Source organism: Hemibagrus wyckioides, linkage group LG21 (genome assembly GCF_019097595.1).
Source record: "Hemibagrus wyckioides isolate EC202008001 linkage group LG21, SWU_Hwy_1.0, whole genome shotgun sequence".
NCBI classification, from domain to species: domain Eukaryota; kingdom Metazoa; phylum Chordata; class Actinopteri; order Siluriformes; family Bagridae; genus Hemibagrus; species Hemibagrus wyckioides.
The window spans coordinates 10503906-10784414 of NC_080730.1; the positions used below are offsets into that span (position 1 = coordinate 10503906).

General features: G+C 37.6%; 8 protein-coding genes across 14 annotated transcripts; 6 read left to right on the forward strand and 2 right to left on the reverse strand.

Annotated features, from left to right (window-relative positions):
• Positions 1 to 1203: 1203 nt before the first annotated feature.
• Positions 1204 to 143744, reverse strand: ephb2b (eph receptor B2b). 5 transcript variants are annotated; one of them, XM_058373537.1, is made up of 17 exons: positions 143414 to 143738; positions 88401 to 88480; positions 78300 to 78984; positions 50297 to 50452; positions 47360 to 47689; positions 30121 to 30245; positions 28073 to 28235; positions 25144 to 25252; positions 24627 to 24653; positions 24440 to 24504; positions 20706 to 20819; positions 20370 to 20617; positions 14755 to 14970; positions 14356 to 14505; positions 8537 to 8730; positions 7643 to 7798; positions 1204 to 6454 (listed from the first exon to the last, which is right to left on the reverse strand). In XM_058373537.1, the coding sequence occupies exons 1-17, from the start codon at positions 143463 to 143465 to the stop codon at positions 6346 to 6348; spliced, it is 2979 nt and encodes a 992-aa protein (XP_058229520.1). In that variant the 5' UTR covers positions 143466 to 143738; the 3' UTR covers positions 1204 to 6345. The 5 variants fall into 5 exon arrangements, with proteins under 5 accessions (XP_058229520.1, XP_058229519.1, XP_058229523.1 ...); XM_058373536.1 differs by having other exon boundaries at positions 20706 to 20828; XM_058373540.1 differs by lacking the exon at positions 24627 to 24653 and having other exon boundaries at positions 143414 to 143737.
• A 41375-nt stretch (positions 143745 to 185119) lies between these two features.
• lactbl1b (lactamase, beta-like 1b) lies at positions 185120 to 205195 on the forward strand. 3 transcript variants are annotated; one of them, XM_058374256.1, is made up of 9 exons: positions 185120 to 185403; positions 187249 to 189865; positions 190075 to 190156; positions 194008 to 194158; positions 195319 to 195425; positions 195753 to 195910; positions 199432 to 199679; positions 202878 to 202983; positions 203469 to 205195. In XM_058374256.1, exons 3-9 carry the CDS (start codon positions 190091 to 190093, stop codon positions 204445 to 204447), a joined length of 1815 nt encoding a protein of 604 aa, XP_058230239.1. In that variant the 5' UTR covers positions 185120 to 185403; positions 187249 to 189865; positions 190075 to 190090; the 3' UTR covers positions 204448 to 205195. The 3 variants fall into 3 exon arrangements, with proteins under 3 accessions (XP_058230239.1, XP_058230238.1, XP_058230240.1); XM_058374255.1 differs by having other exon boundaries at positions 189805 to 189865; XM_058374257.1 differs by lacking the exon at positions 185120 to 185403 and having other exon boundaries at positions 185971 to 189865; positions 192050 to 194158.
• Positions 205196 to 207741: 2546 nt separating this feature from the next.
• nmur3 (neuromedin U receptor 3) lies at positions 207742 to 221975 on the reverse strand. Its single transcript, XM_058374258.1, has 4 exons — positions 221675 to 221975; positions 219665 to 219755; positions 217265 to 218242; positions 207742 to 209244 (listed from the first exon to the last, which is right to left on the reverse strand). The coding sequence occupies exons 3-4, from the start codon at positions 218148 to 218150 to the stop codon at positions 208841 to 208843; spliced, it is 1290 nt and encodes a 429-aa protein (XP_058230241.1). The 5' UTR covers positions 218151 to 218242; positions 219665 to 219755; positions 221675 to 221975; the 3' UTR covers positions 207742 to 208840.
• Positions 221976 to 234203: 12228 nt separating this feature from the next.
• On the forward strand, positions 234204 to 235081 carry LOC131342749 (guanylin-like). Its single transcript, XM_058373936.1, has 3 exons — positions 234204 to 234331; positions 234511 to 234706; positions 234804 to 235081. Exons 1-3 carry the CDS (start codon positions 234260 to 234262, stop codon positions 234860 to 234862), a joined length of 327 nt encoding a protein of 108 aa, XP_058229919.1. The 5' UTR covers positions 234204 to 234259; the 3' UTR covers positions 234863 to 235081.
• A 2331-nt stretch (positions 235082 to 237412) lies between these two features.
• On the forward strand, positions 237413 to 238583 carry LOC131342739 (guanylin-like). Its single transcript, XM_058373918.1, has 3 exons — positions 237413 to 237565; positions 237979 to 238174; positions 238271 to 238583. The coding sequence occupies exons 1-3, from the start codon at positions 237494 to 237496 to the stop codon at positions 238330 to 238332; spliced, it is 330 nt and encodes a 109-aa protein (XP_058229901.1). The 5' UTR covers positions 237413 to 237493; the 3' UTR covers positions 238333 to 238583.
• Positions 238584 to 240861: 2278 nt separating this feature from the next.
• On the forward strand, positions 240862 to 241920 carry LOC131342721 (guanylin-like). Its single transcript, XM_058373876.1, has 3 exons — positions 240862 to 241012; positions 241240 to 241435; positions 241534 to 241920. Exons 1-3 carry the CDS (start codon positions 240941 to 240943, stop codon positions 241593 to 241595), a joined length of 330 nt encoding a protein of 109 aa, XP_058229859.1. The 5' UTR covers positions 240862 to 240940; the 3' UTR covers positions 241596 to 241920.
• Positions 241921 to 242825: 905 nt separating this feature from the next.
• Positions 242826 to 243904, forward strand: LOC131342769 (guanylin-like). The gene is made up of 3 exons (XM_058373979.1): positions 242826 to 242947; positions 243316 to 243511; positions 243608 to 243904. The coding sequence occupies exons 1-3, from the start codon at positions 242876 to 242878 to the stop codon at positions 243667 to 243669; spliced, it is 330 nt and encodes a 109-aa protein (XP_058229962.1). The 5' UTR covers positions 242826 to 242875; the 3' UTR covers positions 243670 to 243904.
• An 8197-nt stretch (positions 243905 to 252101) lies between these two features.
• On the forward strand, positions 252102 to 257642 carry LOC131342301 (guanylin). The gene is made up of 3 exons (XM_058373028.1): positions 252102 to 252420; positions 253968 to 254154; positions 256424 to 257642. The coding sequence occupies exons 1-3, from the start codon at positions 252352 to 252354 to the stop codon at positions 256501 to 256503; spliced, it is 336 nt and encodes a 111-aa protein (XP_058229011.1). The 5' UTR covers positions 252102 to 252351; the 3' UTR covers positions 256504 to 257642.
• The last annotated feature ends 22867 nt before the right edge of the window (positions 257643 to 280509 follow it).

Here is a 280509-nt window from a genome sequence, read left to right on the forward strand (position 1 = left end):
GGGCAAATGTCTGCCTGATTTAAGAAAAAAAAAACCCACAGTTAATAAGAGAAAATAAAGAGCCAATGATTTATTAGCATTGTGTTTTGAATGAAGAACTGTGAAGATGCCGTTATGCAGATCAGAGGATTTGGAAAGTGTTTCTTAATGGCAGGGGACAAAGCATCATATGGAACCAAGCAAGCCAGGAAAAACTTCTCATTACAGGCTAAACATTTTCAGGCAATGATAAATGGTCATCCACAGTTATAGTTGGCTTGCCAAAGGCACCTTATGGTTGAATTGGAGGGAAACTCTGCAGCCATCAAAGTCCAAAGCGCTGCTGATTGCTCTTTAATTGTCCATAGTTGCTATTAAGTGTCTGCAGGATGCACATGTACAATGGAGGCGCCTGAGCATTGATCAGTGATGATTACATAGCAGGGAGCACTATTAGCAGCTATTCAAAAGAAGCGAATCACACAGGGAAACTTATGATCACTGCTCCGTTAGGTTTACGATTTCCTTTTGGTGCGAGTTTGACCGAGACACAATCTCTTAAAAATGATCCTGACAAGAAATGGTGTATGGAAAGAAGTACTCTTGTGCTAAATGTTTTGCATGGCAGGTTGTGTGAGAGTGATTTCTCTACTATAAATCACTCTGTGTTAAATGTGATCTTTTTTTCACTAATCCAGGGTTTTTCCAGTAGAGCTGTCTCAGGTGGACAATCTCTGCAACACGCTAAAGATCTGGCGGCTTTGCCATTGCTGCTTGTGGTGTTTAACAGGGCGTAAAAAGGGGTGCATGGGTGGGCTGGATTAAACCAGAAGAGCTGTTGGACTGTCATCAGGTTCCCGATGGTGAACTCCTGAACTCGCTTAGCCTTCGCCTTTTTTATCAGGCATGCCACTCTTGGGGAGGTCACTCAGGGGTCAGCAGGCTTTCACACGTCTAGCCGCTAACGAGGGTTGGAAAGTGGAGAGAGATGTGAGTAGACGTTGGAGGCCAGCATGAAGGAGGGGAGGGCTAGTGGATTTCAACCCCCCCGCATGAAAGCACACAGGGACGCTAGCACAAAAGCTGTTGTGGCATTCATGTGAGGCGTAAACGGATGCAGACAAGATCACAGGCTCTCTACTCACTGAAGTGACATTTCCAGGAAATCCAGGAACAAAAGCCCGAAAAGTTACATTGATATAAGAAAGTGACATCAGACACAGGTTTATAACAGATCTCATTTCACTTTTAATGAGGAGAGTCAAGTTGGGCTTTTTTTTTCTGCATTTTTAGAAAATAAACCGATAACAATATTACAAATAATGAAATTGTTACATCATTCACAGGGTTACAGTCAAATGTACATTTTATACATCAAAAACAGGACCTCCCATGTGTGTCACAGTGGTCAGGGCGGACAGAGCTCTACGTGAGCCCTGCCTGTCAGAGGGAGAGTTGTCCCCTGTCCTGCATGCAGAATCAGGGCTGAGACACAGGGAAGCTCCATCACAGCCATACTGCAGTATTGCCATCCAGACACCAGAGGGCACAGTTATGCTACGGGCAACAGCTCCACGTTTAGGAGCCATTTTCTCTCCTGAACACTTTGGACCATATTTGGAGGACGCGGGCCGCACCAGGGAGAGAGAGAGAGAGAGAGAGAGAGCGACAGAAGGAGCCAGGGACATCTTGTGTTTACATTCACTGCTCATTGTAACACTGAGACAAAATGGTCTTTCGCTTCCATTTTACAACTGGCACACAGTTGGTGAATGGTTCTGCAGAGAACGAAAGCATATGCCGTTCACAGCTTGCTGTCGCTCTCAGCTTTTAGCAAAAGGGCTTATAAACTGAGCGGAGTGGCACGGCAGTCATGATTAAACTTGCCAGTGGTGAGAGAGGAGAATTGTTGGTGGTTAAGATGTATACACAGCACAACTGTCACCACCGAAATGACTATTAGTTATTTTAATAACTGCTCAGTGACATGTGGCTGTTGAATTTGTATACACATGCCATCGAGTTGAGCACATGATATCTTGCCGATCAGCTTTTGAGTTCTCAGCCTGACTAGCATGACATGACAAATAACCTAAAAATTCCAACGTGTATGGTATGGTTTTGTGGTGAGACAATCCAATGAAAACGGCCGATACGAATCGCTTACTCGCTCTGCATAATATTCTTTCACACTCTTACGATCACATCTCATTTATTACAACTTTGATGTTTACATAGCATTCTGGTCAAATTAAAGGACGGACAGAACATGAAACAGAATGATGGATGAAGCAGTTGGACTCCTGCAGAGATCGAAACTTCAGTCCTAGTAGTTAAAAACACACCGGGAGGAAAAAATTATCTGTACCATTAGGATTCAGCGTGCCTGGGTAAATACTGAGTCTGTTTTTAGAGCATAAGAACTGTTTCTAAAGAGTTTTTTAAAGAGAATACAGAGTTATGGACTCCTCTGCTGATTAATGGGTTTAGCAAAAAAGAGACTTTTAAAGGATATGAAAAATGTAGAGCAGAGCCAATACAGGATAAGTTAGAAATGGAAGCATCTGACGTAAAAAAGACTAAATATTAGAGAAGAGTGCTGTCACATTGTGCCTGAGGACAGTGTCTGGCGTAATGAGCACAAATTAGTTTGTTGTTACAAAGTGGTTTAAGCCTCACATAAGGTGTTCCTTTACAGCCACATACTCACTGATATACAGTGTCTAACACAGTTATGTCTAATAACCTGCTAGAAACTTCTAAAAAGAAAAAACAAAACATGATAACAGAATCCCATAGAGATGTGTGGTGATATTTTCAACCACAGAGAGCACCACAGAGTTGTGAGACATTTGCAAGTGAAAATGTCTCAAATATACATAAGTGATCTTATATTTCGCATTAGGAGATTATGATAAAGCACATATAAGTATGAATCTTATTTCTAGACATTTGAAGCTTCAACTGGACTTGAGTTATTGACATTGACTTTATTGTTTGTTTTTCTAGGAATAAATAATTGAAATTAACAAGTAACAAATAACAAAAACCCGTACGAAACCCTTTTTACTTTTACTTGAAGTATTCCTAGTATACCATGCCATTATTACAGTCCTTTTGAATACTATTTATTTATTTAATCAATGAATTCATTTATAGAAAGCTAATTTCTGAAAGGAAACTTTCTAGAAAGAAGCAAATGTTTGCCAAAAACACACGACAATTTGTCTTGAATTGTCCAAATGTCTAGAAACATGATTACTAAGCCTAAATATTTTCTTTTTATTGTTGCCTGATGAAAAAATGATTAAACTAGATGACATACTCTTACTCATCAGTGTATGTTCACGTTTATATTTGTTCAGGGAGTCTTTCTTATTTCCTTGAAACAGCTTAATTCTAAGCAAGTGAACTATAAGCCCCTGAATGTATGACTCTTGAAGAGTCTTAAAATGTCATTTCACTTCATTTCAAAAGCTGTGCATTTATTTAAGAAGAGCAACCAGGGCTGATAAAGGCTGTATTACTTTTCAGATGCCGAAGTGGTATTTATACTACAGCAGATAAACACATTGCACTTCCACTTATTTATTACAATGGCAGTCTTCAGATTACTTTCTCCCTCTCACTTTCACTGTGCAACAGAAATTCAAACATAATGCAGTCACTCTTCTCTCTAATGCAAATTGGGAGTTGGTATGCAAACAGAGATGAGAGAAAGAAAGAAAGAAAGAGATGCTATTCTTAGGAAGACTGAGGTGCCATTAATTATTGGAACACTGGAGCAGGAGTAAAGGGTTATGCAAAAGTGTAGCATCAGTGAAGAATTTTAGAAAGTTCAGAATCTGTGTCTCTATCCATCAGCCCATTAAATAGTCACGCTGATTCATGGAACCGCTGTGGGCAAAATCCTGATAGTCACATATTAAATAAATAATAACCTATTCTTGAAAAAAAAGCGGCCTGGATAGACAAAAGAAATGATGAAACCAGTAAAATGGGATTGATCACAAGCAGGATGGTGAATTAATCCCGAGAGTTATGCCTACTGAAGATAAAATGGCCACCTAACACACACACACACACACACACATGTATGTATATGTGCGTGTGTGTGTGTGTGTATAGCATGATAGTACTAGAGATAAGCAGAAATTCCTATGGAACAATTCATGTAATGGGAACAAATGAAGATACACAGCAGAAGCAGCACTGATGCATCTGTGGTCAGAAAATCGGCGCCAGATGAGTACTGTGCTGTATTAATCCGTTCACATCACGCCACTCTGAAGCATAGAATCAGCCAGCGGAGCTTATGTGAACTGAAGTGTGGTCGAAGTGACTAGCTGCTCTGTACCGAGGGGTTTTAAATGTATTAAAGATGTACGTCAACCCTGAGGTTATGGAGCGGAGGAAGTCTCTGGTGAGCTGAGCTAGACAAAGTGTAATTGAGCACTGTTAACCACAAGTGACCTCCATGCCAGGACACACACACACACCGCACACACACATCATGTAGCACAGCTGGAGGTGGCTGTGGTTTTCGTGTCTGTTCAGTATCTGCCACACTGCTCACTATGACCATTCTAAAGGATGGATCCCACAGTCTCCATCGTCTCTCTCCAATAGAAAAAAAAGGCCCAGATTAAACAGCTCTTAATTCATTTTTAACAACAAAATTCTGTACACTAAAATCCAACACATATTTCTTACACGGATATTTACATGTTTTTTGTTTTTTTTTGATGTTTTATGCTCTTCATGTTGATAACAAGGCAGACATCTTGAGTACCATTGGAGACTCACTGTTTTGGGGATGTGCATGAGTGTCTGTTAGCTTTTTATATTTATCCAGTCAAACAAACCACATTTAAAACGGAGAACTCGTCCTCCTGTTCTTAAGCGATTTAGCCACTTATTAAGTGTGCTAACAGTACCATTTTATAACAATAATAATAACCTCACGGCCACTGGAATCATTATAACACTATGCTCGTGTTCACAGTACCGTCCCAATGGAAAACACCATGTGATGCTGAAAAGGACCTTCTAATTTGATTGTTTAATTCTATGCTGAAGATGAAACTGTGTAAAAAAAAAATCAAACCTATGTTTATTCAGGGTCCTTCTAGGTAAAACGGAAATTAATAATAATAATAATAATAATTATAATGAAAAAAAAAACACCCTAAAGCTTTATCTTTATCTCTACACATCTGAAGGGAATCAATATATGGTGTGTCATGTTCTAAATGATTCAAATCCACAACAAGCATTTGATTTAAAATAGGGGAAAACTATGAAGAGTCATATTAACCCCATCATTGCCTGAATGAAGAGAGTCACACACTTGGTGACTACATTGTCGATGTCCCAATGTCAAGTGCATCTGATATGTACAGAAGGACCTACGAGCTATGAGGTAGGACAGAACGATGTCCTATTTGGCAGGTAATGATGTCTGTAAAAAGAAAAAAAATAATAATGGTCTTTTTCCCCATGGTGACTGGAAGCAGAGGAAATCTTCACTACAAAGTCAACACTGTCAACGAGATTACTATTTAGGAGAGAAGACATTTTTTTGTTGGTTTTTTTGGGTGTTTCAAACAGCTAAATAACAGAAGTGTCTTTTTTTCCTTTGTGGCAATAATGGCAGTCAAGAGAAAGTTTCCATTTCATGGTGTTAATCTCCTTTTCTCTGCCTTTCCTAATGATGGCACAGGAATCATAGTTCCATGGTTTCTTCCATTTGTAGCCTCTGAGCAGGTAGTCAGTATTCCTATTGGATGATTTCCACAATAAAATAGAATAACAGAGCACAATGCGCGGTGATGTACCTTTCTTTTCGGTGTATTTCGCCCTTTTAAAGGGTAGCCTTTCTGTGTAATCCATCTACAGTTTTTAATGTATCTATATATCATATAGATCCTTTCTGTTCATGTAGCTTTTTTTTTTCCTTTACAAAATCTTTAGAAAAAAATCATTAAAAAGAACATAGATGACAATAAAAAAAAAATAAAATGAATAATCGTAGTGAAGTAAGAGCAAGAGCAAGAAGATGGACATGCTCTTGGTTGGTGAAAATTCCTCCTTGCTATGTTTTGGCAGTCGTGACAACTGATGGATGGGGCAGAAGTGTCATCGATGTCTGTAGGATGACACTGTCGCAGTGTGAGCCCACAAGGCTGGCTGGGTGGTTTGTAGGGGAACGGGGAGGTCATGGAGGGCAGGTTTAGGAAGAGAGGAGCAGAGGAGATTTCCTTGGAAAAAATGGTGGCCTAGAGGGAAAAATTAGGCTCAGCACACATCCACCTCCATCTGTCCACTTGTCCTTCCTGCCTCCGTGTGAAGGATCAGGCCAGGAGGTCAAACCTCCACCGACTGGATCTGGTTCATCTGCGCCCTCATCATTTGCACGCTGTTGAGGATCTTCTTTTGGTGACCTGCAAGAGTCACGCCCACCCTGAGGATGTCCCTGCCGAGCACACGCAAACACAAAGATCAGAAAAGATATCAGCAAAACATGTAGTGCTTCTACACAGACCACCATCCCTATGCCAAAATAAACACGGCATGTCAGCTTAAAATGGAATGGACTCCTTCCAAACATGATCTCCATCGGCTGCTGTGAGATAACTTTAAAACAACGCCATGTCTTTGTTTTTGTTGGGATGTGTGTCTGGTTTGTGCAGGTATCAAAGCCAGTGATTTAAGGAGAAGGGAATCTGACAGGCGATCACTGTGGCTCATATTTCTTGTAGGGACTTGAGTTAGAAACGCTGGGAACAATGAAGTTTTTAAAGCAAATATTTACTAAACATCTCTGAAAGCAGGGTTTATTTAGAGGCAGTACATTCATCTCATGACAACCATGATTAGTAAGATGAATTCCAGATTCCCAGAATATATTTACATGTCATCATGAACGATGTCAGACAAAACAACAAAAGTATTATTCATCCTAAAAAATCGTCCAAACTCCAAACCAAACCGGGGTAACAATGGAAAAACAAAGAGGTCTGCTGACTTTGTGGTTTATAATATACCTGATTTTTTCACCTGCACCACTCTCTCTCTCTCTCTCTCTCTCTCTCTCACACACACACACACACACACACACACGCATCTAAATCACCAGTTTTCTCTAGACATGCATCAATGTGGACATAACAAGCATGTTACAAAGAAAAGGTCCACAGGGCCATAGGGCTGTCAAAATGTGCCGTTCATCTCAGCTATAAGGCTATAATGCATACATTTTTTATGAATTCTGAAGACTCAGAAGACATCAGTTATGGAATTACCCAAATATGGATATGAAGAACAACACAAAGAATAAGAATTAATTCAGAGAATCAAATTTTTATCATCAATACATTGTAACCTCTACTAAAATTATTCACATACTTCTATCCAGTACTTTTAACTGAGTGAGTATCAGATTTTGGTGTTGATGTTAAACCATGGAAGTGACCCAGAGCTAAAATCTCCCCTTATTGGAGCCATGCGGCCTTGCAGTTCTGACATTATTACACTTTAGCCATAAAATTAAATCAATGAGACTGACGACCATGGGGCCAGAGTCCAGAGATTTAGATGGGTATCTCTCTCTCTCTCTCTCTCTCTCTCTCTCTCTCTCACTTTTACTTTCAGTAGCACTTACTCCATTGTCATCTGTGAGACTAGATCGAAGCTGGTGAAGTCAGCGTTGGCAAAGTTGTCCTTGTACTGTCCCATCTTGATAGCATCCAGCCAGTCGTCCACATTTCTAAAGCTGGAGAAGTCAGGCATGCTGCGGTCCAGCAAGGGCAAGTGTACACTGCACAGGACAGACGGTAGTCACACAATTTGTTATTGTATTTGTTCTGCACTCTATCTGATTTGCTGTTCTGTATAAATATTAGTCATAAAAAAAAACAGTCAAGTAATGTTGACGCAGATCAGAGAGCTGCTTCTCAATCACTTGTTGTTTGTACTTTTGCAACCAGATAGCCTAACCTCTTGAACATATTTATTTTATATGATTTTTATTTAACCAAAGAAACAGATGAGCTACAATGAGTCATGAGGTGAAAAGAAAGACCATTTTTTATTCAGACTGTGGTTAAAATCCATTTGTTAAATATGGCTTGAAGGGCTAAAGGTTGGGAACTAACTGGCTCACACTTAAAGATCTTAGATATAAATATAGTTTATCTTGTGCTGAATATGAGGTCTCAGATGTGAACATGTACATAAATATCCATTCCCCAGGCTTTAGACTAGGTCAAAATTGGTGGCTATACATAGGACTGAGGGCAACATTCTCAAAAATAATTTCAGATCATTTTAAAATATCATATAGCATATTTCTCTTTCGCAGGACGTCATTTCACATCCAGCACTGACACTTACACCCACATCTTAGTCTCTTTTGCATCTGTACAAAAAGTGCCAACCATTTTATATCACACTGTAGCTGTTTTTTTTTCATTAATAAGCCTTTAGACAGTGAGTATATCTAACACTGCACTGCAATGTTCATGTCTTATATGCAAATGATCACTGATGGTCTTACCCTGAAGAAAGAGGTGTCATGGCCTTCAGCATGTTGGGGTTACGAATCATCTTGTCCAGGTTATTAACAATCTGGCTGAATTTGGGACGATTATTGCGGTCCTTCTGCCAGCAATCGAGCATGAGCTGGTGCAGGGCACTGGGGCAGTCCATAGGTGGAGGCAGCCTGTAGTCTTGCTCAATAGCATTGATCACCTGAAGAGAGACAGGCAGATGTCCTGGGACCTTAGCAGATGTCTACAGATCACAGGTTTAGGTGTGAAGGAGAACATAACACGAAGTATATAGTGATCTAGTATTTGTATTCATGTCTTATAGTCACATTATCAAGTTACACATGAAAAAAATTTGGAGCATAACTCTTGTCCAAAAGTCTTGTCAAAAACAACTACTCCATTTTTATGCATCTGTGGCCAATCATGTGTTTGCGTCCTACAGCTCAGGCATAAACCCCTTAAACACCCAGACAGTGGCTAAAGTGGAACTGCGCTCAATTATATATATAAATATAAATATAATGTGTGTGTGTGTGTGTGTGTGTGTATATTTGTGTGTGTGAGGTCAGCAGGTTAAGTGTGGTCAAGGGAGTGTACAGCGTTTTTGTGCGGCTATATAATATAATGTAGAAGGACAAATGTGGACATTTAATGATGATTTGTGGGCTTCTACTGAGCCTAAGTGGATACTAGGCTGTCTCTACTGTTCTGAAACTAAAATATTACAAACTTTATGCCTCTCTGTTGGTTTTTCTTTGTCTTTGTTTATAGACTCAAATGAAACCATACATTTTCTCAATATACTTTTCATTTACTCCACTTTCTCATAGCATTCTAACACAGGTTCGTTCTATTTTTTTTTACACACAGTAGGAGTAGAAAAAAAGAGTGATTATTATCATAATATCATAATGTCCTGTTTCCAGATCATGGATTACTGTACATTTTTAAAATTGCAATGTTAAATCCCCTCAAAAATGTTCAGAAGTGTGTGAAAAAACGGCTAGCATTTAATTTGTCAAGCAAACTGTGATGATGGGTGAACATGACCTACTGTTTCAAATCTAATTAGATAATAGATATTTACTGCTGACATTGCATCCTTTTAAATGGCCTTTTCAACACTCTTATAAATACCAGAAGAAGCATATAGTACTAATATGCATGTTTACATATTTACATATAGTTCCTGATTTCAAGGACAAATGTACCTAAAATAAAACAAATGTAATGTTTTAATGATTTCGAATGCTTTGCGAGCAACAATTGACTCAAATCACTGGAGACCTTGGATGATCCTCTTAAACGCAGTACAGCCCTTAGACAAAAATAAATCCTACACTTATTTCAACGTCCCCAAATCCTTCATAGTTGCTTTGGTTCACTCCACGTAAATTGGCAGGTAAATTTTAAGGCAGTTGGCTGAGCAGTTAAGATGCACTTATATATTGTGGAATTTATGCTGCTGCTAGCGTCTGCAGACACATCATCAATAAAGACAAATGAGCCTGTTCAACTAGCAGCCGTACACGCTCACGCCACCGTGTTTCACTGATGAGGTGGTATTCTTTGGATCAGGAGCAGAATTCTTTCCCCTAATTTTTGCTTATTACATCATTCCATGAGAAATTAAATATCATCTCATTTGTCTAGAAGACTTTGTTCCACAAATCTATAGGTTCTAACAAGTACCTTTTTTTTAATTTAACAAATCATACCTGACCTGCCTTTTATAAGAGGTTATAAAGTCTTTTTATGGTAGTCTATGACACAATGATACTTCCAATTCTGTTCATTCTCAGAGGGTCAGTCTCAGAATATGATAGCATGAGGTAAATTAAATATGTAAATTGGCAGATTAAAATACCTCTCCAATAAGATAAATAATTTAAAAAAGAACATTTGTTCCCACATTAGTATTGAAACTATTTCACAAACTCATATTTTGAAATAATTTGTGGATAACTGCTTCCAAGTGAGTCCAAGTTCAGACGAATGACTTGGCTATTGCCGTCAGCACCAGCACACTCAATAAGTTGAGATTATTTTTTTTCTTGTGGATAATATATACATTATACATTTCAAATCATACAATTCAGTCTTTCAATAACACAATATTTTTACTGACTTACTGATGCTGGTAAGGGAGATGATGCTTTCGATGCCTTTAATAAATGATCCACAAAACATCACTAAAGGTTTAATGGAAATTTGTCTGGTTTTTACTAGTGTAACAGTCTAGTGCTTTTGACACTAGTGATAATAAATAAACCCCAATGACTTAACGTAAAGGCACCATGTTATATACTATTTGTTATGCATTCAAAAAATTATTACAGTCAGAGTTCTGTTGAATGAATATGAAAACATAATTTAGTTATTTTAAGTGTTTAAAAACATTTTCAATCAAACTCAATTTTCATCCTTTGGCCACTATCCACAGTGACATTTTCTGCCATAGTCCTATGGCACAACAACAAATGTTGTAAAGAAATATGTATAAAAATTAATTGTGGTATATTTCTGATCTGAACATAATAGTGCAGGGTTTACACTAATCCCCATCTGAAATTCCGCCAAACCCTGTGGATGAGACTCAAAAATCATGACTTCTATTGTCAAAAGCACTGTAATATTTACAAAATGACATTTTGTAATATTTATTTGACTTCTGAAATACTGATATAATAATCAAATAAAAAAAATAATGTATGCAAAACTGCCAACCTCCAACCTGCAGACAGAAAAATCAATCGGTTGCAGTAAGTCAAAAGTAGCTAAAGGGCAACAACGTACCAACATTTTACCGTCTAATGAATTAGAGTCTAATGCACTGTAGACTCTAACCTCAGACTCAGCACAACATAGGGCATGTTGTACATCACTGTAATACGTACACACTAACACTGTTTTTGTATATAAGTATATTACGTATCCTGATGCAGTGATAAAAGGTTGGAAGCCAGACAGTGGTTGCTTCACTGCAAGAAACCAAGGATTGATTTGTTCTCTTCATAAATGCACTGTGATCATTATCTCTGTCTGAAGGGGACCCAGGGATGCAATTTATCATCACTCACACACACACGCACACACATGCACACACACACACACATACACAGGCTATTAATCAGGGGAACACAGTGGCTGTCTGAAATAAGACAGAAAAATATAAAGCGTATAAACTATTGGACTGTTTGAAGACCTTGCATTTATTTATTCAATCTGAGAGAATTAGATGAAAAGTAAATGATAATAAACATGGTAGTGTTTCAGAGCTGCCTCCTGCCACTCAGCAGTGTTTTACAAGTTTTCTGATATTCTGCAGTCTGATTCCATCCGCTACAGCTTTCAAATCTCTCAAATTCAGGCGTGCTATTACTGTCAGACCAAACATGATTAACAAACACAGTAATCTGCATGCTGACTCGATTCTATGTTTGCAAAGAATGTGCTGGAAGCTGTGTTCTTAACCTCTGCATTAACTGCTTCACGTCTGTATGTTTGAGAGACGGCAGTGACATCATCTCTGTGCATCCTGCCTCCTATATCGGTGTCGAGTTGTCACAGAGCGCATCTGATGCACCGCAATAACTTGAGCATCCCAAAGAAAAGCTGAGATTCAAACCAAAACCGTGGAAGAAAAAGGTATCAGGACCGTCTGAGACCCACCATGCTCCAGCTCATTATTTAGGGCATTATAGAATTCTATTCAGTGCCTGATTAATCTCATCCAGCTGCCTCCAACTCACAGCCCGATGGGGCAATGGAATGCTATCTGGAGCTGCTAATAAGATAACCGCTGAGATCTGCACTCTCTCTTAGCACATTAGTGTTCACTCTTTCAGTTTCAAACTATTTTCATTATCTGGACCCGTAATTTGCTTTCCTCTCAGCTACCCAGGGGGATGCTGCAAATGGAAGCTGCAGTCAAGGGCAGGAACAGTTAGCACAGCCCCGTGCTTTGCATATGAAATAAATTTCTTGCTCACAAGTAAGTGTGTGAGGAGTTTACATTTGGTTCTTCTTTTGCTTCACCACTATATGCAGTTCTTGTTCTGTATTAATTAATCTAATTTTATGCACAGTTTAGATACAAGATACAAGGTTAAAGACGAACAGTGTAAATTAATTTTCCATTTCCATCATGCAATTTTATGACCACCACACAGGGATCTAGCCCAATGTTTAATCTCGTCCCGTAGAGCAGACCCTATAGAGGCTGACGGAGTTTCAGCTGAAGTGGACTATGGGTCTCAGCCTCAAATGGTGCACAGCAAATTTATGATGCCCCACCAGTGCTGCTGTTTACCTTCCCTTCTCATTCCACACTGCAGCTTTGCCCTTATCCATCACTCACACAGAGGCCAGAGGTCCTACTGAGACACCCCAATGCCTCTCTGGTATAAGTGAAGAGCTGAGAATGAGGAAGAGGTAGTGAGCTAATAATATGATTCAAATGTGTGATTTCAGGCCCTGATGTTTAAAAGGCTAATTTTAAGCTAAACCTTTATTGTTTTTTGACTCATCTCACACATTTCATACATTTTGTATAGTCTTGCAATTAACTAGACTAATTATCTTGCAAGTAACTAGACAAATATGCATCTGAAGACTGGTCAGACGGCCCATGCTGATCCCTGTTCACTGACAAAAGTACCTACAACAGGCACAGGACTGGATCATGCAAAAATTGAAGAAGGTGGCCTGGTTTGATGAATCACATTCTTTTATTTGTTGACAGCTTAGCGTGTCAGTGCTGTTTATCTGGGTATGTGTGTGTGCGTTGCTCAATAAGAGAAGAAGACATGCCAGCAGACACGCTGGGATGCTTTAGGTAATGTTCTGCTGGGAAAGCTTGTGTCCTGGCATTCATGTGGTCGTTACTTTGATACCTACCACCTACCTAAATATTGTTACTGACCAAGTACACCTCTTATTGCAATGATATTCAGCAGGATAATGCTCTTTCAGCAAGATAATGCACCATTCTAGAGGAAATTAATATGTTAAAGCTATGAGTTATGGTTCCCATGATCTATTTTGCGGCCATGAACTACTTAACTTGTGGCAACTATTGTATTTTAAAATGAGTGGGAGAAAGAGCGATCAATTGAATTAGACCACAGTTACCCACGCATGGAGATGATTAATACTACACTTTACTTCAACCTTGGAATGACGTATTAAACCATATTGGAGTCACTTAAGTTGCAACATGGATATACCATTACCCTTTGTCACCTTAAGGGAATTTTTTAAAAGTGAATAGACTTTTCATCCCTTCCTGCCAATAACGAACAGGAGGCCACAAATTACGTATGATGCTCTTAGAACATATTAACTTGTGGGCTCAAGTTATACAATCTCATGACCATGAGATAATTAGTATGTGACCTTGAAATATTAATTAGTGGCCTCAGTATCCTTAATAATTTCTAGAAATTAACCCCATAATATCCCAGAACATGAACATGTGCCCTGAATGACGCTTGTTGTTTTGACAAGAAGTCATGACACATGCAAGGCAGCTCACTGTGTGAATCGCAAATATGGGTTAAATGAAAATATCAATAATTATATTATCAAATAAAATTATTCTAAAGTGGATGGTAGTTTTACAGGAAGGGATACATTTGGTGAAACCAGGATTTCTTTGCATCTATTTGCATCAACTCAACTTGATAGAAATTTCAAATCACTAAGAACATAAATACTGAAGGACTGAAAGCAACATAGAGCAGTGTAAATAGAATAATTACTCGATTCCATTGTAGGAAAATAGAATCAGGACAAAATGTTATAAATGGAGCTGGTTACATACATCCTGATTGGTCATGTCCCAGTATGGCCTCTCTCCGTAGGACATCACCTCCCACATGACGATGCCGTAACTCCACACGTCACTGGCTGAGGTGAATTTCCTGTACTGGATGGCTTCAGGTGCAGTCCAGCGGATGGGGATTTTTCCACCCTGTCATACAGAATCAAAGTTTCAGGGAGAATAATTGTACACACTCATTAGAAGTCCAATAAGTAAGAAAAAAATCACTCTATAAAATTATCACAAGAGCAGGAAAAATGATGTGTGATATCAGCATGAAGTTTGGTTTAGAATTGTTTGTTGCATTGTGTGCAGGCGTTTGGAATTTTCTCTTTTGTAAAATGTACCAACCAGACCTCACTAAGTGCTATATAGTACAGTATAATTAAGAGCTCTCACCAGAGCACTGGTGTAGGTGGGGTCAGATGTGTCATCCTCCAGGAAGCGCGAGAGCCCAAAGTCTGACACCTTACACACCAGGTTGCTGTTAACTAGGATGTTCCGGGCTGCCAGGTCACGGTGCACGTAATTCATATCAGCGAGGTACTTCATTCCCGAGGCAATACCACGCAGCATGCCTACTAGCTGGATCACAGTGAACTGCCCATCGTTTTGCTGCAAGATATAAAAAATATCAGAATAAGTAATTAATACAACAGGGGGCTTGGCAATAAGAGCAGATGATTTGAGGATTTGTCTTTACTGGTTTAAGTTTCTCTGTAGGTTTTTTTTTATTAGGTCTAGGCTTGGGGATGACTCATATAGACAGAAAGCATCCTGCTGTATGCTAAGTTGGATGAGAGAGCAGATGTTGCCTGTCCCATACTGAGCCCTGATAAATCCTTCAGCTGTTCTCCAAGACTGTCATAAAGTCCTGAAGAAGGAGCTCCTGCTGCTTTGACCCAGCTGTGGCTCCAGCTGCACCCATCTGCAGACCCACCACAGGAGCCGCAGGAGATGAGAGCAGCAGGCTTTGTGTAGACAGACAGACACGGGTCAAGTGCGTAGACATGTCCGTCTTTTGTTGTGTGTTTGGTGGTTTGTGTATTACGATTGTTTTAGGGCACCATTTTTTATATGACTCTTTTTATTGTTTTCAACATTTCAACAGTTGGCAGTTACACAGATAAATCAGGATACAATTTAAAAAGTCATTTCTCCTTTTGTTAGAGATCGTGCTGAACTTGAGAGTGTATGTAGATGTATGGATGTAGAGAATGTAAGAGAAGGCCCTAAATATGGGGACTTGTTATGATTTCCAGTGGTCATTTTTATTACTGTTGTATGGTTATGATAGTTGTTATGATTATGCTTTGGTTTTTATAAAGCCTCAGTTTCATACATAAAAATCTGGGAGGCTCGCTGCAATTTCCACTACTGTGTACTGTACACTTCTGCACACTGCATGAGCATTTCAGAGCATGATGCTGTCACTAAACACCACCATCTTTAGAAAGGCTTTTTGAGATAATTGTGTATTTCCTGTCCTGTTGGGTAATGCGGTTTGTGGTTTCATGTTAAAAAATGCCCTGTTCATTGATAATAGGAACCCGAATAACAAGCCTGGCTTGTGTGGTTAATCGCTATGTACCTAAAGAAGCCGGTGTTATATAAATGCAAGCTAATATTGCAATTATTATTGTTAGCATATCCTGCTAAGAAGTCCTCACAGGACATACTAAAACCCTCACACAAACCCTTCCTCCTCATTAAACAACCTGAGCTCCTCCTCACGCCCCTGCCGTCTCCTAATTTATCACCCTCATTCCAAACCTCCACAGCAATTAACTTCCATAAATTATTCATAAGTTTCAAATCCTTCACAAATACAAACCACCACTCTAATCTCCCTGCACTGTTTGCATACAGTTTAATTAAAGGGACTCTTAGCCCAAACTAATTTCGATCCACAATCTGAGCAAAGTACGTGTTCAGGTTTTCTTGATTATACGTTCATATGTTTATCTCCGGTCGTATCTGAACCATGCCATTCTCAAAATAATACCTTTACAAAGTCAGTGTTATATATAAACATACACACACACACACAGATATATATATATATATATATATATATATATATATATATATATATATATGTGTGTGTGTGTGTGTGTATGCATGTATACGAAAGACTTTGCTACTCTTCTTCTTGTGGCAGCTTGAGAGTTTCTGCTACAGTGTACACCTGTCACACATGGATTATGGTGCTTTCAGCAAACGTCATGAGTCACAATAGTTGTTTTGAAAGGTATCAGTGTAACTGAACAATCAAAGCACAAGCATACACCACTTACACTGGTGCACTAGGTTCTTGAAAGTAAAAGGATTTCTTTCAGGGTAAACATTTGCTCACACTAAACTACCACTGCTGGGCCCTTGAGCAAGGCCCTTAACCCTCAATTGCTCAGTTGTATAAAACAAGATTAAAAAAATGTAAATCGCTCTGGATGAGGGTGTCTGCCAAATACCAGAAATGTAAGCGTAAATGTATACAGTAGGGTTCCAGAATCTTAAATCAATTTATTCTGTTCCAGTCGAGGTGTATGCTAAGCCAGGGGTTGCATGACTATTCATTTTTACTAGTTGGACAGAAATTCGAAAAAAATAGCTGACGAATCTTTTCCTAGTTAAACCGGTCCAGGGTATTGCTATTTTAGGGATTATAAAAGAGATTGGATAGTGACATGCAAACCACAGCTCCAAATATGCTCGCTCTCACAGTGGTGACCACGATTGAAGTCACTGCGCCGCTGTGTAAGGATCTGAGCCTATTAAAACTTTATTTATCTCTAAATAACAATAAAACTAACTGCATAAAAAATTCTTTCATGAGTGGGTAGGCGTGAGATTACGAAAACAGTCCCATTCACACCTCAATGCTTCGTTCAAAGTGATAAAGTGAAAATGTTTTATTAAACCTAAAAAAAAAAAAATCCCAGTAGCCGTTTAACCAATGTGTAGATGACCGTAGAATTGGCTTCCTCTTATCAGAAATATTTTCAGACTAACAAACTATATTTAGCCTGCTTGCTTTACTGTCTCACTGTTTTCTTTCCCAAACACTCAACTAGTCGACATCCACACGGCGAAGACCAGATTCCTAAGATGCACAGTTGTCACGCTTTCTGTAAATAATAAACAAGTTGATGTGTACAAGTAAAGAATGTATCCTGTCTGAAAAAAGAAAAAGTAGGCCTTTAGACGCTACGCAACTCTTTTTTCCAGCCACATGCCTTGCCTGAGACACTATGATGTCCTATTCCACAGACAAGATATCACAAGTGCTTTTACACATGTAGTAACAAAGGCTTACACGATGATTCCAAAGTAAACTCAGCAAAGCCCTGAAGCCTAAATTATACAGGCTATACTTCTCAGGAAGACATCCTACTCGCCCTCATTTTACATTTATTACAAGGTATGGGTGTAACACAATGCCACAATCTGTATCTGGACCAATTTATTTGCTGTAAATCTTTGTATCTATATCCTGGCTCTGAAAGCTCTTCAACCTCAGCTACAACGTTCGTGTTTCTGCTAGAGCTGTGTGCTGACTTTTTAAAATCTGGTATTTTTTCATAAATGAATATTTTCCACTGAAATGTTTTTCCTATTTGAGAAAAAAAAGTAAGAAAATAGTAGCCTAATCACCACCACATCCCTGAGCAGGCAGTTACTAAGGATAAATAAACAAACACAGATTCCAGTTAAAAACATTATAACAGGAATGTGGAGACCGTCTGCATGGCCTGCACATGTTTCATGTCTCAGCATGAACTCAAAAGACTAATGATTAGCAAGCCACGAGCCTGCACACAAATGAAACATTTACATTTATTCATGAGGTTCATGTCTTTAAGCAGAGCAGCTTACAGTTGAGACAGAATGCAGTTGAGGGTTAAAACCTTTGCTCAAAGGACTTGAACTTACAACCTTGTGAATAGCTCAAGCCTTAACCACTGAACTGTCTATAAACAGAATCAAGCTGATTCAAACAAATGCTTTGCAAATGTTGGATTTTTCCCTAGTTTATCTTGCCTCATTTATTCCTCATACTCCCAGTGGTGTCTAATTTCCTATCATTTTACTTCCTGACACCCTATAAAACAGTGTGTCAGGTCTAAAATAAGTTTCTACTCACGAAAGCTCAGCGGTAAAGCTATACTAATGAGAAAAATAAATCCACCATGTCCCTCAATTTACATAAGTCAGTTTTCCACTAACTTCAAACACGTTGAATTAGCATTGATGAAGGTTTCTTAGTATTCACTCTTTCCCCAGTGACTCAAATAAAAATGATGTCTTCCAGAGCTGGTCACCTGCTTCCTGAAAGCAACCTCCTCTCATTTCCAACCCTGCTCCATTTCTCTGGGATTTGAAAGATGATCGCTGTCAGCTCAACTTCAGGATGAGTTTGCACAGAAAGAGAATTTAACTTTGAACCCATATACTTTGACGTCCTCTTTTTAATGCGCATTTTTTTATGATTCGAATATTTTCCCTCTGTGGAATGGATGTATGTTGAGGATATTAATAGCACAGAGCTCTTGATTTTTCAAATATGATTGGTATGAATGTGATTCATTTTCTATAAGAACAGCTCTTAAATGAAACAGTTCAGGCTGTAATATAAATGGTTCTTCAGTTTCTCAGTAACTTGACAAAGTGCATTTTTGGAGGCTTACCTACTAATTGATCGAAAGTTCCACAACATTAACTAACCATGAAAAGTAATTATGAAAGGTATGATATTTTTTGAAACATTCAAATTGGTAAATTCTTCTGGTATAAGAAGAACGAAACTATTCAGTACCTGCTGTTATTTCGAAAATACTCTGGATTGGTAACGGTAACTCTGCTTTGTAATAGACTCTGTTACAGATTATTGTTCTAATGTCATGTTGTGCTTTATTCCTTACAAAGTCTATCTATACATAAAATACAGAGCATGGTGCATCTTTACATAAAGCAAACACCATCTCAAAGTCAATGTTAATGTGGCAAGTCTTGTATAGAAAGAGAGGAAGACTGCAGGCTTATTAGACTGCTGCAATCAATATAGACATGTGCACAGTAGGGAGGCCTTTTGAAGACGGCCAATAGAGTAGTATAGAGAGCCTCCTGAGGGGGATTACCTGATGTACACTGTGGTAAATAAAGAAGAGATATATATGTATATATTGATGTACACACACACACACACACACACACACACAGAGTCACTAATGAGGGATTTTCATTCAGTTGCATGTCTGTTTCTTGCTGCACTCATATGCTCATGTATGCTGGTGCTTAAAATGTTTGGATGGATTTAAAAGATTTTAATACAATATTTCTGCTGGATTTGTCCTTCTGTTTTTAACAGCTTGACAGACGATGGTGCCTTTGATTTGAAATACATTGTAAATCTCTATAAGCATACAGTAAATAACATCTCTCTCTCTCTCTCTCTCTCTCTCCCTCCCTTTCCCTCTGTGTGTGTGTGTGTCTGTGTGTGTGTTTGGGGGGGGGGCTGGCTGGCTGGCTATGTGCCAAATGCTCCCATGACAAAAAGTACATTAAAATTTGCCCTTGTAGTGAGATTTGGTTTGCCCCTTAGAAGATTCTTTCAGCTTTGGTTCCAAAAAACTATGAGGTGCCTCTTGGGTCAACTTCCTCCTCATAAGTCATATTCGGATGAGATTTAGTTTTACACGGGGAGGTGGAGTAATAGATTTATTACCAGAGTATCGCTAGGTTCTCTCATGTCTCATGTATGTCTCAAATCTCTCATGTCAGCAATTTCACACATTACAGCATGCTATATTTGTATTATATAAACTATAGAAGCAGTCTATTAAATCTCTTAGGAACAGAATGGTATATATTTATAATATATGATATATAGTATATTCAGATCAGGTCTTGCATCCAAAAATGTCTTGATGTTTAAAAGATATCTAAAAGGGATGTAAAGTAGAATGCATTTCCTGTGTATATGGGACTTAACATGGTGAATATGATTTACTCACCCTAAGGAAAGAGTCGAGTGAGCCGTTCTCCATAAACTCAGTGATAATCATCACAGGGCTGCTTTTGGTCACTACTCCTTCCAGATGTATGACATTAGGATGGTCAAACTGTCCCATGATGCTGGCCTCACTCAGAAAATCCCTCCTCTGTTTCTCGGTGTAGCCCGACTTCAGTGTCTTAATGGCGACAAACATCTCCCTCTTTCCTGGTAGCTTCAGGTTGCCGCTGCACACCTCCCCAAACTCACCTAAAGAGGGACGCAAACAGAGGTTAAATCTCATGGTTAAAACAAAAGGAATTACCGTAAGAGAATATGTTTTCTGTCATTATAGTACCTGCTCCGATGACCTGCTCAATCTTCACACATGAGATGTCAATCTCTTTGGCGAACTCTCTTACTGCCTCGTTGGGATCTTCGTAGGTAAATGGGTCGATGTAGATCTTCATTCCTGGTGACACTTAGAAGAACAATTATGGTTATGGTTATGGTTATGATATATAGAGGCTCACTTTAACTTCATTGTGGAACAGTGACTGAGGAAACGCTGCATATGGTGTTGGTATGACTGGAGCCGCTGGAGTGTGACAGGCTTTCAGGAGCTAAGATGTAAGACGTCATGGTTGAGACCTTATAGGTCATTTATGATTTGACTTTTCGAAAAGGCTTTGAAGGCAAAGAAAGTCTTCAGAGCCTTCAAGTGCCCCAATTTAATGCCTATTGTGCTCATACACTTGAGTTGAGCTCTGGAGCTGGTGGACTGGGCAAACTTGAGAGCAAAAAGCAATACAGCCATTTTCCTCGGAATGGAGAAGAAATGAAAAACTGTGCCACAATGACAAATTTAAATAGGGATAGGATTTATTGTAAGACCCATGAGAATGGTAATAAAATGTATATTAACACTGTAGTAATGGTATGAAAAGAGACTGAACAAAGAAATAAATCCAAACTAGTCTCCAGTTCCATGAATAGATAATATATATATATTTTTTTTTTTTTTACTGTGCAGTGGTAAAGCAGAGATTGAATTATGCATGCTTTACTCTTTCTGTTGACTTTCTACTTTTCTTTAAACCATGATTTTACTCAGCACAAATGCAAATATTCGAACACTTCATATAAATCATGTCTTCATAATGCACGTATGTCATATATAGTACATAATGTTTTATATAGTATACATAATACATTGGTAGTGTTAGTGGTTCAAAATTGAAAGCATTAGTATATTACTTTAGAACGTCAGCATAATAATAATAATAATAATAATAATAATAATAATAATAATAATGCAATACCAGAGCCTGTGCTATAGTGTATTTCAACAATGGTGTGTACAACATTCTCATAAACATTATGATACCAAAGCGCTGTTAAATTCTCAATTCTGATTGGTCAGACGATGTTGATTAATTTTCTATAACAGCTGCTCTGACAGTAGTGCTGACTGCAAGGCAAAACACAGGTTTATAAATGGGCTTAGCAGTCCTACTATCTGGTTTGCTTACTGGACACAAAACAGCCAACCGTACATTTATTTCATGCACAACTAAATTCAGGGATGTTCCACAACATGAAATGTTAAATGTTCCACAACATCAAGTTGAAATGAAAAGTATTTTGTGTCATATTTAAATAAATAATGAGCGCTGGCAAATTGCTGTGATATAAGTGGAGTAAAACGCTTGCTGTTATTTTGAAATTCATCGACTTTTCACTGTGTCCTGATGCGTCACATCGCCTCATCCTTGCTTATTTTCTTATAACAGCATGTCCTATTTTATTTCATTCCTTTTTGCAATTTGCTTGATGTTCTCAATTCACCAAAGCTGACAGGTCCCCATTTTCATTGTGTGTAATTTATTCTCTAAAAAAATTGACTTTATAAAAATGTGCCAAGGTTTAACAACACCTATAAATGTCATGAGGTGCGGATGACTGGTTTGTGTTTTAATAGATATGAGGCAGACAAACCAGAAGGATCAGCCATTAATCATACACAATAAACAGCGTTCAGGTTTGGAGAAGAGGCAAAAAAATTTAGTCTGATGTAGATAACTTGAGAAAACTAAGGCCCAAGCTAGACAGACAGGTGAACTGTTAGAAAGCCTCAGTGGGACTTTTCAAAGAGTATTCTTAAGTACAGGTTCATGGAGTGTGGGGAAATTGCTAACAGGTGTGTGTGCTCAGATATCTGGTGATTTGGAACAGACATAGATGTGCTGTGGATCCTGTGACTGGATGTTTAAGGGTCTGGGGATTTGAAGTTAATTTGTTTGTTTGTAGTTTTGAGAGAAGGAAAAGACACTGACAACACTGTTAACGTTCTGAGGACAAATATAGACTTCTAGGTTTGGTGTTTGGTGAAAATCCATCATGCAGCTTGAACAAAAACAGAATTTACACCTATAACGGTAAACAAGGTTTTTTTCCCCTTCTCTCAGATGTATGCTAAGTGACAGGAAAAGGCAACAGAGGCAAAGGTGAAATAGACTCTTAACAGTAACTTAACTGCTCCATTGTTTTTTTTTACCAACCAAAGACATGGCAGTCCCACCAACTTGTTTTCTATTGGCTCACAATTCACAGGTCAAGTCGGTTAGCAGTGAAAGTAACTGCTAGCAGAAGCAAATATGTCTTTCATGTCTTTTCTTTCAGGGAATTGGGAGAATTTTATTTATGATTTGTCTGACTGGTGCTTTAACTAAAAAAAAAGGCAGAAAAAATGCTTTCAATTTTACTTTTCCATATTGCCAAACTATGGATAAACCATAGACGTTGATGCCTCTCTGTACTGATTTATTGGCACACCTATAAAAAAAGTAAATAATAATTTACAGGACATTTATATTAAATGAGGAATGTGGACAGACATTTATCCCTGTACGGCTCTCCATGTGTTTGCCAGAAACAAGAAGCAGAAGAGAAGTGAATAAAACAACCGCAAAAAAAAGAAAGAAAAAAAGATCTGAACATGCAGAAGGTCAGAATATATCACTCCAGTGTAATCACACAACAATGTTCATTTTTAGATCATCTCTAAAACATGTCAGCGGGTGAGGGTCTGAGAACACAGCGGCTATCAGCTGAAGACAATTTTAAAGGGTCACAATAGGAGCGGGAATTGTGTAACCTTGCCTATCAGTCTGAGTGGTACCGTAAATAGCCGAGCAGATACTGAGAGTGAAAAAGAGGGAGGGAGGAAGATGGAGGGCACCTTCTGTCGCTCCATGCTAATGGATGAATGTTGGCCTTGACTTTGCAGAGTTCACCAGTATACGCTCGGTAAGAAACACCCTCCATAAATGTGTTGTTTACTGCGAACCCGGGCTATTGATTACATCAAGCAAATGCTTTCTCAATTCATAAGAAAGGGCAAAGCAAAAAAATCTGTGCGATAAGCAGTGACAGAGAGAGAGAGAGAGAGAGAGAGAGAGAGAGAGAAGAAAGTGTGCATGAGAGAGATCGTCTGATTTAATTTAAACCCTACTGGGTCTCACGTTCTAATAAACTGTAATAAAATGTTTATTACCATAAATAGAAAGTAATGCAAGTAGAGAAGGGGCTGATCTCATAACCTCATTTCCTTATTACCCTTTTACAGTCTTTATTACCTCAGTCAGCTTTGTATGAACTTACCTCGGCTTAAGCTTATCATTAAATTCTATGGAAAAAATGTAGATATAAATATTTATATGTATCACTTTATAAAATAAATACATATGGTGCTGAAACATTTTACCCAGCGATACTGAGACTTAATGAATATTTAACAGATAAGGCTTGGGATGGATTATATTTCTTATGTTTTTCTCTCTGTGATAAGCTGAGGAATTAAGAGAGAGAGAAATCGAAGAGACACACAGCTTTAAGACAGCACTAATAATAGCAAAGTGTACGTTGTATGATCTCCTGGATGAGACGGTCGTGAGACGCATATCCAAATAAAGTTGTGAAACTCTTTAAACAAAGTATATCCAGGTATGGAAATAAATTTGCTGGTGGCTGTTTCGTGTCCGGGAAGTGTGTGAGACGGAGTGTTTAGAGGATTAGAGTGAAAACACTCACTGTGACCGCTGGTGTAGTGCTGCAGCTTGTCTGTGTATTCCGAGTCTGCTCTCTCAAAGCCACGTCTGCTGGGACAAACACACACAGCTGCAGAGTGGTGCTCTCACACACACAGATTAAGCAAACGACTACAGTGAGCTCCAGAATTATTGGCACCCTTCAAGAAAACGGGCAAAAATTTTTGTACCTTGATTGATTCCACCTTTCGTCTGTCCTGTAACAAACATTATTCAAATTTAAAGGGAGTTAAAAATAAATTAATTTGTTTCCCTAATACTGTGGTGAACAAATGCAAAGGAGGTTTAACCAAATATAAATTATTATTAAATTATTATTGGGGTGCCAATAATTAAAAAAAAATAAATAAAATAAAATAAATATTTAACGTTTTTTTTTTTAATTTTTTCTTCTCTTTATATAGCATGCATTATGCTCAGAACATATCTTATTGTATGTGTTATTCATTTCATATATTCATTTCGGCTTATTTTAATAAAGTAGATGAATAATTCCTGAGGAAGTAAAACAAAGAAAAGCTACCCAATGAACTGGGCGAGTTTCTTTACAAACTGTAGTATTATTTTTAAGTTAAGTAAAGAAGATTATACCCTCTGGGCCTGTGCTTGGGCTTAAGAATTGCTTTAATTAACAGGAGCGATACATATGTCAAGGAACAGAGTTAAAAGTGAGCATCATTAACATACCGGTTACACACAATGATGATGACCACCAGAGCAATGAGGAAGACTAGCCCGGCTGCTGCTGAACCAATGATGAGAGGCAGTTTCTCCTGTATGCTGGTGTTGTATTCCTCTGTAGACACGAACAAACACAAAACACCCACATTACACCTACTAACCAAAAGTGATGCACGCTGCAATGGTAGAAACTCCACAGAGACTCTTCAGAGACGACAGATATCCTTCTTCCACCACTAGGAAGCCTGAGCTGGTGCCTAATCTTTAACCACAAACAAACTAGTACTCAGAACCAAGATTGATGACATCAGGGGCTTGGGGGCGGCATCATCTCAAGTAATTTCCATGACCACAATTGAAATAAGGCAAGGTAATTGTAGGGGTTTTTCAAAATTACTGTTTGAAAAATTAGCTAAATTAATTATTGCCGTCAGGCATCAGTGGCCCTTGGAGGACTTGGCAGCAATATCACTGGCAAATGTGAAAACAAACCAAACCAAAGCAGAAAGATCTAACTCTAACAAACATTTCAAGAGGAGTTTTTTTTTTTTTTTTTACACCACACAAGGCAGAAAGGTGCTACTGTTGAGCTCTGAAGTAAGGCCCTTGAGCAAAGGATTTGTTTTAACACCTCCACAGAAACCCCTAAATCTGATCAACCCTGCAGCAATAAACAATCCACAAAGACGCTGTAGATCCAGAAAGGTGAGTGAGGCAGAGTTTCCAGCCTTGCCCTTAAAACCCTGAACTGCTTCTGGGGTGTACACGCATGGTGCAGAATGCCTGGAGGGCAGAGCTCACCTAGCATATGGCTGAGCGATAGAGAGATTGAGTTGAGCTGTGTGTGCTCAGTGTGGGACAGACGGCTGGGGACGCAGTGAGGGTGTGGAAGTTTCCTGTTCTCTCTCTCTCTCTCTCTCTCACTCTCTTTCTCTGGCTACCCTAATTAAAGCCTATCCAAGCACCACACAGACACAACAGCCTTGCTAAACCACCCGCTGATTCCCTCTTGAAACCCTACGGAGGCAGGGAGGCAGCCAACGCGCGGGCGGCTGGCGTTAGATGCTTGGCACAGCTGAATCTGACTGGGGAGACAGCTTCCGATTCTCATGGGCTTGTTATGAGTAAACAAAACTCAACGTTGCCAGTTTGATGAACTGAACCACATACTGTGTGTTCAAAAATGCTAATGCTAGCAGGTGGATGATGTGTGCTACATATGGAACCTAATATGTATGCTAAGGGTGTAATGCAATGCCACAATCTATAGTTGTATCTGTTTAGGGCTCTGAAGTATCCTTACCTGTGTTTGATTTAAACTGGAAATGGGTGTGGCCTTTTATTTTTTTAAGTAAATATGAACCCTGTCATGATGCCTCTGAAAACACTGGGAAAAAAAACTGGAAAGTAGAAATGCCAATGCTGTCAAGATTATCTGTGAATTCTGATTCTGATAGTTCCTTAACCTCAACACTGCAGTTTCAAAGATTTGTGTGGGAGTGTGCACAGTTATTATTTTATCCTTTTTATTTGTACCAGCCTACAATAACTAATTTATTCCCCGAAACAAATAAACTAGTAGGCTAATTGAATGCACTGCAGTCCTGAGTAAAGGATGAATAAATGAACACTGGCATTACCTCACATGAGACTTTATTTGTCCCATGAGCTTCATATCTGTCTGCTTGCATGTGAGTAGAATAACCATTCTCTACTAAATGCAAAGCAAAACAAAACCAAAGAAAATAACCCCCAATAAAAATAGCTCAAAACTTTTACTTTACACCAAACTCTGGATGTAGGTCTGTCAGAAAAACATGCTGAAAAATAAATGGAAATAATCCATTATGAAAATAATAAAACCACATTAATGAAACAATGGGCTTCTTGGCCTGGGACAGGGCTGATATATTATATATTTTTATGATTAAAGACAATAAAATGTCTGACACAAGCTGCAATCTCCTCTCATTTGCTTTAAATAGAAGAAATTGGACTGACTACATTTTTACATCTATATAAATATGCCATTTTAAAGTTATATTGGAAAAAAACTATAATTTGCAACATTGCTGTGTGATGGCTCCCCACCAAAAGGGGATCACTCCACCGTCAACGATACTGATCACACATGCAAACATGCTGGAATCCAGTCCTGTGGAATCAGCAGCTAATAATGACAGCCAAAAATAAATAAATAAATAAATAAATAAATAAATAAATAAATAAATAAATAAATAAATAAATAAATAAATAATTAAATAAATCTGGGAACTGCTTTTCCAAGACTGCTAACATGCTGATAGTCAAGGGCTTTGACATGTAATTAGCTACGTTTCTGAATTTTTATAATTAAAATGATCTTCAGTGGAATCGAAATTCTGGGTTGAACGTTTTTTTTAGTTATGTACATAGTCTATTTTTACTTCAGCTTCCTACACATTACCCAAAATTCCTGCTGACCTGCTGATAGTGGTGCAGTGGGATTTAGCTCATGCTTTATCTCGACCTAAAGAGAGCAGTGCAGCAGCACTTTAGTCTGTCAGTTCCTCATCTGAAAACTCTGCTCAAACAGATCAGCTTCGAAAGCTTCAGATTTCATGCTAATACTGCCAGTGACACCAAAATGATTGTCCACTCTAAACAGCACACAACCACTAACTTCTAGCAGGGCAAATATTTCAATATAAACATATATAATTATGTGTTTCTGTTTTAAAGCGGTGTTTGAATAAATAACCGCAGCAACAAATCAGTAAGTTAGTTGGCATGTCAGTATATTAAGAGGTTTTTTTTAAGTTGCCAGAGAATGTTTGTATACTAGTCAGATTAGCTAGCAAAGGATGATTGGTTGCCTAAAATAACATGCAAACTTCATAATCTAGCAAATTCTTAATCCACCCTTAATCACTTTAAGCTATAGCACGCTACTTACCCTCTGTCATGGTCTGGAAGTACATCTTGCCACTGTAGCGTCCGAACCCAGCCACAGTACGTGCCCGCACTTGGAACACATAAATTCCCCCAGGCTTGAGGCCGCGGATGATGGCTGTGTTGGTCTGACTCCTCACGATGGATGAGTTATGCTCAGTCTGATCCTACGAGTTAAGGGATGAATGAAAAAGGGGGGAGAGAAAAGACGAGGAACCGAGCGTGAAAAACCTTCCCAGTGGTGAATATAAAAATAAAACAAACCCCCCTGGTGGGCATAGTGTTTCTTTTAGCTGTAATATCAGGCATCACAGTGGAGCTGGGGAACTGTCACAGCTACATATTGCTGGCTAAAGTGATAAATTGATAACTGATGGTATATTTATCTGTGTGTCTGTGAGAAAGACTGTGTGAGCCTATATGTATGTGAGATGCTAGGCTGCAGTGTGCATGTGTTCTCATTGATAAACTTGGCTGCTCCTGTCAGCTCTATCTCTCGCTTCTCTGATGGGAGCTTTGCAGCAGTCTGACAAAGGCTGTTTTGACAGCAAAGTCAGGGAGAGGAATTATGCAGAGGACAAAGCTGGAAAGAGAAAGCAGAGCTCAGGAGACCCACTGTCTCATATATACAGTGTGTGTGTGTGTGTGTGTGTGTGTGTGTGTGAGAGAGAGAGAGAGAGACAACAGAGTCTGCCAAGCCATTTGATTCAGTCCTGCATGTGCGTGTGAGTGTGTATGGTTGTACATGATGCAAATGTGCTGTTTAAAATCTAATAATTCATTTAAGGTGCTGTCTTTTAATACATATGTTACATTAAATCATCAAATGTAATTACTAAACGCACATCAGTAAATTACAGTGAGGCACTTAACTAGTCAAAGCTAGCATTTTCCGCAAGCCATAACATTACTGTTAGCCAAAATTCCATCTGAAGCAGTGATCTTGGAAAAAGTCTAGTTTACCATTTTAGTAAAATCTGCTGATCTGCTGTACAAAGGATTTAATTCAAGGTTGGATTTTATTCTGTGTACAAAAATCCTGTGCGAGTTGCTGTAGCTTTGTGTCTAGAGGAGTAATGCATAACGACAGCCTATTTATGAAATCCTGTGTGTTTTCTGGACGTTTACACAGAGGAATTTGTTTCTGAAATACTGTTTTTATTCAGTCAACACTCCATTGTTTTAGCCACAAATCCCTGAACGTAACCTCAGCAGCTTTAACTAGTGGCTCCTCAGTGATTTCCTGTCCTAGTGAATAACTGTGATAACAATCAGCTTGAATGGATCAGTAGTTAAATAACGAAGTGCCAGCAGCCTCAAATATAAAAGTCCTTGAAAATCCAGCCCTCCTCAGACAGACTGCTCAGGCAAAACAGTGCAGAATTTTCGCTGTAATTTCACCATGCTTATAATGTATGAATAACGACAGGAGAAATAATACATGCATATGTTATTACTAGGCACATAATATTGGTGGGAGTAGAGCCGTAGCTGTTTGTATGGATGAAAGCCGGGCTAGGATTTAATAAGATGCCAAATAAAAATGATCAAATTGCATATGTGGGTCATTTATAAAGAATGATTGTGTGAATTAAATTATTATCAGGTGATACATCACTAAAAGTTGCAAAACTTGCCATAAGTAAAATAAAAGATTGCAAAATAAAATTGTAGGATTAAAAGATATACTGTATGTAAAGAAAAGCATCTTCTGACCTTGGGTCTAAACTCATTATTTTGAGATACTGAGTTATCATTCTAAAAAATTGTAATAAAAAATACTTTTATATTATCTTCAAATTAAAGAAAGACACTTCCAAAAATGTAAAACCTCAACTTCTGTTGTATTAATTTACACATGCATCACATTTCCAGAAGTGACCTCCAGGTTTAATAAATCAAATTGCTGGTGCTGGCACATGTGGCAGAGATGCAGTGTGTTTGTGTGTGTTGTTGTTGTTGTTGGTTTTGGTGCTGGGGTAATCAAGTTTAAATAACTTGTTATGCTATATTAAAAATGTATCTGTGTTTAATTTTATTCAGGTAGAGTACCTTCTCATAATATTGCAGCTCGTAGTCCAGAATGACTCCGTTGGGTTGATCCGGTTGTGACCAAGACAGAGTAATGCTGTCCACTGTACGACTAACCTGGTGAATAATTGAAACTGTGGAGGGAGCTGAAAAAAAATGAGAAAAAAGAGAGACACAAGGACCGAGATTAAAAACATTGAGCATATGATGAATGTTCACAATCAACTTATAGCCAGGCTACACAAACAGTTTAAAAAGCTCGTCATAACTGCACATACACAATGGAAATAGCGTGACAAAGTCCATCCAGCTCCAGGCCTGGAGCATGATGAAAAGGACTTCATGACTAAGCTTGTACACACTTGTACACAGGATACAGCACAGCTCTGAACCACATAAACAGAGCAGGGGAATTTCCAGCCATGTCTCAGTCTATGTGTCTCACACGTCGTCCCCAGGTCGTCTATTCTTCACTGTGCTCTGGTGTGAGCAAGTAGTATGGCTTCTCTCGCTGCATCATCCTCCAGAGGAAGCTGGACTCATTGTGCAAACCAAACCCATTATCTACCAAGGGACGAGTATGTTACAGAGCCGAAGATGGTGGTTGCTTAGACACCATAAAAAAGGGCTCTGAGCCGAGGTAAATGATTGGGCTGTTCCTCACAGTCATTAAACATGGCACAGCAGGTCAGACAGAAATGGCTGGGCAACAGCATGACACAGTAGGAGCTGTGTGGGCTTTGGAGGACTTTGGATTTATGGCCCAGACCTCCGGACTGCACAAACGGCCATCACTAGGGCTGAGCCCCATAAAGAGAAAGGCATCTCCTCTGGCACGTGTTCTTCCATGGAAAATCCTCCGACTGGAAAAGCCTGTCACTGTTATCACTGCGCTACTTCTGAGGTGCTAAAGTGTTAAACTGCTTTAGAAACATATTAGTTTCTGTCTTTGGTGAAGAGATTATAGCTATTTTGTTTGTTTGTTTTTTAAATCAGTATAACAGAGAATAACACTTAATCTTGATATACTGTATGCAGGTAAATGTGTTATACTAATGTGCACTAGCTGTCAGTCTGAAATCTTCTGTAATTATATCCAGTGTTATAACGCTTCAGTGGCTTATTTCAAACAAATTATAAATGTCAAATGTTGATTTCTGCTGTTGCTACAGAGCTCACATAGTACTCTTTGTGGTTTTGACCTTCACTTTTATTTTACAGCCAATTTCAATTTAACTGGTAGCTGATGCATAATGGTGTAATATTAGTGAGCAGGCAATTATTTAAAACTCCTAGAAGGTCAACTGCCTCTTACTGCTAGCAATATGTCTCTATATATCTCTATAGTGATAAGATCAGATTAAAGAAGATAGCAATACAGTCAAAGCAGGCTCAATATACACAAGAATAACTTAACTGAGTCTATGAAATGCCTTTTTTTTATGGTTATGTTAAATTGTTTTATTTTAAATGTTGTTTAGTCAACTTCCAGCCATCCATAAGTTTATTTTGTATACTGCTCATCTACTGCTGAGCCTGAAATCTATTCCTGGGGACCTGGGGCACAGGGTGGAGTACACCCTGAAGGAGTGCCAACTAATTTCAGGGCGCAATCACACACATACACACTCACACAGTACACACATTATAGAGATTGCAGTCAGTCTACAACTCATGTCATTAGAAAGGACAAGGAAACCAGAGTATCTGGAGGAAGAGAGAACATGCAAACTCCAAGCACACAGGGCAGAGGCGGGAATCGAACCCCCAATCTCAGAGATGTGCAGCAAACGTAATAACAACTAATCTACTGTACCCCATTTAGTCAGCTTATTACAGAAAATTAAGCATGTTCAAAATGAAGCATATTTAAAACTTTCAAAACTTTAGAATTCAATAATTTTTATGATTTCCAAACATCTTAGGTTCAGGTTTTGCCATATTCATTTGTCATTTATCTGAATGCAAACCAACTATTTCTACTGGACATATAATAAATGACTTCCTTTAACTCCATTTTCCAGATTCTTACTGAAACACATCAGCCGACTGAGCAGATCTAAAAACCAGGCGACTTCAGCTGTTACCTCCTTGTGCATCTGCATCGCCAAATTTGTTTGCTGTCATAAGGCAGAGTCTAATAGGGCCAAGAAGTCAAGCTGCACAACAATGAGCTACCACAGGTATCCAATTACATATGAATATATATATATTTTTTTAAGGCTGACACAAGCTCTTTGTGCACTGCATTGCATTGGGCCTGGCTTCTGGACTGCTGTCCTTAGTAATCTAATCCACAGTAATGCAAACAAAGCCAGGACATGTGCTCACACTGATGGACACATGCCAGTATGAAAGAACAAGGGAGAAGGATAGCTGTGGTTTTCCTGTGAGTGAAGGATTTCCGCCTCAGAGTGAAATGACACACCAATATACAAGAGTTAGTCATTTGAGAAGCCAGATACCAAGAAGTCAGAGTGCATCAGGGTTCAGGCGAAAGCAAAGCCCCACCGTTATGGCAAAAGTGTCAAATGAAATGAAGGAAATGATGCCTAATGCACAAACCAGTAGCACAAAATAAAAGATGATTATTATAACTTACACAATATTCTTATAAAAAATGATTCCAGGTTTTTTTACCCAACTGGTCTTCATGATACAGAGAATGATTTATTACAGACATCAAAACCACTGGAATGATCATCTGACAGTGCATATAGATGAAGTTGTAGGAAAAGTTGTGAACTATAACTCCCCTCTTAACTGTCATGAAGGTTAACCTGCATGTGTTTTTGAATTGAATTATGGTATACTGAGTCTCGCATGCTATACCCACAAGCCATGGGATGTCTGACATCTTTTGTCTAATTTTCTGGTCCCAACGTTTAGGATCTTAAAGGCTAATCTGATTGTCTCTCTGTGGATACACACTTCTGCACCTCCACCTTATTTGAAAAATGCTTTTAACAAAATTTGTGTTTTAGAGCAAGATAGAACCACTGGACTGAAGACAAATTTACAACAACCTGCTTGTAAAAGTTGTTGTAAAGAATAGTTGGTCTTAACTAAATAAGATTATGTGTTTTTACAGACAGGCCAAAGGAAAATGGTTGGTCGCCTGATATGTCAGCTTTTATTTTTCTTTTCATTTCTTTCAGAAAAAAAATCTATTACATTAAGAAAATGTATGACATAAAGTCAATAAAGGATTAGACCAGTGTATTGTACAAGCTATGGACATGCGTCTATAATTTACAGCCTAGTGGTTCTGTAAAGGTCTGTATGAAAGAGCAGTGGATTAATATTATAGCTTTCCACCAAAAGCATCCAAGAAACAAAGTCCATAATCAATAAGAAATATACAGTTTATATTGCCACTTCCACCCGTATAAGCCTATTTAATGTTTGTTTAATGAAGCATGGACTTGTAATCATACAGAAGCCACTGCCAGGAAATGGATTTATCTCAATTGGGTAAATACATTCCTCCCGTGTTGACCATCATTACTCTGACCAGCTGCAATGTGCTCATTTAAAGCAACTTCTACCTCTCCCTATTGTATTACTTAAAAAAACCCCAAAACTTGTCAGACTGTTCTTAGTCCACATGGTACTTTACAGCAGGTTGGGAAAGGAGGCACAGGAAGTAAATGAGTCCACTATTAAAACACAGCTGCTATTGTATGTGCTTTCATTGCCTGTTAAAGGCATTGCTACTTCAAGGAAATTCCTGTCCATTTGCCCCATGGCGAGGGCACGTTAAAAGTCAACAAATCTAGCAGACCCAGTTTTTCTAACGCTAAGAGTTTGCGAAGTGCCATGGAGAGATAAGGAACGGTGAAGAAAGCAGCATTGGAAGTCTCAAAATCTAAAAGTTCGCACAAGCATGTGGATCTCATTTGAAATCAGGTTGCGGTATGAACAGCGATGCAGAGATTTTAGAGAGACTATAGCTGTAAGTAGCTCCATCAGGTCAGCATTCATAAATTCTCCTCTTTCCTTCCACAGTAAAGTCTTCCCTGAGGCAAATTTCCCAGTGTGCCAAGGCAGATGTCATTCCTTCACTGTGTGGCCACTCCTGCATTTCAGAGATTCCCATCCAAACACAGTCTGAGCTGTGCAGGAGTGTTGCTGCATTTGCATGTGCTCTCAGCATAGAAGATTAAAAAAAAAAAAAAAGAAAAAGTCTGTCTGGCAGGCATCCCTGTTTCCCATCTGCAATGGATTGTGGGTTTTATGTCTCCGCGGAGTTTCCAGTGCTATAAAACAGTGCAGTGCGATTTCAGTTAATCAAGCTTTTAACCATCTGCATTGGAAAAGATTGAAGTATTAATGGACTCGTATACACACTATAAGCTAATTCAAAAATTGGCACTTCAGAGGCTTAAGAAGCTTGCAGACACTTATAGGGAGTTTGCATCTTATTTAATGCCCTCTGCATGGCTTTGCTTCTCTGGCAGGAAGGAAATCTGTATTTGCCGCCAGCCAAATACATTTGGAGGTGAATTTAAGCTGAAAATTGTTCATTTGTTTGTTCATTTTTGTTTTTTCATGAATTCATTGTTGCCTTTAATAATCATTTAATCTTTGCTTCCTCCACTGAGAGATACAAATATTTGGGCCATATGTGTGGCAGCCTAGGAAACCTCTTTAGCACAATTTGTACCTTTTCTACTATAAAACGCTGTGAAAACTACAGATACGTGAACCGAAATATTTCTCTTCTGCACAAAAGTTCAGCTACACTGACATCCAAATGGTTTTCCAAAATCGCCACACATAAAGTATCAGCAGGACACAGGGGCAAAGGGGGATGTTAGCTGTGAATTGTGGAAGACAAAGTGTCTTAGGATTGCACCTCATGCAGGCCACTAGTGCTGCTGTCAGACAATCAATGCTCTCCAGCACAGCTCAGCTCAGCATTCGGCTTGTATTTGTAATCTACACAATCCAAAAAAGGTAAGAAGAGCAGAGAAAGATTAGGCTACCGAAGGATCTTCAGAGAGCGAGAACATTAATCTCTAAAAGAAAGAAAAAAGAATATAGGCCATATGGAGTTCATTTGCATCAGGCACTAAGATGGTGGAACTACTCCAACTCGGTTATCACATGCTTCAAAGCTGAACCCTTTCTACTGGGTTCAATATTCTAGAAAGTCTATGCTTGAAGAGGGTCTGAATTACATACAGACAGAACAAAATAAAACTGGCAAAAAAATAGTGGAGGGACCTGCTGCAAGTTTGAGAATCTAGCTGTCATGATGCATGTGCCATGCATGTAGAGAAGGTGTTTGGAGAAGATAAACATTATTACTATGCTGCACACAGCTTTGATGTGTGCTCCAGTTGAATGTAAATGTGCACCAAACATAAATAGGACCTTCACTTCGATTCCGTCTGCGCAAATGGTTAATCCTGTCAGTCACTGGTACGCTTGAACACCTCTGCTGATGATACGGGAAACATGCCTGAAGAACATTCGTCACTCCTACACCATGCTCTCTCCGAAATACACGACATGGAAATTCCTAATATAATAATGAGAATGATAAATACTCCACAAAAGAAGAGAGTAACAGACCTCTCATACAAGGAGATGGAAAAAAAACAATGCAGCACAGGTCACGACGCCATAAAGTAAAACACATGAGAGGATAAAGAGAGCCAAGAGTACTCATTATTAATATTATTGAAGTAGCTCTTAAAATGTATGTTCACTTTCGCTGAGGCAGGAGATCATGACCAAAAAGAACAATTAGGAATAGAAATAGTTCTCAATAATCTTTTGCACAGACGGAGTGCTGCTGTCATGTAGTTTAACATTTTACATAGTTGAGCACTCTATAAACATTTGCATACCCTTAGTACAAAGTAAACAGGGTAAAGAAATGGTATTTAAAGTAAAAAAAAAATTTAATATCTTTATATCTTTAAGGTTTTACAGATGTTTTTTCAATGCTTGCTAAGAAATTACTGGTGAAAAGGCTTTTCCTTCCCCCGTGTATGTCCACCATGAGTCTTTAAAACTACGTCCAACCTCTTTTGAATCTCTTCTTCGGAAATCTCTTCAGGTCCGTACACAAAAAGGTAAAAGTTCTTTATCAAAACTTCTTCTGTTGATCTAATTTAAGCTATTTGCTGTCATGATTTTTTTTTTATTGTTTTTGCAGGATAGAGCTACAATTCATTTTAAAATGTATTTATTTTTACATTAAAAACACTGCATGTGCAAAAAATTGACTTCAAATACAATAACAAATAGAAGAATATTATGCAAAATAATGTCGCTGTTATGCTCTATTCAAATCAGTGTAGCGATTAAACAAAGGGCTAAACAATACTCAGAAGGTGTGGTAGGGTCATGGTCATGCAGTCAGCAAAAAGACAAACTTAGGCAAGACTAAAGCAGTAAACATAAAGCAGGCTGCAGTCAATACACTAATGAAGCCGGGCTTGGAATCGTCACGGATGAGCAGTGAGCAGTGTGACGACAAACAGATGAGTGTCATTAATAATCAGGTGACTGTGAGAGGGGAATAGGAGCTTGACTGGATGCCATGTGATGCGGTCACTGGCTGAGGATCATGGGAGTTGTAGACATCCTCGTTTCAATATGTGCAAGATGTCCAAAACTGTACAATTAATTTCCCCAGTAGATCCAGCTAATACACAGTGAAAATGTATTGCTGTAACAGTTGTGGCATGCTATAAGTCTTGATGACATTAAAGCATAATAAATCCAGCGCCAGTTTGTGTGTGCAAATGTTGACACTTTTATGTAAATTATGTGAAAATGTCAACTGATTTGCAAGATTGCTCGGTTTCCACAATTATGCCTTAAACAAGCACACGGGTTTATATTCACTCTCCCGTAAAGAACTGAGTAATTAAATGCATATTTTACGTGCTGGTGAGTGCATAGTCAATGACTCTGTCTCTAACTCTGCATACTTATGAAGGCTGGCTCTGTGGCTAATGCTAATCATGCAGCTCTTGCTTTGCCCTAGTGGCACCTTGTATGTGAGTAAACTCCACTGGCTAAAGCAGACCGATGACTGCTGCTGGTGCTCCAGGTGTCTTCTGCTCCACCCGGGCCACCCTCCTGACCCCGGCTGACACCTTCCATATGTGGCCTCGCTGCCACCTTCTGTCCCCTTCCCACCCGAGCACCTCCACTGCCAGCGTCTCTCTCGCTAAGCCCTTCTGCTCTGTCCATGTCTAATTGACCATTTAAAAGTTGAAATAAACAACAATAAAATGCTATTTTTTCAGCATGAAACTTTATGTGGGACAAAACATTATGCTGCATTTCAAAGATGTCATTTTGACTTCATACAAACAAGATGAATATCAGGGTGTTTTCCCCCCTATAAACATACTATAAGGCCATTTTATTAAAGGGCCAAAACATTTTTTTCCCCCAGTTTATTTGATTAAATATTGTATATATTTGCAAAAATTGAGATGGCTCAAAACATACACAGCAGTTCAAACAGTGTATTGCAATTATAATATATTTAAAGAATGAATATTCTGATAATATGAATAATGAATATTGATCATGCATTCTCTGTTGCTGCATAAAACTTGAGGAAAGGAGTCATCTTGTGGAAAGATGCTCAATCTCTCAAAACATGTTTGAAACCCGTCTTTTTAATGAAGCCTTTACTGCTTTATAACAATCATTAGGTGTGGAACAGATGTAGGCTTTGTGGTGTTTTCGGCGCTTTCAATTTTCTGATATTATGATATCATAGTTTTTCAAATTGTTCATTACTTTAGTAGACTCTGTGTTTGTAAAGGGTTTTATGAATAAACTTGAATTTGCAATCAAAAAAGATAACAAACAACATTATTGGGTTGAATGATTTTTAGATATGATCAAAAATATTGATGCAAGGGATTAAATAAATTAGCACCTATTTTGACCTTGAGGTCATAGACATGAAAGACAGTGCTTGAAGCCATTACGTTTGTAGGTGAGAGCCACTCCATAATGTGCCACCTCTCTTTCTAGGCTCTTCCACTGGTCCTTGTGGCCTAGCAGCAGCTTGCCAATGCAATTTTGGAGATAATTAAGTCATAAATCTTCCGTCGGTGCCCGACAGCGGCTGAGCCAGATTAGCGGGCCCACCTCTGAATAACGTAATTCGTTCACACAATGCCTCCTCTGCCTGATAAAAAAAAAAAAAAAAAACTAATTCGTTTTCCTTCAGGTATTAACCCACAGCTGGCTCATGTGCTAACATTCACCTTACGATAATGAACTGTCTAAACAAACAGTAGGCAGGGAAAATGGTGAACGAACGGATAAATGAGCGCTATATGAAGCAAGCAGCGTGGCAGACGAATGACACATGGGACATATGAGTCTATATGCACATGCCAGACTTTCAAACCAAAAGCTAATGGCTGGCAAGAGTTAAAGCTGGCAGGAGATCATGATTGCCATGATGGCCAACACTGGGCATATGGTTATGGCAACTGCTGCCCTGAACTACAGCATTAGGCTAGAAAAAAAAAACCCTAGCAGAAACTATGTGCACTTTGACCACTTGAGAAAAAGAAATAACATTTTGTCAGACAAACATGCTATAAATATACTGCAGACCAATGTGTGGCAAATGATCTGCAAAAATCCATCAAATGTCTCTGTGGCTTATTTTGACCAAAAGTGATTGATTGTAATAATGTGCTTGGATATCTCTGCTTTTATTTAGGTTAATTTCAAAGCTTGCCTTGGCTATCTGCCTGCTGTATAAGGAGCCAGTTGAACAAATGCAGCAGTAAAAACAGTAAATCTGCATAATGATGTCTAAAACTCTGCTAACTAAGTTGCTGTTCTCATACTCGGATCAAGTTTTTTGGAGAGCTACATGTTGTAGTGAATTGGACAAATGTGTTTTGAATCAGATTCCGGTTGTCAAAATATCCGCGGTGTTCCTGCTCCATAACATCATCATCAAAACTGAGCGCTAACATAGTCTCTACATGTTTTAATGAAATAAACTTAATAAGAAATCAGGTCAAAAGGCGATTATTCTCCACTGATGTTAGTAAGAGACGGCATTGTGTTTAAACGACAGGAGTGACTTTTCTCATAACTCATGTGTTGATGTGGATGATGCTGATAATCAAAGTAAGAATTCATTTCCCAATATAAAATAACATCTCTGTATATATTTGACAGTGTAATTTTTCCATGAGTACATAAGGATCCTAAATACAAATGTAGAGGAGAGGACGTCTTTCAGTTGAACTGGAATGAAATGCACTTTTCTTTCATTTCACTTTCGACCAGATGTTAAAATGTTGCTGGTTGAGAATCTGTGGTTGGGATACAAAAAAAAAAAAAAATCAGCAATTTTCAGATCGGCAGTATTTATAGAAAATGTCAGCATTTGACCATGTAAAGGATTTAAGAATTTTCCCACAGATGAAAGAAATGGACCATAGTGAGGTAGGAAAACTGCTCTTACAGACACAGGAAAACTTTATTTAGGCCAAATCCTGTGTAAGAACTGTTAATAACAGCATCTACTGCCAAGCAAGCTGTTGGTTTTAGTCATCATTCCTCATTAATCTGCTCAGAGGAGATGTATCTCTCTTCCTGTGTTGAGTAGAGGAAGAGAGAATGCAATGAAAGGAGTACAGCGGACTCTTGAGTGGCACTTCCCCGGCGATTCTCCACTCCAAAGTGCCAGACAAATCACACATCACCAGTCATCTGTCACAGACTGCTTTAATAAAACTTCCAGAGGGTGGGCCAGACAGACAGACATTTTCGATCCTCTCCCTGGTGAACGCTAGCCTTAAGCATGAGTATGGGTGTGTGTTTGTGTTTGGAATCAGCCTGCGTTTGTGTAATGACTGATTAACCCTGCGTGACCTGCTGGTGCAGAGCTGCAGAGGAAACGCAGTGAGAGGTGAGTGGAGGGAGAGGGTAAAAGCTGGCTTTGTGTGTAAAAACCAGTCAAAACACACAGTCTTACTACAGCTTCAGGCTGTCACTCCAGTTTTCCTCAGTAAATTACCTCAATAAAACACTGTGCCTGTTTTTCTTTCTGCTCTGACAGAGCCACATAATTAAGACAAATCACAAAACTAAGAGTGGTTAGCCATGTTTGTTGGGTTTAGAGTGCTCAGGTTGCAGGGGGTCATTTATGATGATCTTACTGACTTGATTCTCAGTCCACCGTTTCTGTAAATAATTCTCTGAATATATGGAGAATATCACAAATATCAGGCCTGAGGGCAGGGCTGGTGAATAAGCTATCTCTGGTTTATTCCTTTGCAGAAGTGCTTCTGAGAACCGGTTAGATTCATGATTTATCACAACAGTTTAATGTTTCCAGAAAACAAATGCTAATGAACGGATGAACGACTTTATTTTCGTTTGTTATCAGAATGGCAGCATGACCTGTGACAGTTTTCACCTTAGAGGAAGTGCCTCAGCACTGTAAATGTGTAGTTAGTTTACATTACAAGCCACTTCCAGGTAACTAGCTTAGATGTTTCTATTGAATATGTTCAAAATTTTTTATTAAGTAGTGTTTAGCAACATTGCTCTGCTACTCATGTGCCAACCGCTTTATATATATAAATCCTAGCTTATTATTCATGTGAGAAAGATTATGAAAAATATCACACCTCAACACTGGTGGACAAAACATAAGCTACCCTGCTCTTCAGAGAAATGCCACTACAAGCTATGTGATAAAAGAGTAAAAGAGAATATAAAATATAAATCTGGATTTATAATTCTATAAGTGTGAAGAACTGTTCCTTTTAAAATCATTTACCTTATAAGCTTTTTGAATGAAAAAGGGATTTAAAAGGGTTCTAACACTCTGATACTCAAAATTAATGGACACTTAAACTGATCAAAGATCTTTTGCTGCTTATAACCACACTACTGCCAAAACATGTCTTAAAGAAACCCCACAAATCCTGTCATCTCATCATAGCAACAGAGTTTAAGCGCCTGCCAATTCCCACCCCTGTGGGGTGTATGTTCAGACAGCCCCCAGAAACCAGCCTTTTAATGCCTTAAAGTGAAAGTTCATATAGCACTGGATATCTCAGGTCATAAATTCATGAAAAGAAAAACTAAACATATGGGACGTCTTTGGGGACAAGCATTCCTGTTTTTAAAGGTGGATAACAGAGTCTGGACATCTTGTACAGTAGCAAATGTTCATCTGCTATCCGTTGCTTTTTTTTCTTCCTTTTTTCAAATGAGCTTTGCATCATGCACAGCATTACATGTGAAAAACCAGCGAGAGTGATGATGGCTCCAACAGCTGCTGGGAAACTTCCAGAAAACAATGCAGCAAGGGCCGGAAAGAGCTGTGCAGCACACCACACGTTGTTGAAAGTGGAAAATGAGAGTTTTGGTTCCCAAAAACACTTGCTTTGCTCTCATCAGCGTGTCGGCAGGCTGAAGGAGAGGCGCTCATATAAGAGACATACTTTCATGCCAGTCAATTCCAATTTACTTATTTGTTTGTTTCTTCTTAGCGATGCCCCTCCTCTCTGCAGCTGCAGGGCTTCAGAACGACACTAATTAACACTTGTGCTCACACACACTCTCCCTTTCTCTTTCTGCCCTTCTCACTATTTCTCATGCATACCAACTTGTGAGGCCAAATTGTGGAAACGGAGAAGTGCCGAGTTGCCCAGGCTAATGAGGGATGACAAGATGTTTATGTAACCCCAAAGCCCCCTGAACCAGAAGCAATTAAAGGCCTGGCCCGTCTGACCCAGGCCTCTCAGTTCTAGTGGCCTGTCCTGGGGGAGCGAATGGTTAAATGGGGTGCTGCTGTGAGCTCCAGCCCCAATTGGACCCTTTCACAGCTTTCTCTCCCTGAGACCTGGTACTCCTAATCCAAAGTGATGGCCACTCTGTGTGAGAGGGTGCTGACGGGATCCCAGGTTAGAGGAAAGTGAAAAAAGGCCAACAGGGGCAAACACACAAGTGAGAGAGAGAGAGAAAGAGAGAGAGAACAATAGAAGGAGCAGGAGATAGATAGATAGATAGATAGATAGATAGATAGATAGATAGATAGATAGATAGATAGATAGATAGATAGATAGATAGATAGATAGAATGAAAAAGTGTGTGATTGTGTGTGTGTGTGTGAGAGAGAGAGAGAGAGAGAGAGAGAGAGAAAGAGAGAGAGAGAAAGAGAGAGAGAGTGAGCGAGCAATGAGCTCTTTAGAAATATTTACTACACCATAAGGTTGCTATTAACTGTCTGCCTTAAAGGCCATAAAGAGTGATATTTGCGGGGGGAAATAAATGCACTGACTTAATGAATGAGCACAGCGAAGCACTTTGATGATTCTCTAGCTATTAAAAGAACTTATGTGGCAAAGAAAGATGCCAACACTGACCACTATTGTTTAATGAAGTCCACTGTACGATTTTTCACCCTGAAGCCCTATCATAGCCATTAACAGTGTAGTGTGAATAGCTTTGCGCTTTTTCTTTTGCTCTCGCTTCCTCTGGGAGTCTTGACTACAGTTCAGGCAAACTAATTTTAGCAGATGGATAACATTCCTCTGAGGAATGTGATGCTATTTGTTTCTTGGTCTGGTAAACTCTTTTTAAGAAGGGTTTTATTGCTAATTGGACTTTCTAATGAATCTGATTGCTAATGACTGATCCCCATGGAGAAAATGGTCAAATCGATCAATTATTCACTATCTGCATTAAAACTAGGAAAGGGAGTAAAGATATGCAAGTCTGGACCTGCCAAAGGGTACCAGAAGTTTAAAGGTCACGGATACTTTAGGGTGTAGTTAGTGATTTTCACGAAGGTTATTTTAAGCCAGTTGTCTTAAAGACAGCCATTATCATGTTCTGTTTCATTTGAAGTCCCCCAAAACATATACATCAGCTAAAGCTCCTGCTAATGAAACTGGAAGCAATGGAGGACAATACAGTTGACAAACAAATAGGGACACCTGCTGTTCCTTATTGGCTGGATGGTGGTGATGGTAGTCTACTCCAATTGTTTTTCCCCCCTCTTATTTAGAGAGCCTGTGGCTGCACAGGGACCAGAATCTTTCTTGGAGCTGAAATGTTATTGGTTCTGCCAGCATTTGAATGTCAAATATTGACACACCTTAATTTAGTTCCTTACACATAAAATGCAAAAATCCTGCTTTGTAGCATTGCTTCTACATGCTGGATTATATTTGCTTTAAACTACGTGTGGATGCATATACAAGATGGCTGTTGCGAATATCCTGCAGTTGTTTGGAGCTGTCACTTCTACGAACTGAACTATTGGTCCCTGTGATGAAATGCAGCCAGAAATTGTAAGAACAGGACAGCACCATAGACACACTTCAACTGACTAAATAAACTACTACCTAATATCATTTAATGTTCTTGACCCTTAGAATACCAGAATACTCTTGGATTTTTTTCCACAGATCTTGTCGACAGCCACAAACGCTTTAAAAGAGGCAGAAATCCGTATAGTGTTTAATGATGCTGTGCATGAAATTGCTAAACATTTTACAGTCTGACTTGGAAATCTGATGGAAGTTAGCCTTCCGCTGGGAAACCTATTTGATGTTGCTTTTATTCCTCCAGATTTAAATAAACTACACAGGCATTTATGTGAACAATGCCACTCTCACTGCTGCTGATTCTGCACATGCATGCAAAGTCACAAAAGTATAAAACCAGCCTGTCATGGTATGCAATATTTAGAAATACATGATGGAATTCAGTGCTAAATGGCAAGCATCAAGATATATTATAGTTGGTGGGAAAACAATGACCTAGAAAAGTATTTCAGAAGCACTGGAAAAATCTTTAGAACATGAACTAATCTGTAGCAGATGCTCTGTTGTGGTCTATCCAAATCACGTGCATTTATAAATGTGATTGGATAAACAGCTCATCATACCAGAGACTAGCTACAGGGCTAGAGACGATAAGTCAGAAAGGGGAGAAATTTCACTGGAAGCATTCAAGAATTGTTTTTTTTTCTACGGGTAATTGATTTTTTTTAATTAGAAAAAAAAAAGAAAAGAAAAGTCAACCACTAACTAAAACCATCACATTCTGATCTGTTCAGATTCATGGCCCTAGTCACATGAAGTACCACCATGAAACAAAACATAACCACTTTGAATTGTCTTATTTACTAATAAATAAGAATTAAACGGTAATTTGGTCACCATTTACTCACTTTTTGGACCTTCGTAAGCAAGGAATTTTTATGTAACAGGATTTTTTTCTTGAATAGCTGTATAGTTGATACTATATACCAAAAAGACGTAGGAAATAAAATACTGGGCATTTTTAAAGCACATACCAATACTAATCTGATATAGATTTCATATGTAACACTTCTGTTAGCTTGAGGAACGATGAGGTCTGTGGCTTTTAGTTCGAGGACCTTTATTCTGGCACAGACTGTACTGAACTCAAACCTACTTTCTGGTAACTACTTTCTCTTTGTCTTTAAAATGACACTGGAGACTGATTTATCTTTCTCTCCTTCGCAGCAATCCCCATAAGCCTGACAATATCCTACTAAATGTCACAAGTGCAGTGTGTGTAACTGGTAAAAACAAGAGCATGAAATTCAGAGGCCTTGACAGTGTCAGTCTGTCTGTCAGTTTGGAGGAATAGACGTGTCATGTGACTTTCCTCATCATGCTCATGTATGGTTTTGTGCTTTAATGTTCCACTGAGTACGTTAAACACATTTTCACTGCACAAACATTCTGTGCTAATTGGATTTCCACAGCTGAATGGATGGATGAGGGGTGCACAAATTACAGTGGAGGGGGTAAATTGTTTGTTTTCACAAAAAAGAGAAAGACAGAAAGAAGACTGTCTGTGAAACTTCTGTTAAAGCCGGGTCACTTAGAAGTGAGATGGGTGATTTTTTACAGAGAAGTATGGCAGCTCGTGTGGGATGTGACAGAGACACAGACCTTATACTGTGGCTTGCGTAAGGATTCACCCACCTGAACATTATAAGATTAAATCCTTTAGTGAAAAACAGAAAGAATATGGCCATCCACCAAAAACCAGTAACTGGGTAAAGAGGGGATTAGTCAGAGAGGCAACCAAGAGACCATTTAGTTCTAGGGGTGAATACTTATGCAAGCCACAGCATATTTATGTGTGTGTGTCTCTGTGTTTGTGTATGTGTTTATGTGAGTGTGTGTGTGTTTGTGAGAGAAAGAGAGGGAGAGAGTGAGACAGTTGAGTGTTGGATCCTCTAAAAGACATTCATCTTTTTGAGCAGACTTCCCAGCTTGCTCTTGGGCAACATTTATCACATTATAAGCCCTCCTTCAGCTCAAAGCCACATCACATTGAATTTTCCTTCCCTTTTTCTTCAGACATCTGTCCTTTCACCTCCTTCCTCCTCAGAAATGTCTCTCCAGAGCCACTTTCTCATGCCACTGGACGCCAAGCCAACTGGGAGGGATAGTTATCGGAAAAGTGACGATTTTTATCCCTAGTGGCACATCACATTCAATAAAATAACGTCAAGCCTCAGAAACGTGGGTTTAATGAGGCCAAGCCAGGCTCTGGTGGCAAGAAAAGAGCTGGCAAGCTGCTCCACGTGAATGGAGCAAGGACATGAGTGAGAGCAAAGATAAAGCCTCTCTCCATCAGAGTTAATCAGTGTGCTGAGAGCTGATTCCAGAACAGTGCACCACATATTTCACGGAGACAATTAAAGCACAAACCCAAACCTTTGCCTCTGAAGAAACTGGACGCCGTCAACTAAACCACAATTGCAGGGATATAAAAAGGACAGCTGCAGTTGCTACAGCTCCATCTGATTGGGAAAAGTTTTCGAGCCTCTGTCCCTTCAATGAGATGTAAAATGTTTATCTAATCAGAAGCGAGAAGCTTTTTTCCGATGTAAAACAAATCTCTCCCCTTCTCTGGCTTGAAGCGTTTTGGGAGTGTGCCAGCGACCAGTTTACGGTTTAAGCTTGTGTGTATATCGCATCAAATCTTGTGGAGCTTATTCTTAATGTCTTCATAAACTGAGGCATACTGCCGGGAGCTTGGGAGGAGAATGAAATATGGCTTCGTGATGTGGTTACGTATGCAGAGGGCAGTGCAATCACTGACTGGTCGAGAGGAAATGGAGCAGGCAGGAAGTCGCGCTTTAATTGTCAGCACCCCTTTCACAGATGATGAGCTCACAGCTGTAAGACCAGTAGGCCATCAAGCCGCATCTGGTGCGGGTAGCATCGTCTGTATGAGGGTGTGTTTATAGAGTTGGAGGTTTCAATCATTTGTATATAATGTATGTGAAACAAAGGATAACCACAAAAGGATAATCAGGAAGGAGGACACATAGCAATACCTGCTCCAAAATACTTAGTTAAGTCACTGACTGAGCCCCAGGGCTCTGAGGGGCTAACTGTAGGTAGCGCAAATAGAGTTTAGAGAACAAAACTCGTATATGATTTCTCATGTATGATCACTGAAAGACACACAGCATTGAATAACAAACTTGTCATAAGTTGTTAAATGAACTGAAATAAATAAGACAGTTGATACTGTTATAGGAGAACAATCAGTGATGTGATGGTTTGATGCAGCTGATGTGAAGCTACAGCATTTCATCTTGTGGAACATCCAGAAATAATTTTTTTTTCTGTTATCACTGACACTAACAGCAGCATTAAACAGTAATCCTCTCATCAGGCTTTTAGCTTTCGCTTAAAATAATTAAGACAAAAAATGTTCGAAAAATGGACAAGTGTAAATGAACAAATTTTGTGTTACAAACCACTGACATGGGAGACTCCTAAAAATGCAGAACAAACATCCTCTCATTAAAAATTACAGTATATTCTTTCTAAATGCAGTTTTGTGAAGTGTCTTCCATACAAGTCCCAGTCATAGATCTTATTGAAGGCAGAACATACAGTATTAGTACATAATATTAATAATATTACTTCTGCCAGAGTGTCTATTATAGAAAATCAACACAGTTTGACCAGTCAAACACTAGAAATCAGCATTTCTTAGGTGTTTTATTTTGTTTGATTAGTTACACTGTGGACATTTGTTGAATATATTAAACATCTGTTACCTGAATATTTCCAGCTATGCCCTCCCCTTGTTTTATTTGTCGTAACTATAAATTTACTCAGTACTCATTCAAAATAACTCTTAATACAGAATCCAATTGCTTAATCCTAATGCTTCCAAAAATCAGACCAAAGCTAATGAAGAAGTAAGTAAAGAAACTCACCAGCCTGGTTGGTTGTTATGTTGACAGACACGTATTGGGGTGAATGTGGGCTCTGGTCTGAAACTCCATTGACAGCCTGCACCTCAAAGGTGTACTGTGTGTGAGCTAGCAGGTCACTGATGTAGACCCACGTGTCGGTGAGGCCCAGCTGACGTGGCGTGAACTGAACGTTGTCGCCGCATCGTGTACAGCCTCTGCCACCACAGCTCTTACAGATCACGTTGTAAACGACATCGCCGCGACCGCCGCTCTCACGTGGTGGACTCCATTCCAGCCTCAGTGACGTTTCATTCACGTTGGAGATCACATTCTGTGGAGCCGATGGTACGGCTGTGGACACACACACACACAGTTACATATAAATCCTGGTGTTATTCGACTGAAAGGTAAAAATAACCAACAAATAGTTCCAATCTTAGACTAAATCCCTATTTGGAAGGTCTCATTTTTAGCCTATGATCCGAGATGTTTGTGTTACACATGGAGATATTTAGTTTATCATAAATTAAGAATACTACAAGCATGATATTGTGGCCTATATGAATATAAAGTGAGGGCTTATACTGGCTGAAGCTGTCACTAGAAAGGTCAGTTTACTCTACCTGCATGACATTTTTGACTGACTTTTTTAATTCAATGGATTCTATGGATGCTTACCAAACACCTTTTATTTTATAGCATGCATACACGGACAGAAATGAACTGTTCAACACCTGTAATAGAGGGAATTACCCCAGATATCCCTGTAAAACCATTACAGTCCCAATAAGGCTTAAGACAGATGTCGGGGTTGGAAATATTCAGGAAACATGGCGTCTCGGCTCTCAGGCAGAAATCCTGATCTGTTTCGAAAACAGCCTGTTTTCTCAAGAAACCTATTACAACATCAAATGTTTCCAAACCGCAATTACATCCTGAATTTTTTTGTTTAGTCCAGTTCTGCAGCTAATTCATATGTGCTCTGTGTAAAAACAATGAACTGCACCAAGATTTGGAACGCTGCAATTACGGGGTTGCGTCATGCTGGTCTACATCAAACCAACATCACTTGGCACTGCTAATTAACGACAGGAAATACAGGTTTACTACTCATTGGAAGCTAAGAGCTCATACTGAGAGGTACGTCACATTCAAGACTAGTAAAATTCTCTGTGTGTGTGTTTGAGAAAAATTCAAAAATGTTTGAGATAAAAATACAGTGTAATATGTATACACATTAAAAACATATCTAAAAAATGTGACTCATTTTCATTTACTGGGCCTCCTTTTTTTTTTGATAGACAAACCATCTTAAACAAACAATACCCTGTATTTATCTTTAGCAGGCATGTGGTTCTAATTAGTGTATCCTGTTCTCTGGGGGCTAATGAGATAGCCAAGAAGCAACCCTCCACCCTCTTGATGTTTAAAAAGAAAAAAATATCCAACTGATAGCTCATTTATGACCCTTTTAATCACATCCCCATTACGAGACATCTCCAGTCCTGAAGGGCAAACCCATGATGGCCCCTTTTATTGCACGCAAAACTGTTCCTAAACATTGCCATCCTAGGGAAAGCGGGTGGTAATGGGCGGTGTTAAGCTCTTTGGAGCTCTCAGATGTGCTCCTTTCCAGTCTTTAATCAGTGTGAAGCCTGCTGAGCGGCAGCTCCGTGACGTTGATGCTGTTTTCTTATTCACAACAGCTGCTCTGCTCCCAGGGCTGGCCTTATGCAAATGCCTTTTGTCAAACAGCTCAAGTGATCTTCCTTTCTCATTTGCTTTCTCTCGCTGGCTTTTTCTTACTCGTTCTCTGCCCTCTCCTCCTCCTGCTCTCCTCACCAGTGCTTTCATACAGAAATGAAAACACAGTGCGTACAATAGTGAAGGCAGCTTTGGCAGCATCGGCCTCCTGCGTGTATACAAAGAGGCCTTGCCCTCCTCTGCTAGTCAGTAACCCGGACTGCTCCGAGGCCAGAGGGAATAAGCAGAGGCTGCGTTGTGGCAACAGAGCATTAACCTGTTCTCTGTGATGTAGGAGGTCAAAGTTTGGCTGAAGGCTATGTGCTGCTGTTGTCATACTCAACGTACAGAGATTTAACTGAATTGAGAATTTTGTGAGCAGATGCTATTTGCTACTGATTCACACAGAAGTTAAGAATGCAAATGCACTAATAAAAAAAAGTAAATGTATAAATGTCATTTCATCTGTATTGAGAAATTGAAGCTGGTTTTGTGGATTAGGAATGGTAAGCTGCTTAAAAAGTTACAAATTTGCAAGTGGATGCTATTTGTAGGTGATTTGAATTTAGAATGTTTATTTTATTCTCCTAAAGGTTTGGATTAAGACTGTGGAAAGTCTCATGAACAGGAATAAAAACTGGAGCCAGTTTTGTCTTTCTTAACTGGCAAGATTATAAACATGAAGTCACTAAGGAAAGCAGTAGGACTCGATTCAGGTGTTATTTGTTATTTATCTGTTTAATAATTCATCTTATAACTATTAATACTATGCCTGGGAGAACACAGTCGGGGATGTAACAGAACGGACTCTGGGGAGCAGTTGCTATTTTTTGCAGCTGATTTGTAACCTTGTGTAACCTCTACCTTTAGACTCATCTCCTCAGGTGGTGGTTTTCTGAATGTCTTGGCACCCTAGGGTTTGTAATAAACACTTTGTCTTCTTTATTCTTATTCAAAATACAGTTCAAAACTTTTTCAAAGATCGAAAATAAGTGGTGTAACTAAACTTTTTGAACTTTAGAAATAGATATGCTTGGAATAATGCACCAGGTACAACAATGGATGAACACTGAACAACATAAATATTTGGATCTGTGTTGGTCTTACATGTAATATGTCAATATTTCTGTAATGAGCAAAGGATGGCATTTTGTTAGCTGACTAATTTCGTTAGCTAATAATTTTTAAATGTGGAGTTCCACTGAGGTGACATACTTGTGCAGGGCATCTGGATGGGGTCCGAGTCGGTGCGGTAGTAGTTGTTGCGACACACACAGTTGGTAGCACCATCGTTGGTGGTGCGGCTGTTGATGGGACATGGCAGACACGCCTCATCGCCCTGCGCTGGCTTGAAGAAACCCGACTGGCATGCTGGAAGACAGAAAAACAGTAGTTTAATGAGGAAAAAAGTGAAGCCTGATCTTCGATTTTTCACATTTGCCAAGGACCCAGGCATGGGAAGGAAATTATAGGCCATGGGAGTGAAGCTGAGCCGTTCTAAGAAGAGGCCAGGCAAACACAGCATTCTACTTCAAATGAATTACTGAAACCCCTATGCTCCCTCCTGACACATTAAGAGTGCTCTATTTCCTGTGATTTGCTCACGGATGTCATCTCTTTCAGGGAGAATTGAAACAGAGAGAGAAGGGAAAAGAGAAGGAGGAAGAATTGATCATAAACCATTACTGGTACAAAGCATGGGGTTTGCCAGCCTGGCTGAGCTGTACCATTACACATATACATGTTAGTCCTTCCAGTTTTACTGAACACTTTCTTCTTCACTACAGAGACCTTCCATTGCTCCTGACCTGGGAAGACCTCCCAAAATGCACTGCACCTGCTTCGGCACTGTATCAAATGCTTTATATTTATTGCGTTGGACCCAAGAGTAGAATGAGGAAAATTTCCCTAAGTAACTTACACTGGTCTTTTTTCACAGTCCTGTCTGGGTTAAACAGTGCGTTCTGTCAGGATCTCTCGGTTAAAATATGTTATTAATGGTTCACATAAAGTGCTTAGATCCCTGAGAGACATCATTATACAGCCATAACAAACAACAACAGCATTTTCCACAGAAATGAAGTGGTGTACTTTAACAGGCTTGGAAGTCGATGTAGAGTGCATCCCTGTACGCTCGCCCAACCCCTGAGTGCACAGGAGACAGAGAGAGAGTGAGTGAGAGAGAGAGAGAGAAAGAGAGAGACAGAGAGAGAAAGAGAGAGAGAGAGAGAGAGAGAGAGAGAGAGATAAAGGCAGAAACAAAGAAAGGAAAAAGGGCCTTATTCACATCTGGTTTTCGAGGGAGAGACTGCCTCGCCTAGCCAAGCATTCCGTAAAACTTCTCAAACTCATTCCTAACACACTGCTCTCCCCTCGATGCCACACATGGTTAACGTATGCATTCAATCTTCTAGGCCTCTCAGGAAAGCTGAGAGCAATAAAGCAGGCTCGTCGTCCTCCATGGTCTTAGCTGGAATTCACGGCTGCAGACCGAGGAGATTATTTGGAGCAACTGCCCCCCAGTTAGGGCTCGGTCCAGCCGCTAAATGTCTTAAAAGTAAGTAGGGCCGCATCTGCCGAGTTGCTGACATCACGTTCTTTGGGCTCAATTACGGAGGGCAGGGGTTAACCGGAGCCTTGCGGCCCTGCTGGGGCGCGTGGTATTTCAAGAAATCAGGTCAGACAGAAAGACTCCCTGTATCCCATGCTCTCTTTCACCTGCTCTCTCTCAAAGTGTCTCTCTCTATCCTGCTTCAGCGCCTCCATCAACCACAAGAGCAAAGGTGTTGGCGAAACCACCGCACAGACGTACCCGCTTGCATATACAGAACATACTCTCTCGCTGTCTAAAGAATATAAACAAACTCGGGCTTTCCCACATTCAAGTTCTCATAAGCCACTAACAGAAATCGCAGCCTGACAGCTCTCTTACATTCCACATGTTTCTTTCTTTTTTTTTTCTCCAAACACAGTGACACACAATGCGTATACACTACTCTCTGGCATAACTATATTTAAAAGCATGGTTAAATATTCAACACTAGAATGTGATTCCGGATGAGGCATTAATAAATGTTTGAGGATAGGGAAATGGTCTGGAGGAAAATATACACCACCACAGCAATAAGGCACTTCACCTCCCATTAGTTGTGACATGTTTTCCTTCTCTTATGATTTATGGCCAAAATAAATGGTGGATGAAGGGAAATATGAAGCTCTTGCATTCAGTGTCAACAGAATCCCTAAATGAAGCTCGGGCTACAGAGCTAAAGGAGCGGACTGGGACTTCGACCGATCAAAACTGCGCCCACGGAAATGAGAAGCAGCACTACGGCAGAAGAAGGAAAACAGAGTGGCTTTACATCCGGAGAAAATAAAACACACAGAGAAATGAAAGTGGAAATGCGCATGGACATTGAGAAATTATGCAAGTGCGGTGTAAAATGATATCAGTCAGTGCAAATGTACGCTTGTAGTAAAAAGACAATGGCACAACAATCAGAGCCTGAGCTGAGACAATAAACATGGAGCTGCTTTGCTTACGCATCTGCAGTGTCCTGAGGACTCAAACCACACAGGCCTCATTCCTCTCTCTATTTACTTCCAGATGCTTCTATCCAAACAGGTCAGTGTATGGATCATTGAAATTCGTCTGACATGTTAGACAGTCACTTAATAATGGTAACTGTTTCATAAGAGTCTGCTGAAGTAAAAGCAGAGAAGTCTAATTAGGAAAAGGAAAAGGTTTGTTATCTGTAGCTTAGGGACATGCAAATCACTGATTAATGAATAAACCATGCTGTTATAGGACAACAATCCATTATCTCACTGTAGATTATTATTTTCCAACAACAACACATCCTGGAGTGTTTATGACTCTATGATGGCAGCAATTTGCCATCGAATAGAATGTTTAAATCTATGAATTTACATGTCATGCTTTTTTTTCTTAAATTATTTCAGTGTTACAACTTCTGTTATGGAATTGGATTTATTAGTTCCTGTCATCACTTATGTTACATAGACTATAAACAGTTGTTCCCTCACCACTTCTTATATTTTTATTTCTTCAGCATGCAGCTTGTCATGTTTCAGAGAGACCACGAAGCATAAACACATTCTGTAGACTTTCCTGTGGGGGTGGGGGGTGGGGGGCGAAACCTACTAAACATTACGAAGTGCTGACAGTGGAGACTCCTTCTAGAAATGTTAAATAAACCCATGGAGAACATCGCACCAATGATTCTACATTTACATTTGTTAAATACTGCATTTTTAAAATCTGCTTATCAATAAGTAATACAAGCTCCGGTGTAAAAAATGAGCACGTCAATATTATCATTTTATTATCAACAGATGTTAGAGAAACGTAATGGACATCTACAGTCCAGTCAGTTTTGTGCATTCACCAGTGAGTTTTGCATCCATGTTGTTAATGACTGATTTTATTGATAATCACAATGATTGATCTGTTAATAAGTTGTTAGAAATCATTGATGCTGAGTATATGCTAGCTGATGACTGACACTACAGAGTTAGCATATATAACCATTACGCCTCATTTTAATTAAACTGAACTTTTGTACATGTATATTTTCCTCAGATGTGGTGGTGAGCTGAATGTGAAGTGACACTGTGAATTACACTTTGTTGCTTTGACACGACACAGCTCATAAACTCTTAGGAAATGTCTGAGGAAACTTCCAAAGACGTGAATAACCACAAGAATAATTTTGTAAACACAATGAGCATGACCTCATTTAAATGCAGCAATAATTGCTCACTTTAATGCAGTCACTTTTTGTTGTTATTTGAAAACTGTACTCTGTGGCTACGTGAAATCATTACAGCTAGGAATATTCATTCAGTGTGTTTTTCTTTTTTCTTTTTTTTTTCCCCCTTCCTATTTAAATCATTAGGCAAAAGTGCACTTTGGGAACCGGTTTGAAATGAAAATTTGCTCTTAAATAAGTTAGAAAAGAAGGTTGTAACATTCTAATGGAATTTATAAACACTTCAGGTCTAATTTAGCAGCAGGCCTGTCAAAATGCTCCAGATCACCTCAAAGTGGTTCCAGGCACCGTGTCAAAAAAGAATTCTACGTCTGCTTGACTACTAAAAGTGAAGGACACAAACGGCGACAGGCCCACCCTCGAGCTCTTTCTTGCTTGTGTTTATTACTCTTAATAACTGTTGGAGACAAAAAAAAGGTAACAGCAGTATAACCGGAGGCTTAGTGCACATGCAGCATGTAAAACCCACACCTTGAGGCAGTGCGCAGGTTGCCAGAACACTAGTCGGATTTTATTGTAGGTAATTTGCTGGTTGTTTCAAAGGTTTCCAGACCATGTCGTCCATGCTGATTTATGTGGCCACTAAAGACGGACCTGCAGCCCCAGACGGCTACGTGTATGTGTATGTACGTGAGCACGTGTGTTTGTGTGTGTGCTGAGACTGGGTAGTGTTGCAACATTTAGAAGGTCTGTGCTAGACTAAAAGTGTTTGCCAGCAGGCACTGGCTACGGCTCCATCTGTATCCACCATAGCTGCCTGCAAACGCTCCGCTGCTGGGGGACCGCTGGCTGTAAGCTGTGGTTAATCCATAAAAAAGACCTGTTTTTTTACACGTACATACACATATGTACACGTGTACACACAAATACCCCAAACACACACTCACTCATATATATGTCCCCACAGTCCTCACAAAATGACTCCTTTGTCTGAGAGGCTGGGTGAATGCAGCAGTAACGGATCCCCTCCCCTTTTTTCTGTTGGCTGTTCATTCAAGCGCTCCAAAGCCAGCCTGAAACTGCATTTAATGAAAGCTACATTAAAGAGACGCACGGGAGAGAGGTGTGTGTGTGTGTGCAGTGAAAAAGAAAAGATAGGAAAAAGGGGGTGGGGCATCACAGGATGCTTGGTTTTGTTAGCGCAGCAGAAAAAAGTGCTGAAAGCAGAGAAAATACGGACGAGTTGGGGGGTTCTGTGTTGGTGAGAAAGGGGAGATCCTACTGTGTGTGTTTATGTGTGTAGGCTATGATCATTGCATAAAATATTTTATTACCTTCATGTTATCTACATCAAGACTTAAAATAGATTTAACAGGATTTCCTAACACTGAAGCCATAAATTAACCTTAAATAAGAAGACAGACTTTCTAAACATAACTTTGATGTGATTTTCGACCGCTCTGACTGACCATCATCCAAAAAGGCATTCACAGGTGGTCACAAGTTACAGGCAACACATCCTCTTAATCCTCACAACTCTGAAGGCGATAAAAAAGTTTGTTTCATCACAGTAACAGATCGAGACTTTGGCAGAACCTCCCCAGGCCTTGCAATTCAATTAGAACCCGGGTCTGGGCAGATAATTCAATCAAGTCTGTGTGAAAGCAATTAAACCACCAACGTTCAGCTCACCCCACCATTTGGCTACAGATTACATGTTCATTTTCCTCTCAGACTCCCCGTGTCCACGGAAATTAACACGTCTGGATCTGCCCAGTCGTCCATGAGGGACTTACCTATGACCCCTAGAGTGAACAAATCTATTGCTGATCACCTAAAAAACACAGACTCAGAGAACTAATAATAAGAGCTAGCAAGCATTAACAGCTAGCATTCCGAGGAACATGCTAATGCATCTAACAGAGGACAATATCAGAATGTTCAGTAATGCATTCAACAGGTTCTAAAGATTTTAGTCTGTAACACTACAAACATTACACCTCTTCAATAATAATAATAATAATAATAATAATAATAATAATAATAATAGCTCGCCTCAAACATTCAACCAAAACTTTCTATAACTCTTCTTTTTCTCATACAGAAACTAGCATTTTGTATATAGTTGTGTGGACTGCTAGAAAATAGTGCAGAAATGTTAGAAGTTATAATTGTTACATAAAAACATTTTCAGACTACAAAAGAAATACTGAAACACTGAATATCCTGGGGACCAAATCTTTCCCGAGATGTTCAGAAAGCCTAAAATTGTTAGCTTGGAAAAAAATTACGAAGAGAGGCTGTGTTTATGAAAAAAAAAAGACACTTTTGTAGATGTTAAGCTAATGTTAAGTTATACCGCTGCCTTACTTTGAGCATTCACAATAATAAGTGGATGTGAAAAGCAGATATTTTGTGTAGGTAAATTAATGCTTTTTATTTCTCCAATTACGGCAATTTATATGGAAAAAACGACTCCTGAAACAGCGTCCTGTCAGCAAATATATTCCTTGATAAGTTTTTCCACTCTCTTTCCCTTTCTACAGTCCTACAGTGACATTACTTCCACAACCAACAGATCCAGTGTGTTAAAATTCTGGTATATTAATCACAAAACCAAATATCATGTATCCGTCACTGAAAAACCCCTCCTGTCATTCATTTAGACATTTGAATGTAGAAGCGCAGGCTGTAGATAACCATGTTACCCGAGTGTGGCTGACTGCACGTTCTGGCAATTTAAATATATGTGTGTGGCTCAGACTTTGTAAGCCATTCCCAACTGTGAGAGCTTGCATTTGTGAATGTCTGATATACAAACCTCACGTCAGAATTCAGACATATATCACATCCAGCAAGTGTGAGTTCAACTCCGACAGTTGTCAGGGCTGCAACCTAAATCCTCCTGTGCACAGATTAATCGAGCCGGTGGAGTGTGTGTGAGAAGGGAGATTACTTAAAAAATGTGCCCAACACCTGGGAAATGAGCTCCCAGGGTGGCCGCAACAGCTGGAAGGGTTTGTGCTTGTTGCACATGTTGTGTTTGCTCACACGCTCACACATGTGCGAACACACACAGCGTAGATTAAAAGAATAAACGAATGAAAGCCCCGGTGCCAGGCCTCAGCTCAGGAGACTACTTAATCTCCCAGTGTCCTCAGATGGCAAAGGTAAGAAAGAAATGCCAGGTACATGCTTGTACTGGGGTAGGAGTGGGTCTAGGGCCTGTAATGTAGATCCATAGAGAAGGCAACACAACAGAAAAGGGCATAAATAGGAAGAACTGCTGACTTTATACTGATTTCACATAACAGCCATTTTAGGATGTTGTCATACTTAATGTTAGCAATGCATACACAAGATGGCTGCCACTGGTATGATGATGAAATGGCATGTGGGTTGTGCACATCCTCAAAAATTAATGCTATGTGCTTAAAATAGCAATTTGCACACTATAAATTTCTTTACATTTGTACACTTCATTTTTATTATAACTAGTAGCAGATACAACTTTTCAGACCAACAGATTTTTCCCCTAATTTTTACATAGAAAACTACATTTGTAAATGAACAAATAAAGAAAAAGTGTTATTGCTAATATCACTGTTTCTTCATTAGGTCAATGCAAATCAATATACCCATGATTCTTGCCTTTAGCTAGCTATGGCTTTGAAACCATATCCTGAAATGGACGTGTTGAGAAGAGGATTGCCCTCCGCAAAAATATCAGAGATTATGTTACATGATTATGGCAAAGCACTAGGCTTTTCGTCAAGGAGTAGAGTATTAGCAGATTTTGTGCTGAACATGGCTTAACCTGACTCGGTGCTGCACATTTTGCCTGAAACAATCTCTGATGTTTTTGTGATGGGCAATCCTTTTCTTAACATGGCTGTGATCTTTTTGGAAAATGGTTTCAGAGCCATAACTAATGCTGGCTAAGAGCCATAAGCATAATGCCACAGTTTAAAAAAAAAATAGTCTCTGTTTCATTTTTTTTTTTTTACAAAGAAATGTTTGCTATTTATGATCATCTAAATTAAAAATGACTTCATTTTTTTATTTCTCCTGCCGGGATTTTCAAAAATCCTTTTATTTTTTAATTTGGTACTGACACAAAAGTTAAATGACCAAAAATATGAACCATCCAAGACAAGTGCAGTAATAATGTGTCAGTGTCCATGTAAATGTGCAAATATTAGGGCAGCTAAATACACTTGGACGAGATGCTAACTGCCCTATTCTGTGTATACGAGCTCCAAGACAGCCAAAATTGGCTAATGTCACTATAATGAACACAGGAAAGAGTGTTATCATCCTTCTCACCCAGAGAGCATAGCTAATTATGCTGCTTCAGGCTCCCAGCCATGGAGGGCTGTGGTAATGTCAGGATTCAGTGTCATGATCTCTAAGTGATGGGGCAAATACTTATTTTTAAACATAAGGTCACAGTGTGTCAGTTGAGACGATTTAAGATAACCATCATAATTATGGAGGAAAGTTGTGAAGAGGGGCTAACAGAGCTGGTTGGCAGCTGTATGATGTTGTAATGACACTTCACAGTGATAAATATGCATCCTAGAATAGTCATTTAGCTGGTGTTTTACAGGTCAATGAGTAAAACTGTTTAAAGCCAGGAATGATTTGGTTCTGATTCTTTAGAGTAGTGGTTCTCACTAGCGGGGTCCATGAAGCAAAGCCAAGCCAAAATTTATTATTGAGTTCTTATATTTATTAGCCTGTCTGACTGGCCACTTAAAATAAATGCATTTAAAATAAACCTTAGTAATTTAATAATTTTAAATAACATTCAATAAGAACAAGTATGCTGTGTCATACCTGGACCTAATGTGTAGACAAAATATTGTGGTACATATTTAAATAATGAGGCTAATATTTGAGTTGTTGGATTATGTTAAAGGAAATTACAGATACAGAGGTTCCTAGATGCAGAAAAACTTTGAGAACCCCAGCTTTAGTGGACAGAGGCTTTGCAGAAATGGTATGCAGATGGTGCACCAGTGGTTTGTGCACATATACACTTTGTGCACAAAGGTTTTCTTGGCTTTGGTAATGACTATCATCTTATTAACAACTACTACTTCTATCTGTGGATTGGCCTCTGAATTATGTTCGTTGATCTCAAACACAAATACAGCTAGGGCAGAGGGAGCCATGTCTTATTAAAGCACCTTTCATTAAAGCCATGTGTTACTCGAATCTGAAAGAAAAAAAAGCTAACGAAGTTTTTTTTTTTTCTAAAGCTGTACCAATAATGTGTGGAATTTTCTCTGCAGAGCAATTTCCCTTCCCATACAAGACAAAAGTGCATAAATACAGGCTGGTAAAATTACAGCAATCAGAGGAGGCAGCTGAATACATACAGACACAAATCAGTTGACTGATAGCTCACAGGGATGTGGGGAGGATATTTGATTGGAAGTGGACCTCCTATTTCTTACCCCCCCAGCCCCCCCTTTCCTTCTTTACCTTGATGGAGCAGGTTGCAGATGGCTGAAGCAGTGTAAAGACTTGCATGTGCATTTATCTCCATTAAAGATGCACTGTCAGTCAAAGAAGGCTGACCGATTCACGAGTCACGGCCTCGGTAGGGGCCTTAATTTCCTCTGTGAGATAAAGATCAATGAGCATGTTCTTTGGAAGCAGGAATTCCTGGGTGAAAAAGGGTGGTCAGATAACCACACACAATGACCACATGAGGTATACATACAGGTGCACTAATAGGAGATGTCTTTTTTAAAAGTTTTCAAGCATACCATGTATTGTGGGTTTTACCTCCTGTCAAAGTCCCATTAAGCCAACACCAGATGCTACCATTGTATTAGCCAGGAAAGCTGGGGATCTGATGGCTCAGGTGATGTTATTGTCAACTAAAAAAAAAAGCGAGGGGGTATTGGGTTAAGCCTGGGAAACACACATCTGCCAAGAACATAATCAGCCTTCGTTTTTTATCCAAAGATAATACTGGCTATAAGACGTTGGTGTAGACCTTGTAGACACAAAAGGACCACGCTCCTTATTAGGATGTTGATGAACCTTTGGTGCTAAGCGGTTTGAGCGTCAATGTGGCTCGTGCCTGGATTGATGCATTGCCAGCTTTTATGGGTTTTGACTGCGCCTGTCAGAACCTTGGCCCCGAAACTCTGAATGTGCCCTTTGCTCAAGGACGGGTAGTTACCAGGGCAACAGCAGCTATTGCGGCGCACATCCCTCCCTTGTTGTGCATGCATCCCACTGGTCAAAGGCGCAAACTGCCTCAGTGAAGAAGAGTAAAAAAGGAGGGGGGAGGCTGCGCTTTAGAAACCAAGGTGTGTTTAGAACAGCCTCGGCATACGAATAGTGAGCGAGAGGGGGAGGTGGAAATGAGTGTGAGGAAGCAATCTTAGGGCAAACAAAAATTGTCCTTTACAGAAGAATACCAAGAACAAAACAACAACAAAAAAAAACGTTTGGAAGTGGCTTTGTCTTCCACTCTCGCTCTGTCAGTCTTTGTTCCAGGGGCATGATGCCTTGAGGAAACAACTTGGATGATTTGCATGCTATGTTTTCCACTTTTGCTAAATGCTGCAAATAATTTGCACTAAAAGAACAGCACTTTGTCTAATAGATTATGCAGTGAAAGACTTGAGAAAAAGAATGAATGTTTATAGAGGCAGACTCAAGGAGCCGTCCCACTGCGGCGGCCAGTGACAGTGGCACGACAAGGTGGTGTGATGGGTGATAGACAGGTAGCATAAAGGAGTTGTGTGTTTCCCGTCAGGGTAAGCAGCAGGAGAGGACAGGGGAGGGGAAAGTGGGGGCAGAGGGGAAGTGTAGGGAGCAGCTGGTGCCCCATCTTGTCACTAGCCATGCGCAACCCTCCCCGTCCAGAAAATTTAGAGAGAGGGATGCACGCAAAGAAACATCCTCAGACATGTATAGGGAAGAAAAATGGAATGTCTGAGGGCCAGTATCGCATTTATTTGCTTCCTCCAATAAATCAGCCGGCATCCCTTGTGTATATTTATGCAAGATTATATCATATCGGTACTGACCAAACGTCCTTAATGAGCCTTCAGGGAGTCAGACTGCTATTATCTATTCCATCTGAAAAAGCAACAGCTGCATAGTGCCTCCAAAGTGGGTGTGGACACACACACACACACACACACACGTGCAGTAAGCAGTCTAGTTGAAATTCTGCTTGACCTTTTAATTGTAACGTGAACATCTATTTTCAATTTTTTGTTACTATATTTGCTGCTTGATTTATAGTTTACTTAACCCCCACAGTGTTACATTTCTACATGAAGGAAATGTGGATGATTTTGGCATAGTTCTCACCCGGAGGACTTTTTTTTTTTTTGTAGAGCGTAGTTCTCGTCCATGGACCAACTGCACCAAGGTATGCGCTCCAGAGTCTTTCTGGAATATATATCATTTTGCCTTGTGGGCTATGGACCTCAATGTCGAAACCCAGTTCTGATTTCACTGCAGATACTTCATCACAATGTGTTATGAATTTAATATTGCAGATGACCCAACAGATTCCCAAAAATGCAGGTCAAAACAAGCTCGGCTGGCATGGACCCAATACTCAAGACTCAGTTTGAGGTTTGCATCAAACCATGTCAAAGAAAACGGTCGATATTCGACATTTATAGCAAGCTTCCCCGAGGCGTCTACACCTGCACCGAGGCAGGGAGCGCATTGTTCACAGGCGATTCGTTCCAAAGGTTTAATGGCAGCCATTTAGGAATACATTACAGGCGCCAATCATTGATCCAAAGTGAGGTTGTGCCCCAGAATGAATACGGGATGAGCTCGACACATCATTTAATTAGCCTTTAAATATGTCAATGATTTGTTTCGGCTCCGAAAAAAAACCCCTCTGCACTTTTGTCCAGCTCTTCCAAATGTCTTCTCTGTAGCTCCAGTCTGCTTAACCTTGTTACAGAGGAGTTGCGAGCAGCTTGGCGCTCTCCCATTTGTCCCAATCAATGGAGCCTGTTAAAAGCAGACCCCAGGGGTCAGGGAAATTAAGCGGCCCTGCTTGCATTGAAGAAGGGGGCTGGGGCCCGGGACACACGGGTGATGAGCAAGGCCTCTCAGTTTCTATGGCAACATCGTGCTGGACTGCTGCTCCTCGCCTCGTCTGCATTTGTTTGGCCAGTCTGAGGGAACAATGGCACCTCAGCAATGAGGGATTTGCTTGTTATGTACTTGCTGAGGAGAGAGCTCACTTAAGGGTGTGTTTACTGTAGTGTTAATCTTTTTTTGTTGTTAATGTGTGATTGTTTAAAAATAATTAGAGCTGACACTGGAAATCAAGTTTTATTTTTATTTTTTATTAAAAAAAAAGGGTGTAACCGATCTTTTCTAAGTCAAGGCAATTGCTCCCCAAAGTGTAACTAAGTTTTTTTCCTTTCTTTTTTTGGACCACACACTCAGAACTAATAATGGTTGGCGTTTGAATACGTTCACATTAGACTGTATCTGCATGGTTTCCATCCAAAGACATAAGCATTTGCACTTCTTTTTGCACTTCTATGGTATGAAGACTGCTGAAGTGTTTTCACAAGACACAAGCTCAGTGATTTAGAGCGCTTAATCCCAAGCATCTCATAACCATTTTTTAACAACCCCATAACTAATCTCATGCTGAGCACAGAGCATAGGAAAATAAAACACCAAATATGACCATGGTCAATGGGGCAGTATGCCGTCTGTAATGTGGGCTGTATAGGCTTATTAAGGCTAGGGATGAGATGGTATGAAAAACATTACATGTACAGTTCACTCAATTTAACAGAATGACAGAATATTTAGATTTTTCATATTTCCAATTATAACTGCTCATTCCAAGCCTTTCAAACACATAAAGAAAATAACTGCAGATGGCTTAACTGTCTGCCAAATGAGTGAAAGGCTCTCCTATAGTCTATGCTATGAAGTTATATACAGTAAATGGATCACATACAATCTTCTTTTTAGCTACAGTAGATCATCTAGCATTGAGATAGCTCAACTTAGGAATATTCTCCAGTGTAAACTAGTTTGTTTTGTTTGGGGATTATTTTACAGCCAGCAAATTACTACATCTTCTAACCTAAACTAACATGGTATGATTTTCTTATTTCCTCCTCATCAACCACACTTGTAAATGCTAGCAGCTATGACAGATGCTCAGGATAGTTTACAAGATAGCAGAGATGGTAGTTTAAAGTAATTATAGTGGCAAAATCTGGAAGAGATTTTTTTAAAATTACAATTTCTCATTGCAGTCAAGCATTTTGGGCCTTAGATAATATTAGCTATTAAAAGTAACGATTAAACTATTAAAACTATTAAATTAGCTCTTCTTTCCTCTAGCATTTGCCAGAAGCCAAGTACGCAGCTGGCTTTGGAGGCTTAGAGGTCTTTCCATCCTGTATAGCCTAGGATTCTTTTTGCTGTATAAGGATTTGAGGTTGTAGATCACTCTCCATAACACATACTACATATAAAATTTCCCGAAATCCACCGACAAATTTACAGTTACATTATCAAGAATAAATCTTCAACAATAAATCTCAATGTGCTGCTTGCTTGAATGAAATTTACACTACAGTGTACATGCATCCACATTTTTGATCTTTGCTTTTCAGCAGAATCTTAAAACAATATCAAACGACCTTTTCTGAAAAAGAAATTTGAATGTATATATCATAGTCAAGCCTTCAAGAACGGCACCCAAAACATTTTTGCAAGACGGCAAGCCGTCATTCCTATTCATGGTACCCGCACTCTACACTACTGGATAAAGAAACAAGCAGTGTAAAACATCCATATCTGCAGAAGTGCCACATTAGAGAAAGGCAAACATCCCTCCCCCACTTAAAATTGCTAGCAAGGCATGAAAGCCACCTTAAAGACACTACACATCCATCTAAGAACACGTTACCATAGTGATGGCAGCCAAGGACACCTGAGGAGCTAGTAGTCGATCCTGGCTGTCGACCATTATGAAGCAAAGCCTCTGTCACCAAAACAAACAGATACATTACTGACTTCCCCCGAGGCTTGAACCATGCATTCCATAGCTCAGTGATCATATTCACACAGGTCAACCCTGCCTTCTCATTGCAACAGCCATGGAGGTGAAGACAGCTTATTATTGTAATGTAAACTGATGGCAGTTGTTTGTCAGCGGGACACTCGTAAAGTCTCTAACTCTCTGCTCAGCCGCTTGAGCATATATGACTTTTATAGGCGTTTATTTCTTTTCCGCCTTTGAATAGTCATACTGAGAAGAGCAGCTGGGTAAATACTGAAGGGTTGCCAAGTAACATAGACACATAGACTGGCACAATGCTGATTTGCTTTTAAAATCCTCTTTTGTGACTGCGAAAGGCCACTTAATCTAAATGAAGTGTAATGGAACCTTTGGCAGTTTAGCTGAGAAAGCGTCTGAGACTGAGAGACTTGCTGGATTAGTCTAAGGTTCCCGGAGCTAGCAGGATTAGTCCAGAGGGTCTGGCAGGAGGCGGCAGACAGTTGCACACTGTAGCGGAGATCTCTTTTTTCCTGTTGTGTGACAGGAGATCTGCAAGGGGACAATGCTAACAACCCTCTCTCAAGAGTGAGATTGAAACAAAGGAAGATTAAAAGAGCATCAAATATCTTACAAATAGGGACATTTACAAATTTTCATGGAGGCTTTCAAGAGATTGCATCAGCAAACATAGAACAGTAGGATGAAATTTTTAACATGAAGAGAATTGATTCAGAGATAACATGTTTGATCTATGTCCAAGCATGGCTTCAGTTCTTGTCTTGTGAATACTAGAGCAGAAGCACGGTACTACATAGTATTTACTGTGACAGCATTCACATCAATGTAGCTTGTAGCGCTTGAATATTTTATTGAACCAAAAGCAATTACACAGACTAAGTTCCACAAGCGCACGGTATTTTTAGCTGGACTGACTAATCAAGCATCAGTGTCAGCAGGCTAGGGTAACCTGTGCTTTCCCAGCAGTCAAATACCTTCTTATCAGCGAGTTACAGGTTATAGCCAGACAAGCTCAATTAGCCAGCACTTCAGCTTTGCATGAGGCTGTGCCTGCTTTCAGCACACGCCCCATATCAACAGAACGAGGGCGTTGACTGACAAGTGGGGGCCTCCCACAATGGCTCGATTGTGGCCAGTGCTGAAAGCACTGCCGGAGATTAGGGACAGCGAAGGTAGACAGAAGTTTTGTCCTAACAGGGGAAAGAGATGGACTGGAACAGATGGTGAAAAAAAATCTGATAAGCAAAGCATTAACAAGTGTCACCATGAGCCATTGAGAAACACTCTTCCCCTAGTACTTTATTAGGATGTTGCTTTCCACACCACTATTTTTCTACTCTTGGGGATGAATGCCAAATGACTCTCAGCAAACTTTTCACTGGGCCATTCATATAAAAGTGTGTCAATATCTGTTTGCATCCCTTGTAGAGGCTTCTGATGTGCCTGGGCTTGTGTCCTGCTGCTGCTTTGATAGTCTTGGCTTTGAAGTTCTTCCACTTTTGTAGCTAAACCAACCAAAACAAAACAACTGCAATTGTGCCTATGAATCGAAGCCAACAGTAATGGTTTTGGAAGGTGTTTAGCCAGAGTCAAGAAAATTCAGCATGTTTGTTGCGCTAGGGGTCTGTGGAAGTACATTTCAGTCTTCAGGCAATGGAGCATCTGCTGTACCCACTGGACTGCTGTAAAACATTCTGATGAATCCATTTGATCCTTTTCCACATGCCTCCATCCTGTAACTCTAACAGAAATTTTATTCTAATGGCTACATGTAATGTGACTGCATGAATCACTGGTGTGGCCTCTTAATCAAAATGTGCAGTAAAGAAGATATACAAAATCCAGCTAACAAAAACAAAACAAAATGCAGAGGAAGCCATGGGATTGCGTGTGTTAACAGGATGCCATGACATATTTATTATAAGGATTACTGTGGTTGTATATAAACAGTCATTACCACATAGCAATGGCATGTCCGCTCGGTTACATGAATCACTAAGACTCTTACTCCTCCCCTGTAATAGAAGAGAAAGATCCACCTTGGCTCAGAGATCGAGCCCATGTGCTCTGGTGGCAAATTAGGTCGTTATGTGAAAACATGTCATTAAGAAGCTGAGGGCTTAAATCGATACGATGCTACTTTTGGTAACAGGTTCGTGTGGAGGAATTGTTAAATTTGGATGGTGACATCATCACAGCCTTGTGCGTGTGGGAGTCGACTTCTCCTTATTTTTGATGCAGATGACATCCCAAATGTCTTGCTTGCACTAAGAATAGAAAATCTGCTTTCCACAAATTCTGCTCATAGTCATCAGTGTCTAGAGCTGCAACAAGTACTGTTACAAATTATATGCAATTAATCACCAGATCACCAGTCCCCTCCGTTTGAAAGATAAACTTCTGAACAAAATTCCATCCCAGCATGCATGCTTCTATATGGGCGCTTTTCAGAGCAGCAGATTAAAACATGACACGCAACTCCAGCAAGTCTAAACAAAACCTGAATGGTGGGCACACAGCAAGGCTCTTTGATTACCAGGAGCTGGTCAATAATGCTAATGGTTATCCTGGGTGTTGCAAAGCCATTCATCACACAGCTCCATTAGACTAGACAGCAGCACAAAGCACGGCCTTTGTAACGAGCGGTTGAAGTTGGGCAATACCAAGTGCTGAGAAAGAAATCAGCATGGAGAATGATTGATGCATGCATAAAACTGATGCCAAAAATTTCAGGGATCTTTACCAAGTGAAAATAAAACAGTGAAAAGCAGAATAAGTACAAAAAAAAAAATCCATGACATAATGTGGAGATATAGGCATGTCTTTAATAACAGAAAAACAGAATCCTTGTTGTCACTCCTCTCTGTGTTCTCTTTTCTCTGGCTTTTGGTTTCACCAAAAAGCCATCTTATCAAAGTTATTTTCATTCCAGGCTTGGAAAATGCCATATGGAGAAAGAGAACCAACACAACGCCTTTATTAACAGGGTTTAATCCATTCCAGCTGTTTCACCCTTTCAGAAGGGGACTACTTCTGTGTACTTCACAGAGAAACGAGCCCGGTATCGTCTCTGTGGTGCCGCCACACAGAGACTTCTGGCAAAAAACAGAAAGTGGAAAAAAAGAGCCACCTCGACATCTAGCAAGTAACAGGCGCCTCTCAGGGTTGCTGGTTCGCAGAAGAAACCTCCCAAATACCACGGCCATGCTGACAGCCTTGGCCTAACCACGCTGGAACAAACTAGTCTCGGCTCTCTCCCAAACAGTGTCTCCAAGCACCGGTGTGCAGCGGCTTCTAAATGACACTTGTAATAACCTAAATGCCATCCAGCATTACTGTATCAATGGCTAGGTCAGATGCATGCTGGCACTGGCCTAGTGTTTAGCACTAACAGCTTCTATCTGCATTAATGGACCCTTGACTGCTTTTCTAAGCCATTGAGCATTATGTATTGTGGACATTACTAACAGGAGGTGCCCAAGGACTGCAATGATTCACTTCAATTATAAACAACATCTGCTAGAGCCCGATTCTCTGCAAATTCTTTCCTCATTAACAAGTTAGAATAAACCTCTTCACCTAACAGTAACAGGTATTGGCTGTACAGCATACTACCAGATAAAATATTGAATTTTATAGTGGGGAAAACCCATAAGCCACAAGAGCTAATGGCCAAATGTAGTAGACAACACAAGTGGATTGGCAATTATCAATATAGAACTCCCAACAGAGTCATATCCACCCAACTAAAATGACTTGGCAGTAAGTATCCTTTGATGTTCTCAGAGGGAAATGCTTAATAAGAAATTGTAGGAGTTTGAAAAGGATAAGAGGCCGCTGTACCTTTTAAGTACTTCCACTATCCAAGTATATCCAAGTATGGTTGACAATCCAGGCCTCAGTTACCACTCCAATTTATTCCACCATTAGGAACTCTGTATTATATTAGTTGTGGAATGTTCCAGTTCATGGGAATAGTATTCAGCATCCATACAGTCATAAACCAAGAAATCAAAAAATCTCTGTCAAAGCCATTTCACAAATGAACTATAAACAGGGCCGAAAATTGTGACAGCATCATAAGGTCATTCATCGTGACCCTCAGAGTGTCTGAGGAATTATCAGCCAAATTAAAAGTGACTACGACACTAGTGAGACATGATCGAAAACAGCATCGTTCAATAGCATGGATTTTATACAGATGTGGAACGAATATGCGCATTAAAAAAAAAAAGGGCGGCACTTTGATTTGCATAAATGATTCTGTCGCATTCCTCAGGAGACAACTTCAGAAAAAGACTAAGTGCTATTTAGTGCTTGCTTATGAGGACCATAAGGCTATTCATTATGTACAGCACCAGTTATGAGAAGAATGTCCACAAGAGTAATACTGGATAAACCACATGCATCTGTATTTCATTAATGCACCTACACAATGACTCGTTTCTCTTGAACCAGGCATTATTATTATTAATGTTTCATTTCAGACATGTAAGCATGAAAACAAAGCATACTATAAACTGATTCTTAATAATGATCCAAATGATGTTTGACCACTTTTCAATTTGCCATTAAATTATAAACAACTGTAGAGGTTTTGAGTTGAGGTTTCCAGGCTATAGATGATCTACTAAGCATAAAGAGCTATTCAATGGACTATCCAAAGAAAGTGAAAATAAAAATGACAAGTTGATAGATCCCAGACAATCTGCTAAATGTTAACAACCCAAACTTTAAGACCATGCAAATAAAATGAAAGTGAAAAAAGAAAAATTCATAGTCTGTCGAGGAGAGAAAATCTACTAAACATCAACAACCAAGAGCTTTCAACATTTTTATAATAGACTGATTTATGTTGTTGACTGTAGAGTGTCTACATTAGACTTCACATGCACACAAACTAAATTACAGTTTGAATTACAGCACTTACAGAAACCATGGTTGAATATATGAGGCAAAGGAGATAAGAGGAAGAGTGTACACAGTCACTGTTGACTTAAAGGGGTAACAGGGATTGCACATATATGAGAAAGTAATGATATAAAGGGGTGTTCGTGAAACAACTGACTAAGACAAGTGATCTTCGAGAGGCCACTCTAAACATGTGCCAGATAAAACGTAGAACAAATGAATGACAAATCATTTTTCAGGATAGGATGAACACAGCAACCACACAATGTTGAACTTGGCAAGAGCGAATATGGAAACTGGAGTGAACTGTGGCCAGTATCAGTCCCTGCGTATTTATATTAGCAACACTGAATTAATGTCCAGGGTGGATTAATTTTAACTACAGATCTATTCAGCTAAAGTCAGGCTGCAGGTGAGTAAGTCACTGTATCCGCTAGATGAACCTTTTTTTTGTTTCCTAAACAAAACTATCTTGCTGCATTGGGGTAATAAAACCCAGCTTGTAGGGGTTTGATAAAGTCTAAGGCTCTTAAAGCAGCTCATTGATTTTAGATCATTTTTGCTTACCAATGTCCTGTGTCAATATGTTTTGCGTTTTTATTACTGTCTAACTGAACCATTTATTGAGCTACATTTTCCTTTAAAGCAACTGTGTTATCCTACAGGGGGTAATGCAGTGACACTATTTGTATCTGTTTAGTCCTTCAAATAGCCCTATCTCTGTCTGTATCGGGATTTAAACTCAAAGTGGGGTGGCTTTAACCCGTAGAATAAAAAATAAAAAAAACTACCACTATGCCCCTAGAAACATGGGACAATACAGACTCTCACTAGAGAAACATGGGACACTTGGTCTGAACTAGAGATGTACATGACTGTCTTTTTTTATTCTTTAAACCCTATTTGTAGTTATTATATATTTTGTATCTTGCAATATTTTCCAACAATCTTTTTCTCAAAATATAAATGAACTACTTGACTAATTTAAACCACCATGACCCTGAACAGACTGGTACGAAGGACGCTGTAAGTGCATTGCCCAAAGCCACATGTTCATTTTTTAAATATGTGACAAAACAAAACAAGAAAAAATCCTTTTCCCCATCCTATTCATGTTTGTTTGTTTTTTAATTTTGTGCAAAAAAACAAACAAACAGTAGTATGCTTCTTATTTATATTTGTATTTCTATATGTTATCTGTAGAATGTATTATTTATCATTCTTAATAATGTCTTCATATACAGTTACATCCTCAATAAATAAAGTACTGCAAATATCAATTTCAAACTAGAGAACGATTTCATTTCATTTTTCTGATTGTCATAATGGTGCTATCAGCATTCATGTACATTCCATTCTTTATCTATAATAGTGTGTTGGGTCAAGAAAGCAAACCTTGTGGGTCAAGAAAGCAAACTTCAGAGGACCGAGCCTTCTCTCGGCACGTTTTTCATCAAATATATGGGCGTGTAAGTAAAGCCGTTAAGTGTCAGGATTAGCTTAAGGCTCAGCAGTGTCCTCTTTACCTGTGGTGCCTGTCAGGGGGAAAGTGTGTACTGCAATTCAACTTTCATACAGACCGTTGATCATAGAGCAACCTGACAGAGCAAAGTAATCCCTTTGGGAGTGTTTCACAGAGATAGCGCAGCACAGAACTTTGCCAAGTAGGGCTTTATAGGTATGAGTTTACTGCACTTCAAGCTGTACATCCAGTCATTTTGAGATTCACCGAGCATTCACAGAAGCTCAGCTTAGTAATTATAAGACAATATTTGTGCCCGGAATCGCCCAATAAGTTACTTTTATGGATGAGGAGGATTTAGATAACCTTCAAAGTTGTCACAAAGTGTAAACGATCAAATCTATTAGCAGAGAAAGCTCATAAATACTCTAATATCTATGATCCCACAACTGTGATAATCTAGACATAGGATCAAGTTGGAGTTTCCAGATCGCTGTTCTTCCTGTGTTGTGAATAAAACATTCGTTGTTCCTGTCAGCCTTCACTGCAGGAAAATATTTAATTCTCTGTGTAGTCTCAAATCCCAACTGTCAGGCTTGTCTGTTTGTTTTCCAGTGTTTCTGCTGCCTTCAGAGTCCTGCACTCGTAAATCTTTCACAACACACTTAACCTAACACAGCACTGAACGTGTTCATTAAAATATCTCTTTTAGGCCATTCTCCAAACACAAAGAGTGAAAATGTGCTTCAAGAGATGACATGCAAATCTAACATGTCCCTCAACCTGTGAAGCCTCTTCCACTAATAAACCGGCTAAATGGAGGGGCTCGGTGAAGGGGGGATGAGCATGAGCACTTGCCCACTTTCTCTCTGTCTTGCCCACTTTCTTGTTTAATCTTTAATAAGTAGGGAGGAAGACATCAAGACCTCTTGGTGAAAGACTTATTTTTAGAATCCATTAAAACATGGGTAGAGAAAAGAAAAAGATGTGCTGATAGACACTTGTCTTTCAGCACAAGCAAAGATCTCTCTGAACGTTGCTTTGCACGGCAATGCTCCAGCACTACTCCTCCACAATCTTTTCTTCTTTTTTTTTCTTCTTTTTATCATATGTCACTTTTCAACAACCTTAGAGACACTAAAAACAGGTTTCCTTTGAGGTATGTATACAAAAGTGTTGAAAAAGTGTCAACAAGTTTCAAAATCTGTCCTTTAAATGTGAAAAAAAGAGAAAAAAAAAGAGGGTAAAAAAATCTGTCTTGCTCAAATGCACAGTGCATGCCTGTGAATTAAAGGTCTTAACATATAGTGCAACAAAATCTCATGGATGATCTTTTGTTGGATCGTATGTCAGAGGAGAAGGAAACCAAACACCATGTCTACCCTTCTGTACATGACTAGGGGTCAACAGAGTGAGAACAACTGGATTCATACAGGAGGGCGCGTGACCGCATAACACAGATGACGTTCCTCTACTCGAACTCTTGGAATGAAAGATATCTCTCTCGGGATATTCGCTGCTTAAACATCCCCAGAACAGGCAAAAATGGACAGAAACTCAAAAGCTCTCGTAACATAATCCTTAGTGAATGTAAATGATATGCAATTTAAATTTAATTGCATGTGAGTGGGATGCATCAATCATTTGTTGTCTAAAGTGCATTGCAGCCACTTGACCCTGATTTCTTTAACAGACCTGATCTGAGACACAACATGTCTTTTTTTCCCATTTGCTGGGTATTTTAGGATGTCCAAACATCTTCCTCTTAAGTTCCTCTTCTTCACTGACTTGGGTCCAAAAGATTTCTCTGCACGGTTCTTCCAGAGCGTGAAACAAGAACTCATTAGAGGTGTGGCATGTCTGAGTGAACTTCTTGCTCATATCACGGAGGAGAGAAAAGGTCGTGAAGGCTTCAAAGGAAATGTCTTCTACTCATCACCTTACACCTCTATCCCTCAGCCCTCTTTCTGCTGGGGTCTAGATCAACATCTTAGCGCATCATTAAAAAATACCATTCAATGGTGATAACAGGTTTTGAAGATGAGAGGAAAGGCCATCATATGGAATTCAAGGTATGGGAACAGGCAACGTGGAGGGTCATATGGAAAGAGTTAAAGCACCGATCTCGCTGAGTGTCAGGCCGTTCCCAGACACCTAGCTCAGCCATTATCGCTTTCACTGGAATGATGAATATGCTGTGAAAAAAATGACAACCACGAATCAGCAGGGCAAGCAAAAATGGGAGGTGGTTTCCAGTATCAGCAGCGTAACCTTTAGTCTACAGAAGATGAGGTGTAAAGACAAAAACAAACAAAAAAACCCACACACGGACAAGCTTAATAAAAGTGAAAGACTGCCCTCCTGGGTGTCAACTGGGAGGCAAACAACTCTCATAGCTCTTGTGGACAGAGGGCCAGAAACACTGGTCTGTGTGGATCTGATTCCTCATCCTGCCTAATTACCATGTCTGCCATCATCAAAAGTACTCAGTGTTCTTAGTCACACTCTCGATCCTAAAAGCAGAGCCCTGGAGAGAACAATCCATTGTAGTGAGCTTAAATTTCGCATTCTAAACCTTCTCCACTTCTCCGAACAGACCCTGAGCTGAGGACTGGCAACAGGAGAGCAGTTAGAAGTTCAACCATAAAAGTGCTGTATCGCTCACATGTGGATCAGGCCGTCTCAAAAAGGCAGCAGCGGGGCCAAGGGTCCTAAGCGCTTTCTAATCCAGGTGAGCAGCAGCAAGGCTGAGAGGAGAGGTTTGGGTTACATACAGAGCTGCATATTTTAAGCATGTGCACATGTATGTATGGAAATAATAAAATAAAATAATATAATAAATACCAGTAGCATGTTTTCAATCTAGCAAAGATGTAAATGGAAAATTTAGCTTTTCTTACTTGGCTTTTCTGGGTAAAATTGGTAATATATTTACACAGCTTCTCAATTTTAGATGGTTGCTTATTAACAAGGGTTCTCTTCACCTGGAAGTCCAAGGTGATTGTAGTGCTATGTTAATAAAATGACTAAATTAAGAGAGTACCAGTAGTGCAAAAAAATCAACAACATCCGTCTGTATCGGAGATACAAAGTTCTAAAGTGATGAGATCAGTGTTGAGTTCACTGAAAAAAAATCACTGGGGCCTGGACATTTATGAGGGGAGGCAAGAGAAAAAACACTGCCATCTGGATTCAAATAAAACAGCTGTATAAATGGAATTACCCAGCCACACCAGGTAAAGTGTGTGAGACACAATCATGATGTTCTTCTAGTCAAGAAGCACATGTGTGTGTGTGTGTGTGTGTTTTCTGTCTCTAGAATCCTAACTCACCAGCGCTTACTTTTCAGTCTCAGTGCTCCTCCTTGAAATTCTCTGTTTCTAAAGCATAGAGTCAAACAACAGCTTCTGCTGTATACACACATCTGAGAGCACAATCAGAAACCTTTGACCAGGTGCTTCAGTCAGGACGTCTGATGTCAAGTGTGTTTATCACATCCCTGTTTCTTTTCAACAATAGCTGGTTCTTGACAGTGTTGCTAAGAAGCACTATATCTCATGCACTCCTTACTGATGATCTGCAGCTAACACATAGATAGATCTCTGACCAAATGCTCACTGATGTCCAGTGATAACAGCCAGGGGTTATAGAGTCCCAACGTACCAAAACCTGAATTTATTGAATTTATACATGACACATATACATAAATAATAAAATAAATACATACATAAATAAAATAAATATATAAATATGTATATAATATTTTTCAATAAAAAATAATTTGCATTAAAAAATTAAAATAAATATAGCTTAGCAAGTAAATATGTATTCTTTATATCAGACATATATCTGGCATTTGTGGCTTGAAAATGTCTTATTCTATTGGAAGATCATTTTGACAATTTCGAGCTTAAATGAAACGTCTAGACACAGGCTTAAAGGTCTTACATTTGCTCTGTGATCAACTCACAGTGATAAACCTTTCCGTTATTGAAGATGGTACCAATTAGAGCCCTGTTCTTAATTATTTTTAAATAATAATCTAAAATAAATTATAAACAACCATAATTTGTTTTCCAAAACATGCTTTTAAACACCAAACCAAACTGAAATATTGTTATAATATAATGTTTCACACCATTAGCTTGTTTTTGTCCCATTTAAAAAGATGCAAATTGGAACAAATAGATGCGCAGAGGATGCTTCGATTAATAGCAGGGAAAAATGCAGAATGTTCTGAAGGACAAACAAAATTATAATCATTAAGAGATAAATGTATGAAACACTAATTGTGAAAAAAAAAAACAAATGCGTACCAATAAAAAAATACACCGCAATGGAAAACCAGTGCCAATGTTAGCTTTTATTCCAGCTGTTTTCATTTTCCTTCATTTATGCCTGACATGACAGCTGTCTTGTGAAATTGGTACAACCAGTCCATAATTTCTCTGGGACAGCTGCCTTTTCCCTCAATCAAACCTTTATTTGATCATCGAGTTTCAGTCTGAGTCTGTTGGAGCTCTGTTTGTTTTGTATCCTGTCGTGTGCTGAGGCTTCTGGGATTGCGGGTCATTGCATGCAAAGTCACTGCGGGAACTGAGGAAGATGGCTCTGTGCTGTACTGACTTCAGCCCTTAGGACCTTTCTGTATGGAAGTGGGACTGCATGGAGATGCTTCTGCACTGGTTTAATGGCAAGACCTCCCTCGCTGCCTCATCCTTCAACGAAGAGACCACTGTCCTACTTACAGCCATTACTCAAAGATTACAGAAAAAGCCATAACCCTTAATCTCTCTCTGAACCCTTAAAAGCTCTGAACTTGACATCACTCCCACAAAACCAAAAGTAACGGCATGTCAACAGGAGCAATGGGAAGAAGAAATGAGGCTGGTTTTGTATACAGTGTTGCTGTTGGTCTTCATCGTTCATAAAGCCTACAGCTTTGAGGTATTTTAAATCTTCAGTCTGAATGTTTCTATCTTTGATCTTTATTTGTGTTTTGTGTGGAGCTCAGCAGGTCTCATCACTGTACACCCATAAATTAAAAGTTTTTGATCTATCTGCTTCCACCGTTTACACAGGAATGCACGAGTATGCACGTGTTTGTTGGTGGGGGTGGTGTAGGGTGGAGCGGGGTGTTTGCAATCTGCTCCTGTTTCACCTCATGCTGTGTGAAGTCTGTACTTAGTAGCCACACATTTTTTTCTACATTGTTCTAAAACCTTAACTCGTGTTGTACATCCAGTAACATGTCAAGATGTGGCGCCCCTAGGCAAAACTTTTAAAGCCTTGGCATTGGGTCTGTGTGAACTTGCAGTGGTGATTTTATAGTTTATTACTTTACTTTCACTGAACAGCACACTTAAAGAGGAGCTGTAACATTTGGCACATGCTGGGCGTGTCTTATTGTAAATTCAACCTGTCATTTGCACTGATGGCGCCACTGCTTAATGTTAGTAATTCCCACAGTTTAGATTCCTAGATGTTTCAGAGCTCAGATATCAGTAGCAAAAAAAACACACATAATGTTTAGGAGTCTGACTTACTGCCCATGAACATGGCTCCTATTATGCTCAGGTCAAAAAGTTTGCTTCATTGACAGATACGTACTATGGCACTGGCTGAAGAACAAGACCTCGTGTGTCTCCTAATTCTCCCAAACTCCGACAACCCTAAACGGAATCCGATCTCTCTTTTTAAGGGACATTTCTGCTGAAAGACATCAGCATGGCTCATTTCCTTCTATCGTCTCCACGGGAGGAAACATAATCTGGTAAGACGGTCGCAGACAGAAAAAGGGCGCTGCTTTCAAAACTCCAAACACATTTATCTATTGTCAATATTTTGACAGAGTTCTTGTCAAGGCGCAATTATTTGTCAAGCGCACTGCCAAGGATTTAATTGATACATGCATAATTACATGCTTTGTCACAGAGAGGAGTTTGAACAAAGCGTATGCAGTCTTATTAATGGAACAGCGAGACGTCTCTTTCATCAGTAGATCTCATGATTGCTTCACAGCCGCCTATAAATCCAATACTGTAAGAAGATACAGCCTCATCCCTGAGTGGACATCTTTCACAAATCAATTCATTACGCCCTTACCAACTGCGATGAAAAAGCACCCTTTCATAAATCAATCCATCCCCCAATCCTGGCTACTGGCAGTTAAAAGGCACCGACCACAGTTATGCTTTTGACATTGTCTCACACAGAGCTATCAGCTTTCCCCTGCCAGAAAGATTAATAGCCGAACGAATTGATGGCAGATTTCGATCAAACCAGCTTATTCATGATGGGGAAAACCACAACCAACGTAGCAGTAGCACTTTGCTGCTTTTAATGCTTTCATTTCGTTCTCATTTTTTCTATAATAAACATCCGTTGTTTATAGTTATAGAACTTAAATGCACTAAAATCTATATAAAACACATCAGGAGGCCAGTTTTTATGGTATGGCGCCACAGAACTCTCGGGTAATACATAACATGCAAACACTTGGCCTTCTTCTCCCCCTCGAGCAGCTCACTGTGTGGGTGTGAGACAAATGAGGACCAAGTCATTCAGCAAGACATGACAAAGCAAGTCTCTAGGCATCAGGAAGTAATAGGTAGGCTCCATCGTGAGCTGTAAGAAAAAGGTGCTGAAGCTGATGGACAGTTGGGGAATGATGCCTTTTTCTAAGAACAGTCAAGGATTTCTAAAGTAGCTCTGGGCAGGAAAGCAGCTCTTGTGCTATTTAGAGAATCCAAATCCAAATATCCACAGCATCTCACATTTCTGGATTTCTACAGCTTTGACTTGTGGCTCAGATTATGTCTCAAATGTCAGTTTCGCAGCTCTACGCAAAAACGCTGCCCACAAGTCAAAATGCACAGCATGTTTGGTTCACTCCCTTCAGTCAGGTCAATTCAGGATCGAATCGCCTTCTCACCGCAATCAATCCGTGCAAGAATTTGACTGGAATCGAACCGAGGCCACCTTGCTCAGACTGTCTCAGACTGGTTACTTTGTTCCAATACATCTAAGATCTTGGTTTTGAAAATGCAGAGGAGCCTCGACAGGACCAGATTGATCTATGAACTCTTCCATTAATCATTAGCATTTCAATAGTTTTTTAAATCCAGTCATGAACAAAAGATGCTTTGTACTAAGGAGGCCCCAGGGATATTAAAAGTGGTGGCACCCAGTAAATTACAAAAAAACACCCAAACGTGTGTAATTATGCAGGCTTTTCAATTTGGACTTGCCCAGGTTATATTGGCACGTATCCCTGGGAGGGGGTGGGGGGTGGTTGACCATCCTCATTAGCTGCCATTGAACAGTAAAAAGCAGAGCGCCACCCGGATAGTGAGAGAGATGATCGGCTACTGTCACCGCTCAGCCTGGCCAGTGTTGTAATTACAGCCTGCTTTATGAAAGAGGCAGAACGCAGGATGTGTGTGTGTGTGTATGTGTGTGGATAGAAAAGGGGGGATTGTAACACAGGTGGGCGTTTTATTGTGTCGTCTGTGCCAGCGTGGAGCCCGTCTGCAGGCTGGCGTTGCCGTGGGAACAGGGCTGGCGGTTGGTGGTTGAATCACAGGTGAGGGATGGGGAGGGGGGTTGGGGGGTTTGGTTGGTTGTGCGAGAATGATAGAGAGACAGTTCCAAGAAGGAAGAAACGATCGATTGAAGGAGGGAGTGAGGTGTAGCAACAATACAGCAGTGCCAAGGCTATCTGCATCCTGTGTGCTACATGCTGCATTTACAAAAAAATAATCTAGAACCTAGAAGACACTGTTTCATAAAAGAAAGGCTAAAAAAATTTTCATTTTAGGTGTTAATGGTAAAGGAACAACAGTTGATCACAGCAGAACTGCAAAAGCCTATACATTTCTTTTCATTTCATGTCACTGTAATAATATTTAACACTAACACTAAATTCATCCAGAAAAATCCTTTTCCAACATTGTTCTTATCCAGAATTTATTTCCATTTAGGATTACGAATTCCTGTAAAGCACTCTGAAAAAAAATTGACCAAAGAGTAATTTGAAAAGATTAGGGATGAGCTTACCTCGACATACAGTGCCATTGTCCACAGGTTCATGTCCCGCTTTACACATGCACCGGCCGATGGGCACCATCCACTCGCCATCTCCATTACAGTAGAGTTTGATGGGTACATCAACTTCCTCAGCATTGGGGATGCACACTCCCCTCGATGCGACCAGGGAAGTACTCTCAGCCCCTGAAAGAGTCTCTTGAAAAACGGCACCATTCGTGATGACCCGTGGGCATTTACGATAGAAGACACGGACGGCAATGAGTGACATGCAGCCGCCATAATCCTGGAAGGCCAAGTAGAAACCGTTACGTGAGACAGGCCCGAAGCTGCGTACCTCTGTGTTGATCTTCATTACGCGTCCTCCCAGGTCAACCTGTGAGAAGCTTTCATCCGCAGCGATGGTGTCCACCTTGATCCATGGATTCTCCATCCACGGAGGGTGCACTTTAGTGGCAGTGTCACCATCTGATTCATAGTAGTAGAGGTTGAAAGTCTCCTTGCAGGAACCTGGTACCCGGGGGATGCTGCTGCAGTCCCGCACTGAGAACTTCATCTCCACATGTATGCGCTGAGCTCCTCGCCGGTGGATGTACTTGGTGCGGACCCAGTTGTTCTGGTTGGCGTCAAAGACATTGCACACTTGGTAGGTGCGAATAGTGTTCATGTTCTCATCGTACCCGCTCACCTCTTCCCACTGCAAAACAAATTGAAAGAAATGTTTACACAAAGGATATATATTAGAGTATATCCCTATACTCTTTACCTCTGGTGTCTCGATCACTTCTAAAGCCCTATTGTCCATGACAGGCTGTGTAAGCCTATTCCCATTTGAGAGGGAACTCACAAATTACTTACATGAATACATGAGCTCTAAACCGCAGGGCAATAGTGAACATCTTGCAACATGCTCTCTCATGTCTGTCTAGGCTCTCTGGGGATGTTCGGAGAGTAGCCGAGCCATTTTCAGAAACTCTCCCCACAGGCACCAGCTAGATTACAGGGCAGGAGAGGTATGAGGTGAGGATGAGGGTAAAATCTTCTGGCTAGCCTGCCAAAAGACTGGCACTGGAAGTAAAATTGCCTGGAGTTGTACCTCATTTGCTAAAGCCACCACTTTGCCAAGGGAACCTGGTCTGTGTTTATTTGCCCTTATATTTTATAAAAGAATGCACTGTTCATACAGCTCACTGAGAATGGAAGAGCAGGTGATAAAAGTCAGTGTTTATGCAGTCACTTGTTATTTTTGCTGAGGTGGTTTCCGCCTGTCCTTGGACACCGGAAGAGATAGCCACTGTTAGCATCTTTGTATACACAATGGAAGGTATCCAGGAAGGAAGTGAACTTGCCAGTTGAAAAAAAGCTACCTTGAAAAATAAAAAATAATCATTCAACTACACTACTTTACCTTGACTTTTCTGAGCTTTACACCTTATGCCCATAAAACCTGAGCTATTATTTACACTGAAACTAAAAGTAAGTAGCTGACAGAATTCAGCCATTGTCAACCCCCTTGTTAATGCAGACCACTGTGTTGGAACTTGGCAAATGCAACACATAAAATTTCACCCCTTACACATTACAAACTTGGAATAATCAAATTATACGGATGACCATTTTAGGAGACGGAAACAGACTTCTTATTAAGTTTACAGCTATATATTGCACACACTAAAGCACTAAGGATGCATGCACCAGAGACTTCACTGCTGGCTCTAAAGTGACTCCAGATGCCTTCGCTGTGGTTTTCAACCCAGTTGGCTAAGGATCAAGCTAAGGGCCCTCAGCACTAAACAACTAAGATTCCAACCACAAGTGAGTCAGAACCTTGACCTTGTTCAGCAGGGGAAAAGCCATTTTCTTCACTTGATAGGCTTCCTTACACTCTGGCCACAAAGCCCATTGAGCCCAATCCCTTCAACCCACTCTCCCACCCCCTCTCACTTTCACTCTTCACTTCACTGCTGACATAATTTCCCAAATTAGTCGCTGCTTAACGAGGATTTTGACAGGGTTTTGACGGGATTCAGTGAGAAGTCTCATGTTCAAGACCCCCATTCTATCAAACACCCTCAAAGTAATTAGAACAGCTTTCTTTTACTAGACATTTGTCCTTCGTTCCAATGTCTAAATTATCATCCACAGATTAGAACTATTCTGAATATGGATAGGGTTGTAATTGTCACAACAATGCATTATTTATGACTTGGAATAGTTCAATTCAATAGCTATTTTCATCAGGTGATTCCTTTAATAGAGAAATGATTATTCTGAACACCAAATATGAGATTACAAACTTGCTTAGTATTCAGTTTCCTTAATTCAAGAGATTTAGAAGTCACAGTCATGAACAACCATGGACAATACCACTTTCCTCTAAGCAAATCTATTATTCTATTGGGATGAAAGTCAATTAAATAGAAGAAGACAAGAGTATAACATCCTCTTTTTGGAGGCTGCAGATTTGACTGATCAGATTAGAAGGAAATCAGGGCAGTTACTAATGGAAGATGATGAGTTCAGTGAGGGCAACACGTGGTGAAAAGGGGAGGAGGTAGTGTGAAGGGGGCTACAGAAACCCCAAACAAACATATTTTGAAGGAGGGCCTCTCTTTGTACCGTCATGGCTTTTTTTTTGCCTCAGCCAATAGAGAAAAGCAAATGAGGCATAATAAGGGCCCAACGATCAAGCACCTAATGTCAAATTAAATGAAATGTCATTTTCACAGTTTTTTTCCGCTGGCTTTATATGGGAGCCTGGCTGAAGGTAGTCATGTGCAAAAGTGGATGGTGGAAATCTAGAGGGAAAGAGAAACTTCAGACTAAGTATTAAATATTTACTCTGTTCTGTTGCTCAACATTTTTTTCTTGCCTAAAGGAATTTGCAAAGTCTCTTGTTAACACCACAAGTAACACAAGTAAGGACAACACAGAAAATTGATTGAGTAATTCTCAAACTGTCCTTGATAGAAATGACTGTTTTATATTACTCAAATATCTGGGATTCTGATCGTTCTTAGGGGAAAAAAAAAGCCTTAATATAAGATTCAGTTTCTGAACATGCAGTTCACCTTTCCTTGAGAAAGAACACTGGAACCTCAACCCAAGATAGAACAAGTATGTGAGGGCCTTCAGGAACAAAAGAAAATAACACAAGCTGTTCTCTTTTGAGGCCTCTGTTCAGGAGCATGGGTCCAACATAAAGAAGTGTGTGGGAAGTGGGACGTCATTAGTTCTTGCGGCCCTTCCACAAGCCTAAAGATTGGCACTCAAACAGAAAGATTGACGGGCTGTTGAGTCTGTGGCTCGAGACTTGGCCTTCAAGGTTATGCTGAAGTATAAAGAGGGTCGTCACACTCTGTGCTAGTTTGGAATTAAACTATCCTAATGACTCAGTTCATTGAATGAGAACACATCCTGAGGCCTTTTGACACAATCTTTCAATTACAAGAGAATTGAAGAAGTCTTTGTCACTTACCTCACTTCTATACCATGGATAGACAACTAGTACTGTGGGCCAACTTCAATATCTTTCTTCCATTAAGCCATGAGTTATGAACATACTGGAATGTGCTAAAAATTCTAATTGAACACATGTAACTAATGACAATATCTTTGGTATGCTACAGGCTTTGACCCTTCAGTCACTAGTTTAAGAAACAATAGCCCACTGACATATAGCATAAGGTTACTAGAAAATTCAATTTAGAATCTATAGCCAGCTCAACATCCATAAAGACAGATAGTTCAAATGTGATATAATCTATAAGCTTCCCTGACATTCACTTTGTGCTTGGGATTGGTAAAGCCTACTGAAACAGACTGCTTTTTTCATGAATTATGGAACTGGCTAGCTTCAGGGGATGAAAATGCTGTCAGCAATAACCATTTTTTTTCAATATTAATTGCCCCGCCATGATAGAACTCTTGAAATTTTATCTGGACTTCAGCATCTTTCACTAATAAACTGTCACAGCCTTGAAGAGTACACGAGCCCAGCTATCATAGCGCTCTCCCAAAACTGTCACTTATAATACTGTAATACAGTGCTGGAAAAGTGAAGCACTGCTGACATCTCTTCAAATGAATTACGTTCTTTTAACGTTTAGCTATTAAAATGTAGGCGGACTGAGTGTGGAGAAAGTGGGCTTGGTACAAAGAATCCATGAATCTTTAATGCGTTCATGTAAAAAAAAAAAAAAACCTACAAAGAACAAAGCACACTAGATGCTGAGTTCCCCAATTTTTAGTTGCGAGTAATCTGTCAGCAGACACTTCTTTCCTGAGGGGACATTTGGGACAAATGACAGGCAATCTCTGTGTTGAATTACAGAGCAGTATAAGTCTACATCTGTGCACTGTTGGGCTTCCCACCACAAACAGGGTGCAGAGAGAGAGAGGGGTAGAAAAACCAACTAACTGAGCCATCTTTAGCAGTCAACTCCAATTACTGCGATCTACTGGTAATGTGCAACATGTGAAGTTAGACAAACAAGCTTCCTGTTGCCTTTTTAACCCTTCTATTCCAGTCTCTATCAGGTTCATTTATACATATACACCTTTTAGATGAATAAAAGGTAAAAGTTGAGATGCTGCCAATCCTGACTTGCACTTTACATTTACATTATGACTGCACGGAATTTTGTGGCTTTAATGAGAAAGCCTTAAAATTGATAAATACTACATTAAAGACCATCTCTACAACATGCTACAACTTTTACTCAGTTTTGGAATGTACCCTAAACCAAAGACCTCTTCCTGAGATGCTCAGAACACCCCACCGTGCTTGGTTTTATATATTATAAGCAGACTTGGCTGCTTTAGGACCATCTGTTTCTTTCCAACTCCTCCTTTGCACACTGCCCACTGATATAGAAAGCATGTGAAAGTAGATACAGGGCAGTTCTGTCTATGATTAGTGCAGATAGTCATAAAAGTCATAAAAATTTAGATTGAGAATGTGTTCATATAATTCATATGATTCTAAATGATATGATCCTTATAGTATCTTTTGAAGCATTAATGTCAACCTCACAATGTTTCACTTTATTACAGCAGATTATATTATACAATTATTTCATAATTACTTATTGGTTAGATGAGTATGTGCTCTGTTCTGTCTCTGTCTCTGTCTATGCTCATAATCAGAAAATATATAATTGTTAATTTATAGATTACCCTAGTTAATCTATCTATCTATCTATCTATCTATCTATCTATCTATCTATCTATCTATCTATCTATCTATCTATCTATCTATCTATCTATCTATCTATCGTTTTCTATGCACATACTACTTGCCATAGTCTTATTTATTTGATTTATTTTTTTATTTGATTATTTTATTTGATATATTTGTACATATATTTATATATTTATCTGCACTTGTTCATTTGCACAATTTCTACAATTTCTACTATTTGCACTTCTGGTAGATGCTACATGGCATTTTGTTGCTATGTACATGTACTTTGCAAAGACAGTAAAGTTCTATCTATCTATCTATCTATCTATCTATCTATCTATCTATCTATCTATATACAGTATCTCTATATGATAGCAGAAGTGTATTACTATTATATACTGTAAAATAGAATTGGGATTGTTTGTTATGTTGTTGTAACTAATACAAAATAGCCTAAATGATAGAAGTAGAACAATCGGTACAATTTACAGAAATATTAACTTATATATATATATATATATATATATATATATATATATATATATATATATATATATATATGCTATTATATATATATAATAGCATATATATACACTATATTGCCAAAAGTATTCGCTCACCTGCCTTGACTCGCATATGAACTTAAGTGACATCCCATTCCTAATCCATAGGGTTCAATATGACGTCGGTCCACCCTTTGCAGCTATAACAGCTTCAACTCTTCTGGGAAGGCTGTCCACAAGGTTATGAGTGTGTTTATGGGAATTTTTGACCATTCTTCCAGAAGCGCATTTGTGAGGTCACACACTGATGTTGGACGAGAAGGCCTGGCTCTCAGTCTCCGCTCTAATTCATCCCAAAGGTGTTCTATCGGGTTGAGGTCAGGACTCTGTGCAGGCCAGTAAAGTTCATCCACACCAGACTCTGTCATCCATGTCTTTATGGACCTTGCTTTGTGCACTGGTGCACAGTCATGTTGGAAGAGGAAGGGGCCAGCTCCAAACTGTTCCCACAAAGTTGGGAGCATGGAATTGTCCAAAATGTCTTGGTATGCTGAAGCATTCAGAGTTCCTTTCACTGGAACTAAGGGGCCAAGCCCAGCTCCTGAAAAACAACCCCACACCATAATCCCCCCTCCACCAAACTTTACACTTGGCACAATGCAGTCAGACAAGTACCGTTCTCCTGGCAACCGCCAAACCCAGACTCGTCCATCAGATTGCCAGATGGAGAAGCGCGATTCGTCACTCCAGAGAACGCGTCTCCACTGCTCTAGAGTCCAGTGGTGGCGTGCTTTACACCACTGCATCCGACGCTTTGCATTGCACTTGGTGATGTATGACTTGGATGCAGCTGCTCAGCCATGGAAACCCATTCCATGAAGCTCTCTGCGCACTGTTCTTGAGCTAATCTGAAGGCCACATGAAGTTTGGAGGTCTGTAGCGATTGACTCTGCAGAAAGTTGGTGACCTCTTCGCACTATGCGCCTCAGCATCCGCTGACCCCGCTCCGTCAGTTTACGTGGCCTACCACTTCGTGGCTGAGTTGCTGTCGTTCCCAAACACTTCCACGTTCTTATAATACAGCTGACAGTTGACTGTGGAATATTTAGGAGCGAGGAAATTTCACGACTGGATTTGTTGCACAGGTGGCATCCTATCACAGTTCCACGGTGGAATTCACTGAGCTCCTGAGAGCGACCCATTCTTTCACAAATGTTTGTAAAAACAGTCTGCATGCCTAGGTGCTTGATTTTATACACCTGTGGCCATGGAAGTGATTGGAACACCTGATTCTGATTATTTGGATGGGTGAGCGAATACTTTTGGCAATATAGTGTATATATATATATATATATATATATATATATATATATATATATATATATATATATACATATATATATACTATATATATTATTATATAATATATAATAAAATATTAAATTATATATATATATATATATATATATATATATATATGCGTGCATTTGTGTTCACATACAGTACATTATTGTGAAACTTCTAAATTAGTTCTGATGTGACCAACTGCAATCAGGAATTCAAATAACTAGTATGCAATGACAGTGTCATGTGATCTCATTAATATTATACCTATACTGTTGTTTAACTAATGTTTTTTTTTTAATTCAGAAAATAATGTTCCACATATTTTGTGAATTAAATGGTGAAAATCCCAATTAAATCCACTTCCAGGTTGTAAGACTGCAACATGTGTATAGCTGGAAAGTCAATACCACTACACAATGATACTGGAGATTTGGTGTCTGTCTGTGTGGGTTTCCTCCAAGTTCTCCAGTTTCCTCCCAAAAACTCTCTGTATGCTCCCAGGTGCCCTGTAATGGACTGGCATCCCATTATCAGCGTAATATTCAGCATATCAACTTCATCTAAATCTAATATGATAAAATACAGCCTTCAATTTTCAAGCATAAACATAAAGAGGAACAATTCATATATAACTGAACCACCTTTAACAAAATGTCTTTCTGTAGGTTCTCATATCTGGTGCAAATATATGAGCTTATGATATGCTATTTAAAAAAACAAACTGCTCACACCTGGCTGTGAAAACAGATTACCATATATCTTCCTTTAGAAAATATATTATACTGTAGGATCTTTCAACATTTGTACTCCACACACCATACTGTCCACTCTTGGGAGCTTTTAACTTGAATTCAAGTCTCAAAAAAACAAAAGGACGGATGACCGCATGAATGAATTTATGAACGGCTGCACGGGTGGATGAAAGGACGAATAAATGCCACATCTGGATATTTTCTCCTCACATACCTCGCAGTAAGTTTGAGTTTATTTAACTAAGCCACTCAGTGTCAGCAAAGCCAACTGTTGATGGAGCACTCCATATTTTGACTGATAGTGATCTTGTAGCTCAGACCCTGGGCCGTGGCGGTGGTGTAAGACAATAACTTAAGGCCTCTCTTTCAGTAGAAGCCCACCTGTTCTGCTCTGCTGCAAGGCCTTGCCTTTTCCCATAACAACTGAATGTGAGCTGTGTGGAACCCTATCAGTTACAGAATAGATGCTTAGAGCTTTATATCCAAAACTGTGTTACAGATTTATTATTATTCCAAAGCGCTGCTGAATTCTTGAATCTGATTGGTCAGAAATCATCCATTAATCGTCTATAGTTTTGGCTCTGACAACTTTTGACTTTAGTTCAAATGAAAGTTTATATATCATTTCAACAAAAAACTAATGCACTTGTATGGCAGGTGTGTGATGTAACTTATGGCTAATAATAAGTGGATAAATGAAAGAAAAATATTTAATCCTTTATAGAGCAAAGTCATTTGTAAGGAGATGCTTATTTAAGATTCAGAGAAGTCTCCAGTGTTAGCTCTTTGAAATGGTTAGTGAATTTCCTATCAGCGGAGAGTCTTCAGGACAAAGAACACAGCAAGATATAACTTTTGGAGAGAGAAAAAAACAGAGACTGGTGAACGAGTGTTTAGATCTGTATCAAAATTAGTTCTGCTACAATTGGAGCATAAATAATTAGCTGAGTTCATCTTTGTGCAATTAAAGTGTCATGTCACCTCATTACTATTATACCTGTGATTTTGTATAATTAACGTTTTAAATTCACAAAACGATGTAGATAAAATGGTAAAAATCAAAAAATGGTAAAAAATAAAATGGTAATTCATTTCACTTCCAGGTTGTAACGCTGCAAAATGTAGATAGTTGGGGTGTTAATATACATGCAGTACACAATGATATTAGAGTTGCTGTAACTGTGCTTGTCTGTGTGGGTTTTCTCCAGGTCCTCGAGATTCCTCCAACAAACCAAAAACATGTGTCATTTTTTTAATATATCAGTGAAATCAAACACTACAGGATGTGCCGTGATTACTGTTCATTATTTTCCTACACCCTCTCATATTTTATCCCATACTTAATGTTTCTGTAACCTGTAGAGAACAGCATTTTAAAAAATCATAGAACATTATATATATATATATATATATATATATATATATATATATATATATATATATCAAAAAAAGCACCATACATGTTTACAATTTATAGTGACTTCATTTTTCTACCCAAACATGCACTTTAAACCCACTGATGTCACATCCTTGGATTCAACTTGACTTGTGTTATAAATTTATTGAGACATATGTTTATATAAATGAAAAAGGAAAAAAAATATGATGCAAGCAAGTGCAATTCCTGGTCTCGTATTTGTGGACTACAAAAAAAAAAAAAAAGAGAACCTCATTCTGTTTAGATTGGATCCAGAAGCGGGGTGTCTGATATGTTTTACTCTTTGTTCTCTAACATTGATAGCAGCATCAGCGAAGGAAGAGGCTGCATGCCCTTGGGTTTGACATGGTGATGGAGAGCAAATTATATCAGGAAAACTTTGAAGTTGCACAACTGGCTTGTTGAAATCGTTCTCTCCTTTTTTCTCTCCCCTAATTCTTTTTTCTCTGTCTTTTTCTCTTGACAGAATGCAGACGCATGGTACAGTATAATTTAAACCAGCCGCCAAAACAGACCACAGAAGCGTAAATAATTGAATAAAACGGGGAGTTTTTTTTTCTGAAATACACCAGCAAATTACTCAACAACATTTTTTTTTCATCAAGTCTTAAGAAGTCCAGGTTCAGGAATGGAGGAGGACTAAGGAGTAGTCTGGACCTCTGCTTTCTCGCTCACCAAATGGCGCTGGGCTAGTAAGCAGCGTTTTACTGTCTGACTCAGCATATCAAAAGCATTCACTTAAATGTGGCCCAAAAGGCTTATAAGAGCTGGGAAAATTTCCAGTGCAGAATCTGTGATATTAATGTGGTATGAGAACCAGTGTTGAACACAGTCACTTCCTGATTAATTACTGATTTCTTATATTAGTTACAAAAACATGATACTTACACTGTTCTCACTGGTGCCAGATACAGGAAATACCGTCCATCCCAACTCAGCTGTTGCTGTAGTGGAATCCATTAAAGTTTCTGTGGTGAAAATAAAAAAAAGGTTCAAGGTTAAAACATATGTAAAGATCACATTATGTACAACACAAAGACCCCTTTGGTTGCCAGCCACGCTTGGAGGTCAAGCATCAGACTACAATTCACTAATCACAAGACGACTTAGAAGGTAATTAATAGTGTATGCTCGAAATCAGCCACTAATGTACACAGCTGTGAAAAAGAGAAATCAGAATAAGACATAAACATATAAGTAGCTCAATATTTTCTCACTCACAGTGAAATATTGCTGAAGTGTAATAAGATATGAGATATAAACGCATTTTCATCATCCACTTCCTCTAGTCATTATGGTAAGGAGGCATACAGGAGGCTACATAAAATATTATCAACATATCAAGGTGCTGGTGTTAATTCCACTTTAATGTTCCTACTGTTTCAAGTGGTTTTAAAAAAATAAATAAATGAAACGAGCAGTTAAGTTTGAATGGGAATCTACATAAACGTAGGCAGAAGGAAATACTGGGTTCCACTTTCCCACTGTGTGATTCAGCCAAGATCTTTCAGAGACAAGAGCTCAGTATACGGCGGGATCTCCGGGGAGCTTACGTGTGGAACAGGATGTGGGTTAGGAGTAGCACTGCACTCAGATAACCACCAGAGACACTCTCAATAAAGACGTCCTCCTAGATTGACATAGGGAATTGCTAATCAACCCCAGTCTTTGTCCTCAATATGCCTTTGCAGACTTTGTAGGTTATTTGCAAAGATAACAATTTAGGCTATGCGGTTTGATTTGATATGATATATGACATAACAACACTGAATTAAATGAAATATATGTGTTCTCCGTGTTCGACTGCTGAGTGAATCAGAACAATGTTAAACGGACAAGTCACACAGGTGCTGGACATTTCTGAAACCAGATTCCATTTAAAGGACCCAAAGAACAACTTCTGTATCTAGTGTCTCCCCACACACTGGTTGAAAGAGACACATATGCTACAGCTTGTGCGAGCTGCGGAGACAAGCCGTCTTTTGTGTGTCTGCACAGTGACGGTACTCATGTGGCATTCACTAGGGAATGGAATGATAATCCATGTGCAAGAGAATGGACCGCTGGGAGAAATCAGAAGAGGCCGATAACCTGAGTCGACTTCCTTCGACATTCAAAGCGCTCCAGTGTGGATCAGATGCCATGTAACTAGTCCTGCCAGACCTTTAGCTTGATGACGTGGTTAAAAAGCTCTTGCCCCGGAGAAGCAAAGCCTTCTCAAGAATGACGGACGGTTTCTCTGCCTGCGCTGGATTATCTGGAGTGAAAGCACAAAGCACACCTTTGCTAATTGGGCTGAAAGAGAACGCATTCTCAGAGGTAGTCAGGTGGAACGCCTTGATGCACTGATTCACTCAGTCATGTCTGCTATGCAAAATTCTTGCATGATTAATCCATGATAATGCATTTTTTTCCCTTAATTAATTTTCTGTGTTAATTAGAGCAAAGCCAAGTTACTGGACTTCATAAAGAATTAGACAATGACGTTTCCTTTCATTTTCTTTTATCACAGGCTAAAAGCAGCTATTTTGATTTCCTCTCGCAAGCTCTTTAGTATAAAACACTCTTTGTGGTCTTAGCTTGAGGCTGACATAATTACAAGTCTTGCGAGTACTAGCTTTTGGAAACATTTAAATATTTACAGAGTTTTCTTTATTCATGCATCAAGACATTTGAACATTTTAATAGTGCTTTGAAAATAGCTGCAATTAAGATTCACTGAAACACATGCGCACACACACACACACACACACACACACACACAAAGCTCTGGTAAAGAATGCAATTTTACCATTTTTGCCATTGGATTTCCAGGAAAAATGGAGTGTCCAATTAACTGGCTCCACATGTCACGGAATTATTTTTGGGTCCGTGCAGGATCTTGGCCCGTCTACATGACCATTTCACTTACAATTCAGTTACTACATAGCACATCTTATCTTTGTATTTTATTTTGTTTACCTTTTGACTCTGTACTTCCAGATCAAGCCTTGGCTCAGAGGAAGAGCTTCAGAATCTGATTTGTGATTTACAAAGACTACAGAGTCAAGGAAATATATGGGGTTTGTTATTAGATACAGTGCATTACAAAAGTACCCCCCCCCTTTAGTGTTCATCCTGTTTTTCTGCAACCTGGAATTAAAATGGATTTCTGTTTGTTTGTCTAAACTGTTGTTTGTTTCACAATAAAAAAAAAGTACATTCAAAGTCATAAGCGTGTTGTGTAAAGCCAGTGGTACAAATTGCCAAAAAAAAATCCATTTTAATTTCAGGTTGTAGTGTAGAAAAACAGGACAAATGATTAAGGGGGGTGAATACTTTTGCAACACACTGTACCGTGGATATAAAAAGTCTACACCCTTCTGACAAAATGTTTGGCAGGTTTTTGTGATGTAAAATAATGACACTAAAATGAATCATGCCAGATCTTTTCCCACCTTTAACTGCAATTGGTAAAGTATACAAATAAAGTAAAAAACAATCTTTTTAGGGTAAAGAAAACAGTTGCAAGTCTGCATGCGTATAAACTAATACTTTGTTGAAGCACATTTTGGTTTTGTTCCACCACTCAGTCTTTTCAGACTCAGACTCAGTCTGCACATCTCGACTTGCCAATATTTTTCCGCACTTTCTTTCGAAAATATTCTAGATCCACGATCTCCTGTGCGCAGCCTGCTTCAGGTCACCCAAAAAGATTTTTAGTTGGATTCAGGTCAGCTGGATTCAGATCTTCTTTCGGTTAAGCCATTCCTTTGTTGATTTAGATGTATGCACTGGGTCATAGTGAAATTCCTTTTTATCCTCGGCTTAGTACAAAACACCTGAAGGCTTTGCTCTAAAATCGGCTGGTATTTGGAGCTATTCATGAATCACTCTACCTGGATAAAACAGAGGCTGAAGGAAAGCAGCACTAAATGCACATGATGCTGCCACCACCATGCTTCAACATTAATTTTTTATTTTTTGCCAAACATAACTTTTGGAATTGGTTTTATTTGTCATTTGCCACATGGTTTGGGGTGATTTAGTTGTGCTTGGGTGGGGTTTTTTTTGTGAGAATGGCCTTTCATCTAGATACCCTACCCTGTAATACAGCCTTGTAAAGAATAAGAGAGATTGTTGTCACATGCAGAGAGTAATCAGTACTTGTCAGATATTCCTGCAGCTCTATTAATGTTGCTGTAGGCAGCCTCCCTGGTAAGTTTTTGTCTTGTCCATTTTTAATTTCTGGGACGTCCTGTTCTTGGTGATGTCACTGTGCTATGCAATATTCTCTACTCGTTTTTGACAGCCTTTACATTGTTCCATGGTTGTGAAAAATTCATTTATATCCCTCTCCTGATCATTCAACAAGAGAGATACCATGCATGTTTTTGTAAAGCTCTTTTCAGTCCATGGCTTCAGCAGTCAGATGAAACCAAGAAGATTTGAAGAAAATCCTAGAGAAGAGGCTGATCTATATTTGGGGTTAATCAGTATCATGTCAGCGATGCCAGCTGTATGATAATTATGTTCAAAAAGGAGATTGAATGCAGTTGGTTCAGTCTGAACACAGTCACATCCACACTTATATGTTATTGTATCTTTCATATTATTGTAACTTTTTACATTTTTGTAATATTTTTCCCAAAATTGTTTAATTAACATGGGTGTGTAAATTTATTAACTGATCATAGGCTATATGTACAGGAAATGTCAAGAGTGTCATCAATCTCCAAGTAGGGATCTCAGGGATGTCCTTGTTTATGAGAGTTATGGCCGGGTTGTGATTCACATAGACTTATCAGTGAGTGTCAATTGTTGCTGTTGCAAGAGCAGTGAGAAAGCAAGGTGCTAATACTGAAATTGTCCAGCAGCCCAACAGAGCAATATTTCAGCCTTCACAAAGCACAGAAGAATTAGCTTGAGCTTTCAACAGGAGTAGTTCCTGAGTGCACTTCCAAAGAAAACCTGAACCTTCAGCACTCTCTGTGGGCTTTAAAATGCCCACAAAGCTCAGCGTTCTTCTGGCAACACCTACTAAAAGCCGGCCTGGATTTTCAGGAAGGCTGCAAATATTCTGAGTGTGATAGATGTGTGTGGAAAGTGCTGGGCCGAAGGGCACTAAGGGGGTTCACAAATTCATGCTTTGCTCTCAGATGTGTTATCAGGAAACATGCGGTGCAACATGCACATCACACAGCCAGTGCTTTTCAAATCAAGTTTAGAAATGTCAGCTGTTCATCACAAGACGACAAACAAAGGACCCCCTCGATGCTGCTCCACATTAATTGATAGGAAACAGGATCCTTTCAGCTGGAGGATTACTGTTGTGAAAACTGGTTGGTTGGCAGACACGCTCCAACACCCAAAAAAAAGAGACACCTGTTAAAGCTGCCTGTTTTAAAACAGCCACAGAAAGCTATCTGGGGTGTGCCGCAGTGTGAAATTGCCTTCCTGCTCATTAGAATGAGGTCTGTTTATATGAGGAGGTAGTTAGTAGTGTGGTTGGACACCACAGAATATCACACACCCTCCAGTCATGTACACAGCAGTATTCTCCTTAGTCTTATCATGCACACTCTGATGCTCTTTTTGTTTTTTTTCTTTTCTCTGAAAATTTTTCCTGTAGGAGACTAGGTAAAAGAAGAAGACTGGAAAGAATTATAGCTATGAGTGTTTACTTTCATATGAGTCACCAACCACTACAGTGGAGCGTGACATCACAAATAATTTCAATGTTAAACAGAGGCACCGGCAAAACAGACGCAAATTTCATTATTTGGTCTCTGGTCCAAGTTCAATATAGCGCTTTTACAAACTTCTATTTTCAGGGACTAAAAGAACAACTTTTATCCATCTTAAAGAACATCGTTCACTAACCACACTGAAACTAACAGAAATGGAAATTTTAGCATCAACTAGGTGGTTAAAGGGGTTAACTAGCTGTATGTTAATGCGTCTTTAGTTTACACAGCGGTGAACAACACTGTGTATAAAGCATTGGTGGCATTAAATAATTTAATGATTTACACAAAAAACTGTGAATCATGTCACAAGATGTTTGAAGGTCTCATAAAATTCTTTTGCCATTGGAGGTGTGAATGTGCAGCAAATCTCAAACATGAAACCGTAGTAATAAGTCAAAATTTTAATAAACATTCTGTGTATTAAATATATTATTAATTATAAAAAGTTAATTATTACTTCAAATAACAAAAAAGAAATCTCCAAGACTAATACCTTTCCTTCTCTGGTATTAATTTGCAGACAATCACATTTCCTAAACCAGCTTTGAGGCTGCAGTTAATTACTCTGTAGGTGATAAATAACCACTAGGGTATGGGGTAATTTTTTTCAATTTGAAGTAGAAATATCTGAAATTGCATATTTATTAAGCAAAAGTGGCGAGAGATACTATTTTTCTCAAAGGAAAGACATAATCCTCTAAAGACTGTATTAGTGAATCAGTTTTCATTTGGGTCTTCACACATTTGCACATCTTTTTATACATGAAAACGTTTAGCAAATCACAGTCTCAGTCATGAATTATACCAACTTTGCAGCCTGGTGAGTAATATATATATATATATATATATATATATATATATGAAAGCTGTCAAAATTCACTCACTCAGTTAAGCAGCTGACATATGAGCCCTTTGTGCACAGTTTAAACGTTGAATCTTTATGGCTTGAAACTGTGCATCAAAAATGAAAACACCATTCTGCATAAAAATCCAAAGCAAAAACTGGGCTTTCACAAAATATCAAGTTATCAATAAATATGAGGCAGTGTTTCCAAGTTTTGGATGCTGTGATGATGGATGTCTTTGTCTCACACACCCCAGTAAGTTCATCCTTGCAGGTGTGCGCCTTTCATAACAAAACAAGACGTAACACATTGGAGTGAGTTGTGGCTTATGCTGTGTATGTCGAGAGCAAATCCTCATACTCAGAGACATTCCCACAACAAAGACACCTACTCTTACAACATCTTGTTCAGCAAAGAGGACCTGAGCTGGCAGCAGCTACCACAATGCTATCACTTCAACATAAAAGAGAGCAGGTTCTCTGCATTCACAAGCATGAAACCACACTCACACCTGGAAATCTCCAGCTCCACTCTTCCTGAAATAATATGTTACAAGCAGCTCGAAGTACACAGTTAGACCTCAGGCATGTGAAAGACAAGGCACGGCTGTTTTAGCGTTTAACGGTGGCGCTTTTCTTACATAACGCTGAAAATGTTCATTAAGATCCCTGTAATATTAGGAGCCTTTGGGAAAAGGCCATTTTTCATGGATGTCAATCTATACTAGTAAAGTTGTGCTTATGTGACAATAGCATTACATGGTCACATGTCAAAATGAAGAGTGCAGTAGAGAAACGATGACTGAGTAATGTGCCACCGTGACCCTGGACATCTTTCAGATGTCAGAACGTCGATTAGGTAGGAGTGCACATGAGAGTGGTGTTACAGAACGGCTTCATATGGTAATTGAGTCCGTATGCCCGAGCATACAGCTCCGGGAATGAGGCTTAGCGGATGAGGTGGCACTGAACCAAACCCCCCGACAGCATTACTCCAGGGGCCGCTCGGAAAAGTCAAACAGCAAATCAGTATGCGGCGCGCTTTACATGCATCTCCCGAGCGGTTTCACTCTACCGGAGAGATTTATGAAGGCTCTGAGGTTACTGCTAGGCACTAAAAGTCTGGGGAACTGATGGTGATGATGTAAAAGCGTGTGGAGTGATGTGGCAGAGCAGAACTGGAGGGAAGGGGAACGCAGGCTAAGCCAACAGAGTATCGGTGCATTTCAAGGGGAAGCGGAAGTCGGCAGTTGATTTTGGCAGTGCAGGATGCCCTGTGAAATATGCTACCACATAGCTGACAGCATGGTGTTGCTCTGTGTTCCCAGGGTCTGGGGCTGCCGCGCTAATGCTCCCTCATAGCACATCACTCAAAATAGCTAAATGTGTCGGAGATGAAAACCGGCCGAGGTAAAGTTGGGGAGAAAGATAAATAAAAACGGCAGAGAAAAATAGAGAGGGTGCACTTATTTCTTGCTCTCTTTCGCACATTGACAGCAGCACAACCTCTTGACAAGTAAAACATTCTTGGCTACTCTAATTTATGTTTGTCTCAAGGCCGGTCCTCCAAATTCAGTCTGAACGCCTCCTTCACCACACTTTTAATGGTTCTGTGTTTTTTTCAGTGAAAAGCTTAATTATTTACTCTGAAAGAACCTCACAAGGGGCCCACCAAATGGTAATTGCAGGCACCTCACTCACACTCAATCTCTTCCTCTCTTCCTCCTCCACCCGCCCATGTGAAGATCCTGCTTCAGATGATTGGCTGCATTTAACAAAACAACTGAAACCAGACGCACGCTGACAGACAAATCTTTGTTCCAGCAGATTACTATTCCATAGCACATAGTTACTATTTCTCTACATCTCTGGCTTTCGCTTCATGCAGGATTACTACATCCTTCTTGCCAGTCATTTAGGAGTCTTACATTTTCCAGCAGGAATGTTATAGTTATTAACATTAGTTCATGATGATCATTAACCTGCTGAGATTCTATGAATCTGTGTTTTGGTTATGAGAGGAGTCTGTGTTTCAAATTCATTACAGGATTGCAGAGGGCAATGAATTTTACGCTAAATATCTTGAAAAAGAAAACTGTCAGTTTTATGATCAACATAAATTTACAGAACATATATTAAATAAGCTCATGGTTCATACTGAAATACTTCATAAGAACTTACATAGATGCAAAAATTACATAAAATCTTTGAATTTTTATAGATACATTAATAATAAATGAATGCAATTCATAGCATTGAAATATATTCTTTAGGTTCTCAACAGTGTCCAAAGATTTCCATTATATATGGTTAGTGTTTATCATTAATTAATTTATTTACATATACAGTTTTTTTTAACATCTGAAAATGGATTTTTTTGAGAACATGTAAATAATATTTGAATAGAGATTTATTATTTATTTATTTATTTATTTATTTATTTATTTATTTTTTATTTTAACATGTGAATCTGGCTAGTAGAACTAGGAACCTGGGTAACTCATACAGGACTCATGAAAAATGTTGGGTGGTTTGTAAGAGGATTTTTCTAAGAGGATTTTCACTCATTGTGGTTTTGAAAAGTCTAGTAATAGTCTGGATCTTGATCAGATTTAAAAAATAAATCAGATTTGTTTTTTAGCTTAGATTTTTATTTTTGTGTGTCTGCATCACAGATTAGAAGCGATCAATTGCACATTGTTTGGAATGTAAATTGCTCTCATATCCACATTGATTGTTACAGCATTGATGCAGATGTGTATATGCTAAGTAGTGTACAGAATGTGAAAGTGAACTTCTTGGCTAGCAACCAACATGGAGATTTTGCTATTTATTAAAGCTGTCAAGTTCCTTTAAATGGCATTAGCATTACATTTTAATTAGTAATGATTTACAATGTACATGGACAGGACTAACATTACACTCCGACTTCAATCACATTAAACCATGGAAGGTGAAAAGATGCTTAAGTAAAAACAAAAAACTAAAATCTAGAAGGCATAATGTACCCACCGCAAGTATTATTCCTACATTTGCTATCTTATCTCATCTTACCTACCTTCCTTAGCTAATCTTTCCTACCTTACCTACTTAACTTACATTCCCTTAGCAACTACCTTCCCTAACTAGCTAAAATACCTTACATCACTTTATGTTACCTACTTACTAATTTATACCCAATAATGATTTCTTTGGCTTCCCAGGATCCATGTGCAAACTCCCTCCTCCACCACACAGCTAGGCTGAATCCCAAATGACTTCTGATTCATTCTATAAACTCACAACATATGGTTTAAGATAATGGATTTGTAGACGCTTCGCTGCGTTTCTACGCCGTTGTGTGATTCAGCCACATGAAAAGAAAATTGTGTTGTTTTGATACCTTTGTTAGAAGACTAATACTGCACTGTGGTGTCTTAAACATTCCAGTGTTCATTTTTCCTCAGACTATGTAAATGTTAAGAAAATACAAATGCTATTCAAGCCATAAATTTTATTCTGATATTCCTATAGTAGATTATATATCCGCTGCACACAACAGCACCAAAAACTTCATAGGATTTTGTATGCCAATTTTTTTCACACCCAACAACTGTATATATCTTTATATGCCCTGACCTGCCTTCACACTGGCTTTCATTTATTGTTTGTGACACGTGCCATATGATCATGTAAAAACATCTCTGGTTGGATCAAGCCCAGAACTCGGATTTTTACACACCTGAATCTGATCTCATCAGATTTCATTTGTGCTTTTGCTGTTCTGACTTTAGAACATTATTCCCCTTAGAGCAGATAAGGCGAAAAAAATTCTGATTGCTTGTCTGAACACAGCCTAATGACCTCCTCTAATCCTAGTTCGCGTTAATGGGACCGTTATTCAAAGGTGTGACATCAGGAGATTGTACAGTGTGTACTATGAGAGCCTTATAGCTGTAGCTGTAGGTCGGAACATGTATTCCAATTTCAGAGTAATTAATGCTCCCTCATCTCTTTTTTTTTTTGTCTATGCACACTCCAAATAACCCCGAGCTGAAGCATGTAAAGACACCACATCGAGGGTTGTCTCTCTTTTCTCCATCGATTACACATTTATCAGTGTCTAAAAATCTGCTGAAAATCCATCCACACTCAGTGATTATTCTAAAAAAAACAAGCAGTGCTACAAAGCCACTGACCTGCAAAATATTGAAAGAAATAAGATGTTAAAAAAAACATATATTTTGATGCCAATTGTAATTCTGTGATGCGGGAGTCCCAGTAACCTCCATGTGTCTTTCATGACACCTAGGGTGCACCCATGATGCCACAGATGGGCTGCTCGTGAGCTGTCAGAAACAAACACTGTAGTACAACACCATGTCATGTTCCAGGACTGACTGCCGAGCACTAAATATTCATGAAGCAGGGAAGGGAGAGGTGCTGGCCTCCGGTTTCCGCCACCTTGATAGCATGCTGAATATTTAAATACAGTCAGGGGGGAACTGTGTCCTTCTCTGGACTCTAAATTACACGAATATTTCAAAGAAAGCCCTTTCTCAGGCAGGGCTAGAATTAGATTAGATAGAATTAGATGAGATGCTTCCTCATGCCTCATAAAAACACTATTAACCTGACCTCTTAAAATAGTTTAAAACATAGGTCAGCACAGAGCAGGAACATTTAATTTAAGTAGACTGAAATCTGATTCATGATACCCATGCTATCATGCACTAATAACCGTAAAACTGTTACTATTTAGGACAAGACTCTCTGGCAACCTTTAACACAGAGGTGATTGGCTTTCATTCAGGGAAAACGGGAAAAGGGCAACATTTAAAATCACAGCCTGAGGGGCTGTCACAGACAGAGGGGAGGAGGGAGGCTCGACGATTCAGTTTTAATGCATGAGCGTGCAAACTAACACAATGAACGCTCAGAACAAACACGCCGCTGCCTTTGACCTTCACTTTTCTTTTTTTTTCGTCCCCAGTCGAGACAAACAGGAGTCTGTTGAATTTTAAAGACGCCGGGTGTAGCCTATTAAAGCAAAATTCTCGATTTTTTTTCCATAATGTTTTCTTAAATGCCGTTGCTTTCGGGTTTATAGCTCTGTTAATTAACATCAGTACTATGTTGTCGCTTTGTTTTTTTCTTTTTTGGTTATTTGTTTGCTTTTTCCATGACAGAAGCCTCAAAAATGAATCCAACAACATCACTTAAGTCCCAAAAAGCATTGTAATTAGATTTAGAAAAAGAAAAAAAAAGTCATTCTGCCATTTTGGAATCAAATTTAATTTCTAGGTCAAGTGCTGTAGAGCTGAAAAACTGTAAAATGGCTTCAACTTGGCAGTGCTAAAAATGAATATGACAAATCTAGACATGAATGCTTGATAACTAATAAATTAATAAACCTTTTCAGCACCATTTCCCACTGGCACTGTGTGTTTGAATAGAGTGCTCTTGTTATCAGCATTACATGCACTCCAAGAGTCTCTATTCAACACTGGAATGACCTTCATGCAACCGCACACCATTTGGGCTTATCAGAAAGAAAAAAAAAAATTATGTAAATTACAAGATCTGCTAAATTATATACCCAAATATTTCCCCTTGTCTGTTTGCCTGTCTGTCCTGAATTCAGGGCAGAACACTGCTGTTTGATGAAACATCTCAAAATCTCAGTGAGGTTGTAACGGTTCTCTAACCGATGTGCTAAAATCATCCCATATGCTCCAGAACATGAGCAATATGGACGGGGCATAACCCAGGCATGCTCATTTAAAAGGGTGATTATGAAATTCATTCATAATATCACCAGGTTGGGTTTAGCCTAGCATAGCTGCTTCGTTTGCACCATACCGCTTAATCCAGCTGGTGGAACACTGGTGAGAAAAAACATTAAATTTCAGATAAAAAAAAACAACCTGAATCATGAAACCCACATATAATTTAAAAAAATCTATATACAGCATATGAAACTGCACAGAATTATTTGGTCTTATAACCAAAGGACTGTTGAATTCCCACATCTGATTCCAAATCAAAACATGATGAATTTTCTATAACAGTAGTTATGATAATAATGCTGGCTATCATTCAAATGGCAAGTTTATATTAGCGTGTATCTCCTCTTTATGTAATAACAGCTCATTCTTGTATGGCGGATGCACCACATAATCCAATATGACCAGTTAATCAGCTTAATAATAGCCGGTTTTAAAAATTAAAACATATTGTTGATACGGTGAAGTTTTCTGTGAGGAATAGTTTACTATTAATGGAAGGAGTCTCCATTGTCAGCACTTTGTAACAGTCGGGGGTAAAGCTGCTCCTTAAGGTTCTTTTGTCTGTAGGACAAGGTCTGTAGCTATATGTAAAATTTAGTTTTTCCCTTTTATTAACTTCGAAGGTGTAAATAAAGAGCCAATAAAATAAAAATAAAATTCAAATACCAAAAATGTCTCATGTCATAAATATACAGATCTTCATTTCATACATGAGTGTTATCTCATACAAACATAGGTATGCCACCCCAGGGTCCATGAATATAGCAGCATCAAAACTAAATTCAAGCAAAACATCTAAACTATCAAAGAAGACTGGATTTTTGGGTTTGGATTTAGAGTTCAGGGTCAAGCAGAAACCCAGGTCTGCTCCGTTTTTCCAGAGCTACACATACACAACTAGCATAATAAGTTAGTGGTCACCTGAATATCACACCTATCTGTGGGGCTTTCCCAAACTGTTTCCACAACATTGCAAGCAAACAATTATAAACTGTAGTATGTCTTTGTATGCTGTAGCATTACAGTTTCCCTGGAACCAAGAGGCTCAAACCTGTCCCAGCATGACAGTGCCTCTGGCACAAAGCAAGCTCCATGAAGACATGGTTTGCTAAGAATTAACAGGAAGAACTTGAGTTGTCTGACCTCAACCCTAGTGAATAGGTTTGGGATGAACTGACTGAGCACCAGACCTCCTCGCCCGACATCAGTGCCTGACCTCACACAGGCACACTCCAAAACTTAGTGAAAAGCCTTCCCAGAAGAGTGGAGGCTATTGTAAGAGTAAAGGGATGGACTAAATCTGAAAAGTATGTGTGGGTGTGATCATCAGGTGTCCACAAACGTTTGACCATATATTTTATAGTGTATATCACACATAAAACACATGTTGAATAGGAAGAATACCGTAATGCTGTAAACAATCTAGTTTTAACAGTAAACATCATTAGTCCAGACAAATTAGCACAATCATCTTCACCGCATCCCTGCAAAGGTGTTACATGAAATCATTTAGAAGCGTAACTTTCGCTGCAGTCTTCGTCAACGTAATAAGGAATAATGAGAGTAGCAACCTGCTGGGAAGGTTCGCACCTTTAAATTACCCCCACGTGTAATCTGTAATCCATTTCCCCAAGTGTAAATTATGCAATCTGCACAAGTAGCTGCACACTGGCAGCCAATATGTTGATAATAGCATGTCCTCATTACCAAGGAAGCTCGTCTAGCCTTCTTTATTATCCGTGTGATTCATATGGATCTGCTCAAACCATAATTGTGAGTGAAGCCCTATGACCAATTATTCATAAGTCTCGTTCCTGAAGCTGATGAGGCAGAGCCGTCTCCATTTCACCCAGTATGTCTGATGGGAGGGGCAAAGGTTCTGGTTCTCTGCCGAGGACAGTTTAAATGCTATTGGAATGTGAACAAAGATACCAAATAGGGGAAACCTCATACAAGATTTAATCAACAGCAAAGATTCAGCTACCTGTGTGAGTCTGTACAAGCTTTTCTTTATGGTTTAGTGAACACTAGGATTCAATGGCAGGAACTGAAGTTGAAGTAACAAATTGATTAGTTTTTCAAAGGTGTCTCACACTCAGCTAGAGCAATGTGGCTGGATTTTTTCTGTTTTGATGGTGTCGCCAGTTTAGACTGCAAGCAAACACTAATATATATTATGTCTGATGCCCTCATTCAAATGCATTATAATTGTTAGAAATTTTCTGTTGTACTTTCTCTATAGTGTAAGTGCTTTGTAACAGTCAGAGGCAAAGCTGTAACTTTAAGTTTTCTTTTCCACTTTTAAATTAGTATTTTTTTCAGATAAGCCTTAAGAACAGATGGCTTCATTGTTTCTTGATAACCTGACAAGCTGCAGGTTTTTCTAGATAAGTCTTATCATCTTCATAAAGGGAATGAGGGAAGCTGTTTCAAGAGGTTATAACGTTAGCGATAACAGGAACTAACCTGTTGGATGTTCCGCATTGTTAAACGTACATGACATGTTCTTTCCTACATAAAAAATGAAATCAAATTTTAAAATGTTATCGCTGAAGAATTACTGTGGTACTGTGGCATAAAGAACATCAGGACTTGCTGTTATTAGAAAACTATCAACTTTGGGGTAGTAGACATCTAGTTTACTGGAAGTTTTATTAGTATGATAAGATTCTCCCTGTTGTAATCTGAGATTTGAGAAGCAGAATCACAGATAAGAATCAAAGGCTGACAGCAACTCAGCATTAAGGCTCTCATCCAAACTGCGAACAGACATTTTCATTTCCTCACTGCTTTTTACTAGCAGAGTGCCCCAGGTTTAGCTCTCTTGTGCTCTCTGACCCAAGAAGACAAACAGAGCTTCTCCTCACACCCGTGACCATTTACCATTGTCCTCCACACAAAGGTGCTGCACTTTAAAATGCCAAAAAATAGGAGAAAAATAATGGGAGTCGGATCTCGTTCAAGATTCCATGCTCATGAGCTAGCTCCTCTTAGCTGGATGACTTATGGCTTGTCATGGCCTTCTGGGAACTATAAACAAGAGTCTCCAAGAGCAAAGCTTCCTGCACTGCTGGGCCCATTTACTGCCCCGCTAGCCTGTTGCACCACACACAGACACCGTAACCAAAACACCTTCAGGCAAGTGACAGACAAAGTGCTGCAATCACACTCAAGGTCATTAGGCTGACCTGTTGTACCACTTTAGCCTCATTGTTACTGATACATTGGCATTAGTTGTGCTGAGATATCTGAGTCCTTTAGGATAGACTTTAAATCCGACAAGGGTTCTTAAATGTCTGGCACTAATGACATGTTTGTGAAAAAGAGAGACACAAAAGAACATGGGGGATTTTTGGATTGTATTCCTCTGCAGCTGCACTGCAAGGAGTGTCATGAAGCATCAAATATTAATCAAACGCTCTGGAAGTCCTTAGATAATGAGTCTTGTGCTGTAAGTTGGCAGTAGCAGCCGGAGAGGTAAAGTGAATGGAAGTGAGACTCTCCACAACCTCTCACCTATCGCACGGGCATCTTCCAAGACACCCCAGACTACGCTTATGTTTCACTAATTACTGCACACTTGTGAGTAATGAATCGAGTGGTTAAACGAGATAGAACAGAAGTGAGTCTAGTTTGATCTCCACGAGCCAGACAGTTCAAAGACCCTCAGACATCAGCAGATCTAATCAGCAATAAAAATAATGAGACCCACTGCTTATCTGAGGTCATGAATTAAAAGCCTTAAGCAAAGCCCAGTTTCAGCAGACATTTCCATAACTCATTATCTGCAACAACGCGCCATGCAGACTCTCTGATAGAGGAGTCACTTAAGTGCACTTAGTCTCAGGTCACTTCTACCGGCACAAGTCTCTTGACGTTTCTGCAGGACCTCGAGGCCGGACTTGCTGTCTTAAGCCTGAATGAGCCTCATATTGCACTAGAGTGCACTCACGCCTGAGAAGCACACTTCAGCTTCTAGAAGACGTTATGACATCATGTCAAAACAGAAATCCATGCGGGCGACAGTGTAAATAATGACTTGTTATAAAAGGCAGGGGTGAAAAGATTTGAAGTCTGCTGGCTGGACCAACCCTGTCACCTGAAATTATCCTTTAGGCAGGCAAACAGAGTTCAGACCTACTATTCACGCTTAAATGCACAAAAAAGCAGTTCAGGCTCACATCACAATGCATGGCTTGTGTAAAGTTTTGGGTCTATATAACTTTTTCGGAGTCAGTGTTTGGAATGTCTAACGTCTTCACTAACACAAACCTCACATTGTTTGCTCTCGGTCAATTAGCGTCACTTACAATGATTTAGAGGTTTTCGTTTTCTTAGCCACAGGTAGGCCTGAAAAGATCAGTGTTTGAACTGTCTATCACACTTTCAGTGAGAAGACCTAGGCTTAGTGAGACTATTTACCTTGTACACATTCTAAAATGTTTTGCAGAATAATCCAGTTGAGCTTGAAATTGCAGGTAGTGCAATTAGGTAATTAGTAGTGGGAAAAGAAATGAATTTATGGTAAAGCATTTAAATGAACACGCAACAAATATTCGGCCACTGAAAAGATTCTTGGTAAAAAATTGGGCAATTTTTTATATTATCAACTTAGTTTATGTTATCAACCTAGTTCTGGGAAGTAAAGTCCTAGGATAAATTTAGCAATGGTTATCAATTTCTTTTTTGCATATATATTTAAATATTGTTTTCTAGCATTTTAAGGCCTGAACTTATAAAGTATGTTATAGTACAAAGAACTAATTAATAACAAGTTTCAGTTTTTCACCCAACGCACCCTGAGTTTTGATTCTGGCAAAATAGACTCTACTAATTTTTAAAAATAAAATAAAATTCATCATTAAGTATTATTCTGGAACAATATCAGGTTAGAAACCACATTTTCCAGTGAGAGTGGAGTTGCTGACAACAACACAGATGTAAACAGGACATAAACTGTATTTTGTTGTACCTGCATATCTTTACAGTAGAATCTTGTACACAGTCAGTTTAGCTAGTCTCTGTAATGTTTCAGATCAGCGTCAGGTAAAGTTCTGATATGAATTTCATAGTGAAAATGAAAACAAAAAGGGATTATGGCATGCTTAAACAAAAATGGAATACGATGCAGCAAGTAGAACTAGCCAGTAAATAATTTTATACAATACTATAAACTTCATATTCATCAACATACGTTTTCTTATTATTCATTGATATACTGTACCTACACCCTCTTTGCTAATGAAAAACAGCCTAATAAATATAATAAGTGTCAGGAAAGCTTGGTGAAAAAAAAAATTAACAGCTGAAAGTCATCCAAGGAGATGGAAGTAACATTGTCTTGGCAAAGTAAAGCAATTAAGCAAGCTAGTTTATCAGAGAGGGAAACGGGAAAGACTAATGATAGGTCATCTGGCCACACGTCCCAGACTGCAGCTAAAATCAATCATACCAAGGATACAAATAACATTTCCAGCCTCAATAATATTCTGGTTGGATTATCTCTACTGAACCAAAACATTAGATTATTGTACAAGTCTAAACAAATAAGACTTTTGACTTCTTTTTTTTTAAATTCAGTTTCACATCATTTAACTGAGAGAGAATTTTGAAGAAATAATGACTGATTTCCTCCTTTACCCAAAGCTTGAAATAAATGTAGAGTCTCTCACAGCCAAACGCAAAAATATTTAGCCTTTATCAAATTGGAAAATATAAACACTTCATTTAGAAGTGCTTTTACTTGACAAAGAACTGACATGAACTCTATTATATATACAAGTATTTGCCATTATATTGGGCTGCAACAAAATAAGCAAAATCATACATTTAGTCATAAAATATGGACTGAAACCCTAGAGTAGTATGTTATTGAGTAATTACTCTAGGAAGCAGTTTAGATGGATTTTCCAAGCTGTACCTAAAAAAAATCAGAGCAAGTAACAAGGCATCCTGTTGTGAGTTTGTGTCACAAAGCAGCCACATTCCCAGAGAGGCACGCTGGAAAAACACCTCTGAGGAAGGAGACAATGCCACACAAGGGTAAGAACATTCTCGAGGTTTCTTTTTTAAAGACTGGACCATTTTTTAAAGGAAGCCTTCAATGGCAACATTCACTATGCAGGAATTGTGTGTGTGTGTGTGTGTGTATGTGTGTGTGTCCTTGTATTGAAAGCGGCTGAGGGGGAAAGAGCTGCTTCAGTGCTGAGCTATTCACACTCTTTCACTGATTACATTGTTCAGTCTCCTAATAGCCTGGCATCAACAGGTGGCTAAACGAGCTAAAATGTTTTCACCCCTCCATGCACAAACACTTAATTGCACACGTGCATGTGCCTGCACACACACTCACAAAAAAAAAAAAAAAGTCATACACATCTGATTGCAAACAAGGCGTACACAAACAGTTGATGTTCACAAACCCCGGTGTGTAACACAACTCTGTGATTCTGTAGTGGAGAGAAAAAAAAATGCTAGACAAAACCGCTATGCCTGAATGATTCTTCTCTCGCTTATCACGCCCAGGTGCACACTGTCAGCTGCTGAAAACTGTAAGAGAATGAACGAGAAAAGAAGAATGGACAAACAGAGGGACAGATAGAGACAGAGAAGCTGATTCACGGAAGGACTGCACGGTGGCCTGGGAAAAGATGCAGAAACAGTGTGGATTGGCATGCAAATCAGGTCCGCATGTGGATGCACGAAGCCGGCCAAAGGCCTTTAGGAGCCGTAATTTGCCAGCATTCACCTCCCATTAATATCAGAGGCGATTAATGAGGAGCCGAGGGAAGGACCAGGTGTCGAAGCGGCCATAGAAGGGGAACAAAGAGGGCAAAGGCAGTGATCCACAAGGAATGCCTGCAGAGTGAGAGGGGGTGAAACAGGCATGTGAATACACGTGGGGGAGCCAAGTCTTTTTGTGAAATCAGTAGAAAGTGTTAATGTTAAGTAGATGACTTATGGGTTTAAGTTAACTCCTTTCCTTTGGTTGACAATGTTGGTCATGTGACTTTTCTCACATGGCACTTAGCATTCATTAATGCTGGTCATCAAAATGCTGGTCCACTAATCTGACAGAGTATGCCGAGCGATACTGTACGTATGCGAGGATTTCCAGAAGAAAATCTCCTCTGCTGTGTCAGCCTACTCAGAGTAGCCGCAAACATACCAAGAATTCAAATTAAGTAAACAGAAAATGAGGCGATCACATGCAAGCAAAACAAACAATTTACATGCATTGTAAGATCTTCCCCTTTGTCTTCAGGTCCAATTGACAAACTTTACAATAATCCACTTCACAATTTACAGCCTCCATTGTGGTAGCTATTAGCACAACCACAGTCCATAAAGAAGGCTGTAAATCCAAAACAACACTACAAACCGCAACATAAAAGTCGAAATGGCCCTGCTGTGCTAAGACACACTAATTTGATATCCTCCGTAACAAGCATCGCCTGGTCTGTCACATTCCTTCCCTGACAAGCCGTACAAGAGCGGAATATGAGATGAGGATTCTGCTGCCAACTTTGAGATGAAAACAAATCTTAAACAGGCAGGATAATAAGTGCCGTGTCTGCAAACCGGGGGATTTGATATGAGCAGGATTAAAAGTGAAGCTCCAAAGAATATTCACGCTGGAATCTTTTCTGACTTGCAATGCATCATGGCGTTAGGAGAAATGGAACAAACATTGTGTCTGAATAAAATGTCTGAATAAAAGAGAAAGTGTACTTGTGTTGGGTTGATGGTGCCCGGGTGAAGCATTCATGTCAGCATTTCTGTGTGAAAAGCGTCAGGTCAATAAACACATGAGGCATAATTAATGTGTTGTGGCTTTTTGCATGATCACTTAGCCCAGTGCTGTTGTGAAAGCACTACAGCATACAAAAGAGACCGGCGAGGTCAAATAAAGCCGAGGGAAAGTCAACACAAAACTCTGATTTCCCTGGAGAAATGATCTGAGTGTACTCTCACCGGTGCCTGACTCTGCTCCCATCTCATTCCCTCTGACCTGACATGAAACCCATGAACACCTTTCATAGAGGTCTTTAAGCCGTTAGACCTAGCCAGACTCGAATATTATATTCACGTGTGATGCGAGGACGGAATAGCTAAAACATGGTGGATGTCCTTTTGTTATATACTGTAATGATATCATATATTTATTTGTTTCCATTAATGCCTTTATCTAGCTAACTAACTTGCCATATTCTAATTTAATAGCTAATATTTTTTAGCATAGTGTATTAGGGTTACAGGCCCCTAAAACAGCACACTGGAGTTTGTACTTGGCTGGCTAGCTAAAGAATTTATGATTATAAATCCTTCTGATCATTAATAAGTTCAATAACAAGGATTGCATTCAATTTCATAAGAAGTATGTTTTAGCTTTTACTGCTCACATACTGATGTAATACCTTGAATTTTTTTTTCACACCATGAATAAAAAAAACTACCTAGATATTAAATAATACTGGATTTAACAGTGGATCATAACATTAGTAAGAGGGAAATGTGGGGCCTACAGAGTGTCTCTCATCATGCCCTCTATTCTCTGCAGTGGTCAGCGAGGGCATCTGGTCCGGCGCTGAATATCCAGTGACATCCACCGAACTGAGAGGAAGGCTAAGAGGTTAATTGAGTCTCCATGCTGTGCCTTCCTCTGTGTAATTTACTGTGATTAAGGCAGAGAGGTTACTGTCGGACTCACTCAGAAATTGTCCAAACCGCCGAGTAATTAAGCATGTGATAAAAACGTCTCTGATGATGCTATTAAGTAACGGCAGAGTGTGTTTGAATGTTTATGCTTAAAATAGGCAGCGACTCTCACGTAGTCTCCCGTAACCCTTCACTTATAAGTCAACACTGTTCACGCTGAGTTTAAACGGCATTTGATTGAGCTATTATTAGAGAGAGCAACATCTGAGCTGTCAAAAATAGTTCTTGAAATGAGGTGACGGTATTAAAGCCTTAAAAGTAGGTCTATGGAAGATATTCAGAGTCTAGCAAAATTTGGTTTAAGGCACTAAAATGTGAGATGGGTGAGAGCTGAAAGTGTGAGATCAGAAGAGAGACTTCATTACGGAAGGTGCTGGCTCTAGAGACGCTCTCAGATCTTTATCAGGGAGCTGAAACTTAGCCCAAAGTGCCTACGGTGAAAGATTGAGACATTTAGACAGGCAGCTACAATAAGAGGATTCACTGTAACCTCATTCTCACCTCAGACATAGGAATCCGCAGCTGAAACTTACTTTCCCTTCAACTTCTCTGGCAGTTTGAAAAAGCCCAGATCATAGTGTCCTCAGTCAAAGTGAAACTGGCATTCGTATTTTTTTTTACTACATACAGATCTGTAGAGCTAGGTTTTTCTGTACTGAAATGTTTCTTTTGAATCTCAATCAATTAGAGTTCGAGCGTTTCAGAGACTTTAGAGCATTCAGGCTGCGGTGCAGGTGCATCACGGACATTCTGGCCGACTGAACAAAGTGAATCGATTTTGCTCTGGCTACGTAGCTATCCAACAACTTGATCAAGGCCTGATATTCAGTATGAATCAATTAATTATAGCAAGGCTTTAGACATCTTTCAGTCTCTCTCCAGGAATGCGTGGAGTGTGTGATTGTTGCACAGAAAAATGTTGACTGCAACTTTTTTTTGCACTTTTTTCTTTAACTGCTTGAATTGGTGAAATTGGAAGCACAGGACTATTCTTTATATGGCAAATTTATTTACTTCTCTTTCTGCTTTGCAAAAATGACAAAAAATAGTGTTGTACATCCAACAACAAAATAAATATTTAAAAATATTTAATGTTAGTTGGATGGAACCAGCCCATGTCTCAGTGTCTGTCTGTCTGTCTCTCTCGAACAGTTGCCCCAGTTTGATAGACTCGTGCTCATCTTTCTCCAGCAAAAACCTGATAAGAGAAGAAAATTGTGTCATATGGCTGAATAGCTTAGAGTGCGCTGCAGATGTCTTTTATTTAACAACTGAGGGGACAAAATGGAAAATTCTGGTCTACGTTTTTGTGCATATTCTTTATGAAAGACAGGCCAGTATTCCCCTGGCAACCAACTCCCGAAGCTTATCAGTGGCTATGCGAGTGTGTCCACGCATCAATTTTCCAGTATATTCTCCGTGCAGGAACGTGGGCATGCATAAGATGCGTGCATTTGCCAGCTCGTCATTATGACCTTGTGTGCAGATTTGCGTAACAGCGTGCATGTGCATTTGCCGTCATGGGCATTTGCAGCCTGTCATCATCCTTCACTCCATTTCTCTCGCTGACCATCACCTTCTCTCTGTGTTTGAAATTGAGGAAGAGGATTTGATTTAGGATTATACTGCTGAATCTATAAAGAGACGGTGTCTTTAAGCTGGTTTGATGCAGGTGGACAAAGGTAAAAAGAAACAGAACTCAATCCGGGTGCCAATATTGTATTTTGTCTGCAGGTAAACCAAGCGTGGAATGAGTGTGGTTGATACTTAAACCCGCTAACTAATGTTTCTACAGTCAGATTGTGGGAACTTCTGGGGCTATTTTTTATTTACTCTAACCAGATTAGATATTCAGTGGAGTGAGCAAGTGCCACAAGCTGTGATTTCAAGTCTTCAGCCAGTAATTAGCTGTTGATTAGGAAATGAAAGGCAGTGACAACAAAGAAGATTGAACTGATAAATCATCTCGAAAAGATGCTCTAGATGACAAAAAAGGATTTAATTTAGAGAAAAACCAGATGCACCTGTTTGAGTGTTCTTCTAAAGCACATATGAGTTAATGTACATTATTCAACATTAGATTACCAGAACTTAGATTAAAAGAAAAAATAAATCACAAAAAAAGAACAAAATCACACTCTTTAATAACACAGTAAACACACGATGCGTTAATAAAAATGTTTCGCAACATTAAAAGGACAATTAGATTTCTGCCTGAGTGATAATTACTTAACTTTAATTAACTTAACTTGACGATTGGAGAGAAGAAAACAACTGTGATCATATACAAGATGTCAAAATGGATATGGATCCAAATAAACATGGATATTTACAGCTAAACTACCAGAACAATCCTTACTGACATTAAAGATGGGAATAAAGCCATGGCTTATACATTCTGCATCATATGCAACAAAACCGTAGCGTTACATTAACAAAAAAAAAAAGTGTTGCATTTAAAATTAGTATTATAAAAAACATTGCTCTACCCTGAAAAGGAGGGGAAGTGTGAACTGAAACATTTAATCAACTACGTTTTTACCAACCTTTATACTTTTTCTTATACATTTTATCATTTCAATTAAAATATTATTATTTTAACATAAACATATATAATTATATAGTATTACTATAGATATCTAAGTCTATAGAATGAATTGTGACAAAATTGATCACCATATTGATGGAATATCATATTTTCCACCCCTATATTGATGACATCAGCTCAATTCCAGCTTGTTATCAGCGGCATTGCCTTTCACCCACAATGGGTGATTGGTTATTGACTACACTGACAAAATGTTCAATATGGACAGTTTTTAATCAGAGACACCCTGATTGGACTGTGTAGACTGGAGGGATTTAGATTTGAATTTACAGACCCCTTTTGACAGCATAATTTGGGAAGGCAAATATTTAAGGACAGACAAAATTTGGGACACCTTTGGTGATCATTAGGGGGACAAATCAGCCATAAAACTGGTCTGATAATCATATAGCGTGGCCAAGACACAAATCAGGATCATGCCCAAGACCATTTCTATTAGATCTCTGGGTAGAACACAGACAGAAAGAATGGACATGAAGTTCTGTGCGTGTGTGTGTGTTGACAGCCCTGTTACTCTCTCTGTTCGGCTATCTGCCTCCAGCAGCGTGCTGACCCATGTGGCTCTTCAGGGAGTGTGCTGAGGGAAATGAAGAATTGTTGTACCAAATTAATTATAATGAATTTGCTGGTAGATTGCTCCGGATAATGCCCATATCATTACAGAATTACGCACTCTGAGGTGCAGATGCTCTGGGCTGTTTGTCAGTGTGTGTGTGTGTGTGTGCGCTGGCAAAATCAGTTGTTTTGACCCCAGGGGCTGTGAGTGAAGGGGAAATTGGGGTTAATTAAACATAAACAAATGTAAACACAAGGGCAGGTGGTCGACTGTTTAAATTTGAGGTAAAAATCCAATCACATACGCCAGTGCCCTTCTGATCTCTTCACCCTCATGCAACCACAAACCTATTTCTGAACTCATGCAGCCTGTTTCCTGTTTGACCACAAGCTTTGCACATGGAATGTTTGCTAGGAAAAAAGTTGTTTGCACACAAAAATTTGTCTGTTTTTTTCCCCACAAGGCCGAGTCAATGCGACGTGAAATGACGGACTAAATAAAAACCGCGGGTTGATGTACATGAGATGGAACTGCCCTCCAGGCCATTCGCTCCTGACCAAATGTGGCCACGTCACTCGAAAAAGTGGACAAATGTGTGCCGCAAGACAAGTATCTGTGCCGGAAAACACCACCTTTTTTCACCCCCTCACTCCTTCTCTCGCTCTTTCTTTAGGCGTTTGGACAAAGGCATTGAAAATGCAAAATGCTTGACCATTCCACAAGCGTCCTCCTTCTGTTCAAACTTTTCGGTTGCCCCTTTTGTTCGATTAATACCTTCATGTCTTTCAGTGGCTGCCCCCCATTCCTTTGCCTGCTTTAGCCCCAGCTCCCACAAGAGATCTCCTCCTCATTATACATGCTTGCTTCCACTCTAGTTCCCAAGATTAGGCAAATGAGCCCCTGAACACAGCCTAAAGACCCCTCCCCACAAAACACGCTCACTCTTTTCAAAGCTCCAGCTCCAGCCAGCACAAAAATGAGGAGGAATTAATAATAACCACTTGTCTGTTCCTTCACCCAAAGGGAGACAAAAAATGATGTAGATCCCTATTCCACCAAAACTTTAATGTCCAACCCATTGCACTCAACAAATTGATGACAAGAAATATCTTTAATGATTTAATGTTTTGTTTTGCAGTGACGTTGCCTCTAGATAAGCTGTTTTTTTCTTTAACAAGCCATGTTCTAACTTAATTAAAGCAGAGATGGTAAATAAAATGTAAAAAACTAAGAAAGGCTTGTACTGTTTCATGTTATATCAGCGCTCACAAAGATTGTGAGGTTTTTATGTTTTTGCATAGGGAAACATGATAAACATACCTATGAGGGCAAACAGTAATAAAATGAAATTTTTTTTGATGTATTTTATAGGGGGAAAAATCTTATTGAGCTTCTTATACTACCCCTGACTTACCTCATAAGAGCACAGCTAGCAGGACCCGTCATAGTTCTTAAATAAAATACATTTTCTGCACTTACTCTGTGATTCATTCTTTCTCTCTCTCTCTCTCTCTCTCTCTCTCTCTCTCTCTCTCTCAGCAGTCAGCAAATAACATGCCAGCAAGCAGCACTGTCTCTGGCTTCAGGCGAACAGGAAGAAGACAAGTGGTGTGTAGCAAACTGCGTCTGGAAGATTTCACCCTCTGCTCCTCCATACCACACAACAGAGACTCATTCTCAGTACACTCATTGATCTCAGGTCATTTTGTACAAGTTTGGACAAATTGCTTTTGTAAGGACAAGTGCCATGCCAGAGCACCTAGAATTACTCATCTCAATCATATATTTCAGTAATTATACCCGGAAGAGCATTTTGTAAATGTTTTTGCACATCTGCACAACTCCCTATTTATAGGAAATTTTCCCTCAACACCTGCTACTCAAAGAAAATATGTACCTCCTCAAATCTTATGGTTCAGATGTTCTACTTTTTCTGTTTATTCTCTACTTTTTTGAATTTCCACACTCGTCTAGCTGTACTGAAGCTACACAGTGTAATATAATAGCAACACAAGATACACGGATAAACCAGCATTTTATCCAAACCCATTGAGTGGACGTCTCACTTTTCTGTTATAGTCACAAGCAAAAAGTTTGAATCTCCCTTTGTTTTTCACAGTGAAAGGGAAAAGAAACTAGATCTTTATTTTATAGTCCATATAACAGACCCTGCAACACAACAACAACAATCTAAAAAATGAGGTCAAATCAACAAAAAAGCTTTTTTTTCTGCTATAATTTCCTATAATCATCTTAAGACCTGATGAAGACACTTTAGGGCATTTGGCTTAGCTAGAACAGGTATAGTCTTGGCCACAGATTCTCCACCCACAGCTCCTCTTAAACTAAAAGATCAACACGACGAGTCTTTCACTGAAGTATTACTGCACTGGATTGGAAAAAGAGTCCACAGTGAGTCTACAGTGAAACATCTTTAAATCATTATTAGTGTTGAGAATTGTTGATGGCAATGAGACATGATATCCCTGCACATTTGCTGATGGGCTATGAGAAAAGCCTGTGGATGGTCGTTTGCAATGACACTTCCTGTGCCTGTGGATGATCCTGGGCCAAGTTTAGTGAAGACAAGTACCAGACTCTCTAGCGAAAGCCAGATACGTCAAAAAGAATGACCAATGACTGGCCAAGAAATCTGGCAGTTAAACCTTAGATTTTAGGAAAAAACACGGGGCCTCATATTTTACCACTGAGAGAATTAAAAAATCTGCTCAATGAATTGAAAATGTTTGAGACTGTTTTAATGGCAAAGAGCGGGCAAACAAGTTATTTGTTAATATTTTAGAGAAAACAAAGCTTTTTTTCAGCTTTAAATACCACACGCTATTCCTATCACTTTTTCTAATAACCTCTGATAATGCTATAATTTGAATGCTAACACACTGAATGTCTTAGCTGTATTTGATTAAATGTCTTTGTTCCTAAGGGTATGCAAATTTTTGCCCTTGACTACAGATGTTTAATATTTAAAAACACTATGAATATTACAAGATTTCTACACACTGTGAAATGTCAAGTAGCACTTTAGTATGACTATATAGACATGTCTGGGTGCAACCTGAAGTGTAAAATATGGAAATGTTTCTCCTTACTCTTCTTGTTCTCCTTGGCACACTCCCTCACCACAATGAGAGGTGAATTATTGGAGAACAAGAAGAACTACATGCCTGGACAAGCAGTTCTTCTCCTTGACATTATAACACACCGAGTTAATCACAAGAAATCCAATTTGTGCTACACTCCATCACGCAAATGTACCTAAAGAAAAACGCCACTACGGTGTAACATTAGATATGCTGAAGTGATCTTTAAGAGCAACATATATACAGACAGAGAGAGAAAGATTGCGTTCCAAATGAGAGCAGAGTGCGGGGAAATGGAGCCAGATAAGCATTTATGAAAGATGTGGACAAAATGAATAAGCCTTTGCCCTGTGCCCTAAGGAAGCTAAGTTGGCTAAGATCACATTATACTGTGAAACACATTCTTCTCTGGGAATGTGAAGGTAAAAAAAAATATTGGAGATTGATCAACTAAAATAGATAAAGAAAGAGGTAGAGTCGGGTGAATCTGGCAGTCTGAAGTGTGTGCAGAGGCTGTATATCAGGGTTGGAGATTCCTATTTATCATGCCCTGCTGAACACTATTCTTGCTTGGATCTGGCCTGGAGCACAGCCAGATCACCACTTTCACTGCCACCAGACGTTATGAGAGAACACCTCTGCAATTCCAAGTAAACATAAATCCAGCTGATGACGCTTAAAAAGCTCCGTTTTTTTGGTGTAGCTTCTGCACATCGTGGCCCCCAATGTCAAGAACAGGAAAATAATTGAGTGCATTAGCATTACATCTAGCACATAATTGCATTAAGGGTTATGTATCAAACAGAGTTGAGGTGACACGCAGTGGAGTGGAAAAGCTGTAGCATGGGGCTAATCATTATTATGGGGAGGCAAATGTTGCTATATTTCATGCTAGTTATCCACTGCATGTAGCATTTTCACTGACGTCTTGTACATCCTCACAGTGACTTCAGGAAAGATAGCCAAACAAATACATAGATATTGGCAACACTGCAACATTCCTGTAACGAGTACCACCCCACTCTTTTCACGAAAAAGATGAGAACAAAGAAGCGCATTTTGTATAACCCTGCCAAGCAAACTGTCTCTCTTGACTAAGATGCTCTGGCTATTTTAGTTGCAGGTTACTGTATGCTGCCACCTTATCTTAAACAGTGTAAGACAGGGTTTTTTTTTTCCCCTTAGGCTTGGGGATTGTGTTCATAAGGGAATGCCCTGCTACCACCAGAAAACAGAATCAAAGCTGGGCAAATGGCACACTCTGAATTTAGTTGCCAATGCTAGCTACATGGTTCCAATATTTTGTCAAGCTCTATAACGTTATGAGACGTAGACCTATATTAAATTATCCTTTTCGAAAGTAAATGAGATTAGCAAACTCACAAGACATTACAAGACAGTTGAAAGGATGATTTCTTAGGATATTATTAGCTCAGTATGCATTCAGTGGATATCAAAGGACACTTCCTGTATATATATGAGGCTGGATATGTGCCTCAGGGAAAGACCATTCACGTCTTGTCTTGGTATCATACTTCCTCGGAGATAAATGCCTTTCACACTTGCGCTGACGACAAATCGATTGGTCTCAGCTTGGACAGACTTCAAACATTGCCCTCGTTTTGCCAGCGTGCTCGAATCCTTCAAATTACAGAGTAATCCTCAGCAGTACCTGTTGCTCACTTCATTTCAGCAAATTATGTACAGATTGAATTCCATTATGGGAAGAGTGGGATTTGGACCATGAAGTAACCATGACAGGAATCAACAAGGTCATCTTGCAGTCTGCAAGCCAATCATGGCCAAGCCAAGTGAATAAAAATACCACTTTTAAAATCTTTAACTCGGCATATTAGATCCCGACTCAAAGACGCTATTGTACACCATCTGTGTTGGCGACGTCTGTATTGCATATTGGAAACGTAATGAATCTGATCTGACAACCCTGCATGGTTTTCTTCATGTGATACTGAGCCTCTCATTTATTTTCCAGTCCAAACTAGGAGCAGGAGGAATTCCTCAGCCGTGCTCCAACAGCTCCAATCAGCAGCAAAACACGGTCAGCGTGCCACTTTCCAGCCCTAATACCTCACTGCTCAGTGTTTATTTCACATCCTTAACCTCTGTCTTTGGGGAGAGAATAAGCAATTAGGTTGACTAAACATGAGTATTATGTATCTATCTCCAAATCACTGATAATTGGATGCTTATTTGATGGTGTAAACAGAGGGTTTCGTTTATCGCTGAAGCCTGAAGTAGCATTTGGATTAGGTTTTTGAGGAAAGAAAGGCCTATTGAAGGTGGGATTTGTTGATGGGAAGACCACATGGGAAGACCAGAGAGATACAGTGGACTATTCAAAACCAGCATAAAGTCCAAATTAACATATTTGGACATAGTATAAGGCATAGATGACTCTTTATGCTGGAAGCAGCAGATGAATTTCTGATAATCAGTTTCACAAATGTGCATGTGTGATGTCAGCCTGTCTCCTGCTCCATGCTGTTGAAAGAATGACAGGCGCTGAAATCTGGCCAGGGCAGATGGACCTCTCCCTGTCACAGCACTGCCAAGACATCAGAGATGGAGTTAGCCAGGCCCAGATCCCACTCTCACAGCCGGGCCGATATCCAGCTGCAGCCATGACCACACTGCACTACTCCATTCCTCCCATTTAGCACGCACAGCCAATCTACTATGAGTCTGCAGGCTTGAATATACCAGACACGAGGTTTTCTTTTTTGCCCAGGGCAGACACGCCGTCATGACGCCTGGGCCAGAGACAAGAACTAGGTTTTGACCAACATATTTTAATCAAATAGGCTTATTTCACATTCCAGTGGATCCTCTGGGGCCCCAGTATGTACCGGTTGTCTTCGGGTGACAGCGGGTCTGGCCCGGGGTGCTTCCCCTCTCTCCGTGCTTGTTTGTTTCATGCTGTTGAGAACAGAGTTTACATTCTGAGGTCTCCGGCAATATCCATCTAGTCCAAGTACAAAGTTGAAAGCATTGGCACTGGACAACTTGGCCATACTGTGAAATGAGCCATCTTGGTACTTGACAGCAGGAATTTAACCCTATGATTTGTTTCCAGCATGATCTGATCCACCCCATCTCTGTAGATTTTAATTTTTGCAATACAAAATTACCCATAAATTATTATAATAGTAATATAAACATACGTGATAAAAACAGACTTTATTCACAGACTTGGGGAACCAATGTTTGGCAGGTTTGTCTGCACAGGTGGAAGGGATCCATATAAAAGGGAGAGATTGCAGCAGGGGCAGGGACTAAAATCATCTTTTTCTGTCCTATTTACAAAGGCTGCACATTTTAAGAATTGGTATATTTTATTTTTTCACCTCATGACTGTTGTATCAAATTGACAACAAACATAAAAAAAGTTATTTTGGAAAAATTTGAAATGTTCTGCCTTGAGTAGACAGATCCCAAATAGATCCCAAGTGTTCAGTTAAACACAAAAACTATTTTCTATAACAAAACAGGGCACTCGAACATCCTCCTTCTCATGGGTCAAGATAAAAGAGGAACACCGCAACGAGACCATGCACATTATCCTTAGAAGCCAGCAAGCCCTGCAACTCTACAGCCAGATTAGCTCCAGAGGAAACATCACAAGTTTTCCGAGGTGCAGAGCCAAGCCAATGAAACTCTCTGTTCCATATGGGTTCATTTCGTCTTAGTATCCGTTCCATTTCTTTCCCTCGCGCCTTACATTTTTTTTCTCCTGCCAATTCAGATGCCGGAAGACTTAGGAAATTTTGCCAGACTTGTAAACGCAATGGCACATACATTCCTAAATGACAGTCTCTCAAGATTAATGCTCATAAGTCCATTAGTTGCATCAGACTGAGGTATGGGTTTTGTAGATGTACGAAGGTTTACCTCCTAGTGTGGTTTGAACAGTACTCTGCTCAATTAACGATCTGCTGTTCAGTGCTAATTCAAACAAACCCGATAGTCCTTTGGTGGATCAGCACAACACATCTGGTTCCAATCGACTTGCATTACCTAATTCAGAGTTAATGCAGCACTGGGCAAATTCATCAAACACTTTTTTACTGTGTTTATTGTCCACCATCACACACGATGGGAGTTAGGGTGGAGACTATAATATAGGCCCTGCCTGTATACAGAACATTTTCATGTGTACAGTCCATGACCCTGCTCTAATCATCCAAAAATCACTCTAATAATAAGCACATTACATGCTCTGCTGAGAGAAACGTGTGTGGGTCTACGCTATTCAAGAAGATCTGATTATTTGATTATTGTTTGCAGAGAGTTCTGTTTTTCCTGACCTTATTCCTGAGTCCTGAATATATTTGTATAATGTACCACAAGGAGGCAGAAAATCTGTTTAACCGTTTACCACTCACTATTTTTTTTCACCATTTTAAAAAACCTTTAATACTTTTAAAAAAGTCCAAATTTCCAAAGGTTATAACATTTAGAGAATAGTGACTGCACTAACTTGCTTACAATTCTCTACATTTTACAAATTAAGTATATTCCACTAATATCTGGGCATTGCTATTGCATTGCCATTGTTTTGACTGTGTATACCAAAAGACTGGATTTGAAATGCAGTCAGAATATGAATAACTACAGAATATGCACAATGTCAATTCTAATAAGAACGACAGTCCCAGATCGTTTTATGAGAAATTTATGGAATCCTAAAAAAATGGACAAATTAATCTGAAGTAAGTATATGGCGAAAAAATAGACATGGTGTAAGATATCATTTTGGGCCCCAAATTGTTGATATTCAATTCAATTCAATTTTATTTGTATAGCGAAGTGACCATTGTCACAAAGCAGAAATATATAAACTCCAGAAAAAAATGTAGCAATTAATCACTTAACATAACTAGTAGCACATTTATACATTCCTCTTGCTAATATCTCACTAATACATGTTTATCCTGGTCTTTCTTTATGACTTCATCCCAGAAATGTGAAAAGGCTTTTTATATTTACATTGACTTGGACTTTGTATACTTGAAGCCTACCACTGGCTGGCACCGTGAGATCCTGCAAGTGTATTCTATTAACAATAATCTGACAGATCTTTTCCAACATCATGCAAGACTGAAAGCACTCCTGGGTCAAACATGTTATGGACTTTCGTTTGCTAAAGTCACTAGTGTGTTCCTGCCTATTTTTGCTATATTAACATTTGAATTTTGATTGCTTTTTAACCTTGTGATAGTCTCAATTAAAGCTGGTGTATTAATTAAGAACACCTTGTTTTTTCATTCACTGGGACACTGCTCAACTTTGCAGAGGCAGCTCTTCCTTCCTCTCCATTATTTTGTGGGAACAACCTGCACAAGACGAGGCTATAAATGAAACAGGAAGCAAGCTGCAATCTTGATGGAGTAGGCGATAAGCTTAGGATTATTGAAGAATTAATGTTAGATCACAGGGACTCTTTGGCTGAGAAGGCTGACATTTCATCAATCCAGTTCCACAACTGTAGGCACACTTAATAATAAGTAATTATTTTGCTTGGTAAGTAGTGCAATTTATGAGACTTTCAAACATATCAAGCAATACCAGTTGGATAAATAACACTTAGACATCACCCTGAGTCTAGTCTCACCCTCAGGCCACTTGTGCACAATCCACAGAGCATCTGATATCTTTTGTATGCTTTTCACCAGTCAGTCTCAGGACAGACATTCACACCTAGGGCAATTTATCTTCAACAATACACCCACTAGCATGTTTTGGGGAAGTGTGAGGAAACCAGAGAACCCAGAGAAAACCCACACAGGATCTCAGGATCGAACCAGAGACTCTGGAGCTGCAAGGCAGCAACATTATCCGCTGTGCCCACCATGCATTCTTTCTGATATAATGATTTATTGCTCTGATATCATGCTGCTACTGCTCAGGTTACACTCCTGTACTGCCAATACTGTTATATTTTTATTTCTTCATCTGCCTTTTCACATTTAGATTCACAGTTTTTAGTAAATACATCTTATCTCATCGAACCAATTAACAGAAAACAAAAGACAATGCACCACCCTCATTAATAATCAAAGTAAACAGACATTAAGAGACATCCAGTCCTGCTATGTCCTCTAATATAATCTGAATTTAGCTCTCTGTAATAAAGCTCTCTGATCTTTAATGCATTTAGACCTGATATTTTCCCAAAACACAAACCATCATACCCTACATGTGCGGCATCTGTTTATCTTATTAATACTCGCAGTGTCTGCTTTAAACAGGGAAAGGAATTAACCTATAATTTAAAACTTTTCTTATGCTTATTGCTCCACTTTTCTGCAGCCAGGAAATTACGGAAATAGAGCTTGACAGGGAACATGGTCAGCACATCAAATATGACGCTTATAGACAAGAAATGAACACAAAAGTAAAATCCAGAGTATTTACAGCAGACTTTATTCTGCTGTCAAAAGACATTAAGGCCTTTAAAAACTTCACAATAAAAAAAAAATGTCAGTGAAAACAGTCTCCATGAAAAGAGTTTTTTTTTGTTTGTTTTTATGATGATAAAGTGGGAATCTCAAATATCTTGGAGAAAAAAACAGAAATTTGAACTTTGAGTTACAGACACAAATAAAGATGCCAACAGAATTTTTTATATTAGACACTATGAATGAGCTGGGATCCCTCATGCAATATTCATAGCCTCTACAGAAGATATTTTGGACGATAAATCCATTGCCAGCAGGACAGGACACGATAAAGTCTGGGTCCCATTTTAAAAAGATTGCAGTCTAAAAGAAACAAATGAAAATGGGAGATCTGATGTAACTGTATTTGTGTTCTTTATTTATAGTCCAGGCAGTGAGCCTAGAACAGAGTGCACACAGTGTCTGTACACGCCCAACAGGACTACACAGAGTGAGAAATCGGCAGCTGAGAAAAGTACTTGAATAACATTTTCAAGCAGTTGTGATCATTAATTGGATAGAGATTGCTTTGTCTTTGGGTAGATGGTTAAATAAAGTGGAATCCATTAGCGATTATTATTATTCATTTACAAAAATGGCACAGCTTCATGCATAAATGTTACACTGATCTCAGTGTGTGTGCTGACCTGCACATTCATTAATGTGACTAAAAGTAACATTTGATGAGCAAAAATGACTTCAATGCCCTAACAGGATAAAAAAAGCGCTTTGTTTTGGATGAAAAAATCATATTCCAAAATGTTTAAGGTTTTATTTCATATGTCGGGTGAAATGTGATGAGAAAAAAACCCCATAATCCATGCTTCCAAAGTGCTCTGCTAAATTCATCATTATAAGCAGCATTCCGCAGCAGAACCAAGCAGGAAAATTGCTTTGGGTCGTTTCCTCTGGAGGCCCAGGATGCCTCTGCATTATCAGACATTATGTGGGTTCTTTTGTTCCCTGGAGGAGTGGAGCAACACTATTATGAGTATAGCAATTGAAATGTGTTGAATAATGCATGCTGAGTTAATTAATTCACGACGTGCTTTGATCGAACGGTGCATGTTTTCGCTGCAGCTCCCTGAGGAGGATTTCACCTTTGTGTCTAAACCTCACCGGCAGGGAGACCCTTCAATTCTTTCTCTCCACTCCTCCCTCATGTTGTAGCTTCTCTATTCTCCTGTCGCTTTCTTCCTCGTGCTCCTTTCCTGTCTTCTCTCCTCGCTCTATCTTCTCATTTGCTTTCTGCTCTCTCTTTTCCTATGAGCTGAGACAATTGTCATTCTCTACGTGTAATCCTTACTGACACACACAACACTATGCTGCAGTGCTGAGACAGAAACAGCCTGACAGGGCAGGCGAGTTAGCTTGGCTTGCCTTTCACTTTCCCCCTTTCTTCCCCTCCTCTTTTCTCTTCTCTTTGTTTGCAGGATTGCTCCATCGTTCTGACACTCAGGAGGTGAGAGGAAACCGCAGCACCATGACTCCAGCACCTGGCATCCAGCTTCTCAAAAAGAACACATGTTTTATCAAGGCTTCAGGCAAAAATTTGTCCAATGCATGGCTTGGCAAAAGCTCGTAAGTTGTTTGGCATTGATAGAGTCATAATGCGAAGCAGAGTGACAAGTAATGCTTTATCCACTATTGATCCTTCCACTTTAGCCCAGTTCTGTTATTATTTTTCTCCTTAAATAATCCCAGGAGCAGACAGCATTGTGGAGAAGGCTTTGGAGCAATAAGGCTCCAAACAGACATTTATACATATTACCTAAAACTTTCATAATGATGAATTAACACATAGACTGATATTTTATGAAGTAATGAAGCATATACAAAAACATTAACAGTCAAATAGTCATTTACTGTATGAATAGCTATTAATAATGTTAACTATTGACATCTTGTTTACTGTTAACTCTAAATTATTACACACATTTGCAGCATTAATAAATATCATTTACTCTTTGGAATGAATATATTTTCACTTTCTTCATCTCCAGTAACCTCTTTTTATTGGTCAGGGCAGGGCTGAGGTGATCTGAAGTCTGGATCTAAAACTATCTAGGGTTTTGAATAAGACACGAGTGCATCAAGGGACACCAGACACACACATATACACGCTCTTTCTCACCTGGGAGCAGTAGCTGATCCACTTACTGGACTGTTTTTTGGGAAAACACTGCAGAGCCTGAAGGAAACTTACACGAACACGGGAAAAGCATGAACAACTCCACACAGTTAAGTGAGATCAGGATCGACCAGGGCCCCTGGAGCATCATGCTGCTCCCCAGAAAGGAGGTTAGGTTAACCCAAAAGTTTTAGCAACTTGCGGCTTGTCATTTGTTTGTATAAACCTCTACTTCATGAACCCTAAACTAAACCATAACACCCAATACAATCTAAATACAAAAACAGTATATATATATATATATTTTTTACCTAACTTCTAACCTAACTTTATATCCTAATGTGGACACCTGACCATCACAGCAAAAATCACAGCTGTAATGTGTAACTTTTCCCATCCCTGGAACAAAGAGGCCCTGTTCCACCATGACAATACCCCAGTGTACAAAGCGAGCTCCATGAAGACACGGTTTGTCCCTTGAGTATAAGAACAGCACAAAGCCCTGACCTCAACCCCACAGAACACCTTTAGGATGACCTGGAACACACCAGGTCTCCTTACCCAGGCTCAGCATCTGACCTTACTAATGCTCTTGTGGCTGAAAGAACACAAATCCCCACATCCACAATCCAAAATCTAGTGGAAAGCTTTTCCAGGAGGTTGTTTATACATTATCAGAAAAGGACTACATGAGACTAAATCTGAGATGTGTTGTTCAAAAAGTATGGTTTGATGGCCAGTTGTTTGGTTTCTTTTAGTGTATTTTGGCTTCTTTTAGTCTGCTTTTTCTTTTAATGCACTGTTTTGAAAATGGCTGTAATCCTTTAATAATAATATTTGGTTATGTCTCTGTGACATGCCTCCCTTTGCTCAACTGACATTTTTGCTAAAGTGAAAGGTTTGTGTTCTTAGCGACTACATTAAACTAGTATATATAAATATGTGATAGGGAATATGACTGTAACTATGAATGCTAGCCAAAGTCAGAAAGCTGACTAGTAAACTTTTAACTCCCCCGCTGATATTTCTTCACCCAAAAAAATGTGGTTTCTGCGTGTTTTACCCGATTCTCTAATCTCCGGCAGCAACAGAGCAGTGTTGATCTTCGTGCAGTTGAAATCTCTGCAATTTTCTTGACAGAGATTAAGCCCATGTTTAATGAAATGTTTCATCGGTTTTGATGTATTACCTGACATTGTAACTACTAGGTTAAGGCATTCACTGCTCTTACATCTACTTGCTCTCAAGCTCTCATCTAGCCAGACTGCAGTCCTCTCTGAAATGTTTACACGCTCTTTTTGCTCCCCATGCATCAAACAGCCAGTCAGACTGGAGGTCATTTGTTTATTTTCTCTTCTTTTTGTTGCGAAAAAACGTAATAGTATTAGTAATCTAACATGTTTTTTTGTCCAAAGTAAATAAATCTAGCACTTAAATAACTGTCGGTGCATTCTGGATTCCCTACCACAAAAATAAATAAAGATAGCAGTTTTTAACAATTCCCTTCATCAATGGCTATTCATTATGACTGATATACAGCATTTCCTGATCCCCAAAAGGATTACTCCATGTAGTAATTACAGTGTAGACAATTTTGACAAATTAAATGTTAATTAACTCAGTATGAAAGCATTAGTTAATATTATACACTTATTTGTGGGATTTATTGTAAAGTGCAGTTGCCGAATGCGAAAGGGTCCGAAGTGACTCCTTTGCTCTGGCATCCAAGAAAAAGAATACAACAGCGAGATGAAGAACAGCTCGGTTTCCAAAGAACAGAGCGTGGAAAGAAAAGCAACAATAGGGGATAAGATGGCAGCTGAGTGCCCATCTTTTGGTGTAGTGCTCGTGTTGTCTGAGGGGTCACTGAGCATTGCCCTCCAGCTCCCCAACTTGAGTGAAGCAGCATAAGAGCCTCTAGGCTCCCTATAACTAGAAAGACAGAATGATGCAGTCTAGAAGGTGCAGAGTGAAAAACAGGACTCTTGTAGATTTTTGATGCTTCTCTTTGCACACCTCAGGTAGTTTTTCAAATACAGCTAAACTCAGGTGTGAATCGAGCAGACTTTCAAGGGTAAGCAACAATAGCGATAAATAAATAATCAAACAAACAGCCAACTATAATGAACATTCATACGTTCTTAGTTTAATAAGATTACATTATACTGTTAAATGTGATTCAGTTACAAGGTATAGAGGTACTGCTATCAGTTATTGAAAAAAATAAATAAATAAAACGTCAATGAAAAGAATATTTATGACCCAGGGTCATGGCAAAGACATGTGCTTATCATCAAGAACTATAACAAACACCCTTTCTGTGTGATAGAAACCTTGTGACACCAGAACAGAGAAATATTGAGTTTCTTATTTATTGGGAACATACATATAATCCCACTGTTGGCTAAAGATCAATCTCTGTAATCACATGAGAGAATTTTCTATGTGTTAGGCAAATGTGACTCACAGACTTTTTTTTTCTTTGCTCAGCCTTCTGATATGTCTATAACATTCACATTGTGGTGGAATGCATGTATCATCTGCCAAACATAACAAAGCCTCTTTAAACAAATGAACGCAGAGTCAGTTTTACATTAAGGAAAGATTTCAAAGGCAAATTCTTATCGCCTTGCATTCAACTTCTTTTATTCTTCATTTCATTCTTTCAGAGTGAAATCATTCGCATGGTTTATATTTTATGGCTTGTATATAATGGAGAGCAACGTCGTAGCAATCCCTTCCTTTCACTCGCACGGTAATTGTTTGGATTTTCAGATTGCAATGCAGCATCTTTTTGCTCTTTAATCAACTCTTACTTTTAACTAAGCCTGATTAGACACCAGGTCCTTAGCAGTAAAGTACAGAATGTTAACTTCATTAAAGATTATTAATGCATCAATGCATAGACTATGGCATCTACTTTGGAATGCAAGTAAGTGACGGACAGATGAACAGTATTATTTGTAGATCGTTGCTGGTTTTTGTGCATGCTTTATAACCTTTTTCACAACTGCTCAACTAAGAATTGGAAAAAAAGCAGCTGCTGTTAGAGAATTATCAATGGCTCCTGATAAAAAACAGACGTAAAGTAAAAATAGAATCTTCATTGTCACAATAATAGTGACGGAAAAAGGTGTTACTAGGTATGTAAAGAATTATGAATAAATTATTTGGATTAACCTGACAATGTATTCTAATACAGTTGCATAGTGGTTAGTGTGATAGTCTCACACCTCTGGGGAATTGAGGTCAATTCCAGGCTCTGCTCTCTGTGCTTGGAGTTTGCATTTCCTATTCAAGCTTTGAGAGTTTTCCTCTGGGTATTTCGGTTTCTTTCTCCAGTTCAAAGACATGCACTATAGACTGATTAGCATCTCTGATGTCTGGAGCCTGTGCGATTGTGCCCTGTGATGGTTTGGCACCTCATCCCCACCTTGTGCCATGAGTCCCCTTGGTAGACCCTGTGTAGGATGAGCGGTACAGGAGGTGGGTGGATGTGTTCTAGGTAAAGGCAAGCAGATGCAGTATTCTCTGCCAGGTTCATTGGGTATTTGGTTCAGGTTAGAGTTATACATTCCATAGGACACAATCCCAAAGAACTGCCACTCCATAGCTCACTCTATAGCTCAATGTTCATGCTCTCTTCAAAAAAAACTATTGGTTAATTTGTATATTGAGTGATTTGTATATTCAGAGCATCTTTCTCATCATTTTAAAATGATCTCATCTTCATGGAAAATGGATTACATGAAATGCCTCTTGAAATCCCCTAGTCTGACCTTGTAGCAACACTTACATCCCAGCTTTGTAATAGAATGTCCAAAACCATTTTTTTCAGATCTTTCTGAGATGTAACAAACCTAAAAACTGTAAGTCTGTACTTTGTATTATTTGGCAATTGTTGTCAGCTATAAATTACAGTCCCCTAGTTTGGGAAAAGCAAAGCTGTTTTGAAAAAATGTAGCTTACACAATCACACTAGATAGAAATCTTGCCAGAAATTTTACATGGTGTCTGGTTGAGACCAGTTATGAACTTTTCTTTTCACCAGTAACCCTTGGTCCTTTTCTGTGTCTGTGTTTTCAGTGGAAGGATTCTTCTGATATACAAAGTCTTACATTCCAGTCACCCCTAATACTTACAGTAGCGTGATGGAGAACCTCAACTAAATATGTGTGAGGCAAACAAAACCCTCACTTGAGTGGAAAGTAATCCCAAAAGTAAAGCTCAATTCCATTGCTCTCTATTTTCTTGCATTCTTGGTTTTGCCCTTTTTTTTATCTTAAACAACAGACCACCACAAATCTGTATCGAATGTCAAGCTCTTTCGCTGATGTTTATCAAAAAGCTTTTAGAGATTTCAGATTGATTTGTGCAGTAGTGCGGTTTTGTCTACTTTTTAAAACCAGGCAATCAGTATAAAAGGGGCAGCAAATTGGCAGACTGCTGGAGGAAATGGCCGATCCACAATCTGTTTGTTTCCCCTCTTAAAAGCTTTTAAAGGCTTCCACTCTATCGGTGAGCCTGCCATCTTGGCAAGACGGTGTAAATGTGATTCCAAGTGCAAAAAATGTGTCAAACGTTATCAACATGTTTAACACAGTACAACGTGGGGTTGGGGGTCTCACCGCTGGCAGAGAAGGAACTCGCATCTTAACATACTGAATTCAAAAGCAGTTCTCTGATTATTCGACATTATCATATGCTTAAAGTATATCGGTAAAAGAGTTTTAGAAGCGCCCTAGAATTTCATTCCCTTGTCATGACAGCTTGTGATATTCATGTGTTTACTCATCTTCAGTAACTGTTTTGTTCTGTTTAGGGTTGCAGTGGAGCTAAAACATATTTTGGGAACACTGGGCATGAAGCAGGAATATACCCTGGATAGGAAGCTGGTCCATCACAGGGCACCATGCACACACTTGCTCACATTCACACACAGGGCTAATTTAGTGTTGTGCAGTTCACCTAAAGGCAACCAGAGACCCCAGAAGAAGTCCATGTGGACATGGTAATAATAGTAACCTGAGCTCAAGATTGACCTGGGGACCCTGCAGCTGCGAGGCATCCCATTGCACAATATTGTGATATTGTATGTTTTTTTTAAATGACTACATTTCTAGCAACATGTTAAGCCAAATGAATCCCAAGTTGGTCTTAAATAAGGCGCATGATAAATATTGCAGTATACCAGGCACATGCCTATTCACTTAAACACCTTCAAGCATGTGGCATACAGAAACGTTTTTCACCCAGTCACCTGATATAGTGTGATAAGTTGTTGTAAATGTGCAGACTTTTGCTCTACCCTTGATCCTGTGTTCACACCTCCTTTGCTAATCTAGCTTTGCCTCCACACAGGCCACAGCAGAGCAAGAATTCTAGGCCAATTCTGCAGGTGTTTCTACTAGTCATATATCACACACAACAGAGGCCATATGGTCCTCGCAAAATGCTGCCTGACGTTGTACAGGAGGAGCTCATACTTCTTCCTGTACAGCAGGGGGGCTTGTTGGAATAAGCAGCCCTCCAAGACTCATCATTCATATTCCCAGACACCCGCTCAAGGTCCTGACACTTGGTTAGGCAGAATGGAGGAATATTTAGGCAAAGACGTGACATGCACTTCGCCCAAATCTTTCACAGAAAAGGGAACATGGGTTTAATCCTGCACATGTTTTTCCAATCAGTGCTCAAGTCAGCCTTTCTGACAGTGAGCCCATCAAGGGAATTGTTTGGTTACCGCATGCGTGCACTGCATCTGCCACATATTACCACAAGCCTCAGAAAAACAGAGAGAAGGATGTACATCAAGAGGAATTGTATCTAGAGACAACCTGTCTGTGGGAGGAGAATGAGGTCTTCATGTCACCAACTGCTCACATGTGTCACATGGAAGAAGTTGAGAATTTACTGCTAACCAACCTTAGGGAATATTAATGCTGAAAAATAGATTTTTAGCTGACTCACAAGATGTTTAATTTATCTCATAATAAAAAATGAAACTGACAATTATACAAAACACTGCTGTGTTGCCAAAGGGGATAAATGAGAGCTGTTTTAATGACTGACAGCTTCGGTCAGTAACAATCCACATGAAAAGAAATGAAGAGAATGGAGCTTTAAAATGTGAAAACAGAACAGGCTAACGAACAATTGTTCCTGCTTCAAGGAACTGACTTGGCATCAATAAGACTAGTATGCATTTCATTTCTTCTGATACTGATGGCAAGCTAAGCATGTTTTCCCGAGATTTGGGACCAGAGACGTTTGTTTCGTGCTCAGTGTTGAGAACAAAAGACAAAATCAGGTCATATCGTGGTGTAATTGATATGCTGGGACACTTCTGTGGGGAACATGCTTTCATAAACAGGGGAAATTGACTGGATAGGGATGTTTATTTCCCTTGACTGATTAACCCAACTATGCTTGTGATAGAAGCTGTCCAGGTGGGAAAGATCCCTGCATTATTAAGCCCACAGACAGCATCCACAACAAATAGATTCAATTTATAGATTATTCTATAGCTTATCAGACACTGATACACTGAAATCGTGGTGTATTGTTGTAGGCAGCTGCTTCCACGGCCATTGTTGTTTGCTGCCATTCAGTGAATATATGTGGTATTGGTGGAAATAGATAGGATTCTTGAACTCAAATAAACTTAAGATAAATTCTTTCCAACACATGGATGGACACCAGCAATCTTTCACACTTTGACCTCTTTCATATGACCTGCTCTTTTCATTTAACAGACTTGGAGCTTCACAAGACTCCCCAAGAGACCTTGTGGATTTTCCAGCTGCCTTCCCTTATGATCAAAAGTGATCGCTATATAAAACAATGGTTCTTATGGAATTTATGGAAAATAGCTATTGCTCTTTTCCTCTAACCAGATTTCTGTTTTGGTGAACTGTGACATTTCATGGCTTCAATGGGTGTGTTTCACTTGCAGTGTTTAATTCACAGGATTACAGTTCATCTGAAAAATCTTTCACCTTTAAGGAGCAAACATGTAGATACAGTTTAAAAATATTTAAAGAACATATGTAAATTAAAAAAATATATTAAAACATATATAAATGAAAAAAAATATATATATATTTTTTAAAAAAAACTATTCATGTATCTTGTCAATGTCTTGACAAAAGCTTTGGCTAAAATTTGTGTATATGTATTCACCTACAGAAATCTGAGTCAGTCTAAGGCTTTACGGCCTGAACAGTATTACGAAAATATTTTCACATGTAAAAGAACGACACTAGATATGATGAGGAAGCATGGTGAGAAGGTCATAACCCAGTAATATGAAAGTCATCATATTTATTATTGTGTCCTAACAGTTTATTTGCCTGTTTGCCCAGTCCTTTCAACTGAATGTGTTTTTTATTGTTTTATTTTAATAACCATAAATAAGTAGGCCTAGAACAATTGGACTTAATGTGTTTTTTGTCAGTGGAACAATGAGAAATAACAAAGTGTTAAAAGCATTATTGTACACATTTGAATAATAAAATAAAATAAACCTGTGTGGAGTCACTGACTGCAAATAGTTTGAGAACCCCTGATGTAAGCACAGATTGATTTATTGGTGTCACTGACATGACAACAAACTTAATCATAATGAAGGCAACATAAAATTATAACTAACGTCCCATAAGACACTGTCTGTACAGGGACAGGTTATGTTTCAGTCTTGATGTACATTGCCGTCTCAGTCTTCTGTATAAGACATCGGCATTGGGTTCACAAAACAGCATTCTGAACATTTTTCTTTTAGGAATTTAAACACCATGTTCTGTAATGCAGTGTAACCACTGATCTGCAGCAGGGCTTAACATGATGCATCTTTAAATAATGAAATGCTGAGCAGAGAAACTGTGAAATATAAGTGCTTCACTGTTGACTTCAAGGTTACAGAGTCAGTCTGTCTGTATATGAATTAACCTCAGTACAACAGAGAATTACCTCTCTCATTGTGAGAGCAGTCAAGTCACAGCCACAGGCCAAATCAGTTAATTATCTCCGTTAATTCCCCCTGTGCCAGGCTAATGCAATTATATGCAAACAAATACCTGCCACCATGGCACTTTTTCTCCCCTCTTTCTCTGCCATACTTTGCCTCTAAATGGAAGGCTCATTTAATTAGCTGGCTTAGTTTACAAATTGTGGTTTCTAGAAGCTAAATCTCCCACTACGGCCTTTCGGGTACTTATCACAGTATTAAATACACGCACAAAAACTCTGCCCGCTACATTAAATAAAGAAAGGCCAGATGAGAAACTGCATTCTGCTTATAAAATCAATATTGTACTCTACACAGTACTAAGATCAGCAGGATCTTTCCTGTTAACCTTAGATTAGCACGGGTCACAAGATGGTTGTGAATGGACTGCAGCGAGCTAATGCTCTGAAGAGGCAGACACACGCCAGAGACAAGTCTGCTCTTCTTCACACAACGTTGCCAAAACACTCTCAGACACACAGGACATAAACACTGTGAAATCTGAGAGCATCCACATTGCTTATAAGCATGCAAATGCAAAACAGTGTACCGCCGATCAATGCTTATACAGTCACGGATCGATGGTTGAAGCTTGATTTATTTCCCTATAATTTGATTCAGTGGAATGGAGAGTGTGTCTTAATTACACATGTAGAGGAAAATGAGTTTAAATTAGCCTCTTGACACGGAACTCTAAATCAAACCTACTCGAGTCCATCCTGCAGATTATGGGTGTGACAATATACTTAGGTGTTAGTATACCTTGAATAAGTTGATGATATTGATAATGGTCTCAAAAAAATGCAAATGATTTTTGATACTTTAAAACAATGCAATATTTAAACTAAAATCAATAATAAAAGATTTTTCCATCTATAATCTTGAATGACGCAAAGATTTACATTTAAAATACAAACACTACTAATAATGCTGAAAATATTTTTACCAAGGCACTTTCATAACTGTGATCCTCTATATGAAGTCATTCTCCATCACACTGTGATTTATTTTTTTTCCCATCCCAACTCAAACATCAGAGAGCATGCAAAATGTCGGCTTACTTTCATGACCGTGGTTTACTCAAAATTGGACCAAGTCTCATTTGCCAGTTTTGACTAGCAAATGACACTAAAATCATGTCTAACGACTAACAAAGTCAGTGACACGATGCCCCATGTCATCTACAAAACATTCTTACACAAGCTGATCCACTAAAAGATCATCTCTTCTTCAGAAATCTGTCAAGCAGCCCTGAGGCTCATAAGGCCTGTGCCATCTGTGCAGTTAAACACACTTTTAATACCTCCAGCCTTTCCTTTACTCCTGGTGAGAAGAGTGTGTCTGTCTGAGAGGTCAGAAGAACCATAACTCTTCACAAACCTCCACACTGTCATCAGAACTAAGCTATAGATATAATCAGCGGGATGTTTACCCCATAAAGCAGAACATGTTCCATCTCCAGACCTTAAATTAGACAGAAGTTCAGGTTCTAAATATTCAGGAGATCTGATATATTTCTTTTTCATTTTCTAGCATTGTATGGCGGAAGAACAAGTCTGAATATAAAGTAGCAGAACACTGCTGGAAAGCCATCAGTCATATTCCAGGCAAATTTCCTTGTTTTTGTTTCCCCTTGAGAAGAATAGAACACACCAGCTGATATAAAGCTTCATAAACATGCAGCTGTCAAGAAGACTGATTTTCTGAACTGAGAAGAACCTGAGAAGAGTAAAATATAAAAACATGCTGTAAATCTCTCAACAATATAATATAGGAAAATACTATAATGAACTACGAAGGCATTTGTAACACGTTATAGTAATTAATGCATGGATTTTAGACTTATTTTGTTATAATTACTTACGTGTTTGAATGCAATACACTTAATATCAAGGCAGTAATACATTAAGAATTGTTAACAGGTTGTAAGTCATTCTTGTAACCTTTAATACTTAGATCAAATAAAATTGGTTTATGTAGCTTAGTCTTTTATCACATCTTCAGCATCTGAAGTGTTGTTTGGGCCTACGAAATAAAAAATAAACGTGTTTGCCCTACAGTCAGGAGACTGTGAGTTAAAAATCCTGACAACACTAAGGTCATCCGTGACTAAAAGTCAAGAAAAAAAAAAGGGCATGCTCTCTGAGATAGAAGGATTGCACTCTCTTCCAATCACAGTGACACTAGCCAATCCCAGATGTCTTTGAGCTCCTGTATGAGGAAGAGTGCAGATAACATTTTGAATGTGTTACCATGTCCTGTGGTGCAACATCAGCAGGAATTGGAAATGTCTGGTTGGGGATTGTCTTCATGTGCCCTGAAGGAAGCATGTGTTTCCTCGCCCTCCTCGGATAGTACTGATCATGTGTTAGCTAGTGGGTGAGAATTTATTAAAGTTTGTTTTAAAAAATAAAGACTAGGTCGTCTTTGTGTGCGTGTGTGTGTGTGTGTTGTTGTTGTTGTTGTTGTTGGATGGGTATTTTGTTAATTTTCACACTACTCCAAAGGATAAGCTACGTTAAGCTAGGTCTGAGTGTGTCCATAGCTAGACATACTGTATGCTAACTGAATTTCTTAACTGTCAAAACAATTCATCATTTTTTTTAATTCATTATAGACTTTGCTGTAAAACCATCGCTATAAATAGTCATCGTAGAAAGTGATAGCTATTCTTTTTGACAGAACAATCAGAAGTAATGTGGTCCAGGCAGTAGAAATGTTTTAATTTGATTATTTTACACACATCATACTTGCATATTTGATTTCATACTTGCTTTTGGAAAGGCTTTGCTACCCGAGAGCTTTACAGTAAATGTCAGCTGACATAAATATGATTCGCATTTCAGTGTCTGGACTGTAATCATGATCGTGTCATTATTTGTCTGAGCTTCTGCTTATGAAATATTAGAAATGAAGCTGGTTTTGCCCTACTGTCCACTGTCTTTATTAACTTCTGAGCACAACATCATGATTAGGCACTATGTCACTGTTTCTTAAAGCGTATTATCCAGAAACATTTGTGGGACAGTTGTGCATCCTGAGTGACAACGCCAGAAGCGAGTGCAGAAGCTCCGCCCATGATTACAAGTTGACACACACAGGAGACAACTGTGAGAGAAAAATGTGGCCTATCATAAGATAGTGTTGGTGCATTTACTTTACAATCCTGTGGTCAAAATGAAAAAACGACAGACATTACGTGAGCCGACATGCACGGATTATCAGGTAAACAGGTAAAGGCCTTCTTTTGTAATGCAGATGAGGGTGCAATCAGACCTCCTTTGTTTCTGAGGAAAGACCAGAGACGTACACATGGAGCTTATGTTTGACAGACTTCCTGCGAAAGACTACAGCCCAAAATTTGGGTGGGACCTCAGTCTGAGGTTTAATATTCCTCGCTTCAACTAAGCGACATAAAATGTTTAAGAATATTAACAGTCTTAGTTTTTATAGCGCCAAATCTTTTCAAAGTATAGGATATTCTTACATATGAATAAATATTAGAAATGACTTCTTAACTTTAATTGAAGATTTCCAAAATGCCTGTTGAGTACAACTGATTTATAATCACCACTGTTACGCCTTGAGTCGTCACATCAAAATTAATCTGCTTTTTATTTTTTCTAAAAGTGTTTTGCATTCGCAGATCCATTTTTGAGAGCTGTATTTCATCGCCAGTGTCTGCAATAATATTTTGTTTTTCATGCATCTACTGTTGTTCTCCTGTATTTAATAAACCCAGTTTAAAATAATAAACTTTAATTGAAACATTGTTCCATTTCAATTTTTTTTATTACAGTATAAATGGTTACACAAATTATAACTTTATCACAAAAACAAATTACACTTTCATTGTTAAATGTGATCTAGTAAGCGCAAACATTAATCACAAATGTTATCTATGTTCTTAAATTATATCTTTTATCCAAATTCTTAGATTTAGACAATATGCGTAACAGAATTTTATGTATTTTTTTCTAAAGAGTGAACATAACACAAGGGTTAAGCTCATATTCAACAACAAAATTCAATGAGTCCTAAAAAAAAGACCTGGACCTAGAGCTGGAAAATCTGATGAGATTATATTGATAGTGTTAATAAATTACCACAAAATTACTTTTTTTTAGATATAGCAGGTGTGTAGTAACTTAATTTAAATACCAGTTATTATCAAACTCTGATTAGAGGCTTCTGATTTATGGTAAAAGTTTGTACTTAAGCATTAAAATTGTAAAATGTATTTGTAAACATTTATTAAAATTATTAAATGAATTTATTTTTTTTATTTAAAAGTAATTTATTTTTCTAGACATGTGTCTTTCATAGTTCATTTTCTTGTTAAATGAAAAACTACTGTTTTGCTGCTAAACTGGCGTATCATAATACGACATAACTGAATTTCCGCAATCACACAATGTTAATTATTGCCAACTTGATAAGCTAAAGTGGTACAAGCAGCGTGTAAAATGCACAATGTGAGCTCTGTGTCACTGAGTGAAAACAAATCTGCAAGCTATTCACATTTCCACATGTCAAACCTGAAAGTACAAAACCTTCTGTTTACAAAATCTATAACTTTACTTTGGCCTTGTCATGTGAATTTTCACGATGTGTGCTTAGAAAATGTACTGACCAAGCATGAAATGTGAAACATGAAACGAATAATCCGAACATACAGACGGGGGAGTAACTCCGTTACTCACATCACTGGCTGTGTTTTATTTGGAGAGTGATTCAGAGTGCTCCGAATTTTGGCGTTTTCGCTGTGCAAATACTTGGAGAAACTAGGCCAAATGTAAACCCTGACCATTTCCTTACAAAGGTAAACACTGAAATGCTAAATATTGTGAGGAATTAAATAGGCAACGTGAACCATAACAACAGATCAACACTTTGTGTATATTTTCTGCGTATATTTTAGACACAGTGTAATCAAGGTTCTAGGGTTACTAGGTTTCTCAGGGTTTCATTGAACAGAGTAACAGCTCGACAATCTGAAGAACCTTTTAACATTTTAGTTTTATGCTTAAAAAAAAAAACAACACACAACCTGGGCAATTCCACAGTTATGGATATGACACATGTAAATAGTTATACCAATATTTTTTCTTAAAACGGAGAGATGATTATGGAGCAAGAACAAACACAATTTGAGTGTTTAGAAGAAACATTGTCTAAAATCTTGTTTTAATATGAAACGTAATGGTGTCGTGGGTAGCATTGTGGGTAGTGTTGCAGCCTCTCGGCTACAGAGCTCAGGTTTCTGTCTGTGAGGTGTTTCGCATGTTCTCCTGTATCCTTGTGCATTTCCTCCTTGTTCTCTGGTTTCCTCACACCTCCCATAAACATGGCGGTAGGTGAACCCGGCTACAGTTAACTGTAAACTCCTGCCTCACACCCAGTGTTCCTGAGAACCACCACGAGTCTGATTCAGTAAAGCAGTTATTAAAGATGAATGAAAAAACTGAGATTAAACCTAGCGCTCACATTTCATTCATAAATGGAAGTAATACAATCGGAAAAGTGCGGCATCGGAATATCCCTTAGATTTTACTGTCATTGTGTGTGAGAGAGATTTCATTAAGATGCTGAAATCTGTGTTCTTAAAGTACAAACCATTTCCTGCTAAAAAAAAAAATCACAGAAGCAAACATATTCAAAATATATATAATTTAACAGGCTGGTACTGATAGCAGAGCTAATATGTTCTGCACAGATATCTGGACCTGATGCATTTTCACAGTGGAAACTAAAATAGAATCTAAATGATGCTGCAGTCTGTGCTGGAATGCGTCTGACTGACAGCACCAGGCTCCATATTACGAGTAATACCCAAGTCTTTTTTTGAAAAAATGATATAAAAAAAAATCAATTTGAAAAGGCCTCGCTGATCCCTTAAATCGGAAAACTGATTCTAGTGGTTCTTCAGCCTGGACATCAAGGTGAACAGGAAGCTAGTTACCTTCAAGTCAAATAACAGCCCTGGAGCAGACACATGAAATGCACTCATACGTGCATTAAAGTGAATCTGAATTCCACATCAAACCTGTGAACTAACTAGCGTCCTTGGAGTGTGTATACTTGTGGAGGATTTTTCTGTATGATTCATAACATGGAGCTGGCTAGGCTTTGAAGGGAGATGGATTACGGTGGTCTCAGTAGGGGAGTGTGGGGCTCTCCATGTGGTGTGTGATATCAGTGTACGACTCGCTGCAGAGGGCAGGAATGTGGCAGCAAGGACGTGTGATCCATCGCTGGAAATTCCCTTTACATTCACAGATCCCACTTGGGTATTCTGTCTGGACCTGACCGATGTGCTCTTTTATTACGCTCAAAGATAACGTTTCATCATAAATGATTGCAGGTTGTGTTACATCTGGTGTTGGGTGATAGGAAGAATGGGTTTAAATATAGAGGTAATATAGAGAAAGCAGAAGGAAACCTACCTGACTCTATCAGAAAGTGTTCTATTAAAATACTTGATTAAAGTTCAAAATATGGATCCCATTCACAAGAATTTTAGAATATATGTACTTGTGGAACAACATATAATATCACACTTGATATGCAACGATGTGAAAAAGTCTTAGTCGCGTGTAAAGAAAACATTCAGAATAATTAAATGGGAAGTTTTTATATACAAAGAAAATAAATAAACTGCAGTACATCAGAAATCTCATTAACTCTTGCTTTTTAAAAACGGCAACAATGCTGTCATGAAGTTTTACAATTTATTTTGACATTCTTATATCAAAGGTGCCAACATCTCCAATTTAGTTATGACCTCTTCCTGTGGAAATACAGGAGCCACCTAAAAACTACACTGAAAGAAGCAATCATTCCAAACACGAATAAAGTTGAGCTGACAAAAAAAGCCAATTCACCGAAGGGGAAAGGACATGGGAATGAAAAAGGATTTTCCTCTGCTAGCGGTTACCTGTGCTTCATGCCAACTTCTTCTAGGTAAACGCTTACCCATGAATTTCCAAACATCTGCCTTGTGAGTCAACAGGACCCAAGTTGGCGTGAGTGTGTCTTTAGTAGGTAAAAAAAACTTAGGAACTGCTTTTTATTAAGTCACACTGAACTTTTGCCTGCTGTTTTCTCACAATTGCTTGGCAGACAGTTAAAAAAAAAAAAAAGCCATCTTGTCCACTCGCATGCACTTTTTTTGTGGTCAAATGGTGTTTTTTTGTGTATGTGTATCTGCCTGCTAGGATATTCTTGTTGGATATATTATCCCATGCTTCTGTTTCTGCAGGTAACACCCATTAAATGTCAATTTTCTCTGTTCTGTAGAAGCAGCTCTTCTCTATTCTACCTACAGCTGAATGTGGAAACTTGGAAATACAGCACTTGTAAGAGTTCAATGCTTGTATGTGCTTCCTCACTTGTAAGCTGCTCTGAATAAAAGCATGTGGCCAATGAATAAAAATGGAAATGTGTGTACAAAAGAGAAGCAGCATTGCCCGTCACCAGTCCCAAAATTTACTGCCTGGTTAAGGTAAAAGTACGTACATCTCTTCGAAATACTGAGCAGCGAAACAACTGGTACCAGCACTAATTGAAATTTTGCATGCGGAGCGACAATGGAGAAGCGCTGGGCAGCATGGATTAGGCGCTGAATAGGAGTGCATTCTTTGTGAAAGCCACAGAGGAGGCTGAAAATACAGACGCGCAACTCGCATCTGCTCATTCGGCCGAGTGAGAAAACGTAGGATTGGGGGCTGCTCGTTTTACCTTTAGCTAAGCCTGTTTCAGAGAAACCCCTCAAACCTACGCATACACACAAAACACCCAGACCCACATACACACACACACACACACTAGTGCTATGCCTTTTGTTACCGCTCCAAAAAACGGCGATGCAACGTGTAGGCTTATGCATCGGCAGCCCACACTCCGAGTATTAGCTGGAAGTAGGCTGCTCGCATTTACATGTGAAAGCAGATTATTCGAACTTGGCAGGCATCTCAGAACGGAAGTATTGATGTCTGCAAATGACTGAGTTAACAAACAATAGCTTTAATCATCTTTTTTTGCTCTGGTGCTTGGAGTTTTATGGAAATAGATCGTTAGGGCTTCGTTGCACTGTGTGCCCAAACTCATGATAAATAAATTTACAACTGAACCATCGGCTTTATGGTTTCATGAAATTGAAGGCTTGTGACACTCGACTGCAGAATTCTAAATAGCAAATGTTTATATACAAAGACATCTCACAGCAAGATGCTATTGTGACCTCCTATGTGAAAAGATCAATACTAGTTTATAGTTGTTTCTAAAGGCAAGAAAAAAACCCAGTTTAATAACACATTGCTAACCCAATTGTCTATGCAGGATTAGCATAAGGATGTAAAGTGGGTCAGAAAAGGGCACGCTCGTGCTACATAGCATCCATATACTTTTTTTTTGTTGACACAATATCACATACATGTTTATACATCAGACATATGTAGATTCATTTACAACAATGTTAAGATGTTTCTACACAATATTCGTAGGAGGCATGTGCTCACTGCGTGGGAGACATCAGTGCATATTTTTCTGTAAAATGAGATGAACAAAAACAAACACCATGAATGTGTGTTATATTAGTCTGATAGTAGACTGTAGGAGGTATATAACTTTTTTTTCCCCCAAATACAAACACACACACACACACACACACACACACACATACTTACAAGTGTGTGTAAGATAAGATGAGATAAGATTTCACACACACACACACACACATGCATGCCTTTCCCCCTTTTTTAAAACATCCATTTCCACACCTAAATTCAGCATTACACACCAAAATGAAGTGCTTCAACACTAATCAGCACTTCACAGGGAAAACACAGTATTTATCATAATTGAGATGGAAGTTTGAGTCACATGTAATTATAAGTTACGAAGTGTGTATAACATACAAAATTGCATCACCTGTTATTTTGCAGAATGCTAGACCTTAAATCTGTATGTCTCAAACACTAACTGTAATATTATACTGAGACACACTGAGGATGCCTGTACAGTACAGAATGCAAATGTAAAAATATATTTTTATATATATTATTATATTATATATATTATATATATTATTTTTATAAGAATATTTCAGGAAAGTCAGTCATTATATGTAACCAATCATAATGTTTGCTATTTTCTTAAATCTAGATGATTTTTGAAAAGCCTTTTTTTTTGCTGTCTCTCATCGCAATATGTGGGGAAATAATTTGATAATTTTTTCCTTTTTTATTTTCTTGAATAATTTTCACTAATACACATGATGTTTTTTTTTCCTTTTTTGTAATTAACTTTTACAAGAGTAAATAACAAATAATTTTTTTAAATATAATGTGACTGCCCGAATATGCTGAATCTATTTTTTCCCTTTTTTTCTTTACACTGAGGCCGCAGTGACCTCTTTTTCACCTCTGAAATGCTCCTACATCAGCACAACGCTAGGCTATCATTGGTCAAAAAACTCGGATATAGAAAAAACACTCCTGACGTCACTGGTCTGACCGATAAAATCACCGTCAGCGAACAAAAAAAAATCCTTTTCTGCACAAAATACATTTAGAAAAAAAGTTCGATTGTATAATAGTTTCAACAACAGACATTGTCACAAAGCAAATATGCAAAAATACAACTTTAAAAATGTAAAATCTTATTTAAACACTTTCTGGATTATTAGATACCAGACTGGTGTATTAAAATAATCTCTTCAGATATTCGGCTATTTAAAACGATACATTTGCCTAGATAAACAAAAACGCTGCTTTCAGGGGGCCTGAAAAAATAATCATTTTGAAACTATCCTTTAACCTCCAAAAGTAGACATGGATATCCTGCACCATCACACGTTATCAAATTGCTTAAAATGAACAAAATAAGTAATCAATTAGTGACAAATTAATAGCACCACTGCACACGTTCTTCCTAAATAAATAACACATATTATTCATGACAGCGTGGTCATTTGCACTTTAGATTTAAACTCCTGAAAAATTCAAGCCTTTGAAGAGGTCGCTCGAGGGTTTTTTTTTTTCCACGAAGAAAAACCCTGTGCCCTCTTTCCAAATAATGAAGTTGGACTCAATAGCCCTTGAGCTTTTCGAACCCGAAAGTCAAGTATGACAATTGAGCCTTTCCTATAAACAGGGCTGCGGTGGTAAATTTACTAGGGCCTAGACCTTGCTTTAGTTGAAATGCCTCTATTTGGAGATCAAAACAAAACAAAACCAAACACAGTGTAAACTCTTTAGAGACAGCGGCAGCTTGTCACACTAGGTTTTTTTTTTTATGTTGCATAAATGTTAGGTGTGTGCTGCTGCTTTGTTAAGTTTTGCTCTATTAAGTCTATGTAATGAAGTAACTACAGCATTTATCTAATTATTTAACTAATGCTTCCTCTTAAGTCTAATTAAATGTCGATCACAGCTCACTAAAGTCACACCTTCTAACACTCAAAGCAGTTTTTATATCAGAGGAGCCGAAATTACAGCACAAACTAACTCTGTTACTGAGTCCTATTCTTAGTATCTCGGATACTCTTAGTAAGGCTTGTCAAATACTCTTTATTACTGTACTGTATAAGATCGCATTAAACGCAAAACATTATTCTGGCCACACTATTTAGTATAGTCAGCGAGGATAACATAAGGACAGCCACTTAGGGGTTTGTTTATTTATTTATTTATTTGTTTGTTTAGGTGGAGTGACTGATCATTGTTTTTTTAATAGTGTTTTGTATAGTTTTTTCTTGACAAATTCCTTACACTTTCTTTTTCTTTTATTTTTTACACATTTCCCGTTTAAAATGACTTTATTTAATTTACACCTGATTTTTCTAACGAGCTATTTATTTTCGCATTGCCCCAGCCCACACTGTTCGATTATTTTCCCCTGATCACATATTGTCCACATGATGTCACACATCCACATATGTCCATTAGAAACGCACCTTCACACGTTGTCACACGTGATCACGCAGTCTATTACTCTCATTAATCACATGTAAAAACAAACGATCACGTGAAGTGTGCTGTGTGCTTTTACTGTAAGGGTGTAGAAGATTCAATGCGACTGTTTTATAGGGTCCGTTCTGCTTCTGTGGTGTTAAATGTTGCTTTGTGGCACTTTTGTAGTTTTATGTGCAGGTCTGGTTTGAAGAGTAAATGGGCAGCACCTTCTACTGCACGGTGTGAATAGATGACAGATTGACGGATTAGCTTCACAGGCTAACGCGCAGTTAACGCGCCTCCTACGCGAGCCACGGGGAGGTTCGCTCACCTGCCTTGCTAGATATAACGATCGTCTGTTTATTAAATGAATCCACTCTTAGTGTCTTAGTTAAACAAATAAAATGAACCCGTGCTGCTTGCACCTCCATTCTTTATCCCATAGCTGAAACCTACCGGCTCACTGAGAACCAGTTTTATTGTCCATCACTAATACACCACGTTCAAGACTACACGTACACGTTGAAGCACGTTGTAGTAAACAAACAGTAAATGAAACGCACGCATATAGAGCCTGAGTTTGTTTGTTTGTTTGTTTATTTATTCTATACAGAACACAACTGAAACAAGCGGGAAATGAGTGCTGAAATACATTTCTGTAAATATTAAAGCTAAAGATGAAATGCAGCACGTTTAGGTTAGACGTGGCTGATGTTTGTAGGCACTAATAATAATAATAATAATAATAATTATTATTATTATAATAATAATAAACCCAACTCGCTTATTTGCAGTCATTTAAACAGCGCTTAGTGAAAGCATGGCGAGTGAGTAGTGCTTATACTCTTTACACCCATAAATCATATTCATGCCCCGGGATCATCAGCTTTCATTAATCTAATCATGCCGCCGTCTTATTTCCCGAAGGATATTAAAATTAAAACCCTAACGCGCTACAGGCATCAGAAAGTCTCGCGCTATCAGCTGGATGCTGCGCTTCACTAAAACCAGAGGAAACAATATCTTACCTTCAAGAGCCAGTGCTGTGGGTAGTATCCATAAAATCCATAGGATATCCATTATTGGTTTTTAGGGCGAAATTGTAAAAAAAAAAAAAAAAATAGAAGTCCAGACATTCAAATAAAACAAACCCCGAAAGCCATTGACAGCAGAGGACGGCGAAGGACCGGCGCACTTTCGCGTTCAGTTGAATGAATGCGATGCCATACACGCTGAACCAAAATCACCAACCAAGTTTGGACGCAACCAAGTGCTGTAGACGAGGGGAGACAGTCAGATACCAGATATAAACGCTCGCTATATTACGCAAGTCGTTTACTGTAAACATTACTAGTTATTCCGGACAGTATTGTAGACGATGGTTTAAATGGTAAAAAGAAATCCAAACTGATGCGTTTCATTACGCTGAGCATGAGTGTGCGAGGAATCTCCACCCTACGCGCATTTTCCTTTCCCCACCCTGTCAATCAACACGAGCGTTACTTTTTTAACTTCATCTAAGCATGAGATGAACATTTTGTTTTGTATTATTATTGCACTGTAAGTGAGTCCGGATAGTCATGAAGCTGCTGGGAGAGAAAGTGTTGTTTTTGTTTTTTGGGTTTTTTTTTTTTTTAGATTATAATTTGCTCAGGTAAGTTTACATTTCTGTGTTCCAGATAAAGGGCTTTCTGTTGTTAAAACTTGGCATTACTGTTGCTGATGGTCGATTAATTTGAGTTCTTGCAGGTATTATTATTATTATTATTATTATTATTATTATTATTATTATTATTACTTGCGAATAATATATTTCTAGTCATTTGTGTGATCCTCACTGCATTAAAAAAAAGTATGGAAACACAAGTGCGTCAAAATAAACAATTCCCTGTTATTTCTAATGCCACAACTTCAGAGCAATGGGGAGGAAAAACAATTCCAGAAATGAATCTGGAGTAAGTTGGCAAGTTCACACTATGTTTTATTGCGGACTGAAAGTGTATTTAATTCGCTTCCCTTTCGTTCAGTTCCATTTCCTTAATGAACCAATGACATTAAATGAGGGGGAAATGCACATCGCCCATGAAATCAAGCGTTTAGTTCGCATATAGAGCGGGAGACATTTTCTGAATTGGAAAAAAAAAGCTATAATTCAGGGCTAATGAATGAGTGTTATTTTCAGGATCATAGGGAAAATGTTTCTTGGAAGAAAAAAAAAATATCAAGCAGCCATTTGTAAGATAAAACACTTTACTGTTCCACCGACCAGTTATAAATAAAATGCTAATGGAAATCGTAATAGGAAACACGTATAGTGCGCGTATTACCAGGCGATGCTTTCATTTCGACAGTGAATGTCACTTGAATCGCATCACACATGGCCTGGGTTTAACTTTCTGCACTTTCAGTAGAAAAAAACCTTTTCAAAGAAAATCAGTCCTGAGTGCAGCAAGTAGCCGATCCTGCCAAATTTACCGAATAAGTTCCACATGCCATACTTATGTTTTTTTTTTTTTTGTGAGGAGTCATAATAGTACACCTTTATTCACTTTACTAAAGAATAAAAAATAAACATTAAGGTCTGATTTTTATCCTTGAGGAGGCCTGCAATATCATGCTGTAAAAGAATGAACAGGAATATAAAATCTGAAGTTTGAAACGCATCAGTATCAAAAATATCACGGTTTTCGGTATTTCATGGTACCGACTTTAAATGGTGTAGTGTATAAAACATTGCACTGCAAGGGCGTGCATGTAACCTAGTTTGGGAAATTAGTGCAACTTGAATATTTTTTTTTTTTAAACAGGATTACTCTTAGTAGCTACTTTATAAAACTTTATTTTTATGTGCCATGTTTCAGGCAGCTTGTGTTAAAACTATTATAGCTTGGGAATAATGTTTTTTTTTTTTTTGTGATGCTATTTTATATACAGTATAACTATTGTTTGTTTTCTCATCAAAGTATGTTTTCATATTCTGGCATCTCTATTTCAAAAAATTCCAAAGATTTACTCCAACAACCACAACTTTCCCTACCTGGTTGATTTTGTTGTTTTTTTCTTATTCAAAACAGCAATCATTCAAAAAAAAAAAAAAAAAAAAGACTTAAACACGCAAAGACATGAAATCTTTCCCATGTTATGGATTTGCTCTAAAATAAGAATGTGAGCTGCAAGTAAACCACGGTTAATCATGTCCACTCACTTAAAAATCAGCTCACTAAGCCCCTTCACTGGCATCACTGAGCTGGCATGTCAAGACCCATGTTGCTGGCACTGTTTTCTAATTCTGGATCTTCTGGATTTGAGTTTCAGCCGTGCAGATTGAGTTAGAAAACAGCCTAGGCAAGTGCTGCTAAAAGATTACTGATGGAGGAGCATTTCGGGTTGTCATTTTCGGCTGCTGAGAATATGGAGAATGAATTTATGCTCAGACGTGCGCCAAGCCACAAAACAGAATTCTGGAATTTCATTAAAGCTGCATAAACCTAATTTCCATTCTGGTGGTGCAATCTCAGTACTGCTGAATATGAAAGGCAAGAAAGTAGACTGAAGCATTGGATTAGATGGGCTATGGGGAGAAAAGGGGAGATCACAGGACAGACTTTGTGCTACATATTTTCCAATATGTCAACCAAGATGTCTTTATATTGCATATTATTGGGTCATACGAGTTATGTCTTTATGAGGGGCACTTGAATTTGTCCTGTGCCTGGTTTTGGATATTTACTTAAAACAGCAGACCTGTGAGGTGAAAAAGTTATTATATAAGCAGTTGGAATCATTATTTTTCTAGTTCTCATTGCTAAGCATATTATTTTGAAACATTCCAAAAAACTTGTGCTATTTTGCACAAAATTATAAGTCAGAAATGTAAAGAGTATAAAAAGAAATATAAAAGTGAATTATAAAATTAGTCAACCCTGGAGGATTAAAATGAAATGTTTTGGCTATGGCCACTGAGCCATCGAGCGAGAAGTGCTGCTTTAACTTATTTTTCTTATTTACCCGGGTAAAAATGAATGCATACTGAGAGCTGATACCAGAATTGCTGTAGATCAAAGAGAAAACTTCTGCGTATGTGTATGAGTGTGTGTTTGCGTGTGTGTGTGTGTGTGTGTGTGAGAGAGAGAGAAACTCAAAGACACATCGCCAACTGTTCATTTTTTATGCCCTTATTTTCACAACATCTTAAAACCACAACTCAGAGAGATCAATAATTTAATCATATAAGTTCAAGCGAGATAAATTCTTATTGGTCTATAGCTGTCACTGTGAATAATTATTTGTAGGGTTGCTTAGTTTTTAAATGATCACAGTTCAAATTCCCCTCTCAGCATTCAGCAAGCTTTGCAAATACTTTACTTATTTTTGTCTTTAATGGTACTTTTGATTTCATGTGGACTTCATAAAAAAATAACTAAAAAAGCAGCTTATTTTAATTAAAGAAATGTGTCCAGCATGAGTTATTGCAGTGATGCATAATGCAAAATTAATGTACTACTTTTTTGAATGACTAAAGCGTTCCAAAAATAAAATACATCTAATGAAACTACAAAAAAACCAATATATTGTATATAGAGTAATTTGAGTTCTTAAGTGAAAAGGTATAAGATCCAGTAAAAAAAAAATAGGGATAAGTAACTAGAACATATGTTACATTACTGCATGGCCTTTAACGGCCTATAAGTAAAGCAATACCCTTTAGGTTTAGAAGGTTATTTAAGAATACTCACTCAAGGCTATCATCCAGACCTTAAAAAAACACTGTTTCAGATAAATGACTACACTCTTTTAAATGAATGCTTCAAAGAAAGAAATGTGAAAAAAAAAATATATATATAAATGCTGCCGGTAAAATTAATTATTATTCTGAATGCCAGAGATGTTATTCCTGGACCCATCCCGAGAATCATCTTCTCCTATTTAATTCTAAAGTCTAATTCCACCAATAAGTTATATGTAATTAGAGTGCAATATTATACTTTACTGAAAACATTTCATATGCATTTACAGTCAAAAAAAGTGACACCTGGGGTTTAGGCTTCATCCTTGAGAGATAACATCTGCAAAAAACAGATGTGCTTAATGACTTAATTAGGATTTTGTGTCCAGATTTGATCTATCTGCTTTAATGGTTCACATGGGTGTTTCTAAGTGACCCATATCTGTTATTTGTGGGAACAGTCCTATGAAAATCCATCATTACAGTAGCATTAAAATCAGCAAACTACTGTAGCAGCACAAGCCTTCATCCTAACGTTTATTCCCTGTGGAAGTTCATGATTAGGGTGAAGTTATTTCTAACACAGTGATATGTACATGTACAGTCAAACGTCAAATAATAATAATAATAAGAAGAAGAAAATTCACATAATGAGATTTTTCTCATTATGGTCACATTGCTGTGTGTGTTATATGTGCTCAATGAAGAAATATATATAAAAATGACTCAAATGTAATTAGAAAAAAATCAATTTATTATGTTGAAACAGCTTTGTGTGTTATATTTATGCAATAAATAAATAAATTAATTAATTTAAAACTTGGATTTGTCCCATTTTACAAATTTGATGGTAATTTGATTATAAGGCATCTTCGCTTCAGTAGGGGAACTTTTTCATCAAACTGGGTGAACAGTGCCACCTAGAGAGACAGTTCTCATAAGTTCATTTCAAAGCAACAAACGATCTCTCTAAACAAAATAGCGACCTCACTTCTTCCCTTATGCCTTCCTTTTATCCGTTCCCATTTCATATATAAACAGTAAAGCCACAAGGTATCTTAGTTATTCAGTTTGCAATACATATATAATACATCAAATAGCAATGATTATAAATAATTTTATTTAACTGCCTTCTTAAAAAAACTGATGGTAGTTTTTATTACTCACTTTTGTTTTGTTTTTTTTATGAGACATTTAACCTTTAAAATGTAAAACTCAGGTGGTTTCTGACATGTGACCTTATTTCTCACATCTACCAGTTCCAATATTTTCAGTAGACCCTTAATATTACATTTAATCTGTTTCGGTTTCAACACTTTAGCGACAACAAAAATTTTTTCTTAAAACAATTAGTGTGCAAACAGTATAGCAATATACATAAGTTCATAAAGAAACTTAATAAAATATGTACTATCCCTAAAATCTATAAATAAATGAGTTGTAGATAAGTGGCACATGACCCAAACGATGAACCACCCATGCACCAGACTCCTATTGCACCAGTCGACCATTTCACTCCCCAAAACACAGCTCTGTCTGCAGCCTTTATCTTTATATAGATTTAACCTTTTTTGTTGCCTTTAGAACTTCAGAAGTTGTCGTTAAAGTTAAAGTGCATTGCTTAGGTGTGTGTTTGTGTGCACATGATCCTTGACCTCCACCCCAGATGTGAATTGTGCTTGGAGGTACTAACTCTTAAGAGAGATAAGAGATAAGTGAGGGAAGAGGTCTTATGTAGACAATTTCAGCAGTCAAGATTAGTCTTGAGCCAGACTGTGTTAATCCGGCCTTTCTTTTTTTGTCTCTGTTTTGTCTTACTGGCTTTTTACTAGCTTTCTATAATCATTCCTTTTAATTATCACTAATGATATATGTTGTTCCATCATTGGTATTATTGTGTATAGTACAATTAGTACATGTAAGTTTTCTTCAACTAGTGAGTTTGTAGCTGTCATGTTTGACTGGCTGCTTTATGACAAGTGTTTGTAGCACTGCAGAGTGTCCACCACTCACTCAACCCTCATGTTTATTTGTCTGTTATTCCTTAAAAATAATATAATACCCATATGGTAAAATAAATGGAGAATGTAATGAGTATAAATAGAGTGTAATGAAAAGTATATAATTTATGCATCATTATGCAGTGTTTAAAAAACAGCATCTTTTTCTCTTTTCCCTTTTCAGTCTTTTTCTAGAAGAAGCTTTACATAAATCTAGATGTATATTTATGTTTACATGCAAATCGGAAAATCTCCCTGAGAGAAGATGAAAAAGAATCTTTAAGGGGAACCAGACCTGAAAGCAAACTCCTCTTCTTCCAAGTGATACTAGATAATGAGATTGGAAATCTACAACTCTTCTACAACTGTTTATTGTAGCGTGTACTAAATGTGATAGAATGAACAGTATGAGCAGAGTTCTGGGCTGAAGACAGGACCCACTTTATTATTACAGCAGCAGCTCATAGGTACTAATTTGCAGTATCCAGGTGAGATTATCCAGACCTTTCTTATGTAAGAGAACTTATGTAACTAATGTCTGAGGTTTAACTTTAAGGAAGAAAAAAAAAACGTTTCCTGAGTGGTCTGCTTTTAACTTAAATTGGAGATGGAGCAACCCTTATAAAAGTGTTCAAGAGACTTCTCAAGCCAGAGTGAATGAATCTAAGTTGATTCCCTGGGAGATGAGATCAGTCCACTGTGAAAGTGTTTCCAATCAGCGCTGGCTCAGCATGTCACCCAACAGCCCCTGCAGCCGTCTTTCTAGGTTTATGGTGGGGACAGGCCTGTGCTTAACAGTCCCTGAGGCCCAAGTTCCAGGAACGGGGCCTTAGAATGCAGGACGCAGGTTTTATCACCAGAATAAATCCGAGTCTGTTTCTGCAAAACAGGGCCCCTTGATACAACGACTAAAACGACTGTCGCCAAAAAAGCAAACACAGCCCTTAAACGTCTGCCATCAATCATCGGTCTCTCGGTCAGAGCTCTGCGAACCCCAAGCAGACCTCATCCTAATTGATACAGTGCTCCTCACGTAAACCAAGAGTGGGAGAACGGCAGAGCCAGACCTCCAGTTATGTTCCTCAGGTGCACCAAACAGCCGGGGTCTGGAGAGGAGTGGCTTTGATTAAAAGCAGGAAACACGAGCTGGCTGTCCAAAACTTTGTTCACTTTCCAAATGCAGATTAGCAGAGATTTTCTTTCAAATCTCTTTTGGGTGCTGTCAGACTGCTAGTAGCCGACTATATAATCCCAAGCAGCGGGTTCCTCAGTGTGCACCTGTGTACCCGATTTATATCAGTCCATATGTAACTCTAGACCAAGCATATGCATACATTCCTTTGGAAAAACGCAATCCGTATGCTAGTTTGTGTGGAATCCATTAAACTATCCTTTGCGGTATTAACCATTTGATTTTTTTTTTTCTTGAGCATATATTTTAAATGTCTTATATTGACAGTTATACTGGTGTAGGTTATATAAGTTGTTCCTGTATAATATGAGACAAAAACAAAGGCAATGGTGATGATCCAGTATTTTAACCCCTAATATCCACATCTAGGTAAATGGCTTCACTAAAAACACATGGCCTCAACTAAGCACTCCTCAAAGACTTGCAGCCTGTGTGTCCACTTCCACGTACGGAAACAGATGTAGGTAGAAAACAGGGGCTAATAGGATGCCTACTGTGATTGTAGACTTTTTAGTAGGCTAATTTGCAGAAGTCAAGCCCATATGATAGACTTTACTGTGCCAGACATCTTCTACAAAACACCTGTGGTACAAAGCAAAAATCCCCAACGTTTACAAGAAAATACATGATCAGAAGTCCCACATATAATCATTCTGAGTTGACTGAATGTGGCTGTGCTGTGTAGCACAAAAGAGTGTGTTGTGACCTAATCTTAACAAGGGGCTCAGTGTCAACATGTGCGTCTAGCAGAGTTATTCATTCAATAAAACAGCAGGGGGCTTCCAAAAAAAAAAGTGCTCATTAGTGTCTCAGCTATTTATATATTACTTTGCTTACAGCATAAACCTTTTTTTGAGCTCGGGTGCATATGAAAGCCTATGGCCATATACAGCATATATAATAATAATGTACAGTAATTCTCACTGACTGAGACACCTAAAGTTTCACATAATGTTATGAGACCTTAACAAGTTCTCAAAACCACGCTGCACATGGCAGCATTTCATATGGAAACTCAAGATTACCAAAAATATTTTTCCCATTACACTGTACATTGTGTCTCTTTGCTCCTGCATGTATTTTATCAGTAAGGTATGGATTTGTACTGTTATGTCCTTTCATTTAGGATATCATCAAACATTTAGTATAGTAAATTATCATTATTACTGCAATGTTGTTTCCTTCTTGATATTTACTTAAGGCAAAATGCTAGGGAGAATAGATTATTTTTTATCAGTAGATCTTACTTGTACATACGTACATTTGTACAAGTATTTCCTTAAGGTTTTTTGTTTTAAATAAAAATAAATAAAATTTAATGGAATTATTCAGAAAAGGCGTAATCTAATCAAATATACATCCAACTCTATATTTAATAAAGCTAAAATCTAGTCTCTAGGGTTCAGATATTTATTTAACTGTACATGCATATGTATGTATTTATAAGCATAATATTTTGTCGTAATTGGCACCAGAGAGCATTTCATCTCTGAACTTTCCACTCACAGAACACATTTTTATTAAAACTGTCAGTAGATTAAAATGGAGACGCTGACTTGTTTTTGAGTTATTAAAGTTTGAATTAAACACATTTCAAAACAAGTCTACTTTATTCAATGAGCAGTCAAACAGAAGTCATAAAAATCTAATAACTTTGAAAATGGGAATGATTACAGAGGATAGCTGTGGTGCGGAGGCATTGGGATATTATTTTCACGGCTATTTGGTTGTCCATATAAAGCATCTGAGACAGTGAACTGGATGAGAATTGTTTAAAAAAGTTATTATTATTATTATTATTATTATTATTATTATTATTATTATTATTTAATATTATATTTTTATGTAAAAAATATTAAATAGAATACAGGGTATCACTTAAAAAAAAATATATTTTTGCTAGCCTGGGAAGATATTCATTACATCAAAACAATTTCTTTGTTCTTCAGGACCTCCTATACCATCTTGTTTGATTTCTGCCTCAGGTCTTCTACTTCATGCTTTGTGCTCAAGGGTATTTTCACACGCACTGCAATTTTATGCTGTATTACTGCCACCCCAATTATTGCGCATCATTTGTAGGGGTAAAGAGAAAACCAAGGCTTAAGTTATGAAAGCACCTTAAACAAATTTTTTGCCTCCTTTTTTAGACACTGCTCAATGTTCCATGCTGGACAGTGTGCCTTGTTCTAATTCGCTTTCTAATTTGCTTTCTTTGCTCAGATTAGCTATGGGGGTGAAACTATGTGAGTCTCCTTAGACCATGGGAGACCTGTGGCTACTTTCACACTGATGAATGTTTAATTACATTGGAGCATGTCTGTTAATATATATATATATATATATATATATATATATATATATATATATATATATATATATATATATATATATATATATATTAACTCAGATTTCATCTCAGTTAAACAACCTCAGATCTCAACAGAGGGTTGCTATACATGGATTCATTAAAAACTGTGTAATAACTGATTTTTTGTACATGTATTTGTATTTGATACTGATTAACCACTAAACTAATCTGCACAAATAATTTGAGATATCTCAGTTTCAAGAAGAAACATTTTTTAATCATTTTATTTCAGTGATGTTTGAGGATGGTACAGTGATGCAGTGGGTAGTGAAGTCATCTCCCAGCTTGAGGGTCTTGGCTCAGGTTTCAATCTGTGCAGATGTTATTCTTGTGTCTGCTTGAGTTTTCCCCGGTCTTTTCACAGCTCCCAGAAACATGCTGGATGGTGAAATAACTATAAAACATTAATAATTACTATATATACCCTTATAATTACCCCTAGATGTCCTGCAATGGACTATTGTTTTACTAAGGGTCTACTCCCACCTTGCACTCAATGTTTTGAGTTTTGGACCTACTTTTTGCCAAATGCCATAGGTGTAAATGTAAATGTACCACAACCTTGCTCCAGATAAAGATTCGAATTTCAAGACCAGAGGTTTGAAGATGTATGAATGAATTTTATTAGATGTGGCATGGTTGTGTTATTAATTCATCTAAGTGCCATTAATTATGATATAAGTGAGAAAATGTTATGATAAAAGAACTAATCAAAGCTCACACTCATTTAAAGTTGTTCACATTTACACATCCTCAGTGCTATTCAATCCATAAGCATCTAAACAGATTCCACTGGATAACTAACAGGCATAGAAATTGCAGAGTTAAATTCTTCCAGGTTAAATCAAGGCTACAATCACAGGAAAGTTTAAGAGAGATAGCTGGGGAGGAGGGAAGGGGAATGAGGGCCATATCTGGAAGACCAGAATGAACTTGTTGGCTTTGGGAAAGGGTTCATTTTTTCTGAAGAGATGGATATAGATGTCATAGGCTCTGAAGCTTGAAGTAGCCTGCTGCTGTTCAAGTCCCTCAGCATCGTCTAATAAGCAGCAGCTCTTAAGTAAGACTTCTAAGAGCTAATACATGAGGCACTGTTAGTCCTATGTCCTGTATAAAAATTTTTTTGTATATTATCTACACAACTATAGCTGTTAGGCATAGTACAATGTCTAATAATAAATATCAGCCATGTGATGACTTATAACAACAACAACAACAACAACAACAATAATAATAATAATAAAATGATAAATTACTTAATAACAGTATACATTTCAATTACTGCACATTGTTTTACAGTCTGTAAAATATTAAAACTGTAATAATGTTAAATGGACAAGCAATAAATAATACATAATAATACATAAATTAAAAATAACATAAACTGAAAATAAGTAGATTAAAAAGTATAGTATTAGAGTAACTATTTTAAAATATTTATTATTATTATTATTATTATTATTATTATTATTATTATTAATAATAATAATAATAATAATAATAATAATGCACTTCAATCACCCCTTCAGAACACACCTCACATCTCACAAAATATGGCTAAATGCTGTATGCTAACCTCATCCTGAATGCGGTTTTGGCTCCTCTTAATCTCAAACCTTTCTTAAACTATGATTATTGCTGCTAAACATCTGGAAGATATTGCCTAGATTTACCATCAGCCTCGTGGAATACTTACTTGATTTTAATCATTCTCTGGGCTGCAGCCTTGTGGCTGCACCCATTTCAGCCTCATCAGTACCACGGTGACTGTAAAGAAATATGGCTGCAAGATCTCAGCTCCATGTGGCTCTTTATTAATAACCTCTCTTCTTTAAAACCTTTTTAAGGAATAAAGGTGTTTTGATTGTGGCAGCCATTAGTTAAGCCTTTTAAACAGCATCATGATTCATTCAGTCATTCATTCATCTTCAGCAAGCACTGGATATGAGGTGGGGATACCCTGTGCTACAGATAGTTTTATATTTGACATTAAATAACTTATATTTGGGTACTGAAATATATCTTCAGTTGGTCACAATCCAAACATACGGTCACAAATGATAGAAGATTATAATTAAAAGTTTCCTTTCCTTTTAATGTTTCTAGATCAAATTTCAATTATAATTTAAATATTTCTACATTCATAGAGTTACATTTATATCTATCAGTGGGGTTTGTCTTGGTAAATGCTTAGAATTTTTAGACTTTAGTTTTTTTTTGAGAAGAGACATTATTATTATTATTATTATTATTATTATTATTATTATTATTATTAATAACAATAATAATGATTATTATTATTATTATTATTATTAATAACAATAATAATGATTATTATTATTATTATTATTATTATTATTATTATTAATATTATTATTATTATTATTATTTTGTATAAGTAATTAAGATATTATTAAGTGTAATAACTGATCACTGCATCAGTTGAATGCTCTCAAAGGCAAATTCAATAAGAATTTTTTTTTTTGTAGTAACAAGATAAGGAACTATTCATTATTCTTTGATCAAAGCAGAGCTGCTTACATTAAACTCTAAAAATCAAGTATATTTCCTTTGGCTTATTATATGAACGAGCCCACACGGCCAATTGATATGAAGATATTAGACTTGACAGTAGACATTTGTATGAGTGAGCATGCTGTTTTGAAAGATGAATTCATCTCGTTTCTTTCAGCATTAGTATAAAAACAAGCTTGTCCAGTCTGTGGAAGATGATCGGCTAAGACTGTTTATAGACAAAATGTATACACTCATGCATCATTTAAGCATTCATTACATAAAAATGGCCAAGTTGTTTGTGGTGTAATACGGTGAGGAAATGTAGCAGAAGAATGTAAGACTGAAAAAAAAAAGGAATCTAGGACAAACTTGGCCTATGATAAGCAAGGACAAAAACAACGTCCTAGAGTCTTGAGGTCTTTTCCATAGCAACCTTTGCCCATGGAGATCACCGACCCCCACAGCCTCCAACACAAGCAGAGTACAGATTGTAGGTCACATATGGCATTGACACTCCAATCAGGAATAATCTGGATTGACTTGATGGTCAGAAATTAAACTGCAAAGCTGTCTTCTACCAAAGCTTATCTCACTTGCCAGACTATATTACTGTTAACGGGCATGACTCCAATTTATGCAGAAAAAAGGAGAAAATGTGATGTGAAATCACAAGAAATAAAAAAGTATATAAAGCTTTTCTAAAATTACCCAACCTAGATTTTGAGATTTTTTTTGACAAGCTATTTTAATGTTTAAGCTTTTCGTGCCTTTTAGGAAAATATAACTTAATCTCCAAATCACATGAGACCATTACTGTAACCCTGTACTGTAACTTTACACAGAATTAAAAACATAAATTCAAAAGTATTTTTCAGACATCTATGAACCTCTTAAATTATTTAAAGCTACTCAAGACAAAAAAAGATCTGCTACCTCAAATCATAAATTTTTACGTCAGGATTTTTGTTATATTTTGTTAAAAATATTGTAGACATGAATTTTAATAAATATTGTTTAAAATCACATTGGAATTTTTTTTTTATCATTTCAGTATCATGTTTTAGAATTGTATTAATTGTAGTCCTGGACAATGGACAATTTTTCATAAGTGCTATTTATTTGGAAGTCTAAATTCATATGCCATCCAATGCAATCAAATTTTAAGTAATAAAAATAAATTGATTTACAAAGCTACTACTCCTACTACTATTAATAATAATAATAATTATAATAATTATAATAATTTATTTATTAGGTAATAATCATTACATTGTTCCTTCTTGTTTCAAAATTCTTGTTTATTAGTTTTAAAAACAAATTTTATTAGTCAATTAATAAAATTGACTCTTTGCTCTTCTATGTAGAAACCTACAATCGAGTGTTGAACTATACAAAAAACCCTTTCAAAAACCCCCCCAAAAAACCCCTTTGTTTAAGCGTGTACCTACTGAATATTTTATAGTAATTACCGAATTAAAGGTTTCAGATATAACTGTAACAAGCCAGGTTTCGAATGAAAAGCAATCAGTGATTAGTACAAAATGAAATATTAAAAAAGCCCGTAGCCAGTCATCAATGCATTAAACACAGCCTTTGCAACTGTTAGGGTGATCCTACCGAGACCACCCTTGGTGCTGATCAATCTCTTTGCCATAGCCACAGAATCTGCTGCTCAGGGCCATTTTAATCATTGTTCAAAAAGCCCAAAGAGTGCTGAATAAGTGATGCATGACTGTAGCTGTTGCAGTTGGACTAAGAAGAGTCGGCGCACAGCAATATGGCAGTCGGTGCAGCCAGATGGACGGCCACACTATTAACTATTTGGCACTTGGCTGGCTGTGTAAAACAAAAACAGCCCCCTACTCATTTGAATAAGAGATTCTCAGTTGTCAAATTCTATTTTTCATACTCCTGCAAAGATGGCCAGTAAGATCATTACTGTTAACGCTAGACATAAAAGTACTTTATACTGCAGGAGTAGACAGAGACATAAAACTAGTGTCTCTTTCATGGAGATCTAAGTAAAAAAAAAAAAGAGACTTTGAACTATAGTTTTATTCTTATCCTCTTCCACCCAGATTAAGTGATTTTGACTTTTTTATATCAGTATAATAATACTTGATGATTATAATGATTATCCTAATGTATGGGAAAGCAGCTTTCTCTTGAAACACTATGCCACTGAAACATTTTTATTGCATAACTCTATTTTATTAGAGGCTTAATAGCACAACTGCTTCTACCGCTCTGAGTCACAAAGGATGAACCACGAAGGAAAGAAGCATTTCTGAAGGATTTTAAATGTCATGTTTCCGAGCTCTATTACTGAATGTAGATTATACTGTAGCCAAGTTTCAAGAGTCCATTTGAGGTCTGCAGAGATTTCAGTACCATATGTTTTTTTTTTTTTTTTTTAAATGCATATTACATTATAATTACAGCTTCTTGTTGCTGTGAAAATACGTTTTACAACCTGTATGTGAGAATGCAATATTACTATGAAAATAAAGTACTAAATCAAAGCAATGCTTGTTGATCATTTTATAATGTGGCAAAGATATACGCTAAAGCCTTTTGCTTTTGATCTGTTGTATTGCACTTAACAGCTACCTGAAAGGAATACCTTTATCTATCACAATGTGGAACTTCATCAACATTATTCTTACCATGATTATGCCATGCTATGATTTGCTCAAATTATAATATGTAAATTGGAGGGGTTTTATAGCACTGCGCTCCCCATGTTCAGCTGTTGCAGTTCTTTAAGCTTTGAAAGCATCCATTTTTTGATCATGTTTTCTTTGTTATTTCTTCAGTTGTTTGGATAGTTATTATTGCTAAATCCAGATCTACTATGGGAAAAACAGAAAATAATTAGATTAATTAGAAATGGCTTGTTGGCTGAAAAATAATGAGCAGTGAAAAGTCAAAAGAAAAAAATAATTGCTAAATTGCCTTAATTATGCAGATTTTTCTCACACTATATTTTTTCTTTTCAGGATCATGATACCAGTTTGGTGCCCAAACCAACCCGATTTTAGCTGTTTATTTAATGATTACATTTTTTAAAAATCCTTCTGCCCGCTGGGAGATGTTTTTGGGAGAGCCCTTACCGAACACGAATGAATGAATGTTGAAAGAATTACACAAGCATGCAGAAATATCGAAACAAAAAAACATATTAGACCATTCAGAAACAGATTGTGTGCTGAAAAATAATGTGCAATAGCATATCAGTGCTAAAAGCACATCATATAAATTCTTCCATTTCTGTGCGATAAAGGAAATATTTGTGGTTCTTATTTTTTCTCTGCTCTCGACCTAAATGAAACCCTCTCCACACAAAGCCTCAGCTGAATAAAATCCTCTGAAACATTTCTTGCGTTCAGCAAGAGGCGAGTGAGCTGGTAATAATCACGGGTGACTGGATCCTCACCTTTTTCAGCGAGTAAGGTCTCAACAGAAATCTTCAAGAAAATAGGAGTAGGAGGAGGGAGTGGGTGTTTTTTTTTTAATAGACAGATGTGAATGTCTCTTGGAGGCGAGTTTTGAGAGACGAGGTCTGGTCTAACTGCTCTCTGCCCTCCTGCAAAAAAAATTCTCCTCAGAACTCCGACTCCAGAACCAGACGGTTGATGACCTTCTCTTCATTTTTGTGGAAGGGGAGAGAAATAGACGGCAGCTGTAAAGATAATCTCTTTCAGAACTTTCCAGAGTGATTGAACTTTTCACATGGGATCACATGAGGGATGTTCAGAGAGACGCCACTGGAGGATGGTTAACATTCGAACTGCTGTTGAAACAAATTACTGTAGACTTACTAAATAGGCTGAGGTTTAAAAAACCTTTTGTAATGGGGTCTTCCACTTAATCCAACACTAATACACATTTTTTTCATTATTACACTCGTTTGCACACCATTATCAAATTTATTCTAAGATGGCAAAGTCATCTTAATCAGAAATAACATGTTAGTAATGACTTTAATCTGGGACTTCAGATTCAAAGCAGAGACAAAACTTTGTCTTTGGAGATGTTCATTTGTATGTAGACTGGTAAAACCTAAACTTGAACTAAACCTTAATTTTAACCTGACCTCAACCCAGAACCAAACCCTAATTCTTACCATGACCCCAGAACTACAACTTAACCATGACCTGTCACAAACTATAACCATAAGCCTAAACAGAAGCCTAACCTTAACCTCAGTAGCCTCAAACACATGCAAACTCTCAAAAACACACCAGGCACCCACATGTGCGCCCACATCTGCACAGATCTGGGGCAGTTCAAATAGCATTACTATAACCACACAAATGTCTTTTACTGAAATTTGGATTTATTGCGATTTTGTTTGCTTAATTTCAGCTGCTGCAATTATTGCTTAATTTACAGCAACAATATAAAGGCTTATAAAATGTATGTAAGTAATATACCAGACATGCTTTTTTATTGCTCTTTATAAATTCTTTGTTTTAAAACTTGAGGGGAAAAAAGCCCTCTGTATTAGCTTGAAATGTATTTGGTACACAGATAATGGAAAATGAAAAGCTTAGTAGTCACTAAGCAAAGATGGTGCTTTCAAGTGCAGGAGAGCGTACAGTAAATGCATTCATTTCACAGTCATGCAGGGCAACCTCTGGGCTCCAGTGTTTTAGAGAAGCATCTCATCCAAACTGAGGAAGGAGAGGTGGCAAAGGAAAGGGCTTTGATTCTAATGCAAGCTGAAACCCCCGCTAATGCTGCTGCTCCAAATGGGAAAAATTGACCTTACCAGGAGAGGTGACACACGCCTGCACTCAGAGCTGCTGAGACGGGGCTAAAGTGGAACGTTCCGGACCAAGCCCTGGGGCCGAACGAATATTTCATGAGTAATTGAATATCTGGAACATAACGGGTTCCCCTCTCAGCAGATAAGGGGCAGAAGCAGACAGAGTATACAGGAGAGAGGGGAGAAAGCAGTGGGTGGGAGGATCGGGGATAGGAAGGGGGGAAGGGTTTATATTAAGGTAGGAAAGAGAGCTGTGTTTGCAATTGTACAGGGCTGCTAGTGGTTCTGACCACCTGTCACCCTGCTGCTGCCCTCCCACTCCAGGTCACTGGCCAAACTCAATCTGTTTTCATCTAATGTGGAGTGAACAGCAATGGAAAAAGCCTGTGACTCGTCAGAATAATGAATAAACTCTGTCTCGAAGGTTTGCCTTAACTTTAAGTGCTGTTCAAAGTAAATGTTTTAAGTTCAAAGAACTTGTTTATGCAAGTTGAATATACCTATACACAAATATAATTAAAAAAAACAATGTCTGTTGTGCTGGAGGAGTTGTTTGCTGCAGTTGTTTGAGTCCGCTTAGAGGGACAGGTCAGGGTAAATCAACGCAATATCCTTCTGTCTGATCACATATATCCTATGATGAAACATTTGTGTCCTGACAACAGTGATGTCTTCCAGTTTGGCAAACTCTCCATTCACAGGGCTTAAGGACTTCCACCAGTACAGTTCCAGAAATTTGTACAGATTCTGTGCCAAGGTTTCTAAGGCACTTTGTTTTAAAATTTCTTTTAAATTGTCAGCTGTCTGTTTCTTATTTGTAATACAAATAATATTTTATACAGACTCCATTATATAATAAGTACACAAGTGTAGGTATTCCTGTGGTCCTAAAGAACTGAAACCAATATAGTTGCTTAATAAGTCACATTTTTTTTCTCTAACAAGCCTAAGCCAGCACTACAAACTATTATGTGCTGATGATTTTTATCAGCTATGTCTCTAAGGCAAGCTAACTTAACCTAACAGCCCCTAACCTAACCATGGTAGTGCTTTTCTAGGAATTTTCTATCTGTCAGGCCTTTAGTCCAAAACAAGTCCACGTGTGTATGACTGTATCTGTGAATGTGTAGAGACGTCAAAGCAATGTTTTTTTTTTCTCTCTTTTAGCAAAGATTTCTCAGGTTATTATACATTTAATGATTCTTAAACCTCACTTTTGTCTTATTTGTTCTATCAATATTTTTATCAGTGAGGTTTAATTTTACTTTTATTATTGTTGAATTTAAATTGTATTTTTTAGAGATAACAATTTCCCTGCTTTACCCAATTTCACCTTCTTCTTCTTCCTCTTCATTTTATAATAATAATAATAATGATAATAATAATAATAATAATAATAATAATAATAATATGGCTTTACTTTAACTTTTATTGTTGAAATTAAGATAATAATTTCCCTGCTTTACCCAATTTCTTCTTCTTGTTGTTCTTGTTCTTGTTCTTCTTCTTTCTTTCTATTATTTTTCTTTTTTCTATTTTCTATTTTCTGCTTCTTCTTCTTCTTCTTCTATGTTATTGTTAATTTTGCAAAGCAATTTTTAGCTGCATTTTGATATTTGAAACATCAATTTAAAAAATTTCACAAGTTACACAGATTTGGCACAGATTAGTTGTGATTTCATATTTCTCGCCTGTGCTTGGGGTTAAGATTTTGGTTGCCTCGTCTGTTTAGAGATCAAGTGCAAGTTAAAGCATCGGTTATATGCAAATCACCAGTTCATGAATGTTTGAGAGCCCGCAGGCGATGACTTGCCATGGCACATCATCAGAGGTGTTCCAGCTGAATGTAACATACAGAGTAACATTTGGAAGCAGTGTCATTGAGCAGCAGTGCCATAAGGTTCGTATAATGTAAAGAATTATGCTCAGTATTTTGCCCCCAATGCAATCTGGTGTTCCACATCCTCTCTTGTCACCCTGTAACAGATGGGGTTTTTAAACATTTTGCAGCAAGGGATGCCTATAACTGTGACCAATCAGACAGACTAATAACTATAAGAACTTTTATAACTTTTATTCATAATTAATAAATTAATAAATTAATAAATTATGACCTAACTATAATAACTTTTGTAATTTATTCCACTGTAGCAAAATAATCTGCAGCTAACCTGACACACTTTGACTTTTGCCTGAAAAAATTTGTTTTTCGCCGCTGATAAAAACAATAACTTCCAAAACTGCACCTTTTATTTCAATTTCAATTCAATTTATTTGTACAGCATTTTTAACAACATGGACAATGCAGCTTTACAGAAATCTAGAAACAGAGAAGGAAAAATTTACAGTAGTAATAGTCAAGAAGTATTGTTGTTGTTGTTGTTGCTTAGACAACTCAAATGCTCTTGGATTCTAATTTAATAAAGTCTGTAAATCATATTTTCAGTTCACTCTGTTTCCTGCACATCCCTTGAGGCAATTGTATAGGTCAATGGATAAGTGGTAAGAGATTGCCCAGGTCATGGCTCTATGCCTGCATCCCACTGTTTTCCTCCTCTGAAAGCTATGAGAAGCAGCAAAACTGCTCTCTCATCAGCATGTCGCCCAGGAGTTTTGTTCCTCCAGGCATATGGGGGTTGAGGATATATTGACTGAGGATGCGCTGAAGCTGCTGACAGATAAATCGATGACTGTCAGTGTTCTTGTCACATCCTGAGCAGCTTGGGAGTGTAGCAACAGGAAATGGTTGAAAGACAGCTGAAGAGGTGTCACATTAAGACATGGAGGTTGCTGGTGTTGGGAAAGGGTAAAGGTCAAAGCAAGTGGGAATACTGCTGACACGGTGTACACTTGTGACATATGACGTAGAAATTATACAAGACAATCCAAAATAAATATGGGTACTTCATAGTCATAAGTCATTGAGACTGAACAGGTTTCAGCATACTACTACTACTACTATAAATTTCAAAACTCTGGATGACTAAAAACTTTAGACGTAGAAAAAACACTAGGATTTACTATTATTAATCTCTCTTTAGGTTTTATGGAAGGTTATGGCATTTCTAGAAATGAACTGTTTATAAATCATCATACCATGCCTGACAAAAAGTCATTTTTAATACCATTATTCGGCTGCTGGTAACCAAAACCACTTGCATTATATACAGCTACTTTTCTGTTAAACCATTTTAAAGGTTTCTCCTCTGTACTTAAACATCAGTTGTGCATGTCAAAAGAAGAGCATACACATAATGCCTTTATTAAAGTCAAGTAAGAGTGCAGGCCAAAGTCGACCGCACCAGATTTGTTTTGATTCAAACTCATTTAGGGTTAGATGTGCCCTGTCCAAAAGAGCCTCCTTCAGTTTTTTCCCAGTTCTATTTTGAGTGTGCTTATTCCAAAATAATTTCCCATTCTGTTTTCCCTATAAATACCAATGCTGTTTCATTTTGCAACTTCTTAAAGAAAAGTGGAAGCTATAGGTAAGGTAAAAGAATCCGCAAATATCTGTACAGAATGTATCAAAAACTATGTTCATAGAAAAAAAACTCTCACCCATGCATGCATGAGCAACTAAATAAGAATCCATATTCATATAATGTTTTTTAACACTGTAAGACATTTCAAGATGTTTGAACTTAGAAATGAAAGTTCATCTGCTGCCTTACAAACATGACTAAACACAGCTGGAATAACCTTTGTTTCAACTCCCAAGCAGTCAAGACCATGAATAAACTTGAGCTGAATATCCAAAACTTGTCATGACAATTGGAGTTAAAGAAAAGAAATAAGTTCAAATAATGTAATGGGGCAATCATGATTTACAGGGAAGATTTGATTAGAATTGTTTTTTGCCAGGAAGGTTCACAAAGCATATGGTCAAGAGTGAAGGTCTGTCCAGTGGGACACAATAAAAAAAAAGGCACTTGAGGAACGATTTTTACTCTCCATTAAATGCAAATAACAGCTAGAAAAGAATTAATGATGCTATACGAGAGTTTTTCTCACAGTCTGATTCTGTATGAGATAGAAAAACAAATGAACCTGGGAGAAATAACTGTACTGAATAATGGCGTACACAGCACCTAAAAGCATGGCTGGACTTCTCTCTTGTCCTCCTACTGACTTTCCACTGGTCTGAATCAGTGCTCTGAGATGGGGTTAGTAACTGGTGGAAACTGCCCTCTTGAACTATGGGATAATAGTCAGTGTCTGTCAATTTTCCTCCATTGCCCTCCAGCATTTCTGCCCATTTAATCTAGGTCAAAAGTGCAAGCAGCTACTGCTTGGAAGTCCCCAGCGCACCACTGAACCCAGCATACTGCCAAATCAATGTCTTGAGTAGAATAATTAACATATGCAATTAACAACTGATTAAAGAGAGTGAGATTAAAATTTTCTGCCATCTGATAAAAAAAAAATTATCTGCCATAATTAACACCTGTTCACACTAACCTAGATTGGTATAGTTCTGTTATGCATTTTGATTATGTACAAAACATTCTATATCTTTACTAATAATCATATTTAAATTTTACCTTTTTGAGCCATCTACCACTAATCACCTAACAACCCTATCACAATGTAAATGAACACAATGACAAGTCACCTTCCTCTAACAGCCTTCCTCTCTATGAAACCATAAATCAATGGGGGGCTTAACTTACGAATGTAAACCAATGTAGCACATATTGAACTCAAACAACATAAAGATATCCATTTAGAGATGCTGAGTAGCACAAATATTTTTAATTTAGTACTAAGGGCTATATGGATAGGGTAAGGGTTTTTTACCTGTAAGTTTTCTTATCTGATCCGTAATGTTGATAGAGGAATTCAACACTTAGTATGATTCATTCCGACAGGATAAGAGACCTCTGTAGAAATGATAGTGATAGGCATACATTCATTCAAGATGTGCACCTGCCCAACCTTCAGGACTTGTACAACTTTAGGGTGAAGAAACAGGCAGGTAACTCATCACAGGCCCCTTTCACCCCAGCCACAACCTGTTTGCACTTCTCCCTTCAGGAAGACGCTACAGATCACTGTGCACTAGAACATCTAGCAGGTTTTTTCCCTGTGTTCTGTAATTCATTTTTGTAATTCATTCTCCATCTCTAATACTTACTGCCTCTTTCTCAAGTACCAGATACAATAAATACATAAATCCTCTGTCCCAGATTCATACACATAATATTTATTGTTAAGTCTATCTATTTTAATGTTTACTGTCTCACTCCAGATATGTATGTATGTATATATATATATATATATATATATATATATATATATATATATATATATATATATATATATATAGGAGCACCTTAAAAACCAGAACAAATTCCTTGTGTGTCTGTGCACACGTGGCTATTAAAGCTGATCCTGATTCTGATTGATGCTGTATACATGACCTACGCACTTATGTATACTTTATACTCACATTTTAATACAAAATAATTGTTTTGTATTTTATTATTTCATGTATTAGGCCTACTGTTCACACAAGTTCTTCTTCATTAGTAGGAGGCAATATGCCCAACATGTTTGTACATTTAATTTGTCAAGCAGACACCATTATCCAAAGGGACTTGCAATTAAATGAGCAGAAGATGGTTAATTGTCTTGCTCACAGGCATAACAGTGACAGTTTTGTCATGGTAGGATACAAGTGGCCACTACTGTGATCAGTAATCCAAAGCCCTAACTGCTGAGCCACCATTGCTATAGCTGTGGTAGGTTATTGGCAAGCTTATTGCCAAGGCATGCGAGTCTCCGACTCCTTTTACTGAAATGAGTGCTAGCAAATGTTAAGTAGTCTTTAGACTGAGCAATCTGCATGGGTTCATAATCGGATATCTTAAGGGTGAAAGGGTGAGATCCCATGCTGAGCTCTTTCTGTAGTTTAGTAGATGAAGAGTCCTTACTCCCTTCAGGAAGGCTGCGACAAGTTTATGAATGCCCAGCAAGAAACCATCCACAGTGCTGTTACATGCTTCAACATAGAATTTTCGCTACAGTCCATCTAAGAATGCTAGTACCCTTAAACAGCAGTGAGTGTACCAGATAATTGAGTGTGCATCATGTGGAACATTATTGTGGAGCAGTGGCCAGTGGCCACTCAGCTGCATTTATTGTGCTAACCATAGGCACACATTACAGGGGATTAAAATGGCTGTGGGACTGAGCCAAAACAAAGAAGGAAGCCCACTATGACCCTGTATAGGTATTAAAAGAGTTTTGCTAACTTTGCAAGCAATGGTGGTTGATAACATGGAATGATGGATGACCTATACCACAGCATCTAAAACTGCACACAGCTGAGAAGTGATACATAACAATGATAGCAAGCTAATGAGGAAACAACTTTATGCTGAAAGCCACTAATTAGCTAGGAAGAGATGAAAGGAGATGATAGGAGTCTTACATCAGCTTTGGAGAACAGATATATCTCCAAGATATATGTATCACGCTCTCTGAGATGCCCTGCATCACAATCTCCAGGACAACACAGGATATTTGTTGAACACTTCATGCATGCTGTGAAGTGCAGGACTGGCCAGACTTACAGTCGGATGTCAGCTTCTTGCCTACACTGTCAGGGAAAGCCCAGCTTGCAGCCCAACAACTTCCAGTTGCAAACCTCCCCAAACAACACTGTCAGTTTGTCTTCCCCTCAGGTTGATGGCTCAGAGGCCACAGGTCTGAAAATAAGGCCTGGGCTGGTGTACTGGCTTTGCAGAGAACCCGGGCATTTCCAGGACCAATGTCATATGCTGGAGGTGGGGGTGTTGGTCTTGGTCCCTGATACACTGCAGGATGCCCCTGACTGAGCTGGGAAATACTACATGCTGGTGAGTATTCAAGGGGGTTCATACCATGCACTGGTGGATTCAGCTGTAACTAAACTGCAATTCATAAATTCCTGGTTCACTGTGAGGCACTGGGTACAGCACACTGAGCAAAGGGTAGTTTTGGCCATCGCATTCCAATACTGGAGACAAATGCATAACTTAGAGGTTGCAGTTAGTCCCTGCCTCACCCACCCACTAATTTAGGTGACAAATTAACTGTCATTTCACATGTTGTTGATGTTGATTTGTGTGAATGGGCCCTGCAAAAGTGTAGCACATTGTGGGATGTGCACAGAATTGGCTGGGGAGCCATTGCCTTGGCCACTGATGTTAGATGTGCATCAGGAATTCTCCTCAGGGATTTCCCTCTAGATGAGCCATGAAAGGATACCTTAGGCATGCCTTTGACCAAGTGAAACTAATTGATGGTCAGCATATTCAGTCTAACTATGTGCTCTCCTTCCCCTATTTTGTGATTATTAAAGATTGGTTATACTGAATGATGCAGTACACTGAAACAAAAGAAGAAATGACCCAGTTATTGGTCCCAAGGAAACATCATCATAATCTGATGGCAGGGCATTAAGGTTGGTACAAAAGAGTGAAACTTCTCATGGCCTGCATGTTTTCCCAGCTCACTTCTGACCTAAGAGCAAGTCTCCACATTTTAGGGCAATTAACAGAGGAGAATTTGTTACAGGTGCAAAAACGTCAATCCCGACTGTACAATCAGGTCTACTCGAGTTTCAACATCGAGCTCCAAATGACTTGCCCAGTGACAAGGCCCCTTCAAGGTTACATGTTGATTCAGGGACATTGACTATGATGTAATGCGAACAGATAGAGGTGGGTACAGCAGATATAACACATCAAACTCCTTAAAATCATGGAGATAGGAAGTCACAGTATCTTTGGTGACAGTTATGAGGGAGGAGCTAGGACCAGAGATGAATCTAAAATGAGCGCATCAATCCACCAAGGCCCCTGTGGAGACCACCACTCATCGACCCAGAATAACAGCAGTTTTCTTGTATCTCTCCTTTTTATCCTTACTGCCACTCAAGAACACTTGTTAGAAAAACGCTGCACAGGTGTAGGTCCTTACCACTCATTTACCCCAGCTCTGCCTTTTATTCACAAACTGGCACTCATCCACACTTCCCCCTCCAAACTTACTTTGGTAGTCTGTCAAAATTGCTCATGGTTTATTAATGCTGAAGCTAATGGTTTAATGTTAACAAATGCCGTAGTTTTGTAGATTGTCAGAATTGCTTATGGTTTATTATTCCTGAAGTTAATGGATTAATGATAATGTTAACAAAAGCTTGGATTCTGAAATGAAGCCTTTATTAGTTCTACCTTATGGTGGGGGGAATCCCTATTATTTAATGAAGGTGTGTAATACTTCAGTCTGGACAGTGGTTGTCACATCCCGGTTTTTCTTGGTTTTTCTTTTTTTTTCTGTTTTTCATTTTAAGTTTACACAATGAAAGCTAGTCATTTTTGTATTGTCGCATTGAAAGCTCAACAACATGTCACTCTATATAAGATAGTTGTATTATGCTGGCAGCATGAGACACAGCAGAGTGTATCACTGGGTACTGAACAAAGCATTATACTATGCAGACAGGCTGCGTGATTCAGTGTTAGATGCTGATTCATCTCAGATCATGGAGGAATCCCTTTAGCAAAAGCATGAGTTATAGCTGTGAATCAACAGCTGCGAGGTTATACACGTCAGACAGTTTGAGTCTAGCTTGTGTCAAATAATTTCTTCAGTATAACACTGATAAAATCAATATCTCATTCTATCATATACACTTACTGGTCACTTAAATAGAAACACCTGTACACATGCACATTCATGCAGTTATCCAATCTGACATCAGCACAATGCATACAGTCATTAAGATTCTGGCCCAGAGCTTCATTTAAAGTTAAAACATTAGAACAGGGAAAAAGTGTGACCTCTCTGACTATAACCATGGCATGATTGTTCATGCCAGATGGGCTGGATTAAGTATTTCAAAAACTGCTGATCTCCTTCACACCGGAATTTCACACACATAGTATCTGGAGGATACACAGTAAAAAAAACATTGTGTGTGTGACAGTTCTGTGGGTGAAAACACTTTGTTTATAATAGAGGTCGGAGGTAAATATCCAAAATGGTTTGAACTGCCAGGAAGAACATAGTATGTGAAATAATCACTCTTTACAGCCACATTAAGAAGAACAGGAAACCAGGGCTATTTTGAGCACAGGTTCACCCAAACTAGACAATTAAAGATTAGAAAAAAATTTGCCTGGCCTTTTTCCTTTTTAATTTTTTTTTCTTTTGGTCTTTTCCAGATGTCCAGTTTGCCTGTGAGTCATGACAGCCTCAACTTCTTGTTCTTGGCTGACAGGGGTCTGCTGCTGACAGGGGTCTTCTGCTGTTTTAGCCCATCCACCTCAAGGTTTAATATGCTTTCTAAGATGATTTTCCGCTCACCATAGACGTAAAAAGCTCTTATTTGACTTGCTTGTCCACCAAGACTGATCTGGTCATTCTCCTCTGATCATGGGTCCATTCTGTGCTTGAACATTAAATGAAGCTCTTTGTATGTATATGAAGCATTGTGCTGCTAAGTGATTAGCTGATTGGATAACATACATACATGATAATACATACTGTATAAGAGCAAGTGTACAGGTGTTCCTATTAAAGTGGATGTGTTAAATGCTGTGTTATCATGTTTGAGCATAAAACCAAACACTTGGTATCAATGGCAACCTAGCTTTTATTTCTTGCTATTACTATGGATAAAGTCTGCATAGAGTAAAGCTTGAAAAAGTGTTGGAGGTGGTAACTATTGTATTCACATTTGCTCAGTGTTAACTCATTCTCATTTGCTTAGTGAGGTTCAGAGTATCTACAAAGTACAGCACAGCGAAAAAGAGAATTTATGACAAGATAAAAACTTTTACTGTACCAAAATAATGGAATGGAAAGTTAAAAAAAAATAAAAATAAAAATTAAAAGATTAATAGAGTAAGACTACTACTTTGATTTCATTAACTGATTGTTAACTTTACTAACTGGTAACATCCCATCTAACAGATCCAGACTTACTTACTTTACTTCACTTTTTGGCTGGACATAAATCAACTGGACAAAGGTATTTTGTTCTTGACATGAAGAATGAATACCATGACAACAATGAACTATGAAAAAAAAGTAGGCAAAAAAAGGCAGGCCAGCAGGCCACTGAATTGTCAAACCACCCGACATTAACAGTGTTAACTGGGAATTCCCGTAACTGAAGACAACAAGGTTTTAGAACAAGCAGAACAGAAAATCTTTCCATTAATTGTTGCAGATTACAGAGATACTGACACTGTGCTTGTTTAAATGAAACTTTAAACTTAAGCACATCATTTTAAATCTTCCCAGCCAGAGTACTTGAAATAAGAAAACTGAGTCACAATCTAAATACTTATTGATTCTTATGAGAATGACACCTGAGAAATCAAATCTCCTCCATGCAGTCAATGTGTGAACACATTTAGAGCAGTGTGAACATTTTTATCACTCACTACACATACAGTACATTAAAAATTCAGCATGCTTCACAATGTTCATATTTCTGAGTGCACACTGAAGGTCCAAAATTGCCAGTACTGGATAGTAGAGTAATGGCGTCGTTAACAATGGACATGAAGTCTGAAGCAACACAGATGGAATTTCCACTTCTTTGCATTAAACAAATCAAATGTCAGTTTCCACTCATCTGCACAGAGCTGTGCTTTATCAAAAACATTTAATAGCAGCATGCTCCTTTGCTTGATGGATTCTTATGAAATAGGCTTCTTTACAGATATCCCTCACTTGGCTGTAGTTTGAAATAGGTCATAGGTCACTGCAAATCAATGAATAAGCAGCACAGGCAGTGTGTGAGAGTCTCACATGAGAACAAAAGTGCCCCAATCTGTTTACCCCAAACAAGCAAAGAGGGAGGGAAAGGACCTTTTCTTGTTGCCTCATTATTATAGAGTCTGTGGCAACACTTTAGATACAGCAGGCCATACACAACAGCATACTTGGGTGCGAGTGCGGAAGGTACATTGTGCGCTTTGGGGCCTATTTGTATGAAGAACGGGTATGCTATTTGTTTATGCACCACTGCTTTTAAATGGAATTCTATTCAAATGTTTAGGCATTCAGAAATTTCCCAAGCAGTCGAGGACTGAGACACGTCAAACCGAAAATATGGCGAATTGGAAGCCATGGCACTGTTCTTTTTTCCATTCAGCTTGATCTAATAAAGTGTAAACATTTTGTTTCATTCTGGAAACTTCTGCTTGTGGCAGATGATGAAATGGAGGAGCTACTTTCCACCATCTCCCAAGGGTCTGTCTTGATTGCAAATACTTTATCTTGAGGTGGAAAATCCTGTGGGATTCATGACGGTGGCAATAGTTGGCACTGATGGCTGACACTTAGGATATAAAAGCCAAATAATATGTTTGGAAGATGACTGTAGGATAAACACAACCAAGGGGCTCTGTTTCTTTCAACGGGACCAAAAGGGGAAATGCCAGAAGTGGGTTTTGTTGAGTGAAGTAGTGACATCGGGGCAGGAAACCATATGGGCTTCATTTATGGAAGACTGAGACTGTCTGTTTTGAAAAATCAGCTTAAACCATCATCAAAGTACAGTTCAGTTAAGGTTGAACAACCGGGCGCATCATTCATATATTTAGATGAATACAGAGCGACAAGCAGGGTTAGTGCTTCTTTTCTAATTGGACTAAGCTGCTAGGTATAAATAAATGAGGGGCTTTTCTGAAATTTTGAAGAAGTCTTCTGGGTCCCTCTAGTGGTGATTATTATTATTATTTTATTTTTTTACATCGTTCATTCATTCATCTTCAATAACCACTTTGTCCTGATCAATCAAAAAAAAAAAAGACAAAAAAACCCCCCAAATTTATCTAAAATATAGTTGTGTAGATAATTATAGCATTTAAATGAAGTAAAATATAAATCTAAAATAATAAAATGCAATATAAATTGCATAAATGCCTGTGGCCTGGTATTCTTAAGCAATAGTGCACACAAATACCTAATTATATCAGCGGGGAATCTACTTTTTTAATTTTGTGTTAATATAAAACATCAAATGAGAACAACTACTGCTATCCAATTTTGGCTGACATAAATTCTTTTTAAAAATTCTCTTGGTATGCTGCTCTTTGACAACAAAGCTAAGCCAGACCAAAATCATTTTGCATAAAAATAAATAAATAAATAAATACCAACAAGATTAAAAACAAACCAGTACTTGCTTTAGGTACATATTGCCAGCAAAATGCAGCCCTTGAGAATTTAATTTTATCCCGAACCACATACAGACCATCTGAGTAGTACATCAATATGGTATTATAACATACTGTAGGTTACTATTATTAGCATACTTGTTTGAAACACTATTTATTTCTATAATATGTGGCCTGCAGCTCAGCAAAGGTTTAACCAGTGTTAAGGTGTTCTTTTGGCAAAAAAAAAAAAAAAAGGGCAACACAGTGCAAGAGAAACTGCCTATGCACTAAACTATTATGGTAAACATGGTAATCCCTAAGCCCTACTGAACAATGTAAAGGAACATATTTGGGGGTTATTAGAGGTACAAAACTGGTTGTAGGTGGTTCAAACACCCACAAATCCCTCCTCCAAGGTCTGTGTAGCCGAACGGTCTTTTCTAAAGGCTTGTAAATGTTGCTGTCATCGATCCAGAAATTACTGCATTTGAGTTTAACTTGGAGCAAAACCAGCTGGCCTACCTACTGAAGTACACCCATTTCTGAAGTTCTGGAGTTAATGTAGGCACAGGAACTATGAACTTTTTTTTTGAAACTCCCCCAGCCTAAGGATCTTTTTCCTAGCACTTTGTAGAAAAAAAACTGCAGTGCTTATGGTGTAGAGCAAAAGTCACTGAAAAAAAAATTCAAAGTGGACCAGAGTTGTTTCTTTCTAAAGTCTCATAGTGTAATGCATGACTTTTGTTAACGTGGTCCATATGTCTGAAGTCTTGAAAAAGAATCTTCAAAAAAGTGCAGGTTGAAGCAAAAGGTGAAGCTGAAACTCAGAACAAGACTGTCAGCTTGAGTGTCAAGAATAAAATATTCATGGCTAAGCCTAATATCATCAAAATACATATTGCATATGCATATACAGTCCTCTCTGAAAGTATTGGGATGGCAAGGTCAATTCTTTTGATTTTACTCTACCCTTAACACATGTAGGTTTGAGGTCAAAGGTTGAATATGAGCTCATAGAACAGAATTGTAGCTTTTATTTTCTGATATTTACAGTTAGATGTGTTAATTTAGAACATGGCACTTTTTTGAACCACTCAATTTTCCAGTGATCAAAATATTTGGTATATACATGCAACTGTTGGGTGTTGTTGCCCCGATGTGCTCAGTTAGATTGAATGTCCAAACAAAAAAAAGAAAAATCAATAAACCAATAAATGCCAATATACTATCTGGAATGTTCTGAAAAACAAAGAAACCATTGGTGAACTAACAACCAGACATCGAAAAAGGTCAGCCAAGGACAACAGCAGCTGATGACAAAATTGTTGTGAGAGCTGTGAAGAAAAACACAAAAATAACATCAATTACATCACCAATATCCTCCACAGGGTAGGGTTGAGGTTATCACAATCCACCCTTTCGAGGAGACTTAAAGAGCAGAAATATAGAGTCCATACCACTCATCAGCAGTAAGAATCAGAAGGCCAGATTGGGATTTGCAAATAAATAAACAGATAAGCCACAAAATATCTGGAACCAAGGATAACCTCTACCAAAGTGATGGAAAAGTCCAAAATTTGGAGAAAAAAGAGATCCGATCATGAACCAAAACAAATGAGTCAAACACAGTGGAGGTACTGTCATGGCTTAATCTCATTTTTTCTACAGAATCCTAGAGAGGGTTTAGATTGATCAAATAAAGATTTATGGAGTCACAATTTTTGCTTGATAATCAATACTTTCACTCCAGTTACTTATTGTGGAAAAAAAAGTATATATATATATATATATATATATATATATATATATATATATATATATATATATATATATATATATATATATATATATATATGTATATATATATTCTTATATATATATATATTATATATATAAGAATATATATAATAGAGTGAAGAACACTATGCACTATTTACCAGTATAATCTCAGTATATGCACATTTTCCACCTTTGATTTGAAAATATTAATTTTATTAATATTAAACTAATAATAAACTTGATTTTGATATATTAACATATGCATGATATATCAGAATAGAACAGAGTTTTGTTTGTCCTTTTACTGAATATATACACATTATTACTGCTACAGGTTTAGATGAATTGCAGACCAATGGAAACGTAAAATATTGTGTGTTTAGTATAGCACTGATTCCATATACAGTTACATAATTTAACAACTTATGATTTATATTTATTGATAAATATCAGGAAACACTAATTTCATTACAAACAACACTACACCTAATATAATGATGTATCATCTAATCTTTTCAAATGTAGATATAAAGGACATACAGTAAGTCATATATATGCTTTTTAAAAGTCTAACTGCCTTCCAGTTGTGAACAAAAATTGTGTTAATATTAGGCAGAAACAAACGTGTGAAAAATGAGTAGATGCAGTTTTCATGAGCAACACTAGACAGCGTTCTAGTCCTGTTTATTCTACTACTCTTTGTAAATATTGTCTATTTGATTTAAAAGTCACAGTACTATTTAGTTGCATGATTTAAAGCCTCGATCTATCTGTAATAGATGTTGTTTAAAAAAATACTCATTTATCAAGTTTATTAAAGGTACCATGTTTCTACAGAGGAAAAAAGCTGGGAGGAGAAAAGGTGGGAAAGAGAAAAAAGAAGAGAAGAAGAAGAAGAAGAAGAAGAAGAAGAAGAAGAAATAGGTTTCTAGACTGTTCTACTGACTGTTCTATATTCATCTGCAAGCAAGTAACATCTTTTCTAAAATGTTTTCCAATTTTAAAATTGAACAAAATAGGGTCCAGGGGTAAGAATCAGCATGAGACCAAAGAGGTAAAGCATTGTGTGCTCCGAGATTTACCACACATTGTCTTTCATTTTTTATGTGCTTTCCCATGCTGTTTTCCAGCATTTTCAATACTTAAATAATAATAATAATAATAATAATAATAATAATAATAATAATAATAATAATAATAATAATAATAATAAACACCAAATTATATTATTCCTGCCACAAGCCCAGATCCAGGATAAAATGGTTACTGAAGATGAATGAATGAATGAATGAACAATGTTCTGTTGTACGTTGTGCTGTTTTTGCTTGGTATAAATATAACTATGAGAGTTTAGACTGAACAATCACATTTATGTCATTTGGCAGACACCAATTTACATTTATCGCATTAAAAGACAACTGAGCAGTTTAGGGCCTCACTCGGGTGGCAGCTTGGTGGTGTAGGGATTTGAACTCACAACCATCCAATCAACAATCTAATGCCTTAGCCACTGAGCTACCACTTCCCCAATTGTATTATCACTGCCAGTTATTGCAGCTTGGTGGATGAACATGTTCTCACTAGCATGTGAGCTAGGGGAGACAGAACCTGGCTCTCACCAGTAAATAATGTTTTTTTTTTTTAACAAACTCCAAAGAACATATTTATGTTTCACATCAAATAGTGTGTGTGAGAGAGATGTACAAGTGAAACAGTAAAAAAAGAGTAGGCAAGGTTAGTGGCATGTGTAGACATACAGAAAAGTCTGTTCTGTTTACATTTTATTTCTGACTGAGGAGTGTCATGGGGGAAAGCTAGGCAGCCTTAGAGTTAGACTAAAACCCACAGAAGAATGATTCTCACAAATGTATGGTTTCTGGTCAACAAAATGTTAGAACTGCGGCTTTAGATAAGATTGCATAAACGGATTATGAAATGCAACATTGATTTTTATGGCTATATTTGGTTTAACATCATTCCTAGCAATGCCATTAACCTAGAGGGTCACAGTGTCTTCAGGACAGTTATAACAGCTGTGGAGAAGGAGGAGTTCTGTGGATTTATATTAACATATAATGGTGCATGGACTCTTCTGAAATTGAATTTATTTCTCTGCTAATTTAGAGAATTTGATTATTAAGTGCAGACCCTTCTGTGAACTCTATTTACTAGAATGTTTCAACCATAGTTGTGACTGCAGATTCCTTCCTCTTAATGCTAATTCTAAACTAGCTAGGAAAGTACTGCCTGCAGTTAACAGCAAGCAACAGTCAAAACATTCTGTACTTCCCAGTACTACCAGAATGTATGAAAAATTACCAGAGCAATACACTAGACCATTTTAACACAAACATTGCTGAGGTGCAAATGGTCATTCCTTTCTGATAACCTCTCTTTGCTCATGCTACCCAAGTACATGCCACTTGTCAAAAGTGTGAAACCATCAGTGAGGACAGTAAAAGTATGGCCAAAGGGGCAGTTTCTTTACTACAAAGCTACTTTCAAGATATTGACTGAAGTTTGTTTCCATCAAGTCATGGATGAAATCTGAGTTCACCTCAGGCACTAAAGAGCTACTTTTGGATCCAGTAATGCAGAGGTCTATTGCACAGCCAGGACTAAGCAGAAAAAGGTCATTAAGGAATATAAACATTCTTACAAAATGTTCATTGAGGCAAACTTCCGCAACAACTTTGTCCCCAATATATGTGGCACCCGGACCATCACTGACCACAATCCAACCTCACAGATGCTCCCAAACATGCATGTAAGGCAGCTTGCCCTGATGGCAGACCCAGGCATGTGTCCAGGGCATGTTGTGGACAGTTGGTACAGGTATGTAATGACATCTTCAACCTGTCAATGGCACAAGCAGCTGTTCCCACAAGCCCAACAACATAAACCATCATTGTGCTGCCTAAGCATTCTACTGCAACATGATGAATGGCTTTCATCCTGTTGTACTTTCCATAAAACTGTAATACAATGCTTTGAAAAACTGATTTTGAGTCACCTCATAGTGGGCCTAGGACCTACACAAGAGTCCCACCTGTGTCTAAATACTGTCTGAATAGGTCAATAGAAGATGCCTTTTCCAGTGCTCTTCATTCAGCCCTCACCCTTCTGGACCACAACAACACATACATAAGGATGCTATTCATTTACTCTTCATTTAACAATGTCATGAACACACACACACACAGTGGCCTAGGCTTCAGCCCATCCATATGTGGTTGGATACCAGACTAATAGACTCCAGTATGTTAGTTTGGACAATCACATTTCCTCTACTCTCATTTTGAACACTGGTATCCCACAGGGTTGTGTACTGAGTGTCTGCTTCTCTACTCCCTGCTCACCCATGACTGTGTGCCTCTGCATAACTCCAACATCATCAAGTATGCAGATGATACCACGGTGGACGTTCATATCAGCAAGTCGGCCTACAGGGAAGAGCTCCAAATTCTAGCAGCATGGTGTCATCACATCATAACTCTCAGTGCTGAGAAGACCAAAGAGCTCATTGTGGATGTCTGGAAATATGAAAGCAACAAATACTTTTCCACCTGGTACAAATATAGAGCATGTCTCTGGCTTCAGGTTCCTGCTGTTCAGATCTCTTTAGTTTCCAGAGAAAACTAAAGAAAGTTCTATGACACCTCAGACCTTAAAAAATCTGGTCAGTTATCACATCACCTTGTGTATACCGACTATTTGTAAGATATACAGTGTGCAATTTACAACCTGTCTTTGTGTTACTGTCTCTATTGCTGCTGGATATTTGGAGTTTCCTTCGGGATCAATAAAGTATCTATCTATCTATCTATCTATCTATCTATCTATCTATCTATCTATCTATCTATCTATCTATCTATCTATCTATCTATCTATCTATCTATCTATCTATCACAAGGGACTCCTCCCATCCTAGTCACAAACTGTTCAACCTCCTTCCTTCCAGGAGGAGATACAGGAACCAGAACCAGAACCAGCAGGCTATGGGTCAGCATCTTTCCCACAAACATTATACTGAACTCTGCACTACACTATTTGGCCATTTCTTTGAAGATTCATGGAATATATATTAGGTTATCTTTATATATCTGTATATTTTTATGTCATTAGCCAGCCAAAAATTTTTTAAAAGTCAATACATCAATTTCTGAAGTCTTTCATACTGTTTAAGGAAAAAGTCATGTATGTAAACTGGAATTCTGAGGTACTAAATTAAAGCTGAAATAAATCTGTCTCTAAATGATTTTAAAATTACAGTAAATGGCAAAATCTGTGTGGTAAAAGAACATATATGAAATTGTGGAAACAGTGAAACTGAACATTTGTGCTGCTTTGGATCATGCAAACTATTGACATCAACCGTACATGCACTGACCAGTGATAAGCCAAACCATCAAATGTGACAAAAAAGGCAAAAAGCAAAAGATCAAAGTCTGCTTTTGACAACCAGAAAATTGGCCTGATAGCACTACTGGTACTAGCATATGCTGATTTTACCTCTCTTTTTATTATTACCTCTGATGAAAGGCTGTACCTACTTGGAGCTATACTTAGCCAATGACAGTGAAAAAACTGTAACACAAATAGAAGCCTATAAAAATGACAAATAAAAGGACAAAAGTATTTTTGGCCAATGAATGGCCCTTATGAAACAAAGCCAAATGTGTAGTAGCAGTGCAATGCATAAAATTATGCAGATATAGGCTAGCAGCTTTTATTTAGCCTACAGGGTTCATACACTAATCAAATAATGTGAGGATAAATTTGGAGAATGTTTTTTTAATCCTGTTACTGACATTTGTATTCTACAAATGAATAACATTTTCAATGCCATCAATGATGAAAGTATACATCAGTGAAGATATTGATTCCAAATTACAAAACATGCTGTCTTAATTGACCAAAAATGTCATTAGATAGTTTTCAGTCAGCTTTGACAATAATGTAAGCCATGCTTCAATAAAATACAATATAAACATTTTCCTCCACACAAAGGATTTTAAAAATCAATCGTTGGCAAATAAATTTACGTATTATTCCACGTCCCAATCCTCTGGTTCCACATCCCAATCCTCTGCCATCAACCGCCAGCATCTGGAGTCGCTCCGTTGCTCCATGTTAGTGAAGGGACAGCCTACCTCAGAGAGCTGCAGTGACTTGAGGTGCTGGCAGTGCTCCTCAGGTGTCCAGCTGGTCTACACCCCGGTCTTCCCCAGATAGCTATGGGAGGAGCTGCATGGCTCATTCCTCTACCAGCCATTCCCACTCATCTGCTGCACACACAAACAGTCCAAGAAGACCTCCAGAAGGTCTGTGGAGGCCATCTTTGAGAGCATCATGTGTGGCACTGTAGCAGGGGACACAGCTGGAAACATTCTGAGCTTCAGCAGCTTTTGGACTCTCAGCCAGCTGCTGCAAAAGAGCTTCAAACCATAGCTGCTGCATGCAGAGGAGCCTTGGTTGTTGTGTTCTTGAAGGAGGCATTTGATGAGGGTTTCACGGCGGCATCAGAGTCTCAAATCTCAGGTGTTGGCACCACTGTAGAGTCTTGGTGTGTACAAGCTCACATTTATTCAGATCAGGATTTCAATGCACTTAAAAAAAACCCTCAACAATACTAAAACAGCTCAATAGAAATGGACTTGCTTCAGCTCCATCAAGTTCACACTGTGTCCTTGTTTGTGTGTGTCTTGCACAATCCACTCGTTCAGCCTCTCTCTGTCATACAGCCTTTCCTGAAAGCAAAAAGAGACACAAATAAGTAGACTGAGAGTAATGAAACACAAGTGACAGTCATCACGCAGAACCTGCTAGCTTAAACTGCCTACTTTCCTCAACCATGCCTACGCTGCCACACCAGTCATGCATATGACCAGCAAACATACATGGAGGAAATTATGTTTTTATATAAAAATAATCATCTCAACATTTAAGGTAATCAATAATGCTTACTTTTACCTTAGTATTAGGAAACTGACATTTTCACATTTTTTATTAACAATGTGACCAAAGCCAGCTTTGTTCACATAGCCTAAGATACAATGCTGTTTATTGTATTTTAAACAATACTAAGAACTTAATTCTCTGGGTATTGCATAAAGAAGTATTAGATCTCACCAATTAGCTGATGTCCTGGTATCCTAAGTGTGGGGAAGACTCACAATAAAGATTCATCAAATTGATAATCCTTATGCAGTCTCTGTGCTGCTACATGGACACAATACCAGGCCAACTGTCAGCTCATTTCCCATTGCCCTTTTGTGTGATGAATATGCTTGGTGTTGTTCCTTTTTTTCTGTGACAACATATTTTTCTTTTGGCCAGGTTGACGTAGTCAATAGTGGGGCCATTTTAGACATACACTACCAGTCAAAAGTCTGGACACACCTTTTAATTCAATGTTTTTTGTTTAGGGATTTTTTTTCTACATTCTTGAACAATACTGGAGATTTCAAAACTATGAAATAACACACATGGACTTAAGTAATCTATATGTAATGACAACAAAAAACAGTCAGTTGTTATTTTAAGACACGAAGGTCAGGTGTTCTGGAATAGTTCTTGCAAGAACAGTATTGTCAAGTGCATTTGCAAAACCCATCAAGCACCATGATGAAACTGGCTCACATGAAGACCATCCCAGGAAAGCAAGACCAAAAGTTACCTCTGCTGCAGAGGAGAAGTTCATTTAGAGTTACCAGCCTCAGAAATCACCAATTAACAGCACCTCAGATTAGAGCCGTTATGAAGGCTTTACAGAGCATCAGTAGCAGACATATCTCAATATCAACTGTTCAAAGGACATTATTGTGTATTTCGGCCGCCTTCAGCATTGTTTTACAATGTAGAAAGAAATAAACATCAGGAAAGACCATGGAATTAGAAGATGTGTCCAAACTTTTGACTGGTAGTGTAAGTCACGACTCACCTAAAATTCAGTCTGCAATATCTCATTAACTTAAAACTTTTTTTGTGTGTAGTTCTCTGTTTCACAGTCTAATGGGTTTTCCATTTCCAGTGAAATGTGAGCATCCTACTGTGATTAAATAAAATGTACACAAATACAAGGAGTGAATCAATAGTCCTCTTGAGTCACCACTTCATTGCAGCTTACAGCATTTGCATGCAGCTGGGCGTCATTTAGATCCAGCTGTTCAATCTGAGACGGCTGATCTATTTTAAATAAAGAGTGAAATGGACATTTTACTTCACTAGAAAACCCAGTAAATTCACATTGTCCATCAAATTGCATGCAGTCATCCAGTTCTCATGTAAGTGTAAGCATAGTGTTTTGTGGGATTCACCGTGATCCCTGAGCATAGGGAAATGTAAAGCAAATGGCAAGTATCTAAATCACATCTTACATCTATGCTGATTTGGTTTCAGCACAGCATGACCAGCAATAAAACATTTCAAGTAAATGTTTTTAACTGATGAAATTAAGTTGAAATTATGTTTTTGTATGACTTTTATTACTTACCTTAAACTGTGAGAAGATTATTTTTGTTTTTTCAACAATTTTGTTATTTTGCCAGAAAATATCTTAAATCTAAATTTGCTAGTGATTCTCAGGGATTGGGGGCAAAGGCAGATGAAAGTGCAGATGAAAGTGCAACACAAACATCCATGTTTTCTCGTGATCGCGACTTAATTTTCTCGTGATCTCAAGATAACAAAAGTTGTTTTCTCGTGATTGCGACTTAATTTTCTCATGATCTCGAGATAACAAAAGTTGTTTTCTCGTGATCTCGACTTAATGATCTCGTGGTATCGAAATGTTTTCTTGTGATGTGATCAGACAGAGCAATTTCAGCTTGAGTAAATCCCTGATCAAAATAGAAACGGATTCGTTCGTCCATGCTGATTTCGCTTTTGTCGCCTTCACATCACATCACAAGAAAACATTTCGATATCACAAGATCATTAAGTCGTGATCACGAGAAAACAACTTTTGTGATCTTGAGATCACGAGAAAATTAAGTCGTGATCACGAGAAAACAAAATTATTAAAGTAATAATATCACATGGTCTCTCTCGGCTTCCGTAAAAAACTGTGAAAATAAAAAAACAGCAATTATGACTACAAAAATAAGGCAACAAAACAAAGACTATAGGCAAGGCTGTGGCACACAGGACAAACACAACAACAAAATTCTTGACAAAGAAACACAGAATCCACAATCTGATTGACATGAAATGAGTGATCAGTGACATGTGACATCGTTGTGTGATGGGTAAAGTAGTTTAGTGCCAAAAGTTGACATGACAGTCATACGGTGTGTGCAACCAATTTCTGTTACTAGAAGGATTTTTAAAATGGCGGTGTTATGCATCATGTGCACACATGTTTAACTGAGAGCACAAGTATTCAATTACACACAAATTAAGGGTAAATATGGCAAAATATCTCTTAAAGTCGAAGTAGGTACAATTTGTCTTTTTTTCTTTCCATTTTTTCTTTTTTTTTTTTAAAGATTAGGTCTTTAATGGTTAGATAAGTTCAACATTCAATTCTCACCCATGTTGACAAAGCTCTACCCCAGGATCTACAGTGATCTACAGAGTGTCTAGAAAATGACTGACATGGAGGAGTATCCAAACACAAACAAGCACTGTGGACCAAAAGGTTTTCTACATCATAATAAGGCATATTATTCTTCTAAAAAATCCAGGAACCCTGGCATTGCAGGTTAAGGCCTCAGTTCAGGCCTCAGGCAGAGCCACAGAGTGGACAGGATGGGCTGTAGCCATGTGTGGCCTTAATTTGGGCAGGCAATGTAGGTTGGTCCATGGAGTGATCCAAGTCCCCTGTAGCACCAGTTATGACAAAGAATGCAAGGACTTCTGCACAGAGAAACAAAGACAAGCACACTGAATATACACAACTAGGAAAACACTAGAAAATGGAGTAAAAACTAGAAATATATGGTTCAGAACTGACAGTAACAAATGAGAAGTTATTATAGAAGTAACAAGAAAAAGGGGTTACAATCAGGAAAACATACTAATGACAAGTTGGGCTGGACAGAACCAAAACAAAATCAAGTGCTTGTTTCCATGGAAACTGTGATATGAAGGAGCATGAATACAACACTACTGACAAGCATTTAAGTGTAAGCACCACACTGCATCCCTTGTATTTTTTTCTCATATATCCTTTGGCAACACAAGTCTCACATTCACATTCAATTTGACATTTAAGCATTCTGTATGTATTGTGTTATGGGGAAAGCTCGTTAAATGTTGTTGCATATTAACTCTTGTTGGTACACTTTGCTAAAGAGAATTTAATCAACCTGAACCTGAAACCAAAGCACTTTTGAAAAAAAAAAGAAAAAAGAAAAAGATGTCTGATTGTACATTTTGTGAACGTCATCAGCTTTTTTTTTGTGAACCCAATGTCTTTATAAAGTGGGACAGGGCTTAATTTCTAACCTGAGAGCATGCACAAATCAAGACATACAACATCTTTACTGTTCAGCTATCACTTGTGACAGATTAGAAGATGCCTTTAGGGATGCATTGAGCAACAAAATATGCAAATGTTCTTTAAGAAGTAAACTACAAGGTAGATAAAGATGTTAGATAATGGAGGGTTAGGAAAGTGGAGAAGCATACTGAAAAGTTATTGCAAATTGTCAATTTACAATTAACAATTAACACTTTTATCTAAATAGCAAAACAAACAAGCAGTATTCATTTGTTCATTAAGGCATTCTCTGAAACAGCAGTAACAGATTAAACTACAAATAAATGTTTTAATGGATAAGAAAATGACTCTATTAGCACTTCATTATTTCAGAATTTCTCAGGAGGCAATTCCGTTGTGATCTGGAAGTATGTGTAATTTACTGGTGAAAACTTGGACAGACTAATTACAATACATTATTTTACTCCACATTTCTTTTAGTGGATTGCTTCTCAGCAGTGAGCCATTATTTAGTGATTTTCTAGCTTTGAATGTAGTACTTTGTCAACTCATAACTTTGAATAATTAAATTAAGTGAAGTTAAGTTGAATCAGTGCATGTGGGTATCGCTTTCACTGTAATGTACTCTCTCCTCCCATTAGTGCTACTGAACCATTCATGTGGAATAATGTTCTTGTTATATAACAGTTGGTACCTACAATGGACATGCACTCTGTCTTTTTTTTTTTAATCCTAGCCTTTGTCCCACACAGTGGCAGGGTCCGCTGTTTTTTTAGCGGATCATTTGATCCGCATGATCTTGGCGCAGGTTTTACACCTGTCTCAACCCTCCCATTTTTTATCCGGGCTTGGGACCTGCACTGAGAGTTAACTCTTCAGTGGCTGGGTTGGCGCCCTGCCCGGGAATCGACCCCAGGCCGTGGCAATAAGAACACAGGATCCTGCCGCTGGACCGGCAGGAGGCCTTGCATCAGGTTCATATAACAGTATAGAATTAAATGTTCCAGAGGTGCCTCATATGCAGGTGCAGTTCATATTGCCTCAAATCACTTTTGCATTTGTAACACTGTAATGAAGCAACATATATATACCACCCACAGCTTCACTTATTTACACTTATTTAAAATACTTTGTTAGTTAAACAAACTAACCTTCAAGGTAAAGACCAAATCTACATTACAATTCCGTAATCTTTTTCCATCTTCATAAAATGTTCGTTGGTCACTCAGTCCTGAAACATAAAACCTCTAGGGTCATGTCTCGAACTTCAAAATGAGGCTTTCATAAACCCAGTAATGCTTTATAAAAGATTTATGCAGTTCTTATGAAAGTGCTGAAAGGTCTACATACCTTTTAAAAAGTGTTACCAAAATTATTTTAGCACAAAGGGAAACTTTTCCAGCACTTCTCTGTTTCTCTAGCAGATGATGCATTGGTTGATGACTGTTTCATAAATGAAATGTAAATTCAACAAGCAGACAGATGTCTGTGTTTTTCTCTCCACAATTAAAAGCAAGCACCATGTTGCTTTAGCAATGCATATTACAAGTGAAATTGGATCATATTGAAGTAACAATGTTTAGTCTGTTTCCTCATTTTATGTTAAGCGCGTCATATGCTGTCAGGGTGATCCAGTCGGGAACAGAGTGTAATAACACTGAAAATGTTCAGTCAGTACGTCCAGTGGGAAAAGAACAGAGACGCTCGAGCACAAATATAAACTGGGTCATAAACAAGGTTTTACGACTGATAATATGTTTAGGAACACAGAAACACAAATGCATCGAATCTCATGCTAATATCAAGCATTGCCCTAGCAAGTGCACTCAAGCTCCAGTGCATGCTGCAGTGCTGGGCTGTGTATTTCCCAGGTTTTAAAGATGACAGATAATCCAAAATCCTGGATCTGATATAAGCAGGATTTTATTCAGCCATGATACAAACATCTGGTGTGCTTCCAGTGTGAGCTAGCTGGTTCAGAGAACAAAGATTCCATGCACAGCTCCTTTTTTTTGAAGGAAAACTGCTGCTAATTTTCTCCTTGGGACAAAAGGTAAGTCTAAATGAAAACAAAGATTTTTGCAGCTTGGTGTGCACTTTCATTATGGCTACCTTTTTGCATAAGTTTTTTATTTTTAATTTAGCTGATGGTGAATTTAAAATCAAAAACAAAGCAAAATAATGAAATATAATTCCTTAAATCTTACTTCTGAATATGGTCATACTCAATTATTTTCTATCTAAAGAAATACTTTCACAGTGTATATTCCTCAGTGAGAAGTCTGTAATATACCTCACAAAGGCGTAACAGCAATTAATTCTTAGGGGGGCTGCTTTTATATATATATATATATATATATATATATATATATATATATATATATATATAAAATATATGTATATATATATATATTTACAGTTAAACAGTGCTAGACTTAGCACTGTGCATCATTGGTTGTTATAAATATATATATATATATATATATATATATATATATATATATATATATATATATATATATATATATATATATATATTTAAAACAACCAATGATGCACAGTGCTAAGTCTAGCACTGTTTAACTGTCTAAAACTGTTTAACTGTTGCTATAGTCATGTAAAGCTTGCTCTTTTATTTATTTATTTATTTATTTATTTATTTTTTCTTTACAGTGGGCTTTATTAAAATGACCACTGAACAAATATCAGTCTATTTTATCTACCATTTGTGGGGATTTCGAAAGCTTCACCAAAAGCTGCGCTTCAGATGGCGAGAGAAAATCTAGGCCAGCGTTACTAATACAATGAGCTTTTTAATCAACTTAAAAGTCCTATTTTAAGACCATACACTACATCATCTTATTCTGTTTTCCCCATAATCAGCACTGAATTTAGGTGCCTTGTATTTTCATTCCACAGTCAGACAAATGAACTGAGAATACAGTGGCATATCAAATACTGTGTAAAGTATTATGTACAGGATAAAGACAGGTTCTTGGAACAACTGATGATTGGCACCCATGTTGCACATCAGGAGAAAATAAAATAAATGTGGATATGCTATAACCTATACTATGGATATATAGGCTATATAATTATACTTTGTGGGTTTTAAAGTACTGAAAGGAATACAGCAAAGAAAATGATGTATATAACACTTCTCATTATGAGGTGGATGCAAAAATTCTCAAATCTGAATGTGGAGTGCTCACTCAACCTAGTTGGAGATGTTGCTGATAAGTTCTTAATATAGTCAGTATCCCAAGTGGCATCATTCCTTATGGGTGTGTGTGATATTTGTGTTGTTTTTCTTTTCTTGTCTTTTCTTTTTCTAAGGTTGTGCACATGAATTTGTTGTTCAATCCCCATGGTAGATGTAAAGAATCTGTGTGCAGTTTCCTATTTTGCCAGACACATCTGCTACCAAAGCACTGACTCTGCTAAATAAAGCTTTTCAAGATGCCTGTGTCTGGAGCATCTCCGAAGCCGAGCAAGCACGTCAGATCAAATGATCAAGATGTACATCAAGACAATGATTATTATAGGTTTTTTTTTTTGACAGTGGTAGACTTGTCTAAAAGGAAAGCATCAGGAAAAAATATCCAGATATGTGGTGCACCCAGAACTGGATCTTGCACCGTGACAGTGCATCAAATAGTTTTCATATAGAAACAATGGGATTATCACTTCACATTAACCATATTCACCAGATCTCACTCCTTGTGCCTTCTTATTGTTCCTGAAATTAATAATAAGACTAGTTTTGTGTGTGTGTTTGTGTGTGTGTGTGTGTGTGCTTTGTCGCAGTGTTTTGTTTTGTTTTTTTTTTGTCCAGGGATTACAAACTCTCTATGTTTAAGTCTGTTAATGACAAAAATGTGATCATGATTCTTTCTAGCTCTTCAGACTCTTCTGCAACTATCATGGAAAGTACATCCAGAATCCCTGCAGAGGAAACTAATTTCTGTCACATGTACCCGTGACCTTATTCTTACGGTCAATACCCACAGCTTGTAACCATATGATAAGGAGAGCCTGCTATCCTAACAGGGATATTACTTCCAGCCCCCAATTCTGCTCAACTCTTCAACCTTGCCTGCATCTTGATCTTGACCATGAAAATCAGAAACAGAAGTGAAGACAAGAGACAATCTTGACAAAGTCCAACACCCACTTGAAATGGTTTCAACATAATGCTGAGCATGCAGACACAACTCGCACTGTTCTCATACAGAGAGCGGATTGCGCAAAGAGCCAGACATCTTGTACTCATTTAGTACATGCCACAACAAATGTCAACACATGTATGCAGGCTTTCTCCAAATCCACAAAAACCATGTAGACTGGACTAGCATACTCCTATAACTCCTCTCTAACAAGCCTCCTCTATAACAAAGCTAGTGAAGACTTTTCCTAGGAGGATAAGGAGTGTGATTCCTTTGTAATTGAAGCACATTTCCTTGGGTCCCCTTTAAAAATAGGGGCCACGATCCCAGTGTTACAGTCTGCCCCAGATCTCTTAGCAAAAACAAAGAAATGTGTCATCTACAAGACTCCAGCCTTTTCCTTTTCTTCAACTCATCCACAACTGCACTCTTGCTACGCTGAAAGTTTCTCCTGTCATTGTAACCTTAGACACTTAGATAAACTCCACTAGAGATTTTTGGCACTGCCTCCTAAATGAAAGTCTTGTTCACTGGGTTAAAGTGTTCCTTCCATTGCTGAATAATATCCCCAGTAGAACACTCTGGGCCAACACTCCCCTACATTTGCTTTGCAGAGATTGTGCATGGTCTTGTCTTCCCCACTACGTCATTGGGCCTTTACATCTTTCTTCTTATGGCCTCAAATCTCTTAACATGCTCAAGCCCAAATTGCTCTGGTTTAAATACAATTAGAAAATAAAGCCAAAAACTACAAACAGTCCCCCCACACACCTCTAGTTCACCCGGCCAGTATGCACGTTTATGGTAACAGACATGTGTAACTTATAAAAGGTAGTGATCATACAACAGTAGATTACAATACAGGTCTTTAAAATCAGCCATATGAAAGAGTATTTAAGTAGTTACACCTGTCTTATTGGATCAATTCCCAATACTAAATTAAACAAATAGTTTTAATAATGAGAAATAGCAATCTTGTAAACAGTTTCTACGAAGAGCAAATTCTTTCAAATAGCAGGTCTGTCTTTCTATCCCTTTGCACTTTGCACTAAATAGAAAAGAGAAATATGAACATTAAAGGGTTGTATATTTTAAAAGCAACAGCATCATTATCTCTAGCTTCTAATAACATCTTAACTGTTCATTTGTCCAATATTTATATGTTCAATTCACGAGATGCCAAAGATACTGAGCTTAGCATTTTTAAACAAGCCTTGTGAATGAATTTTAAAAGACAAAAAGGTTGAGAAATTTTTACAAAAGCCTTAAAAGAAACCAAATTGTGTATTTAGAAATGGGGTGATGTATTTAAAAGGACTACGTACTTAAGTGTTATTATGTCTTGAAAATGTATTGAGAGCTAATGATCCATATGCCATTCCACAATAAACAACAAGATTCCTCCAGGACAATGCTGGTTTTCAGGAAGGTCCCAGAAACTGTAATACTATATACTTATATCATTGCCATAGTCTCTAATTCCCTCATTCATATATTTCTTTTTGAATAATAGCGTTATCTCATAGCAGATGAAATACTATTAAAGGATTTCCAGGTATGTAAAAATATTATTTTCAGGCACTGCACAAAACACATCATTGAAATAAATAGAACCTTGGAATCTCATCTACGTCTACTGGTCAATAGTTCAATGAACATACAGCAATAGTCTGGGTATCTTTTTCTATGTTCAGGAAGAAGTAGCAGGTGTTTCCATGGTGATATATATATATTTCTGTCTATGAAGCAAATTCATAGACCTTTATTTACTGTAGCCTGGCTTTGTGTATCACCAAAAAGGATTTAAAGAGACTGGATTTTGAAAGCGCCTGAGCAGCCTAATGAAACAATTCAGCAGGGAACACAAGTCGCACGTAAATAAACAATATATAACACACAGCAAACACGACAGCAAATAGACTATATAAATATAGGACAGACATGGCACATCCAAAAAGCTTTTGATCCCCAACAATGGGACCAGACCAATATGCAGTCAGAAGCACATGATAGCCTTTACTTTGCCTGTTTGTTATATGCCGTGAAAAAGGAGAACGAGCTGGTTGTTGGGAATTGGCTGGAAAAAAAAACAACTAATAATCTAGATAATTGAGAAATGATGTACCAAAAATACAAGTGAGAATTCTGTCATTAGAATGTATTCAAGTAACATTAGTCAAGAAATAGTAGTGTAGTATAGTATATCATTTAAAATTGCATACAATCAGACAGACTAATTAGCAGTTACTCTTAACGTTCTGTATTTTTTGTATTTATCTTTCCTCAAGGGTTCTTCCTTCTGGAGAAATTCTATTCGGAACTTGGTTCTATCTAGAAATTTGAAGACAGGTAAACCAAAGACCACCTAAATTATTGTAATTTACTGTTCAGTGAATTTCAACACTGAAGTACAGCATCTTCACACTTACCTCCTGTGGAGTTAATGATAACTGAAAGCAGTTGTATCTTTGCTGGCTTTCAAAACATCCAGAAGTTGCTATGTCCAGAAATACTATGGCTGCAAATTTGGTCTGAGTTGAAATGTTTGTGTGTTTCAGAGTTGGAAATTTCACTATGGGGAAGACAGGTAGTAAATTTGTGCTGACAACGTCCTCAACAGATGATGGAGTTCAACAACAGGTAAGGCGTTACTGTCTGAAAGGAAGGCAGTTTTCAAGACAGGTTTAATACAAAGTAATACATGACAGGGTATGTTTTAATATTCAAAAAATAATATTCAAAAACATGCACAGATCCCAAATATGTCAGGTATAATCATAATTTTACAATTTTCTTTAATAAAGACAACCTTTAAAGTGAAATAGCTTGCTGTGATGAGCCAGGATGCAGGTGCATGCAAAATCTGTGAGGATTATTAGGGCAAATCTACAAATTATCATCATAAACTGAAGCAGTCAGTGTACACACATTCATACATTCATTCACACCTAGAGGCAGTCTGCCGACCGGTTTGGAGGGTGGAAGGAAAATAGAGAATCATAAGAATAATAGAGAGTAAACCCATGTGGACATGAGAAGGTCAACACAGGCAGTAACAAAACTGAAAAATCAAAACAAAACAAACAACAAACATTTCCAGGGTATTCATAGTTACATGTCAATAGTGACCTATTCACTTATGAATGAGCCAGATCAAAAGGGGTGACTTGGGGGCAACTTATAAAGTTTCTGGTCCTCTGTTTAAAAGTTTCACTCAGTGAGAATTTATTCATATTCTGTAACCTCTAAAGAGTGCAGCTTTGTCAGTCATTGGTAGCTGAATGGTTGTCACATGATGCAGGCTGAGACGAATGAAAGTGCAGATCTTCAACAGTTTATTAATCCAGTGTGAGACAATATCAGGGTCAAAAACAGGCAAGAGGTCAAGCAACTGGAAAACAGTGCAACATAGTAGAGACGCATTAAATATAATAAATAAATAAAACAGGAAGCAAAATAATCTAGGAAATCAATACACAGATGAAAGACCTGGTAAGTTCAGGTAAAACATGCTGAGCATTACCTTGCAAAGTTTGATTTAATAAATGTCTCTTTTCACACTGTGTGTGTGTGTGCGTGTGTGTGTGTAAAATGGACAACCGGTGTGCGTACATAGAACCCTGGAGACTATGAAAGTGCAGGGGGTGCATGGAGCTGGAGATTGTAGTTCATTCCGGCAATTTTTGTAGGCCACTCTGTGTTCTGGCAGTAGAAATTCACAAATGGGATGATATGACAATTGTTGACACTGGAAGGTTGTGATTTCCAATCCCAGGTTTCACTGCTGAGCTCTCCAGCAAGGCCCTTTTTATAGGATACCGGGTTTGATTTAGAGCTTGCTGTTAATGAGTGTGTGATTGGTGCCATGCAATAGACAATAAGTGTCCTGTCTGGGATGAATGATCTTGTACTTTGATCATTAACTCGAAATGGATGGTGGGGTGGTTACTTATTGAACACTATATTCTCATTAATCATTGGGCATGGTATGTCACTATCAAAAGTAAAAAACATCATTCCAGAATGATGATTTTATGATGCCAGAAAAAGTCTGGTATCAAGTTCTCCTAGCAAATTTGATTTAATGCACACTTATAGCGAGGAGTATTTTTTTTACCCAGCTTCCATTAGCCAGATTTTCAGTATGTTTTACATTTAATACATTTTATTTAATTAGCACCTTTCTAACACTCAAGGTTGCTGTACAAAACAAGACTAATTGGTGTCAGGGACTGGGAGGCAAATGTAAGTGCAAGTATTTAGTGAGGAAAACAAAATAAAACAAGCCAAGTGCAAATGATTCACAAACAAAACAGCAAGAAAAATGTGGTAATAATACATATATGAGATTTTACCAAGGTGAGTCGCAACAACGCATGATAAAAACATGATAATGAAATATAAAATACAACTGACTCAGAAAAAGGGTTACTAATTATAGAAACAAAACAGGTCCAAAAAATAATCTGTGAGTGTAATTAGGTTACATGACGTCCAAAGGGCTGATGAGTAATTCAATTCTTGATTTAACAGCAGTGACATGAGAGAACCTCCACATCACCCACCATCAACCCCAAACCAAACCCACACTGACATTAAAGCCTGGCAACATAGGATCATGAGGGGATCCTGGACACAGTCAAAATGTCAAAACCAATTTTATATGGTTTTCAATGGGGACATTGCCCATAATGATCAACGTCCTCAGTGAAACAGGGAGATGGAGAGATGATGTATTACCAGGGTGGGAGGCCCCTGGAGTCATGAGGGGGAGTGGCAGAGTCCTAGTCCTCTCTGGAGTCAGGTGACAGAATAGTGAGTACTCATTACTGAATTGGAGTGAATAATTTTCCTGGCATTGTTCTCTATGCAGGGTGCATTACTGAAGTGGGACCGCCCATGGTAGTCATTTCAGGGTTGTTCCAAACTGAAGTGATAAAGGGTATTTACATTAAATTGTTCTTTCAAATGGTCATTTGGTTCAAATGGTTCAGAATCCACAGATTCATTGTGCTGTTTTTATGCTGAATGAAGAAACAAATGGCATCAGAAATAGACAAGCTTAAATGTATGTCAAGTTCAAGTAACAAACATTTTGCGGAAAGTAAACATGTAATATTTTAACTGAAATGAATAAAACAGCAGGAAGTATTGCTGTGGCAAATGACTTATTTCATGTAGGGTTTATGTTTTTTAATCACTGCTTAAAGTGAAAGTCCATTTGGTTGTTTGCCCTAGCAAAGTTTACAAAACCAAAAAAAGTGATAACAGGTTATAAATGAAACTGGTAGCAGCATGAGAAAACACACAAAACCATTCCCATTGGCTGTTATATATAACCCCTACATAGGAGACCCTTTAGAGTTCTCACTGTGAAGGAAAGGGCTTTAAGGTGTGTAGTGCAGAGCCATGATCACTTCAGACTGCACCTAATCTATGTTTATATTGTATTCTCTTTTTCTATTCTGGCATGTTCTTTGTAAGTAGTCATGTCAGAGTAAGGGATCTACAGGACTTACATTATAACACCTGACATGGCTTGTCTCTTGTTTCTTCCGGAGAACACCACGATAGCATAGAGTAAGGTATGCACTGCGCTTGTGCTGTCAAAAGCCAACCAGCCAGAAGTGAATCGATTTGCAGGGATTAAGGGCAGCCCTGCTCTGGTTGGGCTTGAGAGGAGTAAATCTCCGGATTACAATGTCAAGAAGTGTCCTGAGGTGGGACAGGAATTGAATTGTCAGAGCATTGTTGGTTAGTCCACTGCTTATTTAGTGTAGAGACGACAATCCTAAACTATGTTTGTGCCCACCAGTCAAAGGTCAGCCAATATACAGTTCAGCACTTTTGAAGTAAATTCCAACATGAAGAATCAGCATGTCTGTAGAACTGAAGATAGTGTATTTTTATGCGGTGAGTACTGCATGTTTTATTATATAGATTTCTACTGAGTATCACTCTGTATAAATCCACTGTGTAGCTGTTGTCTGGCTTGTGTGAAAAAAAAATGCCAATATGTATCTTTGGGGGATGGTAGCAATTAGGTAGCAATTTCTTTGTCTTTCACTTTTCCAGCAGGTCCATTATCATCTAGAAAAACAAGTCTATTATAGTTGAATTGGGCTTTTCACTGAATCATTTGAATCATCAGTCTCTCATAGAATACCATCATTGTGTTTCTTTATTGAATTTCTTCCTATTCTTATTCTGTCACTCACTAATCAGATTTACTTCATTTGGAATCTAATCCATTACTTCACTGTTAAGCTGATATTTGAATGCCTCTTACCTTTAATAAAAAAAACATAATGTATTTCTTTCTATAATTATTTTTTTTTGTATTTCTCTGTTTATCATAAGCACCACAACTAAGAAATTAATAAGAAGCATTTTTCTACCCTGAACTTTAATCCATGTAAAAACACATAAATAAAGATTTATTTGAGGTTAATCCTTTTGTGTTTATTATCCTGTAATATGTGTTGGTTCAGCGTACTCCAGCGGCTGCCATTGAGAGACTTACCACATCTACCAGGATGGACTTGAAATGGACTCATTTGGGTCTCATCTTCTTTGCAATGTTATCTGTCATTATGACAGGCTGCTTCCTCTGGCAGTATCATCTGCCCAAGCTAATGCCCGGTGAGTTTTATATATATATATATATATATATGTGTATTTCTCTTAAAACCTCATCTTTCATTCCTTTGAATGCCATTTCTAATCTTCATTTTTAACCTTCTGTTTGAAGGCTGTAATATAAAGGTGCAGATAGTGGTTTCATATGTGAGTGACAAGTGTTCTCAGTTAATGGTAGAGGAGTTGCGGAAGATGTGGAGTAGCTGTATATTTGGATAAGCAATGTTTTGTTGTTTGGCCTACATTTAAAATGACAAATGCATTGTTTGTCTGACCCAGTGACATTGTTTACTTTTATCTGCTAAACACACGGTTGTGGTTATTTAGGCCACAATGTGTTCTATTAACTGTCTTAATGTAGCTAGATATCGATTCACCATCTGAAATTGCTTAGACCATTAACTACACAAAAAATTCAAAAAATGATTATACAGCTTATACAAATACAATTATTCATTGTGATATTATTTTTAATGTGCTAGGTTTATTTACACAGATTTAGTTCCTAAGCACAAGCACTTGCCTATAAGCACCCCTTAATTAAAAACCAAAAAAACCTGTGAATAGAATATTGCTGTGAAGTACAATACAATGTAACACAGAAAAAAGAAGAAAAAAACAAGAGCAAAATTAAATTTAGAAAGAAAGAAAGAAAGAAATATTTAATAGGATATTGTCAATATATAGCTGTATAGTTCTAGTTATAATTATCACATTACATTTAATTTAACAATATGGTGTCTGTGCATTATTAGGCTTATAAAATAACTGTGATCTAGACACCTGCAGAGCATATTATTCATTCATACAGAAATGACCAGAGCAAACCATGTAAACTGTAGTAGAGTAATAATAATGTATTGTAATGACTCGTAGTTATGAGTCTTGTTTTCCACAGCACTGGAAGAGCTAAAGTGACGCTGTCTTTTCAGCACCTATGTGGTAGTTGTGTAAGGAGTGTGTTTAGGCTGCTTGACATTGTTCCTTACCTAAGACAGTATCACCCAAAAAAAATCAAATTAACTTCTAGAACTGAATCAAACAGAACTGAGGAAAACTCCATCTTGCAAATTAAGCAAATTTGTCACTGTAGATGTCTAATGATTGCTGTTTTAGTTCCTTCTTCCTAATTTCAAAAGACTTTGCCCTTGATCTTTCTTCAGAGGAAGATTTGGAGAAAGCTATTAAATCTGAGAAGCTGTGTCCCCGATACCCCAAGCCCACTGTCCTGGAGCACCCAATCCCCTACCTCAAGGCAGCGCTGGAGAAAGTAAGGATTTTCCTATCACAAATCAACCCACCAAATACACTAAACTCTCATATGCCAAACTTGAAAACTTCCTTTAAGATACTTTAATCTATGATGAAATACTTTAATCCATGATTACTCACTTAAAATTCAACTGTAAGCTTTTCTTAAGCAGTCCAAACCCGCTCAACTCATGTGTTTATATTCATATTCCCAATTCACACAGTAAAATATTATTTGCAGAGGATTTAGAAAAAAACTGGCACAAGCAACAACCTTGTTGACAGCTTTTATGTGATTCTGAAAGCTGAAAATGATTTTGTATTAATATGCAATGCCCTGTTCCAGGTGGATGCAGTTCTGCGGCATAGCATCAACCCCATAAGCCTTCCCACAATATCTGCTATTGTCATTTATAATGACACCGTGTTGTGGACAGGAAACTTTGGAAAGAGGAATGGCAGTGACCCTAAATCAACACCTCCTAATGAGTACACCATATATAGGTGAGCTATTGATGGACTACTTTTGGAACCCATTCACAGTATTGCTCTTTATTTTTCTTGCACACAAGAGCAATTTAGCTATTTAAGCAATTCAAGAACACATAAGTGAGTCCTCTTCCAACTGCAAAAAGGTATTCTTCAGTCTTGTTTTCACAACACAGTCTAATGCAATTTACTACTTTACTCTAACTACTATTGCTTTTCTTTTACAACAATCTTTTCAAACTTTTCAAACAATTATAACTACTTTGCAACTGATGACTTTCTATTAATGTGAAGATTAACTGAGGTTTTGTGATGAGTAATGTGAAGAATATTTCAGAAGCTGTGTGACCAGTAATCGGTTTCTTCATATTCCAGACATTTTGAATTACTGAGTGTGAGGGTTTTTATTAAGAACCCAAATTAGAAGTCAAATTTGTGGTCCAATAATCAGGCAGGGGTCAATTAAGTGGTCAAATAGAGCAAAGCAGGATAAATAGAATCAAAAACCAAAAGTTAAGCCAGGAACAGAAAAAAACAAGAGTCAGAAATTTGTTTACAGATGTAATGGCACATCTATTCATAAGCTTATTATATTAAAAGACATTTAGACAAAAAATTGGTTTATGAACATTATGCACAAAAATTGCTCACTGTTTATATTCCATTAAGAACTATATTTATTTTTTATTATGTCATTATCTGTACACGTATATCAGAAGTTTTATAATATAATATCTAAAGCAGATTTTATTATCTTGTGTACTTCCATAGTCCTCCTGCTGTGTGAAGTAAATTTTATCTGAGACCTACTGGCCAGAGAGCTAAAATATATTACCACTGGCCGGCAGAGTACAAGATCAAATTACCATGTAAACCACAGTTTATGGAGATAGCATCCATGTGACAGACTGTGAGCACTTTTGGACTCCAATTGCCTCTATTTGATTTTCTCAGTATAATGGACTGATGCCCATATGCCATGAGAGAGTGCCAATTACAAGCAGCAGACATTTCATCTTTTCAGAGGTTCAAATTGATCTATTTGCATGCTTCTCTTTCAGAATAAATTGTCTGTGGGTCTGCAGGCAGAAGCATCTATAGCTGCATTACTAGCACTTTAAGATAGGGGGAAAAAAGAGAGAAAAGAAAGCAAATCACCGAACTGCATTTTCATACAGATTAATGGAAAAAGAAGGGAGGAATGGATTAATGATGGAACATTATCATTGTGATACCTGAACAATAATTGCCATATGAAATGGCTTCTAGTATACAGTAGACTGTTTAAGTTCAAACTATAATAGCATAGAATGTAATGCTGGTAATTTAGCATATTTTTCAAAGATAACAATAAGCCTACCTTATGTTAATCTGAAATCATTTTGCCTAATTGCTCTATAAGCATATGAGCTCACTCCCAACTGAGAAAGCAGGCAATGATATGTGCAAAATAGTACATGCTGATTTTCCTAGCAATTAAAATTATAATTGCCATGATTATTTATGAGTTATACCTTGGTTTCCTTGGTGACCTTGAGTTTCATGAAAGGCGCCTCAAATAAAATGTATTATTATTATTATTATTATTATTATTATTATTATTATTATTATTATTATTATTATTATTATTATTATACTCAGGAGGTTTCATTTGTGTCTTCAAGTCTGAATAAACAATTTTTAATACTTGTATTAAATGACTATTATTACTAAAATCTTCTATGTCGATATAATACTCTAATTCTGTTAATCATGCGCCACAGTATTTCTAAAATAATATAAATGTAATAAAGTTTTTTTGCAACTGCAGAAATCTGGCACATTTTAGCCCAATCTGAACTTTAAAAAAAAAGACATTGTTTGCCATAGTTATAACAACGTCCTTGTATTACTAAGGTACTACGATACTGGCATTCACGAAAATAAAATGCTTTATGGAAAACATTATCTGCATAATGAAAAACTACTATAAACAAAATATTATATCAGAACTCAAAAACAGATCTAATTGTGTTGGGAATCACACCGCACATTGACGGGGGATTTGTAAAAACATAAATGCTGTATTCAGCCTTAGCAGTTATAAAGACAAAAGTTTAGTCATCAGGCTTTAATACATTGGTGTTAAAGTCAAAAAAGATCTAAATAAAACCCTGCTGCTTCCAGGAAGTTAACATGTCAGCTTTGCTAATTGTTTTGTCTTTAACTCTCTTTTCAGCAACACTTGATTTTTTTTACATTCTTTATAGCACCAGTAATTTGTATTCTGTTGATTTTTAATGAGTTTCATTTGAGTGAAAAACTATACAAAATCCCAAATAAGCAAAATAATATCCAACAACACAAATGCTGGAAAATTCAACACTGCAGTTAATCACAAAGCATAAACTGAAGCTGATAAAACACAATTTAGGGATTTTTTCCCCCAAGAGAAATCACTTGCTGGGCATCTAATATAAAAGGCTCATTGATTAAAAGCAATGGTGCCAATCATTGCCATTCAGTGGCGTCACAACGAAGACGCTGAGATGAATGAAAGGTCAGGTTAGTGCCTTTTAATAACAGTTCAGGCAGTAAATCCAAAAAGTATGGCACTCTCAAAATACAAAACAGTCAGTTGGGTTATCAGCAAACAAGTTATCAGGGGCAAAGGTAGATCACAAAATCTCCAGTAATCAAAGCAAGGTCAAAAACAGGTAAACAGTATGAACAAGAAGCCTGGTAATATCAAGACACAAAGGAAATTAAGCATATACTTTGTGGTGTGCTAGAGATCAAATGTACAATATAAAGAGTGTCTGTGTGTGTGTGTGTGTGTGTGGGTGTGTGTGTAAGACTAGGAACTGATGATTGTAATCAAGTCTGGTGAATGTGAACAAGGAAGTCTGTGTGTTGTGGGAAGCAGAGTCCTGTGTGGCCATGTTTGTAGGCTGCAATGCAGGATGGGAAATGGAGTTTGATGTATGGGAAGACTGTACAAATGGTCTACAGCAGGTTTTGCATCTGAATCCTTTAATTAAACAGTTGTTTTTTTTTGCTGTACCTTAATAACCCACTCTGTTTCAGTCTGTCATATTGTGTTTCTTAAAACTATGCTAAGTGCATAACAGAACCAGCATAAAGAATCTGTTCTTCCACTCGTTATGTATCCAGCTGGGAAACATGTTTATAACAAAATAAATTTATGTTAAAAAAAATTATAAATAAAAAAAATCACAAGCAAACACATTAATTTATCCACACTATGGCTGGAAATGACTTTTTTTAAATTTATTTTTATGATTCACTTAATTTACTTACATTTTATTTATGCAGCAGTGCAAAAATTGGTTTTGTAAATGTGATCAAAAGCTACAGGGATGGTTAACAATCTAACCATACAACAGTTTACTAGGCTTTTTCTGTGGTAGGATTTTTCCAAGAAAGACAAATGAGAGTTCGAACCCTTTAGAGACCTATCTGGTACCTTCTGAGAGTCAAAAATAGACACACTCTCAAGAAAACCCTCATGCAGTATGTGTATGTGCTGTCTGTAGGATTGCAAGCATATCTAAGATCTTCCCCACTCTGATGCTCTACCGACTATGGGAAGATGGCAAAGTAAGCTCATTAGATGACCCACTGGAGAAGTATGTGGAGAATTTCACCATCAAAAATCCACTGGGAAGGAGCAAAAATTCTGAGCTGAAATATGTGACCGATGGTCTGATCTTCCTCGATAGCAGTGAGGTTCAGATTCGATCTTCCTCAGTTACTCTGCGTAGAATGGCCAGTCATCTCTCTGGTAAGTTACTTCCTGTTCCATCTTAATGTCTGGTTTTCTTTTTCATCAATCTCCACTTTTCCTATGAATTTTTCGATATATTCCAATCCCATGTCCATCCTATTATCACTGAATAAAGATATTTCACTCTTCTTAACTGCCAGAGCAATGCATACCACTTGTGTAATATCTTGCCACAACCATTCTACATTTATTCCCTTTTACTTTGTATGTGAGTATGTTAGACTGCTAGACCACAGTACGAAGTTACCTACTTAGCAGCTTCTGGCTATTGTCAGAACTATAGGTTACCTTCCTATAAGAGCTGGTGATAACCTCCTCTTTTTTTTGGTCATTGTGCTTTTCTCAAGACATTACAAGAATTATTTTTAAAGCTCTACTGGGATTCGTACCACCCATTAGATCAATGTTTCAATCTAACAGGAAAACAATAATGGTTTGACATTTTCCATTTCAGGGAGCCAGCTCTGATGTTGCTATTGCCTGTGCTGACTGTACTGTGATGACAATGACAAGGTCGACATGGTCTTTTTGGCTAGAACATTTGAATCCTGAATCATAGTTGAATCAGCCTCACGTCACTTGGTCATAAATACTCAGACCCGGTGAAGACCAGCATGCACAGCTAGATGTCCAGAAGGCACTCAACTCCCAAAAATTGTTCTCTAGAGAAATACACAGCATGATAGCAGACATGGCTTAGCTGACATAAATGATTTGTGAGTTGTGACCATGTAACATGTAACTCCGTGGCTTGAATTTATCAGCATAGCCCCCCCTTTTACTGCTAGACAGACAATAGCCAGACAATCTTTTCATCCCTCCATGTCTACAACAGTGTCTGTGAAGTTTTTTGAGGCTGATAATGACCTACCAGCTGAGCTGCCTCATTCAGCTCCACCAGTCTCAGCAACAGCTAGATATTGTTTTTATTCTACCCTGTACAGCTTGCATATGTAGTAGTACTTTGCCTTTTTGAGCAGTGATTATTTAACATAGTGGATGACAGATAATGAGGCTTATAGGCACAGGTGTGCAGATTACATGCATGCTGTTTACTGGCAGCATGCAGTGTGATGCAAAATGATGCAGTATGGTGCATTTCCTTCTTAGTAGGAGAGAGTCAGTTCTAGTTTGATGTTCAAGTAAAGGTCTTCAGAAATCAAGGGGTCCACCAATGAGCCATGGTTAGCAAGGTCAGAGACTACCAGCTACTCTTCTGCTGCTTTGTGGTGTGGTTTTCTACTGTGCAACTGCTTTGATGAGGTTTCCTTCAGTGCTGCCTCATTGAGCTACATTGTATTTAACTTAGCCATGGTTGTGTTGCTATTTCAGGCACAATTTCTTCTCTGTGCTATTATGACTTGCTTGTAAGTGACAGTGTGTTCGCTGTGATTGTGCCCGGTTGACTTGCACCTGCCCGAGGTGCCAGAGACAATAGTATTGTGTGATTTTCGCATGTTGCTGTGGTCAGTACTTGGTGTGATCATTAGGGAGTGGAATCCAGTGCTGATGTGCATCTTACAAAATGATTGGACTATCTGAGTAGCTGATATTATTGTTCTATATAATAGCAAGGGAACAGCAAGTTTTAATAAATGCTTGTATTCTTTTATTTTGTAGAATGGCTTGTGATTGGGGAGCAATATGGCTATTAACATTTATATTTTTATATTCCCTGGTTTCCTCAGGGTGATATAGTCACTACAGTTATTCTATTCTAATTTGATATTCTCCACAATCATTGATGTGCTGCACCCACAGGTACTCTTATGGCAGGCTCAAAAGCAAGCTGTGACAGCTAACCTGATGATTACTTTTGATTAGATTTAACTTTATGGGCACTGAAAAGAGCGCAACTACAAATGCTAATGAAATGCAGTTAGCATCTAACTAAAAGTGATGGCTGTGGCTCAAATTTTGTTGGAAGGTGCAATTTAACCTAAACAGCATGTACGATGGTAGTCTTTTCTATTATATAGTTCTTTAGTATAGACCTTATTGGCAGCTTTCATAGGGATTCCAGGAAGCCCTACCCCACAAGCACTTAGGCCCTGTGGCGCAAACTATGATGAATCATGAATATGTTGCGCTTAGACAAGTGATTGTACCAGATACTTGTGCTCTCACTAGTCGTACCATTATGCCCTAATATACACTGTTCAGCTGCAGATTCTGTGCATAAAACATATGATATTGCAAGCACTGCAGCAAACAGATGCTAGCACTGGAGCAATCATTCCACTGTGAGCTGTGTGTAAGGGAATCGACTGAGACTCATGGCCATGGAGCTTCTGGACCAGGACATGGGGTAACACTCTGCCAAATTTATACATGACTTCAGGTGTGATTGATTCAGTCAGCTATGCTGGATATGTGCCAATGAACTCTGCAGAACCTGACTTGTGTGTCTGGGTCACTGTTTGAGCCTGTTGCCAAAGAATCCTTGGATATGCAGATTCATGTCCTAAACTATCTATTTATCTATTAACACCACACTCTGGTTCCACTTTGCCTACAGGAAGCACTCCTGCTTCGCAATGCATTTAGGTAGGAGATCCGCACGCTTCTGATAAGGTAAAAGTCTAAAACAAAGTGCCCCTACAGACAGCATTAGGGATGTGCTAAATACATGAGCACAATTAATATTAGAACCTTTTACTCAGTGTAATTACTTGAAACATGACTGTGACTGACAGGCAGCATGAATCAGCTACCAGACTGAGCCTCCTTTCATAAAACACCTCCATGCTCCCCTGACACCCACCCCCTGAAAATAATCCTCATATTTATTAAAAGCAAATAAATCTGATTTGAGGAGAAAAATTTATATTTGTGTAACTTCATATATGTAATGTAAATTGTAATTGTACTATTTATTTAAACTACTCAGATTATTTTAGATTAATGCTGTTTATATGTAAATTTGTATGGCTATTAGAAGAAGAAGAAGAAGAAGAAGAAGAAGAAGAAGAAGAAGAAGAAGAAGAAGTAGAAGAAACCTTTATTATTGCCACATATACAAATATACAAAACCCCAATCAATATTCCAACAAAATAAAAACAGGATTTTCCAAATGGTGAGATATAAGGGGTTAGAAATTATTTGGCTTATGCAGACAACTCCTTCTCCTAATACCAGTAGACTTTTTCTGGGAATCTCTGGGTGAGTTTCTAACCATTTTATGTAATATGCAGGTTTACCAAGAAGACTACGGTCCACTAACTTGCTGTGGAAGGGCAAGACTCAAGCTGCAATCAGTCTTCTAAAGGATGATGTGCTGGTTGCAGATCCAGGAACCAAGTGTGTTTTTTTTTTTAATTCACGATAATACAGCACACTGATACACCTTATGATTAATTATGGCAGTAATTTAAGTTTCATTTACTTGGGATCAGCCCAAATATATTCCAGCAGGACAATGTTGGACTGTGCCATGATTTCAACACGACTGAATACCTTTGGGATGAACTAGAATGCTGACTGCACCCTGTGCCCTCTAGCCCAGCATCATTACATGACCTCAGTAATCCTCTTGTGGCTGAATGGCCAAATCCCAACAGCCATGGTCCAAAATCTAGTGGAATCTAGTCTTCCCCAAAGAGTGATGAATATTAAAACAGCATAGGGGTACTAATTTAGGAATGGGTTGTTTGAAAAGTATATGGATTTTGTCTTAGTACTTTTTGCCAAATAGTGTAAGTGACATAATGTAAACCTGTGTATACAACATCGTTAATACAATGTTTCATTAATCATCTTCTCACAAATTTATTTTGTTTCCTAAGATGTCACTACAGCAACCTGGCTTTTTCCTTGTTGGCCCATGTCCTGGCAGAGAGGGTGTTGGGTTTCAATTACCAGCGCTGGATTACTGATAACATCCTTGATCGATTGGGAATGGAGGACACAGGCTTTGATATCACCCCCAGCGTTCAGAGTCACATGGCCGTTGGCGTCTATGCCAATGGGCAACCTGCACCACATTATGACCTAGGCTGGTATCGCCCGTCTGGGCAGATGTTCTCTACAGCTGCTGATCTAGCTAAACTGGCCATGATGCTTCTTGGTTCTTATCATCGCAAGATTCTGGAGCCAGACACTATAAAGATAATGCTCACTCCCTTGTTCCAATGTGATAAAGATTACTTCGCCAACCGCACTGGAACTCCATGGGAGGTGAATGAACAGTTTGGTTATGAGTTGCTTCGCAAAGATGGTGACTTGGATGGGTACTCCACAACGTTTTCCCTAGTACCCCGACTCAAGATCAGCATGGTTGTTCTGATGGCAGGCACAAGGCCTCAGAACCAGGATGTGATATCAAAGGCCTATTCATATATCATTCCTGCTATGGAGAGAGCTTTCAGAGATGCCAAGCAGGTCCTTGTGCCACCCCCTAATGCTGCTCCTTATGTAGGGTTCTACACATACAGTAACATCACTTTTTATGAGATCAAAGATGGACCAGAAGGAGTCCTCATCATGCAGCAATTTGGACCTCAGATTGAGAGCTTGATTCCTGAGAGATATCGAACTATAAAGTTGTCTTACCTGGTAGATCGAGTTTTTAGGGTTGTGTTTGAGAAACAATATCCCTGCATTTTACATGTGGGTTCTGCCTCAGTGTCATTGGAAGCCCAGGATGGGCAGCTCTTCAATTTCTATATGTTTGACAAATTTGGGTTATCCCCTGGTTTTGATGCACCAGGTCTGAACACTTATAATGTGGTCAGAATCGCTCACAGACCCGTTTTTTCAAAGTGAAATGTAAAATGAAAAATGAAAATGAAAAATCTATTGATTGTGCAATATTACTGTTTCTGTTTCTTAAACCAAAGTAAATGCTCTATATGTTTGACAAAGCCTCATACACATTGTACCCATTCATGTTCTTTGTTTTTTTAACTATTATGTACAGCTTTATAATTTTATACCCATTTTTCAGTACAGGTTAATATTTTATGATACAACATTATCCTCTACATTAGGTCATGAAGAGCAGTATGAGCTGAATGTTTTAGCCTTAGCAGACTCATTTATCAGTTAATTATCCAGCACTCAATAAACTAGTTACTGCAGTAAACATAATAAACTGCGCACTTTTGACCAACTTCAAAACTGCATGACTGAAATCTTACAAAATTGTTGTTGATCTGATATTTACCCTGAACCAAAAAAATGGTAATAGGATGTTTTAGTGTTTCATAAATAGAATATTGTTTAAAATTATTTTATTGTTTAGGGGTACAAAAATATGAACTGTTAATTGAAATCATTTTATCAGGGTTTAGAGTATGATATTAATTAGTATGATTAATTATATGTGTCTTCATGTATGTATACGGTGAACATACTAACCTTAGAATGTCGCACCGTGTTGTTTCTGCGAAACCATACAGTCCAGTCAATTGCACTAAATATTTGATTGAATCATATTAAAATGGTAAAACATTTCTTTTCAAACCTGTTTTAAAAGGCAAAATACATATAGAGTGATCATATAAACATTTGACATCTGACTTTTGTTTACTTTTTCCCTGTAAAGTTGTTCCTGAGGCAGATTTTATTTTTAAAGCTGAACATGCACTTCCATTATACAATCTGTCTTTTTGTCCAGTTATTACTGGAATTTCAATTTTACAGCTGACTGTCAGCATAGATGATCTGGTGGTGTGAGATGGTAATGAAATCGTAAATGAAACTATACATGATGTAGTGGTGAAAGAGCTAAAATGCGCACAAGGAACTAGGAGGAAAAAAATCAGATCAGAAACACAATGCGTTTGTGTGTGCCGTGATATTCAGGCACGAGCATGACAACTGTCATTATCATTTTTCCAACCACATATTTTTGCACATTGTGTTCTTGCATAAAAGGATAGCCTCCATTATAATTTCGGTCATAAATATATGAGGAACAGCACTGTTCCTCATGATTTGGGATAATGAAGAGTCTTTTTCCTGTAGAATACATTTTGTAGGTGGAAAATCTGATGTTTGTTTTTGCTAAATTAATTCAAATAAGCAAGAAAATGATTGTGGTCCATATACCTTCAATTTTTTATTGTATATCTAAAGTCAAATTTTGGAAGTTATCTCTTATTATTCATAAAAATGAGTAAAGTAACATTAAAGGCATCACTGCTTGCTTACTGATTTCTTTTAGAAACTGCACGAAAATGAATGTGTTCATCCATGATGAGGAAAAATTATTTATCTAAAGAAAACAAACAAAAATGAAATTGAAAAGATTTTTTTTTATTCTTAACACAACTTATCTCAGGGTAACAGTAGAGATTTAAAAAAAAAAATAAATAAATAAATTTTACACCATCACCATCTTTGTTGTAGAATAATCAGGGACATCAGGAACAAATGGAATTTTTTGTGTTTTCACAAAGAATATTATGGAAATTATTTCCCATATCTGAAGGGAAAACCACCAAAATAATAAAATCATTGTGCACATGGGCTTCATCTTCATCCTTCACTTGTTTAGCCTCCACATGCACTGCATGAGGTGTGAACTTTATGAACTTTATTCTGGGAGCCAAGTCATCAATTTCAATTGGACAGGTTTCATCCAAACATCTTGACCTGATTGCTCATTTCCAGTTTAACCTACAGCATTTCTCACCCACCCTTTGACAGTTTTAAATAACAGTCACAGGTTGGCACTTCCAACATCAAGCAGCTGACCCTACTGTCACATTCATCCTTCTGTCCATTTGTTATTACACTAAGAAACGTACCTGAAGAAATTAATGATCTGCATGGCAACCTGTTATGCAACACTATCAACATATTTCTTTCTGGAAATTTGCTCTCTATAATTTTAAGTGTTTAAAACACTGGTAATTTTGATACCCATATGGATATTATGTCTGATCTATCAGCTGTCAATTTTACACATGTACTCAATTTGGCCTTATGCAGCATTTACTAAACCCCACGTGCAAACATAAACACACACTGGGTCTGGTGATCTCTTATGGGTTAACCATCAGCTTCCCTTAGATAATAGATTTTGCAGCATCTGACTGTGTCTTTTTTGAAATGTCAGTATATACCACAACTTTGAGTGACAAGAGATCTGTCACTAAGAGCTATCTCCATGTTGATTTCACCATGACCTTCATGGAGCTCATGTCATCTCTCCCTCCTCTGACATCCCCTTCCATAGACACTCTAGTTGAGAACTTTAGTCTTTAGACAGAATTTTTTAATGACAAGATTACTTTATAAGAAAAACATTGCTGCTTGTAAGGTCTCCAGCACCATAACTGGTGCTTTGTAATATCATCTGTCCAGCTTCTCAGTTACCAGCCCCAGAACACTTACCCAGGTTACAGCACTTATGAATTCTTGTAGCTGCCCTTTCGACACGTGAACTCTTGTTGTTGTTGTTTTTTTTACTAAACTACAGAACTGGGTCAGTAATTCAGTTTCAGCACTGTGTACTTTTACACCTCTAGGTGTTTTGATATATCTTGTGGTATCCCTCAAGGCTCAATTTTAGATTGTCTTTTATTTACCATATTTATGAATTCTTCAGCTGGTGTTTTCACAAATTAGTACAACATTTCCTTTATCTAGTACACAGATGCCCACAATTCAATTTCCACTCTGGTGGACTGCATAGAGGGCATAAATCTGTTGATGTGAAACTTTCTACAGCGAAATTAATTTAAGACAGACATACGTTATTGGTAATGACGCACAGAGAACATCTATTGCTTCGTAGCTTGACTCATTATCACTAAAAGCCACTAATCAGGTCAAGAATTAAGGAATCACGTTCGACAGTGATCTCAATTTTAAAACATATATTAGCAATGTTAGTACAAGAGCATATTATCATCACAGAAATACATCTTCAAAGAATGTCATATTCTGTTCTCTACATACAATGACACTTCATGCTTTTATTAATGATTTATATATATATATATATATATATATGAATGATATTTTAGAAGTTACTTAAAAATATTAACAGTATTACCACTGACCACAGGTGTAGTGCATTATGATCACTATGATATCAATTACTTCAACTATTAATGAGACATTAATAGCAAAAAAAGAAAACCATGATGGCCTATAAGTAATTGGCAGTGACACATTTCACATTCTATTGATTTTAATGAGATACATACCAGCATCGGAATGGCAAAATTCACACCATTATAGTCAGCATTGATACACACAGAAGTTCCCATGGACAATAAATCTATAAGTCCTGCACAGCCAATTCTGTGGGGTTTGATTACCCCATTAGCTTCTGTATGCACCTTTTATTTCATGTCTTTGTCTGAAAGATCATCTTTCCTCAATCGATGTTCATCTGTTTGCTGCCGACAAAAAGCCAGGCATCACCTCTCTTGCTGCTGTCCCTTTCATATCCTTGAAAACAAAATTAGTCCACCATTTTGCTACCAAGGTAACTGATGTCCATTAGGAGAGCATGGTCCATCAATAAAACCAGTTCAACCTCTATTACAGTGCTTTCAGAAAGCTCACTTATATTTTTTTATATAACCAGTGCAAAATATTGAACATAGCATGACACTGATTACTTGTATACATTAAATCACAGTGTAGCAGAAATCCACTACTAAAAAAAACCCCAAAATAATAGTCATTGAGAAATCCAAGTACTTTAAGAGACAAACCAGAATGCTTTTTAACATTAGATAATGTGTTCTTTTCCCCAGCTTACAGGTCTGGGCAATATGACAAAATATAAATGTCATGGTAAAATTTGTACTGAATCTTTAATATCGTAAAATGTATTGTTCAGTTTTGAATTATTTGTGTATCTATTTAACAATACTGTCATTGAACACCATTTTTCATTTGTTTTTAAATGTGTTTAAGACATTTCGAGGTGTTTTCCTGCTAGTTTGTTAGCACACCTAAATAGATTTAATGTATCTTAGAAATTTGGCCAAATGATAATTCTGTCATATTGTGCCTCGTTATTGACTGTATAGGGCACTGATGTTCTTACCACAAATGGTTTTGTTAAAATATAAAATAAAGTTCAAGGAAAACTGCTGTTGTTGTTGCTGCAGCATACCTATGACAAACATATAACATTAATAATGACAAATGGATAAAAAAATGAGGGCAGTAGAACATCCCCTACATTCTGTTACATGAAGGAAGTGTCAAGCTCTTGATCCCATCCAGTGCCAAGGATAACAGAGGGTTGGGGCCGTTTTGAAGAGTTGCTACGGCCCTGAGAGTTGGTTCTGAGAGCCTCATGGCTTTTAAGGAAAGAAATCCTCTTGCTGTAGGGTGGAGAGCTGCTCCGTGAAGTGTTGACTTCTGGGTGCCTACACATTAGCTCAAAAAATCGTTCCCGAAAGCGGCTGGAGAGAAGGTTGTAGATGATAGGATTGATGGCAGAGCTGAGGTAAAACAACACTCCGGAAAGGATATGCACGTACTCAAAGATGTTGTGCAAGTGTTCGGTCCAATTAGTGATGAAACTCCACAAGAGTCTGTCAATATGGAATGGAGCCCAGCAGACAGCAAAGGCCAGCACCACAACAGCTGCAGCAAACACCAGAGAAAAGTATTAAAGTACACACAACAGTTTTAGATAAGGGCTGGAAGCAGAACAGTTAGTAGGAAACATATAGATCAGTGATTTTAAACTCCATTACAGAAAATCCTCTGATCACCATCTTGCCTTGAATCAAAACTATGCAACTAAAAAATAATCAATCAGGTTCTAGTATAGTTGAATAAGAGTTGTATGTAACCTCTACATCATGTAGACCACATTTAAAAAGGAATAAAAGAATATGCTGGGCTGTCACTTTATAAAACTTTGCTTTTTGCACCACATTTTTTCTTTTTCTTGAGTGAAGAGTCAGAATTGTCATATAGCAAAAGAGATATTATTTCATTTCTGGTCATTACATGGTCTACTAAGCATGAGCAATAAAAGGACTTTTGTCATCTATTGTGTCTTGTATTTTTATTTGCAATATCATACATATTGTCTTATAGCCAGGTATCCACATACTTTTTCATACACATATAGTTTATATATACTTTTATTTACTGTAGAAATTGTACATAAACAGTGAGGGGAAAAAATTATTTGATCCCCTGCTGATTTTGTACGTTTGCCCACTGACAAAGAAATGATCAGTCTGTAATTTTAATGGTAGGTTTATCTGAACAGTGAGAGGCAGAATAACAACAAAAAAAATCCAGAAAAACACATTTCAAAAAAGTTATACATTGATTTGCATTTTATTGAGTGAAATAAGTATTTGACCCCTTTGCAAAACATGACTTAGTACTTGGTGGAAAACCCTTGTTGGCAATCACAGACGTCAGACATTTCTTGTAGTTGGCCACCAGGTTTGCACACATCTCACATCTCAAGGAATTTGGGCCCACTCCTCTTTGCAGATCCTCTCCAAAGTCATTAAGGTTTTATGGCTGACCCTTCAGCTCCCTCCACAGATTTTCTATGGGATTAAGGTCTGGAGACTGGCTAGGCCACTACAGGACCTTAATGTGCCTCTTTTTGAACCACTCCTTTGTTGCCTTGGCCGTGTGTTTTGGGTCATTGTCAGACTGGAATATCCATCCACGACCCATTTTCAATGCCCTGGCTGAGGGAAGAAGGTTCCATCGTCCCTTTGATGCGGTGCAGTTGTCCTGTCACCTGGGGATGGTGTACTTGGGGTCATAGGCAGCATTCCTCCTCCTCCAAACACGGCGAGTTGAGTTGATGCCAAAGAGCTGGATTTTGGTCTTATTTGACCACAACACTTTCACCCAGTTCTCCTCTGAATCATTCAGATGTTCACTGGCAAACTTCAGACGAGCCTGTACATGTGCTTTCTTTAGCAGGGGGACCTTGCGGGCACTACTGGATTTCAGTCTTTCACGGCGTAGTGTGTTACCAATTGTTTTCTTGGTGACTATGGTCCCAGCTGCCTTGAGATCATTGACAAAATCCTCCAGTGTAATTCTGGGCTGATTCCTCGCCGTTCTCATGATCATTGAAACCCCATGAGGTGAGATCTTGCATGGAGCCCCAGACCAAGGAAGATTGACAGTCCTTTTGTGTTTCTTCCATTTGGGAATAATCACACCAACTGTTGTCACCTTCTCACCAAGCTGCTTGGCGATGGTCTTGTAGCTCATTCCAGCCTTGTGTAGGTCTACAATCTTGTCCCTGACATCCATGGACAGCTCTTTGGTCTTGGCCATGATGGAGAGTTTGGAATCTGATTGATTGCTTCCTTCTTTGGACAGGTGTCTTTCATACAGTTAACAAGCTGAGATTAAGAGCACTCCCCGAGAGTGCTCCTACTGTAATCTCAGCTCCTTACCTGTATAAAAGACACCTGGGAGCCAGAAATCTTTCTGACTGATAGGGGATCAAATACTTATTTCACTCATTAAAATGCAAATCAATGTAGAACTTTTCTGAAATGCAATTTTTCTGGATTCTTTTGTTGTTATTCTGCCTTTCACTGTTCAAATACACCTACCATTAAAATTACAGACTGATCATTTCTTTGTCAGTGGGCAAACGTACAAAATCAGCAGGGGATCAAATAATTTTTTCCCTCAATGTAAGTTACTGTATTCATTTATGCTTGTTTAAATGTTAAATACATAAGAATTGATGTTTATTCAACCCATGACTAAAAATAACTCTTAACAGATCCACACAGATTTGCACAGATTTCAGTGGAATAGAAAATAGAAACAGTGTCAATTTAATATGTGTTTTTTACAAAATGCAGCTTATGATTCACACAGATTAAGGTGAAAAGAAAGGAAAGGGTTTGAAGCTGTTCTATCCTCCTTTTTTCAATATTTGTAAAAACATCATTATCATTCCCTACACTGTGCTGTGTTACAGAATATCATAACTGTTTTCAAATGCATGTATGATTAGGCAATTAACTAGGGTTTATCTAGGGTTTTTTTTATTTATTAGAACAACAACGTATGGTTATGTGGCAGATATTACAAAATGCATAATAAATGAGTCATTGTGTCAGTCTGTGTGAGAGGCACATCAACCAATATACATCCTCATACACACACACACACACACACACATATATATGCAATGCAGCATCAGTTAATAGTGCTTAAACATTTGATTCTGAATCCTAACACTCACTATGGGATCTGATAACTTCAAGCATTAGTTAAATATAAAAAATGTCCCATTTCCATATAACCATGATATCCCATTTTAACTGAAATATAGTTCATTCAACTAAAATCCTAGTTTTTTGTTTCCTAACCCACACCAAAAAGTTATTCTGGGAAGAATTTTATTGCTTTTAATAACTGCCTTGAATAAAGGCAAAATTAAAATGTAAGCCGATTGGTGAAGAGGTCTAGCTGTGCTGTGCTAAACTATCCCCAGATCAGAGATACTATACAACTCTGGACATATACATTTATTGTCTCAACTGACTGTCTATAAAGTCACTGACTGTGGTACATCACCATTTGTGATGTTTTGGGCAGAGACGAATTCTGCAGCTACCATCAGTTCTCTTTCTGCTGAGGCCAGAATTAACATGACAGTTCATTATCAGCCTAGAAGAATCTCCCAGGAGTTATTCTAGACATTTTATTTTTGTGTACCTCTGAGGAACAGGGACGATGACTAGTTATATGGCACTGTTGAGGTAATTTCACCTCCAAGTCTGAGCTCCAGAATAATCAATTTCAGCTTACCCAGTTTGTCAATTAACCTAGACCCTAATCCTCTCTCTGTTGGTTGGAAAATCAGTGATAGGGGTGTGGCGATTACCACAATGCTGCTGTGCTCAGGTTACACTGGATCCAACTCAATCACATGGACTGAGCAGAAAATCATAGTCTTTTCGCTTTAATGTCATGAGAGCTGCTTGTGCCATACTGCAATCACCATAGTCCTCCTGTCTTTAGAGGACTCAAAAAGATTAACTTCTAAAATGTGTTAATGTAAAGACTATATAACTGTGCCATGGTTGATGGTTGCTTTCTTACACAAAATCAACCCCAAACAGGCATCTAACCTCTAACTTCTGCAGACAACAAGGCCATGAAAGCAAAGCCACATCTGATCCTAAACCTTTCAGCTTACTTCTCTGTTCAAAAGAAAAGAAAAATAAAAGGGAAGAAGTCTGTATTACTGTGTTCTGAACTATAGGCGCCCTCAGCTCTGTAGCATGTGAAAACAGCTCCCATTATCACCATGCTTGATCTTTGAAGTGCTTTCCTAGTTTGAATCTGAGCGAGTGATGAATAGAAGACACTTTTTAGTATGACCTCAGGTCAATATGAATATCTGACAAGGCTCCATGGACTGATCAATGGCCCCCTCTCTTCTAGCCCTTCATTAATGATGTACTCAGAAACATGTTTTTAATATTTCTTATTGTGTACATTGAAGATATTCCAATCATTTCATCTCCCTAACCTATCACATCCAACATGTGAAACATGGAGCTGAACTGGCTTATTCAGAACAATTTCTTTGTTAGGTCAAACTTCCACCAATCCCCAACTTCACAGGAAACATGTCAGAATGTTCATTTGTGGTCAGAATGTTCATTTGTGGGTGGTCGTATAAACATTGAAAAACCTGCATGGTTCACACTCATTTGGCGCTGAATAAGAGGTGGTGGGGAAAGTGGTAGCTCAGTGGTTAAAGTGTTGGCCGACTGATTGGCAGGCTATGAGTTCAAGTCCCAGGACCATCAAGCTGCCACTGCTGGGCCCCTGAGTAAGGCCCCTCACCCCTCAACTGGTCAGTTCTATGAATGAGATAAATGTAAGTGGCTCTGTATAAGGGTGTCTGCCAAATGCTGTAAATGTAAGAGGCAGCAGTGGTATTTTGATCCTAGCCATTTAGTGATTTTTACAGTCATGTCCATAAATTGACAATGACACAATTTTCTAATTTTCCCTCTTTGCACCACCACAGTGGATATAAAGGAAATGTGAAGATATGAAGGAAATGTATACTTTCAGCTTTGATTCAATGACTTTAACAAAAATAATAAATTAACTGTTTAAGAGTTGCAGCCATTTTACATAGTCCCTCCATTTCACAAGCTATTAGAAAAATAATATAAAGATTATTTTAAATACCTAAATTCTGGACCAAATACTGAGTTTCCTCTCTTGAGTTGCTTTGCAGGGCCTTTGCTGCAGCTGCCTTGGAGTCAGAGGACTGCAATTTAATAACTTTTATTTTCTTCACCTTAAGAAGCTCTTACTTTGCTTTCAGGCTTTCAGGGATATTATCCATCTGTACAGTGAAGTCTTGTTCTGTCAGTTTTGCAGCATTTTACTGAATGAGCTCTGTACACTTCAGAATTCATCCTGCTATTCTATCATCATCATCATCATCATCATCAATAAACACCAGTGGTCCAGTTTCATTGGCAGCCATGCATGCCCATGCCATAACAATGCCTCCGCCATGTTTGACAGATGAGGTGCTTTGGTACCTGAGTCCTTCCTTTCTTTCTCCGTACTCTTCTCTTCCAATCATTTTGTTCCAATCATCTGTCCAAAAATCTTGTTACAGAACTGGGCAGGCTTTTTAGATGTTTTCTTGCAAAGTCTAATCTGTCCTTTCTGTCCTTGAATGTTAAAATAGGTTTGCATCTTGAGGTAAACCCTATGTATTCTCTTAAACTCTATGTAACCCTATGACATCTCATGATTGTACCTACCTTTAGTCTTCTTGACTTGGTTAGATGATGTGAAGGGATTTTTTCTTCACTAATGAAGGAGTTCTTCAATCATCCACTTACGATGTTTTCAGTGGTTTTCCAGACATTGTGGTGTTGCTGAGCTTTCCAGTTCCATCATTCTTTTAAAAAATGTAACAAATTATTGATTGGTTCTAGAGATCCTAGAGATTCTCTCTGATAGGCTTGTTTGGTTTTTCCTTCTAATGGTGGCCTCCTTTTCTTGAATGAACAATTCTTGTAGCACATAGTGAGAGTTCCACTGAACAGCTAGTAAATGCAAATTCAACACTTGAAATCAACTCCAGACATTTTATCTATTTTAACTTTAATATGTCCACTTATCAATCTCCTGTCCAATTACTATGGAGTGTGTGAAAATAGAGGGACTGTGTGAAGAAAAAAGAAGAAGCTATAACTCCTACTGCAATAGTTAATGCCATAGTTTTGTTAAGCCCCTTGAATTAAAGATGAAATTCTACACTTCAATCATATCTTGATTGCCTGTTTCAAATCCACTGTGGTGGTGTATAGAGGCAAAATGACCAAATTTGTGTCACAATCCAAATAAATGGAACTAACAGTGTGACTATTCATTTATTTTTTTTTAATCAGCTGCCTATTTCTGAGTCTTTTGTGAGTATAAATTTTCTATTTAACTTTTAGGACATACATTTTAGTATTTTTTCTCACTTTTATCAAACTAGTAAACTCATCCTTTTTTTTAAATGCCTTTACACCTTCTGGTTCCATCTCTCTTGATAATTTTATCGAAGGACCCATATACATTTAAACATTAGATAGCACTTTGTTGCAGAGGGAATTACTAAGAAGGTGTTTTTTTATTATTTTAGTTAATTTTGAAATATATTTGTAACGTGAATGTAGCTAGCAGGGCTTACACGCTGCCTGTGTGCCAGACCTTGGTGACTACAGTTGCCCCTGCTCATTCATGGGTGAAATATGGTGTATATAATGATAGCAGTATTCTTTGCATTTAGCTTCCTGCTTACATTGCCTCTCTTGCTGTGTACTGCATTTTGGGGAAAATGTTCTACCTTCATACCATGCAAATAGATTTGGGTATGTAAAAATAGCAAATGTATCTCTGCTAGTGGTATATGCTTTTCTGCCAAATTGGTTTGCATCAGGTACTGGTATCAGGAGGTAGATTTGTAATATCATTTTATTGCTATGCTGTACAATTCACTGGATTTATTTGTGCATGTATTTTTTGATTACACATAGCTGACACTGTGTTGTAACCTTGTTTGTATTTCAGAGCCCTGGCACCAATGTGACTGCTGTTGTGCCTATTTGCATGTTTAGTTTGCTTGTTACCAGTTTTACTATTGAAGCTTAGCCATTTAGCAGATTTAATTTATTAGAATGCACATAACCAGCAACTAGTTAGCAAATGCTTCTTATTTGTTTCATGAGCTGTATTTCTTATTTGGGTGGGTTCTTGGTATATTGAGGTATTTTGGTTAAATTGTTAATATATGTATAAATTTGTTGGCCCACAGTTAGCCGCAGGAGATTGAAGGGTGGCTTTACTTAATTACTACTGTGCTTCTTTCCCCTATAACATTTGTCAAAGCATGCAGTGTGCACCCCAAAGGCTGGTTATCACCCCATGGTTCTCTCCTGTCACTCAGCTTCCTGCACCTCTATGGTAAAATCTTGATTAAAATCACACATGCTCCTTTTCTGTTTCCAGTTGCTGTCTGTGTGTGGTTGCATGTTTAAAGGCACAAAAAGGCACAAGCAAGGTGAGCGGTCTGTTTTTCCCACTGAACGGTAATCAGTCATTTTTTTCTTCCATTTTTTCGTTATTTTAATCTAATTTGTTTTTTTCATTGTTTATGTGGAATTCTAGAACAGTCAAACGATCCTAGCAGTTTTCTCTGTATGTGTTTGACTGATTTGAAATATATTTTAGGATGGATTTTTTTTAGTTTGTGTATGAATAAATGGATAAAACATGTATTCTTTTAAAATAAACTGAATCCTGTTTTGATGTGACACTTTATGTGCTTTGAAGCTGACCATAGAAGTTGCCTATCCAACTTAGAAACATCATTTACAATTTTTCTGCAACAGGAAGTGTCCTTAATAATTTGCCACCAAATGAAATCTGCCCACAGGTACCAAACTTTTAAATCCACATTACTTCAAATATTTAAATTACATGTTTACCAAAGTGTATGGAAATCTCAATTTGATCCCCTGACACAGAGTTAATAGACATTCAGAGAAGCTGTGTATCTATTAGTGTCTGTTTTGTGTTGATGTACTTGCTATTTTAATGGGATGAATGATTAACACTCATTGGATGACTGCATGCCTGGCATCACTGGGAGCGAAAGATAACACCTTCTTGATGCTTCTACTTATAATGATTGGTATACCTCTCAAAGAGGGCAAAAACTTGCCACTCACTAAATCAGGAATGAACTATCACCTCAAGCTTATTATATTGACTGACTGGAACTGCTTGGAGTCTTTTAAATATCATAAATAGGCTGTAAATATAAAGTCCTGTTTGGGTATATGCACTCATTTGTTAAGCTTGTTCCTTAGAAATCTAGCTGCTTGTCACAACTAGCATTTTTGTGATGAAGTAGCAGACACTGCTAAAGTTGACCAAACCTAAATAGAATTAGACCAAATGAATAAAAATAGGTATGCAACTGCAAATAGAATATGTTGGCCAGAAACTGTGTAACTAAATATCTGAGCAGACATCTACACATACCATAGATAATTCCTCATATAAAAGAAAAAACAAAAAGTGTGGATGTTGGAAAAAACATACAACTGTGACTCACCTAGCATTTTGGTGATCTGCCTCCTGCGTCCACTCTCAACTTGGATCTTCCAGTTGGTGTCTGCACTGCAATTCTTCCCCAGTTTCCTACCCTTCTGTCTCTGCTCCCTACCCAGCCTTATCCCTATTACTAGATAGAGCACACTAATCACTGTCATGGGTACGAAGTAGAATAGAATGGTGGTCACCTGGATCACCAAATTATAGATCCACTGGGGCTTGAGAAGGTTGCAGGTGGCTGATTCAAGGACCTTCTCAGGTAGATAATAATAATGTAGGCCATGGAGGGAGGTGTTAGGGATGGCACAGACCAGAGACACAGCCCAAACTCCTCCGATAACCCTTTGTGCATGTTTGTTGGTGATGGCATATCGAGTCTTGAGTGGGTGGACCACAGCCACATAGCGTTCAATGCTCAAAACCATGACATTGAGCACAGATGCAAAGCAAACTGTCTCAAACAAAAATACCTTGAAACAGCAAATGCTCTCACCAAATGGGAAAGGGTAGTTCTGCCACAGGTCATATATCTCCAGAGGCATTCCAAACAACAGCACCAGCAAATCAGAGATGGCCAAGCTGAAGAGGTACAGGTTGGTAGGTGTTCTCATCTTTTTGTGCTTAGTGATCACAGTGCAGGTGAGAAGGTTCCCCACCACACCAGTAACAAAGATAAACATGTAGGTTAATGTCACTGGGAGGAAGAATGGAGACCTCCTTGGTCCAAGGAGTCTGAGCAGGATATCTTCCAGTGTTTGGGGCTGACAAGGTCCACTCCCATTACCAGTGTGGTTGAATGAAGAGATGTTGCATGGAGTGAAATCAAATTCAGTTCCATTCAGAATGGGATCACAAAAGCATTTCATGGACATTGTGAAGTAAGGCATCTAAAGGCAACAATCTGGGAAACAGATCCTTAGTGGTTGCTATAGAATCTGCATTCTGTAGTTTTAGACATCATGCTCAGTATGATGGACACCTATAAAAAAGATTAGACTTGTGACAATGTTGTGCATATTGTACATCTGTTAAAAATATATCTGAAACAATGGCATGATAATTTTATAAGTCTTTAAATTAAACTATATATATTTGTATATTATATTGTATATATGTAAGCTCAAATCATTTCATTAGACACTTTGTCGGAAAAAATAGTTTCTATTTTTTCCATGAAGATGAAAAGATAAGGTATAAAACAGGAATAAGCAATCAATGAATGATAGAAACAATAAAAGCTAACACAAAAACAAAAAATATGCAGATGGTTTAACATAAAATAAACAAGAACATACAGTGATATATAATGTTCATAAAACCTCCACTCTTCCAAGGGAGATGAATCAAATATAAGGCTAAACATGTGAAAGGAAATAAAAGTTAAATGTACTGCAGATCAGTGTGTGACTACATAAACACACTGTCACTGCCAGAATGTTCACTTTTGCCCTTTGCTCTGTGGGTCTCTATAACTATTATAATTTTCATGTTTTGATTAGAAATAAGTTATTTTTACAGTGCTGCTTACTATACAGGCAATACAGGGATGTGAACAGAAACTGCACAGGGACAGGAGAATGACAGTGTACGCTTTAGAGGTAGAAACAAATTAATTTCCTAAGGAGATTTTATGTTTATTCATTTGCGTTACCTGCATCTATTATAACACAAAAAGAAAAAAAAAAACTAAGTGGGTCAATTTTACTGGCATAAATGCAAGGAAGAAAGAGCTGGTCAAACTGAGGTCATCAGTTACAAGCCACATTAATGCTCTGAATATAATGGATGTACGTACTGCAAGTATTAATAGAGGACACTGTGTGACAAGCTGTAAATTAGCAGCTCACTGGACAAATGACAGAAACAGCCCAGTCATAATCATTGACTTAATTTGGCAAGTACTGCAGGAAACACTTGTTCTTTAGAGTGTGTACCAAGAGGTCACATCGAATTAGGTCTGCATGGTGTGACCAGGGACCTCTATAGAGAAAATGTGGATGACCACAAAAGAAATGTAATTAGCCTTCTTAAACAGGCATTTGAAAAGGGGTCTTGAAGTGTACAAACATCCCAACTGGGGGGCAGGGCAAGAGAACTGTAATTTATAGCTCAAAAACAAAGGTATATGATGAGACAAGCTGGAACTACATGAACACTACTGTGAAATTCATGTTATTGTGAAACACACGCTATTGCAACAAGGCACTATTTATATATCAGTCAGGATGCTTGGACTTATCTATAAACCGTATTTTAATTACAGTATCAACCAAAAAACAATTAGCAATTACAATGCATAATAAAATAAACAGAAACATTTGTTTCTATTTCACATAAATATTATTTCTATTTCGCAGCACATTATTCAGAGCTGTCCTGCTCAAGTATGTGCTGCTCTTACCTGTGCATCACTGTGTACTTTCTCAGCTTAGCATTATCCTTCCCACTGAAATGGGTGTGACAGCCATCTTCGAACACCTTTCTGGGAAGCCCTAACAATGAAAAAGAAAAATCTTAATACTTCACCATTACTGTATACTGTGTAAGCAACTATGACATACAGTCAACTCCAGACGTATTCACCCATGGTAAAGCTGGTCAAAAAACGTTATGGATCTTTTTCTGTGTGAGTCTTTTTCTATAATGCTTGATGAAATTGGAGAAGACAGAGCAAGGAATCTTAGAGCATTCCTCTCTCACAATCTCTCTAGATTCTTCAGGGTCTGAGGTCCTCACTTTTAGACTCTTCCCATCAGCTCAGTCCACAGGTTTTCAATTTCAGTTTAGGTTAAGGGATTGGGTTGGCCATAACAAAAGCTTGAGTCTATAGTGGATGAAACATTTCTGTGTGGTTAATTGTCCTAGAAGATCCAACCATAAAAGTGCCACGGTATTTCACACAGTCCTTGATGCTATGCATACTAACAAGATTCTCAGGACATTTGGAGGAAAAACACTTCCACAATGTCACAGATCATCCACCATATCCCCACCACAGTGGGGATTATTCCCTCTATAACCATCCTTCTATTTAGTTTTTTCATTTCATTTATTTTTTCATTTAATTTGCCCCTGTTCCACTATAGGTTCCAGTGGCATCTAGAAAACACCATGCAGTTGTGTTTGAGGTTTGATCCTTGGCAAAGGATCTTGCATGAGGGCAAAAGCTCCAGTTATTTTAAATGTTTGATATAATGTTGTAACAGTGTATAAGGGCATTTCCAAACAATTTATATCCACTGCACGATTATTGAAGGTCAATACACTTTTGCCTCATTTAAATTGTGTATACTTCAGACCTCTTCATGGTGTGTAATAAAGGTTCTCGACTTTGAGTGTCGTCATATTTCAGAATAAAACCTCTGTGAGTCTCTACATAGATATGTTAATGAGGAGGTATTCTCTCTAGAAGAACTTAATCATGTTTTAATGTTAAAGTCTGTTTGTTCTTGTCCATTACAGATAGATAATTGACTGGAATCACTATATGAAGAGATTTTTTACATAACGTGTCATTTTGTTTTAATTACTCTATCCAGGCTTTCTTGTTCTTTCAGCTTAGATAGAAATACTTGTTTAAGCAGTGATAACATGGTGCCAGTCATTTAGTAACAATGTTCAAGTAACTGACTAACTGTGTTCTGACACAATGAGAACTTATGAATGAGGTTACAGAAAACGTTCCTAAGTAATTAGTGGGGGAAAAAACGAAATGTAATGAAAGCGCGTTTAAAAATTAGATGTGTTTTTGTAGGATCGAGTATGTACTCGTAGGCTTGAGCAGTTATGAGAACCTTAAAATCTGTGCAGCCTATAGTGCGCAGTGCAAGTGAAGGCAGTACGTGTGAATGGTTTCTGATTGGTGTCAAGTCTCAGACAACAGCAGGTAGCATTTTAAAATCAGACTATCTGCTAATCCTTGAATAGTGTACTTTACAGTCATTTGAGGGGTTTTTTTGCAGCTGAAATGTAGAGCTCTTAGGAAGGTTCTGTCTTTGTCTGGTTTCAGGAATAAGCAGGAACAACAGCATAATAACATTAATATTCATTATTATTCTGTTACGACAACAACAACAGCAACAACAACAACAATAATAATAACAATAATAATAATTCATTACCTATAGAAAATTAATTTTAGAAACCTTGACAAAAATTATTCACATATCAAATACAGACGCCAGACTGACTATTTATCCAAAAAGACACAAAATACTCAAATCACTACATAGGACATAGGGCTATGTACATATGGCAGTATGTAGAATTATACAGATAGTGTTTTAACGAGCTTCTATTATTACAAAATATCTATTTCATCATTAGACTATTCCTCAGTACTGTCACTTGTTATTGCAGTCCAGATGATAGAAACCAACACATCTCGTTCATATAGACCAAAGACACATACCGTATCGGAAATGACGGTTCAAAAATCCTAAACTTCCTTTTGTGAAAAATCCTCTTTCTGGGTAAAAAAAAAAAAAGACGATTAACTTCCTCCTGCTGGGTAACTTTATCTGTAAAGTGCCACAGAAGACGATCCCGGTGACGAAGACCGCTAAGAGACGCTTTATAACGCTTGAAGAGCGGCGCAAAGAGCGTTGCTGAGGATGATGAAGATGAGCATGATGATGCTGGGATTGAGCGCTCCTTTCGCACGCGCAGCTTTCACCGAAACACGAACTCGCGGGGTGTCACTTGCGCTCGCGCTTCTCTCCCAGCTTGCTTTAGTGCGGCTTTAGTTTGAAAGCCTCTTCTGAAAGCTTTATGCACTTTCAGTTTATACGTGTAGAACGTTTAATGAGACAATCTGATCATTTTAATCCCTTTGCTTTGGTAAGGGTGATGAGAGAATTGTGTTGCATGACGTTACAGCTAATAACTGTATTACATTTTTTTTGACATCTACACTGACAATATAAGGTATACCTACCATATAGGTCCATTTTGTACTGAAATCTGTTAACATGCACCATGTCTCAGCAACCCTGTACTACCTCCATCAATGGAAAATTGCCACAATTGGACAATGACAGTGCCACAATGACAAGGTCCACGGGTGAAAATGCCTACATTAGGTATGTGAGCATCAGAACTGGTCCATGGAAGGATGAATCACGTTTTTTACGTCAGCATGGACAGCATGTGTGCCATTTTCTGTACCTGGGGAAGAAATAGCAGTAGAATGCATTATAGAAAGAAGGCATGTGGAGGCATTGTCATGCTCTGGGCAATATTTTGCTGGGAAAGCATGTTTAGGTACAAGCACAAGTACATCCATTCATGGCAACTGTATTCTTTAATGGCAGTGGTTTCTTTCAGCTGGGTAATATGCCCTGCCACACTGAAAAAAAATATACATGCCATACAGTTCATGGTGTTTACTTGGCCTCCAAATTCCCCAGATCTCAATCTGTCGGATATGCTGGAAAAAGACTTAAAGAATCTGCCGCTAATGTGGAGTCCATGACTCGATGGGTCAGAGTATAATATAAGGGTCAGAGTACAATATTAGGCAGGCATTTTTATTATTATGCCTGATCAGTGTGTGTGTGTGTGTGTGTGTGTGTTCTGTTTTATCTGTTTCATCTGCTGTTCTGGTCGCTGTTTAATTTCAAGTCTCACAGTAAATCAAAAGACTTTCCAAAAGTTTTCAAGATTTTTCCAAAATCAATTAGTGTCTGTCAATTAAGCTGCTTACTGCCTGCTAAATTTCCCTGATGAAATAAGCAACAGCTAGATATCTAGACCTCAAAAAATGAATGCAAATAATCAGATTGAACTTTATTTGCAATACATACCAATTACAAATATTAAAATAACAGGCTGTACTAGTGTAAATCTGCTATGAATTCGGTTACTGGCCACTACTGTAGCTCTGAGTGCTGTGAGTCTGATTGGAGGTGAAATGTTTAAGATGTCAGCCATGTTCTTTACTGATCTAGTGATTCACACTTGGATATGAGGTTCTGTCCCTTTGAGAGACCACCTAGTGATCGGCCATGCATCCAATATCCATCTGCCCACACACCCACTGAATCCCAGAGAAGCTGTACATCTAGATGGGACCCAAACGTATCACTCTGTCCTGTTAAAACACATGGTGCTTCAATCTGCCATAGAATGCAAGTATCACAAAATGAGATGTACAGTTTTTCTATGTACAGTGTGGTTTACTCACTGTCCTGCCCTTCATCAGTCATTTTCTCACCACAGGACTTCTCTTGGTTGGATTTTGAGGTGTTTAAAAGAGCAATCAAGAAACACCTGTCACACTTACTGCAAAACATTTTAGCGAGAAAAATATCTTTAAGCATAATGTCACTATTTAACATTGTGAGATTAAGTTTAAAACAAATATAAGTATATTCAGCCTACTTCTAGACATTTTTATCAGTCCAGTCCAGGTCAGTATAGTCGGTTTTACAGCTCTGGTTACAAAGGAAGTTTAATCCTTATGATTACATCAAGGCCTTAAGATTTCAGACAGGCTATTATCATTTCACAGTCAGAAAAAGGACTGCTCTGAGCAATAATGTTTAAATTATAATACCCTTATAATACAATTTAAATAATAATTGAAATCTGCCTCTCCTGCCTATTTCTCACACAAGGAAGACAAAAAAAATACTAGAATTGGGAAGAGAGCTCTGCTCTTCTTGTAGATACTGACATAATTATAGCACAATGAAAAAGTTAGGCTTTTGTGCCAGTTTCTGTTTCTGTTTCTCTTCTGTAGGACTGAGCAGGATCATCTAGAAATCTCTTGCTGAACAAGAAGATTCATTTGATAACATAGTATTTGCCAACAACATCAACATCACTCATGTCATGGAGGACAGAGCTTTATTTCATAACATAATGAGTGCTGCCATATTCGTCATATCAGCTGAAAATACATGACTTGTAAGTTCCAAATTTGACTCGGTTCATTGCTTGTATTGTGAAGAATGACTTCAATCCACAGGAATGGCATGGGAGATGAAGAAATCATAGGAGAATGAATCAATGGAAGACTTGTGGTAAAGAAAAGGGAGAGAAGATTCTTTCATGATTCATAATTTGTGTCCATCTGCAGTGTTTGCATTTGTCTGTTTGTTAACAATAGAAAGTGAATACAAAAGATTCTGTGCAATTCTGTGAATTTAGATAGATAAGCTTTCGTTTGAGAGCAGTTGCAAAATAAATGTTTACTGTTTTGAGAAACGTTTTTCGAGAACATGCAACACTGAGACACTTTTTCCCAGATTGCAAGTAAATGAGTACTGTAACTAACGTACCAATAAAAACATTTAAATTTTTTTTTTTTTTTTTATCATCACATATTGTATATCTACTTCTAATCTTTTATTACGTTCTCACATGATTACATTCAGACATGATTCTTAGACAGTCAAGGTGTAATCATGTATGAAGCTGCGTAGGCTATGAATTACTTTTCAGTTGATGTACTTAAGTTCACCAAAAGAGGGCAATGTTTACAGATGTGTTGAGAGATTAAGCCTTATTGTTAGACAGGAACACAGTGGGGCAAATAAGCAGGCAGACAAAATGAGCCAAACAGGACTGCAATATACATTTAATTATATTTGAAGGTAACTTTAGGACATGAAATTAATGAATGCAAATTTTCACACAGAACTATGTTATGATCAAATTTGATGACAAAGACAAAATATATATTGTGTGTATAGTGAATTGTGGGCAGGAAATGTAACATGTGAGGTCTAATTTTCTCAGTAACATTTGAGACAATCTTCAGTCCCTGTACTTGACCATCCAGTCAATTCATTTACTCATTATCAGTTGATGTAACTGCAAAGCACTGGTGCGATTCACTGCAATTTAATGCACAATGTAAAAAGTTTGTAATAACAAGTGCTTCACTTACCATACGCATGTGATTAATAATTTAAGGACTCAATGGATCTGCCAGTTATGCAAATTGTCAGTCACTCAAATGACCTTAACAACAGGGGAAAAAATATATGATATTGTCTGGAATAATGTAGCAGGGGCAATAACTTTTAATAAACTTCAGGCTTAGCATGATGCAGTCTATCATAAAGCTTACTGACCAATCAGCAGGAAGCAAAACATTCTCACAAAGAACCGAAACTTTACTACTGACAGATATGATCCTGTCAAACATTAACTGGAGGGGATTCTGAATTCTCTTGACATTTAGAAATTGTATGTTCATTTATACATAAATCTTTCTTGTGTCATCAATAGGCTGAAATACGTAGGGCTGTAAAGCACATGCATATGATTTATAACTATTTGGGGTGTTTTCAATAATAACATAAATTTTATCATTTACTATACATGCGTAAACAAGAGTGTTTACAATTTCTCAATAAATTATATCAACCTTGTTTAGTTGTACCATTAAAACCATCAGAGAGGCTTCCGTGTTTTTGTTCCTTCGTTCCTGCCTGCCAACTTTATTTAATCAACTCTCTATTAAAGTTTAAGTGCTGCTTACATTTTGCTTAATAGAGGTTTACAGTTATTCATTTGGACATAAAACTAACTATATTAGAAGTGCAATAACATATGGGGGAACTAAACAATCACATGGCCAATGTCATAAAGTTCATATAGAATAATCTTTCAGCAAGAGCATGTGATAATATCAAAAATCAATGCAGACATGGTTTAAAGAATACAAAATCAATGATTGTTTAGAGATTTTAGTGTCTAGTTTTGAACCCTGTGGTCTGAATTGAATGGGAAAGTCCACATTCAACAACCTGAGAATACAAAGCAGCTTTAAATGTTCTGCATGTCTGTGATGTTTGTTAGAAATTACAAAAAAATAAAAATAAAAAAATTACAAGAAATGTATTTTAAGTGTGGCAATAATTATTGGGATCTTGTTCCATAATAATAGTTGTTGTTGTTGTTGTTGATGCTGCTGCAATTAAAATTTTAGTCTTTGGGCTAAGAGTTTCCACTACATAACAACCATTTTTATAACCATTAGCCATGACACATCTGTGGCCCTAAATAGTACCATTACTATTTACACCCTTAAAGTCCAAGGGTGGTGCTGCCCTTTACATTCTGCTAAACACTAAAGATTGTGTAGAAACATAAGAAAGTAGCTGTAGTGGAAGTACTTATGTGAACTCTTGTTGCCATGATGATAATCTTTCACATTACTTTTAAATTTGGAGGGAATAAAAATAGAGATTTAATTTGCCCTTTCTGTCCCATTTTACTTAACTAGATCACCAGAAAAACAGTGTTAAATGATAGAGCCATTTTCATCAACACCACTGGTTTCACTGTTATTTAAACACATCTACAATCACTTACAGTTACACACTTTTATGCAAACCCAACAGTGCTATAACAGCTTTTTGTTGAACAATAAAATGCTCTAAATAAATAACAATAAGACATATCAATAAGATGTATAATAATTTATGAATAATTCATATGAATTCAGAGAACTTTTGATAGTTCAGGAAAGTCAGATGTAAATGAGAAGTATTTATTGAGACTGTTCCAAATACCTTGGTCCAAATCTATATCATAGGATGCAAGTAAACCAGTAAACAGCTCAGGGTCAAAAACAAATGGCCTAAAGAACTAAAAATGTGTTTTATAGATATAGCTATGAAGATTACATATATTTGTGGTAGATATTTCGATAGATATCCAGTAGATTTTTGGCTTTCTTTTACCTCTGACTATCAACAGTGAGGTGGTGAGAAATGTGAGTAGATGTGGAAGAACTTAAAGAACTTAATGGCACAGGAAACTGGCAAATTGCTCTTGAATGCGAGTCATTTTGTTTTGACGGAACCTGATTTGCCAATCTGCAAAGGCTTAATTGTATATTTACACTGTGGGTATAGACTGTGTTTTCTAAATTTGAATGGATTTCTATATAAATGCATAGTTCTCCAAAGAGAAATTATGTCTGATGTCTTGTCTTAGTAAAAACATACACACAGAAACAATAGTCAAACCAGGGCTTGGTGATAAGTCATTTCATCTGTCTTAATTACTTGGCAACATATTTTATATGCTGCGGAAGCAGAGGCAAGTGCGTGCAGTCAATCCTTTCATCTGGGAAACAATTATCTATTTGACATACACACCTCAATCAAGTGCAGACAGATGGATTTATGACCTTTTTCCTTCCTGTTATAGTTCCAGTCATTTCTAATTTACTCTATAGACACATCATGGCACAACTCATGACTCCTGGGACTTACTGTATGTACGCACACAGCATGTCTTTTTCTACTTTAAAGCATTTAAGATATATGACTGACATCCTTCACAAGGCCACAGAGCAGGACCTCCAAATGACCTTATTATTATTATATGGTGACAGATCATAAAATAAACCTATGCTAGAATACTGAGGCTCAAAAAGAGGAAGTAAAATAAAGAACTGAGGACAAACGTCATGAGTTCTGCGATGACGTCTGTACGACATTCACAGATAAAGATGGCAGTATATTCCACGCTGTCACATCTGTAAAATGACTTATCACTGTAAATATGCAGTGTATTTCACTACAGCTACTGGAGTGAACGTAGTAATAATTATGTATAGACAATTTAGTTTTCAGAGATATTTGAAGTTCTTCATCAGCTGTGCAAGCCACATACCTTTACTGATGTATGACTTCTGTCATGTACATGTACTATACTGTTGAACACATCCTGTCCTGTCTTGTATCTCTATGTACTACATTGATTTTTAACTAAATTGATCACTTTTTTCCAAGCAGTAACATCCACTAAAGAGACCTGTGCACAGTGAATACTGATCATTATGGTATTTAGTTATTAATCAGTTCAGAGTAAATCAAAGATGTACTCTTTATTAAATATTTGTTCATGGCTGAAGTCCACCAATCAGGTCCAGACATTTTTGCAAACTCAAGACAGCCTGAATCAAGAAAATGGTGAATAATAGGAATCTGATTAATCAATAAAAATGGGTACTTTTGGTTTTGATGTGGATAAAATTTCCATTCACACACATTCCTTTTTTTTTTATCCTGGCTGGACTTTTGTGCAATGCTATTGACCAGGAGTGTAAACATGACACAAGATCAGAGAAAATGAAAAAAAATAGCCAGGCCAATACTTGATTTGTTTTTCAACCTAATGAGCTAGATCAATGAAATGCTCATTGCTTTTTCATTTTCCTAGGCTAAAGTTAATGGAGTGTAAGCAGTGCATGAATGCCACACGAGTTCCAACTTGATTAAGATTATTTCTAATTAAATGCTGCTTCTGGATCTTATTTGTGGCAGGCGATTTTATTTGGTCACACAATCACAGTATATATATGTTTACATAAATATGACTGTGATTCATTTTGATTGTCCTGGTTAATATATAAAATATATATAATATATAATATATATATATATATATATATATATATAAAATATCTTTATGTCTTTGTAAATATGCTGTCAATAAACATTAAGAAAAAAAGCAAATACATCACAAAAAAGCAAAGTTAAATAAAATAATAATACATTAATGTTTTCTTTGTCATTTATAAGGGTAAGCTATTTATTTAAAGAACAGCAGTAAATAATCTGGATACATTTAGAAAATCTTTCACAACTTTAAAAGATAATTTTTTTAATGCAACTCAAATATTCCAATTATTTTTTAAGCCAAAGTGAGTGTTTCTGTAAACACATTTTACAACATATAAAAAAACCCCCAACTATTCATTATTTACTTTCTGTGTAGATGGAAATATCACAGATTCTTCACTGAAAGAGTCCTGAGATCATGGCAATCAGTGATCAAACAAATAAATTCAACCCTGACCTCAATCAGAGTTCTACAGCTCCCACACATCTTGTTTTGGAGATAGATTTTATGGTTAGCAATTAAAAGGACACAGATATGGACACTTTTGATCCTCATGCTGTAGTCATTGTCTCCATGCTTGTGTACGTGTCAAGTAGCTGCCATGCACACAGCCATATCCAAGAGGTCAGGGAGGGCCTTGGCTGAGAGTCTGTGATGAATTATAAAGCGGTATTGCATCATTAGGTCATAACACAAGGTGTGGTACAACCAATTCAAACAGTGAGCTGTCTTTCTGTTTATGATGGCAAATAAATTCTGAGGTAAAAGTTGGGGCCTTGACTGTAACATCTCTTGATTATAGGTTTGTAATTCTAAATTTTTTAACCTTTAAAGCATGTGATGAATTTTTCAGCTATATTTTAGTATATAATTCATGATCACAAATCTGGGCTTTTAAAGTCCCTCAGCCAGCTATGATATCATTTGAAAATTCTGAATAAAAACATATGACATCACTCAATTTGTAATAAGATATAAATTATTGTTATTATATAATTAATATATACACATTTAATTAATTCCACTAGGAAATAATCAATGCTGCTACCCTTATGTCAGCTTTTTTTTTTTTACTGAGACATGCATTTGTATAATATTATAAAACAGGATGACATTAATAGATTGTATTAGTAGGAATTACATATTGTATAGCAATAAATAAATAAATAAATAAATAAAATCAATGTAACAGACAAAATATAAAGCAAAATTTAAAGCTACTGAAAAAAATATATCTTTGTTAACATTACTTTGGTAAAAGTACTTTCCCTGACTTGAACATACCCTTTTTTTTGTTAATCATTTTTTAAAAAGCACAATTTCACTTTTTAATAAGGTATTAAATTAGCAAAATGGATGATGGGATAATTACTCATATATTTTACTGTGTCTCTCACATTTATCAGTGCTATTAAATTGATTTAAATCATTAATATACATGTGAATGGCAAAACATGGTGAAAGTTTAAATCAAACCAGTAGCTGCAAAAGCCATTGCTACAGAGGCATATTATTGCCATTAACATAATGTAAAGGTAAAGATCACACGTATAGAGTTGCTAATGGCTAGTAATAAGGCATTTTTGTTGCTTGATTGATTTCAGATTTGTTCACTGTGTAGGTGAGGTCCAGGTTAGGAGAACATCAGGACCAACTCTCACATGGAAAACTGTTAAATCATTAAGAGAGATATTTCCTCCACAAGCAGCAATGCAGTTGTTCTGAGCAAATAATATTTTAAACTTAATTTAACATAATTTATCCTTTTATTATATTAGAACTTATTATTAATCTTATAGAGTCTAAATAAATAAATGAAGGATGGAAGGAAGGAAAGCTGGAATGAATGAATGAATGAATGAATGAATGAATGAATGGTGATTAATTGATTATAGAAGATAAACAATTACACCTGAAATGTAAACAGCATATGAAATGTGAAGGACTGCATTCATTTTCATGCAATGTATTTTGAGAAATTTCTCATTTGTACTACCATCTACTGCAAACAGAGACACGTATTACTGTATTACTGTGATGCAGGTGTGAAGCCTGTTTGTTTTATTTTATGTTATAACACTCTCAAACAGTCTGACACACCTTTTTGATAGGGTTTATGACTGGGGCAATTCTAACCTTGTCACTGATATGTCTTCCACAACAAATGTCATTGTGTAGCACTATTGATTGCATGTCTATTCAGCCTTTTGTGCCTATGATCTTCAGTGAAATGGCAACTCTATGAATCTTTCTGTGGTATTTGGTGGACTTGGATGCATTGATTTATATTTTAAGAACACAGTTGTGTCTGGTATGAGCTCCAGTTGTTTCAGTAATGTATTGACACCAGTGAGGTGAATAAATGCAATCTCAAAATTGCTCTTGACAACAAATTATGACAACCAACAAACCATACAGTAGACACTATACAGCCAAAATATGCCTTTTGAATATCCTATTCCAGATTCAGTCCCCCTTTTGCTGTTATAATACCCTCATATAGGTTTCCAGTACATTCTGGAGCATGCCAGTGGGAATTTGTCCATTCAGGCACAAGGTAAACAGATGCCCACGTATAGATGTGATGGTGATGGTTAGGTGTGTTCAACCTTTGGCCATACATAACACACACACACATAACACACACACATAACACACACACACACACACCTCAATAATTCATTTTATTTTGCTATACTAAACATAATACTTTGCTAATGATATTACTCTCTTATCAAACTCTGCTGATTAATAAGGTTTAAGTAAGGAATAAAACACAATGACGCTTAATAATAAAAAATTAATAATTAATGATAGGGTTAAAGTTGATTCTATGAACAGCATTTCACAATGTGTTTATTACTGCCTGTTCGTTCTGTTCCTTTTTACAGTCTGTTTATTCCTCTTATACCTCAGCAGTTTTCAATGGTTATAACTTTTATTAACAATTTATTTATTATACTCAGGTTTAATGTTGGATGATTACAAAACGAATTAGTTCCTGTTTTATATCATCTATAACCAGTCATATCTTCACTAGTCTCTCATTTTTTGCTAAGAAGTTTAAAAGAAATTACCCTAAAACTGTGGTGTTCTGTATTACAGCATTCATTGTTGCAGTGTTACTATATATGTTGTTCTAAGCACATTAATAATAAAAAAAATAGAAAGTTAGAAATTAAAAGAAAATTAATTGTCTCATCTTCTTCATCCTTGAGAATTCAACAGTGCCATGGTATCAATATTATATGAGTAATTTATTGAGTAGCTTGCATGGATATCTTAATGTTTAAAGTTACATTTACATCCTATATTTGCTTCATACTTTACATCATACACTTACTCAGACATGTAGCAAGGTATATTTCAGTTTATTTATTTGATTTATTTAATTATTAGATTAAGATTTTTACATAAATTGCAATAATGCACCACCATTCAAAGTTACTGAGCTCAAGTTACTGCCTGTGTGAAGTTTTATATATTCATCTAAATGGGTTCCCTCTGATTTCCTTCATTCTGATTTGATTAGAATATATTTAATGCAATTCCGTATATGCACTAAACAAGTAAATACTGTGTAATGAATGTGAAATGGTTAGGTAAAAGCCAGAGAGAAAAGGCAAAAGCCATTATTATTCACATAATTACTTACTTAATTTACATCATTGGAATTAGAACACATAATCCCATTGAATTTTATTGAGAGAGGATGCAGATGCACTATAATAACAGAAGCCCAAATCAGGATAGTTAAAGATGTAGAAAACATGACATGCTCCTGTTCCTGTCTGATAGGACTGGAATCAGATGTGGTCTGTAGACCACCTGCCTCAGGGTTTCATGTTTTCAAGGGTTTTCACCTTACCGTGATCGTAAAGAGTGATTTTCTGAGTTTCCATAACTTATCTGTCAGCTCAGCTCAAACCAGTGTAGCCATTCTCCGCTGACCTCTTTTATAAACAATACATTTGATCTTTCATCTTTCTTTTGAGAATCTTTCATAGGATGATTGTTGATTTATTACATAGTTACAAGTCTAGTTGCTTCTGGCTGGACCAAAGGGAGAAGATGAAGATCTGGCCTTGTGATAAGCATGCTGTTAAACCAGACATCTATTGTATCTCTTCTATCTTATCTTATCTTTTGGTATCATTTATCTTTTTTATTTTATTGTATTTGTTTTACTTGTGTTATGGCAACGCTTTAATATAACAGCTACAAAATTCCTTAACATTAAAAAATTCTAAACCTCAACATTCATACACCATAATTAACAAAGGGATTTATACTGTATTTCATACACACATAAAAAAAACAAAAAAACATTCCCACAATGACCAGTATAATAAATCCTTCAATTAATGTTACTGAATGCTAGCTGGCAAAATTCATAAGTGAAGCTAGACAGGAAGTTCCTACATTTACATCTAAAGAGATAATTTATTAATTCTTAACACTGAGTAAAAATTATCTAATTCAATTAATGTTTATTTATGAGTTTTTCTTAAAGCATATTACGTGTATTAATGTGTATACATGTGGGCAAAGCTAGACTCGCCTTATTAGTCATCAGCCGATAATATTAAATTCCAAGTAAATGTAAATTATTTTGTTAAAAATAGTGTTTCTTTAGTGTATTGGAAGGATAATGAGAAATATTTGTACTCTAATATTGACTTAAGCCAATTTCGTACTGGCGTATATAAAAGTTTAAAGGCAACATTGGTCAATTCCAACACTGAGGACAATCAACATTTAATTTTAACCTTTGGAATCATAATGATATTCCAAACATTGTTCACAATTAGATATTTTGAATTAGTCAATCTCACATATATTAGATCAGCCCATTAATGCCTGAGATACATGGAAATCCCCAATAATCAGTAAAGATAAGCAACTCTGTCGTAATGAGGACGCGTTAAATACACAAATAGAATTTCATCAACTAATATTCATAAATGTATGTATACAGTAATGTGATGCATTACAAATAAACCGATAGTTTCCTATTTACATTGTTTCTGACCCCTGCTTCAACATGTACAGCCCTTCCATTCAATTTGAACACAATACTCCTGATACTATAATGCCAGTAGTGAAGGGATTTCTCATGTGTTTCATCTGTACATTTATATCTCTTAATCAGACCAACAGCATTATTTTCAGCTAGTACTGTCACTTGGATTATTCTGAATGATTTTTTTTTTAAATCAGTGAAAATATCAATAAAAATCATGTGCAGTAATAAGTAAGAAATATAATTGTCTTTTGGTGTGTTTTAACTCCAACTGCTTAATAAATACACATTTCTTCCAGGTTTATTAATGTAATTAATTTACCTGAACCAAACCCAGCCACAGATCCATAGAAAAGAGCTGGAGAAAGAAAGAAACATTACATCATGAAGTGACTAAAGATTTATGAAATCCCTTTATGACACTGTAAAGTAGATTATGTTTATTCATTAACGCAAACAGACTGTGATTGGCTGAAATATAGTATGACTCGAGGAATGAATCCTTTATAAAGGGAAAGAGAAGCAGAGGATGGACATAACACTGAGGTGAAAACAGCTGAAGAACAACTTGGAAAGACCAACAGCTTCTTTCAAAACATCGACATGAAGACCATCATTTCCATTGCACTTCTCTTGACCACTCTCTGCCTGGTCTCTGAGGCTGTCCAAGTCCAGGCAAGTACTACAGTTTTTAATTTCTTCGATCCTATTATTATTTTGTCTGCTTTCAGCTTTTGTAAGTTAGAACATCACATAATTATGGAACTTATTGCCACAATTTTAAATGAATGGTTATTGCTCTAGTCGCTTCTAAGGTGAAAAGGTCTTAAATGATTCTCAATGTTCATCTACAGGATGGAGAATATTTTTTCTCACTGGAATCAGTGAAGGTCCTTCAGCACCTGATGGACAGCAGCTCTGTCACCCAGCAGCAGAATCCTCACCTATTCAAGACTAGCAATGCTGCAGTTTGTGGCAACCCAACTCTGCCCCAGGAGTTTGTGGAGCTCTGTCATCAAAGTGGCTCTTCCCTGGTCTTCTCCAGGCTAGGTAAGCATTCGCTATTATTCATTCATATAAATTCATAGTATTCCAGCATGCATCTGAAGGTATAGTTGACTAACAATTTTTCTTGCTTCTTTTGCAGCTGCAGTGCCTGCTGATGTTTGTGAAATCTGTGCTTTCGCTGCCTGTACTGGTTGCTAGACATCTTTTCTACTTGTGATGGAATGCCTTTTTTCCACGTACCCCAAACTGTTACCTGTTTAAAAGCATATGTTTAATGACTCTTAGACTGACAATTTCATAACCTGTATTTTTTTGTTACAGTATGTTTATTTATCGATTTGATGTAGAGTAGACTTATTTTTCTCTCTCACTTTCTATGTGTCTTCTGTGTCATGTCCATGAGTGCTTTATACATTCAGTAAATTGGTTTGAAAAATATCATGCCTTGTGACAGTTCTTGATAAAAATACAGTTACTATCAATTAATATCAAACAAACTCAACATATTTAATGATTTAGGCTTGAATGTGTCTAAATGACTCTTTATTTGATCTGAAATGATTTAAACACACTACATGTTGCATAGTAATAATAAATGAATTTATAAAAATTTATAAAAATTTAATTTTAGTAAGGAATAGAAATAATAATTAACGATATGTAAACAGTATACCTGTGACTCTTGTATGAAATGACATCTTCTATGTACATTCACTGGCCACTTTAATAGGAACACCTGTAAACCTGCTCTTTCATGCAATTATCTAATCAGCCAGTCATAGGGCAGCAGCTCAGTGCTGACAATCATGCTACAGTTAATGTTCCCATCAAACATCTGAATGGGGAAAATGTGATCTCAGTGACTCTGACCATGGCATGGTTGTTGGTGTCAGATGGACTGGATTAGAGATTTCACAAAATGCTAATCACTGGGGATTTTCATGCACAGCAGTCTCTAGAATTTACACACAGTAAAGTGAAAAATAAAAACATAACTAAAGTCACTGAATGCCACTTTTTTTAAAAAGATTAGGGTCTGTTAGTTTCCTCTTTACATTGTTTTGATCCAGTAACCCATGCTTTAACATATGCTTACAACATATACATATATATATATATATATATATATATATATATATATATATATATATATATATATATATATATATATATATATATATATATACTCTACCAGTCAAAGGTTTGGACACACCTTCTAATTCCATGGTCTTTCCTGATGTTTATTTCTTTCTACATTGTAAAACAATGCTGAAGGCGGCCGAAATACACAATAATGTCCTTTGAACAGTTGATATTGAGATATGTCTGCTACTGATGCTCTGTAAAGCCTTCATAACGGCTCTAATCTGAGCTGCTGTTAATTGGTGATTTCTGAGGCTGGTAACTCTAAATGAACTTCTCCTCTGAAGCAGAGGTAAATTTTGGTCTTGCTTTCCTGGGATGGTCTTCATGTGAACCAGTTTCATCATGGTGCTTGATGGGTTTTGCAAATGCACTTGACAATACTGTTCTTGCAAGAACTATTCCAGAACACCTGACCTTCGTGTCTTAAAATAACAACTGACTGTTTTTTGTTGTCGTTACATATGGATTACTTAAGTCCATGTGTGTTATTTCATAGTTTTGAAATCTCCAGTATTGTTCAAGAATGTAGAAAAAAAATCCCTAAACAAAAAACATTGAATTAAAAGGTGTGTCCAGACTTTTGACTGGTAGTGTATATATATATATATATATATATATATATATATATATATATATATATATATATATATATATATATATATATATATATATATATATATATATATATATAATAGTGCACCATGTTTTATTATGCTCTTAAAAATATTTTATTATAGACGCCCTTTTCCAGTTTCCCTTCTTCAGTAACCCTAAAGTTTTCTATGTAAAACCTTACAAATGAGTATTTTGCACTTCTCTATCAGACAATTTTCCAAGTGGTAGCATTTAGGAAAGTAAGAAACTTTAAATCCCAGATAATCTTTCAAAAACAGTTGAAGTATGCATGAAGGTTGGGTTTCATACCTACTACCATCTATCAACATGATATTACATAAATTATACTTTGTATAATTGACATTTTTTTATTTGTGGTTGTTCACAGAAAATTTATTCTGTGGTTTCTTAAACTCTCACATATTTTCATCATGTCTTTAATGAACGAAAGCATGATTCACATCCATTCCTGCTCATCATTACTGAACAGAACATTCTCATGATATTTTAATTCACTTCCATTAATTTCTCATGAGTTTCATTTGCCTGAACATTTATATACACAATACATCATTACATAAGCAGTAACATGCATCATAGTCATACACTATCATCACTTCAACCTGGATTACTCTGAATTATTAAAAAAATATCAGTAAAAATATCAGTAAAAAGCAAACATGATATACATATAATTGAATTGGTGTGTTTTAACTCATACTGCCACATTAAGGTGACTTTTTTGCCAAGTTATTATTATTTTATTTTGCACTTGAACCCTGAGACAAACAAAGCCACAAATCCATACAAAAGGAAAACTGTAGACTTTTCACATTAGATGACGTCACTCAAGATTGATGAAATCCCCTTTATGACACTGTAAAGTGGATTGTGTTTATTCATTAACTTCAGAGGAAAAAAACTCTCTGTGAGTGGCTGAAATGAAGTATGACTAAAGGCATGAATCCTTTATAAAGGGAAAGAGAAGCAGAGGAAGGACAAAAAACTGAGGTGAGAACAGCTGGAGAACAACTGGGAAAGACCAACAGCTTCTTTCAAAACATCGACATGAAGACCATCATTTCAATCGCTCTTCTCTTGACCACTGTCTGCCTGGTCTCTGAGGCTGTCCAAGTCCAGGCAAGTGATACAGTTTTTACAATTTCTTTCATTTTATGGCATTATTATTATTATTATTATTATTATTATTATTATTATTATTATTATTATTATGCCTGCTTTTGCTTCTGCTTTTTTGTGTCAGAGCATTACATAATTATGTAAACTTATTGCCATACTGTCAAGAAATAATGAGCCTTGAATGTAACTGAATGGATATTGCCCTTAGTGCTCGATCCATTAGCTGAAAGGCTTTTCATGATATTGCATTCAAGAATAGCTTTCTAAATTTTAACATCTCTAGTTTTAATGGAGCCTTTTTTATTTATATATTTGATTCATCTGGCCCAAGTTAATTTAGCCACCAATAATTAACTTTTAATTAGTTTCAACTTAGAAATCAGTCTTAAATGATTCTCACTGTTCATCGACAGGATGGAGAATATTTTTTCTCACTGGAATCAGTGAAGGTCCTTCAGCACCTGATGGACAGCAGCTCTGTATCCCAGCAGCAGACTCCTCGCCTATTCAAGACTAGCAATGCTGCAGTTTGTGGAAACCCAACTCTGCCCCAGGAGTTTATAGAGCTCTGTCATCAAAGTGGATCTTCCCTGGTCTTCTCCAGGCTAGGTAAGCAGTTTTATCAGATAACTCATTCATATAATTTCATAGCATTCCACCTGAAGGTATAGTTGACTAACAGTTATTTTCTTGCTTCTTTTGCAGCTGCAGTGCCTATGGATGTGTGTGAAATCTGTGCTTTCGCTGCCTGTACTGGTTGCCTGTAATGGAATGGTTTTTCCATGAACCCAAGTCACAAAAGACTGTTTTGGAACTGTTACTTGTTTAAAAGCACATGTGTAATGACTCTTAGACTGACAGTACAATAAACTGTATGTTTTTGTTTTTGTTACAGTATGTTTATTTATCAGTTTGATGTAGAGTAGACTTATTTTTCTTTTTCAGTTTCTATGTGTTTTCTTTTATGTATTTTCATATGTTCATCAGTGCCTTATATTCAGTAAATTGCTTTCAGAAATATCATGTCTTGTGACAGTTCTTGATAAAAAATACAGTTACTATCAAACAAAATGAACACATTCAATGATTTAGGCTTGAATGTGTCTAAATGACTCTTTAACTGATCTGAAATGATTTAAACACGCTTCGTGTTACATTGTAATAATAAGTGAATTAATAAAACACACTTCATTTTATTGAGGAATAGAAATCATAATAAACTATATGTAAACAGTATACAAGTGACTCTTGTATGAATTGACATCTTCTGTGTACATTCACCAGCCACTTTAATAGGAACACCTGTAAACCTGCTCTTTCATGCAATTATCTAATCAGCCAGTCATAGGGCAGCAGCTCAGTGCTCAAAATCATGCTTAAGATAATGTTCACATCAAACATCTGTAAGAAACTACAGACTGCCTCAACCCAGATTCCACTCCATGAAACACACCAGAAAGAGTTCATTCCCCAAAGGCTTACATATCATATAAAAATATGTTTAATTCAATTCAATTCAGTTTATTTGTATAGTGCTTTTAAAAATTGACATTAGCATAAAGCAGCCTTACCAAACATATAGAACACTTAATCCAAATAATTACCAGCATGGGAGCGGCAGCAGGACATCAAGGACCATCACTGACCAAAGGGTATACCTGACCATGATTACCATTTAGTAGCCTGACTATTTGGGTGCTAACACCTATAACAATACCAAGCCAAGGTGTACGTGACTGTGATTATCATTTAAAGACATCCAGCATTTATGGGATACTCAGTTCTTACACTCAATTTACATTTAACATAAAACTCATTGAAATTACAAACAGGAAACACTATATAAAAGGTTTGAGCAGGATTTGTCCTGCGTTCTTTTTGACTCCGAAGAACCCAAAGAACTTCATGTATTTTGTCACTGTGACTCTGCAATAAACTCCTTTTTCATTAAGATCTTCGACAGCCTCATTGGTTAGATACGTTTTGGTAAGAAAAACTTATTTTTCTTAATTTACGCTGTTTTGATTTAGGGAACCTCCTCATTTAAAAAAAATTTAGAAGATCTTAATGAAGACGTTTATTGCAGCATAGCAGTGACAAAATATGCGATTTGGGAAAAATCCGACTGGGAAAAATGTGATCTCAGTGACTTTGACCAGGGCGTGGTTGTTAATGTCAAATGGAATGGATTAAATATTTCAGAAAATGCAAATCACTGGGGATTTTCATGAAAAACATTCTCTAGAATTCACACAGTAAAGTGAAAAATAAGATACTAAAAATACTAAAAATAAAGTCACTGAAAGTCACTTTTCTAAGATTAGGGTCTGTTAGTTTCCTGTTTACATTGTTTTGATCTAATGACCCATGCTTATACAACATATACAGCACCCAGTATATTTTATATATCATAGTGCTTTATCTTTTATTACACTATTAATAAAATATTTAAATATAGAAACCCTTTTATGAGTTTCCCTTCTTGAGTAACCCTACAGTTGTCTATGTAAAGCCTTACAAAATTGTATTTTTTATTTCTCTACAAGAAAATTCTCTACCATTTAGGAAAGTAAGAAACTTTAAATCCCAGATAATCTTTCAAAAAGTGTGTATGAAGGTTGGGTTTCAGACCTACTACCATCTATCAACATGATATTACATAAATTATACTTTGTATAATTGACATTTTTTTATTTGTGGTTGTTCATGGAAAACTGATTCTGTAGTTTTTTAAAGTCTCACATATTTTCATCTTGTCTTTTAATGAACCAGTACATGATTTACATCCATTCCTGCTCATCATTACTGAACAGGACATTCTCATGATATTTTAATTCACTTCCATTAATTTCTCATGAGTTTCATTTGCCTGAACATTTATATACACATTACATCTTAGCAGTTACATGCACCATAGTCATACACTATCATCACTTCAACCTGGATTATTCTGAATTATTAAAAAAAAATATCAGTAAAAATATCAGTAAAAAGCAAACATGACACATATAATTATTTTGGTGTGTTTTAACTCATACTGCCACATTAAGGTGACTTTTTTGCCAAGTTATTATTATTTTACCTGCACCTGGAACCGGAGACAAACCGAGCCACAAATCCATACAAAAGGAAAACTGTAGACTTTTCACATTAGATGACGTCACTCAAGATTAAAGAAAAACCTTGCTGTAAAGTGGATTGTGTTTATTCATTAACTTTAGGGAAAAAACTCTCTGTGAGTGGCTGAAATGAAGTATGACTAAAGGCATGAATCCTTTATAAAGGGAAAGAGAAGCAGAGGATAGACATAACACTGAGGTGAGAACAGCTGGAGAACAACTGGGAAAGACCAACAGCTTCTTTCAAAACATTGACATGAAGACCATCATTTCAATCGCTCTTCTCTTGACCACTGTCTGCCTGGTCTCTGAGGCTGTCCAAGTCCAGGCAAGTGCTACAGTTTTTAATTTTTTTATTTTATTTTATGCAATTACAATTTTTCCTGCTTTTGCTTCTGCTTTTGTGAGCAAGAACATTACATAATTATGTAACTTACTGCCATACTCTCAAGAAAAAATGAGCCACAATTTTAAATGAATGGTTATTGCTCTTATTGTTTCTAAGGGTTTCACCTTAGAAATCAGTCTTAAATGATTCTCAATTTTCATCGACAGGATGGAGAATATTTTTTCTCACTGGAATCAGTGAAGGTCCTTCAGCACCTGATGGACAGCAGCTCTGTATCCCAGCAGCAGAATCCTCGCCTACTCAAGACTAGCAATGCTGCAGTTTGTGGAAACCCAACTCTGCCCCAGGAGTTTATAGAGCTCTGTCATCAAAGTGGATCTTCCCTGGTCTTCTCCAGGCTAGGTAAGCATCAGTTTTATCAGATAACTCATTCATATAATTTCATAGCATTCCACCTGAAGATGTAGTTGACTAACAGTTTTTTCTTGCTTCTTTTACAGCTGCAGTGCCTATGGATGTGTGTGAAATCTGTGCTTTCGCTGCCTGTACTGGTTGCCTGTAATGGAATGTCTTTTTCCATGAACCCAAGTCACAAAAGACTGTTTTGAAACTGTTAACTGTTACCCGTTTAAAAACACGTGTAATGACTCTGTATTTTATGTTACAGTATATTTAAACTATGCATAAACAGTATACCAGTGACTCTTGTCTTCTGTGTACATTCACCGGCCACGTTAATAGAAACACATGTAAACCTGCTCTTTCATGCAATTATCTAATCAGCCAGTCATATGGCAGCAGCTCAGTCCTCAAAATCATGCTTAAGATAATGTTCACATCAAACATCTGTAAGAAACTACAGAATGCCTCAACCCAGATTCCTCTCCATGAAACACATCAGAAAGAGTTCATTCCCAAAAAGGCTTATATATCATATAAAAATATGTTTAATTCAATTCAATTAAATTCAGTTTATCTGTATAGTGCTTTTAAAAAGTGACATTGGCTTAAAAGCAGTCCTTTTAGAATATTTACTTAAGAACATTTAGAACACTTAACAATCGAATCAATTACTAGTGTGGGAGCGGCAGCAGGACCTCAAGAACCAACACTGACCAAAGGGTATACTTGACCATAATTACCATTTAGTTGCCTGACTATTTGGGTGCTAACCCCTGTAACAATACCAAGCCAAGGTGTACGTGACCGTGATTAGGATTTAAAGACATCCAGCATTTGGGGGATACTCAGTTCTTACACTCAATTTACATTTAAAGTAAAACTCATTTAAATTATAAACAGGAAACACTGTATAAAATGTTTGAGCAGGATTTTTCCTGCGTTCTTTTGACTCCAAAGAACCCAAAGAACTTCATGTATTTTGTCACTGTGATGCTGCAATAAAGTTCTTCTTCATAAAGATCCTCGACACCTTCAGCGTTTTATTTTTCTTACATTGGCGAGCCACCCAGCGAGGGATTTACGAAAAATTTTAAACTCACACTGCCACATTAAGGTGACCTTTTTCAAGGTGAGTGTTTTATGTGCACTTGAAACAGGAGACAAACCCAGTCACAAATCCATACAAAAGGAAAACTGTAGACTTTTCACATCAGATGACGTCACTCAAGATTGATGAAATCCATTTTATGACACTATAAAATAGATTGTGTTTATTCATTAACTTCATGGGAAAAACCTGTCTGTGAGTGGCTGAAATGAAGTATGACTAGAGGAATGAATCCTTTATAAAGGGAAAGAGAAGCAGAGGCAGGACATAACACTGACATAACAGCTGGAGAACAACTGGGAAAAACCAACAGCTTCTTTCCAAACATCGACATGAAGACCATCATTTCAATCGCTCTTCTCTTGTCCACTCTCTGCCTGGTCTCTGAGGCTGTCCAAGTCCAGGCAAGTGCTGCAGTTTTTAATTTCTTTGATTTTATGAAATTATCATTTATCCTGCTTTTGCTTCTTTTTTTTTTTAGTTTTGAGTCAGAAAATAATGTAATTATGTAACTTATTGCCATACTGTCAAAAAATAATGAGCCTCTGAAACTGAAAGGATATTGCCCTTAGTGCTCTATCCATTAGCTGAAAGGCTTTACAATATATTACATTCAGGAATTTGAACCTCTTCAGCTTTAAAAGAGACTTTTTTTTATTTGATTTATAAATTTGATTCATCTGGCCCACCTTAATTTAGCCACCAATAATCAACTTTTACAGAGTTTCACCTTAGAAATCAGTCTTAGATGATTCTCACTGTTCATCGACAGGATGGAGAATATTTTTTCTCACTGGAATCAGTGAAGGTCCTTCAGCACCTGATGGACAGCAGCTCTGTATCCCAGCAGCAGAATCCTCGCCTATTCAAGACTAGCAATGCTGCAGTTTGTGGAAACCCAACTCTGCCCCAGGAGTTTATAGAGCTCTGTCATCAAAGTGGATCTTCCCTGGTCTTCTCCAGGCTAGGTAAGCATCAGTTTTATCAGATAACTCATTCATATAATTTCATAGCATTCCACCTGAAGGTATAGTTGTCTAACAATCTTTTTGCTTCTTTTGCAGCTGCAGTGCCTATGGATGTGTGTGAACTCTGTTCTTTCGCTGCCTGTACTGGTTGCCTGTAATGGAATGGTTTTTCCATGAACCCAAGTCACAAAAGACTGTTTTGGAACTGTTACTTGTTTAAAAGCACATGTGTAATGACTCTTAGACTGACAATTTGATAACTGTATGTTTTTTTGTTACAGTATGTTTATTTAACAATTTGATGTAGAGTAGACCTATTTTTCTATTTCAATTTTCTGTTTTCTGGTTGCATGTTCTTATGTTCATCAGTGTCTTAAACATGCAGTAAAATGCTTTCAGAAATATCATGTCTTGTGACAGATTTTTTAAAGATGAAAATTGCATATCATATCAATTAATTCTAAGAAATAGGCAGAGACTACATTGAGTTTCATTTCTTATCCCAGAAGATCTTTCTTTTGAGAATCTTTATAGGATGATTATTGTTTTATTACACATTTAAAAGTCTACTTGCTTCTGGTTGAAGGACCAAAGGGAGAATATGAAGATCTGGTCTTGCGATAAGCATGCTGTTAAACCAGACATCTATTGTATCTCTTCTCTTTTATCTTATCCTATGGTATCATTTAACTTCTTATTTGATCAAGTCAAGAAGCTTTTATTGTCATTTCAACCATATATAGCTGAAGCAGTACACAGTGAAACGAAACAAGGTATCTCCATTACCCTGGTGCTGCTTAAAGCAACATAGAGCTACATAAAGAGCTACATAAAACAGCACAGAGCTAAGGACTTAAAGTAAGTTGTCCTGGCCACATAAAGTACATCATGTGCAACCTAGTGAAAACAGTGCAAAACAACAAAAAGACAATACAAAAATAACAATACAGAACAGATACACAAAGTACACAAAATAGTGCCAAGAAGTATACATTCTGTATAATGTGTTATATAGTACAATTTGCAAAAGCTGTAAACAACAAGGCTTCTTGTAAACATATATACATTTCTGGATAGCAGCAGTTGGTGGCAGTTTGAAATGTGTGCAAAACAGCACCAGCAGCAGTTGATTAAATGTGCAAAAAAACATCATGTTAACATTTATAATCATGTTAACATTTATAATATGGGTTCAGTACAGATCGGTTCTGGATTTTGTGATGAGCCTGACGAGCTTGAGGAAAGAAACTGTTACACAGTCTGATTGTGAGGGCCCAAATGCTACGGTACCTCTATCCTGATTGCAGGAGGGTGAGCTGTGTGTGTGAGGGGTGTGTGGGGTCATGGACAATGCTGTTGGCTTTATGGATGTAGCGCATGGAGTAAATGTTCGTGATAGAGGGGAGAGAGACTCCAATGATCAGTTGTCCTCACTATCTGCTCTAGGTTCTTGTGATATGAGACAGTGCAATTCCCAAACCAGGCAGTGATGCAGCTGCTCAGGATTCTCTTGATGGTCCCTCAGGATGGGGGAAGGGAGATGGGCTTTTTATCAGACTTCATAGGAAGTAGAGACAATGCTGGACTGTCTTACTGATGGAGCTGGTGTTGAGTGACCAGGTAAAGTTCTCCGCCAGAAGAACACCAAGCAATCTGGTGCTCTTGATGATCTCCATGGAGCATCCGTGATTGTTGAGTGATGAATGGCCACTCTGTGCTCCCCTTAAATCAACAACCATTTCTTTAGTTTTGTCAATGTTCAGAGACAGGTTGTTGGCCTTACACCAGTCTGTTAGTTGTTGCACCTCCTCTCTGTATGCTGACTACTTGTTCTTGCTGATGAGACCCACCACGATTGTGTCATCTGCAAACTTGAAGATATGGTTCAAGCTGTGCATTGAGAGATGATTGTGCAATGAGGGATGATTGTGTTGAATGATGAACTAAAGTCTATGTACAGCATTTGTTGATGGTTGATCATGGAAAAGTGATGCTGTTGCTTGTTAAAGTCTTACATGTTTTCATCTGGTGTTTTAATGGATCAAAGCATTTAACGTCCGTTTCTGCTCACCATAACTGTTAGTATTATGATTACAGTGACATGTTTTGAATCACTTTTTTTCATTTTTCATGCATTTCAGTTATCTGAACATTTATATATATAGTACATTAGATCTTAGCAGTTACATATATTATTGTATAACTATTGACACTTCAACCTGGACTGTTATAAATTATTTAAAGAAAGATATCAATAAAAGTCATGTTGTATTATGTGACACATATAATTGATTTGGTGTGTATGCTTTTTTCCATATAAAGACACTTTTATGCAAGGGTTGTGTAATTTTTATTTTGCCTGCACTTGAAATCAGAGAATTAAACAAAAATCCATACAAAAGGAAAACTGTAGACTTTTCACATTAAATGACGTCACTCAAGATTGATAAAATCCCCTTTATGACACTGAAAAGTGGAATGTGTTTATTCATTAACTTCTGGGGGGAAAAACCTGTCTGTAAGAGGCTGAAATATAGTATGACTAGAGGAATGAATCCTTTATAAAGGGAAAGAGAAGCAGAGGCAGGACATAACACTGAGGTGAAAACAGCTGGAAAACAACTGGGAAAGACCAACAGCTTCTTTCAAAACATCGAAATGAAGACCATCATTTCAATCGCTCTTCTCTTGACCACTCTCTGCCTGGTCTCTGAGGCTGTCTAAGTCCAGGCAAGTGATACAGTTTTTAATTTCTTTCATTTTATGCAATTATTATTATTTTGCCTGCTTTTTCTTCTGCTTTTTTGTGTCAGAGCATTACATAATTATGTAACTTATTGCCATACTGTCAGGAAATAATGAGCCTTGAATGTAACTGAATGGATATTGCCCTTAGTGCTCGATTCATTAGCTGAAAGGCTTTCCATGACATTACATTTAAGAATAGCTTTCTAAATTTTAACATCTCTAGCTTTAATGGAGCCTTTGTTTTTTTTTTTTTATAAATTTGATTTAACTAAAGGTTAATTTAGCCACCAACAATTATCTTTTAATGAGTTTCATCTTAGAAATCAGCCTTAAATGTTTCTCGATAGTCATCGACAGGATGGAGAATATTTTTTCTCACTGGAATCAGTGAAGGTCCTTCAGCATCTGATGGACAGCAGCTCTGTATCCTAGCAGCAGAATCTTCATAGCATTCCACCTGAAGGTATAGTTGATTAACAGGTATAGTTGATTAACAGTTGATTTTTTATTTTTTTGCTTCTTGTAGCTGCAGTGCCTATGGATGTGTGTGAACTCTGTGCTTTTGCTGCTTGAACTGGTTGCCTGTAATGGAATGTTTGCCTGTGTAATAATAATCACAGAATAAAATCTCACTTTACTAGGGAACAGAATTACTAATAAATGATCCATAAATTGTTTACCAGTGGGACATCATCTGTGTATATTCATCAGTTACTTTAATAGGAACACCTGTACACCTACTCTTTTATGCAGGTGTCTAATCAGCTCAGTCATATGGCACAGTGAAAAGCATAAAATCTTGCTTCAGTTAATGTTCACATCAAACATAAAAATGTGTGCTCAGTGACTAACCATTGCACGGCTTTTGGTGCCAAATGGACTGATTTAATTTTTGTTAGAAAATGCTGATCTCTGGGAGTTTTCATGCATAACAGTCTATAAAATTTATACATAGTAATGGGAAAAAAACAAAAACTATCTAGTGACCAAGGAAAAACCCAGTAATGGTAGGCTTCACCCCAAAAAAGCGAACCTGAGGAACTTCCTGTGTTCTGGCCATGTATATGTCCTTTAGTCCTAGATCTATTGTGGCATACCAGTCCTTGGACCTCATTTGTGACACGATGAGTTTGAGCATCAACATCTTGAACCTGTACGTCCTCATACGCACCTCCCCAAACCCTCTTGGGTACTATAAAGTACAGATATAAAAGACATATTCCCCCCTCTGGGGGGTGGGGGGTGTTATGTTCTAGTGTCGAGCAGGATGAGGTGGGATGGCAAAGGGCAGCATGCCTACAGGAGTGCCCCCAAGAGCCTTAGGGAGGGCTAAGTGGTCTGGTGTCAAGTCTCCTTTCTCTCAAGCCTCTCGAAGATGACAGTCCTTAGATCGTCCCTCCCTCCCTATAAACAATATAAATATCAAATACCTGTAAGCACCAGCACTTGACAATTGTAGGTTGGTCAGAGGTGGTGAGGTGGGGTTGTCACTGGTATCGGCAGGTTTAAGAAGGGAGACATGAAAGGACAGGGGATATGCAATAATGGGCTGGCAGCTCTAATCTGTAAATTGATGGATGATTTTAAATGGGCTGATGTACCTGAGACTTAATTTTTGACACAAAAGCCTGAGGCATAGATTTTTCATTGATAGCCAGACTATTTGTCGTGGTTGGTATGGCATGTGAGAGTGCTGTCTGTGGTCGGCCTGGGCCCTTTATAATGTCCCAGTGGATGGGGGGGACAATGATCAAGGATGGTAGTATAGGTTCTGGGTTGGGTTCCACTTGGGCAGGGTCATGTCAGCAAGAGAGTGCGTCAGCCTTGCTATTTTTGGAGCCAGGTTGGTACGAAACTGTAAACTGAAACCTGGTAAAAAAAAAAAAAAAAAACAGGACCCATCGTGCTTGTCTGGGATTAAGCCTTTTGGCTCCTTTCATATATTCTAGGTTCTTGAGGTCGGTAAGTACTTGGAACGGGTGAAGCCAGTGCCTCCATTCCTCTAGTGCCTCCTTTAAAGAAAGCAGTTCCTGGTTGTGACAGTACTGTGCCAATTTCACAGCTACTTCTACGCATTCCACTTCTATGACAAAAGGGATGGATGGGTCAGGGTGGGAAAGGATGGGGGCCGTGGTGAATTTTTTTTGAGTAATTCAAAGGTTTGTTGTGTGGGGTCAGACCATTGGAGTTTTTTAGGCTTTCCTTTCCTGTTGTGAGTCGGACGGCCACTGGCTGTAGCCCGAATGAATTGCTGGTAAAAGCCTAGGAACTGTTGGAGTTGCTTAATGCTGGTGGGTGTGGGCCAGTCCGTTACTACACTCACTTTGCTAGTGTCCATTTGTACACCCTTGTGGTTGATGACATATCCCAGGAATGTGACTGTGTGCTGATGGAACTCACATTTTCTCTTTTCACAAATAAACTGTGTGTCTGTAATCTTTATAGTACTTGGCACACGTGATACCTGGGTAGGTCTCGGGGTAGATGAGAATATCATTGATGTAGACAATAACAAACTGGTTTATGAGGTCTCTGAAGATCTTGTTCACAAATGCCTGGAAAACTGCTGCCATATTAGTTAGTTTATATGGATTTACTAAATATTTATATTTTCACTGTGAGGTTACAGATGCAGTTTTCCACTCATCCTCTTCTCGAATTTGAATCAAGTTGTATGCACTACTAAGGTCCAGCTTGTTAAATATTCTGGCATTTTTAAGTTGCTCTAAGGCAGGAGGTACAAGGTTCAAAGGGTAAGGATATTTGACAATGATAGCATTGAGCCCCCAATAATCTATGCAAGGTCATAGCCTCCCATCTTTCTTTTTAACAAACAAGAAACCCAATGCTGCAGGTGATGTGGAAGGACATATGAAGCCTGCTGCTAGAGCCTCCTCTCTATATTTCTCCATAGCATCTGTTTCGAGGGCTGATAATTGGTAAATATGGTTCTTTGGAGGAGCGGTGTTGGGTAACAGGTTAATCATATTGATGGGGGGCAGTTTGGTGGCAGGATCCTTGCAAAAAAGGTCTGGGTACTCCTTGGGCATGGGTACACTTTTCGTGGTGTCTGGGCTTTCCACTAATGTGGAGCGGAATGGTAGGTGTAGAAAGTGTTGGAGGCAGGTGTGATAACAGTAAAGAGACCATCAGCTGATTTCCTTTCTTGCCCATGATATTTGAGGATTGTGGTCTCATAACCAGGGAAAGCTCAGTATGATTTGGTTAGCGGGGAGCGAAGTGATAAGCATGGTGATTTGTTCAGCTTAAAAGAGTTCTTCTGATCTGCATGGTGAGTGGGAGTGTTTGGTGAGTGATGAGGTCATCCCCGATGGTTGGTTATCCACTGCCATAATTTCAATGGGAACAGTGCGTGGTGTGGTGGGAAGTTGGAGATCTTGGACCAGGCGTTGCTGAATAATGTTCACTGTCAACCCAGAGTCCACTAGGGCAAAAAAATCTAGGGAGGCATCAGTAAGGTGCAATATCAACAGTAAATATAACCTTGAAAGGCCATGAGGAGGGTTTTTCTGGGCAGCCGGAGCATTGGTGTCTGCTTTGGCCACAGCAAAAACTTGATTGAGTGAAGTGGCTATAAGATACTCTAATCTGAGTGTCATTGTTCCAGACCGTGGTAGCCCAATCCAAAGCGTTTCCCGTGAGCAGTGTAAGGAGGAATGCACATTTGCTGCTGTCCTGGTGGTAGGTGGTCGGCTGATATTGAAAAAATAGCTCACATTGGGAAGCCCTTGCACGTGTCCGCTGTTCCATCAAATTTCTCGGGCAGAGCCATGCACACTGATTGTTAGTGGTTTGCAGGTTGGCTAGCTGTTCCTGGTATGCCACGATGGCCTGGCCTTGTTGTGCAACTATAGCTGGAAGATGCCGTATACCTGCTTGATCTAGCAGCAGCAGTACCCTGTATTGGTACTGTAGGCAGGATCCATGTGTGATCCAGGGTCAAAAACAGGCACAAAGTTCAAATATCTAAACAGGCAGTCAGAGAGGCAAACAAATCCAGAAGGCGAAAACGAGAAGCAAAAACAGAGAAGAAGGGTCATACACAAAACACAGTAACAATATACAAAGGCTTGGTAACTCAGTGGGCTGACAATACTTCGCACTGTGCTAAGTATGGTAGCGCTATAAATATCTGGAAGTGAACCGGAAGTGTACTGCTGTAAAAACGGGAGTGTCAATATCCAGACGAAGGGTACCTCTGGCAGGTAGGAGCGATGTTAGCAGGTGTAATTGTGACACCAGTGTTTTGGGTGTGGGCAGCGATTCCAAGTCAGCCTATAATATTAAATCATGTATATGCATACAAATTTTTTCTACTGTTTCTCTCCACACATGAAATAGAAAATAGGCACTAGAAATTTATTATTTATTTCACAAGTTTCACAGGTATCACAGATTCTTCCTCCAATTTAAGATATTACAATATCATCCTTTAATAGTCGGACTTGAAGTGTCTGACTAATTTAATTCTTATTCTCTACCTGCTCTCTTCTTTGCTCAATGCACATGAATAGCTGCCAGCTACCAGGACACTTGCATGGGAGTTGCATGCACAGGGTGGTGTTCGGCTAAAACAGAGATGAGTCAGATTTATGACCGTGAACTTGAGCACATTTTACTTATGCAATATCAGCTTGAGCAAGGAGCAGTGTTACGTCCAGCACCACTGTCTGACAATTTGACATAACTACAAAATATTACACTGAAATTTGTATCTTTGTCTGTAAATGTGTTTAAATAACTATGACATGCTAATATAATATGACAATATTTTTTAAGCAGAGAACAATGATTACATTGTTATGGATAAAATTATGAACAACCGTTAAAGGGAACTTTAAGTGTAACTGATTCATCAGAGTGTCTGTTCAGCTCATCTTTTAATCCCAAAGCATATCAAAATAATGCATTTTTATTTCAAAACATTTCAAACATGTTTTGCCATTATTTTTGCAATTATATTATTCGACAAATAAAATAGTGAAATACTACAGTAATATTAGTAGTATTATAGTAATATTACAGTGATTAAACTAGACTTCATTCCATGTACATATTTTAATTTCCAATTCCTAAAAAACATACTGCAACATATCCCTTTTGTCTTTCTAACCTACATAGGCAGGTCCTTTGCTACTGGTTCACTGGTGAGCCCTTAGACCTGAATCCCTTGGGAGGCAGACTGATCAGTACCATGAAGACTGGACAGTGGAATTTGTACAACAGGATTTTTGTGATTATGTTTCTTTTTACCATGTGTTAAGTCTCAGCTGAAGGATGACTTTTTTCTTAACCCCTGAGTTAAATTTCTTTCACTCAATTTGAGAAAAGTGCTACAGAAATTGGAAGTATTATTATAAATCTAGGTCTCCTTCTGTGCAGTTCTTCTTTTCTTTATGTAGCAGTACATTGTAGGTTGGGGAAAACATCCATTTAGCCCCAATTGTAGTGTGACTAGAAATCACAAAAGGTGGTTAGCAGGTGAAATGTAAGTTTCATTTATGTACCTCAGCAGCTCCATTTACCACAAAGCTTTTTTTATTCAATGTGAGAGTGAAAACTGAATGCACTCCGCTTACCAGCCTTACATGGAGCAAAGTGTCACAATGGAAAGACGATTAATTAAAGTGATATAATCATGCGGCTGCTGCATGCCAGATTTATTTATTTATAATTTAATTGCCTAGTGTATTGTGTAATACTCTTTCTTCCTATCTCTCTCTCTCTCTCTCTCTCTCTCTCTCTCTCTCTCTCTTACACACACACACACACACACACACACATGCACACACACTTTACAGTGATGAAGAATGTAGTAGAATGTTTATGAAACTCCTTTGAGAACCAGACGTTTGTATCGTAGACATATTTGATCAAAAAGCAAAAGGTTTGAGTAACCCTCAGATCTTTTATTATCAGCAAACAGATGATGCTTGAAAGCAAACCCTCTGGCACCTCTGAAGTTTAATAGGTAACTTAGTAAGGCTTGAACACAATTTATAAAGAGAACCCACGCCCACCTGAGAACAGTCTATCCTATATCTCTTAGAATATCAACAAGAGACTGAAAAATGAGGCTGCTGATAGTTTCTTTTCTTTTGGCATCCTGCTTCCTGAGCTCACAAAGTATAATGGTTACGGTAAGTCATTACAGACATATTCACACTCTACTAATGCATCACTAAATTCCGTAAACATTACAAAAGTTAAGCAGAGGCATTTATTAGAGGTACCTGTGTGTCTGTGATTAGTTATGTCTGCTGAGAAAGCTGTGCTAAAATATGAGAGAGATTTGATGCCAAACAAACTGAGCTGTATAATTGAGGATAATTATTTACTGTATGATGACAAACAAAGGGATTAACAATGCCAATTTAACAATCATTGCCTTCCAACTGCATGGACTTTTAATGCACCAGAAATTGGTTTGGGATATGTCATTGTCTATTATTTTAATGAGAAGAGAAACATATTTCTAAAACAAACATGTAAATGTTAATTGCTCAACTGTTTGTTTGTTTTTTTTTCTAAAACAGCTACAGAAATACTGAAATAATGTATAAAAATATGCATTAATACAGAGTAGCTCTAATAATAATAATAATAATAATAATTTGGATTTGACATCTAGCAAGAATTGTAATTAATATTAAAGATTTTTCTGTCTGTAAGTGTATAATTCACAGGATCTGCCCTTTTAGTTGCACATCCTGTGAGTAATTGTTAATGGAAATACTGAACCTTTGTCTCTAGATGCTAGTTCCTGATTAATGGTACACTGTCCACAGATGAAAGATAGTGTGCGAAAGGTTTGGAGTGGTAGCTCAATGGATAAGGTGCTGGACTACTGGGTTAAAGGTTGTGAGTTCAAATCCCTCTACCACCAATCTGCCTTTGCTGAGCACTTGAGGAAGGCCCTTAATCCTCAACTGCACAGCTCTATGAAATAAGATAAATATAAGATGCTCTGGATAAGGGCTTCTGCCAAATGCTATAAATGTAGTGTGAGGGATGTTGCTGCTGCAGTCAAACAAGGTTAAGAAAGATCGAAGAATTCTGTTACTGATAGATTATAACTTGTTATAATAAAATAATTTTTTTTGCCAGTGACATTAATTCATGAACTTGCAGTTTGGATAATTCATAAATGATCATTTGGAAAGTTTGGATTTGGTCTTGAAACCTGGACATATTGCTGTTGCTCTCATTATTACATTAAAATATAACATTTCAAAATGTCATATGTTTTATAATTCCTCATAAATATTCAATAAACCTAGGGCAGTATGACACATGCTATTGTAATGAAGAGCAGGGGTATCACATGGTCAAAATAACAGGTTTTATCCACCTAGGACTGCTAGGTGGGGAGGCTTTTACGGCATGGAGTAAAAAATTACACTTTCGAAGATGACAAGAAGGCTGGCAGTAACTGCAATTGCATACAGCACAAATATTAATTGAATGCCCCAGATAAAGAGTGATTTAAAAAAACATATTTATCAAGTTAATATTTATCACGGCAATAAATATAATATTTTATTAATGCTTTAAGGAAAATTTCTGAAATTTTTTTTTATATGTAATAAAATTTTGTGCCTTTGGTTTAAATGCATTGCTGCTATTATATAAACAAGCACATTGAAAAAATTTATCCTAACATCCTTCTTTTACTTTTGCTACACAGGACAGCGGGTTTAGCTTTACGCTGGAGGCTGTAAAGATTCTGAAGCAGCTGATGGGAGCTCTTGAAAATGAATATCCTAATCTCACTGCAAGCACTCCAGTGCCTCTTTGTGTTAACTCAGATCTCCCAGAAGAGTTCCTGGAAGTGTGCCAGCAAGATGACCATGACAGAATCTTTGCAAATCTGGGTATTTGTGCACATTTGACACGAATGAGAACCATTAAAATTAATCTATAAGTGTAGACTGGCATCCATGAATAAGTACAGCATCAGTAAACTATGAAACATCTGGGGTAGGCCTGAGCCTACACACACAGAAAATTTCCCCTCATTTTAATTCAAAAAAAGGTTTTAGGCCGATCATAAATTGGATGTGGATTTTGTAAAATCTAATTTAAGCCTCTTAAAATAAATCAAATTAAACATGATCAGGATATCACATAACATCCTGAATTTGGGTGCAGAGGGCTTAGACGCTCTGAAGAGAAAGTGCAATTTTGACATCATTTGTAAAAGATACTATAACTAATTAATCCAACTGAAGTCACATTTGTTGACTGAAAATTTGGTTCCACATTTTGAGAGTTGGAACTAGGCAGGAGTGCTTAATCTGAAACTGTGTTTTTTATTTTGGGCGAATCTTATATACAGACAATCAAGGTTAAAAATTTTGTAGACTCTGTCATACATTTCATATTTTCAGCATAGGTCCCATTAGGGAAAGGATGTCCAATCTTATCCACAAAAGGCCAGTGTGGGTTCAGGTTTTTATACCAGTCAAGCAGGACACACCTGATTCCACCTGTTTAGTTTATTTAGGCTTTTAATAGACTCAGGTGTGGCTTCTGCTTGATTGGAATGAAAACCTGCACCCATATTGACCCTTTGTGGATAATATTAATATAATATATCTGCACTAGGGGGTCATGGTGCTCCAAATTCCAGATGTCATATAAATGAGGTAATAACAGAGTTATGAAATAACGCAAGTGTGGAAGAAACATACCTGAAGCTCCAAGTTTTTCCTACTTAACATATAAAAATCTGTCATTTTGTTACTAACAACAAAGTTTTGTTTTCTACAATTTCTCTCTATTATTCACCAACTCCTAAATGAGAGTCTTTAAAAGTGTCCTGTCTAATTAGTGCAAAGCAGAAGCCACTTCAGAACTTGAACACCTGTCCAAGTTCTCAGCTCTTCTTATTTTTGATGTCCAATCACACTCCATGTCATTTAGTTGAGGGCATAGTCTACAATCACAAAGAAAAGGCTATGGCCTTTAAACTCAACTTCCACTCTAACCTCGAACATTACTATCCTTTTGCAAATTTCTAACAAATGCAGAAGTTTAATACAGTGATATTTGCTTGGTTTATTGCTTGACAAGTTTAAACAATTTTGTTTTTCTTGGAGGTAATTTGCTGCTCATTACCTGAACTGTCTTAAGGGAGTCTCCTACCTTCTACTGCATCTGTGTTCCAGTGAGAAATCTCTCTACCTCTCACTCTGTTGCTCTGCACTGTGGAGACTCATCAATAGTCAGGTTGATTTCTCACACAGTCTCGCAGGCATGTAGACTCACTTTGAGTGGACAAAAGCTGCAGGGGTGTAATTACTTTCCTTCTCCATCTGTCTGCTAGAGTTTGTGTTTTCTCCTGTGTCATATCTGATCACAGAATGCGTCCAGTGCAATAGGAGTGTTTGTTTATTGAAGGCTTATCTGGTTCTTATATAAGGGTAATAAATACATGAAGTGCCAGGCACGGTGTAGAATATAACCTTGTTCAATGTGTTGTAAATGCTGTAACTATTAGCCAGGTGTTGTTTTTAAAAATATTCTAGGATTGACCAATAATTTGAGTTGGCTCAGGCCTATATGTTCCCAGGCCTATATTAAGACTTGGCTAGAAATGACACCTAGTCAAAAAGGAGTTCAGAAAACCTTTTAATAAAAGAGGATATAATTATATACTGTCATGTACTGAAAATTAACAAAATGTGATCTATTACAGATGCAGTAATTCCATTTAAATATTCTACAGCAATTTTAAAAGAAGGATAGACAATGATTTTACATCACTGATAAAAATCTGTATTTTTTATTCATACATTGTTTTGGGAAACTAGTGATGGTTAATGGCAAATACGTTTAAAAATGTACATTCTAAGAAAAAGGGTTTGTTAGGTTCTTTAGGGATTTCGTTGGATAGTTAAGGATGCTAAGGGTTCTAATCTGTGCATTGGGAACTACTTGGACCCCTTTCTATAGCATAACACAGCTGTAGGATTCATGAGAGTAAAAAGAAACGTCACATAATTATGAAATGTTACATTGACAGCACACTGAATACCATTCATTCATTCCAAGAAGTGCATTTTTATCCCTACTCCAAAGCTAGTTGTATGTCAAGTTGTCCATGTAGGTTGACCTTTTCTATCTGCTGTGTCTTTACAGTTCAAATCATCACACCGCTAGACCCATGTGAGATCTGTGTCAATGCTGCCTGCACTGGATGCTTGTTCAATACGATTTAACTCACCCGTTCTCTGTGAAGCATGTTTTTATCTTGCTCTGCTTTTTTCTTTGGTTGGTTGCTTGTTTGAGAAGTGAGGAAGAGTCTTTTTACTATATTATTGTAAAAAAAAAAAACATATTTTTGTAGCTAAGTTTTAACCAGTACATCTCTATGTGAGCCCATAACTCCCCAAATGCACATTGGAAGTGAATAATTGTATAAGATGTTTTTGTATGCTGTAGCATAAAAACTTCCCTTCACTGGAACTATAAGAGCCAAATCTGTTGCAGCATGGCAAATGTGTACATAGCAAAATCCATGAAAACATGGTTCGCCAAGGTTGTAGCGGAAGAACTTGATTGGTCTGCACAGAGCCCTGACCTCAACTTCATTGAACACTTTCGGAATGAAATGGAATACCGACTGCATCCCAGACCTCCTCACCAAACATGTGTGCTTGACCTCGCTAATGCTCTTACGGCTGAATTAGGCTGAATCAGCCACATTCAAAAATCTAGGGAAAACCTTCCCAGGAGAACTGAGACTATTTAAACAGGAAAGGGTGTTTAAAAAAAATTGGAATGGACTATTTAAAATTAACATAATTTGTGACAGTCAGGTATCCACAATGTTTTTCATATTCTGTATATACTTTTATTACAATGTAATGTTTGTACTGCATTATATAATGTTCTGTTTTCTGCCATTTCACATTTACCTGTTTTCATTTAACCTGTAATCGTCATTTAAAACATAGTCAGTAGTTTATCCATAATATCAATGCTCTCCACTGTACCATGATGGCTATTTAGGCCATATAAAGTGAATACTATGCTATCTACTTATCAAAGCACTCACTTATGGGCTGCAAAGCTTTTGACAAGAATCACTTTTAGTGTGGGGGCTATATATAATATACATATTGTTTAGAAAGTATAGTCATTTCTGAATCTGAAAAATGGCAGATAGATAGATAGATAGATAGATAGATAGATAGATAGATAGATAGATAGATAGATAGATAGATAGATAGACAGACAGGCAGGTTGGTAGATAGATAGATAGATAGATAGATAGATAGATAGATAGATAGATAGATAGATAGATAGATAGATAGATAGATAGATAGATAGATAGATAGATAGATAGATAGACAGACAGGTTGGTAGATAGATAGATAGATAGATAGATAGATAGATAGATAGATAGATAGATAGATAGATAGATAGATAGATAGATAGATAGATAGATAGATAGATAGATAGATAGACAGACAGACAGGTTGGTAGATAGATAGATAGATAGATAGATAGATAGATAGATAGATAGATAGATAGATAGATAGATAGATAGATAGATAGAGCACAGATGCAAAGCACAGCATCTGCCTATAGGACTGAAATTGCGTGCTTTGCTTCTAAATCACAAACAATACACTAGAGGGCGACATTTACTGCAGGAAAACGTGAATGACCAACCCAAGCGAATAATCCGGATTAATGTCATTCATTCAGTCAGTCAGTAATGTGTTTATTCAGCCGTTTTATCAGGTTTTAGGTGATCTGTTCAAATATTGAATCATGAACAAGCGCTTCCTTTTCCACACTTGTAAATGACACATCTTTCAGTGGGTGTGTATTTTTATTTTCATTGTCATTTGGAGATGATCTAATATTCTATATACATACTACTGATGCTCTTCAGGGCATATACTTACATTAAAGGTATCTCAGTTGATTGAAACAATACTACAAAAAGCATAAATATAATAAATGTGAGCTTTGTGTGTGTGTGTGTGTGTGTGTGTAATTTTGTTAAAATGCAAAATTCCTGTATTCCATATAACAGAGTCCCATTCTCTAAAATGTGAGTCTGCTTTAAAGTCTGGTTCATCTCAAGGTTTCTTCCTCATATCATCTCGGGTAGTTTTTCTTTGCCTCCATTGCCTCAGGCTTGCTCATTAGAGACAAACATAGATTTTTCATTTCATTTTTATTCTGAATTTTTATATTTCTTTAAAGCTGCTTTGAGACAATATCCATTGTTAAACATGCTATACAAATGAAACCGAATTGAACTGAAGAAAGTTCACAAACTCATGCCGTGTAAAACAAGCAGGGGACAATATTCAAAATCCAAGAGTTGTAAAGACAAAATTACATCAAATCTGGGAATAAAAGACCAAATGATAACATTCTGGTGGTTTTTATCCATGTATATGCTATTATTTACAAGCAGCATGAAATTTATGGAAATTTGTTTTGGTTGTCTGAAACTACATTATTACTACTGCATAAAAGAGCAATAGATAATGTATGAAGAGCAACTGAGCAATATGACTAACAAAAACATTTGTTGTTGTTGTTTGAGAAACACAAAGGTATGTGCAAATTTATTAAACTTGTAGGTCAGATTTTACTATATAATCTCTCTCTCTCTCTCTCTTTCTCTCTCTCTCTCACACACACACACACACACACACAGCATTAATAATTTTTTTAAAATATTGAATCTTTAAACATTTGATTTAGACAACGTATCTAACATGTGAAGACGCAAATATTTGTACTGCAATATTTTCATGATAGATCCAGGCACTGCACAGGACTTTTAAGGTATGTCTCCATCAAATTTGCACATCTGGATTCAGACATTTAGTTTACACTTTCCGAAGATTTTATCAGTGCCTTTTATAATAAAGTCTTAGCACACATAAAGATGTTCAAAATAATCAGGAGTTCTTCTATAACATGAACTTCTGGGAGTTATGTTTACAGACAACTTTAGATTAGAAAAACAAATGTTATCTTTTACAACTATATATAGTTGTATTTATAAGCAATCTAGTGCTATTGCTAGCGAAGACAAAAAAAAATTCAATTCACAGAGTGCGTTTGGTGTTAAAGGTGTCTGAACTTGTCCCATGTGGTCAGTGCTCAGTGACTGGACTGGTGGAACCGTCAAACTCAGTTGCAGCTTGGATCGACTTAGCCTTACATTTCCTCAATTTGCAGACTATAAATGTTCTTATATACTGGCTAGCTTGCCACATGTAAGATTACAGTGTATAAAATGTGTTTCTAATAATTAAAAGACAGATGCAGTATGGTGCTTTATGTAGCAAACAGAATGATTTACAGCATAATGGTCCACCACACAAAGAGGTTGTGCCTTAATCAGAAGATGTACAACAAAGATTCATACATTCAACCCAGGGTCACCAAATGATAAAGATGTAGATGTGCTATCACACCAATGACAAAATCCATTTTCCTCTTTCTGTCAAAACACTTGAACACTGAACATGCTGTTTTCAATGAACTTTCTATTTGAGACCGAATGACCTGCTGGAACTCAATCAGTTCAGCTTCAAGAGTGGCCACTCTACTGAGACTGTCCTGATGAATGCTCTGGAAAAGCTGCACTCACATGGGTTAAATCTAACATTTTGTTAGGGTCCCAATGTCAAGCAAAGAGACCAATAAGTTTTCTTATTGAAAACAAAGCTTCATGTTACTTTGGCAAACCGATTAAACATACTGTTAATCTTGGACCATATTCAGTTATGAGTTACACACATTACAATTTCATGACCCCGATTTAATATCTTGTAGCTTCATTACATTGTGCACACAATTACCTGTCTGAGCATGATATTTAATGTAATAATAATAATAATAATAATAATAATAAAATGCAAAACAGGATGTGAGTGCTATTTTGTAAGTCTACAAGATACAATATACTGTTCAATTTTTCATGTTAATAGTAATCAGTAATCTTTTATATTCGTTTTAAAGAAATTTAATTAAATTATTAATTCTTTTCTCTGTATATATCTGTGATATATCTGAAAAAAATTATTTTTCTCAGCCTTGAAAGTATGAGCTGCAAGGTGCTGGTCTAGATACTACTGAAAAACAGTGTTTCATGTTTCTACTGTATTTTCTAAAATCTGGAGACCTTTGAGGAGTGAAATCCTTTGGGAAGCCCCCAAAAAACCGATTTAAATTGAAATATATATCCCAAGTCTAAAAACAAGCAACTTTTCCCATGACTATTGTGCTTAAATCACCAATCCTCCAATTCTCTGGGAGGCCATACAAATGATGTGGTTTTCGTGGCAGTATGTAACTTGTGTAAGTGGAAGGCGTAGGAAAAACTGTGTATAATGTTGTGGAATGGGAAGTGGTTCTAGTAACCCAGCTGGAGCTGGAGGGGTTTGTTATTAGGTAGGGTAGCGTAGGGTAAGGAGCTGAATTTACTGTTCTTTTGGCTCGGTCAGTATGTGATTGAAAAGTGAAAGCATGTAAAATAAAAAAAACAACACCTTGCTTGATAGGAGTTGAGCCGCTTGCCTGACATAAGTTTTTGAGGTCTAGCATGATTATGCATGGGTACTTGAAACACTCTCCACTACTCTAAAGCAGTCTTGAAAGGCAAGAGTTCTCAGTTCCTCACATCATTGTTTCTCTCTACTGGCATTAATTCTCAGGATTAAAAGCCACACAGATTTATTGTAGCTCAGGGTCAGGATAACAGATGATTGAGGTGGTTGTGAATCACTTCATGAGGATCTCATAAAGGCCCCCTAAACCTCTGTTTTCCAGTCGAGATTCTTGGGTATGCCTTGGGCGTGGAACTGGGGTATACGAGTCCTTTTCCTTTTTTCCTAAAAAGGTATCCTCCTGAAACACAGGATGTAGAAGGACAGTGCCTAGGCCTCTGTGATGTACTTCTCCATTGCCTTATTTTTTGAAAGTAACAGTGTAGATGTGATACAGTCAGGAGTACAGGGCCAGTGAGTTGGTAGCTTGGATGCTTGGGGCTAAACACTTGATTTGGCGCTTGGTTTGGGGCTTTCTGTGTGCGTGGGGAGACATGGCAGAGACAAACAGGTCAAGCAGTCTTTAAACCATGTGTAGCATGCCAGTGTGCATTTGGATGGGTAGCATGCATGTGGACACTTTCTCACTGCCTAAAAAAATATCCATCTAGGGTTTTGACTGTTAAACTTCCTGTGAGGGGAACAAGAGGCACATTAACATTTCGTCCGCATAGTCATCAGTAAAATTTCCTGCTGCTCTGGCTGTCAAAGGGCTGGGAAAACATGCATTTTAGACCACCGTAATAATGAAACTACTCTAGTTATCTATTTGCTTTCAATCAGGGGAGTAGGTTTTGAAAACTAATTGGGGTTCTTGGCATCAGATCTGAGGTTACATGTTGCTTAGAAACTGCCTTTGTTACCAAAGTACAAGCACAGTCCAAGTTTTTGCAGGGTGCATTTTCCTAACATGTAACTTCAATGGGTTTTGTGTGAGAAGGAGTTGATAATGATCAAGGGATGATCAAGGGATGCGTGGTCAGTGAGACTTATTGGATTATTGGTGCAGACGGCCAGTTGGGTGAATTGATCTAGAGACGATACATCATCCTGGCATGGAAGCTCTGAATGTTGTACATCACTGAGGCCTTGTCTAAACACAGTTTTTAACTCACTGATTCCACCCACTTTCTGTAGCAACGGGACGGAAGGTTAATGCATAGACAGCTGCAGATGATTTTTATTATCACAGTGAAAGCAGACTTGCTCAGGCATCTTTTCTTGACACAGGGTGGTTGAAGACTACCCAGAACTTTCATTTGAAGTCTGCATAGATGCCATTCAACAGTGTGGAATCTGAGGTGGTTTCAGTTAAACAGCTTTAACACTTTGTAATAAGTATTTTATCTGAGTCTCTGAGTCGAATGAGACAAAGTACTGGCCAAAAGAGAGGCATTATGAAACATTAAGAGGGCTCAAGCATTAAATAACAGTTACAAACAATGTCCAAAAGAGTTTATTAAACAGAAACACAATCTAAACACTCCACAGTCATTAACATTAAGCAGACAGAAAAGGGAGACCTGTGCACAAAGTTTCCTGACTCACTGACCACTTTGGAATTTATTTAGTTCTTTTCTTGAAACATAAACTACTCCATCACCATTATTACCCCATCACCGTTGTCACTTAAATCACTGTCACTGAACTTAAAACAGCAATGCAGTTCTGCTGACATGATAAATGATCTTTGAGCCACCTTCTCCCTGTGGATAGTGATGATATTAGAGGTAGAAGCTTCATCCTGAATGAAGCATCAAAGACAGTTTTACCAGATACTGCAGCTGTCACAGGTAAAGTAACAGTTGTACTTGGCATGATTGAGGGCAGCAGGTGTGAGAAAGTGGACCTAAAACAAAACCAAGGATTTTTTGACAGCTGAAGCTGAGAGAATTAAACTCACTTCAAGAGAAAGTCTCACAGAATGAACCTCTGACCACAAAGCTCCAGTGAACTGTGAAGAATTAGAACTGTGAAGAACACTTTCAGGGCTGTAAGCCAAGTCCTTCTCAGCTATGCTCTTGTCTTGTAGTCGATAGGAAGACTGTAGAGACCTTCATTAATAAAACAGTGAGCTGATTTCTGTATGTGTATATGTTTAAATTTTTAATCAACACCTGGTCAGACTTTTCACATTGCTGATCAAAACTCTCGCTAGTGTTCAGGGAATTTTTTTAACCATTAAGCACAACATTTAGAAGACAAGGAAAGATTTTTTTTTATGTGGCCAAAAAAACCTGTAAAGGGCATCAGTTCTAAGTTTTGGATAAAATTACTATTTCATAACTGGTTGATCAGTGCTTTGTTCTGAAACCAGGAACTTAACAATGACCCATTTTCTCCTTGGGTCCGTTTGCTTTCACAAAATTTCAGAGCATACTAAAAAGTGTTTATGCATGTCACATGTTAATAAATTGTCCTCTTATTACTTAGAGTGTGCCTGTTTATGTTCTGGGTTTCATCATCAGTCATCACTCAAGATTGCAAACCAAAAACACTATGTAACATTCTACATAATTCAGTTCCCATCATGCATTGCTGTACAGGTCAGTTCAGTGATCCATTGGGTCAGATTGCTTTCTCATCAGATGCGAACAGTTCCAAAATTGTGATCAGACTCAGACCATTTTGTTCAGGTGGTCATTATATCAGTAAAGAATCACATATAGATGTTATGGTCGGATGTCCACAAACATTTGGTCATGCAGTGTGTCACCACAAAGATGCAAAGACGTATTGCTTTTTTTTATTTAAAGAAAATCACATCTAGGTTGTGCCTGCAAAAAGTAAAATAGCAGCGGTGACTAATGCCGAGAGCATCATTTACTTTCCAGGAAAAACCAAACCTCCAGGTTGACACTGAGGGCTGCACTAAGGAGATGACCTGTAAGGTTGTAGACTTATTTCTGCTTGAGGAGTTGCCAGGAAAGTCCACCATGTGTATATTGGTAGCATAAATCCAGGCATCTAATTATTTTAGAGCAAGAAAAGGTCAGCAATTCTGGCAGCCTGGTGTCTGAGGAGATGTTGAAAATGCTTCTTAAAATGAAATTTCCTCAGAGATTATTTCAGAAGTGTCACCTGCTTCGACTTCAATTTTTGTTTCTGCTACATTTGAGATAGTAGCTCCACTACGCAAAAGCTTGTTAATATAACAACACAGGCACATATTCACATTAATGACCTCATCCCTGTAGGTGCATCCTCATCTGCTAAATCATGTCCCCACCTGCTACACATTTTAACACGCCCAACGTCGTGTGACTTCTAGCATTTTGTTTTGTTTTGTTGTTTTAAGCATTTATTACTATTATTATTTCCTCTGAAAAGAGCTGGCAACATTGCCTCACTGTGTTTGCTCAGGTCTCTGACACCACCACTGTGTAGCTCTTGGATGATAAGATCAAGGAGATCAATGCCAAGTCAAATGCTATGAGACTGAATCTATTAACTGATTTAATGAACCAAGCAGTTCATTATATTGTGTGTGTTTCTTTTAATTAGAAAACATGAGAGGCAACTATGACTAAAAAATAATCATTAAAATTAGCCTAAAGGCCTAACTGCAGTCTACTTCACTATTAAATATAAAGAACTTGTAAATGGGTTACTACCGCACAATGTTCCATTAGAAACATGACGATTTAGAGGATGTGTCTAAAACAATGTGTCTGTTGGTTTATATGATTTTTGTTTTGTTTTGTTTTGTTTTTTTTTGGCTAATAGAACCTCTGTTCAGAATTTTTGTTGACTCCTACCACATTCATTACAGGGAGTAATGAATCTGTATTTGTTGAACGTTCCAAATATTTGTCTAGTATTTAGATTTAAACTCGAAGTGGGCAACACTGGTTATAGTGGAACAAACCACTGACAAATAAAACGCATCTGTACAATTAGCTGACACACAACTGCTGTCAGTCTACAGCCAGAGGATGTGCATTAAGGCCAGGAGAGGAGATCAAGGCCATCTACTACTACTAAATCCGGCATCTATATTTGTTTTTGTTTAGAGCAAATTTGTTCAATCCAAATTAAGTATTTGTGTTCAGTTATGTCTTTAATCTGGGGTATTATTTTATTGTTGTTATAGGGGAGTGACCACCTGTAGGGGGTGTGGTTGGTTAAATAACTAGTTTGGAGGGGTTTTAAGCAGGCATCTGTCAGGTGGTCTCCAGATTGGGTCTTTCCTCACATATGAAGTGTGCTGATAAAAGTGGATGTTGTTGTCGGGTGTGTATGTTTCCAGGAAGATGATGTAGGCCAAGTGAAAGTTGTTTTTTTTTTTTGGTTTATATTTTTCAATGCTGAAGTAAATTTCATTGCAGGTCATTGTAAGTGCTTGTATATTGAACAATGATTTTAATTGAATTAATGTAACTGTGTGGTTGGAAACCATGAGTGTATTTTTAATATTTGTGGTTTGTTTGTGTGAATTTTGTTGTTTCTTATTTTGTTATTTGTCTTGATTGTTCCTCTTGCATTGTTTTGTTTTTGTTTCCTTAGCTGGCTGGTCTCTGTGGGTTCAGCGCTTATGGGGTTTATGTTGTTGTGTTGTTGCTCTTGCTTCCCGAGCATGTGCACATTTCAGGTTTATGGGGGTTTTGATATATGTTGTGAGATCTAGTGTGTTTTATTTGGAATTTTCTGTGCTTAATCTGCTTTTGGGGTTTTATGTGTGACATTTCACTTCTTGTTTTTTTTTTTTTGTTGTTGTTTTTATTTATTTATTTATTTATTTATAGATTTTTATTATAAATTATATTTATAAATATTTTTTGAGAACATTCCCATTAAAAGATCTCTGTTGTTAAAGAGTTGCATGGTGTCACATGTTGTTTAGAACTATTTTCTTTGCAAGTTAGCCTTGGGATAAAGTCATGTCTTTGGCTTTGTTTTAAGGGTGTAAAATTTATATTTTAATCTTATTTTATCTTTGTAGCCCAGGTAGTGAGATTTTTAAGATAAATAATACCTTTATTTACTTATAATGCCACATTCAGGTAAGACCATGGCAACAATGATGAAGTAAAATTATTTGTATTTTCAGGACAATTTTTTACAATTTATAAATATTTCAATGTGTGCCATAATTTGAATTTTGTAGTGCATTTTTTGTACTGTGACTACAACACATTTATACTGTAAATGAACACACAAGGAAACCATGTGGAAGTATATTATACTATTTTTTTTGAGCCCAAATCATTTTGTTATTTAGTTTAATTATAGCTAGTTAGCCAATTGTTATTTGCGTCATTGACAATATTTGCATTGGATTGCGTGTTCATAAATATTTCTTTAACTGCCGCCATAATGTTTTTATTTCTATATTTGTGTGTCAGTATTTGAGTTCAACTATTCAGAAAGCCAGTAGAATAACAGTTCACTTTAATCTTTGGTTTTAATCATGAAAAATGTCCCCTCTACTGCTCAGCAGCACACAAATAAGAGTATAATGAGATCTTTGCCACATTGTTATGCTTCAGGGGTAGCCTTTATGTTCACATTTTGTTTTATTGTTTTGTAGATTTCTCTTCCAAGAAAACATCTCGGAAAGTGCAAGCTCTTTACAAAAAGTCTGCTGTAAAAATTATATAGCATTTGTCAAATAATAATTTGTCTACTTTTTATTTAAATAAAATTGTAATATGGCAATTCAGAAAAGAACAAATCTGACAATTCATGCAGAAGAGGCTGAAAAGATTTTAGTGACGGTTCACTTTAGGCTTGTTTTACAAAGTTCTGATTTATTGCTGTCCTGGTATCACTTAGTGTGGTTTCTCTTTAATGGAAGGACTTTCCCAGCCTCCTTGGAGATCTGCTGGTGCCTATAGCTGGAGCACTGGAGTGCCTCTAATAATCCTGTTTCATGAACAGATGGAAGATTGAGATAATGAAAAGGGGATTATTTACCAGACATTCTGTTTGATGTTTCATAATATAACAGACAGAACTCTGGACACAGGAAGTGTGTCACTGGGACAGGCATCTGTATACAGGTTATAGGCTGGTTAGGTAGCATAAATCTCATGCTTATACTTATATATATTGTTCAAAAGCCTCCTAATCATGCAACTCCACTTGAATATGTACAATTGTAGAACGGACAATATTTAAACACACTCTCCTGTGTCACCCAAATGAGGAAGGGTTCCGTTTTGATTGTGGTTCCTTCCGAGATTTCTTCGTCGTATCATAGGTTTTTCCTTGGCACCATTGCTTGCTTATTAGAGGTAAATAAACTTTGTAAATTTTATTCTGAATTTTTCTATTCCTGTAAAGTTGCTTTGAGAAAATGTCCATTGTTAAAAGTGCTATACAAATAAAATTGAATTAAATTTTTAGTTGTGTAACAATTTAATAATAGGCATAGTCACAAAGCAGCTTTACAGAATTCATGATGTAGAATTTGATCCCTGAAGAGCAAACCAGAGGATTGACACAGTGAGTAGACATGAAGACAACCTGCAGTGTCCAGGTGAGGTCATACATCGATGAAACGGAAAACGTCTTGGGTGAGACTTATGAAAATGTGAAACTTTAGAGTATTTATGTGAGTGATTTATGCAAGTAATCACTTAATTTCTATGTGATTTATGCAAGTGCAGAAAAAAGAAAGTCCAGAATTACACTATTCAGTAGAATATAACTCACAGAAATGTTGTGTCAGGCTTTTGGACCCCACTGTAGCTGTTTATATGTTAAATGATTATGTACCTCAGACTGCAAACTGACCTGGGTCTTGTTTTCCAAAAACATCGTAAGGTTAACGTTATCTTAACTAGTAGAGAACGTGTGTACTATTGAACATTTAGGAAGATTTTTTTGCAATGTTAAGCTTTTGAAAATTTGCCCAGAGATTTACTTTTGCCCAGCATTTACTTTTAATCTAAACTAACAATAAAGAGTGAACTGTGCAACTGCCAAGGCATCCACCCAGGAGAATTCTTTATATGTTTCTAATGAGGAATTAAAATGGTTATAAATGTGTCTTATTTAAATCAGATCATTCACACTGGCTTTCCCCTACCTTCTATGATGGATTTTAAGTCTTTAAATGCTTACTAAAATACTTATCAGTTTGTTGAGTAGAAAACCGTGATCTATTTTAAGCTGATGGTCAAGGATCTAAATAAATTTAACAACTATACCAAGCAACTTGCTTTTCTGAAAGCAATCCTATAATGAAGCAGTGTCTTAAGCCCTCTATAATTGAGAACATTATCATACCTGCCAATCATTCTACAATTATTCAGGTTCATTAACCGGGTTAACTGGACAAAAGTATTTTATATGCATTTGTTATGAAGAGAATCAGGCGGACAGACTCACAGGCTGATGGCGTGTAGTTGAAAAAATAGGCTTTCTATTAAACAATCTTCGTAGCAAGATTGTTGCAAACGTGATTAAACAAACCTTGTTTTATTGGAAGAAGGATGAATGAAGTTTCTGTCTTTTCACCTTACAAAGATTTTGCTTTGTGGGTCAGTGTACTGTAGTGCAGTCACAGTGTTCAGTAGTAAATTAAAAATGTTGCTTCCACTTGACTCCTTTGTAAAGGACACAAAGTCAAAATTGTTTCCAGACTGGAGAAAGGTACATGCAATATTTCTGCATACTTTTTTTACAACATTGAATGTTTTGCAAAGAGCACAGAACCTGGCATTTGGGGCCAAGTGAAATTATTTATGACAATTAACATTCAGCATGAAAAAATAAGGCTTTCAGTTTGTCAGTTTGGTTTTCCACAGCATGATGCATCCAGCATGATAAATCTAGAATCGAATCCATTAAATGCTTAGTGGCAGATACTGTCAGCATGTATGTAGCAGATCTCTGTGTGACCGTCTGTCAAATTGGAATGAAAGCCTTGCTAATAAAGTGACATGCATGGGGAGAAAATATACAGAGAAACTGTGATTAAGTACTTATATGGGTATTGTGTCAAATTCTTATATAATTAATAGTAGAAGAATGGAATAAAAAGCACCTACATTTATATATGTGAAAAAATCTTTATAGATGAGATTTGTTCATCATGTCCAATCCTGCATTATTAGCAGGTTTATTAAGAACATCAGACAAACCTATCAGTAGCAGACATACACTATATTGCCAAAAGTATTCGCTCACCCATCCAAATAATCAGAATCAGGTGTTCCAATCACTTCCATGGCCACAGGTGTATAAAATCAAGCACCTAGGCATGCAGACTGTTTTTACAAACATTTGTGAAAGAATGGGTCGCTCTCAGGAGCTCAGTGAATTCCAGCGTGGAACTGTGATAGGATGCCACCTGTGCAACAAATCCAGTCGTGAAATTTCCTCGCTCCTAAATATTCCACAGTCAACTGTCAGCTGTATTATAAGAACGTGGAAGTGTTTGGGAACGACAGCAACTCAGCCGCGAAGTGGTAGGCCACATAAACTGACGGAGCGGGGTCAGCGGATGCTGAGGCGCATAGTGCGAAGAGGTCGCCAACTTTCTGCAGAGTCAATTGCTACAGACCTCCAAACTTCATGTGGCCTTCAGATTAGCTCAAGAACAGTGTGCAGAGAGCTTCATGGAATGGGTTTCCATGGCCGAGCAGCTGCATCCAAGCCATACATCACCAAGTGCAATGCAAAGCGTTGGATGCAGTGGTGTAAAGCACGCCGCCACTGGACTCTAGAGCAGTGGAGACGCGTTCTCCATCTGGCAATCTGATGGACGAGTCTGGGTTTGGCGGTTGCCAGGAGAACGGTACTTGTCTGACTGCATTGTGCCAAGTGTAAAGTTTGGTGGAGGGAGGATTATGGTGTGGGGTTGTTTTTCAGGAGCTGGGCTTGGCCCCTTAGTTCCAGTGAAAGGAACTCTGAATGCTTCAGCATACCAAGACATTTTGGACAATTCCATGCTCCCAACTTTGTGGGAACAGTTTGGAGCTGGCCCCTTCCTCTTCCAACATGACTGTGCACCAGTGCACAAAGCAAGGTCCATAAAGACATGGATGACAGAGTCTGGTGTGGATGAACTTGACTGGCCTGTACAGAGTCCTGACCTCAACCCGATAGAACACCTTTGGGATGAATTAGAGCGGAGACTGAGAGCCAGGCCTTCTCATCCAACATCAGTGTGTGACCTCACAAATGCGCTTCTGGAAGAATGGTCAAAAATTCCCATAAACACACTCCTAATCCTTGTAGACAGCCTTCCCAGAAGAGTTGAAGCTGTTATAGCTGCAAAGGGTGGACCAACGTCATATTGAACCCTATGGATTAGGAATGGGATGTCACTTAAGTTCATATGCGAGTCAAGGCAGGTGAGCGAATACTTTTGGCAATATAGTATATCTCAATATCAACTGTTCAAACGAAATTATTGTGTATTTCAGCCGCCTTCAGCATTGTTTTACAATGTAGAAGAAAATAAGCATCAGGAAAGACCATGGAATTAGATGTGTCCAAACTTTTGTCTGGTAGTGTATTTGAAACAGAATGGAATCTAATGTATATAAGCTATAGAGAAGAATAACAAAAATAAACCACTTCAGCAACTAAACTCAACTGAACTAATTAGCTAATTAAACAAGATAATATATAACTGTATAACCTTACGGTTAGCCTTTAGCTCTTTAGCTTTCTAACATTTTTAAAAGACAGATTGGAGGCAAATGACACAATCCTGTATGAATCAGTATATGTATGTACTGTATGTATGTGTGTGTGTGTGTATATATATATATATATATATATATATATATATATATATATATATATATATATATATATATACATACATATATACATATATATATATATACATTCATCTATCCATGTGCACTCTACTTCCATTTGTTTATCTATCTGAGTAAACTGAGTGGAGTTTTGCATGTAGTATTGTAAGCTGTATTCTGTCTTGCTGACATGTTCTCAGTTGTGAGACTGCAGCAGAACTGGGATGAAAAGGTTTTGGATTCTCCCAGTTCACATTACTCCCTATCCTGCTCTTCAAAATGTGTTTTGAATTTTTTAGTTTAGATTCCTATGACTGATTTGTAAAGAATTCAAAATAACTTCTTTTTTGGGTGAATATGAAACTGAATTTGATCGAATAATTGAGTACTGTTGGGTCACTTTTAAGCAACACAATAATTCACATTCCAAGTTAGATTCCAGTGGAATTCATTCGCTCTCTGCTTCATGTGTCTGTTTCTCTGTCTTACGTATTATGTTCCTGTTATCACTTCATGTCTAACTTGACCTCATTATGTTGTGTTAGTCAGCAGTCCCCTTTCCCCATCCTCTCATGGGATGCTGACATGTAAATATTTTACCATCCAAACATTTTAAACATTAGGTCTTTGTGTGTGTCCTGGGCAAAAGTCCACAAAACAGCAACCGGAAAGAAATGCAACTAAGCAAAAAAAAAATCACAGAAACCACAAAAGTTGCACTGCTCATGGAAAATGTTAATCTTGTGTCACAGAAGTTACTCAGTATGGCAGGGATAAGCATTTTCCTTCTCATGCAATTCTATCAGGACACTCATGAGAATGCTCACAAGTTTTTTTTTTTGTTTGCTTTTTTTTGTTTTCATTTAAAGTTCTGCAGGAAGCTATTCAACACAAGAAACTCCCATGGTACTCCCATCATACTGCATATACGGAGAGTTGTAAATGATTTATGAAGAATGATATTTGAAAGAGAAAAATCCTCTTTAAAAAAATATCAAGGATTTATATCAGTAAAAGAAGGTATAATGTGCTTTGGGACAAACTGTATACTGAAACGGTCATATCCTTGCCCTGCTATCAATAACTGAGATTCCATCAACAATTTTTATTCGCTTATTTCAAAATATTTAAAGTAGTTTCATATTTCTTATGGAATTTCTTTTGAGGCAACATGGTGGCACAGCAGGTAGCTTTACTTTCTTCACAGCTTCAGGATCTCTGGTTCAATCTTGAGCTCAGTACATCATCTGCTTTGTATGTGTTGTGTCCATGTGGATTTCCTCCAAGTTCTCCAGTTTCCTCCCACTGTTTTCTGGATAAGCTCTGAATCCAATTACCCTGACCACCAGGGTAAAATAAAGGGTTAAATGAATGCATGAGTGAGTGAATGAGCAAACTCTACATGACACCTGCAATTGGCCTTCATGTCAACAAAGCCACTCCCAAATTTGGTATAATACAGTCAGGGATTGAGTCAGGGGTTATATCAACTTGACATTAAATCTTATGCCACCTCACTTCTATTGGATTAAGCCTATATTCTGTAAATATTTTTATAGGTTTCTGTGCGATGGAGCCGTATTGGATGGATCCCATTCAAAGTGCATTCTCCAGATTCACTAGATGATGCTTTCTCCAGATGCTGCTAGGAAGGATGAAGCAGCTGCTGAAGATGAATAAACATCATGTACATATGCTGGTGCATGTAGCCCTATACGTATTACCCAAACAATGTTAAACATATTAATATATATCAAAAATGAGAAGTAACTACATGATCTAAATGACAGTGTATATTATCGCTATAATTATTAACAGCATAATGTCTAATTATGAAAAATCTCACAGCTGAAATGTTGCTCAAGACTAAGGCAAAAAAAACTGCAAAATTGAGTTAACTGTTGTGGTTTTAATTATGTGACCTAAAACATGTATTTATATTTAGGAAAACCACTATGCTGACATCATTTTACATAGCCCATTTAGTCTAGGCTCATTAGGAGTCAGTTCAGCACATGATTCTTATTATGGCAAAGTATTGTAAAGGAAGAAAAGAGACTGTTGGGGAGGAGGTCAAGTAGATCCCATTCACTTGCAATTAAATCTTATACTGGAATGGCCAATTTCACTCCCATGTGGGCTTGTTGAATTGTTTCTGGAGCCATGCATCTATATGTGGTGAGGAAGGGATATGAGCCATGAAGGAGCCATGATGGTCATGACCTTGCATTTCACAGGATTCCCATTCATTTATGAATGTTCCTCAACTCCACAATGAAATGCTAGCTAGCTTTCTACCAAGAACAATGATGATCATTTAATTAAAAATATTTTGAGTTTATATAATTCCAGCAGAAGGATTAGAACAAACCAGTATTGCTTTTAATTTTATGTAAAGATCATTTAATTAACAATGATCATTTCATTAAAAAATAGTTTGAGTTTATATAATTCCAGCAGGAGGATTAGAATAAACCTGTATTGCTTTTAATTTTATGTAAAGTCAGGATATCTTTGCCGTTAACACAAATTAGCGTAACCAAATCAAGAGGAACATTTACAAGTCAATTAAATCCACTGTAGTAAAGCTCACTTCTGAAGTTTCAAGATTAGACCCATGAAACATTTTCTTTACAAAAATTATATGAGTAATAAATAAATAGTGTCTTAGCAAGTTGTTGGGCCACCACAAGCTGCTAGAACAGCTTCAGTGCACTTTAGAATAGACTATAAAATTCTCTGGAAGTGTACTGTAGTGAATTCCCTCAAAAAGATGTTCCCTTATTTGGTGATGTAAAATATGGCTGCAATTATATATGAATGAGGTAATTCTAGATCCCTGGTGAAAAGCCAGAATGTAGTTGGGGATGAGGTTTGTGTTTTTCTGACTCTGAATGGCTCTCTGAGATGCATCATTTCACAGACTTTCTCAGTCCTATTCATTCATTCATTCATTCATTCATTCATTCATTCATGACAACAAGCACCTCAGTGAGGTTGAGGTTGTACCCATGGAAATACTGAAATGGAATAAGGCCTATTGATGGGTGGGTAAAATGAGTTCTGGGTGTATTTATTGCAGGGCAGGTAGCATCTTTCAATGTAGGATACAGTAGGATATGAGGAATATTTCTATTTCTTGGTTCAACTGTTCCATTGTACCCTGAGGAAAAGTTTAAATTAATGTTTAGCTGATGGCAAAAGGCCATCGATCCCCTGCCAGATAAATTGGATTCACCATACCTGACCCAATATCCTCTAGGATGCCTTTGGAAATGAGGAGATGATGAAATTAACGGATATGAGGGAGCAAGAAACATGAGATTTGTAGGAGCTTAAGCAATCCAGTCAGCAAATGTTTAGAAGTATTTACTTACATGTTTTGAATCAGTAGTCTTATTGCCCAGTGTCTATACTTGTGCGTGTAGTGTTTAGTATAAGTGGAGTACAATATAAGTGTTGTGTTTTAAGGGTGTGGTGTTGGAAAATGTTTGAAACCTGTGAGCAAAGTCTTTTTTTCTGTAGGAGTAATTACAGATAACTACTTACCCAACATCATTAGTATTCTTAAAACTATGCAACCATAGTTGATGTTAACTAAATGTAATGTATTAGAAACAAAATAAATGGATGGAAGAAGGTTAATACAAAGGGGTTTGACTTGGAACTACTTTGGACAGTTACGGATTTCTAGCTTCCTAAAACGGTTCTACTTGGAATTCTATCTCATAGGGAAACACTGTAGTAGGGTTTTACTACTCCATTTGGTTTTTTTTATATATCCTGACTGTATCTAATTATCTAATCAGCAGGTCTTGGATTATGACTTTCAGATTTCTTTGGAAACAAATATCATCTGTTGTCTATTCCCAGTGACTTTAGAGGAAAACACTGGTCAGCAGATAAAGAGCTACCCAAATCTAAGTAGAGACTAGGTCTCACTCTGTTCATGGTGTTCCTTTTTTTATTGAAACAGCATATGAGAAGCTGCATGATCGTAAACCAGAGCTACTAATAGATGAATGATGGCTATGGGCACATCATAGCAAAGAGACAGACAGAAACAAAACACTAGATATTAGGTAATAGACCTACTCTAGGATGGTTTGAATACTGGAACTGATGGCAATTGGGCACAGTAAGGAGAGCATGAAGAGATTTTATACATTTTAAACAATCACATATACAGTTTGTTGTGATACGCTGCATTCTGTTTTCACCAAACATTTCCACTTTGGATGATCTGACTCTTTTCTCTGAGAATTAAGAGTCTGACATTGGACTGAATTTATTGGGACACATAATCTTGGGAAAACTGGCAACTATCTTGAAGGCTCTGCATTTGTAAGAAAAATCTTCTCATTGTTAGCCTTCTCAAAAGAGTAATATAAATTAGGACAGTTGTTCAGAAAACAGTTCACTATAAGTAATCAGATGACATGATTTTTCCTTTAAGGAATTGCTCTTCTAATATATATAGTATGTAACAGGATTTTATCTAAAGATAAGATATTTTATAACGCTCCTAGTTTGTATGGCACATATTCTCCTTTTCTCCCTAATAAACATTAGCATGGATTAAAAAAATAAGTATTTATAAATCATAATAACCTCTTGCACATACTTCATTATATGAAAATATGTCTTGGTGTCTGAAATTTTGATTATACAGTCACTAAATATCACAGACATTCACTCGACTTTAAAGCAAATATAGCAATCACTGTAAAAATGTGGCTGTATTAATTCTCTCATTTATCCCCAAACCTTTGCTTTACAAAGCTGACATGCTCTATCCACATATTTGACTAGGGTTTTTGTTTAGGGCTCGAGGAGGAATGTGCTCTGATGTATTTGGGAACACGCTGAATGATGGCACGCAGCAGGGAGTATACAGCTCCCTAGTTGTGTACTCCAGATGGCTTCCTAGTATTTAATCTCACTTCACTCTATTCATTCTAAGCACTGGAACTTTCTGTCTGCCAAATTAGTGCTGGCTCTCACATGTTAAACAACACTGAAAGAAAACGCTGTGACAAATGGAGCCGGTTTATAATTCAAGCTTTCATCCTCTGAAAAAAAAAAAATCATATCAGTCTCTAAATATCTCTTGCCTACTAAGAGCAGCATGTGCTAACACTTCCAATAATATCAGTTGTGATATTTGCAACACCTCACCTTACAGTTGCCATATACACTTTTCCCTTTCGCAGCTAGTATTATTCGGCTTAAAATGGGTTTGGGTTGGGCTGATGTCTTCATTTTTTAAATTTAATATTTATTTAATGTAATTATGATGAAATACAGCAAGCAATAAACATCTTAAACTTCACAGCATAACTCCTTTACAAATTCAAAGGCACTCACACATGGTTTCCATTAATTACACTTCTTATGTATAAATTTACACACACCAGAAGCGCAAATGGGATATAGACATTTTCTGAGCATTTTCATGAATATCAAATTTCTTGTGTAAAACCAATTTATGAATAAATCCATTTGTATCCAGCTTGATAAATGTAGCCCACTCTGGGTAGCGGAGTAACCCATTAAAAGAGGCAGAATAGTTTAACATACCAATGGAAGAAACTTAAACTAAAAAAAAGTTAGTCAAATATTTCATTACAAAATAAACCATGTATTTGTCATCATGTATTTAATATGCAAATTATGCAAATGTATTTAATAAGCAAATTAAAAAGGTTCTTTGCCTGTCTGTCTGGGTAACCTCTACAGGGTTTATGTTGATCCCTATACCAGATTTTCCTTTAAGAAAGGTGCCACATACAGAAGATCCCCCTAAAAATGCTAACACGTAAATAACAATTTAGAAAATTTAGAAGACCATTTTCCCACATATTGTTCATTTATCAGATTGCAGTATGTATACTTCATTTATTCTTATTGGTCTTATTTGTCTTTGGTTTGGCTTTCTGTCTTTATGTATATATTTATTTTCGGTGCGTAATTGAATAAATAAGTTATTTAACCTTGACAGACTTTGCAAATTATACGATTGGAAGCTGATAAATCAAAGATTACGTTTATTCATATTCTTAGGAGTAAACTTAGGCGCAAACAGGATACAGACATGTACCAGACAGCAATCACAGAGAATTGAGAACCGCTAAGGGAAGTGGAGAAAATCACAATGTGGTACTGATGTCCTCTCATGCTGCTTTCTTCTCTCAAAATGCTCGGTTGGAAACATCTGCATCTGATCCAGAACTTTTTTTTACTTCACCTCTTAACAAGCTTCTGCACCCTCCTCCTTTGCCACATACTTTGAAGAAAAGGTCTTTTTTTATCTGTCTTGCTGCATGTAGCCTTAACATTAACTTTTCTCTTTTCTCAAAAGAAAAGAGACTTTTATCACCTATACACATGGTTCCAGACAGTGTCTCAAGACTTTTCCATTATTATTTCTGTCACAAATTACTCCATAACTTTGATCACTTCAAAACAGTTGTTCCCATGCCAAAAAAAAAGACACTAGGCACTTACATGCACCTACTGACCAGCATCACGTCTCTCTATTCATTCTAGTTTATTTAATCAAGTGTTATTATTTCTAACCTAGAACAATCTTCTTAGATCCTACTCTGATCCTAAGTCTGGCATCATAGTGTAGCACTCCACAAAAACAGCTCTTATAGACAAATAAATAGCATATGCAATCATCCCCAGATAGCAAAACACATTTTAGCATTTTTCAGCACATACTATTATGGGCAGTTGCAAAACGACTTTATGTTCAATATTCTATGCTCATTTTCGACAGCACAATAAGCAACATTTATTTTACTCTAAAATGCTATGTAACAAAATCCACAATGTTGTTATTAAACATTATTGGGCAATTGTTGCATTATGGGTTATGACAGCACACAGAATGTTCTATTTACCTTAATGTTTATAATAAAAAAAAACTTTATAAAATCGCACAAACATTGCATCAAAAGTGATTACTAGTAATGAGTAAATTATGAGAGTTTGGAGTGCGTTAGCCTTAGCTACAAGTTCAGGTGACTTTATTGCACTGCTAATTGATAACGTTCAACATCTAGCTAACATGAGCTAACCTAACAGGATTTCAAAGCCATATTCATACATTTATTGTGCACTGCTAATGATCTAACATAAGCTAATCAGACAGAATTGTGAAGATCCCAAATCCGTATTTATAAATCTAGGCCTAAATGCTGACAGTTATCAAGCTAGCCTGACGATATTTTTGTGAGGACTTGAGTGATAATCACAATTGTATATGATATACCTTGCCAGTGCTAGGTATTAGCTAAAAGCTTTCTGATTTTATGCAATTGTCTTAATCTTTTTTTATTATATTGGCTGCTAAGGACTGAATTCTTACTTAATAACTTAGGAACACAAGTTAAAATATATAAAAATATATTTTAAAAAATATATGTTAATTAAGCTGAACTAGACAGTAGCATTTTGTAAGTAATTTTAGTCGTTGTTATCTTAGCTAGCTAACAGGAGTTTCATGATTGCATGAGGTATATTTAATTTAGTTACATGCTGAAGATTAAAATTTGTGCCCATCGTTCTCTGTGATCAGAGGTTGGTTTTAGATCGGGTTTAGAATTACGCTACTTCAGGTAGGTTTCCATGTATTAACAGACTCCTCCCTGGCATTAGAGCAAAGCCATAAGTGACTACATTTGCCCTAGGTAGCTCCATGCAGACACTCCACTGACGCATCTCACTGCTCAGTGGTTGGTTCACTTCTGTTTTCTCTCTACACTTGTTTTGTCAGTGAGGTTATACTCTAGCCCAGTTTTCCACTCAACTCATCTTCTTCTTTCCTGCCTCATGTTTTTTTTCTACTCTGCACTCATGTTTTAGCTTGCATCTCAGCATATCTGGTGAGTATCCTGTTATGGGTGGCAGCTTATGAAATTAAATCCCAGCTAACGCGAGCTGCTCTCTATTCCTGGACATCCATCTGCTGCATGAAGGCCACTCAGGTCCTTGTTCATTTCCTTTATCACATCAAGTCTAGACTATTGCAACTCTCTTCGCGTAAGTTGCAAGTGATGCAGAAAGCAGCTGCATGCTTTGTTTTTAATCCTATCAAATTCTCCCACACCACACCCCATTACTCCACTCTCACTGCTGGATTCCTGTAACAATCCAAATCAGACTGAAAATACTGATGCTCATCTACAAAGTGAAAAGCACCTATCTGAACGCACTCATAAAACCACCATCTGTCAAAGTCACTGTCTATCTTCCATGAAAGTCTGAAAAGGCCCTGATTCACAGAGCAAATGAAATAACGAAGCAGTACATCCTTCTCTTTGTTTGGTTAATTACATTCATTAATAAACCAAACAAATACTAGGGTTAAGGTTAGGATCTTCGAAATATTAATAAAACACAATAATTTATACATTTATAATTCAGAGATTATATCTTTTCATAACACTTCATAACACACAAATGGTGTAGACTATAATGAAATGATACCTGACCTTCGGAAAGCTCTTGGCACATAGGCAAGAAATCAGATCTAGGCCACTTATCAATCTCTTGTAATAAAAAATGATATGACATGGTCAGAGTCAGAGCTGCATATGTTTTTGTCTTCATATGTCTTCCAAAATTCTGATGAAGTTTTCTCTTGCACAGAGCTTTCTCTTACAAATCCCCCCGCTTATGGAACAGCCTCCTGATTACTGTTCGGGACTGTTAAAGTCTAGATATATTTGTTTAGTCAAGCCTTTTTTAAAATGTTTTTTCTTAGTTAAGGAGCAGATGTGGAAGCTTCGTGGGTATCGAGTGTTTGGGTGAATCTTGATGGCTTACATCTGGTTGGAGTTCTCATCACATGGCCCCATGTGGACAGCTTAGGGATCCATGAGACTGTGGTGAAAAGTAGCACTTAGATATCATGGAGATGGTTTTTTGCCCCATTATAGACTACAAAAGCTACACTTAATGTTCAAACTTGAATGATTTTCCTGGCTACATAATTACACATTTTGACCATATAGTGCACAGTTATTAAAGAGAAATGATTTCTAATCACACTCTCCACTGGCACTCAGATGAGTATGTGTTCCTTCTGAAGTCTGGCTCTTCTCAAGGTTTATATTTGAGATATTTTTTCCATGCCAACCTCACCTCTGGTTTGCCCATGAGTTATTAATCTACAATTTATAATGTTTTCTTAACTTTTATATTTCTGTAAAGCTACTTTGTGACATTGTCTATTGTTAAAAGTGCTATACAAATAAAATTGAATTGAATTCAAACTGATAATTAGATATAAATAATTCTAAACAAATACAGGTACCAATAGGAAGTGCACTATTTTGGTTGTTTTTTATTGTAAACATTTGCCAGAAAGCATGATGTTTACAGTAGTTGTGTAGTTCAGGAATCGGCAGGATTCCAGGTTTCAGGAAATTCCCACACCAAATACATATTAAAAAAAACTGTGAACAAGGAAGATGCATTTTTCTCTTCACTTTTCTCTGTATTTATGTGGGAAACAAGTTATCAATGGAGTGCATTGTTTATTTATAGAGCTGCTGCTCTGGGTAGCCCACACAGGCCGCTATGTGCTTTTGGATTCCAAAAAAAATATATTATCTTGTACGTTCATTGTATGTTTTGTTATTAAACAAATTGTCTCTATCATTAGGAAAAGATCATGTTCTTGGAAATAATACAGGCATTCTGGAAGTGTGAGAAAATTTAAAAGAATGGGAAAGACATGCTTTGAAAAAAAGTTGGCTTACTGACTCAATCACATTGAAAGATTGAAAGATTGTACTAGATATCTGGTTCAGGAGTCTAATAAAGTATTTTCTGCAAATTATTTGTTATAATTTATGAATCTACGGTTATGGCTATGGTTATTTCATGACTGAAACTGATGTAGAAA

What these genes read in the sequence shown, in the direction of transcription:
- ephb2b (XM_058373536.1), bottom strand. Translation starts at nt 143,465, where the DNA reads ATGGATATCCTATGGATTTTATGGATACTACCCACAGCACTGGCTCTT. An exon ending in CACAGCACTGGCTCTTGAAG is followed by an intron (nt 88,481 to 143,413) that starts GTAAGATATTGT and finishes TTTTCACCACAG; the next exon opens with AAACTTTAATGGATTCCACT. An exon ending in CCACCTACACCAGTGCTCTG is followed by an intron (nt 14,506 to 14,754) that starts GTGAGAGCTCTT and finishes TCTGTATGACAG; the next exon opens with GGTGGAAAAATCCCCATCCG.
- lactbl1b (XM_058374256.1), top strand. Translation starts at nt 190,091, where the DNA reads ATGGGGAAGACAGGTAGTAAATTTGTGCTGACAACGTCCTCAACAGAT. An exon ending in TCTGCCCAAGCTAATGCCCG is followed by an intron (nt 194,159 to 195,318) that starts GTGAGTTTTATA and finishes ATCTTTCTTCAG; the next exon opens with AGGAAGATTTGGAGAAAGCT. An exon ending in AATGAGTACACCATATATAG is followed by an intron (nt 195,911 to 199,431) that starts GTGAGCTATTGA and finishes TGCTGTCTGTAG; the next exon opens with GATTGCAAGCATATCTAAGA.
- nmur3 (XM_058374258.1), bottom strand. Translation starts at nt 218,150, where the DNA reads ATGCCTTACTTCACAATGTCCATGAAATGCTTTTGTGATCCCATTCTG. An exon ending in GCAGATCACCAAAATGCTAG is followed by an intron (nt 209,245 to 217,264) that starts GTGAGTCACAGT and finishes TGTTTGCTGCAG; the next exon opens with CTGTTGTGGTGCTGGCCTTT.
- LOC131342749 (XM_058373936.1), top strand. Translation starts at nt 234,260, where the DNA reads ATGAAGACCATCATTTCCATTGCACTTCTCTTGACCACTCTCTGCCTG. An exon ending in CTGAGGCTGTCCAAGTCCAG is followed by an intron (nt 234,332 to 234,510) that starts GCAAGTACTACA and finishes GTTCATCTACAG; the next exon opens with GATGGAGAATATTTTTTCTC. An exon ending in CCTGGTCTTCTCCAGGCTAG is followed by an intron (nt 234,707 to 234,803) that starts GTAAGCATTCGC and finishes CTTCTTTTGCAG; the next exon opens with CTGCAGTGCCTGCTGATGTT.
- LOC131342739 (XM_058373918.1), top strand. Translation starts at nt 237,494, where the DNA reads ATGAAGACCATCATTTCAATCGCTCTTCTCTTGACCACTGTCTGCCTG. An exon ending in CTGAGGCTGTCCAAGTCCAG is followed by an intron (nt 237,566 to 237,978) that starts GCAAGTGATACA and finishes GTTCATCGACAG; the next exon opens with GATGGAGAATATTTTTTCTC. An exon ending in CCTGGTCTTCTCCAGGCTAG is followed by an intron (nt 238,175 to 238,270) that starts GTAAGCAGTTTT and finishes CTTCTTTTGCAG; the next exon opens with CTGCAGTGCCTATGGATGTG.
- LOC131342721 (XM_058373876.1), top strand. Translation starts at nt 240,941, where the DNA reads ATGAAGACCATCATTTCAATCGCTCTTCTCTTGACCACTGTCTGCCTG. An exon ending in CTGAGGCTGTCCAAGTCCAG is followed by an intron (nt 241,013 to 241,239) that starts GCAAGTGCTACA and finishes TTTCATCGACAG; the next exon opens with GATGGAGAATATTTTTTCTC. An exon ending in CCTGGTCTTCTCCAGGCTAG is followed by an intron (nt 241,436 to 241,533) that starts GTAAGCATCAGT and finishes CTTCTTTTACAG; the next exon opens with CTGCAGTGCCTATGGATGTG.
- LOC131342769 (XM_058373979.1), top strand. Translation starts at nt 242,876, where the DNA reads ATGAAGACCATCATTTCAATCGCTCTTCTCTTGTCCACTCTCTGCCTG. An exon ending in CTGAGGCTGTCCAAGTCCAG is followed by an intron (nt 242,948 to 243,315) that starts GCAAGTGCTGCA and finishes GTTCATCGACAG; the next exon opens with GATGGAGAATATTTTTTCTC. An exon ending in CCTGGTCTTCTCCAGGCTAG is followed by an intron (nt 243,512 to 243,607) that starts GTAAGCATCAGT and finishes CTTCTTTTGCAG; the next exon opens with CTGCAGTGCCTATGGATGTG.
- LOC131342301 (XM_058373028.1), top strand. Translation starts at nt 252,352, where the DNA reads ATGAGGCTGCTGATAGTTTCTTTTCTTTTGGCATCCTGCTTCCTGAGC. An exon ending in CACAAAGTATAATGGTTACG is followed by an intron (nt 252,421 to 253,967) that starts GTAAGTCATTAC and finishes TTTGCTACACAG; the next exon opens with GACAGCGGGTTTAGCTTTAC. An exon ending in CAGAATCTTTGCAAATCTGG is followed by an intron (nt 254,155 to 256,423) that starts GTATTTGTGCAC and finishes GTGTCTTTACAG; the next exon opens with TTCAAATCATCACACCGCTA.